General features: G+C 43.2%; 1 protein-coding gene across 1 annotated transcript; it reads left to right on the top strand.

Moving 5' to 3' along the window:
- Nucleotides 1-49,409: 49,409 nt before the first annotated feature.
- KCNQ2 (potassium voltage-gated channel subfamily Q member 2) lies at nt 49,410-185,448 on the top strand. Its single transcript, XM_088442846.1, is given in 18 exon segments — nt 49,410-49,853; nt 86,661-86,751; nt 86,949-87,075; nt 98,959-99,134; nt 106,805-106,933; nt 114,791-114,901; nt 115,006-115,101; nt 131,773-131,867; nt 137,064-137,087; nt 139,904-139,972; nt 144,790-144,819; nt 160,932-161,158; nt 164,904-165,009; nt 166,444-166,575; nt 168,198-168,305; nt 179,393-179,435; nt 179,437-179,517; nt 180,212-185,448. Coding segments are annotated over 18 exon segments (2,670 nt in total). The 5' UTR covers nt 49,410-49,554; the 3' UTR covers nt 180,938-185,448.
- Nucleotides 185,449-250,851: the final 65,403 nt, after the last annotated feature.

The raw sequence follows: 250,851 nt of genomic DNA, 5'->3' as shown, positions 1-250,851 counted from the left end.
TTTACACATAACCACTGGTGGAATTATATGAATTAATATACTTTGCCGTTGATATTATAAAGACAGGGATTGTATGCCAATGCCAGGCAAATAACAGTGAATATCTCTATTTATAACCACCCTGTCTATTGCGGAGTGTCTATGTGTATATTGATAAACATATCAAATCCTACTTGTATCACATAGACCCACTTTATCTAGTTACAGTGCAGTACCAAATATTAAGAGACCGAATGGTGGACCTCACTTTTTAAATATTATCTTTTCACATTTTTCAATCCTAATACACAAACTTTGTATGTATGTCAGTCAGTCTTATGGGCCTGATTCAGAGCCGGACGCTCTGAACGAGCGCCCGCTCTGAATCAGGGCGTTTTTTTTTTTTTTTTTGGAGCGTCCTTCTGGACGCTCACATAGCTGTGGGTTACCACCCACAGCTTATGTGAGCGTCCATGATGATGGTCGCGATGGTCAAGACAAGGTAGGGTCTCGGTGACCGCAAGCCCTGGAGTGATTTTGGCTCTATCAGAGCCAAAATCACTCCCACTGACATCACTAGTGATGTCAGTGGGGCCGGACCCAGACGGTAGGCCGTCGCTATCTGGGTCTCGCGCATGTGCACGACGGAGCTCCCTACGTCGTGCGCATGCGCACTAGGGCACCATCGACCCGCTTGCGAGCGCTCGCGAGCGGGTCTGAATCAGGCCCTATGTTTTAAACTTTTATATTTCACTGTCCCTTTCCCAAAGATTGGGATAATTTTATAACAATAAGAATAAAAGTCGTTTTATAACCTTTTTCCTTGTGTGCGCCCATTAAAAAAAAAAACATCTCTCATTATTAATCAGGATCTCTCCTGGTTCTTTTTGGAATTCAACTGTAGGGTTTTTAGAAAGTTTAGAATATACTCCTGGTTCGGCCAATTGCCGCTGGATTTCCGATCGGTAATCTTCAATGTTCTGGATCACGATGGCCCGCCTTTATCAGTGGGCCTAATGATGATATCTTCGTAAGATCCCAGGTTTTTCAAGACCTTAAACTCAATGTTTGATAAATTGGCCCGTATTTATATGGAACACTAGTGAATCTGGTGACCGAATCATCCAGAAGTCTCCCAAATGTTTTTAATGATGGATTATTAGAGAGCGGATCAAAACGAAATCTAGATGTAGATTTTAAAAACAGGTCAAAGGCTGACTCCGTGGTAATGGTAAGATTATGTTGCAAATCATACTAAGTGTGCACCGGAGCATCGGGGCATACTGCTGCTATTTCTTTGGAGTGGCGGCATAACTTTGGAGATAAATATATATATCTATCTAGCTATCAATGTATGTATGTAACATGGAGTGTAGAAATGAGGACACAAGACGGGCAGGTACTTGGTAAGGCAGTGTCTTCAATCGCATCAGACACTGCACTTCAGCATACATGAGCATAGGCCTGGACACGCACAGGCACTTAACAGAAAATAAGCAACTGAACATAAAAGGTCTTAGCACTCCTTGTGCTTAGCAGTCAGCAGTAGCTTGCAGCCACAATTGGCCATGCTTTCCCAGCATAGCCCTTGGTTGCTGGCACTACAACACTCTGTCCTACTAAATGGCTGCTAATCAGCATCAGTGCAAAGAACAAGAAGCAGATGAGCGTTTTAAACTCTTCCTGTTCTCCAGTGATTATTCCAGCTGGGTTTGTGCAACTGAAAACCTGGAATTCCACTGCTACTGCAGAATGCACAGGCTTCACTCCAGCCTCCCTTGCAGGGAGCTGATCCTACAGGAATGTTGGCAATTCAGGTAAGAGACAACCCCTCTTACCACTATATATATATGGGAAGCGGTCGGGAAGCCGACAGATGATATCCTGACCACCGGCTTCCCGACTGTCTAATCCCGGCAACGTACTAATGACAGGTGTTGAAATCCCGACGCCTATCATTAGACCTACGCCCGACACAGCCCCGGGGGGGAGGGGAGTTAGGTTAGGGGCTCCCGGAGGAGCTTAGGGTTAGGCGCCCCCCCAGTAGGTTAGGGTTGGGCTAGGGGAAGGGGGGTTAAGCACCCCCAGCGGGAGGTTAGGGTTAGGCCCCCCCTCCCCCCCCCCCGGGAGACTTAAGTTTAGGCTGCGGGGAAGGGTGGGTTAGGTTTAGGCACTTAGAGTGGGGTTAGGGTTAGGCACTTGGGGAGGATAGGGTTAGGCACCCCTAAAGGAGGGTTAGGGGGTAGAATAGGGTTAGTTAATACTTTCCTTTTGTAGTTTCAGCATTTTCACCTCTGCCAGGCTTCCGCTGTCGGGATTTAAACAGTCGGCCATGCGGCCGGTGGTAAATCATACTGCTTCTATATGTGTGTGTGTTTGTGTGTAATTTTGGATTACTGCAGGTATGTGCGCTCCCGATACCTGCAGTATCCAATTAAAGAAATAAATTGGTTGCAGGGATTTTTGTTTTAATCAGCCTGCAGCCTGCAGAAGGCTGCTGAGGCTGTGTGCAGGGAGCTGGTGTAGTGTGTGCGGGGAGTGGGTGCAGGGTTAGTGGTGGTAGTGTAGTGTAGCTAGTGTGTGCAGGCATGGTTAGCGGCGGTAGTGTAGATAGTGTGTGCAAAGAGTGGGTGCAGGGTTAGTGGCAGTATTGTAGTGTGCACGGGGAGCTGCTGCAGTGTGTGCAAGGTGCGGGTGCATATGGTTAGGTGTAGTGTGTGCAGGGAGCAAGTGCAAGGTTTATGAGTAATGAGTTGTGGGGTTAAGGATAGTGGGGTGCAGGGTTTGTGGTAGTATCTGTCCTGTCCCACTTCGGTCCATGGAAGATGTCTGCAATGCTGTAGAAGATACAGAGGAGGAGGACATCACTGCAGTAGGTGAGTAATTAAGGACTAATTAAGCTATTTGGAGGGGGGTGACCAAAGGGTTATAGCGCATGTGGCAACAATTTTTCCTTAAAATATGGATTCTAGGAAAAATTAGACAAGCTCTGGAGGCACTGACAAAAAACTTGAGCACTCAAAAAAAAAATAATCAAAACTCTGCATCCAAATTAATGCCCAAAATCTCGCAGCTGCTGGAAAAACCCTGCAGGTGTGAGATTTTTAGTAAACTTGCATCTAATTAGATATGCCCCACAGACTTCAGTGGCCACACTGTAATGGAAACTGGTAGAACACCAGTCACCATCTATCAATGCTGTTTAAAATAACCAACTCCCATGCACAAGGTTATTCTTGTTTTATTCAACATAATGCAAATATTATTTATATTAGACTAGGACATAAATTAAATGTATGTACATGTTTCATTATTGTATCAAAGATAATGAAAAGTAAAGTCTGTCTGTCACCTACACACGGTGCACACTTTGATGGTGCCATTTTGTGGGGTGAACCAATATTCATCCTGTGTCATTGCTGAGGCACGTTATGAACAATATTCATAAGGCACTTGGCTCATTCTCATGAATATTGGTTTGGCACACAAAATAGCTGCCTCCACAGTGGCCATTATGACTTTAACTGGAAAAAAGTACAGGCTTTTCTATTTCTGATTGGTTTCTGCCTCATTAATAACACTGTACTGACTTAATTGAAAGTCTTACCACCTGGAAGGGAAAAACTTTTAACTATTGTTTACACAAGGGAGCTAGTTTTTGTGATGTACAGATGGAAATGTCAATTAAATAATGTGAAAAAATGGCTGTGACTTGATATAATACAGATACAACACTAATGACTTAAGTGCTTTTAGCTGGGGGGGGGTCAATATGGAATCAACCAATCAGAAGCACCTAGATAGTTCTGCCTATAGCCATTATCACTTCACCAGTTCTCCAGTACCTGCAAGAGGTACACCTCCTAAAAAGTGCATCAGGGAATGTGTCCACATATTATTAAATCTCAATTATGTGACTTGTCTGCCTTCATTTCGCCCTTGTCGGGGTAAAGAAACCAAAGTCAACACTACGGAAATTCTATATATACGAGTTGATGCCATACATAGTATGGTAATAAATGACATACATCTAACTTTGAATGAGCCCTAAAATGTGCACTTTATAAATTATTGAGGACTTACAAAACAGTGCCCCTCCCCCACCCAATATAATTGTAACAACCCTGTAACAATTGCTAGGGCTATTGACAGCATTGGGGTGTGATTGAACCCTGTTCCTCACCTTCTGGATCTTCCGAGTGGGCCTCTTCATAAGGTTTATTTATTTCGCCACACAGCAGAGAGGCGGAGTTCCCACCCCATACACAGTAAGTGACACAGGAAGGAAGAGCGTCAACAATATTTTTATTACAGTTATTATGAAATTGGGATGTCACCCTAAATTTGTCACTTTGGCCAAAAGGTCAAAGATAGCAATTAACTCTTCCAATATACACAGTTATAGTACCATATAACAAGATAAAACACATACAACTTAACATCTACCCTGTGACATTTATCAGTGTACATGAATATCAGTTAACCAGTTTACCATATACAGTACTCGCTAATTACTAAACTCTATACTCTATCATTTCAGATAACAAATCTATATGTTATTTAAATCTAGCTCAGGAATTTAAGTATTAACGTTGCAGCTGAGGTTGGTGCGCGTGATGGATTGAAGAATAGGGTATACTCCAAGGGGTACCGATGCCAGTCACATGGAATTGGTATAGCAGTTGGGGTGAGGGGTGAATAAAAGGGAATACTCAATATCCTTGGTGAAGTCTCAATCAAACAGTAAAAGGAATTTTGTATCCTAATGGTTTCATGAAGGGATGATGGTTCTATGCTTGGCTAATTATATACAACTTCAATCGATGAGGCGAAGAATCTGTAACTGTATGATATTTTACTCTCTTTACCCCTCTCACGGATCTTTTGAGTACAGTGTGGTTTTTAGTAACCGCTGGGTATTAATTTATTTAGTATTTGCACTGGCTCAGTGTAATTTCTCATAAATAAATAGGTCTAACACTGCTGCAAGATTTCCCTGTCCTCAAAGAACAGTACAACAATTGCTGATATTGCTGGTGAGGGGATCCTGACTATAGGCCTGATTCTGCAAGGAACGTAATTGCAAAGCTCCACGCAGGCAGCTTTGCAATTGCGACCCTTGCAGATATGGTAATGCAACAGGAGGCTTCACTCTTCCTGTGCATTACTTATCCGAGCTGCATTGTCCAACGCAGCATCAGATAATCTGCATAACATCGGCCGGCTGCGGTGGGGTGCACTACTGAATCAGGCCCTATGTCTGAAGGAATTCCTGTGTAGAAGCTGTGCAGGCGTGAGGTGATTCTAAGTCATGTTAGTGACCTTTTCTCCTACTGTCTGTCCAAGCTGAGCCAATTCAGCACTGGACAGTATTTCAGTGATCTGGGCTGTCCTAACCCAGCACCACCTTGTCTCTTGAATGGGTGTCCCACACTCTACGGTTAGGCAAGAAAAAAGGGATGGTTACTGGCTTCCCCCCTGACAGAGCCAATCTGCCACTTTAGCATGGCGGTGACAGCAGCTCTCACTAGCGCAGGTCAGTCTCTCTCACAGCGTCACTCCAACTGCCCCGACCAACTTCCAAAGGCTCCAACTATCACTGGCCTTACCACCTGACACTGATGATCATGTGACCTGCTTCTGACCTCTTCATGCGCTGCAGGGGCTGCTGGGAATTGTGATCTGCCTGTGTAAGGACATGCCGTGTAGTGCGATACACCGTATCAAATGTAATACCTCGCACAGCAGGGTATTACATAATAATTACAATCTATAAAAATGGATCATGATTACCAAATTCCAGGCAATTACATTTGAATAAAAAAAGACAGACAAGGGTGTACCTGTACCTTGTAAATAAAATATTTTAATAATCAACCAATATATATTAATCAAAGATGTGGGTTTAGTGTCATATAAAATAGAGAGAGAATAAATTATACATAATTCACATGCTGCTTTATACTGTATAGCAAAACTATACCTCAGTCCTTATTCTCTGATGGTACTCAACTTGACGCAGTAATAGCACCTATTTTAGTATCATTTTTAATTCCTATAATTAGTTCTAGAAACAGGAAGTAATCAATTAAATAATATTAGAGATAAATAAAATGAGCGCCTGAAGATGCGCCCAGAGTATAGTAGGTGCTTTAACGTTAGATAAGTCCCGACACCTTTTCCTACAGTGCCGAAATCTTTTTTCCTTGCATTAAAGCAGTGCTTAGCCTACAGAACATAGGTCCTTTTTGTATTAAGTAGCTTTTGGTATAACATTGCTTTGGAGAGTGCACTGGTCATGGAAAGAGCTCATAACCTTTTTAGAAGCAATGACTGAAATGTCAGTTCACCTCCAGGAACTAACAGTATAAAATATCAGAGACAATGTAATAGGAGTTACATCTAATAATATATTAGGTGGCTTAGTTATATTATCCCGGCAGAGCAATGAATCGTTCACCCCTCTCTCCCAGGGGACTCTATACTTGGCAAGTTAGGACTGGCTGAAAAGATGTAGCAAGTTCTTTCTGATTTACAGCCAGGTAAATGTGATTAACAGATCAGAGGCAATATGTCATTGATAATGTTCTCCATGAAATAGCTGGCAGTAGTGATATTCCTGCCCTCGGATCACTAAGCCAGGGTGACAGGATGCCTGTTTTTGAGATGTCAGCCGTTATGTCAAATGTACACTGGATATGCCACACTAGCATGGTCTAACTGGTATCATTGTATCACCTAGGGGAGACTGGCTAGTTCTGCCACACCAATAGAGTATAAGGCATAGGACAGACCATTTATTTCAGGACTGTGATATAAAGGCTGTTAGGAGATTAGAGGGGATAAAAAAGATCAGAATATAAATTAATATATACCAACAATATGTCTTTTCCTGTTGAGAACTGAACCCAGCATACAAAACAAATGGTATTATACCCTTATCCATGCACAATATTACTGCTCTCCCATTCACACAAAATAAGAACACAATGATAATTACGGGTGTGGTATAAGAGATAGACAGTAATTAGATAGACATTGTCTAGGTAGACACCAGGGGGTATATTTATCAAAGTTCGTTTTTACTTTCGATTTGATGTTCGATTTAGCTCGCCTCAAATCGAATGTACAAATCACTCTTCAAAATTACTAAAATTCAATTTTAGAAGCCTTTTCTAAATCAAATTTGATTTGGTTTGATTTGAACAGTGATTTGATCGATTTTGCATGTTCATGTACAAATCGAACACCAAATCCCACTTCAAAACGATCTTCAAAGCCCCAAATGAATAGAACTGCTTCATGCTTTCATTTTCAGCATGAGCAGTTCGTTTTAACACAGATACATGCATACATGTATACATCAATGAGATGCATGCATGTATCATACTGTAAAATGCTTGTTAAGTGTTAATTTTCCTTAAAAAAAAAAAAAAATGACTGGGGTCCCCCCCTAAATACACAACCAGCCCCGGACATTTCATAGCCAGTCCGGGTTGTGTATGTACAGGGAAAAAATTGTGTAGGGTTCCCCTGTACTTAGCACAACTAGCACCAGGCTCATATCCGGTCCTGGTTCTGGAATTACAGGGGAAAAACTGCGTAGGGATCCCCTGTAATTTCCACAACCAGCACCGGACCCTTTCTAGCGGAAGGGGGGGGGAAATGTCAGCCAGGGAAACCCTATCACCAGGTTCCCCAGCCGAAACATTACTCCTGACCACTAGTCAGCCCAGGCCGGCGATCCCTGGGGAGTTGGGGACCCCCCAATAAAGGGGTCCCCCTTTCCAGGGCACCCTATGCCTAGGCTGATAGGTAGGTGGTGGGTTGAGAGTGTAAGTGTAGTGTAAAAAAAAAAACCTCCCCCGCATGCTGGTACTTGTGGAACCACAAGTTCCAGCATGCGGGGCATTAAGGGCCCGCTGGTACCTGTAGTTCACCTGTAAAGAAATGTTTAAATAAACACAATACACACACACCATGACAGTATAGTTTTAATACATACATACACACTCACACATACTCACCTACATTACCTGGACTGGTCCACTTCTCCCTGTAGGCATTCTAGGTCTTTTGTAAAATAAAAAAATGAGAAAACCCGAGCAACGCAACAGGCAACAACCACGATGGTTGTTACCTCTCGAATGAAGAGCTCAAACACGGCTTTTGCCTGTAGGGCCGTGTCTGAGAGTTCATTGTCTGAGAGAGGTCAGCCCCCGCCTCTCTCAGCCAATGAATGACTCCCACCATTGAAGTCAATGGTGAGAGCCGCAGGGTTACTAAAGGTGATTACTAAAAATATTCTTGCACCCATTTTCATGTACCAAAATTTAGATTTTTTTTTAAATGTTGCTAAATGCTATTCTTCACTACTTTGTTAAAGACGCATGAAAGCACCTGTAGAGACCATTTAAAAACCCTATGTCACACTCTGCTCAAATTGTGTGACTTGCCTTGCCATTTGCTGCAGGGCAGGATTTTTGCCTGACCTTATTCGAGAACTATGCACTGACATCCCCATCATGCACTATGTCAGCTGACAGCTTTCGTCCAGTGGGAGTGCTCCTGCCTCAGCTGACCTCAGCAGCCTATTGGGGATTTGAATCAGATTCATATCCCCTGTGAGAACTCCCACTGGTGCCAGAGCAAAGAGTTATTTCCTAAGCTGCATACACACGTAAAGATTTTCTGTCCAACCTTCCAACTAGTTGATTGGTTGGAATGAAAATCTGGTAAGGTATGAAAGCAAATGACAATCAGCAATTTGCTCCTAAACGCCGGAAAATGGACAAAAACTGTTGTTTGAACAAATTGTTTAAATCAAACATTTAACAAACTTGTCGGACGCCATTTTCATCTGTTTTCTGGCATTTAGGAGCAAATTGCTGATCAACAGTTACTCCCATACGTTACCAGATTTCATTCCAACCAATTAACTAGTTGGATGATTGGACAGAAAATCTTTACGTGTGTACTCAGCTCTAGTGTTAAGTTCTATCCTGTGGCTCCTTTGTGCAGAAAACCATCACTGCTACCTGGCTCTGTATCTACAGTTTCTGTGTCCTGATTTGTGTGCTGCTGTATTTCAGTTTAGGAATCACAAGCTGTTCCAGTGAACTTACTCAGCAAACTTCAGTTGCAGTCTGTTATCCAGCTCAGTGAAATCACCAGCCGCACTGATTAGAGGATTCCTGCAATCAGCCTCTGCAAGTCTGTTCATGAGAGAAAGCTGGGGGTGATTCCGCACAGAAAATAAGTGTATTATGCCATATATAATGTACCAACAATTGGATATATCTTTAAAAAAAAATGATGACAGGTTTCTCAGTTGATGGTGCTCCCTAGAGCCAAAGTATGAGTATGAACAAGCAAAAGAGAAAAAGAAGCTCTTTTTTTCTGGGGCACTCTTATATAAATTGTTTGTATTAAAATATAACTTTTAATAATGATATTTAAAATAGTGCATCTCAAATTAATATCAAATAAGATGTCCAGCATTGCCAGGACTATCAAGAAAAAATATATTTTCCACAACAAATTTTTAACAAAACACACACAGAACATACATAAGAAAATTTGGTGAAAATATTATAGGCAATGAATTGAGGCCAATAGTTCTCATACAAGATTTATTTCATATATGATTGGTGTCTGTAACAAAAGTTTATATGTTGACAGACCCCAATTTTCAACAAAGGGGAAGATGTTGGGAGTAACAGTCTGCTAATGGTGTGTTTAAACTCAGAGCATATGTATAGATTGTTGTCATACAATAGAACAATATGTTCAAATCTGCACATAAGAAGTTTGGCCAAGAATCTATTTGGTCGTCCACAACATCATACAAGGATATTAACTCTAATTATCTCTGCAATGCAATGACATAATATATCATCAGCAGGTGTACATGTTGTCTTTGTTGTAGGGACCAGCTCTCAGTGTGATTGCAGTGTTTAGTAATTAGGTTGGGTTACTTGAGCATTGTAATTGAGCCGCACTGGAAACTTGTGATTGTAAACTGAGAAATAATAGGTGAGTGGGAGCATCTAGAAATATCTTCCATAGGTGAGTGGGAGCATCTAGAAATTTCTTCCATAGGTGAGTGGGAGCATCTAGAAATAACTTCCATAGGTGAGTGGAGGCATCTAGAACTTTCTTTCATAGGTAAGTGAGAGTATCTAGACTCTTTCACCAGTTTAAGTCTTTATTGAAAAACTTAGGGTTCTCCCAGGATGGGGGCCAAGCAAACGGTAGAGATGTTAAATGATTTGCTGCTGTTGGAAGCGCCGACATATTATGCATATTAAGTACGGTGCCAATGCAACCAGGTATTGTGATTTATGGTTTAATATAACGAGGAAGAGTGTTAGGCCGTTTCCTAGAATTGGTAGCTTTGATAAGGAGATATTGAACAATGTCCGAGCTCACATGTGTTTTGTGCGTTCTCGAGTGAAAAAGATAAAATATGACGAATGTTTAAAATTATGGCAGCATGAAGGGGATGCGTGGCTTAAAGGTGTGCAAGCGACGCAAACTAGCGTTGCGAACACATTACCAGAAAGTACACCAGCAGCACTAAATTGCAATGCATGCGAGCCGCGAAATAACGCACACATGCAGCAAAGTAGCGTTGCGGATGGTATTGCCAGTGGTTCACGCGCACCACCACCGCCCTATGCGGATGGGGGTGCAGGTACAGTTATTGAAAAAAAACATAAAAAATGTAACAAGTAATTTGTAACCTCTCTTAAGTAACCATAAGGAAAATGTTTATGATGTGAATGATGAGCCTATTGTCATGTCTGCCATTTCAAACCTCCAGCCAGGTAAGAAGGTCAAAAGTAGCAGTGCGGCCGGTCTGCATCCCATCCGGACAATAACTGTTCCGAATGGGAATGCGCATGCGAACGGAGTAGTGCCCACAAGGGAAGTAGTAATGCATTGTCCTTGAACAAGAGCAGAGCTAAATTCCATAATAAATGATTTCCCCGCTCCCAAAAAGGAATTAGCCAAATGTCAAAGATTTTTGAGAAATTTGGGTAGTTCTCACGAACCAACCAACAAAGATTGGCGAGTGGTGTTAAGGGCCTGTCTACCACGCAATATCGACGTGACAAAATTTATCACGGATTGTGTATTGGATGGAGATGTTACCTTAGACGAAATTAATCAAGGTAACATTTCCCGCATTGTAACTAAATTGGGTGTATATTTTCCAGTAGTAGTTAACTGAAACAAAATCTTCACCATAAAACAAAAAGAGAGTGAATCTGCAGAAGATTATTGTGACCAGGCTCTGCAGGTTAGAAGTTATTAAAGATAGCACTCACCACAGGGGAATGATTGTCACTGTACTCATGGATGGTCTTAAAGAGAACCTAAAGACCCGGGTTCAGACCTCACAGCCTGGCTGGAGGGGAGTCACTGTAGACACCCTCATAGAATCCGCAATTGAACATGACAAGAACATCTCTAAAAAGAGAGAAACCCAGAGCGAGAAACTAATGGCTGTCAGTATTCAAGCTCTAGAAGGAATAACGGTAACTTCACAGCCAGCAGACACACCTGTACCCACACCTACACCTGCACCTGAACAGTTACACATCCTCACTAATCCCACACCACCGCAAATGCAGCCCTACCCCACTTATACACACAGCCACAATTCCCATACTATCCACAAACCCCATATCTCCCACAATATCCTCTCCCTCAATAACCTTACCTATACCCTCACCCTTTCCCCCACTGCTCAACCCACACAACAACTTTATCACCCATCCCGCTCACAAAAATGCTTTAACTGCAACCAAGTGGGACACCTAAGTAAGCACTGCAAAGTGAAGAATGTAGGACTCCCAAACCAGACAGTACCTGTATATCCTCATAAGGCATATACACAGAATACAGGGAACCCCCAACAGTCACCAGCTCCAATAGTAGCCTTACATGCTGTATTGGAGAATGAAAGTCAGCGCTAGGGGTCAGGTCATATCTGTAGTCTATAGATAGGTTAACGGGAAGTACTACACATGGATACGAGTGCCCCAAGGTTTCATAGGCAACCCCAGTATCATCTCCCAGGCCTTATATGACTGTTTACAATCTTTTTCAACCTGCCAATGGATCTGTTCTGATACAATATGTGGACGATTTATTGTTGTGCCCTGTTTCATTCATGCCATGTTTAAATTATACTAAACTGTTGTGCTTCATCTCTCACACACAAGACACAAGGTTGCTAAGGACAAATTGCAGCCATGCCAGGCTAAGGTCAAGTACTTGGGAAACTTCCCAGGGGCTAAGACACTACCTAGAGCAGTAGCTATTAATAACAGGGTTTAATTGTACAGAAGGTTGTATGCAGATATAGTATTCCTAGAGTATAGAGTATAGGGATACTCATTTCACAGGTGATGTCTTTTAAAAACAAACATGTGTAAGTTGGTGGGTATTAATAATATCAAGATCACCCCAGACCGTCACTTTTTCTTATCTGTCCCCCTTTGAGACACTGTTTGACAGGCAGCCACATGTGAAAATATGATAATGAGGTTACTGTGCAGTGTCTCACGAAGATGAGTAAGAACAACTGAAATTGAAAATGTTATTTTCAAACATGTTTGATGCAAACTGTCATGATGTCAAACCTGGAGAATTTGTTATGATCCGAATTTTTTATGCTCAGGTTGTTTGATAGATCGTTGGGAGGGTCCGTATCGGGTGTTGCTGACGAGTACCACATCTTTGAAGGTGGCCGAGAGAGATACCTGGGTCCATTCCACTCACTGCAAAAAGGTCAACCAACTGGTAGAGAAACAAGGCGGAGACAAGGCTGATAACATGGACCTGTCGATCGCGAGCTTGTTCCGGGTGGATTAAAAGGTTGTAGTGAGATACCTGAGCTAAAGAAATTTGCAGGTCCTTGCTGCAGTGATGGACTGGTCTGCTGTGTTCATTTTAATATTCTCTTCCAGAGTTTCCATCATCCTGGTTTGTTCGGGGATATCTGGTGTCTGTGACGGGGGACCGATAGAGGAGATGGGAGCTGATGGTAGTGCTGATGGAGTGGAGTCTGGAGGAGGAGTGCTATGCCAATCAGGGGAGTGTCTGACCAATCTTAGTACTGTAATTGTTAAGAGGTTATGACCCTCACACATGTTGAAATGCTTGGTATTCATAAAAGCACACCATCACCATATCTTCACACGCAGTATGAACACAGAGGCAAAAGAAATATGATACCTGGTGATGTGCATAAAGCCACCCAGTTAATTAGTGAGGCAACTGGCTTTCAAGTTATAGTAGCACTGGATCCCACCAGGATCGCTCGGGGTACATTAAATTTTAGATATATCCAAGATCTTGCTAAATTGATAGATAATATCACCGAGATTTATGATGACACCTTCAGGTATACAGGTAGGGAATTGCAAGCGTACAAGAAAGAACTGGTGCAACACAGACTAGTATTAAATTATTTAACAGCTGTCACTGGGGGGTACTGCGTAACTTTGGCCACCCAATTTGGAGTGAAGTGTTGCACTTATGTCACGAATGATACCAGCGACCCCAAGGAGGTGATAGACCGGAAGATGGATGAAATTCTGCAGCTAAAATGGGAATTTCGAAAGAACCATAATGCTTCAGTGGCTGAAGTAGAGGAGAAGGTAGAGGAATGGGTTTCATGGTTGAACCCAGCAAAATGGTTCTCAGGTCTAGGAGAGTGGGTCCAGGAAATGATCGCAAGCATAGGTAAACTCCTGATCCTCATACTGGTTGCCATCATAGTAATTGGCATATGTGTCCGGTGTGTTCCTACTGTGTTGAAGTGTGGAAAATGTAAAGATAAGGTGAACCGGAAATACAAAATTATGATGGTGGTTGGTAATGACAATATGAATACTGAGGTAAATGTAGAACTGCATTACAACCCTGAACTAGGAAATACCATCGTATAATGTATTATATTTAGACATGCATAAAATGTATTATTAAAATGTTATTTTAAAACACCTCAAATAATGTAAGTCCCTAATCCCCCTCAAGACTTCCTTTATAGGATAGGTGCATCTCCACACCTTTCCCATGATCTTCCAAGATCCGCGGTGTGCGTATAATGGTAGTTTTATGTCCCCTCCTAGAGACACATTATTGATGGATTAAGAACCACCATGTGCCATCCCATACTATAACATTAAAATGACATGTCCTTATGTAAGCCTAAATTAAATGTAAGACCAGTGTATGATAGCATGTTGGTTGCTATCAAAGGGTGGACTGTCGAAGCTGGACAATTGGCTGAGACAGAATCAGTTTAAAATTAGATTGGAACAACGCGATCTTGCGAATGGCCACAAGACACCATCTTAGGAAATGAGATCTGCAAGACGCCATTTTGCGAATGGCCGCCCAGCGCCACTTTAGAGAAACTCACACTTAAGTACATACGGCGATGCTATTATTAGCATCGTGCGATCGCATATTTCACCATATCCCATACACACATTAAATACACACGGTTGCGCTGTTAACATGACGCATATTAGCGAATGCATAATATCCTGGCCACCCACTGAGAAAGCTTCCAGGCGAAACACGCATCTGGGTGAGAACCTCAGGGATATCCCTATAACTTACAGGGGGAACCCTTATCGGCAGACTATTATGAGCAGCCACTCTCCTGTAACAGGTATTTCCTTTGGGCACTCAGGGCCTGATTCAGAGCCGGACGCTATTTGCGAACGGTCGTTCAGAAAAAGGGGCCAGCTATTTAAATTGAGCGCTCGCTCTTTGAAGTCTGTTGACGCCTCTATGTTTGAGCGAGCAAACGAAACATGCGCTCGCTATTTTGTAAAGACGCCCCCTGGCCGTTCGCATCATACGTCATCTCCGCTATTTATTAGATTAATCGAGTACATCGAAAGGCGTCTGAACTGCTTGCAGTGCTTGTGGTAGGTTTTACTTCCCGCAATCACTGCGAGCAGTTCAGGCTAAAAGACAACCAAGTGACGTGGTCGATGACACTCCCTTATTATGCACTCCCATTAAACGCCCGTTTTGACAGTTTGGCACGCCTGCGTTCGGATCTCCACTCCCCGTTTTCAAGCACCTTCCCCTGTTACCACCCACAAACGCCTCATTCTGTCATTCAAATTAGCAGGCCCTCGCTGTTTTGCGAGCGCACAATTTCTGACCGCAATGACTGGTTGGCGCATGCGCATTATGACCCATACGCATACGCAGATGTGCGAACATCGCTCGGAGCAAGTGAGCGGCCGCTTACGAGCGGCTCTTAATCAGGCCATCAGTGCATTAGCGCACCCTGTATGTGTCCCTGCACTGTATTTACATCAGGGCACAGAGGGGATAGCCTATTGCACGGCAGTGCCGATCTTCTGCACTCATTCTGGTGATTAGGGAAGCCCCAGGGCCGCTCACCCGTGGTCCAATGTGGTTTATACACAGACCGCAGGAAGCAGCACTCTGAGGCTTCTCTCCTTTATATACTCATCTACTCTCCTTTTGCAATTTATATTTTCCATATCTGTTTCTATTACAGACACTCTCATTACGCAGGGCATAGGAGAGCGATTCTGCACTGATTTACATCACCAGACCCTATATGTCCTGTCTAACAGCAGATGCCTATATCTTACTTCTATCTCCATGCATAGGAAGATCTCCGCTCACACGGTGTTCGATGCAATAGTATAACACCCTGCAGCAGCCATTTCTCCCGAGCACAAGTGGAGAGACTCACATCTTTAATTCAACTATTCAAGTGTCTACTATATTTTGAATTTTGAATTATATTTAGCAGAAAATCAGGAGGGGATGTGTATCCATCAATGAGTATATATGTTTTATATTCAGAAATCTGTTTGTTTCCAATTGGTGCTCATATATTTATGCATGCACTAATTACTCAATTGTTTATCAAACCTTGATTTAGATTTATCAAATAACTGATTACTGGATTACAACTGTTTTCATATGACTTTGCACTTTCACGGGATATTATTTTATATTTTCGGAACAACTGAGAAGGAATTTTTATTAACAACGTATTGTGTCTGCTCAAATAACGAGATTTATGTTATTACACTCCCACGTGATGATGCTACATATACGGATTTGATCTAAGAATTACACAATGGGTATTACCCTGAATCTCAGGGGATGTAGTCAATAGCCGCCTATATTTATACTGAAGGGTACATATTTATGCAATTATCTATCCCTTCATTACATATTTTCGCCACTTAATTCGACCATAGTGTCTTTATTAGTGTGTCTGACCCACAATTCTGGGTATTAGAATATGGACACATAGTTGTCCTTACCTTTTCTTCTTTTTTCAGGCACCCACCTCTGGACCTATTGTGGCCCGGACTTTATGTTACGTATTGTTCGTTCGTTCTGTTGAATGTATTCTGATATCTATTTCCTGGATATCATTATTATTTTATTGACATAAGAATAAAAGTTATATTTTACAGTACTATTGTAGTAGGTTGAGTGAACTACAAAAGAGAGTATCCTTTCTTCCTTTTTGCTTCTGTGTCCATTTGAATCAACCTGTTAAATGTCCTGTAACAGCAGCACCGTGTCTGGGAACCAATGGAATCATGCCAAACTTGCCTATTGTGTTGCTTATCCCTGTAAGGGTATAAATGTGCGTACAGACTCCAATCTGGAGTCTTCTTGCTGATGCTGTTGATGGAGGTTTCTTGTTGATGCTGGTAACTGGTCCGTATGTATAACTGTACCTTGGGTCTGTATGATTTCTTTGCGCTAAATTGTCTTTAGATCACAGCGTGTAACCTACTGTTTTTATGTTGAATAATAACCTTTGTGCGTTGGAAACACATTTCTCAAAGTCTGAAGGCATTTATTTACTGTATGACTGTGTACACAAATAGCGTCAATTCTAGAAGGTATAGGCAGGATTTAGAAGGTATAGGCAGGAGCGTATAGAGGTTTAAATCCAGTATTGTTACTATTCTGAGGGCTGCGACCTGTGTGTCGGACGGAGCCAAGCCCATACCATACTCTTGCGAGGGTCCCTGGTGAACACCGCCGGCACATTAGACTCCGCGCCTCAGAAATAGGTCACGCCAATCCCCAAATACAGGTTGTGTCCATTTGCCATCCCACAGTTGTGACACCCTAAATACCCTTAGCAGGGCTTTTTGGGGGTACTCATAGTGATCCCCTATGTTACTGCATATTTTGAGGGGTGACAGGCTGATTTCCCCAAAAAGTGACAGGACTTTTCACTACTTACCTTTCCGCCGGGTCCTGTTTTCGCCAATTCCAAATTGAATACGGGGTTACGCGGACACGAGCCTGATACTTTATCCCCAACAAAACCTCCGATGACGACGAAAAGTCATGGCCCATTGTCTATCTAATTACTGTCTATCTGCAGTCCCAACCTGTCCTGCTGTTGGGGGATCCTGTACGTCATTGCCTCTGTCACACACAGCCCTGTTCTAAAAAAATTACACAACACAAATGAACAGGTTACTATTTCCCACAAGATCAGCCCATTCATCTACTGATGATCTCATTTGCTCTGTAGTCAGTATTAATATGATGATGTGATAACAGGTTGTTCTGTTCTCACATTCACAGTGTGTTCCTCTTCCAGCCTATCTCACCCACAGGAGCTTAGTAACAGAGCCGTAACTAGACATTTTGTTGCCATAGGCGCCACACATTCATTTTTAAATAGGGACTTAAGATAGTGCACCCGAAAAAGGGCCATGGTCTCATTGGGAAGGGCCAGGGAAGAGATAGGGGAGGCCAGGAGATGCTGGGGATGAAAGAAGAGGAAGCTACAAGTGAGAATGATAATAAACAGGACAATTGACAGGCCCAAACAGCGCCCCCTGCCCTGCGGTGCCCTGTATCACACCACCCTAGTTACGGCCCTACTTAGTAAGATTGTAGGACTGATCATTTAGCTCAGCACTGTGACGTCTCCAGCTATTTTGAGCTACAATAAGATTGTTCTTATTATATTCTATAGCAACTTGTTTGTTTCTGCTGAAAATTACACCCAGTATGCAGGAGAGGTAGAACATGTAATCATATTACATCCACTACAGGACAGAAGTGGTATTATTCCATTGTTCATGCATATAGAATAAGAGAACAAAATATTGTACACTTGTCCCTGCATAATTAATAGGATCAGATATTGAGTATTGTGTCCATTAAATAAGAAAAATTAAAATTAAATAATAGGAAACAGCTATCATAGACTAAAATTAAGCTGTTTTGTGTTTTCCTCATTATTAAAAAAAAGTACCAAACTTAAGTAGCACAATGAAAATGAGTGCCAACCAGCTTAATAAATTGTGTTAAGATGATTTTTGGGCATTTATTATATACATATGTGTGTGGTGCATGCAGTATTAGACATGCCTGTAAGTAAGGTTTGTATTTGCCGCTCTTGCAGAGCAACGTGTTTTTGTTTCTGCTCCAGTATAAAATACAGTAAGTCATCATAGCTTCACCCAACCACCTCCCCAAGAATTATTGTCTACAAATGAAGTATAATATTGTAATTAAACTAATTACTGAAAAATTAGATATTACTGCAAAATATTATTAAACTATTACAAAACATCTGTTGCAGGTGAAGTCATATAGGTTCCTACCTCTACATATTGTGGTCATGTAACAAGAGTGTTAAATACTAAAAACCTAAACTATAGTGTTTTGGACACCTCAATCCACAAAACCCCTGGGACTTTTTCTTGGCGTTATCATGCTTACTCAAACTAACTCCCTACATCCTTAATGCAGCCAGATGTTATGTCATGCAGCAAGGAAGCAGATCTCCTAATCGTCCCGATTTCAGGGGGCACTGTCCTACTGTCCCACCTGGTGTGGAGGCGGGTGGGTGAGGTTGAGGGGCATTCTGTCACCGCTGCTTTGCAGAGCAGCTGTGAATGGATAACGCACGTAGAACATAAATCTCCAATGTTTTTTGATCTGCTCATGCGTAGAAGCCGCATTGCACATGTGCAGATCTGGTCCTGCGAGGTCGGTCGCAGTGCCCCAAAAGCCGCAGCATGATTGAATTGCTGTTGACGTTTGGAGGTGGCGACTGGGAGCATTACAGAAAACGGGTGCATGTCAGGCCCGATTTCTTGTCATACCAAATCTAGTGGTTGTGACCTTGCACACAGCTTTACTGACCCTCACAGTGCGTTCTCCCGGACATACTGTTACTCAGATGTCCGATGTTTATGTATTTGATCCGATGCTGCATCTTTGGACACAGCAGTGGATCAGAGAAGCCGACAGTGGGCGGATTTGTGCTTCTCTGTAAATCTCCAAACCAGGCCCTTTGTTTTTTGAAGTGGAGAAAATGTATTACAGGTAAAAAGTTACAGTAGAAAAATTAGAGCAAACAGGACATAATCCAATAGTATCCAACCTTTTCAATCATAAATTACTCCTCATAAACTCCTCTTATCTTTCATTACAAGAATTAGCAAATCCATATACTGGGCAGTGGGGGCCCGAGAGAGAACCGGGGGCGGAGAGACACCTTGCACAAAAATTTAGATTATCTTTGACAGCCTTATCCTAATTAATGGCAGAGGAGGCCTAAAGGTGCAAACACACGGTAAGATATCTATGAACGATAATAATATTGCTGTAACGCACTGCAGCTGATCTGCAATGCATTAGTGCATGAAGCAGAGTATATTTAATAGGCTATGCATTTACAGGAATATAGTTCAAGTGTATATTATTGTAATTGGGATTGCCCTCCTGACATAGGAAGTGATATGTTAATTATCCTGACCTATGGTAGTGGTCAAACCCTTTGTGTAACAAAGCTTTCTTTGAAGTGCATTCCAGGTGAGACCATGATAGAAGCTTCCTGTGTGAAGGTGAGTAGAGAGTCGAATGGCTAAATCGTCCTTTAATATGTCCCTGAGATTGTCTCTTGTGTGTGTGCACTTCTGGGGAAAAAGTGTTTGTTTTTCATGATTTCCTGAATATTGCAGGAAGACGAAAGCAAATACTATGGCTGGTTATTCTACGTAGATATTTTGACACTGTGCGATAAATGTATCAAAGGATGAAAGTAAATTACCAGTTCCTGTGGAATGTGAGTTGTAATTACATTTGAGATAGATGGCCTGATTGGTTTACAAGACCAACTGTGGCTGGATTTCACCAGGCTGTATTATGTGTTCTGAATATATATACAGGGCCTGTGAGCCTTTGTTTTTGTACATCTTTGAAAATCCTTGGTGGAGAAGAACTGCTGATTGCTAAGATTTCTTGTATGCTGATATTCCCCTTTAATCTGAAGGGAGGGTCTTTTTTAAGACTTTGAGCAATAAACATCTTTTGCTTTTACTTCGACTGCATCTGTACCCTGCGACCAACAGATTTGCGCCAAACGCTATTCCGTTCTCCTACTGTCCTGGGTTGAGTCAGGCATCTCCGAAATTCAAGCCCTCTGCCGCTACCATGCAGAGCCTTGTCCATTGCGAGGGATCAGGAGGAAGCAACCGACACCAAACAGGAGGTGTGTCCGCAGTTAGTCAACGCATATGCAGCAGAGCGGCACAGGCGCCGCGGTAGGAGCCTGACTGTACCTAAGAAGCAGTTCCAAATGCTGATGGTAGAGTTTGGTGGTGGCAGCATCGTTATGCCCACGGCGCAGTGGGCAGAGTTAGTGACAGGTGGTCACTGATGGTAAGGGGGAATCCCTGATACCCCATGGTCAAGTGGGGATCGAAATCCCAACTGACCAGATGGCTTCCAGCCCGGACTCCCGATCACAACCATTAATGTTCAGCTGCTGATACCCCTTTTACACCAGAGCTAAACCCCGGTTTATTGCAGGGTTAACCCGGGTAGCTCCTTGGTGTAAAAGGGGACTGGGTTGGATTTCCGAGTCGAGTGACCCGGCAATCCAACCCAGGGAACTTGCAGAGTTTAACACGTGAATAACCTGTGAATCCCTGCAGTGTAAACGGCACGATCTGGGTCAGGGTGACCTGGATCGTGCCGCTTGCCTGCCGATTGGCTGGCTACAGTGGCACTTGGAGATGACGTCATCTCCAACCATCCACTTCAACGCTGGAAAAGCCGGGTCTGTGCAGACCTGGCTCCGGTGTGAATGGCGCCGGTTAAATTCTGGGTTTGATCCGGATTGGAACGCTGTTCCAACCTCTGGGTCAGATCCGGAATTTAGGTGTTAAAGCTGTATTAGATAAAAAAAGAAGGTAGTCAGGGGGTGTGTTTTTCATCCTGGCTCTGTTATAGAAGAATATGTATTCCTTCTTTCCTAACCTCCATGTTGAAAGCAACATGTTAAAGTTTGCAGAATGTGTTTGATCCTGTTTATACTTAAATAAAGATTTTCTGTTTGAATATACTTTCTGCTGCTCCTATGTAGCGTGTCTGTTAACAATTCTTAGAAATGGGTGCTGGGGGTGAATGTATTGCCTACTTTTGAAAAAGCATTTCAGGGAGATTGTGAAAGCACCACCTATTTGCGTGGCGCTAAAGTTGGCGTGTACTACTACATCTAAGAGGAGTGCCATAAAATTAACTCACATCCAAATGTAAATTAGCCCCAAAGCAGTTAGTAAGATCTATTTGTTGATGAAAACACACTGATACATTTCAGAAAATGCATGTAGCTGGGATCATTGTGCCTTATAACCAATGCAGGGAAATGATACTAATGATCACATTTGAATGTATATATCTCTGTTTTTTATTATATAACAGCGTCATAATGCTAGACTCTACAGGGAGTCAGGGAGATTGCTACTAATTCAGGGAGTCTCCCTGACAATCAGGGAGAGTTGGCAAGTAAAATGAATGAGTGATGCCTATGTGGGGGCGGGGCTATTGGTTCTGACATAATGGGTGTATGAATGTGTTAAAGGAGTGTGAATTGATTACTTACTGAAGATGAATGTAGTGAGGGAATTTAATAAGTGGCAAGTGCTGAGCTGGGTGGGTTTCTGTGGGTGAATGGATTAATCAGTGCTGACAGGGTGGTTGATTGTGTTAACTGGTGCTGGGAGGGTGAATTGATAATGTTTTGGAGAAGAATGGAATGATTATTGGTGGAGATTGATTTATTGGTTCTTGAGAGGAATGGTTTAATGACTGCTGGATGTGATTTTATTAATGGAATTTATTAATGGATTTTGGAGGGGAATTGGTGGTGGGTTGCTAATGTGTGCTGAGTGTGGGCGGTGAATGTTTAATGGATGCTCGGAGGATGTGTGAACGTGTTGTTGCTGGTAAATGGGTTGATGGGGTGGAGGTGAAAGGGCATATTGGGTGCTCTAATTCTCCAACTATGTTTAATCGATTTATAGCCCGGATGTGTCATGTGTATAACCTACTGAAAATGTGACATATGCTAATTTTTCTTTATCAGCAGCATTTCCTTACTTTATCAGTGGTGTACACTCATAGAGCATAATTTAGTGGATCTTACAATCTAATTTCCCTGCTGCAGACATACATGTGCAACTGGCTTTGATTTTTCCTGTCTTTTATTTTTAATACATCTATAAATCTGGAATTGCTCCTAAGTACTCGTACATTACTAAAAAGTGATGTGAAAGAATAAAGATCACATTCTTTATAAATAAATCTACCTTAGGATCTTTGTCTTCCCAATTTACATTCACTACAAAACCCCCACAGCTCTATATTAATGACATCCCTTCAAGGTAACTTCCCCCTCTCTGCTGGGATTGGGTAGGGGATGCCATCACTCATGATCCCGGCAGTCAGAATCCCGACTGTTAGGATACTGACACCTCTCGGTAAGTATCCTAACCCTACTCCACCCCTAAACCTAACCCTACCTTCCTGAGCCTAAACCTAATCTCCCCACTGCAGCGTAACCCTAACCCTCTCTGCCCACAGCTTAACCCTAACCCTCCCCCTAGTGCCTAAACCTAACCCTCCCCCTAGTGCCTAAACCTAATCCTCCCCTAGTGCCTAAACCTAACCCTCCCCCTAGTGCCTAAACCTAAGCCCTAACCCTCCCCCAAACCCCAATACTTACTGTCGGGATGCCAGCAGTCGGTACATCCCGTCTCTCATCGGGTACATACCGTGGTTGATTACCTCGATATGTACCTAGAATGTCACAAAAGACAGCTCTCCCGATAAGAGCTGTCCTTTGCGATGCCCCTAGAGAGAGGGACTTCCGGGTTTAACACCCAGGAGTCTCTCTGGCATCCTCCTGCGCATGCACAGAAGGACGCAGGCCTGTGGGGGTGATTGGAGGGATCCAATTGGATCCCTCTCAGGAGGAGCGCCCCGAAAGGAAGCCCACAGGCTTCTATTGGGTAACGCCACCTGAAGATGGCGTTACCCATCGGGATGAAGCGCATTCTGGTGCTTAGTACATATGGGGTATGCGATAAACCCCCGAAAACAGCATTTTTGGGGGTTTTACTGCATTTACCCCTTTAGTACATCCCGCCCTTTATGCTACACTGCATAGTCTGTTGGCAGTGGTGGGAGGAACTCTTAAACCAATATAGTAAAGGAGTTAGAAAATGTACAGGCTAAATATAAGATCCTTTTCTTAAAAAATAACATACTTTATCATGCACAGCTAAGTTCGACCTATGTATTCTTTTCTATCATGTTTCTACTTAATATTAGATTCCTATCTTGATGACAGCAGAATCCGATACTGGGAAAAGAACGCTCTCTCTGTGGAAGCAATGTGCTGGGTTTGATTACTGCAGTGGCTGAGGAAATCTGATAGGTCTGTGAAAGTAGGACAGCACATTAAGAGCTGGGCTGCAGGGAGCTGGGTCTACACTAAAGTGTACTGTGTGCTTTCTTGCAGGTAACATAAGAGTAGGAAACTCATTACTAATTCACATTAACACATGGGATGAATTCAATGAGATTAGAATAAGGGCTGCTTCCATAGCCTCACACTGGAAGTAGCAGCGAACAATAGTGTAGTCTATAAATATGGATACAACGAGGTCAGGGTTACCGGGAGAATTTGACAGAGAAGAGCCAGTGCTGAGTAACCAGTGCTCTTTTTGTGTTGGTGCTCATACTGTAGGTACACACTGGGGGAGATGTACTATGTCTTGGAGAGTGATAAAATGGAGAGAGATAAAGTACCAACCAATCAGCTCCTAACTGTCACTGTACAGGCTGTGTTTGAAAAATGACAGTTAGGAGCTGGAAGGTTGGTTCGTTATCTTTCTCCACTTTATTTCTCTCCAAGGCTTAGTACATCTCCCCATTATCTTGTTTGTGTCATATTTACTTCTTATCACAAGTTCAAGAAGCAGGAAGAAATCAGTGAAATTGTTTCAGCAATGAATAAAATATGTACAGTATTTGCACACTTATTCAGAGTGTGGAAGCTGCTATAAATCTTGAATCCACTTGTAACTTTAGGTGAGTACCGGACACTTAGGGCCTGATACAGACACAGACGCGATGCTGCTCTCGCTCGCATTGAGCGATTTTTCGCAATCTGTGCATGTGTATGAGTCGCAATGCGCGTGCACGAACCACTCATTGCGATGGGAAAGTGCTCGCCCGTAGCCCGCAGTTGGGCCACTATTTTGAGTGACAGATAGTGCCGTTTGTGGGTGGTAGCAGGGGAAGGTGCTTGAAAACGGGGGTGTGGATGTGCGAACGCAGGCATGCCCGACTGTCAGAACGGCGTTTAATGGGTGTGCATAATTAGCAAAGTAGCGTCATTACACATGTGACTAGGTTGTATTTTAGCCAGAACTGCCTGCAATGTTGTGGTGGGAAAAGGCTACCACAAGCACTACGAGCAGCTCCGATGGCTCTCGATGTTCCCGATTAATCCTACAACTGCCGGAGATGACGTGTGTTGCGAGTGGCAAAGGGGCGTCTTTATACAAGTGCGAGCACATAGTGCGGCCGCTCGGTATTACTTAGTGGGCGGCTTTACGCGATACAGCGCGAGCACATGATTTAAATAGCCGGCCCCTTTTAGCCAGCAAGTGGATGCAAATAGCGTCTGGGTCTGAATCAGGCCCTTTGTTTTCTGAGAACCGGGCCCTTTTTCATAGAAAAAAAAACCTCTGATAAGAACTATAAATCCACTGATAATAATGAAAACTCACATTACTGACCAAAGAATGGTCCTGTAACTACCAGCAACTAATTAAATGTCACTAAAGTTTGATAATGAAAGCAAGCATTTAATTAATATGTTATTTATAAGTGTTTATTTAACTTACAAGTGTACACAGAGCAGGGGCATAGTGAGGATGGAGCCACCGAAGCTCCAGCTCCAGGCGCCAGACACTCTATTGGGCACTCCACAGGCACCTGCTCAGTTGTGAGACTAAATCACAGTTGAGCAGATCTAGCAGTGGCACTCAGTGCTCTCCTTTCTGCACTGAGCACTCCCCCTTCTGCCACGCTGCTTCGTATCTGCATTCTGTGGACATGGGGCCTCGTGTTCAGCTAAGGCACTGCTGAATGCAGATTCAGTGATTGACAGTCTGCTGCCGTTTGGGGGCGGGGAGGGGGCGGCGACGCCCTACGTTTCCCGAAAGGGAAGAGTGTTGCCGCCGTTGCAGGGAAGAAGCCAGGGTCTCCTTCGGCTGACGGAGATTTCCTGGCCTCTTCCTCTAAACTGTGGCGGCCGGCTGCGGGACCCCATGGGTTACCGCAGCTGGCCGATGGTACGCAGATTATCTGATGCTGCGTTGGATAACGCAGCTCAGATAAGTAATGCACAGGAGGTGTGATGCCTCCTGCTGCATTACCATATCTGCAAGGGTCGCAATTGCAAAGCTGCCTGCGTGCAGCTTTGCAATTACGATCCTTGCTGAATCAGGCCCATGCAGCGCACCCTGACAGGCAGAATCTTCAGTAAGCTCCTCCTCTTTGCCTCCTCTGAGCTGGTTCCCACCTCCCACCCTGGCCCTGACGTCAGCCAGCCTGGGTCGCATGGATTTGAGCATCAGTCACACAGAAGGAGAGAACATGGCGGATGTATCACTGCTGCTAAGGGAAGGCCTGAGCTGGGTGCCGCTGCTGCTGAGAGCCTGGGTCACAGCGCCCATGACTGGGAGAAGCCCTAGCAGTGAGATTGGTGAGGTCACTTACTGCTCTGATGCCACATGCCAATATGGGGGGACAACTGTGGTATAATGTATACAAGGTGTACTACTATGTCGTATTGTGTATATGGGGCACTACTGTGTGGCGTAACATGAATTGTGGGAAATACTGTGTGGTGTAACGTGAATAACAGGCACTACTGTGGCATGTGAATAAGGTGCACTACTGTGGCATTGTGACATTACATGAACTATGGGCACTACTGTGTGGTGTAATGTGAATTGTGGGCACTACTGTGTGGTGTTACGTGAATAAGGGGCACTACTGAGAAGAGGAGGGGGCTGCATAGCATACACTTCCTCTGAGCAATGTGACTTCATGCTACTCCTCTGATACAGAGCCTGGGTTACTGTCAGAAATTTGTGGCCGAACACAACTGAAAATAGGAAGGGTCACCACTCTCTTCTTACACTGTTGCCAAGTGACATGTGTGCAATATTAGTGGGATAAATGCCATACTAAGTGACAGTACATAACAGAGATACTTATTCCAAAACAGGGTGCTTGCATGGTTGTACTTCACTATAACTAGTATGGTGCATTGACCAGGGCAGAGATTAAGTACAAGTTGTGAGGAGGAACAACATGCAATGACCATGATAGCCAAGGGAGGAGAACTAGAGGGGGTGGGCTGTAAAGGCATTAGACCAGAGACAGAACTACCAGAGGTGCATTACAGCAGGGCCCGCGGCAATGAAAGGGCCTGCAGCCAGCTACATTGACCGGCCTCCCAGTCACTGCTGAAGGAGGTAGTCCAGCCGGAGGAGCCCTTCCCTCTCCTCTCATTTCACCCCCTATCACCCAGGGCCAGCTTGATGGCTTATCTGAGCTAGGGATGGCCATCATTGGGGTGTCCATCGATAGTTACTAAGGATGGGTCAATGAGTGATTACCATCGATGGCACACAAATCATCTATGGTGAACCATTGATGGTTTCCATCCCTCATTGGCCACCGCTGCTGGGGGAACGGTGGGCTGCAGGCCACTCAAGAACGGGGAGGAGCTTAGTGAGCTCCGAGACGGGGCTCAACTCCATCCAGTCCAGAAAAAACAAATACAACCACAGCTCAGACTCTTCCATCGATGGCTAAGAACCACTGGTTCCCTGCCATAGATGGTAAAAGATGGAAATTGGATGCCTGTTTTAGATGGATCTTTTGCACCCAGCATGGGGTGCAGGTACAGATGCATTAATGATGATTGTTGTGGTGGAAGTAAAAGCAGATGGGCGAGTAGTCTTCCACATGCAAATGGACGGATCTTTGGTAGATACAGGCGGATTCTTGCATTGGCATGAAGAAGTAAGGAGCCTGTCCCAACAGTACAGAGAAAAGGACGCATATCTCCCAGCATTTAATAAACAAAGTTGACACAAAATAAACTCCACACACTGTCCAGCTAAACCATGCCCAATCCACCCCCATAATAACCAATCAACATTCTTATTTTTGTGAAGCCCTACACACTTTAGCCTCCAAAATCATGCAAGACCATTTATTTTGCAATGGAAATACTCCACACATTTCTAGCAATTTTACAACTGAACAAATTGAAGCCCGTGTTTTGTATATTCCTAAAACAATTAATAACTTATTTCTAATGTTATGTAAAATTAAATATAACTGAAGCTCATTCCGAGGTCTTATTGATGTGAGAAAGCGGTAGTGGGCATCTCTATGCTGGCTGAGCAGTTGCAAAAATTAGCATATCTTTGCAGCAGAACCGCGTGCGTAATCGCAGCTGCGATTGCAATAGCGATCCGTAATAAAGCAGGCCCTATGTGCAGCATTTTGCTGCATCTGTGATGCGACTAAGATGGACAATTTAAAGACAAATACGATGCGCTACTGATCTCGGAGTGTCATGTAGGGCGTCTCGCACCGAATGGTATAAATATGCTCAGTGTATGAGGACACCTAACTAGGTAATTAGACCATAAGTCTCACTGGACAAGTATTGATGTGAAAGATAATAATAATAATAATAATAATAATAATAATAATAATAATAATAATAATAATAACTAATGTGAGAGATTTACAACAAAGATGGCTTGAAGGAAGTGTCGGGATAAGAACATAAAAACAGACTCAATATTTTGGTGACAGATGAAAGAATAAAAATCCTTTTATTGTAAAATAAAATGACAATGCTATATGCAATTACTTTCTTATTCAATATAAAACAATGAGTTTCACAATACAATTCTAAATCAATGGTTTGAATGCAGTATTACTTTTTTTATGTAACATAAATAACATAAAAAATCAATTCTGCTTATAACTATGGATTGGTTTCCATTTACAGTATATGAAACATACAAAAATAAGAATAACAGAAAAATGTATAAAATTATAATACTTTGGGGTCTCACAGTCAACCTTGGGCTTCAGAAGCTCTTTTGGCAATTCTGAGATCCTGTACTAAAGTCAGGGCTCTTGATAACTCCAAATACAGATTAAATGAGCATGATATGGCTGTAAATTTTAAAACTGCCCAAAGCGTGTCCTTTCTATTTGTGTTTACATGATAACGCACAACTTATAGCTTCCAGGACAGTGCTCCCTGAAAACGACCTGACAGAGCTATGGAGGATGAGGGATGAATTTTATGAGCACGATACCAGATTATGATATACCATGTCCAGAATGGCGCACATGTAAAACAGCATTATCTGGTGCTGAATGGACAGCAGCTACAAGTCAGCATTTATCAAGTACATAAAATGCTAGCTAGGAGCTGATTGGATGCTATGGGCAATGTTTCCACTTTTCCAATCTTGAGAAGGTTTGATACATTTCCTCCTATATTTTGTGTAGCTAAAATATAATGCAGAAATGTTTTCCTAAGTCTGTTTGCACAAATGCATAAATTCGCCCCTTTGAGGGCAGGAGCAATATGTATGAGATTACTACTGTGTGTTCTGCACAAGATCAGATTCTTCAATAGCTCAAGTAATCCAGCACACTGTCTGTATGTGCAAAACATCCTAACTTGGGATGGTATCCTATACTGGCTGCAACCACAGCTAGCTAACTTAATAGCTGCAGTTGCAGCTCACACAAAGACACACATATTCAACACCCATGAATAGAGGAAGTTGCCGTAACACATCTCTAATGCTGGGCATACACTGCTAGGTAAAATGCCATTCTAGCACCAGGTTGTTATTGCTTGCTTTTTTATATGCTCACTGGGACTGGAATATTTTATGGCTGCAGTTTTATATGTCTTTTGTTGTATGAGATTTTAATTTATTGTTTTTATCGACACCCACTGTTTGGGAATTCTTTCCTTTTATATACATACCCTGGGAGTAACATATTATATAAAAGTGATGGGGAATGATATTCTATAAAGAAACCTTTATGAGACCGTCTACAGCGTATTACTTGTGAGTAAGGGTACGCCCTATAAGTATCCTCTGTGGTGAAAGGGCTGTGGGTCTCTTATACATCGTGACATATGAGAATTGAAATATAAAGATACCATTATACACGGATATCCGATGCTCACATTGTGAGTGGAGTACGATATTTATCCTTGGTGCATGCATATATGTTGGTGATAGAATTTAAAGATACCTTTATGGACACTTTAGAACATATGGCTATGTAAGTGGGGTGCGTTCTCCTGCACGTGGTGCTGGGTGGAGACACTATCAACACTGTTGTATCAAATTAAACACTTAAGGGTGTTATTAGTGTATTGGGGGGCATACTACACCATCAACACTTTTGTTTCTATATGTACGGAGAACAAACAGAAGAAACAGAGAAGGAAAAATATCCATCTACAAGGACACTTGTTTCTGACATTGAGATCATTCGCTACACCAAAATTTAAGTATCTATGTTGAATAAAGCGCCAGGATCCACTTTCCATTTTTGTCAGATCGACAGACTGTATATCTGGCAGCCTAACACCCTGCAGATATCGCGGCATACACTGTAAGATATATCTCAGTGTATTGGCCTGATATCTGCGCTCCTCCCCAGGGGAGCAGACATTTCCCTGTTCCTTCCCAGCTGCAGCTGGGCATACACTGCCCAATGCGGCCGACATTTAATTTACTAAATATTGCATCAGACGGGCATACTGGAAAATACGGCATGCCGGAACGATCAATATTTTAGTAATGGTCAGCCGCAGACATGGTACAATTATCGGGGTGATCTGCTGATATGGGGCTGATCGGCCTGATAATTGTGTAGTGTATGCTGTAGGTTGTTTTCTATGAATAATAATGTAATAATGTGTCCAATGTAGCTTATATATCATTGGACACATTATTACTTGCAATTAGGTAGTACCATTAGCCTGTGGTCTGACAAAATGCTATCCATACCATAGTTAAGTCATTCACAAAAGCTGAACATACAGAAGGTGGCCAATATAATAAATATTCACTGAAAGAAAATATCTTTCATCTGATGATCACTCTTCATGCTACATAATTATTAACTCAGTCCTTATAGTTGTGGGCAAACCTTCGGCCAGTAGTACCCACTGGCATTAAAGAAATGTCTGTGACTTTGCATGTCAAATGTGATCGATATGCAGTGTGTAAAGGAGCCCATACATCTGCGACAGATTGCTGCAATTCCACGTTCTACTGATGGCTGGGGATCAGAGACTTGCTGATGCCGACCAAAAAATGGTTAGGATCAGTGAGTCTGAGAAATTAACGTGCTGTGTTTCCCTGAACCAGCAACGGATCGCTGATCATTAATGACTGCTGATTGTCGTGGAATTGAAGTATGGTCTACATAGCCTGTGCTTAAATCTTCAGTTGGGGGCGTGGTCATTGACTCCCTTGCATTCACTAGCAGCAAATGCATGCCACCAACTCTTCTGGATGCAGGTGAAAGAGGTATTGGGTGAGGGGTCATTAAAACCAATAGGTTCATCTCCATAGCAGTTTGTTTGCTTTTGCTAGCATTACAAAATGATAGTAAAAGCATGCTTTAGTGCCCATGGGTATACAGTTCTAAGTAATAATCAGTTTTGTTACAAAATAGAAAACATAAAACAGAGAATAAAATCACTTACAGACATGGGGTGAGATGTATCAAACCTTCTAGAGAGATGAAGTTGAGAAGTTGCCCATACAATACTTAAAATGGTCCTAGAGACGTGGTGGAACTCACTCCCTCCCATCCTCGGCGCTATCTTAATAAAGGGACAGCCGCAAAAAGGGGCGAGGTTTCAAAAGAAAGGGGCATGGTCACACTAGAATATGCTCAATTCAAATTACACCACACAGTAGCACAATCTTATGCCACTTATGTAATGCCCCCAGTAGTGGTGCCCCTTATGCAGTGCCCCCAGTAGTGGTTCCTTATACAGAGCCCACAGTGGTAGTGCCCCTTATGCAGAGCCCACAGTGGTAGTGGCCCTTATGCAGAGCCCACAGTGGTAGTGGCCCTTATGCAGTGCCCCCAGGAGTAGTACCCCTTATGCAGTACCCCAGAAGTGGTGCCCTTTATGCAGTGCCCCAGACGTGGTGCCCTTTATGCAGCACCTACTATGCAGTGCTCCCAGTGGTAATGCACCCATAAGTAGTGCCCCACAGTGGTCTTGCCCCCAGTAGTAGTGCCCTCTGTAGTAATGCCCCCTGTAGTAGTGCCCCCAGTAGTAATGCCCAATAGTAGTGCCCCCAGTAGTAATGCCCCCAGTAGTAGTGCCCCCAGCAGTAATGCCCCCAGTAGTAATGTAAAACAATAACACACAATACTTACCTTAAGCCCCGCTCCTATGTCCGCTGCCGCCCGACTGACTGCTCTTCGGAACTATGGGAGAGACGTCATGATGCATATAGATCTGGAGGCTAAACTTAAGGAATTGGAGGATCATAATAAGTTGCGCCTCTCTAAAGAGCTTTGTAAAGAGTTGTCTGTCATTAGGAGTCAGCTGCAGAAGCTCCTCATGGCTCACACTCAAGCTGCTCTGAATAGGTTGCGTCAAAAGTTTTATTTAGCAGATAATAGAGCTGGGAGACTTTTGACTTATAAACTTCGGACACAGCAGGCGAAGAATATAATAAAACATATTCTCTCCCATTCAAGTGTTAAGATTGCTAATCCATCTAAGACTGCTAACCAGTTTGGCAATTATTACTCTCAACTCTATAATCTGTCCTCAGACTCTGCTATCTCTCAACCTTCTTCTGCTTCTATTGAATCCTTTCTGTCATATATAGGTTTACCTACATTGACTGCAGATCAACTGACGGAACTGAATGCCCCATGGACCGCATTAGAGGTAGCGGCTGCTAAACGTTCCCTCCCACGCTGCAAAGCACCTGGCCTTGATGGTTTTATTCATGACTTTTATGTGACTTTTCACAAACATTTGGTCCCTACGCCTACATCTGTGTTTAATAAGGTATCCGAAACGGGGTCATTTCCTACAGAGAAACCCAAGTTGTGACCTTACCTAAACCAGGGAAAGATCCTGCCTTTTGTCAAAATTACCGACCTATTTCTCTCTTGAATGGGGATGTTAAACTATACGCAAAGTTTAACATCGCTAAGTTTAAGCTTTGGATAATACTCGCAAAGTGATTAATCTCACTGACTCACTTAATGCCTACAACTCTGGGCTGCTTTTGCTTTCTCTCGATGTTTAAAAAGCATTCAACTGGTTGAATTAGTTGTATATGCATGCGGTTCTTTCCAAATGTAGTTTTAATATTGTCCTCAATTTTGGCTCTATACAGTTCTCCATCTGTGAAGGTGTTTAGTAGTGGTTTTCTGCGGGATGCATTCCCTATAACTAATGGTACACGCTAGGGATGTCCTCTCTCTTAATATTTGTTTTGGCCATTGAACCACTAGCTGCTAAATTACAGGCAGATAATTACTTTCCTGGAGATAAGGTTTGGAACACGACTCAAACTTTGGACCTCATTCAGAGGCGGTCGTTAGTTGCAAGCGGTCGCCCTGAATCAGGGCAGCCGCTTGCATCCTGAACGACCGCCTCCTTATCGATCGCTAAGCTGTCGGTTAACACCCACAGCTCTATCGACTGACATGGGTGATGGTCGCGATGGTCAAGACCATCGCGACCATCTGGGCTTACGACCAGACCCTAAGGTTGGGTCTGGGCACTCGTAAGCCCCAGGGAGCTTCCTGCTCTGATCGAGCAGGAAGCTACCCACTGACATCAGCAATGATGTCAGTGGGGCCGTCCCCAAACGGCAAGCATTCCGGCGGGAATGCCTCCGTTTGGGCAGACACGCCCCCTGCCCACCTCCCAAACGGGGCAAGCTGTCACTCACCATCGGCAGCTCGCCCCGTCTGCTGCGAGACCCCTAGCGACGGAGCATCCATCGCTAGCCGGGTCTCGCGCATGCGCACGACGGAGCCAACTTTACTGGATTTAAGCATGCCTACTGGTGCAACTTCAAAAATGGTTCAGCCATCTGCTCATTAATTGCAGGGTGCCCCTTGAACAAACTTGTCCTAATTTTCCTTTAGCAGATTTATTGTGGATCCCTAGACTTACAGATGTGTCCACATACATCTATCCCCTGTGCGCTACAAGTCGTGTTACACATAACACGTGAGTGCCATGTGACTCTTTTTGGGTGACTTTTTAACCTTCAGATGCATCTTATTCACACAGCAGTGCAAATGGAACACACAAGAAACTTCTGCTGATTGGAATGATATGTGGTATTTGTCACAAACCCTGCTAGAGACCTCCGTCCTAGACCCCTGCATCTTCCCATACGTCTGTGCCATCGCTGCCCGCTGAGCCATCGGCCTCCGGTGGTCTCCGATGCAGGGCCTCTGCTTGTGGATTGTCTGCAGCATCCCCGCTGTTGCCTGTGTTCCTCTGCCGCAGATCCATGCGCGCACGGCGCGCCAGTATACAAGTTTCCCAGAACATGGGCGCAGCCATCTTGGGCCAGGTCAGGTGATACTCATGCATCCAGTCAGCAGCTGTCTCAAGTTGCTTCAGCCTATCCGCTTCAGCCTGATGGTATATGCACATGCTGGTTGCCAGTGCAACAATGTCCAGTGCAATAACGTCCATTGCTGCTGCATGACCTATGCTCCTGAGCTCCCGTTGTGATACCTATGCTTCCTAGCATAGCAAGGCTGATTCTCAGATCTTACCTATGTTCCTGAGTTCCCTGTGTGTTACCAGTGTTACTCCAGCCCGAAGTCATATTCCAGGTTCTTCAAGTTCATTCCTCTTACTCCAGTCAGGAGTCATATTCCAAGTTCTACAAGTTCAATCCTCGTTGCTCCAGTCTGGAGTCAAATTCTAATTCTTCAAGTTCCTTCAATTCCAAGTCTACAGTTTCTTCCTACAGTTCCTTTTCCAAGTCCAGTGAGTATTCAGAGACTTTTGTTCTACAGTTTTAATCAGCATCTTCTAGTTGCGTTATCTCTGCATAGAGGACTAAATTATAACATCTTACATCACAGTCTCCTCTATTACTGTATGAGCAGAAACTGCATTAAACCATACAGTTTCAAACTACCTAATTGGTTCAGGTGTCTCTGTCTTAAAACCCAGTTCGGGTACACAACTCCAAGTCACCCAGTCTGTGACAGCATGCCTATATTCTGTGTGCGACTGCGGGTGTACCTTCAGACGCACCCGCTGTACCTTCAGACGCATCTGAAGGTAAACAAGTTGCACAAAAAGACACTCAGCGCTACCGAGTCACAACACGGCATGGCACTACTAGAAGGGCTGTGTTAACGCACAAGGATGCTAGATGTATGAGGACACATCTGTATGCACCCTTCTGCTTTTTTGTTATTGGCTTCTATGTAAGCTTTGCTGCAGGTTTGGGATAGATTAGTTTCTAGAATGACTAGCTAAATTAATCCCTAATCTTAATATTTCCCTCTGGTATAGTAGAGGCATACACACTTTACGAGATCTATTTATCATGAAGGGTCATATTTTCCTTTAATTTTCACATTTGCAAACACGATATTCTCTTCCTCCTTTGGAAATATTTCATTACCTACAGATACACCCAGTGGCGTCCCTCCCCGATATGAAAAGGGGGCATGACCTTGGGTAGGGGCGTAGTCTTGGGGAAGGGCGTAGCCTCACGGCCCGAACCTCCCCGGCCCATGGTTATCAATGGAGTGGTGAGGGATGCCGGAGGTGGGGGTAGTGCCGGCTCCCTCACTGTAACAGGAGCCGAGTGCTGCACTTAATGCTACAGTGCAGCACCCAGCTCCTGTCACTGAGGGGGAGCCTGCACCTTGGTGTCACCCCTCGGCGGGTGACCCCCAGGTGCGGCCCGCACTCCCTTGTGATTCCACTGGATACACCACAGGTTCCAGAAGGTGACTCGTTCAAGCGGTCTGCAGCAACTCCCTCCCTCTGATCTTCTTTCGCAATTAACAAAAGATGGGTCTGGAGGTAACATTTCTTTTTGGTACAAATTTATTTTAAGTTTGTCTCCATCTGTTAAATCGGCAGCTCAACTGCGATGGGAAGTGCACCTGGGTTACCTCATTTGTGACTCCCAATGGGAGCTGGTCTATACTATGTCTTTTCTTAGTTCCTGCTGTTTGCATCATTCGGAAATGCTGTGTGCGTAATGTTTGCAACCGCTCAGCCAGCATAGAGACGCCCACTACCACTTTCTCACATCTGTAAGACCTCGCAATCCTGCGTATACATCGGTAAAATCGGACCCTCACGTAGAATTACAGCAGGTCTGACCTGTCTCAGAAACTGCAACTGTTGCACGCAGTGAGTACTCAAGCTGCGAATGCCATCGCAGTGTCTAGTTTATGCCCGCCCAGGAAATGGCATTCAAATGGACAGGCACGCCTGAGTTTCTCCGACTACTCCCCCGTCACCACCCCCAAACGCTGACATCTTGTCACTCACTCTACGATGGTTTTTTATCTGAGTACGTGGTCGCAATGCATTCACAATACAGGGCTGCGCAAGCGCACTGTGGTGCATATGCATGCGCGGTATGCACTGTCGGCCGATCTGTGTACGCTGTTGCAATTGCGATCCGTGATGAATCAGGCACTCAGGGCCTGATTCAGAGTCGCTCGCTCTGACATAGCGCTCGTTCTGAATCAGGGCCGTTTTTTTTTTAGAACGGCCTCCTGGCCGCTCACATAGCTGTGGGTGACCACCCACAGCTACAGTGAGCGGCCATGATGATGGTCGCGATGGTCAAGACCATCGCGACCATCGGGCTTGCGACGAGACCCTTGTGGTAGGGTCTCGTGGCCGCAAGCCCCAGAGAGCTTTCGGCTCTAACAGAGCCGGAAGCTCTCCACTGACATCACTTGTGATGTCAGTGGGGCCGCCCCCAAACGACAGGCGTTCTCATTGGAACGCCTCTGTTTGGGCAGCCGGCCCGCCCACCAAAGGTGGCGAGCTGTCACTCAACATCGACAGCTCGCCCCCTTTGTTGCGAGACCTGGAGCGACGGAGTGCCCGTCGCTAGCCGGGTCTCGCGCATGCGCACCACGGAGCTGGCTCCATCGTGCGCATGTACTGTGGGCCACCATCAACCCGGTTGCGAGCGCTCAGCGCTTGCGACCGGGTCTGAATCAGGCCCTCAGTGCATTATTCCACCTCAGCCTCCTAATGAAGTGGATGGCCTGAAGGAGAAGGTGCCACCGTTCCTTATAATCCGTCCATGTCGGATCCTTTACACTTAGTTTAAATGAACCTAACACTTCTAATTGAGAACTCTTTTTGTCCCAACTCATACCTCGTCAGATTGTTTATTTAATAATATAGTAACGTTTATGTTGAGTTATTAAACGATGTATCACATTATGTGCATTGTGGAATTTGATGTTTGTATCCCCTCTATATGTCCCCCCTTCCTTCATTTTTACTTTTCTGTACCCCTACCCTGGAAAAATTTCAATAGATATTAATGATGGAGAAATATCATAATTTTTTATTGCCATGATACGTGGCGATAAAAAATTTCATATTTAACAGATTAAATATTACAATATTGGTAAATCGTACGCTATAAATCCTGCCCCCCACTCCAAACTTACATTATATAATTATTATTCACATTTAATAAATAGCCCTCCACAGTCCCACATTAGTCCTGTAAAAATCTGTCTTGACTGCCTCCGCTCCACGGTCCCCTTCAGTCCTCTACCGGGCTGATGCTCTTTCTGTCTCTGACATGCATCATCACAATGCCATTACATCACGACTGCGACACTGCTGGGAACTTGAGATTTGAGTGCCTCTTAAGGCATATGCCAGCACCACTGGGACCAACAAAGGCACTGATTTTCAGCTGTGGGAGCTACCCCTGCACTCCCCAGCTATGCCACTGAGCCTAGTGCTGGTTATGCAAAAATCAGGGGTATTCCATGACATTTTTTCCAGTGACTTTTGGATAACTGGCACTATTCTGTAAGTGTCCGAGTGCAGCACCCCCTCCTTGCCTCCATGCAGCAGGGCCTTTCGAATGATATTTTTAGAAGAAAGGTGCATGTGCAGAATATAGGAATTCGCAGTGCCAAAGGGCAAATTTACTAAGCGGTGGGTTCTAAACCGCTGGGGTTTAGAACCCGCTGCCCAAAGTCTTTAATATTACCTGCACCAGCGCGATCTTCCTGAATATATCCAAACATATCACAGAGCTGTTAGTATCTGCACTCAGCAGGCCACTGATTGCTGGCCTTCCCAATTAGAATCCTTAACTGAACCCAGCTGGGTTCAGCCTCAGGCTAGAGATGACATAACACCTCTCTTAGGGGGTGATTCCCTGCATGAGTCATCAGTGCTGGAGGTAACACTAACCTCCAGCACTGATGACTCATGCAGGGAATCACCCATCAGCCAGCCACTATTAGAACCTGCTTAGTGCACTCCTCCATGCGTGACTATCAATTGTGTTCTACATAGGTGCTCCAGCTCCAGAACTATAGTCTCCAGTAGTTTTCTTCCAGTGTTGTTTAACATCAGTCCTCACATCAGCTAAGTACTCTGTTACTTTCACGGTGGGAACCAACTACACTGGGCCGTGACGTGGGTTCTCACTGAGTAAAGTCCATATCCTCTTGCAGGGATTCCTGCTGAAGTCCGGCGGGGGTCTTATGCTGGGTACACACTTGGCGATATATAAGCTGGCCAACTGAACGGCCGATACATCATGGGCACGTCGGTGGGTGTGTACCAGCAATATGTCTGTGAAGTACATTGTTTTGGCTCTGCAGAACAGCAGATATCCGATATATCTGCAGATATATCAGCCCATTGTGCTGTGTGTACGGTCAGCCAGCCTGTACACTTACTGCAGATGCTGCCGGTGACTGACATCACTACTGGGCGAACACATGTAAATGGCCGCACAGTTGTGACATCATGGACAACACATAGGGCCTATGATTGGTAAGTGTGTGTGCACTAACCAATCGTCAGATAGATGCGAATTGGCCGGATGGCCGAATCAACGTTCTAGTGTGTACCCAGCTTTAGACTCCACACCAGGGAATTTGATTGCACCAATTCTACCTTTTTGCATTTATTATCTGTGTGTGTGTGTGTGTGTGTGTGTGTGAGTGTGTGTACTCTGATACAATTGCTGTCTTCTTTTGAGCTCCAGGGTTATTGAAATATACTCAGCGTATTTATCCCCACAGTACCAACACATCCGTGCCTCTCTCATTGTACACTGGGCCTGATTCAGAGCCGCTCGCTCTGACAGAGCGCTCGCTCTGAATCAGGGCCGGGCTTTTTTTGGGGGGGGCGACCATTGGGCTTGCGACGAGACCCTTGTGGTAGGGTCTCGCCCATCGCAAGCCCCAGAGAGCTTTCGGCTCTAACAGAGCCGGAAGCTCTCCACTGACATCACTTGTGATGTCAGTGGGGCCGCCCCCAAACGGCAGGCGTTCTCATGGGAACACCTCCGTTTGGGCAGCCACCCCCTGGCCCGCCCACCAAACGGGGCGAGCTGTCACTCAACATCAACAGCTCACCCCCTTTGGTGCGAGACCCGAAGCAACAGAGTGCCCGTCGCTAGCCGGGTCTCGCACATGCGCACGAAGGAGCCGGCTCCGTCGTGCACATGCGCTGTGGGCCACCATCGACCTGGTTGCGAGCGCTCAGCGCTTGCGACCGGGTCTGAATCAGGCCCACTATTCACTGTTCCCACAGTGCCAACACATCTATGCATCTCATTGCACACTACACGCTGTCTACACACTGCAAGCACATGTATGTATCTTGTTGCATGCTGTCCAAGAGCAAACACCTCTGTATACCCTACTGCACGCTACGCACTGTTCAAACAGTGCCAACACTTTAGTCAGGGTCATATCTAAAGTGGGAGCAAGGTGTTCGGTGCCCAAGGGCCACGAGGTCCAGGAGGGCCCACACACCACACACCCTGCATCCATATAAATATACTTAATGCTCTGTCGGTCCGGAGCTTGCTGCAGAGCTGCAGGAATCACAGAGAAAATGGGCACCACGGCCATTTTCCACTGTTTCGCATATACGCTGTAGAGATGTCCCGGTAACGAGGCGTAGGTGTTATGTTCTCAGAGACCTGCACATGAACAGTAGACTCTGGCACAATGCTAGTCTACTGCACCGCCGGAGGGGAGGGGGCCTGATCAGAGCATGCACACTGGCCCCCTCCTCTCTTAAACTGCCTCTGACTTTAGTGTACCTTAGTGCATGCTACCCACTTTACAAACAGTACCAACGCCTCCGTGTACCTTATTGCATTCTACACAGTGTACAAACAATGCCAATGCATCTGTGTACCTTGTGGCATGCTACCAAAATTTCACACTTTGTGTACTCAGCTGTACCTTCGTCATATGTGCCTACTAAGTTAAACACCAAGGAAATTCTGTGGCTACCTCCTCTCAGAGTATTGCCGCTAACCCCTCTCTTAGGCCCCCATTTATTAATGATCGCTATTATAATGCAATCTGGGCATGACATTACCGCCCATGATCGCATTGCAATATACGATCATAGCGACCGGATGTATCATTCGGGACATGCAGGGACAGAGGCTCTGAAAGAAAGGAGCCCGTCCCTGCAATGTGCTTGGAGAGCTGCCGGGCTGCTGCACAGGCAAGTCCGCCATTGCCGGGGAAGGTTCCTGAAGAACCCTTTGCCGGCTAATTATGTGCGGTGTTATCAATAGGCTACAGCGGCTAACACCATCTTCAGATGCCGTTAGCTGCGGGGGCCAATATCTGGAATGCATCGAATTCCGGATGTTGGTAAATTTGGCAGCATCGCATCCCCCATAGAAACCTATGGTGGATGCAGCAGCTTGAGGGAATGGAGGATTCACAGAAGGTGTCAGATATACCTGCTGCGGTCCCTCCTTCATACATCCGGGGGAAACGTAATATTTGAGGTTAACCACTGAAAACGGGTGTTTTCGGTGATTATACCTCAAATATACAATGATAAATGGGCACCACTGTGTGTTCCCCATAGAATCAAAATTCCAAGGCTTCACAGAAGCCCATGTGCACTGCAAACCTTGTACCTATTAGGGATATGCAAGTGGTTCCTACACTTTATGATTGCAGCAGCAGTCCCTAAAACTCTGTGGACTGCAACAATGCCCTATTTACTAAACTTCAAAATGCTAAACTAAGCTTTTCAGAAATTGTCCCCATTAGTAATTATAGTCTATAGGATGCAATAATGCTTTTTTTTCTGTATGGAATCCGAATGATGCCCCTCCAGTAGGCAGTAACTACTGTTTGCACATGTGTAACCCTCATTAAGTCAGCTGGGTCCGAACCTGAATATAGCGCGCTAGTGTACCTGTGTCCCAGTACTTTATAATAAATAGCCCAGACAAAAAACCCATTCCACATTGCTGCAACATGTGGCTATAAGAAATGCTAATTCTAATTTATTCTTCAGGGTCCATAGGCTCCATAGGGAGACCTTGGGGGTGTAGGTGATGGGAACCAATCCGGGCACCACACAGTTAAATCTTTAGCTCCCAGGATGCACTGGGTCCACTCTCCCTATACACCCTCGAGCCAGAGCCACCTCAGTTTCATTGGTGCCTGGCCGGAGTCTGGTCACCATTTTGCAGGAATGCTGTTAGTCAGCCCCTAAAGCTTATTTCTGTATTGTATTTTATTTAGTTACTTTTAGCGACGTCTGTGCTTTTAGCGACATCTGTGCTGCTGCTCCACCACCCCTCCAGTGCCGCGACACCAGTACTGATCTGGGGATCTCGGCGGGTGTCCTGGGGGTCAGCGCTACCCAGGGCCCCTGTAGAGAGCCCAGACTGCACCCGGAATTCAGGGGACATGTAAGAGCGGGTCGCAGTCGATAACTCAGGTCACACGGGACAGACCGGAGGTGTTGGGTGTGGACGTAGACATCGCGATCCAACTTGACCACCAGGGACATTTTGGTGTGGGAACCAGCATCCCAGGGGTTAATAACCGGCCAGGGGCGGCTCCTCCCCTCAGCTCGTGCCTTTCCACTGCGGTCTGGCTTCCCTGAATTGCTCTCCTCCTCCGGACACGCCCCCTCTGAGGTCTCCGGCGGCCATTTTCTAAGTGTGCTGTCGCAGTTCTCCCAGGACAGTGCGTGATCCGGTCACCCTGCATGCCTCTCCCCAGGGTCGTTGTACTCTCCCCAGGGTCAGCGTATGTAGCGCTATTTCCTACCAGACACTGCGTAGGTGTAGTTGAGTATGGTGTCGCTTTGTAGTGTCTTTCTGCATTGTATGTGACTTGTGCTAGCGCTATCTGTGTCTTTTTTCTATCTGTCAACCTATGACTATACCTTTTCTCTCTGTTCTGCCCTAATATAGGTGTTACCGTAGCTCATACCTGACTTCATAAATACAAAATCAATATATCTGAAGTCTGTCACATACTGCACTGTGCCATATATTGGCAAAGGGTTCCTGCAGCTTCCTTAAGCATAAGACATGACCAGTATATTGCTTCCTGTTAGTTTTTATATATAATATAATATACTCGTGGTTGCTTTGTACACAGTGCGCTATTGTGCGTCATTCACCCTGCAGACATGTCTGACAAGGGTAATGAGCACATGCCTGTACTAATGTCGCAATCTTGCAGATTATGTACTGCAGTTTTCAGTGAGGAGGATGTGGTTCCTCAAACCCCTTGACATCAGTACAGGAGCCCCCTTGGGTGGTTTTCTCTCAGATGCTGGCCTCCATTGTAGACCGCCTGGTGGTCCCGGCTGTTGCTCCTCCTATGGGGATACTACAGCAGCCCGTCCCTCGCTCACAGGGACTACCAATGAATATGCAGACCCCTCCTGTACATCAGCAGGCGGTCAAACCCACAGTAGGATTACTACAGGGCCCTCCACCTTGGGTGTATGTTTTCTCTAGCTCAGTACAGAGTCTGGCTGCAACCTCTACTGCGCTTCAGACCATGTTACAGAGTGAGAAACCCGTTAGACCAGCTAAGTGCCCTATATTGTCATCTCAATCCACACAGCTGTCAGAATCTGAGATGTCTTCTGATGACGGAGAGGTGGCTGACACCTCTAACTCTGACTCCCCTCGGCAAGAGGAGAAGCCTAAGTCAAGAATTAATATTCCTGCCTTGGTGCGTGCGGTCAGATCCGCATTGGTTATAGAGGATGACGAGCCAGTTCCTAAATCCAAACACGCACTGTGTAAACATGTAAATGTGACTTTGGCTGTATTCCTTCTGTCAGATCAGCTGGTGGATCACATGGCGGATGCCTGGCAATTGCCTGGTAAGAGGTATCAACCTCAGAAACATTTGGCCTGCAGTTGCCCTTTTCTGGAGGCTCATTGTAAAAAGTGGGAATCCCCCCTGCGGTGGATTCACATGTTACATGGCTAATAAAGAGTGCAACGTTACCTATGCCTTTCCCACTCTTCCTTATATAATCCCACGGATAGGAAGGTGGAAATTTGCCTGAAGTCTATTTATCCTCTTTCAGGAGCTGTTGCCCGCCTATCCATGGCTATCTCCTGGGTAGCTAAGGCTATAGAGAGTTGGGCCGATACACTAGAGGACTTCTTGGAAGTTCCAGAGGATCAGGTGTCACTGATCGGACATATTAGGGATGCGGCTGCATATATTGATATTGGTGAGGCCGCTCTGGATGCTAGCCTACTGATCCAGGGTCTCGGCCGCGGCCGTGTCTGCTCGCCGTTTCCTGTGGTTACGCTATTGGAAGGCAGATGCTGACTCTAAGAAAGGCCTGGTGGCCTTACCCTATAATGGGGAGATTTTGTTTGGTCCAGACCTGGACAAGAATGTTGACACATTAGCCAAATCAAAATCTGCATTTCTGCCTTCAGCATCTGCTCCGGCAGAAGGCTCGTAGCTCCTCCTTTAGATCCTTTCATCCTCAAGGGAAAGCCAAAGGGCAGTCCTTTCCTAGGCAGTCCACTGCCAAGAAGACTGCCAGGCCTAAGAAACAGGCCTGGAGCACAAGGTGGTCGGGTTCCAAGCAGGAGGATAAACCCGCAGCCTGATGGGGCGGGACTCCCTCTGGGGGACCCCAGAGTGGGAGGACGACTTCTTCGGTTCGCCCAGTACTGGTGTCAAACCACCACGGATGCTTGGGTAAGAGAAGTGGTCTCTCAGGGGTACGCCCTCTCATTTCTCCGAAGGCCTTCTCCCACCAGATTTTCTGCACAGGCCCTCTTTTGGAAAAAACCAAGGTCTTGCAGATCCAGAAAGCCATACTGTCCTTACTGCGAGCAGGGGTAATTGTACCAGTTCCTCTATCTCAACGAGGGACTGGTTACTATTCTATTTTCTTTCTGGTTCAGAAACCGAATGGGTCTCATCGGCCTATCCTCAACCTCAAAGCTCTGAACAAGATCCTCAGGGTGCCCAGGTTCAGGATGGAAACTTTATGATCCATCATATTGGCTATGGAACCTGGGGATTACATGGTATCGCTGGACATTCAGGATGCACACCTTCATGTTCCCATAGTGCCTTCTCACCAGCGTTATCTGCGGTTTGCTATACTGCAACAATATTTCCAGTTTCAGGTGCTGCCCTTTGGCCTATCCACGGCTCCAAGGGTATTTACCAAAATTATGGCTGACATGGCAGCCCACCTCTGGAGTCAGGGTATCTGGCTCCTGCCATATCTGGATGACCTCCTCTTATTGGCAAGTTCCCCAGAAGTGCTTCACTACCACCTGCAACTGACAATTGCTTGTCTACAAACACCGGGTGGTTAATCATTTGGATAAAGTACTCCCTAATTCCCTCACAGAGGATGGTTCATTTGGGAGCCCTCCTGGACTCTCACCAGCAGAGAATCTTTCTAACTCCAGAAAAAATCTCCACACTGCAGCTGCGTATATGCAGATGTCTCCACAGTTGCCGGATGACAGTCCACTCGGTGATGCAGGTTCTGGGATCAATAGTGTCCACATTCAACATGGTGGAATATGCTCAGTTCCATTCCAGGCCCCTGCAGGGGCTGATCCTCTCCAGGTGGAACGGATTACCCCACCGGATCAGAGCTCAGACGATGGTACTCTCACCGGAGGTGCGTCTGCCCACCTCTTGGTGGCTACAGACATCTCATCTAACCAAGGGTCGCTCCTTTTGGATCCCGGACTGGATACTCCTAACAACGGACACCAGTCTCCTGGGATGGGACGCACTCCTTTCAAGGCCAATGGACAATGGTGGAGGCATCCCTGCCCATCAAGATATTGGAACTTTGGGCTGTGTACAGGACCCTCATGAGGGCAAAGAACATTCTTCATGGAAAACCCGTGCAAGTTCAGTCCGATAGCACCACCACAGTGGCTTACATCAACCATCAGGGAGGCAATCGAAGTCGGGCAGCAATGACAGAAGAATCACACATTCTGACATGGGCAGAATCTCATCTCCTGGCACCATTTTGGCAGTGTTCATTCTGGGAGCTCTCAATTGGGAAGCGGACTTCCTCAGCCGTCACGACGTGCATCCAGGGGAATGGTCTCTTCACCAAGAGGTGTTTCAACTTCTAGTGGATAAATGGGGTCTCCCATAGGTAGACCTCATGGCCTCCCGACACAATCACATGTTACCAGTGTCTGGGTCCAGCACAAGAAATGCCGAAGCAAGCCTGGTGGAAGCTCTGTCAGTAAAATGGACCTTCCGGTTTGCATACCTATTTCCTCCAGTCTCTCTGCTTCCTCGAGTTCTTCGGAAGTTCAAACAAGACGGAGGCACTGTCCTGCTGGTGGCCCCAGCTTGGCACAGATGTCATTGGTACTCAGATCTTCGGAGTCTCTCCATCAACACTCTGTTTCTGCTGCCTCAACGTCCGGACCTGTTGTCTCAGGGTCCTTACCCTTACCCACACCTGGATCATCTGTCTTTGACGGCGTGGCTCTTGAGACATCCCTCCTAAAATCAAGGGGTTCTCTAGCTCGGTCATCAACACGATACTTAGAACGCATAAGCCTGCCTCCACCAGGATCTACCACAGAGTGTGGCATATTTATTTCCAGTGGTGTCGTACAAGAGATTATGACCCTCAGGTGTTTTAGATTTCCAGAATACTGGCATTCCTTCAAGCTGGATTGGACCTCAGTCTACGTCTGGCCTTGTTAAAGGTGCATGCCTCTGCACTGTCAGTGTGTTTCCAACGTTAAATTGCTCCTCTTCCGGATATCCGCACCTTCATACATGGTGTCCTCCAGATTCAACCTCCCTTTGTCCCACTAGTGGCTCCTTGGGATTTGGCAATAGTTCTTCGAGCCCTCCAGGGTCCTCCATTTAAACCACTGGAGTCAGTGGATCTGAAGTGGTTAACAGCTAAGACTAATTTTCTTCTGGCCATTGCATCTGCCAGAAGAGTGTCAGAATTGGGAGCGCTCTCCTGTCGTCCTCCATTTCTGATATTTCACCAGGACAGGGCGGTGCTTCATACTCGCCCTGAGTTCCTTCCTAAGTTGGTTTTTAGTTTCCATATTAATCAGGAAATTATAGTACCGGCTTTTCTGTCTCCAGACCTCTCGGCAGGAGAAGCCTCATTGGATGTGGTCCATGCCCTCAGGATTTATGTAGACCGTACCAGTTCTCTTCGGAAATCAGACTCCTAGTTTGTGCTCTGTGGATTTCACAAGAAGGGATGGCCAGCCAATAAGCAAAATTTGGCTAAATGGCTTCGTATGACTATCTCAGAAGCTTACACACATGCAGGCCTGCCTGTTCCGTCTTCTGTTAAGGCTCATTCTACTCGGTCTTTGGGTCCCTTGTGGGCTGCTCACCACGGTGCCTCGGCTATTCAGCTTTGTAAGGCGGCCACATGGTCTTCTGTCCAGACCTTTCTAAGGTTCTATGCATTTGATACCTTTGCCTCTCAGGATGCTTCCTTTGGGCGCCGGATTCTCCTCTCAGCACAGGAGCGTCTCCACCCTTAAAAGGACTGCTTTGGGACATCCCCAAGGTCTCCCTGTGGAGCCTATGGACCCTGAAGAAGAAAATGAGAGTTATGGTAAGAACCTACTTTTGTTAACTCTCTTTCTTCGAAGTCCATAGGGTCCACAAGGCACTTACCCATGACGCAACTGGCTTCATATGGGCGATTTGCTGGTCACCGATTTCCCCTCCTTTTCTGTGAGAGTGTTTCTTGAGTGTACCAGTCTTCCTTCTCTCTTATCCTCCTCCGGCCTTTGGCTTATTACAAACTGAGGTGCCTCTGGCTCTGGGGCAGGGTATAGGGAGGGTGGACCGAGTGCATCCTGGGAGCTAAAGCTTTAACTGCGTGGTGCCCGGATTGTTCCCATCACCTACACCCCCAAGGTCTCCCTGTGGACCCTATGGACTTCGAAGAAAGAGAGTTAACAAAGGTAAGTTCTTACCATAACTCTGATTTTTGGAGACTTTAATGCAATTAATAATGAGTAGGCACCTTAGAATTAGAAACAAATCCAACTAATTAGTGTACACCTACACCTTGATAAACATATTCTGTTATTCAAAGGGCACAATTTATTTATTTATTTATTTATTTGCATGCAGGGAAAATACTGGCAACTCTTCAGAACTCACCCTTTTCCCTGAAGCACAACTTGGTCTTCTAGCTGGATTTACTCCTCTCAATGAGGGCCCCAGTGTGTACTAAACAAATTCATTAATTTTTAAGCAAAGTTGAGTTCATAATTTCCTGTACCCATTTCTTGCAATGGTCAAATGTATTAGCAGCAGGGGCAGCAGTATGGGAGACCTAGGGCGCCAGCACTGAAGTGGCACGTCTTCCATCACCCACAATATATTCAACCCACTTAGGGCTGTAAATATGGGGGATAGGGGGGCACTAAATTATAAATTGCCTCCGGGCGTCTGGGATGAACTTACGCCACAGATTAGCAGTAATAAACTTGTTTTAATTCATGGAGAGCAGAAACGTACAGTACCTCGCAAAAGTATTCACCCCCCTTGGCTTTTTACCTTTTTTGTTACATTACAACCTGTAATTTATTTTTTTTATCTGAATTTTATGTGATGGATCTGTACAAAATAGTCTAATTTAGTGAAGTGAAATGAGAAAGATATATATAAAAAAGAATCTTTAGAAATGCTATGAAGCCCCACAAAAGTTCTGGCGCAACCAATTACCTTCAGAAGTCACATAATTAGTGAAATGAAGTCCACCTGTGTGAAATTTAAGTGTCACATGATCTGTCAGTATAAACACACCTTTTCTGAAAGGCCCCAGAGGCTGCAACACCACTAAGCAAGAAGCATCACACCATGAAGACCAAGGAGCTCTCCAAACAAGTCAGGGACAAAGTTGTTGAGAAGTACAATTCTGGGTTGTGTTATAAAAAAATATCCAAATCTTTGATGATCCCCCGAAGCACCATCAAATCCATCATCATCAAATGCAAACATGGTACCACAACAAACCTGCCAAGAGATGGCCGCCCACCAAAACTCACAGACCGGGCAAGGAGGGCATTAATCAGAGAGGCAGCACAGAGACCAAAGATAACCCAGAAGGAGCTGCAGAGTTCCACAGCAGAGACTGGTGTATCTGTGCATGTGACCACAATAAGCCGTACACTCCATAGAGCTGGGCTTTATGGAAGAGTGGCCAGAAAAAAGCCATTACTTAGTAATGAAAATAAGAAGACACAATTTCAGTTTGCCAAAAGGCATGTGGGCGACTCCCCAAATGCGTGCAGGAAGGTGCTCTGGTCAGATAAGACTAAAATGTACCTTTTCGGCCACCAAGGAAAACGCTAAGTCTGGCGCAAACCCAACACATCCCATCACCCCAAGAACACCATCCCCACATTGAAACATGGTGGTGGCAGCATCATGCTGTGGGGATGTTTTTCAGCAGCAGGGACTGGGAAACTGATTTGAGTCTAGAGAAAGATGGATGGTGCTAAATACAGGGGTATTTCTTGAGCAAAACCTATTTCAGTCTGCCTGTGATTTGAGACTGGGACAGAGGTTCACCTTCCAGCAGGAAAATGACCGAAGCATACTGCTAAAGCAACACTCTAGTGGTTTAAGGGGAAACATTTAAATGTGTTGGAATGGCCAAGTCAGAGCCCAGATCTCAATCCAATTGAGAATCTGTGGTCAGACTTGAAGATTGCTGTTCACAAGCGGAAACCATCCAACATGAAGGAGCTGGAGCAGTTTTGCCTTGAGGAATGGGCAAAAATCCCAGGGGTAAGATGTGGCAAGCTCATAGAGACTTATCCAAAGCGACTTGCAGCTGTAATTGCCGCAAAAGGTGGCTCGACAAAATGCTGACTTTAGGGGGGTGAATAGTTATGCACGCTGAAGTTTTCTGTTATGTTGTCCTAAATGTTGTTTGATTCACAATATAAAAAAAAACAACTTCACAGTTGTAGGCATGTTCTGTGAATGAAATGATGCACACCTTCAAACAATCCGTTTTAATTCCAGGTTGTGAGGCAACAAAACATGAAAAATGCAAAGGGGGGTGAATACGTTTGCAAGGCACTGTATTTAAAATGTAACACATTAAAAGTGAAATGCAGAACAATGGGTTAGCTAAAACAAATCATATTATCTTTACTGTATCTTATAGTAAGGCTATCCAGCATCATCATCATTACCTGACTAGTTGTTGCTGTGTGCTTAGTGATCTTCCATTCCTGCATCCCAAACATGACTGACAGGTTGCACCGAACAGCAGTCTCTAGTTTCTGCAGCAGCTATAAGTAGTTGGAGCAAACAGTTAAAAAGGGGGAAAGTGGGTGTGGCCTCCGGGTGTGGGAGGAGCCTGGGCGCCAGGGACCGGATTGCAGACATTCTGCGATCAGCATCAGCAGCTTCCAATACAATTTCCATTGTTGATCCCCCTCTAGCAGCCGCAGCCATGAGCTCCCCTCCCGCAGAGACCCCACCGGCCGCTGCCCGCAGCCATGAGCCCCGGTGAGACCACCACACACCATGGTGCAGAAATCCCGCAATGGAGGGGTCTACCCCGGCCCCGCCGGAGAGAAGAAGCTGAAAGTGGGCTTTGTGGGGCTGGACCCCGGAGCCCCGGAATGCAGCAGGGACGGGGCTCTCCTCATTGACGGCTCGGATCACACCACGAAGAGGAGCAGCATCCTCCACAAGCCCCGCTCTGTGGTAGCCGGTACCGGGAAGCCCCCCAAGCGAAACGCCTTTTACCGCAAGCTGCAAAATTTCCTGTACAATGTGCTGGAGAGACCCCGGGGCTGGACATTCATTTACCATGCATACGTGTAAGTAACCTCCTGGGGGGCACAGAGTCAGCGGGTCACAGCACAGTGATGGCACCTTTTGTTGGGTGCAGACAGGAGTCACTACATAAAGGGGTGCACAGTGGGGACACATCTGGCTGGACTGCCATGTAGTATCTGATGTGTCAGATAAATAGTGGGGTGAACTGAACAATTGGGCTATGCTACAGTATAGGATAGGTCTGTTATATAAAGTGGTGTTGCTTTATTAAGGAAATTCAGATTCCTTAATTGGCCTTCATAATATACCTATTTTATATGTCATACCAATTTCTTTATATGTCATACCTATTTGTGCCTACACTGCCTGAATACTACCATTACCTGGAGGCCCTGAGGCTAGACATGCATATGCTGGGTTCTTATGTTATGACAGTTTTAGAAGGAAAAACTATTTTGTAGCTTAGTCAGTATCTTTTTAATGTGAGTACAATTTGGGGTACACTTCAGAAACCCACACGTGTGCGTTTAATTTAATGTGCATCTTCTTTCCCATTTGTGGATTATATTACCCAAGTGGTGTCCAGTAGTAAAGTATTACTGTACCTATATCAGCAACAAGACAGACAAGATGGAGATCACTATACAATTGGGGAACAGTTCAGAGATACCCAAAGCTGCACCACATTGCCATGCCAAGTGGCGTATTTCCGAGTTGACTGCACTAGTTGGGTACGCTATAAATGACATGAGGCTTATCATTCATAGATTTTGTGCTTACAGTAGGTATGTATAAAGGACAGTACAGTATAGAGGGAGACTTGGATGATTTCAGTGTTATCTGCAAGTGATCTGTAGTCCCACAGACCAGGTGTGTGTGTGTGTATGTATGTATGTATGTATATATATATATATATATATATATATATATATACACATATATACAGAGCCGTAACTAGACTTTTTGGTGCCCTGTGCCAGAAAGAGCATTGGCGCCCCCCTCATTTTTGAAAGGGACATAATGCACCCAAAAAAGGGCCATGGTTTCATGGGGAAGGGCCAGGGAAGAGATAGGAGAGGCCAGGAGATGCTGGGGAGGAAATAATATGAAAATACTAGCCAGAGTGATAATAAACAGAAATTTGACAGGCCCAAACAGCGCCCCCTAACCTGTGGTGCCCTGTGCGATGGCACCGGCCGCACTACCCTAGCTACGGCCCTGTGTGTGTGTGTGTGTGTGTGTGTATATATATATAAAAATCTCTTGTTGTAAGTGGATATGTCTGTCAGTTTGTAAAATGCTTATGTATGAAAATAACACTGTGGAACATTGTGGAGTGTGGACACTAAGGGGTACATTTACTAAAGTGAGTTTTTAGAAGTAAGTTTTAGAAGAGATGTTGCACATAGCAACCAATCAGATTCTAGCTATTATCTTGTAGAAGGTGCTAATTAAATGTTAAGTAGAATCTAATTAGTTGCTATGGGCAACATCTCTTCTAAAACTCACTTGTAAAAACTCTCACTTTAGTAAATTTCCCCCTAACGGTACTACTATTTGTATTTAGATAATAGAAGTGAGGGTACAGTGTAAGTAATCCAAGGGCCTTATTGTTTATATAACACTAATAAGAACATGCCATAGGTGAGTGCTGTGATTATGTTGGTTTGTTTACCGTGTGCAATCCAGGATTTATGAGGCCTGTATGCTCATATATCATTTTAGTGCAGATTTCATGTATGAGTATGAGAGTAGACAATTATAAAGCAGCGTTTTGTTATAGTATACAATTGGGGATGTCTTCAAGATGGTGTCACTCATGGTTCAGAGGCTCTTTGGGGATATGATAATAACTTGTATGAATATTTGAGGACCTTGTTTTAACATGCTGATGTCTTGCGTGACAGCCTTGGCTGAAGTCAATCGTCCACCTACACACAGATGTTCGATGACGGCTCCTTTGTGTATGCCTTCATATTAGAGCTTGAGAGTGGGGTTTTAGTACAGTCCAGTAATATATCAATATTTAATGTATCGCATAACCCTGTCTGTTCTGGTCTGTGAGGATATATCCCTTTTATGATGTCCTGCTCACAAATGTTATTTTCTAATAGGTGTAAAGTGTATGTACCCCAGAGAGTTTCTGCAGCATTGACTGTAAATGCTACATGCCATTCCTGTTAGTGCATAGATCCTTATAGATCTCTTCATAGTGTACTGCAGTATATAGTAAGCCGGTATTATGCAGCACATTTCCTATAATTAATCTATATAATTGACTGTCTCTTGACAACCTCACCACACCCCAGGATGCCGTCCTGGTCTTGTCTATACTGAAGAAATGATTCTCCAGGCAAAACCGCACTCCAATGCCAATACTGGGCAATTTCTATAATATAGCTGTGTTGCGTATCTGAAGATGTCCCATATCATTCTGCATGTGATGCAATTCGTACAATCATGGTCCAGTGCCTGAGCAGAGCTGCTCTGCTGTCACATGTAGTGCCTAATGCCACATCAGTGATCAATCTGACTGTGCCCAGCTGCCAGCTCATGTGTTTAGATTTGTAACCAGTAGAGAGAGGGTGGAATGCATATTGTTTGTGCGTTGGCCACTCCCACCATTTCTAGACACAAAAGCAAAACCTTCCATTGAAAACATCTTGGAATGTCACAGCGTAGTCTCTTGCATGTGGCAAGATGAGCGGAAAGCTGAATGTTTTCATGTACTATAGAAAATGTGTAGAGATCATCTGTGCTAGCGAGAGAAGTGCGTAGACTAAGCCATTTCTCCGTCTATCTGACAGATTGTTGCAGAACATTATTTGCACATTTGACTCATTCATGCTATTGGAATGGCTAAGAAATTGTTCTCCCCTTATCGGTGGTTGTCTGCTTCACATGGTGGGTTTTTGTATAGTCACACATTACATTATTCCATAATCTACACGATGATCAATAGTACTGTTCATTGCAGAACATCGGTGTATGAGATGGCTCAATATACAATATTTGTATTTCCTGTGATGTGCATGGATGTGGCCATTTGTTTGGAAAACATTGTGTAAAGTGAACAATAATTCAGATGTAATGGAAAGGTGTGCTACTCCTCTCCGTACTAGGGAAATAAATGTATTGAGCTTGTCTGGATGAAACAAAGCATTGCAACTAAGGGCAGGCACAGACGTCATGTAGGTAATAATTTTGAAGGGACAGAATCTCCATAGAGACTAAAGATTTCCTGCCACCTGTTCACTGTGCAGGCAAATATTTTGTGGTCTGCACCTATATTGTGCCAACACTAGTAACCAGTGACATGCCTGTGCCTCCAGCCTCTGTGATCCTCCAAATGTTGACAGCTTGCACATCGCAGAGTTGTTGCCCTGTCGGCATTTGGAAGTACAGGCCGGAGATACTTGAATGCAGCTAAGAGCTCCGACATTTCTTATTAAATATGCAGAGGCCCTATAGCTGTATTTATTCATGCCTCAGTATTGTCACTAGTTCCTCATGAATTGATATCCTAAATAAACATTGGTTCAGGTAAAGAAGTGGCTGCTTTCATTGTGTAGGGAACAAGTACACTTAAATATACATTGGTTTTCAATATGTATCTGTAAAAGGGAAGTTGGAAAACTGCATTCCCAACAGACACAGACTGCCTGACATGATCATAATACATGTCTATTATATTCCATAAAGACATAGAACACTAGTCTCTCCAACATAACCTAACCACCTGGCATGATCGTAAAATTTCTGTCATTCCAAAGACTGACCTCTAGTCATGTACATAAGGAAATGACTACCAAAAATATTACTGTGTATCGCAATATATACTAATGTTTTGTAGCCGTTCTGGAAAACTTGCCTGTCCGGCTACATCATCCGATAAACAGCCCCTGTACGATGACGGAAAGCACTGCAAAGATTGACCTATTGAGTCTGGTAAGTCTTCTAACCACTGCGCATGTGCCAGCAGTACCTTGTGATCCAGCATCCACACACGTCACAGGTCAGATGCTGGACTCAAGGGTTGGAGCAATGGGGAAGGAGCAGGAGTATTTAGCTTCACTGCTCCTCCCGTCAGTGAGGCAACCTACAGCTCATTTCACCAACTCCAGATGGAGAAATTAAATTGAGAATCGAAACGGAAACAAGAAGTTTATTTTGTTCTCTGAATCGCTCTCCATATACTAGTGTATGGGGAAGCGATTCTTACACTAATAGGGGGCACTGCTGGAGAAATCTTAAGGTGGCCATACACGGTGAGATTCAAAAGTTGGTCAGATCAGTTGTACGATTTCCCATGAAAATTCTTCCCTTCAGATACAGGACGATTTGTATTTAAAATGCAACTATTTCACATAAGACCATACGATTTGATCAATCACATCACATAATGTGTGTCAATTCCTACACGATCAGTTGAAATCTGTCTGCAAAACCATCTGATCTGCGATCCAACTAGACGACGGCGGGGACGCGCATCGGAGTTGCAGAAGACTCAAAATACAACTATTTTCAAATGATTGGTCTGTCCAACCTGCAGAAACTGCCCAAATCGTGTGATCAATCGTCCCGTGTATGGCCAGCATAAGACTTCTCCACTGAATTCCCCTTCTTGAATACAAAAGCAGTGAAAAGCGCTGTTTTCTGAAGTGCTATGTGAAATAAGACTTTTCACTACTACATGGATGGGGTTGGGTATGATATTCCGGCTGTCAGGATTCTGCTGTTCAGAATGCCAACAGCGGCATCCCTACAGCCAGAATACAGACACCCATAAGAAGTAAAGGTAAGTCTTTTCCCTAACCTAACCCTAAACCTCCCCCCCGGTGCCTAAACCTAACCCCCCCTTCCTAGTGCCTAAATCTAACCTCCCCCTACCCGCACCCTAAACCTAAGACTCCCTACCTGGTACCTAAACCTAACCTTAACACCTAGTGCCTAAACCTAACCACCACCTCCCCGCACCCTAATCCTATCCCTACCTCCCAGTGCCTAACCCTAACTCTCCCCCTAATGCCTAAACCTAACTCCGCTACCCTACGTTACCCTCCCCGTGCACCCCGATACTTACCATTCGGGATGCTGATGGTCGGGATTCTGGTGCCGGGTTCCCGACCTGCCGGCATTTTGGCGCTGGTATTTAGACCGTCGGCATCTCGCTGTCGGGATGCCGACTACATCCCCATGAATAGACCCCTGTGCTAGCTAAATGACAGTTAGAAGTTGATTGGCTGCTTTGGGAAACTTCTCCACTTTACCTCTCTGCAAGGCTTGATGTAATACCCCGCCATGCGAGGTATTCTGTCTGACACTGTACAGCACACTAACCAAATGTGGCTGCCATTACACAGGCAGAGCACAATTTCCAGGAGCCTCTGCAGCTGCTGAAGAGGTCAGGAGCAGGTCACATGGGCAGCGTCAGGTGGTCAGACATGTGACAGTTGGTCAGGGCAGAGCTAGGGATGGCCATGTGTAGTGTTACTAGGGATGTGCAGGCTCGGATAGGTTCGAGTTTGCACGTGGAGTTCGGATTTTTCCCTCCAAAAAAACGGAACTCAGAACGAGGCAAAACGTCATCTTACATGGACGAACATCATCATTCCTGGTCTTTTGTCCAGGAATGATGATGTTCGTCCATGTAAGATGACGTTTTGCCTCGTTCTGAGTTCCGTTTTTTTGGAGGGAAAAATCCGAACTCCACGTGCAAACTCGAACCTATCCGAGCCTGCACATCCCTAAGTGTTACCATCGATGGCTACAAACTATTCAATGGATGACCTTCGATGGTTTCACCAACCGATGGTCATCCCTGTTTTATGACTGACTGGGCCAATCAGAACCTGGGGGCGGGGTTTCGTGGGTGCCGGGAAGGAGCTATGCTCCATGTCCCGGCACCTTGTAAAAAAACCCAAAACATTTGGTTATGCTTAGACATCGATGGAGGGAAACCATTTGATTCTCCCCCATCAATGGCAAAAGTATTTGACATCGGCCATAAATCATCGATATTATGAATCGACGATGGCCATCCCTAGGCAGAGTTGAGGCAACTGACCTGGAGAGCAGAGCGATGCTGTGGGAAGCCACTAAGGATGGCGTTCCTGGTGAGGCGCCTGAAGCACAGGACCGGTGTCTCTCAGTGCCCCTGTCAAAGTGTGGTCGCAGTGTGAATCCAGATGAGAGGAGAAACATTTACCTCAAAATCAGAAGCGAGGTGCTGCTAATTACCTGACAGCTCAGGTGACAGTTTCCCAGCACCCAAGGACAGACTGAGCACTATTCCGGGTTGTGCTGATTCCTATCCCAAAATAGACTGCAGAGAAGGGAAACCTCGTCCTATATGTATATAAGTTATCAGTATTGTCCATTGCAAGGAATACCCTGTACTGCGCAGACTGGTCCCCTCAAGGTGAATTGGTAAAAGAAAGGAGCCCAGGGAAGCAGCTAGTTAAACACTCCTCGTCTCCTGATCTATAGATATATACAGTGTAACAGCATAATCTACAGTGGAGACATCTAGCACTCTATAGTTGCCGAGAACTAAAAGGAAACGGGTTAAATAGAGTAACTGTATGAACACTGTCTATTGTCATCAAGGTGCCCATTTATCATTGAATATTTCAGGTAAAATCCCCGAAAACCCACGTTTTCGGGGGATTACCTCAAATACTAAGTATCCCCCATATGTATTAAGGATGGACCATAGCAGGTATCTCTGATACCTGCTGTGAACCCTCCATTCCCGCAGGCTGCTGCATCCACCATAGGTTTCTATGGGTGATGCGATGCTGCCAGATTTATCAATATCCAGAATGCGATGCATTACCGATATTGGCCCCCTCAGCTAACGTCATCTGAAGATGGTGTTAGCCGCTGTAGGCCTATGGATACACACAGCACAATTTACCTGGCGGAAGGTTCCTCCGGAACCGTCCCCGGGCAATGGTCGCCAGTCAGCAGCACCAGCACTGGCTGGCAGCTTTCCAGAGACATCGCAGGGATGGGCTCCTTTCGGAGCCCGTGTCCCTGCATGTTCCGGGTGATGCATCCGGCCGTGCAATGCGATCATCTGTGGTACTGACCTGCCCTGATCGCATTGCAAAAGCGATCATTAATAAATGGGCCCCCTAGTATCTAGTCACAGCTGCCTTATTGTAGAGATCACAAGCTTTGAATCATATGTGCACCAACGAAAGCATATTGGCCAAGTGTAGACTCTACAAGGTGGATTAATCTAGCCCGGACTAAGGGCCTGATTCAGAGTTGGGAATAGAGAGAGAGATATCACTTAACTGTGTACCTGGGCAAACCATGTTGCAATACAAGGGGTGTAAATACATACATTCTTTTGCATGTAGTGTAAATACTGGCTGCTTTTGCATGTAGCTCACAAATACTGCACAGCTTTATTATTACACTGCACTTTAGATGTCAGTTTGGACACCTCCCTCCCAAATCTAAATCTCTCTGCACATTTTAAATCTGCCCCAACTGCAGTGCAGCATGGTTTCACCAAGATGATCAGTTGAGAGAGATATCTCTCTCTATTCCCAACTCTGAATCAGGCCCTAAGGATCTTAACAATAATAGTAGTGTAGTGGACTGAGTTATGTATATTTACTGTTACGCATAGGAATAGATAGTTGCAAACTGAATTCTTCTGAAAAAGGGCAATGCGAAAGTTAATTGAAATGTTACAATGTGTTTATGTAAAATGTAGCAGAATTGGAAGAGGCATGTTGCTGTGATTGTTGCATAACATTTATGAAGGAGTTATTATGCATCATTTACTAGTGTTTTTTACCTGTGTATAAGTGGTTCCTGGTTTTCAATGAGTTCCCGCTTAATAAAGAGAACATAATTTCATTTATTGTGTCGCTTTACTGTGGTGGAATTGGAGACCACCTGCCTCTCTGCTGTAATGTGGAAAAGGAGAAGGGTATTACATTGATACATCTCTCCCATTACCTGCACAACCAACTGCATGGGTTACCTAATCAGAAGGGTTTGGTTCCCACAATCTCATTTGTAGTGACTTTACTAGTGACTTAGGGGCATATTTATTAATATATGTGATCTGCCCCCAGTAATAAGGAATCCTTATTTGCTTGAATGTATTATTACTGAGTCGCCGGGTGCCAGTCCCTGCAATCAGTAAAAGTAAAGTGACGGAATCCGTGATCACTTTCTGTTTTGGCCAGCTGCAGATGCACCGACATCCGGAGGTGCATGTGTGAGTGGGCAGTAGAGCTGCTGAAAAACTCTGCAGCGTGTAGCCCATAGGCTACAATGGACTAACGCCATCTAATGAAGACATTCCCAAGCATTCCAAGTGTTGGAATACTTGGTAAATCTGACAGCTTCACAGCCCCCATAGAAACCCATGGGGGCTGTGGCTGCTGTTTGAAATGGAGGGTCTGTAGCACATATGGAGATATCTGCTGCGGGATGCAATCGGGAAGCCGGCTGACGTAAGCCCGACAGCCAGCTTCCCGACTGCTTTATCCCGGTGAGGGTTAAATGACAGGCGTCTAAATCTAGACGCCTGTAATTTTTCAGACGATCGAAGGAATGCCGGGCGCCGATAGCGGACAGCTGCGCGGGGGGAGGGTTAGGTTTAGGGCTCCCGGGGGACTTAGGGTCAGGCACCCCCCCGGGAGGGTTAGGGTTAGGCTAGAGGGAGGGTGGGTTATCGTTAGGCACCCCAGGGGGAGGTTAGGGTTAGGTACCACCCCGGGAGACTTAGGGTTAGGCTAGGGGAAGGGGTGGGTTAGGTTTAGGCACTTAGAGGGGGTTTTAGGGTTAGGTACCCCTAAGGAGGGTTAGGGCTAGGGGGGTTAGGTTAGTAAGTACTTACCTAGGGACGATCGGGATTTCCAGCGCTGTCGGGCTGCCGCTGCCGGGATTTCTCCAGCTGTCTGCCTCACGCTGCCGGGATTCGAACTCACGGCCATGCGGCCGGCGGTATTTCATACCGCTTCCATCTGCTGCAGACCTTCTATGGTGCATTGGGGTGATACTTAATAATTGCAAGTACCTCCCAAAAAAAGGTTAGTTTTCAGGGGATAATCCTGCAAATATTATTTGATAAAAAGGCCCCTAAGAATTATTTACTCTCATAAATTTGTTAGTGAACAATTTTGAGCGCAAGTGAGATTGTTACTTTCTTTGCATTTTAGATTTAAAATGCACTCAAAGCAGTCATCTGAATGCACTTATAATGTTGTTTTTAAATAAAGTGAAATAATGTAACTGAACAAAATTTGAACACAAAGATATTACAAGGTATTTGTCTCCAGAAAAGTTCCATTGTGTGTTGTTTCCAAGCACAGCATAGAGCCAATAGGTAATTTACTTAGATCAAATACAATAAATAATAAAAGCAAATGTCTGATTGCACAGTGTGGCTTATTGTACATTCATACTTTGTTATCTAATGTATATTATTTATGTGAATATGATAGACCATCTTGAGGTTCTTTATGGCTTTAGGGGAGCTATACAATATTTAAAACAAACTTTCAAATGTAAACAAAAGTGGAATAAATAGCGCATTTTTCTTGCTAATCATGTTTACATATTTGAACACCGTTGCAATCTACATAATTTTATATTACATAGAAACACAATGCACTAAAATATACAATAATGCTCTACGCTTTGTTGAGTATCATAAGTGTTGAAAGCTTCTCCCATTAACTGAAAGAGATACAGAGGCTCTGCCGAAACGTGGGGAGTTGTTGGACAGCTCATGGTGCTGAATCTGTGCTCAGTATGAAAAATGTATCCTACAAAAAGAGATTTGTGGGTTTCTTCTTCCCTCCATGAGATACATACAAATCAGTTTAAGCAGGATATTACCCACATAGAAGATACATTGTATTCATTGATACATAGCAGTCAGTGACAGAGGAAAAAGGGGTGAACACTCACACTAAACAGAGGGGATCAGCTGAAATTATTTTCAAGATGTTCTAAATTTTGCTGAAGTCCCAATAATGTACACATCACTAAACCACACCAGGTTTCCTTTCTGAACACGTGGCCCTCCATAGCTGCAGCCCTTATGTCCCACTGCCAACTTTCCCAGCTTCCATGCGCTTCCTCATAATTGTTACCCAGCTGTTAGCAGTTCAGATTTGTTATTTTACCATTCTATTAACACAGTGAATCACTGCCAATTTTCAACTACGTATTATAAACTTGCTATGTGATTTATTTATTTTTTTAATACTGACTGCACACATGTAATAAATTTTAATCTACATTTCACAACCATTCGTTTCATCTCTAAATTGCTATTGGGCAGTGATGGGTGTCTTTTGTTGTAGAACAATGGTTTTCAACTCCAGTTCTCAAGAATCCCCAACAGGTCATGATTTGAGGATTTTTGTCTGTGGAAGCAGGTGGTATAATAACTGATCCAGCAAAATAGATTAACTGATCTGTGCATGACTACAGAAATCCACATGACCTGTTGGTGGTTCTTGAGGACTGAAAATGGGAACCACTAGTGTAGCATAGTGGTTCCCATCACATTTTCAGTCCTCAAGAACCACCAACAGGTCATGTGGATTTCTGTAGTCATGCACAGATCAGTTAATCTATTTTGCTGGGACAGTTATTATACCACCTGCTTCCACAGACAAAAATCCTCAAAACATGACCTGTTGGGTCAAAACATAGCTCCCAATGGACCTTGTTTCCTTCATCTCCTGTCAAAAACGTGAGTTGAAGGATCACCCGATGACCAAAATACAGAAATATTGAGCTGAAATATGTGAAATGTTTGCCCTAGTCTATCTTAAACAGATTGCAGTTGTTGCAGAGGGCGTTGTGCAGTGGATATGCTGGGAGTATTAACGGCTGGGTGAGGGTACTAAAATGAGGAAGCAGTAGCTATTGATCAAGCAAATGGATACATGTTAAACATATTGTGTTTTTCACTCTGTATATTATATATCTTAAAATGGATGATGTACTGTATGTCTTTAAAATGCACTCTATTGTGGTGACTGGTAATATCATAGTGACAAAGATTAGGACATCTATTCCCTGTTGTTTTTAAAAGTATTCACCCCACTTATGTCTTTTTAGCATTTATGACCACTTAAGTAGAAAACTGTCAGTTGAAACAAACCTGTTATAGGCAAAAATCATCAGTTAAGGATGTATGAATAGATTGCTTCAAATAACAAAGGCCTCATTGCTTATTAAGTAGATAGCCATAGCAGTGCATGATTTTCTGATTTCTGTATGTGGCAGTGCTAGACATAGCTAAATGATTCAGTAATTATATAGTGAGGAGACTAGGTGGTATATTTACTAAAATGCGGGCTTTTTGAAGTGGAGATGTTGCCCATAGCAACCAGTCAGTTCCTAACTATTATCTTCTATAAGGTGTTAGATAGATAAGTAGAATCTGATTGGTTGCTATGGGCAACATCTCCACTTCTAAAAACCTGCACTTTACTAAATATGCCTCCTACTTGTCTAATGTTCATAAAATAGGAAATGGATAATCAGTTACACCTGCAGCTGGTGCATGACAAATGTATGTTCTTTATCATGAACTTCCTGCGAGACCAGACAAATAAAGCAGATCACTGATAGGTTTGTTAAGTCCTAATAAGTAAATCTCCAAATACTACAATCTTTCACTTTGTACATTAAATCAATTGGAGTTAGAGCTTTAACTATTTTGCTGAAGCTTCCTCAGATCATTTGTTTCTTTATTAGATTTGCAAGTAAATGTGTATATGTTTGCTGTTGTAACTCAGGTTATGTCTAGCGATTTATTACCCTGTTCATTTGTCAAAAAGATCTTTAAGTTAGCAGGTTAAGTACATATGTATGTGTGACAGCCTTTCTGAACCCTAGTAAGGGCCAGACTGGCATATCTGGACACAGAGACCAAAAACCAAAGAATATTTTTTCAGTATATTTCCCAAGTTTTAACGTGACCATAATGGCTTCATATATTATGATATGCTCTTAATCTGAATTCATTTGGGAACACATATGACATTCATTGCCCTACTTGGACTATCTTATATGCATTTTATTATGTGGTAGAAACACCTGTAGCTGGAATTACAGCTCTGTCTTTCCCCATCTGTACAGTGCAATTTTTGTTGTTTTCTTTGACATATTGATCTAACATAGGCCCTGATTCAGAGCCGGACGCTCTGACCAGAGCGCTCGCTCTGAATCAGGGCCCACCTCCATTAAAATGGAGCGTCCTCCTGGACGCTCGTATAGCTGTGGGTCACCACCCACAGCATATACGAGCGTCCAACAAGATGGTCGCGATGGTCTTGACCATTGCGACCATCGGACTTGTGAGTGAAACCCTGTGGTCGGGTTTCACAACCGCAAGCCCTGGAGTGATTTTGGCTCTATCAGAGACAAAATCACTCCCACTGACATCACTAGTGATGTCAGTGGGGCCGGCTTCAGACGGTAGGCGTTCCCATAGGAAAGCCTCCGTCTGGCAGGCACGCCCACCAAAGGGGGCGTGCTGTCAATCAAAATCGACAGCACGCCCCCTTTGGTGCGAGACCCGGAGCGATGGAAAGTCCTTCGCTCGCCAGGCCTCGCGCATGCGCACGACGGAGCTCCCTCCGTCGTGCGCATACGCAGTGGGGAACATCGACCCACTTGCGAGCGTACTGCCGCTCGCGAGTGGGTCTGAATGACCCCCATAGTCAGTTTGAATGCTGGATTGTTAGTGGATAGCAATTTTCAAGTCATTCTCAATGGGATTGGAGTCAAGGCTTTGACCTGCAGTACATCCATTGTTTTCTATTCAAGCCACCTGACTGCAGATTTTTCTTTAGGTCATTGTATTCACACCCCTTTGCATTTTTCATGTTTTGTTGTCTCACAACCTGGAATTAAAATGGATTGTTTGAAGGTGTGCATCATTTCATTCACAGAACATGCCTACAACTGTGAAGTTGTGTTTTTTTTTTTTGCTATATTGTGAATCAAAGAACATTTAGGACAACTTACAGAAAACTTCAGCATGCATAACTATTCACCCCCTAAAGTCAGTACTATGTCGAGCCACCTTTCGCTTTGGGTAAGTCTCTATGAGCTTGCCACATCTTGCCCCTGGGATTTTTGCCCATTCCTCAAGGAAAAACTGCACCAGCTCCTTCATGTTGGATGATTTCCGCTTGTGAACAGCAATCTTCAAGTCTGACCACAGATTCTCAATTGGACTGAGATCTGGGCTTTGACTAGGCCATTCCAACACATTTAAATGTTTCTCCTGAAACCACTCGAGTGTTGCTTTAGCAATATGCTTCGGGTCATTGTCCTGCTGGAAGGTGAACCTCCGTCCCAGTCTCAAATCACAGGCAGACTGAAACAGGTTTTACTCAAGAATATCCCTGTATTTAGCAACATCCAACTTTCCCTTGACTCGAATCAGTTTCCCATTCCCTGCTGCTGAAAAACATCCCCACAGCATGATGCTGCCACCACCATGTTTCACTGTGGGGATGGTGTTCTTGGGGTGATGGGATGTGTTGGGTTAGCGCCAGACATAGGCCCTCATTCAGAGCCGCTCGCTAGCGGCAGTACGCTCGTTCCGAGCGATGTTCGCACATCTGCGCATGCGTACGGTTTTTAGTACGCATACGCGAACCAGTCAGTGCGGCCGAAAATCGTTTGTACGCTATATAGCGAGTGCCTGCTATTTTGAGTGACAGAATGAGGCGTATGTGGGTGGTAACAGGGGAAGGTGCTTGAAAACGGGGGAGTGGAATTCGAACGCAGGCGTGCTTAAAGGTCAAAACGGGCGTTATAAGGGAGTGCATAATTAATACAGCAGCGTCATTGACCACGTCACTTGGTTTTTTTAAACTCAGAACTGCTCGCAAAATAGCGGTTGAAAAAACCAACCACAAGAATAGCGAGCAGTTCATACGCTGTACGATGTACTCGATTAATCTAATAAATAGCGGACATGACGTATGGTGCGAACGGCCAGGGGGCGTTTTTATCAAATAAACGAGCGTATGTTTTGCTCGCTCGTTCAGACTTAGAGGTGTTAACAGACTGCAATTTGCGAACGGATCATTTGAATAGCCACCCCTTGTTTTTGAACGAACGACCGCAAATAGCGAACGGCTCTGAATCGGGCCCATATTTTTTTCCTTGGTGGCTGAAAAGTTACATTTTAGTCACATCTGACCAGAGCACCTTCCTCCATACATTTGGGGAGTCACCCACATGCCTTTTGGCAAACTCAAATCATGTCTTCTTATTTTTATCACTAAGTAATGGCTTTTTTCTGGCCACTCTTCCATAAAGCCCAGCTCTATGGAGTGTACGGCTTATTGTGGTCACATGCACAGATACACCAGTCCCTGTTGTGGAACTCTGAAGCTCCTTCAGGGTTACCTTTGGTCTCTGTGCTGCCTCTCTGATTAATGCCCTCCTTGCCCGGTCTGTGAGTTTTGGTGGGTGGTCCTCTCTTGGCAGGTTTGTTGTGGTATCATGTTCTTTCCATTTGATGATGGATTTGATGGTGCTCCGGGGGATCATCAAATATTTGGATATTTTTATTATAACCCAACCTAGAATTGTTCTTCTCAACAACTTTGTCCATGACTTGTTTGGAGAGCTCCTTGGTCTTCATGTCGTGATGCTTCTTGCTTAGTGGTGTTGCAGCCTCTGGGGCCTTTCAGAAAAGGTGTGTTTATATTTACTGATCATGTGACACTGAGATTTCACACAGGTGGACATCATTTCACTAATTATGTTACTTCTGAAGATAATTGGTTGTACCAGAACTTTTGAGGGGCTTCATAACAAAGGGGGTGATTACATATGCACATGCCAATTTTCAGAATTTAATTTATAAAGATTCTTTTTTATATATATGTTTCTTATTTCACTTCACCAAATTAGACTATTTTGTGCAGATCCATCACATAAAATTCAGATAAAAAAGAAATAAATTACAGGTTCTAATGTAACACACAAGGTAAAAAGCCAAGGGGGGTGAATACTTTAGCAAGGCACTATATAATGTTCTCCTGGATTTCTAGCAGATTGTAGGAATTTTCCACTTCGATTTCTCTACAACTTATGCCATCCATTTTGTCCATTTTGACACATTTTCTAGTCTCTGAAGCACAGAGACTGCCCCATAGCGTTAGGGTTTTGCCACCAAGTTGTGTACCAAACCTGATCTCTAGGGTTTATTCTTGATATTATGAGAGCATAGAATCTTCCTCCACTTGAGTGAGGGTTTCCCACTTGCTTCCTGGTAAACTTTCATGTATGCTCTATTCAATGATGGGTTTCCTTTGCTCACCTCCATAGTGTGCCACATTCTGTTACATTTGGGATAGTAAATCTTTAAGATTTTCTGATATCCATACCCTGATATTAGATATAGGGGTAATAAATATGCAAAAATCATTGTACAGTATATTTTTTATTTACAATTAAGAAAAAGCTTTAGATATTGCAGAGCTTTTTGTGTCCTTTGATTACTGGTAAGAATTGCTGAATTAATCCCTGATAAACTGATTTTTTTTTCTGGTCTCTGTGACATATAATTCTGCCTCTACTAGACCTCCAGAGAGGCTAAACTCTGCTCCCAATAGAAAAACTAGGAACATCAATTTGTCATTGGTTAAAATGCAGACGTTCCCAAATTTTCCTCCATTGATTTTCTCATTTGCTTTATAACTAGATTACAGGAAGTATAACAGGTCTGTCTTACTCAGCCGCAGCAAATTAACTGCATTTCCATGAATAATACAGTGCCAACCACACCGTTTCAGGGCTCTTCTTTTTAATGAGCAAGCTAATTTCTGGGTTTAACTGTGACCTATTGTAATTATTTCCAGTGAAGTATACAGTATGTCACCCACCTCAGAAATTATATAGAGTTAGCTGTATCAGGAAAGGTTGGTAGTAGGAGCTGTATGTAAAAGGCATCTTGTGCCTTTGTAAAAGATTTTCGAATGTATACAAAAAATAGGAAGTCACTAATTCACTGACTAGTTTCAGAAAGTGTCCAGAGGCTACTATATATCATTCTAAATTCCAAGCACTTTAGTACACGTGCTATAGGCCAAGATCTTCCAGGAGAAACACAATTGATTAAAATATGTACTTCTTTATTTTTCGGACTGATCCAGGATCTCTATTAACAATATGAGTCTTATATCACATAAACTTTTGCAGCTAGATCAGTGGGATACAACCAACCGTGATAATAACAATAACAATATTAATGATAACCATTCTATCAATTTATAAGAAAGGTATCTAGACTTAAATCACTTCTCATAGTGTTTTGGGTCTCTTCATCATTGTAATTAGCTATTTATTTTTTCATTCGTACACACATTTAAAAGAGATTACAAATATTATACTAGAAAATAATATTCAATTTACCTCTCTGGCACCCTTGCTCTGAATCTCTAGGTGATATGTTCTGCTGTTGAGAACTACCCAGTACCGTAAAACTGCCTCTATCGTCAGCCAATGGGACAGGACATTTAGATCCGCATTGTACAATCATGATAAACATAAGGTGCTCTTTTTATGGGGCAGGAACCCAGCTAGCACCCTCAGCAGCTGAATTTATTGGGTTCCATAGTTATGCAGCACACTGCTGATGTTTGTTTAGGGTTTATTTTCTGGGAAAGTGCAGTAGATCGGCTTTGCGTACAAATGACCCACAAGACTAATCTGGTGCACTTGCTTGTTAAACATGTGGAAATCTGCATGATTTAGACACCTTTTTAGGAAATGTAGTCAGCATCCCGGCAGACGGGATGTTGACTATCTAAATACCAGCGCTGGGCTCCAGACAGCGTTGGGATGCCGGATCTGGTATCCCGATCACCAGCATCGGGGATTAGAGGAGAGTTAGAGTTAGGGTTAGGGTTAGGCACTAAGGGGGAGGGTTAGGTTTAGGGTGTTGGGAGGTTAGGTTTATGCATTGGGGGGAGGTTAGGTTCAGGCACCGGGGAGGGTAGGGGTAAGGGCTAGGTGTAGGGAACTTACCTCTCAGTGCCGGGATTGTGACTGTCGGGATGCCGCTGTTGGTATTCTGGCAGTTGGCATCCCGACAGCCGGGATCCCATACCCAATCTCTTTTTAGTATTGGGGAAATTTACCAGAGGCTGAAAACAAGATATATCAGAGATACCTCCCGCATTCAGCTAAGTACCGCAGTCCCCATAATTCTTATGGACATATTAATAAATTATCGGTTCCTAGACTGGATAATTATAATTTATTATTGCCACTATTTGCGGCAATAAAATATGAATAATCACCCAAATGTATTAAAACACACCTAAAGGGACGGGGGCTTAGAAATGAGCCCATGTCTGCTAGGTGTAAGAAGTAAAGCGATTTGCATTAACAATTCCTTCTCTTCTTCGGGAGCTGTGCGCACTACTGCACATGTGCTGTCTTCTGAGTAGAGATTGCTGAGAAGGGATCCTAAGTATCTTCACATGGTGTAAGCTACCGGGGGCCAAGCTCCGGAATGCATCGCATTCCAAAGCCTGACATATTCGGCCAGAAAGCAGCCCCCATAGGTTTTTGGGAGGGCTAGAGCTCAGAGTCTACTGCTGCAGTCAGTCCAGAGAGGAGGGGGCCCCAAACAGGGAATGGAACAAATCCCTTTTCTCTCTTAATACGCCCCTGCGGAGAGCTGTTACAATTGACCCGCGCCATACATCCCGCAATGCATCGTTGTGCTTAATCTGGGACAGTGTACTAATTCCTTTGTGACAAAAGTACAGACACTATAGTACAGACACTATAAGGGAATTTGTATGCGGCTATGATGTGAATAAAACGCTAAATTCAGGAGAAAGTTCCTGGAATTGCTACTAGTGGCAGAATAAGCCAGGTGTCTTGTGCCTTGTAGTACAAAAAGGATAGGCATACGAGGACACATCTCTAGTTGGACACTTGCTACATATCATGGCTACTCACTAGTCTACAGCCCTGACATAGAGCAGGGGTAGAAGTATAGAAGCCAGTGCATCCCATATTGCATGCTAGATGATGTACCATGATATTAGATACAGTAGCCTCTCCCTCGGGTATGTATTGTGGTGGAGGGGATTGTATTTTCCTGTTTAATAGTGTGTGTAGTATACAAATGTGTATAGGTGACATGTCTTTTTGTTAATTAAGGTACAGTAGGAAAGGCTTCCTTCAGAGACGAATCAACTGGGGAGCAGGGCCGGTGCAAGGTTTCCCAGCACCCTAGGCAGAACTTCAGCCTATTGTCCCCCCCAAAATGTGTGTTGTGTGTCAGTAAGTGTAATGGCGCTGTAGACAGTATAATATATGAGGTATACAGCGCCATTACAATTAGTGACACATACACACAACATACATTGCTTGTTAATATATATTGTATATAATATTACACACTTATTATATTCCACTGCAGGCTGCTGTTGTTCTTACCCAGGCTTTAAGCCTGGGCTGCATCCATTCCCTTCTCCTTAAGCAAAGGGGAAAGAACTGAGGCAACCTAGGGGGCGGGCGATTATATCAATGATATGTGACATCAGCGCTGTCGGTGACACAGTAGAACCCAGCTGAACACAGGGTGGACACTGTGGCTGCGGGGGCCGGGGAGTGAGGAAACATGCATGCAGCACTGCCACTGCACACTGTCTCAGTTACTGACAGCGCGGTGGCCGCGGCTGGTTCTACAAGTGCCATGGCCGCCACGCAGACTTTACACATGGTCTGCCTGTCATTATGGGCGGCGGGCGGCAGCTGCCTAATGGTGGTGCCTGCCCTACTTGGGAGGGGACATAAAATGTATACTTACCACAGACTTAATTTTGTGTTTTATGCAATGTCGGTGTTTTTGCAAAATTAGCATTTTTTTTTGCTATCGCGCATGCGACTGAGTCACACTGCGTATGCGTCAAGGTACATTACTATAGTTGCATGCAGCAAGTCTTTAAATGTAATGAGATTGACAGGCAGGGAGCGTTAGGGGGTTGCAACGGGGAGTGTCTGCTAAAATGCAGGTGTGTCTCCACCGTTTTGGGGTCTATGTCACATCCTGCATCTGCAATACTGTACGCAGTTAGCATGGCTCCAGGCGTCTCTACGTTATGGCAGCCATTCTGCGTGACTATAGACTCACTCAAGGAGTCGATGTTTGCCTTATTTGTGGCCGATGCTGCGAGTGCACACACAGTTGCGGACAGCTGCGATGGCTCAGGTGGGCGCCTCAATGCAATTCCCACCCACTGTTGCATTAGCATATTTTTGCACATCCTCAGCTGTAAAAAACTAAAACTGAATCAGGGGAAAAAAATATCAATTTTTACCAGCCCAGTCGCAACCATAGTCTATAGCAAAGGGTATGAGTAACACTAGTAAATCTAGAAAGAGTGGTCCCAGTTAAAATCTTGGATGAATGTAACAGTCTACTGTATTCCTTTAGGCTGGGTACACATTAGGCGATATATTGGACGATATGTCATTTTGAGGCAAATTAGAAGGACATATTGTTCACATCGCATTCAATTGCGCATTCACGTGCATCGTTCATCGCATTTACACATCGGATGTGCTGCATATCAGATGGGAAGATGTTGTGAATCATGTGGTGTGCAGTGTGTACGCTCAACCGGAAGACCACATGATATACTGGTCCAATCTTTCCTCTGAAGATGTCACCTGACCTGCCAGTGATCTACACGATGATTGCATAGTGTGTTCAGGAGAAAGTATTAATTGGATACAATGCTCCGAACATGTTATACTGTAACGGCGTTCCGAAGATTGCATAGTGTAATGCTCTATATTGTGTGTTCTGGGATGAAGGGAAATTTGGATGACCATCTCGTCTTTTGCACATTGTTCTGATGTCTACCTGGCTTTAGTAGGGTTGTTCCTCAAACATTTAAATTCATTCTTCAGAGGCACTGAGCAGCTACATTGTACTACCCTGTATCACAACTTACGCCAATTAATACTGCATGTTGTTGGCTCTTGAAAATAAATAAATTGGTGAAGCAATTATTTTGAGATAAGGGCTGTTTTGTTGTGTTTTGTCTTAGCTGAACTGGATATTTTCTAAACATGGCTATAATGCAAAAAATTGTTCTTGACATTTGCATGAAATATATATAAAATGCAATCACACTATTTCTGCTTCCCGGCTAAATTGCATCCTAGCAGGCTTTTAGTATATTTATCTAAAAATTATCTTTAAAATTAGTCCACCGAATGGCATCCTAGCTGCAAAAACAGCACTGATCTATAAAGGTGTGCAGAAATTCAGAATTCAATGTAACTTGTGGACATTGGCCCTCATTCAGAGCCGCACGTTAACAACAGTACGCTCGTTGCGTTCCGATGTTGACTAACCGCGCATGCGTCGGTGTTACACTGCGCATGTGCGTACGGCAGATTGCGAGCTTTTTTTCTCTCGTTCCTAAAATAGCGTACAGGAAGTGACATGTCAAATGTGATTGACAGAACAGGGCGTTTTTGGGTGTTGACGGGGGTGGAGATGAAAAAACGCAGGCGTGGCGAGGCGTTTTTGGGGCGTACATACATTAGCAGATGCGAACGTCAAATGTGTTCGGACCGTCTCATACGTCACTGGAACATCCGCTTTCCCTTCAAAATGCTCGCACAGCTTAGGGTCAGGATTACTCGACCACATTGGCGATGGCCTTCTCCTCCGTCCCGGGACTCAACGATGGTGCTGCGATTAATCGCGGCTGGTCAGTAAAGTAATTAGTGTTGGATTGAAAACCGGCTTGGTATGTGTTTGGAAAGCAGTTTATTGGGATAGCACAAAAGCGTACGCAGGTGGAAATCAGAGCTGCTAATGTCATGATGACACAATCAATTAGCGTACATTTTTGGTGTTTTATTTTGGCCACAATTTGTTGGTTATGGCCTATTGTAACAATAATGTCATCATGTTTTAATTAGCTCCCCTTTTTTTTGGTTTACTGTGGAATTTGCATCGCTATGTGATTTTTTAAACGTTCCTTAAAGAGGCCTTTTTTTTTTTTTAAGAGGGTCAGTTTTTGCCTTTAGGGCCAGGATTAAATGTAACCCATTTGTACAATAATGTCACAATACAATGTCAGTTTTTTGTTTTAAATTTATTGTTTAAACACAAACAAATTGGCCTAATATTTTGTTGCCTTTTTTTTGTGGCAAAGATATTTGTTAAAAAAAAAAAAAAAGCCATAACTGGTAACATAAACGTAAATACCAAAATTAAAAACATTTCACAAGAAAGGAGAGGGAAGTTTTGACCAGAAAGGAATATGAGCCAAGCACAGAAGGAGTGTGGGAAAAGTCGCCATTGCTGTCACCGTTTTCTCGGCCGTTTGGCTGGGTGAGGGTGGGCGCCAGACCGGGTCCGGGATGCCATCGGGCTGGCCTGTCCAGAGGCAGATGTTGTGGCCTCTGGACTAGGCACAGGGCTAGGCACATTTGGAGGATTGGCTGATGTTGTGCCAGAGGTGGAGGATCCGGATGTTCCGGCAGGAAGGGAGGTCGGCTCCACCATGTGCTGGCGAACGAGCTGCTCCAGGGCATCGGCGATGCGGATGTTGGCCCTGGTATTTTCCGCCAGGGCCTGAGCAATGGTCACGTTGGCCGCAGCATTTTGCTCCAGGGCCTCAGCCACCCGTATCAGACTGGCGTCCATCCTCTGCAGAATCTCCGTATGGAAATCCGATTTAAAATTGAGTTCTGTGAGGAGGCCCACTGCCTGCGAGGGGGCACGCCCTGGACTGGCTTCTGCAGGGTCCTCAGCCGGATGTACTGGTTCCTCCCCTGCAGAGCCAGCAGAAATTCTGCGGCCAAGGCTCCCCTCTGGAGCAGACTCATCCGCCTCTGTCTCTGTTAGGAAAAATGCGAAAAGACTCACATTAGAATCTACATATTGGCACAATAGCATTTCAGAGTTGGTGACATCACAAGACTTACCTTGGCCAACATGAGGAGCCGCAAAGTCTGGCATGTCCGTATCCATGTTGGACACGCCAAACACCTCCACAGCCTGCACACACCCCTGTGCCAGCTCTTCTAAGTCTGTCAACTCCAATGACACAGGGGTGGGACCCCCACCTGTCCCCCTTGCATGCCTAGCCCTGTCGGCAAGTTTTTGCTTGAGACGATATTTGAAGTCTGCCCATCTGTGGAATGAAATTGGAACCATTATCCTTTTTTTTACAATGGGGTTTGTTTATAGGATGGGAAAGTGTTTACTTACCGCCGTTTGACATCCCGGGCTAGACGGACATAATCACCCACCCTATTGACAGCAACGGCGACCTCCTCCCACATTCTCCACTTCTGGCTTTGGCTCATATTCCTGGCTGCCTGGGGCAGGATGTCAACGCACTTCTGGATCAAAACCTCCATCTCCTTGCTTGTGAAATGTGGCTGCCTTTTTTTTTTGGCAGCTTTGGCGGGTTGACTGGGGCCAGCAGTCTCTTCCATGTCATCCTCCTCACCTATTTGGGTAAATATGCAGATTTAGCCACTTCACAACTTGCACAATATTATGTTTTAAAAGAATCATTGAGACAAAATGCATGAAGGCCTTACCGCCGGAATTTTGGCCATTGTTTCCCTGGTCTGAAGCCATGTCTCTGCTTCCAGAATGAAATCAACCAGAAATTAAATGTGATTTCGTGACGTATTTATACATGCGTCCTTAGTTTGCGGCCGCATCATTGATTGTGCGTCCCTATGATTCATCCTTAATTTGTGCGGGAAAATAAACACTATTTATGGCTTGGTGTGTGTGGAGTCGAGGTTGCGTTGTTGGATTGTTGGCGGTTAAGTTGGTTGGATTTGGTTGTTTGCGGTTGGAGGATTTGGCGGTGTTTGTATTTTTTTGGGTTTGCTACAGTTGGTTTGGTTTTCCGTTCGCATTTTTTTGGTTTATTTTTTGCCATCGTTTCCTGATTTGGTAAGTTTTGTGCAGTCTAATTTGTGGCCAATTGGTGTCTACTTCTGGTTTTTTGTTTTATATATTTTTTTTAACACTAATTTCATCTATTTTAGTTTGTTTTGGCTTTCGGACCCAAAGACCTTTTTGAGGGAAATCTTATATATTCGATTTTGGTAAGTCCATTATTTTTCTTGCATTTGCGAACTAATTAACGCATTTTTGACTGTTGGTGTAGTGACTTGCATTTGCGAACTAATTAACGCATTTTTGACTGTTGGTGTAGTGACTTGCATTTGCGAACTAATTAACGCATTTTTGACTGTTGGTGTAGTGACTTGCATTTGCGAACTAATTAACGCATTTTTGACTGTTGGTGTAGTGACTTGCATTTGCGAAATAATTAACGCATTTTTCGAGGCTTATTCATCATGTAAACCAGTTTTGCTTTTCCCTTTTCCATTTTTGGGGTCCATTTGACCCCTATTTGACGTACGGTGTGCAATGTCGTTTTCATCGATGGCCAAATGTGTGTTTCGCCTATTTTATGTGTTGGCTTGCACCAATTTGACAAACATAAAATCACCCTCTAAATTTTTGATGTCTCATTTTTGGCTTTTTTACAGTTTATACGTATCATGACAATACCCCGGCATGTAAGCAGCTATGGATGGTATCATAAAGCTAAGTTGTTTTATGTTACTTTTGGGGTGGCTCAAAAGCCTTACATTGTAAACTTTGAATTTCAGGTAGATCTGGGGCGAATTGTTCTGTCCCTGCTCCCGGAAGACGACCAACCTCAAACTCATCCCAGGCGTAGGCATCGTAGGCATGCAAGGCCCCAGATATTTCGAACACGTGTCACCCTTTTTGGAATGCCCGATGATGAGGTTTTAAGACGCTACCGTCTACCTCCCAAAATCATCATAGACACTCTCTCATTAATAGAAAGTGATCTTGAGCGGCAAATTGACAGTCCAACAGCAATACCACCACTGACGCAATTTATGGCGGTGTTACATTTCTGTGCCTCAGGATCGTTTCAAACAACGGTGGGAATAGTGGCGGGCATCTCCCAATCCTCCTTTTCCCGGATCCTGAGGGCAGTGATGGAGGCACTTTTCAAGCACCTCCATCATTTTATTAAAATGCCTTTGGATATGGGTGCCCTTAGTGTGGCCAAGGCCAATTTTTACCAAATAGCTGGCTTCCCACACATCATAGGGGTTGTGGATGGTACTCACATACCACTTCAGCCTCCAGCACGGCTGGAGGCAATATTTAGAAACCGTAAACACTATCACTCCCTGAATGTAATGGTGGTATGTGATGCCTCCCTCCAGATCCTGTCCCTGAATGCTAAATTACCAGGAAGTGCTCATGACTCCTTCGTCATCCGGCAATCAGGGATATGGCAGAAATTAACCAACCTACAAGCTGGTGATGCGTGGCTTCTGGGTAAGTGGAGACCTTTAGTACATAACAATGTTAAGCTTGATACACAGTGTTCCTGATGTTGTCTATTTTTTTTCACAGGAGACAGTGGATACCCTTGCATGTCCTGGCTGCTCACTCCTTATTTGGCTCCCTCACCAGGGCCACAAAGTGCGTATAATTCCGCACTTACAGCCACCAGGCAAGTGGTGGAGCGCTGTATCGGCCTTTTAAAAGGCCGATTCAGATGCCTCCACCGCTCTGGTGGCGAGCTCATGTATGTGCCGGATATGGTGTCAAAAATTGTGGTCCTGTGTGGGATATTTCACAACATTGCCATAAGGAGTGGTGTCCCAATGCAGCCAGAGGATGCCTTACCTGAGGATGGCCCCCCCGAGGTTGGTCGGAGGTCAGTATGTGGGGGGGCCATACGCGATGATGTGGTGGCCAGATTTTTTAGGTAAGTTGTAACAAAACTACAGTGTTTATACCTAATGTGTTTGTGTTTGTTTGCGAACATCTAATTTTGTGTTTTTTTTCTCACCATCTTCTGTTTGTTCACATAATCTTTGGCACTCCAACGCTCACTACTTCCTGCTACCCTTACCAAACCTGGATCTGGTCCTTTTGGGCATATATTCTGGAACCCATATCGCAACGCCATGTTTGTGGAATCATGTTGGCATGGTCCTTCGTCAACCAGTTCTTGATTTTTTGTTTTTATTTAATTATTTCTTGGTATGTGTTGTATTTGAATTTATCACTGTGTTCTTTTTTTGGGAGTGACCACTTTGTTTTCTCTGTTATGTTGTGAATAAATGTTTGGAGAGTGAAATGGTCTTCCTTTTTTGGGACGTTAACAGCAAGTGTAACCAGGTTAACACAAGTTACATTTGACTAAGGGGTAATCCAGTACTGACGCCAGTTGAGCTAAACTGAAATATCTTTTCAGCTTCCCAACCCACACCAAAAGGAAGCCTGGCCCAACCTTGGGATTTGTAAGATTGGCCTAAGCAGCTTGCGCACCAACTAGGAACCTGTAAAATGTAGAAATATGTAATTGACACTACACCCAAAAAGGGAAATGACATTGTTACTGTTATGTGTTTCTTGTGTCTGTTTGACATACAAAGACAAAACACAATCTAACTTTTAAAAAAGGGAAATCCTTGCAGGAACAGTCTACTTATGTCATGCTAAACTATCTTGGTTTTGGATTTAAAAAATGAGCCAGAACGTATATTTGTCTGAATAAATTTATTTTGAAACGTTAACAAAAATAAAAAAACTACTGGCGAAGGAGGCCAGACAGCCGGTCGAGGGCCACCAGAATGCCAATTACATGTTGGCGCATCTGGCCAACACAATCCGCCACCTCTTGCCGACGCCTCTGTTCCTCTGTGGGTGAGAAAAGTGTGTGGGTTAATACAACAATAGGGAATCCACATTAAAAAAACAAAAACACAACGAAATCACTCCTAAACCTAAAAAAAAAAAAAAAAAGGGGGTGCTGCCAAAAATACAAGGCCTATGTACAAATTCCCACAGGTGTGATATGTGTATGTTGAAATCACCAGGAAGAGGTAAAGGCAAACTGCAAAATCACCAAAAGTCAAGCCACAAAAACACGAAGAAAGGCACGACACATGATTACATACAAACAGTTTGTGCTTGAAAAAAAAACAAAATAAAAACATACCGGGAGCCAAAACGGGAGCTCCGGAAATGCCTCCATGATCCTCTTCGGAGGATCCGTCATTCCCCAAAGAATGGGGAGGAGTTATGATGGACTCCGGGGAGGGGGTAATTGGAAGAGGGGTGGGTGGAGGAGAGGGGGAAGTGGGACGGAGGGGAAGGAGGCCCGACATTTCCGGGAGAGGGTCTGGGAAGGATGGGGAGGAGTGGGGAATAGGGGAAAGATTTGGGGTGGAGTGTTGGCTGGGGGTTGGGGATAGTGGCCGGGAACGCCGTCTGGACGGACGGTGACGGCGGAGTCTTGGCTGTCCCCCTAAAATATGTCAAAGAAATTGCGGTTAGTTTATGGACAAATCCGGGGACCAAAACTAAAAAAAAAAACAACCCAAAAAATAAGCCAAATAGGAGTAGAATGAATAAATCAGAAATAGAGGGAAAACATGCACACGCAGATATGAGTACAAATAATAAATAGGACAGACAGGAAAACATGCACACGCAGATATGAGTACAAATAATAAATAGGACAGACAGGAAAACATGCACACGCAGATATGAGTACAAATAATAAATAGGACAGAAAGGAAAACATGCACACGCAGATATGAGTACAAATAATAAATAGGACAGACAGGAAAACATGCACACGCAGATATGAGTACAAATAATAAATAGGACAGACAGGAAAACATGCACACGCAGATATGAGTACAAATAATAAATAGGACAGACAGGAAAACATGCACACGCAGATATGAGTACAAATAATAAATAGGACAGACAGGAAAACATGCACACGCAGTTTGCCCCACAAACACAAACATTAAAACCACAATACATAACACTTACTTTCCAGGATCTGCATGCGAAAGCATGCCAGCAAGCGGGGCGTTCGCCGTTGCAGGTCGGACCACCTGCGCTCCAGCTGCCCGATGTTGCGGCGTGAGCCGAAGGACCGCAGGCGGGACCGTGCCTCCGCATACGCGGAGCGCTTCTGCCGGTTGGTGATGGGTTGAGGTTGGCTGGTGATCCGGCGATCCATGACCTCCGTAAGCACCAGCAGCTCGCGCCTGGTGAATGCGGAGGCTCTCATGATGGCAATGGTGTTTTTCTTAAAAATCATTTTTGATAAAGTGTGTAAAAATTTTCTGATTGGCTAATGTATTTTGGAAATTAACAGGAGCAATTTTATTGGTTAGTGTATGAGTCATGTGTTCGACAGGGCCAGAAATCTCTGGAGAGTTATGATAGGCTTGTTGCAGTGACATGCGTAAGCAAATTTAAATAAAGAAATGAACCCAGGGAAATATGCGGGGATCCACAGCAATAGAACAATTGTTTAATTGTGGTTCACATGTTTTTTGAACAATAAAAGCGAATGTTTCATCCGTACGTATTCTGCGGGTAAACACAAACACGGACAAGAGTAAAGTTTCTTGCATTGTGTTAAAAAAAAAAAAACAATTAAGCTAATTGATACATTGATTGGCATGATACGATTGAGGGAGGTAGGCAGAATAAAGGAGCAGGTAATCGACATCTGACAAGGCCACTTCCTGTTTATACTTGTGCGTGCGTTCCTTTCAAGCCATTTCGGGGATGTACGCTCGCTATTTCATACGCTCGTTAGTTAGAGGAGGGGTCGTCAGAGTTTAGGGAGGAATTTTAGATGCGAACGAAAATACGAGCGAGCCATTGAATTTAAATATTTTTGTACGTACGCCTAACGTACGTGCGCCCGCTTGCGAGTGGGTCTGAATCAGGGCCATTGGTCCTAATTCACTACGGATCGCTATTGGGATCGCAGCTGCGATTACACACGCAGGTATGCTGCGAAAATATGCTAATGTCTGTAATCGCTAAGCTAGTATAGAGACGCCCAAAGCCAGCATAGAGACGCCCACTACAGCTTTCACACATCCGTAATACCTTGCAATCCTGAGTATACATCGGGAACATCGAGTAACATTGGCCCCTCATGCACAATTGCAACAGGTCTGACCTTACTCAGAAATTGCTAACCTCGTTGCACGCAGTGAGTACACTGTGTATGCTGTCGCAGTGGCTAATTTATGCACACCAACGTACCAGCATTCAAACGGACTGGCACGCCTGCGTTTCTCCAACCACTCCCCCGTCACTACCCCCAAGTGCTGCGGTGCAGGCACAGTACGCACCGTTGACCGATCTGCGTACACGGTTGCAATTGCGATCCATGATGAATCAGGCCCATTAAACACTATTGGTGGATCTTAAAGGCATTTCTCTGCTAACTGTAGCTCCGTCCAAGCAGTGAATGTGTTAACACCTAGGGTTGATTATTATGTGCCAGAGAAAGAGGAAAGTCAGCAGAAATAGGACTGGATCCGGCTTCCTCCTGATGCCGGTGGATCCAGTTTCTTTCTTAAAAGCTGTAAGTAAATGAATTGCGGTTTAATTGCAGCTGATTTGGCATTTGTGTTTTGTGTAACACTCTTGTTTCTATTGCACAAATATCTGTAATTTTGCAACATAATCTGGTTTGTGTCTGTTTTTTTTTTCATATTGGCAAGACTTTATTAAGTAAGGTAGTGATCTTACATGTGACTACAGCTTCCTTAGAAAATAATTTATGGCTACTTGACATGCTTAAAGCAGACTCGTGCCTCACATAACACTGAGATGAGCCATTTTCTTGGTTGAACCAATGTGCCAGGGTAATCACATTGCTAGTGAAGTTACTGAGGCATGAACCAGTCTCATCAGCTTCCTACTACTGTATGTAAAAATAAATTCTGTTATAAGTGGTCTTTTCCTTAAACCTTTCAGCAGGAACTATCCTTTTCCCCAATGTTGTCATACTTCCCTAACTCTCCGTCATCGTCGAATTGGTGATATCTTTACAAATGCTAGGAAAATCCCCTGTAACGTGATTTTTGTACATTAAAAACATAACTTGGCAAATAATATAAAATGTTATGGTCTCTAGTCTGTACAGCAAGTGAGGGTAGACTTCCTTTGGAGGATGCACTGTGAATTGGTTGATTTAAGCATAATGGCAAGTATAGTGATGTCACTGTGGTTGGAATGCTTGCTTATCTACTTTTGAATGAGTACAGCTTTTTGATCTGCATCGAATACCATATGGTTTAAAAAAGTGGGAGGTGCTACAGCTGTCATGGCAGGCGCAGAATGTCCCAGGATCCATGGCCACCTGTGGAATTGATACAACACCCCTGCCTGTTAGCCACCCCTCCTTTCCACCCCGTAGTTACCACCCAGAAATGCCCATCGAAATTACATGGATCTCCGGCAACCATCGGGACGCATGCGAAGTGCACCCCCAATGCATGAGCAGAGCAAAAACATAAGACTCTTGCACTCAATAGTTTCCCAGCATCCAACTAAGAATCTCCCCTAACTGAGATACAGAGGGATGTCAGGTTAATACTGAAAAGAGGTGAGCATCATTGCAGGTATTATTTTTTATGATCCCACTTTTTCTTCGCCATTCTATGCAATGCCATTTTGCCATGTAATTGTAAATACATATGTTGTACAATTTATAGTCTATAACTAACTGGGAGGGCAGCGGACAATTGCATTGTATGGTTGGGCCAGATTTTGTTGGTAAAACTTGCATAATATCGCAACCAAATGCAAAATGAGGCAGATATTTTTCAAAAGAGTTTAGAAAATTGTACTTGCCTGTACATGGATTACACATACAGTATAAGGAATATTAAAAAGTTTGATTGTATCCGAATGTATTCGTAACCTCACACCCCTAGTGCCTATACCTAACCTTCCGCTCCCCGCACCCTAAACCTAACCCTCAGTCTAGTGCCTAACCCTATCGCTAACTCTCCCCTAACCCTGCTGCTAACCTTCGGGATCCCGGCGCCGGTATTCTGATAGGTCTCGGGATTCTGAACATATCACATCAGAGAGGCAAGCAGGATAGTGATGTGTTCCCCTATTTATCAGACACAATGACAGACCTGTATAATCAGGTACAATGCTATTATAAAGAAAGAAACAATTGACACGTTACAGGAACACATTATCGCCATTCCACTTTCTGTAACAGGGATTTGATACAATATTTGCAAAACGATAACAAATTCTCACAAAATTTTAGTTCAGGAAGAAGTCAGATGACAGCTAAGAAATATTCATTGTATTCAGTTCTTTGCACTTTTCAGTTTAGAGTAAGCACAGTCCAGCAATGAAGGGGCAAGTAAGCATTGTGCACAGTCCTTTGCAGTTGTAATAAGTACAGTTCTTTGTAGTGTTAATTATAGGCAAGCAGAGTTCAGCACCCCCAGCAGCGGCTCTTCTGCCTCCCACGACTTCTAGCGCTGCCTGCAGGGCCGGATTAAGGGGAGGGCGACAGGGGCGGTCGTCCTGGGGCCCCCACATATAGAGGGGCCCCCACACAGGGTCGATGTGACCCTGCCGAGAACAGGTGTCCAGCGGCACCTGTTCCCGGATGGGGGCCGGGCACAGAAGCCGCGGCTGTTCTAATACATGCAGTGCATCCAACACAGACTCTGAGCGGCTCCCGAGTCTCCTCATCAGCGTCATGTGACACATGTCCGTGACGCTGACGAGGGAACCCAGGAGCCGCTCTGCCGGGATACATCAGGTAAGAGAAGTGTTGGAGGGGTGGAGCGGGACAGGCGCCGTGTGGCTGCGGGGAGTGGGGCAACATTAGTAGGCACAGATGCCGTGTGACTGGGGGGGGGCATTAGTAAGTAGGCACAGGCGCCGTGTGGCTGCTGGGGATGGGGGGGATTAGTATGCACCGTCGCTGGGTGGGTACAGGGGCTGTGGGGTGTAGGAACAGGCCCGGCGCCATGTGGCTTGGAGGGGGCCCCACAACTTAGTTGCCCCGGGGCCCCTACAAGCCTTAATCCGGCCCTGGTTGCCTGGGATGCTTGGCACCACACCGGGCCGCTCTCAGTGTGACCAAGATCCGGGTAGGGGTCCTTTTGCATACAGTGGTGACAGTGGAGTATGTAAATGCAGCAGTACAGCGGTGGGGGTGCAGTGGGACTATCAGGGGTGTGTGGCCTGCGTATTGCCATCTCTACTGTGAGGTATTGTCTGGAGACTCTAAAGGGCACATCCTTCCAGCATGGAGGACAGAGCTGAAGACGCGTGGACAGTCCACACATGCGTAGTAGCACAAAGGTGTGGAAGTTGCGCTTTCGGCAATCTGGGGGTCCTAGTGCCTGGATAGAGACAGTGCAGGGCATTCTTTCCTAACACTCCCCTCGCTCTAGGTTACACTTACAACACAAGGCATACCACATTTTTACATAAGAGGTTTATGAATAAACATAATACATCAACATTTCAAATACATTTCATACCAACTCACATTTCCGTAGAAAGGTATTCAGTACATGTGATTTCAAATTTTGATGAATACATCAGCAAGGTTCTCCTCACTAACTACATATCTCACAGTGATCAAAGGGCCTAATTCAAAGGGCCCCATTTATTAACAAACGTAAATACCAGCGGCATTTTTCATTTAGTATCACTGTGATACAAACGAAAATGCCACTGGTATTTCTCAATACTTACCCCTCTGGTGAGGTCCAGCGAAATCCTCTTTGTCTGCGAGGTCCTTCCGCTCGGCTGCTGGCAACCTCACGCTGCCAGCAACGAGCCCCTGTGTAATGCGCATGCGCGACAGTCCGTCTGCGAATGTGCATGACATGGGGACCCGGCTGTGCCTGGAAGGCTTCACTCGAGCCGGAAGGGCACTGCCGGATCCCCATAGCCATCAATGGTTACTGAGAACGATGCTGTGAAAAACAACGGTAATCTTAGATACTGAACGCGAGATGGTGCTGGACAAAATAAAATATATGAACAACTATAAATAATGGTCTAATAATTCCACCACAATACATCAAGTTCCTTAAGGTAGGATCATAGTATACCCACTCCTTTTAGGATCCCAACAGAATTAATCCTCCTTTTGGTCCCAGTGGGCAAAGACGGCCCCTTTCCTTTGATTGACCTCTTTAAGTAACGTCGCTCCACGGACATAGAATATAGGAAAAATCAAAAGAACATTTATGGTGTAGTATGTTTCAGGACCATGTTATGTTCGTATCATATAAGATGCACATAATTCATGTGATATCCCACAGACTAGCAGCGTACCCCAACTCACAGGAGGTAGAATTGTGCTGTGCCCATAAAGGTTTATTTTCTCAAATCCTCACTTCCACCACATGTGTACACTAGAAAGGGGATGATATGGTACACATACCTCACTCACAATAATCAGTATCTGTGTAAACATATAACAGTTTCTTTAAAGACATCTATTGGATCACATCAGACTTTAATTTTCCCTCCAAGGTCGCTCGAGGTGTGTGGACCATATGGAAAATAAAGAGGCGAACTCTTCTAACTTCCAAAATGTATTCACATCCTCAAGTAGTACAGAATATAAAATCAAAATAGTATGAGCTCCAATGGCATAGATGAAAATCATTGTAACCTGACCTATGATTAGATTGAAGGATCAACCAGAAGTTGCAATCACAGATATATAGGGGGGTATCCAATTAGTTCTAAAGTAGCGCTGCTAATTGATCACGGCTGGGCTATCCTATTAGCCGAAAAGTGCCGACCGATGCCGGCACTATCGTGAATATGTCCCGAAAAGTAATCCACAAAAAGGGCTGTTTTTTCACCACCTAAATGGCGAAAACTCATAGGTCCGCGAGCTTAACGCGGGTCCTATGTGTTTTCGGGAGAATTATCCTATTATTCCCCCTTTTTCGTCTATCGCGGCTATCCATTAGCGCCCGAACTATGTTCGGGGCTAATTGGATACCACCCTAAGGCTACTGATTGTTTTTCCAACTCGCACCCAAAGTCCAAAGTCTGTTTAAAAATGTCCAACTGAAAAGTTATGCCACATATTTAAGGTTTCCCAGATAATTCGTATTCTGTAATGTGATGCTATATACCTTAAATAAATTAAATTATGGAAGTGGTACAAAATGTTGACAGTCAGAATGTAGACATGGGGAGATGTACTAAGCTGTAGAGAGTGATAAAGTACCAACCAATGAGCTGTCATTTTTCAAACACAGCCTGTAAACTGACAGGAGCTAATTGGTTGGTACTTTATCACTCTCCAAGGCCCCCTGTGATCACGCTACTTTAGTACTGCTGTACCTCCTGAAGGCAGCCCTGATTTCATCAAGGTAGGTGGATGGGTTAGTTCTGGGCTCTATACAGTCTGGACCCTGCATCATAATCAAATCATTTTCTGTCATAATCATTAAAAGTATATCTGTACCGTTCAAAGCAGACTCTGCTTCTTGTGGCTAAAACTGCTTGTTCACAGAAAACAGATTTACAAATTGTGTTTTCTAAAACCGCAGATTAATTTCCTTTTTCATTATCCAATTATCTGAGCTCTGGATAACGAGATGTGATTATTTTTTTTCTCTTTGAAATTCCCAGGAAATTTGTAATGAGTTATAAATATGCTTTGCCCTTTCCTTTCCTCTGGATCATGAAAACAGGGTAAAGGCTTATAAAGGGTACGCATCACTCAGGGGACCAATACTGATGTACTAAGCTGAGGTATGTAGAAAGACCACAGGAAATTGCTGAACTCAAGGTATTGACTGAATATAGCACTCCTCACTAAATTTGAGATCCCCCTGGGAACAGAGGTAATTAACCCCCCCCCCCCCCCCCCCCCCCCACACACACACACACATTTGTGCATTTTCTGAACACTCTGCACTTGGGAATGTCCATTAAACTTTCATTCTCTTCTTGAGTTAAGTTAAAAATAATACATTCTCTGTACAGATGTGTCCATATACACTGTTGCTGCAATCGCACCAAACTGCCCTTTTCGGCGCGTCAAGTTCTGCCTGACTCGCAGCGGCTCACTCACGCCACATGGCGTATTGAGGCTAGGTGTATGAGAACATATCTGTAGGTGTTATATCGGTGTATGTCATTAAGTATAAGGTACAAGTAGTTTTAGATTGTAATCTTGCAATTAAGGCTTTTTAGCCTCTTGGGTGTATATTTACTAAAGTGAGAGTTTTAGAGGTGGAGATATTGCCCATAGCAACCAATCAGATTCTACTTAACATTTAACTAGCACCTTCTAGAAGATAATAGCTATTATCTGATTGGTTGCTATGGGTAACATCTTCACTTCTAAAAACTCTCACTTTGCTAATTTACGTCTTGGTTTGTTTGTTAATGCCCAATCTTGATTTACTACCGTGTTTTTTTCACAGCTGCGTAGCTACTGTGGGTGCAAGGTGATGCGGCTGCTATGTGGCCCTGGCTGCCTAGTCACGCATCCAGTCACACACAGATTGGGCCGCTGGGAATCAGCTGGAGTCACCTGCCATCCTGAGCCCGAGGCAGCCAGCCAGCCAGAGAAAGAAGAAGAATGGCATATAGGGTTTGTAGTTTATCTTTTACTGCTCAGACTCTGAGCAGTTAAAGATAAACTACAAATCCCATGAGGCCATTGAACTCTTTACAAAGATTGCAGCCGCTGGAGCTAGCCAGCAGATGGGCTGTCCATGTCCACACTGTTTCTGCTGTGTGTGCTTGGGTGCAGGAGCATGGGCTGTGCAATTATGCAGTCTACCACCAAGTGACAGCTAGAGAAAATATACAATGGACCACTTCTGGTGCACCTAGTGTGTAGGCAGCCTGAAAAACCCCAGGGTCCTATTACTCTAAATGGACCTGAAATCACGATACAGTCTACAAGGGTAGGGGTATTTCAAAATGGCGTACACACTCCACCGAATGATAGCAGTAGTAGTGGTATTTCAAAATGGCGCACACACTCCACTATATGATAGCAGTACCTAGATAATTAACTGAACAACACATGTCTTTAAATGGTGTGTATTTTATAAATGACCACCAGCTAAAATGATGCATTTAGCGCTTGGTTTCAGGACTGATGTTATATTTTTCATTGTGTATAGAATGATGAGTAATATAATAATAACCAAGAGTTGATGCAATTAGTTTCTTCCTAAGACACAAAGGAGTCCTACTGTAGGCTGCTCTACTTAAATAATGCTGGGTATACACTATACAATTAATTGTCAGATATCTGGCCAATCTGGCTGGTTGGAATAAAAACCTGGTAATGTATGGGAGTAAATGACATTCAACCATTTGGTTCAAACACTGGAAAACGGACAGAAATGATTGTTCAAATTGGTTATATTCGTTTGATTTAACCAGTTAGATTGAACAATCATATTTGTCTTTTATTCCAGTGTTTGTGAGCAAGTGGTCAATTGTCATTTGTTCCCATACATTGCAAGGTTTTCATTCCAACCAGCCAGATATCTGACAGATAATTGTATAGTGTATGCCCAGCATAAGTGTGTCACTGCGACACGCTAATTTTGGATCACACAATAGCAGAGTAATGATTCAGAGGCAACTATGACAGAATCCAATTATAATAGGAAGTCATAATATTGACTGGCATGAATTGAGCTCTGGACAGGTTTTACTTATGTAAACCAAAACCCTATACCCTAGGAAAGCGGAGGTTTAGTTTATTATTCTTCTCTCAGTATTGACAATCAGTTTCTTCCATTATGGCAGGAGATCCAGTATTCTCCTTCCTTAGGACCTGGTTCAGGCTGTCTCGAAAGAGATGAGGTGGAAAGTTGAAGAGCACCACTGGGGATATGCTGTATCCTGTGATGGAAGCTATGTACAACTTCAGTAAATGTTGGGAAGCAGCAGTACATGTGTGATAAGTGACAGAGCTCGGGCATAACAATGATTAGTAAGAAAGATTGGCATTATTCAGTGTTCTCATCAGTGCCTAGCAAACTGGTTGGCTGCATTATCATAAATTGTTTTAGTTCAGTGTATGTAAGCTGTGGTTGTGCTTTTTAGGCATTCTTTTCTATTTTTTGTAAAATAAATTCCTGATTTTATACTTCCAAAAGTGCGGTCATATCACAGAATTGTTGATTTTCCAATTGGAAATGGTGGCAAACATGTAATAGGAATATAATGCTACAGCAATTTTACTGCACTGAACACGCTGGTAATATTTTATTTATAGAAGGGTCATAACACAGATGTTGGGATGTAGTTATGAGAGCGCCGGTCTCTATCCCCATATAGCGGAATCCCAGCAAGAGATTTAACATAGGCGTCTAAATACCGACACCTATGTTAATCCCAACGCCGAGGACGCCAGCCTGAACAAAGGTAAATCCAGGGTGCCCTTAGCGTTAGCCTTGGGTGGAGGGGTTAAGATTAGGGAGTCTAGCGGGGTTAGAGTTAGGTTTTGGGGGGGAGGTTAGGTCTAGGCACCCCCAGGGAGAGATTAGGGTGAGGCACCCCCCGGGAGGGTTAGGTTTAGGGAGCGGTAAGAGGGGGTTAGGGTTAGGCACCCCCGGGGGGAGGTTAGGGTTAGGCACTAGGGGGGGGGGGGGGTTAGGGTTAGGCACCACTAAGGAAGGGGTAGGGGGGAACAGGGGAGGGTTAGGGTACATACCTGCCCCAGTTGGGATCTTCATGTGTCAGGCATCCGCTGTTGGGATTTGAACCGGCAGCTAAACAGCCTCCGGTATTTCAATCCCTTTCCCCATCGTTGTGTTCAATAACTGTGAGAGACATACAGTACAGCTCCTCATGCACTGTGCTGACACTTTTCCATTCTCACTGCAATGAACCCAAATACAAACATATTAATCTAATTGTTCCATAGGTTCCTGCTGGTCTTCTCCTGCCTTGTTCTTTCTGTCTTCTCTACTATCAGAGAGTATGAGGAAAAGTCAGAGGGGGCGCTGTACATACTGGTATGTGTGAACTGTTGTTATCGTTGTCTCTTTAGTACACAACACATAATACCATCTACTGTACTTGTATGAATCTTAGCTGATATATTGTTACATTGTCTATTACACTGTAAAGCGAACATATGTTCCCATTAGCATTTGTGGCTGGAGCTTGATGTCTTACACTTGCCATAATCTGTTTCTCTTTCATCCTACAGGAAATCGTCACCATCGTGGTCTTTGGAGTGGAATACTTTGTGCGGATCTGGGCCGCTGGCTGCTGCTGCCGTTATAGAGGGTGGAGGGGGCGGCTGAAGTTTGCTCGTAAGCCATTCTGTGTCATTGGTGAGAAATTTAAAGATCAATTAAACCCACTAATGGACATATGTGCTGTATATATAGCAACGTCTGTAACTAAGCTAAATTATTTAAACTCCTTGAAATAAATTATGCATTTATATGTAATAGCATTGCTCTGGAATAGGAGTAGACATAAGACAGTGCACCAAATCTAAGAACCTGAAGGTTTGAATAAATGACCAGCAGCCTCTTCGGTAACTGAACCTACCACTCTAATAATAACACTTCTAACACACAAGGAATGTCAAAAGCAGTGTGAGCAAATCTAAATCTGACTAATTGATCACAAATACCTGCAAATGTTTCTACTTGCTGATTAAAGGTAGTCAACCACCTAATAAATGGTCATAGTGCAGGGACTCCCTCCGCCTTCCAGCCACAAGCCTAGATGGTACATGCAGCCATTTTTTCCAGGGATTCTGCTTGTTCTGCAATACAGATTTGGCAAATTAGGTTAGCATTAACAATCTTCAAATGATGGTGACGGAGTATGTGAGTGGTGGACCAACTGCAAGCTGTGATTGTGACTTGTGACTGGTCCTCCTATTCATGCACGTACCCCTTTCCTCATTTTGTCGCTATGGCTGCAAGAGGACCACAGTAGGTCTGGAAAAAATAGTTGCATCAGCCTGTGGCTCCAGCTTATGGGGTACACTACCCTGTTTTAATACAGATGTGTCCTCCCTCGTCTTTGCTGCTGCAGTCGTGTCAAACCGCCCATCTCTGCGCACCTGGTCCCATAAGTTTTTGCTAGTGTTGGGCATCTTTTTTGCAGCTTTTTTGACGAAAGTGCAACTTAGTTGCAATGTGATGGGACTAGGATGCACCAGGAGACTGTGTTGACTGATTTGATATGTGACACTTGTATATCTGTGTGCGACTGAGTCTCTGAATCTGTATATGAAGTGCTATGATGCAACGGCCAAGATTTTCCCACACCAAGTTCCGTTTATAGACTCAGTTGCACAAAGATATACAAGGGTCACATATCTAATTAATAAGCACAGTCTCCTGGTGCGTCCTAGTTGCATAACTTTGTGATTTAGGGGAATATTCAATTAGGTGCGAAAAGTCAGTTTCTGCGGAAAAGTTTCGACGGTGACGTAAGTAAAAAAGTAAAAAAAAATACTTAACACCCCAAAAAATTACTTTGAAAAAGGGAGCAAAATAGTACAAAGCTGGGGGACAGACTTAAAAACTAGCGAAATAGACTCCAGGGGGGTCCACAAGTATGCCCCAGGTGTTTTTAAAATTGCTGCAGGTGCTTGCGGCAGGTCGATTTTTTTCTTTTTTTACGGTTTTTAAAACTTCACTTTAGCAACTTTAAAATATGCTTGCACCCATTTTCTTGTACCCCAAATTTGCTGGGACTACTTATTTTCTGCAAAAAAACCTGCTAAATGCTATTCTTCACCACTGCTGCATTGATGCTAATTAGCAGCTATTGAGAGCATTTAAGTACCCCAAATACCTATTTGGGGTATCTATAGTGATCCCCAATGTCAGTGCATCTTTTGGGGGGTATCAGGCTGATTTCCCAAAATCTGACAGGACTTTTTCGCCAAGTCCGAATTCGCTGGGTCCCAGTTTTGCTGATTTCTAATTGACTACGGGAATAAGCGGGGACGAGTGCAATACTTTTTCGCATTGGACAAACCAGCGATGTCAGCGAAAAGTCCGGGATGCAAAAATAAGGGACTTTTCGTACCTAATTGAATATGCCCCTTAGATGCATTTTCGGCAAAAAAAGATGCCCAACGTTAGCAGAGTTACAGGGGGCCGGGCGGCTCACTCATGCCAGGCATATCGCGCTGCATATCGTATTGAGGCTAGATGAGCAAGGACACAATTGTATGTGGAAGTATAACTTCAATTTTGCATAGAAAAAAAAAAAGCCACACCTATTTTCAGAAACAGAAACAGGTCCATCATAAAAGGGACAGAAACAGACAAATCTCAGGTGCACAGCTCCAAATTATTAATAATATATATAAATGCAATAACATTTTGCAATCAATAGAGGTTTTTAGCATAATCATGGCCAAGCTTATGGGCCTACCCACCATATCCAGGTAACCTCTTTCGGGTAGGTCCCTAACATACCAAGGTTCAAATCCAGAGCGCAGGACCCCCCAAAAAACTGCCCCAGCCAAGCCGCCCCAGGGCACCAGCATAGTAAGAATAGTGCAGTGTAAAGAGATAGTTAGGAGCAGCCGCAGCTGCATATAAAGAATGAAAATAAAAAAGTGAAGTACATATATATTAGACACACAGTGATGGGTTAAAATGTGTTATAATGCAGTGCCCTGAGACAAATCAGCCAATGCAATCCAGGGGGACCCACGCCCCAAAAATGAACCAAAGTTGCACTACAGTATATAACTTTTAGGACTTACCTAGAATTGTGCCTAATACAGTGTGCATATACATTACCATACTACATGCTTTTAAACCAATAAGGTAGGGTGCTAGTCTAGAATGAGGGCGTCTCATTTCCCTCAGAAGTGCAGTAAAGCACATTAAATGGAACATATGGGAAAGATTTCTGGACTGCACAACCTGACTATATATATATGATGGGAGGTGCTACCTGATGAGACTAATTGCAGGCACAGAAACAGACAAATCTCAGGTGCACAACTCCAAATTATTAATAATATATATAAATGCAATAAAATTTTGCAATCAATAGAGGTTTTTAGCATAATCATGGCCAAGCTTATGGGCCTACCCACCATATCCAGGTAACCTCTTTCGGGTAGGTCCCTAACATACCAAGGTTCAAATCCAGAGCGCAGGACCCCCCAAAAAACTGCCCCAGCCAAGCCGCCCCAGGGCACCAGCATAGTAAGAAAAGTGCCAGAGCATATTTTGTCCAAGAGGGGGATGAAACTAGCCTCAAATAAATGGGATAGGTCTCTAGTAAGGAAGACATGCTCTGACTTACAGTCCTGGAAGTCCAGACCTTCTCTTGGTTTGGGAGGATAGGTATTCTCAAAATGAATGCTCTTCCTACGATTCTATATCTACTGCAGATCCTGCCTATTAAGTTGCCTTCTAGATGGTTTTTGGACGTTCTGGCTTTAATTTAGTTGAGAGCGATGCCAGGTAAAAGGGAATGCAGTTTTGAGGCCCAGCATCATTTAGGGGGAAGGAGTGATGTTCAAGGCAACTGACTTAGAGTAGTTGACTTTGAAATTAGAGAGGTCACCAAAGGCCTTAAATTCATCTAGAGGGTTTGGAAGAAAATAATAGGATTAGTGATAGTGGCTAATAAATCATCAGCAAGAGAGCCAATTTATACTCACTGCCTTGCAACACAAATCCCAATATATATTCGGGTTCATCCTTATTGACCTTGCCAGAGCCTCCATACAAATGATAAAATCAGGGGGGACAAAAGACATCCCTGCCTTGTTCCATTGTTAATGCCAAAGGAGTTAGAGAGGGAGCCATTGATTCTAATTCTAGCAGAGGGGGAATGGTAAAGGGCTAGAATATGCAGGAAGCAAACAGGACCCAGGGCCTGATTCAGTTTGGATCGCAGAGGCTAATACGCATGCAGTCGGCCAATTGTTATGTTCTGCGCATACATCTGCATCGCAGTGCGTGGGCGTGAGCCGGCCACTGTTATTGGGACTGTAATCACAGAGGGTACTCAGACATATCTCAGAGTGATTGACAGGAAGTGCCGTTTGTGGGTGGTGACGGGGGGGTGGTCGGGCGAACGCAGGTGTGCCAGTGCGTTTCAACACAGTTGCAGGGGCGTGCATAAATTATCCACTGAGATTTCATAGCATGCGTGGCTGTTAGCAATTTCTGAGTAAGGTCAGGGCTTGTGCAAGTGTGCGTATGCGTCCGATGGTACTCGATAGTACCGATGGTTTCACTGCTTTGCTAAGTATTATGGATGTGCATATGGTAGAGTGGGCGTCCTTATGTAGTGTTGAGTTTGCATTGCTATCGCAGTGGTCTGGCTTGCTATCACAGTTGAACTGCGTGGATATGCAGTATTGCGATCTGTAGTGAATCAGGCCCCAGTCCCAAGTGTCCCAGCACCCCAGACATACAACTCCAATCTATCCTATTGAACTCCTTCTCGGCGTCTGTAAACAGTAAAATTGCTGAGGCGTCTGTAGATGAGATATATGGTGGATGAGAGCTATAATTGTGGAAGTATTATCCCTAGCTTCATGACCCGGAACAAACCCCACCTGATCACAATATGAGTAGGAAGGAAATGTTTCAATCTATTTGCAAGAAGTTTGACGTCAACATTGAGAAGGGAGATTGGACGATAGCTGGGACAAATGGAGGGATCCTTGCCTTCTTTGGGAATGACTGTAATATGGGCCTCGAGGGATTGGCGAGAGAAGGGGGTTTGGTAGAAAACATTATAGAAGGCCTTCAAGAGTAAAGGAGTTAATTTGTCTCTTAAAGCCTTATAGTAGTTGATGGTAAAACCATCTGGGCCAGGACTTCCCGGAGGTGGTAGATTTAATAGCCTCCTCAAGTTCAGGCAAAGTGAAAGGCTTCTCTGAGTCTTCACTGGCAAGGTCAGCAAGCCTAGGGAATCCAATTCTAGTAAGATAGGTCTTTATGGCTTGTTGCTTCTCAGTAATGTCAGGGTAGGCCAAAGGAGTAAATTATACAGTGAGGAGTAATAGATACAAAAAGTTTAAGCGATCTTACGGGTGTCATGGAAGACCCGACCCTTCTCGTCCTTAATAGAGGGGATGAAGGAGAGAGCTCTGAGCTCGTAGAGCCCTGCCCACTACGGCATTTCCTGAAAAGATTGTTTAACTTTGTCTAGTAGAAGTTTGTTCAATAACGTTCTCGCCTTAACTGGTTCTCCATAAACATCAGAGGAAAGGGAAGCTTTGTGGGTAGTCTGTAGGACCTGTATTTTCTGCAGTAGTCAGTCTATCTGTCCTACCAGTTGCTTCTTTAGGTAGGAGCCCAATTGAATGCATTTCCCCTTAATGACACATTTATGAGCTTCCCTGGTAGTAAGGCTTGAAACATCTGGAGTTATATTACAATCTAAATAGGCATCGATAGCCTCCTCCATTTGGTATCTGCAATAAGGTCCCTCTAATAAGGATTCATTAAAACATCAAGAGCTACAATGAGGGTCAGTAAATCCAAGGAACAAGTCGAGACTCACTGGGGCGTGATTGGACCAGGCCGCCTGAGCCAAGTGGAGATGTCTTTGACCAAGTAATATGTAATCTATTCTGGAATATGACTGATGGGGGTTACAATAGTGTGTAATGTCCCATTCTGAGGGGTGGAGTTTTCGCCAGACATCGGACAGCTGATGAGTCTGGAGCTTACTCTTCTTGACGTACGGCAGGGAACATTTGAGGAACCCAACAAGGTATCTTAATAGTAATCTAGGGCCCAATTGATATCGCTACCAACTATCAAGATCCCCTGCTGAAGTAAATCAAATTTATCCAAAACCATCTTGAGAAAGGCCAGTTGACCTTGGTTTTGGGCACAAACATTCACAATTGTAAAAGTTGATTGAAATTAGAGCTTTTAACCAGCAAACACCTCCCCTCCTCCAAGCTATGTACTTCAGTATTCAAGACAGGCAGGTGTTTAGCAAATAAAATAAAGAATTGCTATGATACAACAATACAATATGAATAGTGGAAAACCACAACTGAACATTAGGGGAACCACTGGTGTCCCCATATCACGGGAAAAATACAGCAGTGGGGGGCACACAGGGGGGCAAGGACTCTGCCATCTTAAAAAAGAAAATAATTATGGGAAAAAAAGAAAAAGGAAAAAACACAAAACAACCATGATATCAACAGTTAAACAGTGCTTTGCTGGAAAATGTCTAAAGCGGTGTATGACTCCTAAGTGAAGCTTAAAATAATAGAAAAAGCAAACATCTACAATGGGCAAATAACAACAATTGCTGCTAGAAATAGCCCTGTAAAAGGGTATAGTGATGCTCAACAATAATAACAATAAATGCAGAGGAATGGAAAAGCATCAGGGTCCTAGCAACAGGAAAAGTTACAAACCAGTCGTGGTTTATGTAGGGTCAGACTCCTGTAAACAATCCTCTCCTCTGGAATTCTTTTTGGGATGTTGAAATTGTTGGAAGTACAACTTTAAATGAGATATTGATTACCTCATTCCTTATAGCAGTACTGCTTCAGGGTGGGTTTTCCCTAAATTGGTGCAAAGGTTTCCCAGAATTACACTACCGTTCAAAAGTTTGGGCCACCCAGACAATTTTGTGTTTTACATGAAAACTGACTTATTTATCAAATAATCTGCAAAATGAATAGAACATATAGTCAAGACATTGGCAAGGTTGGAAATAATGATTTTTATTTGAAATAATACTTTTGTCTTTCAAACTTTGCTTTCGTCAAAGAATGCTCCTTTTGCAGCAATTACAGCATTGCAAATCTTTGGCATTCTAGCTGTTAATTTGTTGAGGTAATCTGAAGAAATTTCACCCCACGCTTCCTGAAGCACCTCCCACAAGTTGGATTGGCTTGATGGGCATACCATACGGTCAAGTTGCTCCCACAACAGTTCAATGGGGTTGAAATCTTGTGACTGCGCTGGCCACTCCATTAAAGACAGAAGACCAGCTTCCTGCTTCTTCCCTAAATAGTTCTTGCATAATTTGGAGGTGTGCTTTGGGTCATTGTCTTATTGGAGGTGGAAATTGGCTCCAATCAAGCTCTGTCCACAGGGTATGGCATGGCGTTGCAAAATGGAGTGATAGCCTTCCTTATTCAAAATCCCTTTTACCTTGTACAAATCTCCCTCTTTACCAGCACCAAAGCAGCCCCAGACCATCACATTACCTCCACCATGCTTGACAGATGGCGTCAGGCACTCTTCCAGCATCTTTTCACTTCTTCTGCGTCTCACAAATGTTCTTCTGTGTGATCCAAACACCTCAAACTTCGATTCGTCTGCCCATAACACTTTTTTCCATTCTTCCTCTGTCCAATGTCTGTGTTCTTTTGCCCATACTAATCTTTTCCTTTTATTGGCCAGTCTCAGATATGGCTTTTTCTTTGCCACTCTGCCTAGAAGGCCAGCATCCCAGAGTCGCCTCTTCACTGTAGACGTTGACACTGGCGTTTTATGGGTACCATTTAATTTGAGGACTTGTGAGGCATCTTATTTCTCAAACTAGAGACTGTAATGTATTTGTCTTCTTGCACAGTTGTGCACCGGGGCCTCCCACTTCTCTTTCTACTCTGGTTAGAGCTTGTTTGTGCTGTTCTCTGAAGGGAGTAGTAGTAGTAGTATTATTATTATTATCATTTATATGGCACCACAAGTGTTCCGCAGCGCCTTACAAAGTACGTAAACAAATTGTTGACAAGCGACTTACAGTACACACCGTTGTAGGAAATGTTCAGTTTCTTGGCAATTTCTCGCATGGAATAGCCTTCATTTCTAAGAACAAGAATAGACTGTTGAGTTTCACATGAAAGTTCTCTTTTTCTGGCCATTTGGAGGGTATAATCGAACCCACAAATGTGATGATCCAGATACTCAACCAGCTCAAAGGAAGGCCAGTTTTATAGCTTCTCTAACGAGCAAACCTGTTCTGTGCTAACATAATTGCACAAGAGTTTTCAAGGGTTTTCTAATCATCCATTAGTCTTCTAACGCATAACAAACACAATGTACCATTAGAACACTGGAGTGATGGTTGCCGGAAATGGGCCTCTATACACCTATCTAGATATTCCTTTAAAAACCAGACGTTTGCAGCTAGTATAGTTATTTACCACATTAACAATATATAGAGTTTATTTCTGAGTAAAGTTTTCTTCATTGAAAAAAAACTGTGCTTTTTTTTTCAAAAACAAGTAAATTTCTAAGTGACCCCAAACTTTTGAACGGTAGTGTATATACGTTAATGATTAATAACATATTATTGACATTCAGAATGTAGACACAGTCTGAATCTTAACATTCAATATGTTCACAATGATAGAATGTTGACATGACATAATGTCTACAGTAGAATGTCCACAGACTATTTTCTGACAATTTTAGGGTTAGGGGTAGGTATCTCATCTGCACTATGGAAATCTGCATTGTTGACTTGCCGACTTGACATTCACAGTTTTGACAATGTCAACATTTTAACATGTCGACATCACATTCCTAATGTCGACATTCAGATAATATATATAACTGTTGCTTTATTGTCATTGATAAATGGAGCCTGGATTTGGTAAACCCTTATTTTTAAGTTTGGAGACCCTTTTAAGATGTTTGAGGCTCCTCATTACTCATTTCAATAGGGGCAGGAAATGTACAGAAAGGCCCATACACGAGCTGACTTATATGTGCGCAGTAGAACTGAAAGCCTAGTTTAGAAAGTCAAATTTAAAAAGTCAAATTGAAGTAACCAGGAATATGACTCCTTAATACTGTACTGTGCAGGTTTTCCAGGCAGGGACACAATGTTTGTATTTTGCTCACATCCCATAGGAATGACTCGAAATGTGCACATCACCAGTTGGAGCCTTGAATCTGCCCCAAAATTGTATTAATCGCATTCTCATGAAATGTACAGTGTCAGGACCAGAGTCCAGTGGCAAACGCAGGATTTCTAGAGGGGGGGTTCCAAATTAATGATTTTAGAGTGAGTGTGGCCATCCATGAAGAGGGCACAATTACCACTTATCCAGCTTTTATATGCGTCGTACAAAGTGTATCGTGTGTCATAATTCCAGCATATACAGGACAACCGATCACAGTAAGCCATCAGATGCGGCAGTAGGGCCATCCTGCCAGAGCTGAATGTTTTTATATTAGATATGGACACCATTCCAGAGCATGGGAGCAAGTCCAGGAGTCTGGGGGAGAAGCAGTGTAACCTAACACTGCCCTGGACATATATGTACATATTGGGCTCTATAGCAGCACATCCCTAACAGTGCATGTTTTCCGATCTCCTAGTTAGTAAAAGGTGTATTTATTACTGACTGACACATGTGAAAGGATTCCCAGGTGATGCTAATTATTTCATTTGTGATACTGTGAAGAACATGCAGCACTAGTAAAATTCTATTACATTAATATTTCTATTGTGGTCATGGTGTAGGCTGGGGAGGGGGGTTTCCAGGCAGACGGAAACCCCCCTGCGTTTGCCTATGAGAGTCTCATGTGAGTGTCTGTTAGGCCAATACTGCCAGGGTCTCATAGACAAGCTGTAAGAGCCTGTAAGCTACTTCTCATCTCTGTTGAATAGAGTTCATCACATTCCTTGACAAAACAATACCCAACATGCACAGATTATCGATGTGATACAGCATTCTGAGCTACATGTACATTCTTTCCTTTTCTTTTTTTATTCAGTAGCTGATGAATCTGATTACAAATGAAATAAATCAGTAGGCAACCAGACTATGTGATTCCAGATAGCTGCTTTTACTTTTGTCTCTAGGCTTCCTATACTGCTGGCATCATACAGTACCACTCACATTGGTTGTAATGAATCTCCCTGTACATAAATTTGATATCTCAGAGAGGTTTATCTGCCTGCATGTCACTTAGAAATGACCAGTTTGATTGAGCATTCAATACTGGCTATATTTAGAAGTTTATTCCTTACAGTCAGTAAAAGTGCAACTCTAACAGTGAATAGTCGATGGACCAGTGATTTAACATCCCGCCTGGGCTGTGATTACAGCTTTGATAGCAAGTGAATGGTACTATACTTCCTTAACAGGATCCCTAAACACAGTAGGCCTGATCAGAGACTGGCGCGATGTACAGTAGATGTTTACGTAGTTAAGCAATTTTTTAACGAATGTGCAGGCACGAAAAGTCTAGGAAACCCTCACTTCACACGCGCTATCGGAGGAGTACGATGGCCTATGTACAGCATCGCTATGATTAAAGATGGCGCCTGTGATCCATGGGGGTGTTATGAGAGTTTCAAGGGTGTGTCTTGAATGCGGCTGTGTTTCCAATTGCACATACGCAGCATCAGAGGCCATGTTTGGAAGTACTTGTGACGAATAGCCTGAGTAACCACTAGGCTACCACAAGTGCCATGGTGCATCCGATGATAATTCACTGTCGCAGCCTAGAAGTGGGCGTCTCAGAGCTTGTACTCCTCATCGCACACTGCGCGAATGGAGAAGGCTGGGATTTAATTTGCAAATTTCCACAACCACTGCTGAGACAGTGGTTGTACTAGCGAATGCATTAGCGTCTGTGTCTGAATCAGGCTGAGTGTTCTGTTTTTCCATAATTGAATCTCCAGAGCCTTAATGCAGGAATACAGATGAGAGCTTTCTCTGGGCTTCAGTTTTTAAGATGCAACTTTCAACTTCATGAGGCTTATGCAGGGTAACGTCAGTTTATGGAGAGTAACATATGCAAAATGTCTCTGTGCATGCCCAGGAACAGGCAGCAGAAACCTGCACATTTGCAAATTTGCGTCCACCTGACACACCCACTTAGGAGTGGATGGCAGGATGGCGGAGGAATGGGGCATTGTAGTGTAGATTATAGCAAAGACGTACTAGTGTGATTCCAAACAGATGCAGAAACGCGTACAGACACTTTTATGCCTGCCTTAAATGTATCACTTGTTGGTGCATGTGGTCTGGCGCAATCACACACTGTTGCCAGCAATAGCTATTTGCCTTCATATGGTGACTGCTTTAATATTGGTAGCTAATAATGCTTCTACATTATAGTAGCCACATACACATTCCTCGCCAATAGCTAGGACTACCTTATGTATCGGTTGTTTCCCATACCTCCGTCTACTGTATGTTTCTGCGCAACAACCAGCAATTACAGTATATTTTGCTTCCCCCCTGTAAAGAGCAAGCAAAAATGAGTGAAGGGTATCGCCTAAATGTTATGCGGAAATATGACATGTTATGTTGCTACTAGGATTTAACATGTAAAACAAACCTGATTTTGCCTTTTACATTTTTGCTGCTTTAAAACATTGAACAGATGCGCCAGAATCTCAGACGCCTGCATCTTGCAGGTTATTACATTTGCCCCAATATCCATGACCAAGCAGCCTATTTGTTCAGCAGGAACCAGGTCCTAATGATTATTGGTGATGAACTGACTCCATGATGTCACTGGTTTCCAGTGAATGCAAAGGCAGCATGCTCATGAATATAATTTGTCTGCCTCCATTGCAGGTAATTGACAGGAGCTAATTACACAAACCTATGCAGTAATTTCATGAAATGGTCACTTAGGACCTGATCCAGAGATGTACGCAATGCCGATGTTTGCGCTGATCGAGTGATTGTTTGCCATTGCGCTGCGTATAAACCACAATGTGCATGCGCTGCGATCGCACTACGATTACAGACGCACATCGGAATACATCTCACAGTGATTGCCAGTCAGCTTTTGGGGTGGTGATGGGGGGGAGGTGGTCAGAAAAAAGCAGGCGTGCCTGTCCGTTTGAACGCTGTTGCATAAATAAGTCATTGCCAGTGCATATGCAGCATGAGAGTCCTCTGCTTGAGAGGAGAGCTCCCGAATCTGCGTCTGGTCAGGCCTGCCGCAAAGGCAAGATGGCCATCGATGTGCGTCGATGTTACTAATATTTACGCAGGTATGTGTCGTCGCACGCAGGTAAGAAGGCAGCAGTGGGCATCTTTATGCTCGGGTGATCTCTGCTAACATTGGCACATTTTCGCATCTGCGTTGTGTACGAAATCGCAGCTGCGATCGCATTAGTGTCCATCTTTAAAAAAGGCCCAATGTAGAATGCTTTCAGACCGGGTGAAGCCATGCTGCGAATGAGTGCAGTTTGCTTTTTTGTACATTAAAAATAAATAGATCTCATTAATTGTCTTCTTCTATTTTTAGACATCTTGGTGTTGATAGCATCCATAGCGGTCCTGTCTGCAGGCTCACAGGGGAATGTCTTTGCCACCTCAGCCCTCAGGAGTCTAAGGTTCCTGCAGATACTGCGGATGATTCGTATGGACCGGAGAGGGGGAACATGGAAACTACTGGGCTCTGTGGTGTATGCACATAGCAAGGTATCACTTAATGTAAAGAACGTGCCACATTCTATATCCTTTTAAACAGTTACTTTGAAATTGTCTTTTTTTTTTTTTCCCAGTACCTCACACTCGCTTACCTGAATGGCACTTACCTGCCATTCATGCCACGGAACTACCTTGACTATAAGGAAAAAAAGTTTAAAATGTGATGCATATATCCAGGTTAAAATATTTATAGTAGTAGTAAGTAATGAAAATAGATACATTTTAATGTAGCAAAGTCATCATAAATTAGGCAACAAACCATAACATAGGACAGGTGTTCTCAAGGGTGTAGTAGGTATTACCTCATGGCCGGCAGTTCAAATCCTGACAGCTAATTGGGGTAAGTATCGCTAACCTAATTCCCTACCCTAACCTCCCCACCAAGTGCTTAACCTAACCCCCCCTTCCCTGCAGTCTAAACCTAAGTCTCCCGGGGGGGACCTAACCATAACCTCCTCCCCCCTTCCCCTAGCCTACACCCAATCCTCCCGGGGGGGGGGGGGGGGGGGGGGGTGCCTAACCATAAGTCCCCCCGGGAGCCCTAAAACCTACCCCCCCCCACGGCTGTCCGCGCCTGGCGCCCGGCTTACCTTCGTTCGGTATGCCGGGTGTCGGGCTCCCGGCATAGGTCTAATGACAGGCGTCGGGTTTTCGATGCCTGTCATTAGTACCTTGCCGGGATTGGACAGTCAGCAAGCCGGCAGTCGGCATTTAGACCGTCTGCTTCCTGACTCCATCCCGTTATCAATACATGTGCTAATGGTAATGACGCTATGTACAGACTGCCAAATCCAGGGAGCAGATATAAAGAAAATATAACTGTAAAATAAGTCTGAGGATTGTTTCTGTAGATACTATTCCTCTTGATGTTGAGATAGTATATGCATAATATGACTTGATCGCAGTATACAAGTGTAAAGATACCTATAAAGAAAAATGTAACGGGAGCACAGCCTGGTGCAATTTAGTTTTGTGTCAGTAAAACAGCCTATATAACAAGTGAAGGCTTATGTTGTGTGAGGATAATACCAGCAATACCAGCCTCAAAGCAGACTCTGACAGCAATATCATGAAGAAGCAATGCACCAGGGAGCATTGCACAGATGTGATGACCATCAGGAGAAAATCTACATCCCAGTGGAGTCATTCCAAAATAAATGAAAATGTGTACATATATTAATGTAAAAACAATCACACATCTTTATCAGTATAAAACAGTAGATAAAATATGATAACAATACTCAAAAGAACAGATATAGGGCTTGATTATGAGATGTACACTAATGCAATCGCAACTGCATTCTCTCACTGATCGCAGTTGCTAAAATATGCTAATGCCTTCCAAAGCACAGCCGAGCATAGCGACGCCCACTGCTGCCTTCTCGTAACCGTCCAACGATGTACAACAGTGTAAACATTGGTAACATCGATGCAGATCGGGCAGACATGCCGCATATCTGGCAAGTCTGAAGAGCCGCAAATACTGCAGCTCAAATGACACGCAGTGAGCTCTAGATTGCAGTGGCTAATTTATGCACGCCCATGAAACTGTTTAAACGGTCACACACACCTGCGTTTGCCCAACCACCCCCTGTTACCTTCCCCAAATGCTGACTGCCTGTCACTCACTTTGCAAGTGAATCCTCTGTGCAAGCGTGATCCCAAAATAATTGCTGCTCTTGTGCAATGCGGCTTACACACATGCGCAATTGCAAACAATTACTTTCTCTGTGTAAAAAAAAATCGGCATTGCGTACATTTCTGAATCTGGCCCATAGTGCATACAATGATTATCCTGTACCAGCACATGAACAGAGGCCCTGATTCAGAGCCGGACGCTCTGACAGAGCGCTCGCTCTGAATCAGGGCCGTCCCTCCTCCTTTTTGGAGCGGCCTCCTGGCCGCTCGCATAGCTGTGGGTAACCACCCACAGCTATAGCGAGTGGCCAAAATGATGGTCGCAATGGTCAAGACCATCGTGACTATCGGGCTTGCGACAAGACCCTTGCGGTAGGGTCTCGCTGCCGCAAACCCTGGTGTGCTTTTGGCTCTGTCAGAGCCAAAAGCACTCCCACTGACATCACTAGCGATGTTAGTGGGGCCAGCCCCAGACGGTAGGCGTTCCCATTGGAACGCCTCCGTCTGGGCAGCCACGCCCCCCGGCGCGCCCACCAAAGGGGGCGTGCTGTCAATCACCATTGACAGCACGCCCCCTTTGGTGCGAGACCCATAACGACGGCTTGGCCGTCGTTATTCGGGTCTCGCGTATGCGCATGACGGAGCCGCTTCCGTCGTGCGCACGCGCACTTGGGCAACATCGACCCGCTTGCGAGCGCTCAGCGCTCGCGAGCGGGTCTCAATTAGGCCCACAGTCCTTTTTAAAAAAAAATAAATATATGATCAAAATAGAAGAGTCAATGAAATTGCATAATTTAAACACTGACAGGTCCATGATTTAATTCAAATCCTAAATTTACGTTGTATGCAATTTAAAAATATATGGACAATGAAATGTATTTGAATTTTGATATTGGAGCTAAATGTTGTAAGCTTGTTATTTATACACTATGAGCCCGATACAGAATTGTACACTATGCCGATATTTGCGCAGTTGGACAGAGCATGAGTCTGAGTCTCATGGCTCATGCGTCCCAATGCCTCTGATGTCTGTTACAGAGAGGATTGAGACGCAGAGTGATTGACAGTTCTGGTCTGCTTGTGGCTGGTAACAGGAGGTGGTTAGAAAAACGTGAGCATTTTGCTACTGTTTTATAGGCGTATCAGAGCCAGCGACTGCTTCTTTGTACGCAGTATAAATTGTGCCTGCTTCTTAGATTCCTTGGCCATGCTGAGTAGCCATAGAGTTACGAAGAAGACCGATAATCGAATGATCTCAGACCAATGCTGAGTCTTTGTACGCAGATGCTTGGATTTGCAAAACTGCAGGTGGGCATTTCAGTACATTCCTTGGCAGCTACGACATTTACTGTACATATTTTCACCCAGCATATGCGTATAAAGGCGCAGCACCAGAGTCATTAGCATTCAACTCTGAATCAGGCCCTATATGGTATGTGGACGCCTGAATATCACACCCATATGTGCTTATAGAATATCTCATTCCAAAACCATGGGCATTAGTATGAAGTTATTCCCATTTTTGTTGCTATAACAGCCTCTAAGCTTCTGGGAAGGCTTTTCAGTAGATATTGGAACATGGCTGAATTGATTACCATTCATTTAGCTACAAGATATTATCTTGAAAAAGTTCCCAGTCCGGGAACGAAATGCATTGATGCTGGTGGCTGTCTCCAGGGCCGGATTAAGGTCTGTGGGGGCCCCTGTGCAACAAACTTGTGGGGGCCCCTATATACCACCGTTTCTCGTCACCCTAGGATTTTTTATTCTTTCTATTCACGTTAATGCCCCTCTTGCAATGCCCACTGTAGAAGTGCCCCTTGTGCAATGTCCCCAGTAATGGTCCCCCCTATGCAGTGCTCCTTATGTAGTGCCCCTTATGCAGTGCCCCCTGTATTGGTCTTCCCTATGCAGTCCCCCTTATACAGTGCCCCCAGTAGTTGTCCCCCCTATGCATTGCCCTCAGTAGTAGTTCCCCCTATGAATTGCCCTCAGTAGTAGTTCCCCCCCTATGCATTGCCCCCAGTAGTACCCCCAGTAGTAATCTTCCCTATGCAGTGTCCTTTATATAGTGCCCCCAGATGTATTCCCCCGAAAGCATTGCCCCCAGTAGTAGTCCCCCTCTATACAATGCCCCCAGTAGTAGTCCCCCCATGATTTGCCCCAGTAGTAGTGCCCCCATGCTCTGCCCCCAGTAGTAGTCCCCCCTATACAATGCCCCCAGTAGTAGTCCCCCCAGTAGTAGTCCCCCCATGCTCTGCCCCCAGTAGTAGTCCCCCCATATACAGTGCCCTCACTAGTATTCTCCTTTGCTCTGCCCCCAGTAGTAGTCCCCCGGTATACAGTGCCCTCAGTAGTAGCCCCCCCTATGCATTGCCCCTAGCAGTACACCCCCCCTATACAGTGCCCTCATGAAGTGGCCTCCCTATACAGGGACGCCTGTAGCGCTCCCTCCTATGCAGTGACAGTGCTGCCGCACACGCACACAAAAATAAAAAAAAAACTTACCTGAATCCCCGCTCCTGACGTGAGTCCCGGCTCTTCTGTTGCACAGATGGGAGAGACGTCAGCGTCATGACGTCTCTCCCATTATCACCAGCTGCGGAGGGGAGCCGGAAAGCGGAGCTCATGAGTGAGCTCAAGCCGACTCCCTCAGCTGACGAAGCAGCCAATGAGAGTCTGTCTGACGCTCATTGGCTGCTATAACATACACACAGCTGCTGCCGGTGGCTGTGTGTATGTCACTGTGTAGTGTGGCCACGCTCACTGCGCGGTCTACACTACACTAGCGGAGGGGACACTAGCGGCGGGCGCAGACAGAGCACCGTTGCTAGCGGGGGCCCCTCCGTGTGTGGGGGCCCAGGGACGACCGCCCCTGTTGCCCCCCCCTTAATCCAGCCCTGGCTGTCTCAATCACCCTAGACTCTACTTGGTCCATCACACACCGCTCCCTAGTGCATGCAAGCCCGTTTGACTGATCGGGGTCAGGGCCCCGGATTCACAGTGCTCCCACGCTGTTGCCATCAGAAGCAGCTGCACTTTACAAAGACGTTTCCCTTTGGTCACAGGACCATACAAGCTTCAATTACATTTGGTCTATCTTCCATCAGTAGGATGCTTTACACCCAAGCTACACTTTGTGGCGGAGAACAATTGTCTATTTATCCAGCCAAGAGGAGCAGTGATATTATTTGCCACCGTATTGTTGTACAGGCTTCATCTGTGCTTTGAACATTTATGCACTGATTAAAGATATTTTAATATAGATTTAAAAAAAAATATTTTTATGATATTACAGTTAAAAATATGCAGATATATATTTAAAATTAAATACATTTATTGTTATTGTATGATGGCCCATCTCCTATCTTTTCTGGTCACTAATCAGTCCTTATAATAGTGTGTACAACTAGCACAGTTTTACAAGGTTTCTATTTAGCTACTAGAGCTCACAGTCTGCATTACAATTCTCAGTGGGGTTGAGGACAATGCTCTGTGCCGATCAGTAAAGTTCTTCCACACTGAATTCCGCAAACCATATTTTGATGGACCTCACTTTGCTCATGCTGAAACAGGAAAGGGTCTTCCCCCAAACTGTTGCCAAAGAGCACACAAATATTTTTGTTTTGGTACTTTGGTACAAAATGTTCCATTTAATATGGGTGACTATGCCTTTTTCACACTTTACAGGGTTTTTGTTGTTTATGGTTGTATTGTTATGTGCAAGCCTGGCTGCTTGATATTTTGGCCCCTGCTGCACGGGGTCGTCAGGGCATCATCAGGTTGGGCTGCATGTAGGGTCGACCTGACGAGTTAGCTGACGACCCCATGGGAGCACGCACTGCCTGATACACACTAGACTAGTTTGAGGATTTATCGTTCCGATCTGTCGGAATCTGGCAAATTGCTCAAAAAATCGTCTAGTGTGTACCCAGCTTTACTTCTGTTGCCAAAAAGGGAATGGTTCATTCCATCACGAAATAGAAGAGCCCCTTCTGCTTCGTGAACAAAATTTAGAAAGGCACGAACAGCCTCAGGGGTCTATTTACTAAGCTGTGTTAGGAGATAAAGTGAATGGTGATGAGGTACTAGCCAATCAACTCCTAACTGTCATTTTTCAAACACCGCCTGTGACATGGCAGTTGGGAGCTGATTGGCTGGTACCTTATCAATGTTCACTTTATCTCCTAACATAGCTTAGTAAATAGACCCCTAGGTATCTGACTGTCGTAATGGACCCATACCCATTGAACAATAAAGCTGGCCATATACAACTAGCTGGTTGGTTGGAATGAAAATCTGGAAAACAGACAATATATGTCATTTAAACAAGTTGGTTAAATCTGTTTTATTTAAACAACTTGTCTGAACAATAGTTTTTGTCAGTTTTCCGGAGTTTAGGAGCAAATTGCTGATTGGCATTTGCTGCCATACATTACAAGATTTTCATTCTTTTATGTTGAATGGCCAGCTTATTCCTTTCTACAAATAATGTTTTCCTTATGTTACTTTTCAGTTCAGGCTATGCGCGTTTGCATTCTGTGTGCCGTGTATTGGTTTGATAGTAGAGGTTTTTGTTATCCAACTTTGCTCCAGGCAGAGCTGGCAACAGAAATCATGGGGCCCGATACACACATTTAGGGGCCCCCATTCCAGGGTCCCTGGCAGGTACAGGCTAGCCGCTTGGGAGTCTGCCTTACCTAAATGTGGATTCTCTGGGGAACCTCTGAGCTAAACTGTCCCTCCATGCCCTCACAGTGTCCCTCCATGCCCTCAGTGTCCCTCCATGCCCTCACAGTGTCCCTTCATGCCCCACACTTACCTTATTATATGTCTGCTGCCACGGTGTCTCTGCTTGGGTGTCTTTTTCTGTGGGTCAATGCCACTCCTCAGCTCGCCATGTGTCGGATCCTCTCTTGCCTCTCGGTGCTGACTTGATTCTCGACAGACTTAACCTAAGCAGCATGGGGACTGGGGACTCCTTTGCATAAGTATTTATATAACACATAAGCTCCCCATCCCACACTGTGCTTCCATGTCCCACTGTGCTCACCCATCTAAAGGTAGGTACACACTATACTGATATATCTGCAGATCGAGTGCTCTGCAGATATATCTGTAGATGATGGTCGTTCATATATACTGAACGACCATCATCTTCCAGGCAGCTGCGAGTCCCGCTGGCCGGGTATGTCTACGAGAGATCGGCTGATTTCCCGCACACACTTGCTAATGGACAGATATGTCTGCAGATATATCTGTCCATCGGCGGTGCAGCACAGCCAATGCGATATGTCCCTGTACATGCCTGCACCCTGCTGATTACTGCAGCAGCACAGGCAGCGGTACACTCCGGGCCCCCTAGGACCTTGATGCCCGGTACAGTTGTACCCCTGGGCCCCTCCCTGTCGCCGGACCTGGCTCCAGATGGATGGTTGTTCCAAGCCCCGCTGGTTCTTACTAACTAGTGTTATCTCGTAGTAAGGATCCTGCATAAGCTGAGTTTCAGGGGAGGCATTCTGCTCTATAACCGTGTCAGTTTGTTATCATTTGCCCTAACATGACCGTTCTGCCTAATATATAATCATTAGGCAGAATTAATGTTTAAGTACCCCACTGACATGATGTCTATTTATTACAGTAATGGCTATAGTAATGGCACAACTTAAGGTTAATTTAACACATTATAATGCAATTTATTTTATTACAAATAAATGCAAATAGCTATTTTTTTTTTTTGCATATTAAAGGTTTCTTTTGAAAATAAATGAGTTGTCTCTAATGAGGCCTCCACTCAAACCAAATGTCTGCCACCTGCAATTTGAGCAATCTTCTGGTATATTTATATATTTTGCAATTCCCATTTAACCTCTTTTACAATGATTAGTCAAAACTGTTATTAATGGTAGTCTGTGTCTTTACCTCCTTTGAACTACAACTTCTAACATGTACTTCTACTCCGCACCACATGCTGACTCCCAATGTTCCACCATATGACTGTCTAATGGTGTTTCCCTCTGTAGGAGCTGATAACTGCCTGGTACATCGGCTTCCTGTGCCTGATCCTGGCTTCTTTCCTGGTGTATCTAGCAGAGAAGGAGGAGAACAGCGACATGTTTGATACATATGCAGATGCCTTATGGTGGGGCCTGGTAAGTCTCTTCGAGCTTGTCAATCACAGACTAGCACAGAGCACACAAAATAGCAATACCTTATTATAACTGTTTTTATGAGAGAATGCAAGCAAGTACATATGAAAGCCAATACAAGAGTACGGCCAGACCCCTATGACCTTTCATCTGCCCAACCTCAGTAGGTTTCAAATTACTAGGGAGAGAAGCCATATATAGTTTCTGTCTAACCTATAAAACATGAAAAATATGAAATGTTAATAGAATTCTTTAAGAACAGACGATTGTGACGTTCATCTGATGTCATGGTGGCAAAGGTCATGTTTACCAGTGTCGTAATATGGGTGTCCACATTTAAAGTGATTATCCACCTTTTGTTTAAGAACCTCCTTTATGTGTAGTGTTATTTAAACATAGACAAAATAATATTAAGCCAATGAAACAAAACAATAACACATTAAGCATGTTGAATGGCGATACGTACAATATCCCTACAGCGTGGATTCCGGCTGTCAGAATGCAGATGCCGGCATCCCGACCGCTCGATTCCCGAAGGTAAGTAGCGGGATTGGGGGAGGGTTAGGGGTAGGCACTAGGCGGAGGGTTAGGATTAGGCACTAAGGGGGGAGGGTATGGTTTAGGCGGCACTAGGGGGGGGTGGGTGGAGTTAGGTCTAGGCACCGGGGAGGGAGTGTTAGGGTTAGGGGTTAGGTTAGGTATGCCTACCTTGAGCCGTCGGGATGGTAACTTAGTTGGGATGCCGGCGTTGGGATTCTGACAGCCGGGATCTTGAACGCCGGCATCCCATACCCAACCCGTGGAATGCAGGCAATCACTTTTGGTATTCAATGACAGTGTTTCTGGATATATAAGATTGTAGTAGGTTGGTGGGGATGTATATGAGGAATTCATTACAAAAGAAATATTGGGTAGGTAGGAATGGATTAGTGTAGTTGCCTTGAACTATATTCACAGGACCTTGCTATGTTCAGATAAACGGCTTTTTTTTAGCCTACATACAGAAGGTGCAGCTAAACCAGTATGTATTAAAAATAAGATTAGTAGCCAGTGCCTTGTAATTATATAAAACATTTTGATCTCACTGGTTCCTAGTGAATAGATACACTACCTTCTGATATACTGTATATACTACTTAAGTTGAGAAAATTAAGCCTTTACTGTATGTGGTGATAGCTGTACTTTAATGGCTAGGAGTATGTCCTGCATTTTAAGCAATGGTGTTGTTTTCTTAAATGACCACTACTTTCCTAACCTGAAATGTGAAGGTATAAGCTAAGAAGATAAAATACATTGTTTATAATTAACTTGACATTCTAAAAAGTATTAACTCTTCAATTCATTACTAAACTAAAGCTTCTCCCAAAGTATTTGGCATAGCTCTTTCTAAACTGCTCTTATGGTGCCCATACACGGTGCAATGCACCGTGTAGGACAACTGCCAATCGGTCGGCAGACAGATCGTGCTGTCCCCGCTGACCGCACAATATGCCGGCTCCCCCCTCCTCCATCTGAATGGGATCGTACATCGCATCCCAGGTCAGATGAACCTGCGGGAAGATCTGGGGATGCGATTTCCGATCCCGTGGGAGAGCACAGCTCGATATCTGGTACGATATCATGCCCATACACTGCGCGATATAGCACCTATATCGTGCCGTCTATGGCCAGCATAACAGTGGTCAAAAGTTGTCTCTTTTGGCTTTCTAGTTACTTTGTCCTTAGTTGTTCAGCACCAGTTAGTTAGAAAAGCACCTCAGTACTAGCTAGTATTGTCAATAGAGGAAACCATTGATGGTTCAAGATCCATAGATGTCATGCCATCACTAGTAAATCCATCATCAGCCAACTATCAATTCCTGATTACCTACTGTAGTCCTAACGCCTGCTGCAAAGGGATGAAATAGAGTGATGGACTTACTTAGATAAGTTAAACATATTTCATACATGTTATTCAGCTCACTAATACACAGTGTTTGATATTTATGAACCCTTTGAGTGCCATCAACATATGATCTACTGCATTACCTGTCCCACACTTAGGAGGCCTTTGTGTGCTTAGAACTTTAATCACTAGAATCTGGAGGTACCTGGATAATATGTAATAAGTAATCGGATGTCCTCGATCATATGTAAATATTATTCTGGTGTCCAAATGGTTGTTTAAATTTGTAACTAAAAATGTAACAAGCTATAATAAAAAAAAGTAGATTACAAATATCCAAGGGGCAATTTGAAATATTGATACATTTATTTGCAAAAGTTCTAGGACTATACATTCCTCTGGCATACATTAAATCACTCGCATCATAATTGATATTTTAACATATAGGCTCCCTCTACAGCTAGCAATACATAATTGATCAATTATTAGTGTTCATTCTAGGCCAAGCGCAGGACACAGCCCCGGACCATAAAAAGGGCACACGTGTGCGTGCCAAAGGTGTGCCCGGAAAAAAGTGTGTGGTCACGAGAAAATGGGGCGTATCCTTTTCATCACTCTTGGGGCATGCCCAGCACTTACGGAAATATGCTGGGCTTCCATCAAGCTCTCACCTCACTGTGAATAGATTCCGTGCATGCGCACAGAATCTATTCACTGGCGATGAGCGCTGCACCGCAACTTTCCTCCCCAAGGTACACTGTGGCACATGGGTAGGGAAGGCACCTGGCATACCCGGCAGGCTGTTTCAGCAGGGCGCCACCATAAAGGCAGGATACATTATGCCGTTTTGAAATCGGGCAGGGCACAGCGCCCTGATAAAACAGCCTAGCGGGAACACTAATTATTATGAATCTTTATAAAACTTTTATGTTTATATTTTAGAATTTTATTATGAGTCACAGTATGTACGAGGTGTGGCTAATAAGTAACAAAACTGTGCTTGTAAAAAATAAACCTTACTGCATGAGTTAAAAGGGAGTGGGGGAACATTGACCTTGGACTATCCCAAAAATTTAGCAAGTTTCACCCCTCTCGCACAGATAGTTTGCTGTCACACAGCATTCGAAGAAGTTGTTATTTTTCCAGAGCGTCGTAAAAATTCTGAGTTTAAATGTATAGCAATGTGTTAACTTAAAATTTTTAGTTAAATTGAAAAAAACGCCCATCAATTCTTTCTGTATGCTAACCGAGGTTTACAGGCTAGATTCATGGAAAAGGATTACACAGCACTCTATTATGGTAATAGACAATAAATATACAGTAGTTGTAGCAAATATCACTTGTTTTTTCAATAAAACCCTATGTGAATCAACATATCAATAAAATATTACAATATACTGTTGTAGCTACAAACGGATACTAATCAAATATTTACACGATAAAAAATAATTAATGTCCACAATTCAGAATAAAGTTGATATACACCCAAAAAGTATCAATATATGGATAATCTTAATGTACCCGGGCACAGCTGCAAGTTTCTATATATCATAAACGCAATGTTGTTAGATTAGATCTGGAATAAAGGTTTTTAGTTTTTGTTGTATTGAATAAACAAGTGACAGTTATTACAACTACTGTATATTTATTGTCTATTACCATACTAGAGCACTGTGTAATCCTTTCCCATTGTTACTTGGCAGCTGGGTTCGGTAGCCAGCCAAAATAACAAGTATTGGTAACTGAACAGACCTCTTTTTCAGCGTCTGGGAACTTGCTTTATTACGTAGCAGATTGTATGTCACATGCACGTGTGTTTGAGTGGCACAAAAGATTTAGTGATGGTCATGAGGATATTGAAGATGATTACTGTCCCGTGAAGGCCTTAGACATCAAAAACAAATGAAAATGTGGAAAAAATTGAGAAAATTGTTCGAATTGACCATTGACTCAGTATCCGCATGATAGCAGAAATGATAAACATCGACAAAGAATCTGTTAGGCAAATTTTGCATCGAGATCTTCACGTGACAAACGTTTGTGCTAAGATGGTTCCAAGGCTTCTCACTGCCAAGCAGAATTTTTTTTAAAAGAATATTTGTACAGACATTTTGAAACAAATTCAAGTGGATTCACATTTTTTTAGATAATACTATTACCTGTGATGAAACACGGATCTTCCAGTACAATGCTGAGACAAAACGCCAGTCCATGCTCTGGAAAACACAATCATCACCACAAATGAAGAAAGCACGTCAAAGCAAATCCAAATTCGAAACCATGTTAATTGCTTTCTTTGATATAAAGGATGTTATTTTGGAAGACTGGGTACCAGAAGGTGCAACAGTGAATCAACATTACTACAAACCTGTTCTAGAAACTTTCCTGGAAATAATTAGAAGAAAGAGGCCAGAGCTGTGGAAAAATGGTTTCATGCTCCATCAGGACAACACACCAGCCCACACAGCTCTCTATGTGAAGCAGTGTTTAACTGAGAAGCAGATTGCAGTGCTAGAACACCCTCCATTCTCGCCAGACCTAGCACCATGTGACTTCTTTCTTTTCCATAAAGTCAAATCTGTACTCAAAGGAACCCATTTTGTATCAGTTACTGAGGTAAAGAAGAAACAAAGGAGCTGTTGCACGGTTTTGACCAATGGAAAATAAGAATGCAGCGGTGTATGGATGCAGAAGGGGAATACACAGAAGGGGAAGGGTTTAAAATGTACTTAATATATTTAGACATAAATAGCATCAATCTCATTATTTAATAGCCACAACTCGTATTGTATCTAACTGTACATGCTTATAAATAATATTGGTACATTTTTGGAGTTTGTTAAATATCCCCTTAATGCTGTCCCAAGAGTAAACTATAGGGAAGGCTCCTGTGAGTGCTGTTGCTTGCAAAGCAGGAGATGTCTACTATATCCTCTGCTTCCTTGCTTTGTTGGATTGGGGAGAATCTTAATTCTGTCTTTATACATGCAGAACCAGCCATTTCCGCATGCTTTGAGGACAGGATTAGTTAGATAAATAGGCCCCATAATGTTATTTATGAATAAAGATAAAAATTCTAGTTTGTTGAAGAAAATAATACACTTTGCACCATAACTAGCAATATGTTATATTGATGCTGCTACTCCGAAGCACACAAGAAAGCCACATAAATGGCTTTCTCACATTAGTCTCTGTGCATTAATATATATTAAACATGATTGTATGTCAACAAAAAGGATCACATTGGGATGAAATCCTTAAACATTATTGTGATTTTCTGTTAAATCATTTAGACCAAAAAAAACCAAACATTTAAAGTAACTTTTAAGTCATATGCAATAAAAATGTCATTGTATACTATAAAATACTGTATAATAGGGATGTAGTTTGTACATCGGTGCTCAAAATGCCAGCGCCGGAATCCCGACATCAGTCAGATTCCCGGCGCCGGCATTCCGATGGCAAGTGGTTAGGGAGGGTTAGGCTGCGGGGAGGGCTTAGGTTTAGGCTACAGGGAGGGAGGGTTAGGTTTAAGGATAGTGGTAGGGTTAGTATACTTACTGGCCGGTGTCTGTATTTTAACAAAGTCGGGATGCCGGCATCGGGATTCTTAGCGCCGGGTTCCTGAGCGCCAACATCCTGTGCCCAACTCGTATAATAGTCCTGATTTATATTAACACAAACCCAATATCTTATTTATATTGTTGACATGCAGTTTAAATAGCGTGAAAAAGCAAAAATAATACTTCATAGTGAAAGTGATATTCGCAATTTGAAAGTAATGTTTTTTTTTCCCTGTGTGAAATCAATAAATGTTTTAATTTTAGACCTTTGTCTGATCCTGCCAAAACACTAAACTTAACACTTTTGAACTGACTTACAAGCTATTTCTTTAATATGCAATCCACTTTAATGTTATAGTAGTTTCATTTACTATTTATGAAATGTTATCTATATACTTTAAGATAAAAAAAATGTCTGTCTTGACCAATTTATATTTTGAGATGAGCTCTGGTCGTCTGTTTAATTTTGCAGAGAGACAAAATCCTGTGTTTCAAAAATGTTATCCAATTAAACAAAATGTCTAAATAATGTTTTCAGTCTCGTACTTTGTGTGATATATTTCATGCTTTTATTGTATGAGGAAAAACCACTTGTTTATACAAGGCAGTACTGAAGATGTCCAGTGTCTGAGGATAATTGGTTTAGTGGCGTTCAGGAAATGAGGAGAACTATTTCTTATATCTTAAAATAAGGGCTTTTAGTGAGATATAATACCAAACATCCTGTCTTTGCAAGATTGTCAGTCCCTTCTATAAAATGGAAGTCACCTTAGTCCAAAAGCATTTTTAGGGTTGAGTTGGACCAAAGATGTCTATAGATGTCCAGGTGGATCCACATCTCAGCAGTCACTACTAATTATTGGCAAAACATCTTGAGTTCTATAGTACCTAGTCATGATTTTGTAGCCTGTCTCCTGTGCTTTCCAGTTTATTCAAGAGGATGGAGTCCTTTAGATAATTTTGTCCCATTGTGGGTTGACTAGTTCTTCCTAGGTCACGTTTAATGAATATTGGGGAGCAGTCAGGGTGACAGTAGGGTAATGGTCAATAGATGTACAGGATTACATGAGGTTTGGAGTTTTCTCTTACATAGTGATTGAAAAAGGTTGGTTTTCTGGTATCTCTGGGTTTTTCAATTAAATATTTGGGTATAGGCTAATTTGTCTAGTGATGCTTCATTAGAACACCATAATGTGTTTGCTGGATGAATATGATTGTAGCTTTAGACATTGGTAATATTAAAATGAAGCCTGTACCATACCCTTTGCAAGGTACATGGACTGAGGAAGGGATATAGGTTATAGACCGGTGGACTAAATGCCGCCGGTCTATATCCTGACAGCAGAAGCCTGACAAGGGACTTAAGATAGGCATTGAAATACCGACGCCGGAATGCCGAAGGACGCCGGACTGATCAAGGTAAGTCCAGCCCTCTTTAGGGGGTAGGGTTAGGCACCCCCCTGAGAAGGGATAGGTTTAGGCTAGGGGAAGGAGGGGTTAGGGTTAGGCACTCCTGGGATGAGGTTATGGTTAGGCACCCCCCTGGGAGGGTTAGCTTCAGGGTGTGGGGGGGGGGTTGGGTTTAGGCAGCCCTGGGGGGTGACTTAGGGTTAGGCACCACCCCTGGAGTATTAGGGTTATGCTCCCCTAAGGGAGGGTTAGGGAAGGGGAGAAGGTAGGGTTAGGGTACTTACATGCTCCGTCGGGATTCTCCTCTGTCGGGCTTCCGGCGTCGGCATTTCATCCCGCCGGGATTTCATACCCAACCCCTGAGGAGTGAACAAATTGTGTGTTGTCTCTAGCTAAAGTACAAGGGTCCTGATACAAGAGTCTGAGAAGTGTTTAATTTGCCCATTTCAAATTGTTAATGTATATGCCGTGATTTTAGAGCTCAAAGGAAGGGCAAGTCTATCTTGTTCCCAGATAAAGGAATAGCTGATGCATTCTGACCCATTATTTAAGTTTACTGGTGGTAGCCCAGTCCATTATTTTGGCTAAAATTATTCCGTAGTAATTTGTAGTTCTGTGTGTTCCTTCATATCTGCCTCAGCCTAGGTTGCTAATTAACCCAGAAATATTTAATTTAATATCCTGCAAACAAACAATAATTGTATATGTATGTGTGTGGGTATACAATATATACGTGTGTGTGTGTGTGTGTGTGTGTGTGTATATATATATATATATATATATATATATATATATGTGTATATATATATATGTGTATATATATATATATATATATATATATATATATATATATAAATAAAAAACCTAATATTTATATATAACACCTAATATTTATACATATTCACTGATAGATTGGATGGAATCCATATTTTTTTCTTTTCATTTTTTATATTTGTGTTACCTTTTGTAAGGATGTTATTAATTCTCAATTATTAATTTTAGATCACTCTGACCACCATTGGTTATGGCGATAAGTATCCACAAACTTGGAATGGCCGCCTGCTTGCTGCTACTTTTACACTCATAGGAGTCTCCTTCTTTGCTCTTCCAGCTGTAAGTGTACTGTCCCTAAACAGAGAGTTCCAAGTAATGACTGCACCTGTGCACAGGTATGTGAGGCATCTCTCCATGTAATAAGAGCTGTCTGCTTTTTGCAGGGGATTCTTGGATCTGGGTTTGCCCTTAAAGTCCAAGAGCAACATAGGCAGAAACACTTTGAGAAGAGACGTAATCCTGCTGCTGGATTGATACAGGTGATATTCCAGTACCACATTTCCATTGCTGGGACCGGTTATAGAAAGTGTGGGAGGTGTAATCTCTGGAAGTAAATTTGTCCATATCTGTCAAACTCCAGATGTCATTCGGTTCTACACTCAGCATCAACACTTGGAACAGATGGCATCTAGGGAATTTTGGGGAAAGGTGAAAGTATGAATAATACATCCTCCTGTAAGTCAGCCAATGCCTCTGTGAAGAATAAACCCTGTTTAGTCCATACTACAGAGCAGCATAAGGCAAACTGTGTTTTCCAAGCTGTTGTGGAACTATAACTCCTATAATGCCTAGTTCTGTAGTAGAGATATGTCACATTTTAACTGTAACATCTATTTTTACAGTCGTGGGTTTTGTTCCTTTTATCTAAATCTGCCGCTTTATCGTGAATCTGGTGCTCATGTACAGTTGGATGCATTTTAAATGAAAAGGGCAGGCATATAGTGCACTTGAAAAACTGTATACTGAGTCAGACACATCTCAAAATTCATTGAGCCCTGAAAGGGCAGCAGGAGAAAACCGTACAGTATGTGCTAGGCTTACACCAAAAGATGTGGCTCCATAGTGGTAATACTGTAGTCACATTACCCAATTAGTACACAGTACACAAATACTGTACAGTACAAAAACAGTGCAATGATTTGTCATACACAGATAATATATAAATTTGTGGGTATCCGGGTGTTTTGAGATATAAGTCGTAAATAATTAATGATAAATGGGCCCCAAAGTAACAGAATCTTCCTCCTTTAATGCTTATTGTAATTTTTGCTGACTGAAATCATTAAATGTTAGTCTGTCTTCCAATAGTAATCAGGAGCCATATGTCACAACAGATTCCCCTTAGTTAACTCCCAACAACAACCAAGGTTTATCAAGGACAGGCACTCATTTTTTTTGTAGTGAAATGCACATCCTTGTAATTTGCTGAGGAGGGTAAGAAGTGAGGATAACAGCATTCAGGGCTGGTGCATGCACCTAGGACCAGGGCCCTCTGGAACTATAGGTGTGATTGCAGTTTGGCCGCTGCAACCCCCTATTCCTGTGCCTGTTCTTCTAAGAAGATGTATCTGTTGGAGCTCAAGTCCATTAAAATTAACAAATAAAAATACAAAGCTTCCTTTTAAAGAACAATACAAATCCCAGTGACCTACAGTCAGGTCCATAAATATTGGGACATTGACAGAATTTTCATATTTTGGCCTCTATTCACCACCACAATGGCTTTGAAATTAAACAAACAAGATGTGCTTTAAATCCATACTTTCAGATTTAATTTGAGGGTAATTACATCCAAATCAGGTGAACGGTGTAGGAATTACAACGGTTTCTATATGTGCCTCCCACTTTTTAAGGGGCCAAAAGTAATGGGACAAACTAAACAATCCTAAATCTAACTTTCACTTTTTAATACTTTGTTGCAAAACCTTTGCAGGCAATTACAGCCTGAAGTCTGGAATGCATAGACATCACCAGGTGCTGGGTTTCATCTCTGGTGATGCTCTGCCAGGCCTCTACTGCAAATGTCTTCAGTTCCTGTTTGTTCTTGGGGCATTTTCCCTTCAGTTTTGTCTTCATCAAGTGAAATGCATGCTCAATCGGATTCAGGTCAGGGGATTGACTTGGCCATTGCATAACATTCCATTTTTTAGCCTTAAAAAACTCTTTGGTTGCTTTTGCAGTATGCTTCGGGTCATTGTCCATCTGCACTGTGAAGCACTGTCCAATGCGTTCTGAAGCATTTGACTGAATATGAGCATATAATATTGCCTGAAACACTTCAGAATTCATTCTGCTGCTTTTGTCAGTAGTCACATCATCAATAAATACAAGGGAACCAGTTCCATTGGCAGCCATACATGCCCACGCCATGACACTACCACCACCATGCTTCACTGATGAGGTGGTATGTTTTGGATCATGAGCAGTTCCGTTCCTTTCCTTCTCCATACTCTTCTCTTCCCATCACTCTGGTACAAGTTGATCTTTGTCTCATCTGTCCATAGGATGTTGTTCCAGAACTGTAATGGCTTCTTTAGATGTTGTTTGGCAAACTCTAATCTGGTCTTCCTGTTTTTGTGGCTCACCAATGGTTTACATCTTGTGGTGAACCCTCTATATTCACTCTTGTGAAGTCTTCTCTTGATTGTTGACTTTAACACATATACACCTACCTCCTGGAGAGTGTTCTTGATTTGGCCAACTGTTGTGAAGGGGTTTCTCTTCACCAGGGAAATAATTCTTCTGTCATCCACCACAGTTGTTTTCCGTGGTCTTCCGGGTCTTTTGGTGTTGCTGAGCTCTCCGGTGCGTTCTTTCTTTTAAAGAATGTTCCAAACAGTTGATTTGGCCACACCTAATGCTTTTGCTATCTCTCTGATGGGTTTGTTTTGATTTTTCAGCCTAATGATGGCTTGCTTCACTGATAGTGACAGCTCTTTGGATCTCATATTGAGAGTCGACAGCAACTGATTCCAAATGCAAATGTCACACCTAGAATCAACTCCAGATCTTTTACCTGAGTAATTGATAATGAAATAACGAGGGAATAGCTCACACCTGTCCATGAAATAGCTTTTGAGTTGATAGTCCCATTACTTTTGGCCCCTTAAAAAGTGGGAGGCACATATTGAAACTGTTGTAATTCCTACACCGTTCACCCGATTTGGATATAATTACCCTCAAATTAAATCTGAAAGTCTGCAGTTAAAGCACATCTTGTTTGTTTCTTTGCAAAGCCATTGTGGTGGTGAATAGAGGCCAAAATATGAAAATTCTGTCAATGTCCCAATATTTATGGACCTGACTGTACATTCTAGTATATGTATGACACACTACATCAAAGGTGAGCCTCCCCTATGGGAGGCATTACAGGCAGATGGTCTATATGGATGGCAGATGATTAACAGTCACAGGATTTCTCCTATATATTACTGAAACTTGAATAAAATATCCATAAACTTGCATGAACTCTCCAAAAAAAAAGTGGGTTAAGAAATGCACAGAGAACATTTCGTTTTTTATTTTTATAGAATTTTTCATATATAAAGGAACAATGCATAGCAAAAGGTTATTGGTTCTAATATATGAAAGTCTTAAAAATATATTTTCCTGTCCTTGTCCTATGGGCAGATTCCTTTAATACTTTATAATTATGTCACAGTTGCTAGAGGAGTCCAAAAAGTGGTTTACACTATTAGGGGAATTCAGTATGGAGCGAAAACTCAGTTTTTGCGTTAATATCGCACCTATGACGTCATTATCGCAGGTTTTAGTTTTACACCGTATTCAATTTGAAAGACTTTTCGCAGGTTCGAAAAGTCTTTGAAAAAAAACAGGGATAACTTTTCACCACTGAATAGGTGGCGAAAAAAAGTGCAGAATTGGGGTTTAGGGGTGCAGGCTTAAAACAAATAGCCTGCACCCCTGGGAATGAGATTTTAAAAAGAACTGTGTCAAAAAAAATGTAAAAAAAAAATAGGGACACCCCAAAAAATGTATTTAAAAATTGGGGTAAAAAAAAAATGGGAAAAAAGTGTTTAAAAATAGGGAAATAGGTTCAGGGCTATTCTGCAAGTATGCGGCAGGTGTAATCTAGAATAGGCTATTAGTGGCAGGTGCATAGTTGCAGAATTTTTAAAAACTTACTTTAGGGACATAAAAATATGCTAGTACCCATTTTCATGTACCCCAAATTTGATGGGACCACTTAAAATAACGAAAAAAATAACCTAAGTGCTCTTCTGCAACACTTCTTCTGTCAGAAAAATACACCTGCTGCGGCTATTTAAATCACTGACTTTCATTTGCAGGCTAAAACGGGGGTGATCCCCCATGTTTTTACAACTTTAGGGGGGTCCTACAATTTTTTTCCTGGAAAATTTAGGTTTTTTACGCAAATCCAACTTCGCACCTTCCCGTTTTCGTAGATTTAATATTGAATACGGGGATAAAGCAGGCGCGCGCCCGATACTTTATCCCAGAAAAATCTCCGATATGAAACGTAAACTTCGACAGCGAAGTTTACGTTTCATATTGAATACCCCTCTATGACTTATAATTGGCAGACATAGCAGCATAATAATGTGGAAATAAATGATAATAAACACTAAAAAAGTGTCAGCAAAACAGTATTTTTGTTGAAGTTAAGTAACCAAGACACCAATTCTGTTACAACAATTACAAAAATACTATAAATAATACTAATATAAATAATGAAGTTATATTAAAAAGAAGTAAAACAATTTTGTTGATGATGGCTGCTTTTAAGAAGGATATTTGCAATGGTTTTCCAACTTTTAAAAGTGCTCCTTGAACCAGGATTTGACTACTGCGATAATAAATATCACATTGTCATAAAATATGTTAATCTTAGAAATAAGTCCCAGTTACTAACAATAATATAATTATTGTTTTATTTTGCAAGGGCAAAGAAGAAAAATTCCTTTTGGGGGCACTCTTAAATTGTACAAGTGTAATTATTGTGATAATTAAAGCTTAACTTTTATTACCTACTTATATAAAATAGATGATTATATATCTTAGGCGAATATAATTTTCTATATATCCTAGATAGTATTGATTCTATATCTAGGAATTCCCCTCCGAATGTTCAATTAGTATGCTGTGATACAAAAAATGCAACATGTACTGTTCAGCTAAAATAAAACTGCAACATTGTTACCAAATCATGGCTATAAAAAGCAAGCACCTGTAAATTGAAGGATGTATCCTATTATATAGCAGCTTCAGAAAGTAAATGATTAATGCACATAAATATATATAACTTGTGAAGATCTAATCAAGTGATTGATATCACACATCTGATTAGGAACAAGTATTCAATGGCTATTGAATCTTATCATACATATACCATATAATCATGGGATTCTAAGGTTAATACCCACAGGTGTAGCCAACCATATCAATCAAGGCAATTAGTGGCTTTTAGTCATATATCCGCATCAAGATGAATATTATATTCATACAGTCATACTTATAGAATCTTAATTTAGCCGACATAGTATCAATATTTTCAATTTAAACATTATACAGTTATCAGCAATGAACACACATGATGTAAAATTAATTCGAAAGAATATCGGTATATCAAATGGGTTAATACCCTCATTTGAGTGCCAGCTAATTAATTAGAATAAGTGTTTAAGCAACAGTTATTTAGATCAAAATAAAATAAAATTGATAAGAGACAAGATGATGTGTATATGACTTCTATATCTTGTAATTGATAACATCAACACATACAGGGGTATTCAATATGGGAGCGATAAGTCAGTTTTTGCATTAATATCGCACCTATGACGTCATTATCGCAGGTTTTAGTTTTACACCGTATTCAATTTCAAAGACTTTTCGCAGGTTCGAAAAGTCTTTGGCAAAAAACGGGGATAACTTTTCACCACTGAATAGGTGGCGAAAAAAAGTGCAGAATTGGAGTTTAGGGGTGCAGGCTTAAAAAAAAAAGCCTGCACCCTTCAGAATGACCCCATGAAACGATCTGAATTTGAATTTGGTGGCCAAAAAAAAAAATGTTGGGGAACAAAGTTAAAAAATAGCGAACTTGACTCTGGGTGGTCCCCAAGTATGCCTCAGGTGTTTTTTCCATTGCATCTCCTTGCGCAAGTGGGTTTTTCACGATTTTTTCAAGTCTCTTTAGCAACTTTAAAATATGCTGACCCCCATTTTCAAGTACCCCAAATTTGCTGGGCATAGTTATTTTTCCCAAAAAAAAATCTAAATGCTCTTCTGCACCACTTTCTTCAAAGTCGCATTTATGCACTTGCCACGGCTATTAGAAACCCCGACTTCCTTCAGGAGTTAAAAATGGGGGTACCCATAGTGATCCCCCATTTCTATACATCATGAGGGGGGTCCCTAGAATATTTCCTGAAAATTCCCGTTTTTGTTAACCTGTAAAAAAAATTTGTAAAAATTTAGAAAAAAAATTACATAAGGTCCCCCCCCTAATAGCAAAAACGGGGGTACCCATAGTGATCCCCGAGGTCTGAACATCTTTAGGGGGCTCCTACAATTAATTCCTGAAAGTTCAAGTTTTTTTTCGCCGATCCAAGTATCGCCGGTTCCTGTTTTCGACGATTTCAAATTGAATACGGGGATACGCGGGAGCGCGCGTGATACTTTTTCGCTGGCAAAACCTCCGATGTGCGGCGAAAACCTCGCTGGCGAGGTTAACGTTTCATATTGAATACCCCTAATAGTCTCCAAAATTGAAAACGGGTCACCTATATTACTGTATATATTGGTTAGGGGTGTGCACCGGCCACTTTTCGTGTTTTGGATCTGGATCTTTCTTCGTGTTTTGGATCTGGATTGGTTTTGCCAAAACCACCCTTCCGTGTTTTGGGTTCTGGGTTTTGTGTTTTGGATCTGTATTTTTTTTTTTTTTTAAAAAGCATAAAAACAGCTAAAATCACAGAATTTGTGGGTTTTTCTGCTCCTATACTATTATTAACATCAATAACATTAATTTCCACTAATTGCCAGGCTATTCTGAACACCTCACACTTCACAATATTGTTTGTAGTCCAAAAGGTTGCACCGAGGTTGCTGGATGACTATGCTAAGCGACACGAGTGGGCGGCACAAACACGTGGCCCATCTAGGAGTGACACTGCAGTGGCAGACAGGATGGCAGTTTGAAAAACTAGGCCCCAAACAGTACATAATGCAAAGAAAAAAAAGAGGTGCAAGATGGAATTGTCCTTGGGCCCTCCCACCCACCCTTATGTTGTACAAACAGAACATGCATAAACCAATCATTTCAGCGCCAGGGTCTGCCACACGACTGTGGCTGAAATGATTGGTTCATTTGGGCCCCCACCTAAACAAGCTGGCAATTAATCTGTCCCTGCACAAACTGGCTCTACGGAGGCAAGATGTCGTCCTCATCCTCCTCATCCACCGATTCCTCACCCTCTTCAGTGTTGTGTACATCCTCATCCTCACAGAGTATAAATTTGTCCCCGCTGGAATCCACCACCACAGGTCCCTCTGTATGTTCTGGAGGCTGGTCTCCCTGGAAGAGTTGATAATTAATTTTTATGAACATCATCTTCTCCACATTTTGTGGAAGCACCTCTTACGCCTTTCGCTGACAAGGTTCCCGGCTGCACAAACACTCTTTGGGAGTACACACTGGAGGCGGGGCAACTCAGGTAAAATAGAGCCAGTTTGTACAGGGTCCTCCAAATTGCCTCTTTTTCCTGCCAGTACAGGTACGGACTGTCTGACATGTCTACTTGGGTGCTGCCACCGATGTAATCCTCCACCATTCTGTCAATGGTGACAGTATCATATGCAGTGACAGTAGACATGTCAGAAATTGTTCCCAGGTCCTTCAGTCCAGAACAGATGTCCAAACTTGGTCCTGCCTGCCCTGCATCACCGCCAGCGGGTTGCTTAGGATACCTAAGTTGTTTCCTGGCAGCCCCATTTGCGGGAGAAAAAGAAGAAGGAGCTGTTGACGTGTCACGTTCCGCTTCAGCTGACAGTGTTTTCACCAGCAGGTCTTTGCACCTCTGCAGGCTTGTGTTGGCCGCAAAGAGAGACACCACATAGGCTTTAAACCTAGGTTCGAGCACGGTGCCAAAATGTAGTGGTCTGATTTCAACAGATTGACCACCCTGGAATCCTGGCAAAGCGAATGAAGGGCTTCATCCACAAGTCCCACATGCCGAGCGGAATCGCTCCGTCTTAGCTCCACCTTCACTTTCTCCAGCTGCTTCTGCAAAAGCCTGATGAGGGGAATAACCTGACTCAAGCTGGCAGTGCCTGAACTGATTTCACATGTGGCAAGTTCGACGGGCTGGAGAACCTTGCACAACACGGAAATCATTCTCCACTTGAGTCAGGTGCATACCCCTTCCTTTGCCTATGTCATAGGTGGATGTATAGGCTTGAATGGCCTTTTGCTGCTCCTCCATCCTCTGAAGCATATAGAGGGTTGAGTTCCACCGCGTCACAACCTCTTGCTTCAGGTGATGGCGGGGCAGGTTCAAGAGTGTTTGCTGGCGCTCCAGTCTTCGGCACGCAGTCGCTGAATGGCGAAAGTGGCCAGAAATTTTTCGGGCCACCCAAAGCGTCTCCTGCACGCCCCTGTCGTTTTTCAGAAAATTCTGCACCACCAAATTTATTGTGTGAGCAAGACATGGGACGTGCTGGAATTTTCCCAGATGTAATACCCGCACAATATTGGTGGCGTTGTCAGATATCACAAATCCCCAGGAGAGTCTAAGTGGGGTAAGCCACTGGGCGATGATTTCCCTCAGTTTCTCTAAGAGGTTGTCGGCGGTGTGCCTCTTACTGAAACCGGTGATACACAGCGTACCCTGCCTTGGAAGGAGCTGGCGTTTCTGAGATGCTGCTACTGGTGACGCTGTCACAGTCATATAGTCCTTAGTCTGTCCTCTTCCACTTGTCCACATGTCCGTGGTTAAGTGGACATTGGGTACATCCGCATTTTTCAGGACACTGAGGACACTTTTTCTGAAGTTTCTGTACAGTCTCGGTATTGCCTGCCTAGCACTACCTCCATCAATTGTCTAAATCCTACTGCACTAATGGCGGATACCGGACGCACTTCTAACACCAACATAGCAGTCAAGGCCTCAGTTATACGTTTTGCTTCAGGATGACTGCTGTCGTACTTCATCCTCCTCGCTAAGGACTATTGGAGGGTCAATTGTTTAGTAAAAGTAGTGGTGTTCCTACTTCCTCTCTGGGATGATGAACGACTCCCAGCAGCAGCGGCAGCAGTAGCCGGAGCAATGCAGGATCCTCCGGATGAATCTTGGATAGGAGAGTCAGTCATGCCAGTGACATGGCCTGCAGGACTACATCCGATCCTGACTAAGGAGGAAATTAACGAGGAGGGAGTTGACGGTGTGGTTTGCAGGTGCTTGGATACAACAGGACAAAGGGATTTAGGTGTCCCTGGACTGCTTACAGTCTTAGCCAATGTTTCTGAACAGGACAATAACTTTTTATGAACGCGCTGCAGGTGACGTATTAGGGAGGATGTTCCTAGGTGGTTAACGTCCCTACCGCTACTTATTTCACCTTTTACATATGGCAAGACAGTTGTTGTCCGGATTTGGATAGAAATAATGCCAGACCAAAGAGGTGGAATGTTTGGTTTTCTGCCCAGGCATCACCGTGATGGGCTTTTTTCATCCCACGGACAACTGTCTCCCCCGGAGCCTGATTTAAACAAACCACATCACCATAAGAATTCTCCTCGCCAACTTCCTCCTCAGCGCCAGCTACACCAGTATCCTCATCCTGTTGTACTTCAACAGTGACATCTTCAATTTGCATATCTGCAAGTGGACTGTGGGTGCTCCTTTCAGCACTTGCAGAGGGCGTGCAAATGGTGGAAGGAGCCACCTCTTCCCGTCCAGTGCTGGGAAGGTCAGACATCGCAACCGCCACCACACTAGGACTCTCCTTGGGGATTTGTGATATCTTCTTAGAATGCACAGTTCTTGGCTGTGCTTTTGCCAGCTTAACTTGTTTGATTTTTGTAGCGGGAGGAGGGCTTCCATCGTCATGTGAAGCTGAACCACTAGTCTTGAACATAGGGAAAGACCTTAGCCGTTCCTTGCTACTCCGTGTTGTAAATGGCATATTGGCAAGTTTACGTTTCTCCTCAGATGATTTAAATGTTTTTTTTAAGGTCATTTTCCTGAACTTTGTCATTTGGGATTTTACATGCCCTCTACTATGACATTGGGCATCGACCTTGGCAGACGACGTCATTTTATCGTCTGTCATGACTAGTGGCAGCAGCTTCAGCACTAGGAGGAAGTGGTTCTTGATCTTTCCCTATTTTATTTTTAGGGGACAAACTTTGGTCCTCCATTTATGTTATATTGATATATATGTGCGGCTAAGCACGCACACAAACACAGAAAAGAAGAATTATTTTTTTTTGGAGTGCAATTTGTGGGTTACACCACCCTTTAAGAGATGAGCCAGCTGGCCCTTTACTTATGGGACACAGGCGCACGCTTGGCGCTGCTCCTTTGTTGATGCACATGCAACCACAGTGCACACAATTCACAACACAGAAAAGAAGAATTTTTTATTTTTGTTGGAGTGCACTTTGGGGGTTACACCACCCTTTAAGAGATGAGCCAGCCGGCCCTTTACTTATTGGACACAGGCGCACGCTTGGCGCTGCTCCTTTGTTGATGCATGTGCAACCACAGTGCACACAATTCACAACACAGAAAAGAAGAATTTTTTATTTTTGTTGGAGTGCACTTTGGGGGTTACACCACCCTTTAAGAGACGAGCCAGCTGGCCCTTTAGTTATGACACAGGCACACGCTTGGCGCTACAGTACTTTGTTGATGCACGTGTGGCTACTGTGCACACAATTCACAAACACAGAAAAAAAAAATATTATTTTTTGGAGTGTACTTTGGGGGTTGCAGCACTCTTTAACGGACAAGCCAGCCGGCCCTTGATTTATGACACAGGCGCACGCTTGGCAGTACTTTGTTGATGCACGTGCGGCTACAGCGCATACAATTCACAAACACATAAAAAAATATTATTTTATTTGTTTGGAGTGCAGTTTGGGGCTTACAGCACCCTTTAACGGACAACCCAGCCGGCCCTTGATTTATGACACAGGCGCACCCTTGGCGCTACTTTGTTGATGCACGTGCGGCTATTGCGCACACAATTCACAAACACTGAAAAAAAAAATATTTGTTTTGGAGTGCACTTTGGGGGAGCACCCCTGATGGACAGATCACCCCCTGGACAACACCCCTTTAGGACTACAGCCTTTATGGGACACTGCACAACACAGTCCAGCCAGCCCCTATAGACTTTGGAGTCCACAGCCCCTATGGACAACTCACTGCACAACACAGCCAGCCCCTATGACAGCAGCACAACACAGCCCAGCCAGCCCCTATGGACAACAGCAGCACAACACATCCCAGTCAGCCCCTATGGACTGAGTGGACACAGCCCCTATGGACAACAGCAGCACAACACAACCCAGCCAGCCCTAGCTCCCACCCTCCCTTTTCACAGACCACAGCCGGAGTGAAAAATGGCGCCGACGCGGGGACCTTTTATAGGATCCAAAACCTGCGAGATCCGGAAGATCGAGATGACGTTTTGCCTCGATTTCAGTTCCGAGTCAGGTGGGAAAACCCGAGCCGGACTCTGTTCACGACTCGGATCGGGGGGGTTCGGATTTCAGAAATCCGAACCCGCTCATCCCTAAATATTGGTTACAAAAAGTAAAGAATTAGTAAGACATTTTAAGTGCTCCTCACTTCTGCTTTTGCCCGTTGTTCTATTCCTACGTAGTGAACAGGTAATGAGAGAGTGAGAAAACTAATGTCTATAGAAAAAGAGATGTAGTGGTATTATGTTAAAGGTCTTAGTAGTGGGAGTTAGATAATCCCTGGTGCCTGCAGGTATTGCAGGTGTTAAATTCACCCAGACCAGTAAAAAAAAAAAACACTTGAAAGAAGCTTAGAAAATAACAGTGTAACCTGTAACAGGTATTTGACCTTATTGTGAGTGTAATTGAATCTCACATACAGTATACTGTGCTTAAACAAACCCGACAGAACAGACAGTACCCCCGTATGCCGTGTGATATCGGAGCATTGCTCTTGATTACCAGGTCCGTGTAATGCTGATTGACCGCTTGTAGCTGGAAGTCAGCGTGGTGATAGAAATCAGCATGCCCGTGGGACTCGTCAGCCTGTCTGCCAGTCAGCTGATCAGGCCGGCAGGTCCGTGTAGTGCTGGATAGCCGCGTGCGGTTGAACAGCAGGGACTGGAGTCAGTGTACCGGGGGAAGCTTGTCAGCCTGTCTGCCGATCAGCTGATCGGAACAAACACCAGGAGGGGAATAATGGGATGGAATTGACGCGCATTTCGCCGTTCAGGCTTGTTCACAACTGTGATTGCCCCGTTATGGAAATACTTTTTCTCTCTTTTTTCTTTAACTGTAATCAATTTATTCCCGGGTGCACCTCCCCACAGTGAGACATTAATTTGTCCTGATCTGATAATATAGGGGATTATACGTTCTTCATTGAGAATAGTCTGTGCGGATTTTCTGGTTCTTTATTTAATTCTGGGCAATTTCATCATTTTTGTTACTTGTGAAGCAGTAAGCTTTCTATGTATTTATTTTGTTTGGGAGTTACAACACCAGGATATATTTTACTAGACAGTCTACAAAGGAAAAGTGGCATTGCCTATAGCAACCAATTAGGGGCATAGCCAAAACTTTGTGGGCACCATAGCAACATTTTGAAAAAGCCACCATCACGATGCTTCTAAAGCAGTGGTCAGGGAACGGGTAAAATACCCCACATGGGGTAAAAATTAAAATCCTGGGGTTGATGGATGGATAGCCGTTCATGCATATGAATCATTCTATAATTCATATGCATGCCCGGCTGTGCCGCAGGGAGGCTCTAAGCCAGACGCCCGCTTAGATGTTATTACCAGCGGGCGCCCGGCTCCTTCCCTGCAGCGCCGCGTTATTATGGTAAGTGGGGTTTTTTTTTGTACAAGCGGCACTACAGGGGCATTATATGGGGGCACTTCTACAGGGGCATTATATGGGGGCACTACTACAGGAGCATTATATGGGGACACAGCTACAGGGGCATTATATGGGGGCACTACTACAGGGGCATAACTATTGGGACACTACTACAGGGGCATTATATGGGGGCTCTACTACAGGGGCATAACTATGGGGGCACTACTATATGATTTCGTTTCTTTCAAATCAAGGAGGTAACGTCGGCATATCTAAATATTTTTGGGGGTAAAAGGTAAAAAAGTTCCCTAACCCCTGTTCTAAAGAGTCCCCTCTCTCCACAGTGCCCTCAGTTCATATTATGCCACATTACAGTGCCCCAGTCCATATTGTGTGTCATTACAGTGACCGCCAGTTCATATCTTGCCACATTACAGTACCCTCAGAATATTATAATATCTCATACACACAACCCTTACTAGTATAACATCTACTACATACACCACTCATTGAAAAAGGAACAAAACTCTATCAGGCAGCCTCATGCTACATAGAGGTCTGGTAAGAGATTAATATATCCCCTTGATCTCTTGTCTCACCAGGGGTGGGATGCATCAAGCATCACATCCTGACAATGATCGCATGCATACCTGTGTTTAGTAACGCCATATGCATGTACATTTAAGCAAAGGACAGCTCTTCCGATCAGAGCTGTCCTTTGCGGTGTGGGAACTTCCGGGTTTATGACCCAAGAGTCCCTCTGCACATGTGCTGCGTCAGCCAGTGCATGTGCGAACCGTGGAGGACCCTGGGAGGGATCCTGCTGGATTTCTCTCGGGGAAAGCTCCAAAAAGAAGCCCATAGTCTTCTGTTAGGCAATGCCATCTATACATGGCGTTGTGTATTGGGTACAGTTTTCCCGACCTTGGTGCAGAAGAAAAATGCGGTCAAATATCTAAAAACTGTATTTTTTGAGGTTTGATTTAATTTTAAAGCTGATGCATCCCACCCCAGATTTGCTGATGGCAATGCTTCAAATGCTCCATCCCTATTGGCATCTTTTGAATCTTATAGAGTAGCCTCCACATCTGCAGGGCCTTCAGGGCTGAGAAGATTGCTGTTGACAGTGAGAGAGAGGACAGGGAAGGAGGTGGCAGGGACCAGGCAGGTACTATTTGAGGGGGATACTACTTAATTCAGGAAATTCCACCTTCGGCATGCTGCAGCTTTCTGGGACGGTCCTAAACTCTGAGCTCAATCCTTGCCTTCAGGTCACTTCACAAAGTCTCTAATCTGGAAGCCCACTCCCCCCACAGTGCCATGATCATACAGATTTGTCCTCATACATTCATATACTTAATTTCATTTGTGTATGGAAATTTCAACTTTCACATTTGTTAATAAAAATTCAAGACAAGTGGTCCAGATGTACTAAGCTCTGAAAAGTGATAAACTGGAGAGTGATAAACCACCAGCCAATCAGATCCCAACTGTCATTTTTCAAATACAGCCTGTAGCATGACAGTTGGAAGCTGAGTGGCTGGTCGTTTATCACTTTTCAGAGCTTAGTACATCTCCCCCAATGTTCGCTCTTGTGTATAGATGTAAAGAGGGACACTTTGGGCACTATTTATTAACATTATTTTTTCTAAAATAAAGTGAAAAAGGGTGTTTTCACACCCTTTTCACATTATTTTAGTATCACCTAAAGTTACTACAGGGCAATTGGAGTAGAATTCGTAAAATTATACTCCAAGCCATAATTATCCCTTATTTTTAGTAATCAGATCGCATTTCCCATCATTATAATGGGAAATGCGATCTGCCTGGTAGTTACTAAAAATAAATAGTGAAAAAAATACCTGGGGAAGCCCTGTGATAATAACGCCACCTGGAGGTGGCGTTATCCAGGGTCTTCCCCCGGTTACCGGACTCCTGCTCCACTCTAACATGCAGAGCAGAGCCCAGAGCCAGCCCCAATGATCAGCTTTGTGGTCTAAACAGACCACACGTCGCTGAAAAAAAAAATAGTAAAAAAAAAAACTTACCTGAGTCCAGGGACCGGAGATCGGGGCTCCCGTGATGTCTTCCCTCCGATCAGCCTGCACTGGTGCCCGGTCGTCACCTGACCGAGTCCCAGTGCAGTATGGGATGTCAGCTGACCGGAGCCACGGAGGACATCACCGGAGCACCGATGACTGCAGGTAAGTGTAATTAAGGGAGGGGGGGACTGTGATCGCAGGGGCGGGGCTTAGCACCTGGGGGTGGGGCTTGGTGACGGTCGGTCGGCACTTGTCACGGTATTTTTTTTTAAAATAACGTGATAAGTGTGTGGAGAGGATTCGCAGGGTCAGAGCTTTATCGCAAGCTCTGTTCCTGCAAAGGATTTGTAGTAAATCCCTGTGATATTGCCTGAATTCGCTGCGAATTCAGTCGGTAGTAGCACACTACAATTTGCATTACAATTGCGGATTGAAGTAAATAGAGCCCTTTAAGAGTTAAAGAGTGACCATAATGTGAAACTGTAAATACATACTAAATGTTTAAATAAAAACTAAAAGGACTATGGGGAAATGTTATAGCCTGCAAGTTGCTGGCTAACCGCTAGATTTAATGTGGCAACTCGCAGGCAATTACATTTACCCCTACATGTTTATTATAATATATAATATTCCACAACATAAATAATACAAAGATTCAGATTCTAATCATTTGTTCTAAACATGATTACTATACTCTCAGCCAGTACCAATCTCACATATACAATTTACTATCGAGAAGCTTAAGTTAAAATCCTAGGTGATGAAGCATTATATAGGACAAATATGGGGCTGTAAGCTCAAAGACGAAACCACTCATGGTGCTTCCATGATTTGAGTTGCGTGGTCTGTTCTCCCAGATAAAATGTCTTGATTTATTCAATTACAGACCTCGTTCCACTCGTGGTAGCAATTAACTCTTATATCTGCTCGCACCACTGAAGGTACTTCTGGTGCAAATGCAACTGTTTTTGTGCTTGTTACATACTATGTCCAACTCGACAAACTCACAAGTAATGTGACTTTTGCATTTACTAATACTGTAACACTGTCGAGCCTTCTCTCTATCGAGGAGCATACACTGTCGTGAAACTTAAATATATGCATTTGTATGGCAGAAGCAGAAACAAGTGCTGTGTTTTAATTTTTCGTATCTTAAGATACATGAGACTCAATATATACATGTACTATAAGTATGTAATCTCTAAAACTGAAAGTTTGCTAAATTTTTGGAGTACAGAATGTATAAAAATTTTAATCGGGCCTTGTGTGCACTGCACAACTCCTGGGTTTTGTACTAGTGTGTCTTGATGGACCAGACAACATACATCTAGGTGTCTACCTTCAATCTTGGGGGGGGGCGCCATTGCAGAAGAGGTGGAAAAGTTTCAAGGGGTACACTTGAAAAAACGTAAGGGTCACAGCAAAGTCCAACCTTCTACGAGTTTAGTACAAGCCTCTTTCTAAAACCTTTCACTTTTTCTCTTATGTTCATTTAAGCCTAATTTATGGAGACTGATATGGTGTCGATTATGTTATTATTGTAGGTGTCAGTTAGTGTATATGAAGCTTCTTATTACATTGACTGTGTCTTGAAATGATCTTGTTCAAAGATGTGCAAAATGAAAATGAAATGCACTCGGTGGAGCCCCTTATGTGTTTGAAATAATACTGCTCTGCTAAAGCAAATGTTGTGTGTGTACTGCTTTGCAAAACAAAGTGAATTGCTGAGATTACATCATACTGTGCCAGCCTTGCCCTTATTCTGCCCAACTCATCTCCTCAAACTGTGCAAATGTCTGTTCCTTTGTAAACGCTACCAGTTTCCTTTGCAAATCTATGGGCTTTGGGAGTCAGCTCACTTACAAAAATAATGTCCAAATCTGGTTTGACATTGTACTTCAGACATTTTATATTTGGAAAAATAACTTAGAGTGAAGGCAGCCATTTCATGAGAATACAGCCTATGAGTTCACTAGGTGCCAGTAGTTTGTACTTAGAGATGTCTTGGCCAAGCTTCTGATTATTATCTGTCTTTACAGGCATCATGGAGATTTTATGCCACCAACTTGTCCCGCATGGATCTGCACTCTACGTGGCACTATTATGAACGCACCGTCACTGTGCCAATGTACAGGTAGCTGCTTGGATGACGTGTATGAAATCACATCTCTGACATAATTTCCCAATGATTCATTCTCCTCCCCACATTTTTGCAGTGCTTGTCATAAATCCCATTATCTAATTTCTTAAGAATTTTAAGTTTGTTTTTATTTGAATTCCATGTTTATACATCCTTATGAATTCCTTGTTATTATTGCATTAATTTTATTCTTTTTTTTATTTTTGTTTTCATTTGCCCTTTTTCTCTTCATTTGATCTCCTCACCCTTCCCATTGTTTGTAGCATTTTGTTGTGTCATATCAACATACGAAGACGGCTCAGGCACCAATGGATTCTAGGTAACTTTTCAACAAGTTATGGGTTATGTGTGTGCTCATGGGCAGTGATACAAATACAATATTTAAGATTTAAGTGGCAACCAGTCTAGTCTGTATTCCTACTAAGAATTCCAACATTTTCAAAAAAGACTTAGGTATCACGTGGAGTTCGAAATGATGTAGAAGTGCATGTTCCAACATGAACTATTAGCCTCTGCAATCTGGAATTTGTAGGTCCAGATCTACTGGAGATAAACAGTTTCCCTAAACTGAATTCTACACTACATGTGATTTCCCACCCCCCCCATCCTCTTTGTAAGTTTGAGAACAGCTATCTAGTACTCCTTTTCCACCAAAATCCCGGGTCTGACCACCGACCAGGGGAGGAGGTCCTTTTCTGGGGAGGGTTTCATTCTGAAGGCGTCACAGCTGTCATCAGAGAGATGGGCGGGGAGAGATTACAGCCTCCCATATGAAGCGGGGATGGGGTAAAAACTGGAACGGTCCGGACCATACGGGGAGTCTGTAATCTCTCCCTCCCCGGTGACAGCTTCCGAATGCCACCCAATCACCATGCTGAAAATTGGTCCTTGGACGGAAGACCCGGGTTACCTGTTTCCACTGAGCAGGACCAGGGTTTTACCCGCGTAAAACCCTGTTCGAGACCCGGGAAGAAGTGCTGGGTCAATCGACCTTTTCCACTGAGCCGCTAACCTGGTTGACACTGCAGTAACCCCGGTATTTTGGCCAGTGGAAAAGGGGTATAGGTTGTTCGGTAAGCTTTGTTTCATTGACAGTGCCCTTCGAGCATGGGTTGGGTGTGAGAGCATTAGATAGATTTGGAGATTGCTACTGTGGCGTGGCTAAAAATGAATGTCCCTATTTAGAGATAGACGCAAATGTAATCACAAAATGTGAATGCAAATAAGTCACATTTCGCAACCTATTGGCCGCGGACTTGGAATGCCACCAACTTTGCATAGGTAGTGAATGTGGCTCCCTCCCAATGCAAGTGACAGGAGCAAAAAATGCGTCAGTAATAAGACAGGAGGTGTTGCATCGCTGTGCGTACAAGATATGCTAAAAATCACAGTACACAATTAATATTACAGTAAATTGCCATAGAGTGCAAAAAATAAGTACCCAAGTACCAAGTGAAATGATAAAACAAGATGTAAATGTAATTTTTCTTTAGCAATGAAGCGGTGGTGTGCATGTGTCTATATGTAATATTATGTATATGTAATCTTTCTTTTAAATCAGTCACAGACTTTAACTAGATTTGTATTAATGGTGTAACTTAGACATAGGCCCGTATTCAATTTGAGGAGAAAAGTCCGTTTCCGCGATACTTTTTCGCCGATGACGTCATTTTCGCCTGTTTTGAGTTTCCTCCGTGTTCAATTTGGAAGACTTTTCACCTAGGCGGAAAGTCAATGCAATGTAATAGGCAAAAAAGTTTTGCCTATGAATAGCAGGCGGAAAAAAGTGCAGAATTGCGGTTTTGGGGTACAACATTGCGGGAACCCTCGTGCAACTTTAAGACAGTCCCCTAAAAGTAAACTGCGTCAAAAAAAGTTTACAAATATTCGGGACACCCCCAAAAAATTGTTTAATTTTGGGGGTAAAAAAAATAAAATAGGGGAACAAAGTGCCAAACTATCTAAATTAATTCAGGTTGGGTCCCCCCCCATGGGTGTTTTCTGCATTGCGGGGACAAGCGGCAGGTGCAATTTTGCAGATTTTTAATAATAACTTTAGGAACTTAAAAAAATGCTTACCCCAAATTTGATAGGAATAGTTATTTCCCCCCCCCAAAAAAAAAATCTAAGTGCTATTCTTTACCACTTCTTCATAGCCGCAAAATTGCACCTTGCGCGGCTATTACAAACCCCGACTTCCTTCATCAGGCAAAAATGGGGGTACCCATAGTGATCCCCCATGTCTGGACATCTTTAGGGGGGTCCCAGGCATATTTCCCGAAAATTCCCGATTTTTTTCGTAAATGGGGTGAAGGGTCATTTTAAAAAATCAGGGATAATTTTTAAATTACCTATAGCAGGTGAAAAAGAGTGCAGATTTGGGGTTTAGGGGTGCAGGCTTAAAAAAATAGCCTGCACCCTTGGGAATGCCCCCTTAAAATATGTGCAAAAAACAAAATAATAGGGAAACAAAATGCCAAACTAACTAAATTAATTCTGGTGGGGTCCCCAAGTATGTGGCAGGTGTTTTTTTTTCATTGCACAGAGTAGCGGCAGCTGTATATTTTGAAGAATTGAAATTATCTTTAGGGACTTAAAAATATGCTTACCCCCATTTTCATGTACCCCAAATTTGATGGGACCACTTTTAAAAACGAAAAAAAAAATCTTAAGTGCTCTTCTGCATCACTTCTTCAATGTCGGGAAAAATAACCACCTGCCACATCTATTTAAAGAGCCGACTTTCTTCTGCAGGCAAAAACGGGGGTACCCATAGTGATCCCCAAGGTTTGGACATCTTTACCGGGGTCCTACAATTATTTCCCCAAAATTCACGTATTTTTTCGCCAATCCAAGTTTCGCCTGTTCCCGATTTCGCCTACTTTGAAATTGAATACGGGGAATAGCGGGCACGCACGATACTTTTCCACCTAAAAAACAGGCAAAGGAGGTGAAAAGTCCAGCAGGCGAAAAGTCTGGACTTTTCGCCTCAAATTGAATACAGGCCATAGTTGACAAATCCGATGTGACCTGCAGCTGCCATCATCCTCAGCACGCAACTTGCATCAGGGCTTTAGTGCCAGCAAGTCCAGTCCCTCCAAACAGGCGAATATGCGATTTTTCGTAGGCACCTTGGCTGCAGTTCACATAAACATGGCCAAAACATGCTCTTAATGTAAAAAAAAAAGAAGCGCATGTGCACTAAAGAATAGAGCAAGTTGTGGTTAAAAAAGCGACATCTGGCGTTTACAGCTATCTCTGAATGAGGTCCTAATAAGTAGTTAGCAATGAAGTAGGAAGGCGATTTTCTGAGGAACAGTTTGAAATACCACCAGACGCATGTCAAATCCCGACATTGGAAAACCGGCAGTGAAGATCCCGACAGGTAAGTATTTTAAGTATTTACTAACCTAACACCCCCCCGCTAACCCTAACCCTCCCTTAGGGGTGCCTAACCTCCCCCCCAAATGCCTAACCGTAACCCCCCCTTCCCAGCAGCCTAAACCTAAGTCTCCCTGGGGGGTGCCTAACCCTAACCTTTCCCCGGGGGTGCCTAACCCAAACCCCCCCTTCCCCTAGCCTAACCGTAAGCCTCCCAGGGGGGTGCCTGACCCTAAGTCCCCCCGGGAGCCCCTAACCTAACCCCCCCCCACGTGGCTGTCCGCACCCGCCGTCCAGCTTACCTTTGATCGGTATGTCGGGCTCCCGGCATAGGTAAAATGACAGGCGGCGGAATTCCAACGCCTGTCATTAGACCCCTGCCGGGATTGGACAGTCGGGAAGACGGCAGTCGGCATTTCGACCGTCGGCTTCCTGACTGCATCCCATTTGCTGACAAACATCTGAGGTTATATGGGTTATTACCGAGTTCTGTTTCCTTCCTCTAGTGGGGCTGATTCTAAGTTTTTTTTATACACATCTTTGCAAATGTCCGTCCTATTCTGAATTGGATGGAACATGATTGGATTTGTCTTTCTGTGAAATTGGGAGTTTCGGGGCGGGAACTGGGTGGCAACAATGTAATCATATTGAACCACCCTGTCTTGTGGGTGAGTATCTAAAGCTCTGTGGGATTCTGAGACGTGCGTACTGGGTAGGGAAGCCTGTTCTGACGGATCTCTTGCACAGTCGCTGCGTTTAACGTAAAATCAATGGACGTCACAGCTTACCACTTGCACATGTACGGACCTCCGCATTAGCCCTAAGGAATCTGGCATTAGCCAGGTAGTAAATCTGGCTAATGTGGCTGCCTGCAACTACAGCCACTATGCAAACGACTCAGAATCGGCCCCTTTGTGGGTTTTTCTCCCTCCCTAAGATGTTTACCAAATATCCTGTTTAATATTAAAACACACTACCCCCAAGTATCAGAATGACAGTGATCTCTTTTCTTTGTGGCAGGGCTGCCATGTATTACCTGCACCCATTAATGCCTCTCTACGGGGGAGATGTAACAAACCATAAAGAGGAAAAGTGGAGAAGTTGCCCATAACAACCAATCAGTTGTTATATAATACATTCTATAATATGATATATAACCTGAATGGTTGCTATGACAACCATCTCCAGTTGTCCTATTTAGAAGGTTTCGTACATCTCCCCCTTACTGTCCATAAAAGCAGCAGAGTGCTAAAATTGTTTGCTGGAATAGGTCACATAATGTAGTTATCCAGGTGTTAAGAACATTGATTGATCAGTGGTCTTGACATATTGCAAGCCTATTACTAACAGGGATAGGTCAATTGGCTATTAGAGAGGTGCTTGGGTGGATGGCATCTATCACCCGACAGGACAAATATGCAAAGTAGTGTTCACTGTAATCTGTATAATGTTTGCTTTATTGATCATTAATGCAAGCGCTTGATAGTGTGCAGTACATTCTCACATCTTGTAGATGGACCATAATAATAATTCTATGTGAGAACAGACTCCTGCTAAATGTAGTTACATATACTATAAGTACAGCGCCACCTTCATGTTGGATACTGAAATACTGACATTTGTTGCAGTAGCTTCTGTTTGAGATTGATTAAGCGGTGTCGCTTATCACAGTTATTAGACTGTCAACATCATAAATGTGTCTGACATGTCTAATTCCCGCAGATTTAGTGTACCCTCAAAATTCCTGATGATCTCTTGTTTTTGTTTTCTCCCCTTCTTCCCTCCCCTGTTTTGCTATTGGGCGAGCAGCTCTCAAACGTACGGTGCATCCAGGTATGGCACAAATATATGTGGAACATTCTGTCTTCCACCCCCCACCTGGCATGGTGCTGTTGTTATGCCATCGCAGCTGTGGTTTGTGTACACACAGAGACACTGAGATCACTGTGAATATTTTGTGGTGACGCTGTTTTCCATATGAATGTTATATGTTAGTGGGGATTCACACACCACAGTCTCGCGCACATTCACACTGACAATAAGGGACTGTGGGCCTGATTCAGAGCCGCTCGTAAGCAGCCGCTCCGAGCGATGTTCACACATCTGTGCATGCGTATGGGTCGTAATGCGCATGCGCCAACCAGTCATTGCGGTCGGAAATCAAGCGCTCGCAAAATAGCGAGTGCCTGCTAATTTGAGTGACAGGATGAGGCGTTTGTGGGTGGTAAAAGGGGAAGGTGCTTGAAAACTGGGAGTGGAGATCTGAACGCAGGCGTGCCAAACGGTCAAAACGGGCGTTTTAAGGGTGTGCATAATTAACAAAGCAGTGTCATCGACCACGTCACTTGGTTGTTTCTTAGCCTGAACTGTTCGCATGATTGCGGTAGGAAAATCCTACCACAAGCACTGCGAGCAGTTCAGACGCCTTTCGATGTACTCGATTAATCAAATAAATAGCGGAGATGACGTAGGATGCGAGCGGCCAGGGGGCGTCTTTACAAAATAGCGAGCGCATGTTTCGTTCGCTCGCTCAGACATAGAGACGTCAACAGACCGCAAAGAGCGAGCGCTCAATTTAAATAGCCGACCCCTTTTTCTGAACGAGCGAGCGCAAATAGTGTGTGGCTCTGAATCAGGCCCTGTGTCTAAATATAAGAAAATGGCTGACCTATTAAAGTGAAATTGTCTCATATTCACAATGGGTGCATGCTGTTTTGGTTTCTGAAATAAAATGTATGAGAATGCAGCATATCAATTTACTAGAAACTAGAGACCTCTATGATGCAGGGGGAGATGTATCCAGCCCTGGAGATAGAGACAGTGGAGAGAGCTAAAACACCAACAAATCAGCTACTACTGTAACTCAAGTTAGGAGCTGATTGGTTGCTACTTTATCTCTCTATAAGGCTAGATACATCTCCCCCAAAGTCCTAGTCAACTGATAGGCTGCATACTTATGCATACCTCCCAACATGACCCTCTCCAGGAGGGACACAATGCTCTGGTCCTGGACTTCCCTGGTAATTTATGATTGGTGGCGGCTCCAAGGGTGGGGCTTCAGTACAGTCCAAAATTCAAATAGGGGAGTCACACCAACTGCCAGTGATTCCCAGCCAGTGATGTTTGGCAGCGTTTGAAATGACAGTTGGTGTGACTCCCCTATTTGAATTTAGAACTGCGCTGCAGCCCCACCTCTTACCAGGGAAGTCCAGGACCAGAGCATTGTGTCCCTCCTGGAGAGGGTCATGTTGGGAGGTATGCTTATGAATATTGGTTTGGTCCACAAATTGGCTGCTTCAGTGATGTCACTATGGGCCTCATTTATCAACAAGTTTTATCATTCACAACAAGTGATTAAGGGGTCTATTACTAAGCAGTGTTAGGAGACAGAGTGAAAAGTGATAAGATGCCAGCCAATCAGCTCCCAACTGTAATTTTTCAAACACAACCTGTGAGATGACAGTTGGGAGCTGATTAGCTGGCACCTTATCACTTTTCACTCTGTCTCCTAACACTGCTTTATAATAGACCCCTAAAACTTTTTGCATATGATAAATGGTGCTCCAGCCAATCAGCTCCCAACTGTCATTTTCTTGACAGTTGGGAGCTGATTGGCTGGAGCACCATTATTGCTACACAAGTTTTATCACTTGTTGATAAATGAGGCCCTAAGATAGTCAGTTTGTACATTGAACTAATAAGTCAATCAGTTATCTAGGAAGTAACTAGTCACAACACATACACAGAAACACTGTATCACACTGTTGAGGGGACGGATAATTCAGTACTGCTTGGACTTGGTGTTTCTCCCATTTCCTATGTTTTGCTTATTGTATTGTACTGTGTATACTTTGGTCATGAAATATTTTGTGGTTGTACAGTACTTTACCTCATTTGTGTTTGTGGCCTGCTGTTTCTGGTTTATTCTTTTGTGAAAGATGTGTTTTTAGGATTAAAAGAACACAATTGTGCCATGTTCTGTATATGGTGCTGAAAGTGTTCCTGTTTACTTCTCTCTTCTCTCTTGGAAACAAGGTGGGGCTGCAGCACAGTCCAAAATTCAAATAGGGGAGCCACACCAACTGGCATTTCAAATGCTGCCAAACCTAGATGATTGGGACTTACTGGCAGTTGGCGTGGCTCCCCTATTTGAATTTTGGACTGCGCTGCAGCCCCACCCCTGGAGCCGCCACTGGTCTCTGGTGTTCAATTCACTTCATTTTTTCCCAAAACCAAATAAGAAAAAATTGCCTTTATGCTCTTTATTATATAAAAAAATGCATTGACTAGTTTTATCCATAAATTGTAGTCCTAGAAAAATACACATTACATACACAATTGGAAAATGCTTAATTGAAGCCATTATAGATCGCAATATCAAATGTAATAAATTTCCTTGTATTTACTCTTATTCGTTACAATTAATTTAAAAGGGGTCATCTTTCCTTTCAGTCTGCCCCTCAGTTAGTTCCCAGCGCAATGGCTAGTGAATTCTGGAGTATGATGCAATTGTAAGACTGACATTGGGCACTCCAGAATGAAAATAGCATACATACATACCAGGATTTAATTAGTGACTGTAAGAAATTCATGTACAAATTTGTAAGCAGTAAAAGTCTGATATGGTTTTCTGTGTATCCTTTTCACAGACTAATCCCACCGCTCAACCAGCTGGACCTTCTGCGGAACCTGAAAAGCAAATCAGGACTAACATTCAGGTCAGATGTGCCAGGGTGGGAGTTTGGGAGTATCTGTGGTAGTCGTCATGCATGTATAGTGCTGAATCATTGTGCGTGTGATAAGTAGTAGTTGTCCTTACATTGGTAGATTATGTTTATTACTTTGCAAATAGAAACCCCACAGAATAAAATATGGCATTGAATAACATTAATTTCAACAACTATGTAATGCTACTAAACTATGTGTACATAACATGCGCCCCCATTGAGGGAATATGGCTTTGCTATTGAGTGCGGGAACGAACGGACCCAGCAGCCAGGTCACTGAGGAAAGGTCTGGGCACCTTCTTTTACCTTTCCTGCAATAAGAGAAGAGCGTGCTCAGGCATAAACTGGGGGCCGTGCAGGCATGGTCAGTTGGCGTTGAAGGGCTAATTACTGCGAATAGGAATAGACTAAACGGTGGCCCAGTCTTAGGATAGAAACATTCAGCTATCCCAAACAAGAAAAACCCAGGGATTGGAAGTCTACAGGTGAGATTTGGAGGTAGCTGGGTGTCTAGACAGGATATCCTGAGAACCTAGTCTGCGGTAGCATGCACATACACGCTTACGTGCTGCTATTGTTACATACTTTCAGTATGTTGGACAGCTGAATAGAAGAAAGATTCTAAAGGAAAATCAGGAAAAATTTTGCATGCTCATAACCCGGCAGATGACAGGTCCAAAATATTAGTGTCTTTTATGATTCTGATGTAGAACATTAAATAAATGTAATCTTTTACTTTATTTTTCTTATACAACGCTTGTGTAGTTTCTTGTCTGGAACCCCCATAGTTTCTCTTATAATTACCATACCAGTCCCTCCCACTGTTAATTCTCCTGTTGGAGGAAGTACAACACACAAGGTTTTCAGGTAGGGTAGCCGCAACGGTCTTATCCATGCTCTGGGCACAACAGGTGGCAAAGCGCTGGAATTCAAAACATTTTTTTTTTCTACTCCAGCAAGAGAATTAAATAATTAATTCTCCATGACATTTTCTTTGTCTGCTTATTTAATGTACTGCCAGCAAAGAACAAAAATAATGGTGCAGGGTTCTGTGCCAATTCCGGACCTCCGCATCTCACTGGTGTAAGGGATCAGATCGGATCCCTCCCAGCATACCCCCTGGCCGCCGCGTCACTGCGCATGCGCAGATGAACTCCTGGGTCATAACCTGGAAGTCCAGGGTGCAGCACTGATCGTAAAGGACAGCTCTTATCGGAAGAGCTGTCCTTTGCGGTACTGATCGCATATGTTAGTACATATGTGACTAGTAAGGATGCGGTGACTGGCGGGATGTACTCCGCACGGTTAGTACATCTCGCTCCAAATGAATGTACAACAAGGAGATGGGGAAGGGGGGACTGAAACCTTTTACCATGCAATTTTCTTTAAATAATTTAGATTACTATGTGTTAAAGTTGTGATGTAAAAAAATAGAAAGAATTCTTAATGTACAGTAAGGGCTTCCAAATACTAAATATTTATATGAGCTGATTCTCCAGCTTCACCTGTTGATGATGTCCTTTGTTTTAGTCAGCCATATAAGATGCCGGTTCTGTATTCTTTTTTATTATCAGCCAAGGTCTTGCACTTTACGGACTCTGTTTTCTGTAAATTATTCTGTAAATTATTTAATTCATGTGACCTTTCTGTGAGAAAGGGCAGAATAAGCTTTTGCAGTGCAAATTCACATTTTTGTTCAGCTTCTTGAGCTGATCAGTATGCAGTTTCCATGGGTACGGGCGAGTGTGGTTACCATACCGACGCCTCCCTCTCTTTCTGTGACTCATGTCTTCCTCGCATCCGATTTATGTGAGGTGAACGCTGAGGAGTGAGAATAGATGCTCTCTAACTCCCCAATTTGCGAACAGAGCACGGAAATATCCCTTCCCCCTTCTGTTAATTACATGTATATAAAAGTAAATCAGTGGTCATATAGGCAATGTACTGCATGTCTGAATGTTGTGGGCAAGGAATTCAGATGTTCAGAGCGGACAATTTGTCTGGTTTTGAGATCCCACTACAGGTTGAGTCTCCCATATCCAAAATGCTTGGGACCAGGGGTATTTTGGATATCTGAATATTCCGTAGTTTGGAATACTTGCATACTATAATGAGATATCTTGGGAATGGGACCCAAATCTAAACACAGAATGCATTTATGTTTAATATACACCTTATACACACACAGCCTGCAGTAATTTTATATAATATTTTCAATAATTTCGTGCCTTACATACATGAAATTTATTTGTTTCATATACATCTTATAAACACTGCCTGAAGGTAAGTTTTTACAATAATTTTAATAATTTTGTGCCTTAAACAAAGTTTGTGTACACTGAACCATCAAAATGCAAATGTATCACTATCTCAGTCATGCTAAAAAAATTCTGTATTTCGGAATATTTGGATATGGGAGACTCAACATGTATTATATTAGAGCATTCTTTGTATGATTAAAAATAAGATATTGAAGATTTGAAGTGGTTTTCTTATTTCCTGAATCATTATTTATTTAAGTTATTTATATAGCGTACACATTATGCAGTGCATTACAGAGAATATTTAATTTATTCACATCCATCCCTGTCCCAATAGAGTTTACCATCTATAGTCCCTACCACATTTGCCCGGATGAAACTGTTGTATAGGGAGAACATACAAATTCCATACAGTTATGGCCTTAGTGGGAATCAAACCCAAAACTGCACCTCATGGCCAGTGGTCAGTGACGTGAATAATCCATAGTGAATTGATCATCTAAATATGGGATCAACTGACGATACCACCACTCTTTAAGCTGGCAAAAGAGAAATAAGAGAATTGTATTTTGATTACAATGAAGATACCTCTCCTTTGTCATGAGTCACTTTATTTAATATTGGATTTAGTTTTTTTTTATTTTTGTTTTATTGATTAATGCTTCAGTCTGTGGCTTTGTATGCTCTTATCTATGAGCTAGATAAGACAAGTCTTTGTATGCTCGCATCTGTTAAGTAGGGTACACACTGAAAGATATATCGCTCGCTCCATTGAACGGGCGATATATCTATAGTGCATTTGCTGGTGTGTACAGCGAATATGCTTTGCAAACAATGGTGCCGGGTTCTGTTTCATCTGCTGGTGAGTACAGGCGACCTGCCGATCACCCATGCACATGCTGCAGGGACCCGGCGGTGAGTGACAGCGCTGTAAAAAAACACCTGTAAAATGGTCACCGTTGCCATTTTCCCAGTATTTTGCGCATACGCAGTATGGAAAACACTGGGAAAATGGCGTGGCAGCCGTGACCTGCGCATGCGCTGTAGACTCTGGGCACAAACAAGTGCCCAGAGTCTACCACTGTGGCGCTGCGGTGAGTGCACTGAGAGAGAGAGAGGAGGGGGCCCGTGTGCAGTCTCCATCCGGGGCCCCTCCTCTCTCACTGAGCGCAGCGCCGCAGTGGTAGACTATCTTGAAACGCCCCTGGATTGCCTTCATACCGTTATTGGTTCAGTCTCCGTTATGTGTGGACAGTAGGTATGTTGCTGGCTATGGGCGGAATTCAATTCTCTCCAGCCCCTATCGCGCCCGACGGAGCTATTCTATTCTTGCTCCTGTCGGGCGCGATCACCTGCCAAGCGCTACACTTCAGCTCGCCGCCCCTGGGGGATGAGAGCTGAAATGTGCGAAAAGTGACATGTTTGGGCGCCCAAACATCACTTTTCGCTTTACGCGGCTAAACCTGACCTCTATGGGCGCGATCAGCGTGAAATTCTGGCACAATTGAATAGCGGCCCACGATCTCCTGTCACTTTAGACGGGAGATGCGGGCCGCGAAATCAATTGAATTCCGCCCTATGTGTTCAAGATAAAGAGTTTTTACAGGCAAAAACTTAGTTTTTCACCCTTTCTGAGGAATTGTTTCAGTAAAGCTGCTACTTCTAATAAAATTAATGAAAAGTCCAGTATATTTAGTTGTTCTATCTATGCCAGTTAAAAACAACTGGCAACATACTTTGGGAGTATAACGCGTGTGACTAGTATTGCATTGATATTTCAATATCAGAAGACATTTGAGGTTAGTGATATCAAGGTTTGTATGACAAGACATGAAAGAGAAAATAATTGTCAGTTTGCAGCCTGTGCAGCTTTTCATACTCTAAACCACCATCTCACTTTATGAAATAGATGTCTGTTTTCAAATGTGTTCTGCTTAGCTAATAGAAGTAGCAATATCATCTTAAATGATGGCCGTCCTGTAAGAAGCAGAGACAGAAAGAGGGCTTCGTGTCCTGAGATCTTAGAAATTTGTTTTTCTGTGTTTTTCTGTTTGATCACACCTCACTTTTATATAAGTTTGATGTTTTTACCACACAACTATATAGACTACCTCATATTATAATGGTTACAATCATTGATATAGCTTTCTATACAGAGCAGGAAGGTAGGCTCTATACTGTTCTGGAAGAGATTCATTTAATGCTGCATCCCTAAACATATTTATATGATAACATTATATATGACATTGCTTTTCCCCAAAACTCATGATAAATGTTATATTACATCGTTTTGATAGTATTTATTTAATATGATTTTTTTTCGTTCTAGAAAGTTAGTTGTAATATTTTAGTGTTATTAGCTGACAGAAAAGTGCATTGTGGGTGGGAGTTTTTTGATCATTGCCACATCATTCTCCCTCTCTGTCACTTGCCTGGCTTGCTTATATTCCTGCCTGTAGCCCAGGGACAAGATAGCTGTCAATTAACAGAGAATGCACCATTTCTTCATTGCATTACGACTAACATGATATTGCTTCTTGTTTTAAGGAAAGAGCAGCAGGCTGAGCCTCCACCCAGGTTGGTATCCTGAAGTATCATATAACCGTACATGTGTATGTCCCATTCATAGTAACCTACACTGAAACCTACCGCAGAGCATCTATAGCTATATAGATGCCATATAATTTCCTTTACAGCTTTTCTAATGTCTGATTCATTCCACAATCTATGTACTCCACCTAATTTCACTAACTACAAAGTACGTCTGTCACTTACATGGGATAGAGGCAGCCATTTTGTAGGTCACCCCATTAGAATGCGTTTTATCATATTACTAGAAATTTGTGACATCACAAAATGGCTGCTTCACTGAGTTTACTAGTGAATAGATAAGTTGCATTATTATCAGTTGTTTCACTCCACAAAATGGCTGTCAGCACTGTGTGTATGAGACAGCTGCAACTTTTTAAAACCCGTCTACAAAGCTGCAACCATATAGCACAACTGTCTTTGCTGGTATCTGCAAACTCATGTAATCCATGCATGACCACCTTTTTCTTACATATAACTGGCTGACAACCCCTTCCCTTGTACAGTTTAATCCACTTAGTCCATTTATTACATGTTCTTAGTCAGTTTGGTAAGAAAACAAGGATTGTCAAATCTGTCTTGATGTAAATGGGAAGGATTAGCAGACATTTAAATGATGAGATGCCTCTTGGTTGTTCTGTGTTTCAAAAGATAAGTTTAGTCATTGACTAAATTCCATTCATACTTGTTTAGAATGGATCCATGACGTAGTAGAATAAGTCTGCCATTCATGGTCTGCCTATTCCAGTCACATATCACAGCCAACATTTTTGCTCCCAATGTATCATGGAAATAATTGTATTGGTTTTTCTAAACTTTTTTCATTTTAACCTTTAATACATATATATTAACCAGTTACACATATTCTGGTGGGGAGATAGCTACCTTCTTTCAACCTTTTTGTAGGTTCAAAGTGAACAAATGGTATGCACTATTTACGTGGTAAATAGTAGAAGTATCTTGTAAATAACCATTTTATATTTCTGAGCTGAAATGTATAGATGTTATATTTCTGTTTGGAGGGATGTACATCTCTACCTAAACACGCAGACAGTGACTGACCACTTGCGGACGTACTTTGCAGAAATGCAAGGTCTGGATTGGTTGGTTTGTTCATGCGCTGGGAATAAGGCCAGTGATGTCACAACAGTCTCCATTTTTTGACCTGTGTCAAGTCCAATCAGGACACCGTTCTAAAGATGCGGGAGGACTTCAGTTGTCTGTAGTGTAGTGGGGAGTAGGGAGTAATGAATTGCAGTGGAATTTTTGGGTAACAATAAAAAAAAATCATCATGGTTCATATCTGAGAATTTACATTTTTGGAGTTTGGTGGTGCTTTAACATGACTTGCAACACACTGTTATTCATGGTTCTTTTATGTTTAAATACCTGCCTTGCAGCTCTTAAGAGCACGTAAAGTAATTATTGGACATTATTATATTTTATGTAGTGCTAACATATACAGCACTTTACAGGTATTGTTAGTTATTCACATCGTTCCCCTGTCCCAATTGTGCTTACACTCAATTCACCACTTAAATATATCAGTGTGTTTTTGAACGTTATGGGTTCTATTTATTATTCACATATCTCTGCTATACAGAAGTAAGCACCGCAACAATTTATTAATGTTAAACCGCTGGAAGGATGATTCGATAAACTTCTAACTCTACTATTTCCTCTTTGCCAATGCCCTAGAATGCTCATGCGCAGTAAAAATTACAGAATCACGGAGGAAAAATAATTTTGGATCACTGCATAGTGTTAATTGGTTTGAAACTAACAGCATGAAAATGTAATTAAGTAAATTGTAATATGGTTGTCTTAGTATGCAGAGGGCAAGTTATTTGTTGTCTTCTCCATTTTTACTCCTAAAGTGAATAAATCAGTCGTTTGCAGTGTAGATAATCATTTTGGTTGCTAGACCCATACTCAACAAATATAGTTTATTAATTCACAACGTCTCATTGATGTTCCTAGTGAAACGATAACATTGTGGGTTCTATTTACTAAGCAGTGTTAGGAGACAGAGTGAAAAGTGATAAGGTGCCAGCCAATCAGCTCCCAACTGCCATCTCACAGGCTGTGTTTGAAAAATTACAGTTGGGAGGTGATTGGCTGGCACCTTATCACTTTTCACTCTGTCTCCTAACACTGCTTAGTAAATAGACCCCTGTAAGTTGGTGCAGCCCCCACAAATAGCTAACTCCACTTTATGTAGTATCCAATAGGTTTACTGGTAGGAGTTGGAAAAACATCTCAGAATAATTTTGAATTGTAGAACCATCCTGAGTATTTTTCTCTCTCTCTAGGCATGTTAATAGTGAAAAGGTCAAATTAAAAAAGAAAAAAAAAAAAACTTCACTCAATTATAGATCTCATGCACAGTTATACGCAATTGCATCTATATGCCTTTGACATGACTCAGGGCCTGATTCCGAGATGGACACTAATGCGATCGCAGCTGCATTTTCATATGCAACACAGCTGCGAAAATATGCTAATGTTTGCAAAGATCACCTGAGCATAAAGACGCCCACTGCTGCCTTCTTACCTGCGTGTGACGACTCATACCTGCGTAAATATTGGTACCATCGACTCACATCGGCAGCCATGTTGCCTTTGCGGCAGGTCTGACCAGCTGCAGACTCTGGAGTTCTCCTCTCATGCAGAGGGCTCTCATGCTGCATATGCACTCGAAGTGGCTTATTTATGCGTTTAATCGGACAGGCACGCCTGTGTTTTTCTGACCGCTACCCATCACCACCCTCAAATGCTGACAAACTGTCAATCACTGTGCAATGTATTCCGAAGTGTGTCCATAATCTTAGTGCGATCACTGCGCAATGCGGCTGTTATGCATGCACGCTGGCAAACAATTGCTCGATGTGTAATCGCCCTCAGTACACTTACATGTGAACACCTTGTTGCTAACCACTTTCACACATACAGCGGTAAGTGTAGATACAGCTGAGAGAAGTAAGTCTCAAAAACTCCCCAGGGGGGTGCGAGAAGAAATCCTTTAGCCCGACCAAACATTGCAAACTGAATTTCTCCTATAGATGGCTACAAGAAATGTTTGGAGATAGTCATTGGGCATAATTCTGAGTTTCACGCTGCTGTGGCCACTGTAGCGTCTTTTCTCCTAGCCGCATCTGTGACTTTATGCTAATGCTAGTATCAGCCCTCCCCTGGTGTACAAACATGCCTCTGACTGGGCAAGTACTGAGACGCCCACTTTTAGCATCAATAGACGCTGTAATACCACTTGATGGATTTTTTGACACCACCATCTGTCATCGCACCATCAAAACTTGCACCAGCCCTATGGTAGGTGCAGATTTTCCAATGGAGTATGGTCTCCTATGTGAGCGGTTAAGAGTAGGTGTACGCAGCCATTTAGGGACACGCCAGCAAACACGTCCATAAGACTTGCCATTTTCGCACCTGAATAGTACCTGTCCAGTAACGCCCAGCACGCTACCATTGCATTTCTGATACTGTGCTTCTCAATCACAACTGCACGTATGTACACACAGTGTAACTCATGCATCATAGGAGCTAATAGGGATTTTTGTGCACACGCAGTAGCAAACAATCACTCAACTCTGTGAACATCAGCCTTGCGTGCGAGTGAATATCAGGCCCATTGTTTCCAAAATGTGTAAAAACCAATTATTAATGTAGGGTGCCTTTAATTTTGTCCATGTCATATTTTTTTATTTCGCCTTTGACATTGCTACACTACGTACAGATGTGTCCTTATACATTCTTACAGCAGTTGCGCCAAACAGCCCCTCTTGGCGCAGCAGGTCCCGTGGCACTTTGCTATTGCAGGATGTCTTTTTTGCGTGAAAATGTGTCATAGTCACAATGTGATGATACTAGGAGGCTCCAGCAGGCTGTGCTGATTTGATATGCAATGCTTGTATATCTGTGTGCGACTGAGTCTCTCAATCTGTATATGAAGTGCTACGATGCAGCAGCCACGGCTTTTTTCCACGCCAAGTTTTTTTGTGCTTCATTTACAGCCTCAGTTGCACACAGATATACAAGTGTCACACATCAAATTAATCAGCACAGTCTCCTGGTGCGTCCTATTACTTCACATTGTGACTAAGAAGCATTTTCGGGTGAAAAAGACACAAAAAAAGTGCCTGGCGCTAGCACAGTCTCACCTGACCTGGCGGCTCACAGTTGCACTGGACCAGGCCTTTTCAGGCTAGATGCATGAGGACACATCTGTAAGTCGAAAAGGATATTTTTTCTTTGTTCAGAACTTTGGACATCCTATAAAACATTCTGATGATATTGGTACATTTCCATTTAGTTCTGCAGATATTGTAGCCAATAATGACCAGAACCGTGTAACCTCAAGGCAAAGTGCTGCAAGTTTACTAGCAACCTTAAGCACCCCATGTTGAACGAGAGCCCCAATCATGTTCTAACCAGTTTTACTGGTTGGTGGCACCAGACCTAATATGGTCTAAATGTTGATTTACTCAACACATCATCTGTGCTTTATTATATAAACCATCATGCAGTTTGCAAAAAAAAGTCATATGACACATGCGGGTCTATTTACTAACAGACGTTAAGGGGGAAAAGCGCTATTTCTGAGGGTTCTTATCACACTGCAATAGGCTCCTATGGCAACAGTAAGTGCCTCAGATGTTATAAAAATATTTTTTACACTTACCGTGTCCTGCATCTCCAGCGCCGCATCGCGTCCCCCGGCTGCCGGTAACTCATTTCTTCTGTCTTCACTGGTGCACTGCCTACAGGAAGTCCCTGCTGTCTGTTATTACCTACTGTCAATAAAGTTTGGTTTGAATTTTTTAGAAAAAATAGTGCTGCTTTTTTTTGTGCTTACCCCTCAGACGCCGGAGGTCATGCATGCGTATAACTATGCAGCCGAGGTACGGAGGGGGCCAGAAACCGCTGAAGGGTGAATAACGTTCACCCTTACTGTCAGCAGGTTTCTTAGTAAGCATTGCGGTAGCTGGCTTCGCAGTGCTAGCAGGCAAAGCAGGAGCGGCATTAACTCCACGGTATGTGGAGTTTTAGTAAATAGACCCCATACAGTTTATTGGATAATTTGGAATTTAAACATTTCATTATGGCAGAGTCTTACTCAGAGGCATAACTAGGTATTTGAAAGCCCCATAGCAAAAGTTTGTATGGGTCTCTATGTACCACCCATTGGTGAAAAATGTATATAACACATGTAACTTTGACAAGGAAGATGGGCCCCCTCAGCTCTGGGCACCATAGCAGCTGCACCTCTTGCATAAAATATACAACCTGATTCTGAGTCCAACACAAAGTGCCTGCATAATCGGACATCTGCAGCTGCTAGATTTACTACCGTATGCTGATGCGAGTGTCTGTCAGTCTATGCGAATATCCATCTGTCTTCATGCATGTGCATCGTTCCAACCACTGTCTTCCCGGGTACAGCCATAAACTCAATCTATTTTGTATTTTAACACCTGAGGTGGATATCAGTGTTCAACTGATTCCGGCAGGCTCTTCCGTGACCGTGGCACTGCTCTGCTTGCCCAAGCTCAATCACACTGGCAGTATGTAATTAACTCAGCTCCTTGGGAGAGGGAAGTATCATGTGAAGTCTGCAACAGTGCTCTTGTTTCTACCAACCAGTTTTTTTTTTTATTTCGGCAGTGAGAAGGCCACTGTTCACAATCTACAACAAATTTCTGAGCAGTAGCATAATCCAGGTTCTATGGGGGAGTGAGATAAAGTACCAACCAATCCGCTCCTAATTGCCATTTTTCAAACACAGGGGTAGATGTACTAAGCTCTGAAAAGTGATAAACTGGAGAGTGATAAACCACCAGCCAATCAGCTCCCAACTGTCATGTTACAGGCTGTGTTTGAAAATGACAGTTGGTAGCTGATTGGCTGGTGGTTTATCACTCCAGTTTATCACCATAGCCTGTAAATGACAGGAGCTGATTGGTTGGTACTTTATCTCACTCCAAGGCTTGATACATCTAGCCCTGAGTGACTTCACTCATTCTCTATCTGGGAGTCAACAAATGTTTTTCCACTCTCTTCTGGATGGCTGTTTCACTAATTCTGCAACCACTCCAGGACAAAGGCTTTATTATTTTCCTGTGCCTATTTAACAAAAAATTTAAAGCTTGAGAGTGACCTTTTCATGTTCACTAGGTAGATTGAAAATTACCCATTCTCTCAGCTCTTTACTCAATATAAGCCTTTCTATTCACTTGGAACCAGTGACATTAGTTTAGCACTGCTTATGGAGACTGTGGGCCTGATTCAGTATAGATCATAATTGCGATCACAGCTGCGTAATCGCACGCAATGAAGCTGCGAAAATATGCTAATCCTGCCACTGCTCAGCTAGCATAGTGACGCCCACTGCTGCTTTCTCACATCCATATTACCTCGCAGTCCTGTGTGTATATCGGTACCATCGAAGCACATCGGCCCATCACGTACAATTACAGCAGGTCTGACCAGTCACAGAAATTGTAAGTCTTGTCGCATGCAGTGAGTATTCAAGCAGTGGCTAATTTATGCACGCCCATGCAACATTATTCAAACGGACAGACACATCTGCGTTTGCGTTTCTCCAACAACTCCCCCATCCCCACCCCCAAACGCTCACGGCCTGTCACTCACTCTGCAGTTAATTCCTATATGTGTGCGTAATTGCAGTGCGATTGCCGCGCATTTGCGGTGCATACGCATGCACAGTACTGAACAATCGGCCAATCTGCGTACATAGTTGCAATTGTGTACGCTGCTGAATCAGGCCCTGTATTGTTTGTCGTTTCAGTCAGACTCATTTTCTGCTTAAGACATGTCACTAACTTCTTGAGAATTGATGGGCTGTATTTAAACATTGATTCAGCACATAAAATGGCTTCCTTCAATGTGTGCAGGCAGTCTGTGAACTTTAACCTTTTAGGGGCTGAAATCAGCATAGTCATACTGTAACAAGTGACAATATTTGTGCCTAATGCACTTTGGGCCTGATTCAGAGATGTACGCTAATGCGATCGCAGCTGCAAATTTGCACGGACCGCATCTGCGAAAATATGCTAATAGTTCTAATGCATACTCGTTCACTGCTGCCTTCTATTTTGCGAACGATGACGGTTACCTGCGTAAATATTGGTAACATCGATGCACATCGAGCGGCCATCTAGCCCTTGAGGCAGGTCTGACCAGCCGCAGACTTGGCAGCTCTCCTGACAAGCAGAGGGCTTTCATGCTGCATAGGAGTTTGCAAGGGCTAATTTATGCACGCCCATTTAATGGCGTTTAAATGGTCAGACAGGCCTGCATTTTTCTGACCACCCCCCCGTTACCACCCCCAAATGCTAACAACCTGTCAGTCACTTTGCAGTGGGATCCTCTGTGTGTCGTAAACGCTCGATCTGCGTGAAAATCACATTCGCATCCATTTCTGAATCAGGCCTTTTGTTCTTCTGAGTTCAGAGCTGGTGGCAGCTTTTGGGTAGACTTGGAGTGTGGGATTTTTTTTCTCTTGTACCATTCCAGTTCATGTCCTTAAGACTAACTTTTCCCTCTCCCCTGATTTCCAGTAAAGGGAAAAATATCTGCAGCTGCTGCACAGGGGAAAATAGGTACAGTGAGAAACTGTCACAAGGACCTACTCCCAGCTGCATGTCTTTCCCCATTTAACACTTTCTAATCCTCTAAAACCTTTCAGTAGAGTTTCCAGAAATCATGGGACTGTTGTTATGTCTCATGAAATAGTTTGCTACTATATTTCTGCACAAATAGTAACTAAGTTATCTGCCTTCATGATCTGTGTATTTTATTTAAGGACGAATTCAATTAGTTTTTAAAGGGCTAAATACCCACTATGCAGTGCCCAGGCCTACTCACTTACAGGCTGCGGCAGCCACTTAACGTGGATTTCTCTTTACCTCCACCTGAGGCTCGACCAGAAATCTCTGTTAAATAGGGCTGTCTGCACTTATCGCGGCAGCCGTGAATGAACTAACCTATAGCTCCAGGTACTTATCCCAGAATCTACGGGTTAACATGTGTTAACTTCAGATTTACCGCACAAGGAAAAGGGCTTTTAATTGAATAGCCTCGGACATCACCCTCTTGCCCCTCACTGTAAATTAAGGAGGCTAAATGAATCCTGCCTATATGCTTCATACTCCAGAGACTAGCAATGTCCCTATGTGGCTTTTGGCAACTCTGCTTGGCTTGAAAATCCTATGAAACTAACATGGCCACCTAACCTTGAAATGTAACTCCTCTTCTGCAAACGCAAGCCCTGCTCTAGGCTTTTATTATTTGTGTTAATAATGGCATAATTAGTATTCATACTTTATCTAGTTAGTAGTACATCAGTTCTCAGACTTATTTAAAAGCGTAGCCGTATGTTTCTCTGCACATTTATTGACCCATAATTATGTTTTTGACTATTTTACAGTACCCACCTAAAATAGTAGGATTTATTTTTTACGTTCTGTTTTACTTTCTTTTTTCATTTTTCTTTTCAGGATAAAAATAGTCCATACAAATATGTGAAGCCTTAATTTCCCCAAAAATTAATTATAAATGACTCCTCTTTACAATTCCTTTTAATGGTATTCTTACCACTGTATTTTTCACTAGACTTCACTTCCCCTGAAGAACCTTTCATTGTCTTTAACTATAAAGCATCAATGATTAGGAGCTTTATAAATATGGAATATATAATATTAAACTATACACTTGCATTACCCCAGATCTGAATCTCTCTGATGTACAAATAATTCTCTACAAGATAAAGGAGGTGACTTTCATGTACTGTATCTAGTGCAGCACTGGCCAACTGGAGGCCTGCGGGCCGGTGCGGGCCCCAAGGCATTTTGGTGGCCCAAACCTTGCCTGACAACTTCAATAGACTCTCAATTTACATTATTTTTTTGTAGCAGAATTTTGCCCATGAGTGCAGTTATGACATCAATGTGCCCCTCTTCATTTACATACTTGGAGAGCACCGATTTAGGGTGGTTTTCTCACTGTTCTACAACATATTTCACTGCGAAACCTTTTCCAAATCTGTCATATGGGGGAGATAGCCTATACAGTGGAAGAATGGATATTTTGCCTTACCCTTATGATTGTCCATGTTTCTACTTAAATATTCCAAAATGTTGTGATTCTGATGTATTTGACACCACTCCTGTCTCTCTTATGCTAATGCGTAAAAAGTGTGTTTCAGCTTTTTTTTTTTAATCTAATTGAGTTCTGTAAAACCAGAATATTACATCTGTACTGATCCTTTAATAGCTACATTCAGGGCTGGCAACAGAAATCTTGGGGTCCGGTACACTCATGTTTTTGGGGCCCCCTATCCCCTCTTCTAGCCCTTATTTTAGACCGTCAAACACCACCTCTTTCCCGGCCCCTGCGTATGTCACACACACACCCTCTTTCCCGGCCCCTGCGTATGTCACACACACACCCTCTTTCCCGGCCCCTGCGTATGTCACACACACCCTCTTTCCTAGCCCCTGTGTCTGTCACACACACACCCTCTTTCCCAGCCCCTGCGTATGTCACACACACCCTCTTTCCCGGCCCCTGCGTATGTCACACACACCCTCTTTCCCGGCCCCTGCGTATGTCACACACACACCCTCTTTCCCGGCCCCTGCGTATGTCACACACACACCCTCTTTCCCGGCCCCTGCGTATGTCACACACACACCCTCTTTCCCGGCCCCTGCGTATGTCACACACACACCCTCTTTCCCGGCCCCTGCTTATGTCACACACACCCTCTTTACCGGCCCCTGCGTATGTCACACACACCCTCTTTCCCAGCCCCTGTGTATGTCACTCCTCCCCCTCTTCCCTAGCCCCTGTGTCTACCATCCCCTTCATCTGTAACTCCACACCACTCACCCCGTGACTCTCTAGCCCAGTCCGGCCCCGGCCAACACTTACCTGTGCGTTTCTCAGTCTTCCCTGTTGGGCAGCTCTGACCCGGTGGCTGCTCTCTGATTCAGTGGTGCGAATTCATGGCGTCACGCATGCTGCGCCAGCCTGGCCTCCCCTGTCGGTTATTCCCTGTCACTGCCAGGACTCGGCAGGATCTAACCGCAATAGTCGTGCAGGGTGCCATTACACAGCAGGTGGCAGGGGGGACACGTGAACTGGGCTCCTGAAATTCCTGTGGGTTCGGGGTTCCTTGGATTCTCGGAGCCCAATACAAGTGTTCCCTTTGCACCCCCCTGTCGTGGGGCCTGGCTACTCTTGCTCTATTTTTTTTGTTATCAGACATTAAAACAAAAAAAAATATTTTATCATTAGTTGCCTTTTGTGATATATTTATTGAAGTACAGTTTTTAGGTTTGGGTAATCTGCATTTGTTTACCTTTTTGGTGTAAAAATGTTTTTACATGCAATCTCTTACAAGTTTAATAAAATTAAATGAATCCAACATTATTACTTCAAATTTTAGTTAAAAACAAGTATTTTATTTTTATTAAGAGGTATGTGATATACAACAAGGGTGGAATTGGTTGACCCTATTAGGCACTTACCTACTTCAGTCAATCTCCCTAGCATTTAGAAAAACTTGATCTCCTTGCTCCCTGCAGTTCCATTTTTATTTTTCCCATTGTTATGTTTGCAGACTAAGGATTTTGACTTAAATGCCTATTTTGTTTCCTTCATTTTTTCAAAAATGTATGACATATGGAAGGAAAATATAACTTCTAATATATAGACACTATCCATATGTCCTAAATTCTGGAGAAAATAAGAAAACAAAATAGGCATTTATAGCAAAATCCTAAGTCTGGTTATTTGTTATGCCTGCCTGCCTGCCTGCCTGCCTTCCATGTAAGTTTTTGATTGCATGAAAATGTCCATTCTTTCCTCACTTACAGAGCGATCTAATCCACATCAAAGCCATTCACTGGCAGTGATCATCTCTGCTTATTCCTATTGAACTTAGATTGCTGTGACAAACTCCTTGAATCTGAGGCTCTTCAGCTTCAAAGAGCTGTTTAAGTTCATGGGTCCCTAGATATTGCATCACAACTGCTATGTAGATCTAATTATTTTATTGCACAGATCTAACTTATTGCTTTATAAGAAAAGGGTCAAAAATAGGAAATTTATTTCTCCCTCTAAAACTGGTGTTCCTACTTAAGGCTGCACTACAAACTACTAAGGGGTCTATTTACTAAGCAGTGTTAGGAGACAGAGTGAAAAGTGATAAGAAAGTGATAAGGTGCCAGCCAATCAGCTCCCAAATGTCATTTTTCAAGCACAGCCTGTGAGATGAAAGCTGGGAGCTGATTGGCTGGCACCTTATCACTTTTCACTCTGTCTCCTAACACTGCTTAGTAAATAGACCCCCTATGTCTCCTAATGGTGGGTACACACTATACAGATATATCTGCAGATCAAGTGATCTGCAGGTATATCTGCAGATGATGGTTGTTCGTACACACTGAACAACCATCATCTGTGTCTGCCCGCAGGTCCTGGCGACCAGAGGCCGTGTTGGGGGTGTGTCACGGCGCTGCCGCTGCCGACCGCCCCTACACCTGCCGATGGACAGACATGTCTGCAGACATATCTGTCCATCGGCTGTGCAGCACAGCCAATGCGATATGTCGGTGAACGCCGGTGTTCACCGACATATCGTGGCGTTCACCGACATATCGTGGGTACACATTGCCTGACGGGCAGCAGATACATTTGCCGATCAATTGATCGGCCAATGTATCTGTCAGTGTGCACCCTGCTTAACACTGCTTAGTAACTAATAGACCCCTGAATTTTTTGTTACCATTGTGCTCCTTCTCTTGCGCAGCCCTGGTGGCTGTGCTGTGCAGTGCAGCCTTCTCCCCTGTGGCTTCAATGGTCTTTTCACAGCCCTGGATGAAACTTGGAGGACCAGTCACAATTGCACTTGCTCCCTCCACTACTACTTCAAAGTGATGAAAGAAACTGGTGTACTAGTTCTGTATTGCAGGGCCTTGGGAAAAATGGCTTCATTGAGAAATCCCCAGGCTATGGGAAGGAGCATGGTCGTAAAACCTTACAGATGATAGTGCAGCGTTAACATTCTTTCATTAATAAAATGTGTGCTCATTACCCAGCATGCTTATTACACTGTAACAATAGTGTATTTCCAAACAAATACTGTATATTTCCAGTGCTATTTTTCAGCAGGAACTTATTCCTGAACCTCTCATTAACTATGTCATAATGCCCTGGGCCAGAATGTATTTTCCATGAGATAAGTTTAATTTTAAAGTCCCTTTTGAGTGCCTTCTTTTCTAAATAATATATACATAATATAAAATTGTTTTTCTATTGCTCCACCCACCGTTCCTGAACCTATTTAAGACAAATAGCCCTGTATATTTCTATACATTAAAATTTCATGATGAAGCATGTGAATATAGCATAATAATCTATATAAAATTGGAACCTAATAAAAATTGTCATCAGGCCAGTGTGAGTGTCAACATATAGGGGCCTATTCATCATCACTTAAGTTTTACAAAAGTAGGTGAAAATGAAAATTTTCACCTGCAATTGTAAAAATGAAGTGTTCTGGCCATTCATCAAGAAGGTAAAGCAGGAGATATCACGGATATCTCCTGCTTACCTTCCTCTGGCGGAATAGCCCGCTGTCCCCATACATTAGTATTTTCAATACATGAATATCCAGCACTCCATTATAGCATTCAAGTCCTTTGAGAGGTGCCGCAATTTGTTTGTTCTGAATTGTCATACTGAGGTAATGTACTTTCTCTTTTGCACCTGGCTAATTGTTCCTGCAGAAGTACACCATGATGTAATAAAGGGTTGGGTACGGGATCCTGGTGGTCGAGATGCTGGCGGTCAGAATACAGATAGCGGCATCCCGACAGACATAATCCCGACCCAATTAGGTAAGTGTCCTAACTCTAACCCACCTTTCCCGCAGCCTAACCCTCCCCCTATGTCTAACCCTCCCCCTAATACTTACCGTCTGGATGCCGGCAGTCAGGATTCTAATGCCGGTATTCTGAGCACTGGCGTCCCGACTGCTGGGATGGTAACTACATCCGGTTATAAACACTGGCCTTGGTTGTCCTATTTTCTGAGCTAAATGTACAGCTGGAAGGAGCATAGTATAAGGCAGTGGTTCTCAAACTCTGTCCTCAGGACCTCACGCAGGTCACGTTTTCCAGGTCACCCAGCAGGTGCACAGGTGTGCTCACTACTCACTGACACATTTAAAAATATCCAGAGGTGGAGATTATTATTTCATTTGTAATTCTGTGAGGAGACCTGGAAAACATGCACTGTTTGGGCTCCTGAGGACCGAGTTTGAGAACCTGCGGTATAAGGGATTGAGGGGCCTATTCATCGATAAATGGCCCAGTAACCATGCGGAGACACTAGTTTCCGCACATTTTAGTTACTGGGCCATTCATCATCAGAGATCCGATAGGACCCCCTGATATTCAGCAAACTTTTGCTCACGAGAACAAGCGCCATCTGCAGACAGCGCTGGCTATCGTAGCTCTGCTCCTTCCTATGGGAAGGAGTTCCGGGGATGCGAAAACTGATTCGAGCGAATCCCTCCGCCACCTTCTCACGCACTCCCCGGCGGCTGTGCGCATGCGTGACCTCGAATCACGCATGCGTAGCTGAGCCGACAGGGAGGAGGTAAGTAACGCAGCTACATCTGTAGCTGCGTTACTAACCGAGGGGATAGCTCTGTCCCCGCACCGGAGCAATGATGAATTGCTGCGGTGTAAACTATCTCTGCTGCCAGATGGATACTTAAATATCCCTCGCAGTGGGATGATGATGAATAGGTCCCAGAGTGCTATAATGAACTGCTGGATATACATGTATTAAAAATAAAATCTGCTAAACTCCCTTTTTCTTGTTACGAATAACTGCAACTAACCTACACACTATCTCTGCAAGTAACAACTACAAAGGAAACTCGTGCTGTTTATATAACAACAAACTTACTAACAAACACAATATTAATTGCAGCAAGCATGTGAACATTTGCATGCTCCCAATTACAATCTCTGGATATCTGTTAGCATGCTAAATAACTTGGTATATATTCCAGACAAAGGTGGTAATAACAACTATTTGTTACAGGATCCTAAATAACTTAGAGTTGTTATTCAATGTCTGGACTATATATAGAAAAGCACTCAGGTTTTTTTTTTTCACTCTGAACAAACTGCCATATGTCCTAAGAGCTGCTGAATATGGCAGTGCTCTATCATAAGCAGTTATTGTATTCTAGCATGTTTTGGCGTGATTTCCGAAGTGATGTAATTTTTTTGTACATGTACTGTTTTTATGATCTATACCCAATTGGTTTTACTGTAATAAATATTACTAAAAGACTAGTGCCTCTAATTGGATTTGTTCCAGTTTAGGTGAGGGGATAATCCAGTTTCCCCCAGTCTCAATAGAGGCAGCTGCCAGTTAGTATTACTGTCTGTAAACTATTTAAAGTATAAATAAATATTAATCTATCCAGATGGCTAGCGCCTGTATTTATTTTTCTTTTTGTGGTGTATAAAAGATGTAATTATAAACTTGTTATATCTTCATAGATTATCTCCTTGTTTAATCACAATCTTTCCCTTAGACTATTTAGCCCACCCACCTTCAGTTATAACTGTTATAACCTTCTCTTAATAACCAAAGGTCACTGTATCAGGACAGTATACACAGTCAAATATAATCACAATACAGATATGTATAAAGCAAAATATTTTTAAATACACAATGATGTTACAATATATATAGTTAATAACCTAATTGTACACACAGTACACTAAGGGCTGTATTCAATTAGCTGCGCTGGAGCTATTCAATTAGTGGGGATTACCCGCAGTCGGACTGAACCTCACAGCTCATGGAGGTGCAAAGTAAAGTCCGCAGAAAAAACACCAAATCAGGCTCGCACATGGGGAAAAAAAAAACATTGATCCGCAGTTTACGCAGAATTAGTGTGTTTCCACATTTAATTGAATAGCCTTTCTCCGCACCACAGGGATTTTGGCCAGAAATTAGTTGCGGGGTAAACCCGGCGGCTAATTGAATACTCCCCATAATATTAAACTTGCAGATGCTAGTTTCCAGGTCAACCATTGCCTGACTTCAGCATGCTTCAAATTTGTATGCTGTACTGATCACCTTTTCTCCCATCTTCGTGTGTGTGTGTCTCCTATGTAACATTAATCCTCTCCATACTCCGCATTCCTTGCAGTATGTGGCATTCTCATATCAACATCCTTGCTCCCTACTTCCCTGTGTGACTTTTCTATTGTGTCCTGTTATAGACTATATGTTTACCAAATGTTTGCGTATATGAAAATGCCACCATTCTCTTGTGTGAGTGCTTTCCTCTGGAGTGCACATTGGCAATTTTGATGTGAGGCAGGGGCAGAACTATGGGAGACAATGGAGGCGCCTGCCGCCGGGCTCCAGGTCTGAAGGGGCACCTCCTGCATTTTCCACAACATATTCACCCCACTTAGAGCTGTAACTATGTACCAAGAGTGTACCGTGACGGCCACCCGTACATGGCACCTGAGTAGCCACCATACACTAGTGGAGAGCTCCATGTCAGACCATCAGCTGCTGCCTTCATCTATCTATGACCTGTCTGCATGAAAATTGCTACATCACGGCTGTGACGGAGTGGGGGGGGGGACCAAATTATAACTTGCCTCCGGGCGTCTGGGATGAACTTACGCCACTGATGTGAGGAGTGTATGTGTGTACAGTATGTGTGTGTGTGTGAACAGTATGTGCATATTTAAGTGTAGATATGATGCTTTTAAGCCAGTAATGTTATTAAACCAAATCCACTGGGGTTTTGCTTTTAATAACATTAGCAATTGTCTCATTGTCATTGATGTTGGCAGCAAAAGGATTACTGTTGACTAATTAAATGTATATGACATCTATTTTAGGGTCAGTGCATAACCTTTTGTTGCAACATGATGATTTTTTTTCTGTGCTACAAAGATGGTACATGGGTGCTTTTTGGTTAGTGCCTCTGTTTTCCTGTTTGTCAGCAGCCAGAAAGTAAGCCTGAAGGAAAGGGTATTCTCCAGCCCCAGAGCTGTTGCCACAAAAGGCAAAGGTTCTCCCCAAGCCCAAGGCATGCGACGTTCCCCAAGTGCTGATCAAAGCATGGAAGACAGTCCTAACAAAGTGCCCAAGAGTTGGAGCTTTGGAGATCGGGGACGAACCAGACAAGCTTTTCGCATCAAGGGATCAGCATCGCGGCAAAACTCTGAAGGTGAGAGGGCTATGGTGGTTGATCCTGATATGGGGTGGAAAGCTGTATTGAGACAACACTGTAACCCAGTGATTCCCAACCTCGGTCCTCAAGGCACACTAACAGTCCTGGTTTTAGAGATATCCATGCTTGAGCAAAGATGGTTAAATCAAAATATCCAAGGTACTAATTAAGTCACCTTTGCTCAAGTATGGCTATCCATAAAACCTGGACTGTTAGTGTGCTTTGCGGACCATGGTTGGGAACCCCTGCTGTAACCTCAGTCCAGGTACCAGACATATTACATTTGCATATTACTTACAAGTTCACAGGAGAGGTCTGATCCCATTAGTAAAAAGTTTTAAAGTTTATCTAATGAGGAGGCAGGAATTGCTGTTTCATATATAATTCCTGCCTCCTCTTCAGTTAACAGTCAATGGCTGTGAAGTGACTGTGGACACATGGCCCTGCAATGTTGAATTAGAGAAGGGTAATTAATAGAACTTCTTTAAATGTATTTACAGATGTGTCCTTATACACTATTGCTGCAGTCATGCCAAACAGCCCTTCTCGGTGTGCCAGGTCCCCATAGACTCTGTTTGCCCAGAGAGTCTGATTCGTGTCTTATTTCACCCAAAAATGCGTCTTAGTCGCAGTGCAATAAAACCACTTCACGAGACTGAACTGATTAATATGATATGCGATACTTGTATATCTGTGTGCGACAGAGCCTGAATTTATATATGACGTGCAATGATGCATTTACCGTGACTTTTTTCCACACATAGGGGCCTATTTAACAACGAGTTTTCTCATATGCACCAAGTTATTAAACTCGCTGTGTATGCTAAATGGTGCTCCAGCCAATCAGCTCCAACTGTCATTTTTCAAACAGAAGACAGGAACGAATTGGCTGGAGCAAAATTATCTTTCGCAATAAGTTTTATCACTCGTTGCCGGTGGTGTAACTAAGGTTTTTGTAGCCCAGGGCAAATAAAAAAACTGAGCCCCCCCCCCACCCCAAGTATGTGCGCGCGCAGGACAAGTAAGTGTGGTCACATGCCACAAGGGGCGTGGTCACTGGAAACTGGGGGCGTGGCAATATGACACACCACCATTTCTCGTCACTCTGGAAACATTCCTTTCCATTCCATATGCACCTTAATGCCCCAAGTAGTAGTGCCCCTCTTGCAATGCCCACTGTAGTAGTGCACCCTTATACAGTGACCCCAGTAGTACCACTTATACAGTGCCCCCAATAGTGGTCCCCCCTATGCATTGCCCCTTATAAAGTGTCCCAGTAGTGGTACCCCTATGCAGTGCCCCTTATACAGTGCTCTCAGTAGTGCCCCTTATACAGTGCCCCAGTAGTGCCCCTTATACAATGCCCCAGTAGTGGTCCCCCTTATGCAGTGCTCCCAGTAGTGTCCCTTTTACAGTTCTCCCAGTAGTACACCCTTATACAGTGCCCCCAGTAATTCACCCTTATACAGTGCCCCTTGTGCAGTGCCCACAGTTGTCCCACTTATACAGTTCCCCTTATGCAGTTACCCCAGTAGTGCCCCCTATACAGTGCCCCCAGTAGTACCACTTATACAGTGCCCCAGTAGTGGTCCCCCTATGCAGTGCTCCCAGTAGTGCTCCTTATACAGTGCCCCCAGTAGTGGTCCCCACCATGCAGTGCCCCTTATACAGTGCCCCAGTAGTGGGGCCCCTACGCAGTGCTCCCGGTAGTGCCCCTTATACAGTTCGCCCAGCAGTGGTCCCCCTTATGCAGTGCTCCCAGTAGTGCCCCTTTATACAGTGCCCCCAGTATTGGTCCAGTCTATGCAGTGCCCCTTATACAGTTCCCCAGTAGTAGTCCCCCCTATGCAATGCCCCCCGTTAATAGTCCTCCCTGTGCAGTTCCCCAAGTAGTGGTGCCCCTTATATTGTGCCCCAGTAGTAGTCCCCCTATGCAGTGCCCCAGTAGTAGTCCCCCCTATGCAATGCCCCCAGTAGTGGTCCCCCCTATGCATGCAGTTCCCCTTATATAGTGCCCCCATGAGTATTTGCCCTATGTAGTGGTCCCCTCTATGCAGTGCTCCCAGTAGTGCTCCTTATACAGTGCCCCCAGTAGTGGTCCCCTCATGCAGTGCTCCTTATACAGTGCCCCAGTAGTGGGGCCCCTACGCAGTGCTCCTGGTAGTGCCCCTTATACAGTTCGCCCAGTAGTGGTCCCCCTTATGCAGTGCTCCCAGTAGTGCCCCTTTTTACAGTGCCCCCAGTATTGGTCCCCTCTATGCAGTGCCCCTTATACAGTTCCCCAGTAGTAGTCTTCCCTATGCAGTGCCCACAGTAGTGCCCCTTATATTGTGCCCCCAGTAGTAGTCCCCCCTATGCATGCAGTTCCCCTTATATAGTGCCCCCATTAGTATTTGCCCTATGTAGTGCCCCTTATATAGTGCCCCATTAGTGGCCCCTTCTATGCAGTGCCCCAGTAATCCCCCCCTTTGCAGTGCCCCTTATATAGTGCCCCATTAGTAGTCCCCATATATATATATATATATATATATATATATATATATATATGAACAAAGACACACAAAAAAAAAAAAACTTACCTGAACCGCCGCTCCTGCGGCCGCCGCCATCCACTCCTCTGTCCTCCCGGGCCAGCCCGCTCTGCACTATGGGAGAAACATTGTGATGTCATGACGTCTCTCCCATCACCCACTACGGAAGCCGGAAGATGGAGCTCGTAAGTGAGCTCCAGCAGTCGGCACAGCAGTCAATGAGAGACCGTCTGACTCTTATTGGCTGCCAACACAAACACACTGCTGCCGGGTAGTACTAGTGTACTAGCCAGTGGCGGTGTTTGTTACTCTGTAGTGCGAACCGCACTACACTGACAAGTGTCCTGGACCTTCGGTCCAATTGTGCCCAGAAATGCGCCCTGCTCTACACCCCCCGCCTAGATACGCCACTACACGTTGTGTGTGATAAAACTCATTGATAAATAGGCCGCAAGTTTTGTTGTGCTTCGTATACATTTATACTCGGATGCCCACAGATACACAAGTGTCGCATTTCTAATTAAGCAAAGATGCTTCACCACTTGGCTCACTCGCGCCAGACGCCTCATGCCTCATGGCATATTGAGACTAGGTGTATAATGACTCATTTGTACTACTACTCACCCTGCTACATTTTATAATTGTGGAATTTATAATTTATTAATTTTTTGTTTATTTAAATTTGATTCATAGATCACAAATGGGATGTGGACAACAGTGTTAAAGATAATAACTGCCAGGGAATAGGGCAGTGTTTTGTTTGTTAGAAGTACTGCAATTTGCAGGATTTTTAATTTTAATAATGATACTCCCATTGCTATAGTAAGACCATTTTTTTTCACAAATCAATGAAAATGATCTAATTCACTGTGCATGTAGTGCATTATTCCTATAGGTGGTGCTGTGTTCATTGGTAACTAAACCAAAGGTTTGCTGATACATTTCCATAAACAACATAACAGTATGGCACCATCTATAGGCTCCACATTTCCCCTGTTTTAGCAACAGTATTACAAATTAAAAGTGGAATCCATACATACTTTAAACAAGACATGCTGCTTGGCAAGTGCATTCATTATTGAAATAATGTCCACTAGATAGAACTTTTATATTAGTGATGTTGCCCTCTCCCCTCTTTCTGCAATAAAGTGTAGCTCATACAACTTGTTCTAATCTGAAACTAATAGATGGGGGGTGTTTCCCTCTTGCAGCCAGTCTCCCAGGGGAGGAACTTCCCGAGGATAACAGGAGTTGCAATTGTGAGTTTCTGGCTGATGATCTGACCCCTGGCCTCAAGGCTTCTATTCGAGCTGTGTGGTAAGTAATGCTTCTAAAATATTTCTGAAAAGATATAGCGCTGTGGAAAATATGTTGGATATTAACATAAACTGGGATTTACTTAAAAGCAGTACCCTTGAAACATGAGGTTGCAGTAGCTTTATTAACAACTGGGTGACCAGGAGAGTCACCCAGGGGCCCCCACAGATAGCTACATCAACAGTGTGTGTGTGTGGGGGGGGCACTGTGGCATAATGTGAACTGGGGTTTCTGTGTGGCATAATGTGAACTGAGGGCGTCACAGTGTAATTAACACATTTGTGGTGCTGGGAATGTACACATTATACTTGGTAATCATATCATATTGACCATTTTATTGGCAGTGGCCCTCAAAAGTTAGTTGCCCTGGGCCCCCCACAAACCTTAAATCTGGCCCTGAATAGCGCTAATCATACTACTCGTGCTGAGGGAAAGTGATCCCACCCACCAATGGTCCCACTGTACAGGTGCCATGACCAGTTCAGTCAGTTGCAGCATAATAAATGTCTTAAGATAGCTAAACACTATGCAATTTGCTAATAATCGGTCATCGACCTGATTTATTGTATAACGTGTATAAACTTTTGATTATCTGATAGATCGGCCAAGAACGAAAATCTCTTCATCAATTTCCTGATATCGAGCAGTGTGTGTGCATTTTCGATAATCTGCTGATATTTCCTATGTTTTCCTGTCACTATGTCATCCTCCTTGTGAGCGTACATATGCAAAATGAGGGTGGTGTGGTGGAAAATCGGTAGCTTCTTATAAAAAAATAGCATAGTGTGTAACACAGGGGCCTGTTTGTCACAATCAAAAAATTTTTACAGTGTGTAGCTAGCTTTAGTTGTTTGATTTGAACATATTTTCTTCATATTCATTTATTTAATGAAGCATCATTAAAGAGTTATTAAGCTGCATACATACGGGACGATTTTCCTGAACGATATGAACGATAACAATCTCGTTCAATAATAAATTGTTCATATCGATTATTTTTATGCAGTGAACGATCGACCAACAACCAACGATGTGCGTTCCCGCATGAACGCACAACGATATCTATGGTCGACCGTACATGTAGGCCAACTTGGACGATTTTGTCAAGATTTACCTGTAAAGACATGACTTCACTGAAATACTATCATAGATATCTATCAGTGTGTACACCCAAAATCATTTGCCCTGCACTACAGAAAGTTGGAGGGAAATCTATCAATGATAACTTTGGTTGTACCGTGTGTATGCAGCATTAGAGACAAATGTTGTTCTGTAGTATCATTGGCTGCAGTTTTTTTACCCTCCTGTAGGTGGTGATGTTGCATGCAATAGTAGCCATAAGATGTATTTTGCCAAGCCAGTTATCCAGCTTAGTTATAGGCAGAAGCCAATGAATAGCAATAGGCTGATGTTATTGTTGCCTTGTTTTCTAAGCATAATGCGCTTTCTGGTGTCCAAACGGAAATTCAAGGAGAGCCTCCGACCATACGATGTCATGGATGTGATAGAGCAGTACTCGGCTGGACATCTTGACATGCTCGCCCGGATCAAAAATCTGCAGTCCAGGCAAGGAATCCTCACAGCTTCTCATTCTGCTGTGCACACTTTTAAATATACACATTTGCTGTGCAGTTACATGAAATGTCACTTAGTATCTGACGGTATTATTTGCCGTCTCTGTCCAAGATCTTCTGACATCTACCTAAAGGGAGAAGTTTCCAGCAAAAATTTTTTTGCATTATTTATATTTAATGATACTCATAGGATGAGCGCATACATAACAAGTCTCAACTAAGATATCAAGAGATAAGTTACTAAATGCTTTCATTGTCCCAAGTTAAAGCATATAGATTATTCAGTGACACAAAAGGATAGAGGAAGTTTATGTACAATTGTCCACATCATTGTCAGATTGAGTTTCTCACAATGTTTGACCTGTGTGTGCGTAAACCAGAGTGTACTGGTATGTAGAAACTGGCCATTCACACTGCTGCCCAATGTTATAATAAGGGAGCAAATGCACTTAGTTGTTGGATTTGATGATGCCAGCTTCCAGCACTGTAAAAGAAAGTGTGGCACTACCTCAGAAAAGGTTAGTGTGATGCTAGACTGCAATGGAGTAAGGGTGATACTTATTTTCAACTTGGGAAAAGGAGGTCAGGCGATATTAACTCTCAAGTGGGGAAAATTGGGAGGGCTATGCTAGCCACCATGGTTCTGAACAGAATGCCCAAGTTCCACATATGTCATGTCAAAGATGATGTTTAATTCCAGGTCAAGAATAATGTTACTTCCTGCCAAGTTGGTTTAAGGTTGGTAAAGTCCACAGTTAAGTTGTACTATGGATAGCATAGGCGCCTAATAAATGATTAAGGCACTACTTGTCATTACGGTACATGACGGACTTCCATTCAGCCAACACAATTGCAGGTTGGATGACAGTGAGATGTTACTATTGAACTCTGTCCTGGCAATTTTCCCTTCACAAATATCCAGGGTCTGTATCACCCATGATTAATATGTTGGACTGTGATTCGGTTTTAGCTTTATGGCTTGATAATATTCATCTTTATAAAGATATATATATCGCAATAAGGGTATAAGCAATTTATGGCCATATGTAATCAACACAATATGTATTTTGATCTGTAGCTATTTTTTATTTCTTTTCAATTTCTGTTATTAAAATTTATTATTATTTTTTTTTCTGGGCATTTGTGTGCAAGAAGTACATCATTTCTATATAGTCTCTTGATTGGAACTCAGCGCTTCTAATAAATGCCTATTTCAGCAGCCAGTACACTCTGACATGCATATGTGTGATGAATACTCTTGTGACTAATTGTCTCGTGTCATATTCTGTATTTCTTCACTCCTTCATCATGATACACAATCCCTCTCTATAATCTCACACTGTGTCTTTCATCATGAACCATAGGAATATATGTTGATCTATATCCAGTATTCCAACCAGGATATTGCCACATATACATGCAAATATATTCCAGCATTCCCAGCCATCCAGGTTGTGCCTGGAGGCTTCTGCAGCAACCTACACACTGACGCAGCTGTATTCATCCAAATGGAATATATTTCCAAACTCTTTCAATTTTTCCTTCCTAACTTTTCCCCACGTTGCTTCATTATGCATTTTTGCTGGTGTATTGTTTTTCTATTTACTTTGCCAGGATAGATATGATTGTGGGTCCCCCACCCCCTTCAACACCCCGGCATAAGAAGTACCCAACCAAAGGATCAGTGCATTCTACCAAAGAATCTCCCCAGTACTCTCCTAGGTTAGGATTCACCAAAACGCCTCTTTTGTCTGGACTGCTTTTTTTTTCTTTCTTTCCTGAAGGTGAACCCCTTCCAGCCCATGGTTTGTGATGGCATATAGATGCTGGGGAACCTTGGGCAACGCTAAGAAAACCCCCATGGAAAGGTTTCGGATTCCATCTGATTAGAATAGTTCCCGATAGACTGGTGGCCATGATAAACAAACATATATAAGGACAAGTATAGAAAAGTCCAAGAATTAGACAATATTTTCAGAGTATGGTTTGCAGAAGAGATTGGTTCACTAAAGCTTGATAAAAAAAATAAATGAAATTAATTTTAAATGGATCATTTTTTTTTTTTTTTTACACATATTAGTCACCAAAAAGTTTTACATATATAGTCACCAAAAAATGAAACATAAATAAATAGATGCTGTGATATCTTTTAAAAATGCTGTTTTTAATTATTCAAATCAACTTATATATACTGTATATGTCAAGTTTAATAGAAGCACTAGCACATGAAACATGAATATATTGTACTTTGGCTGTGTTGGCTCCACTCTAAAACATATGGTATGTACGTGAGTGCAGAATGCTTGTCACGTGAGTTTTGTTGCATTGTTTATTTGGTGCAAACTTACTCCATCTATATGACTCTTAAAAAAAAACCAAAAAAAAAAAAACCAAACTTCACTTTAAAATATCTACTATGACAAACAAAATACATGTAAATATTAGATGGGATTTAATATTTTGGAAACTCATTATGCAGAAAGTGAAATAAAGGGAAAAAAAATTATTGCTGCTGCCGATTGATTTTGGCATATAACATACTGTATTCAATGTTTTTTTTTTATGAAATAGTGATTTATCAAATTTGCAATTTTCTTCTTCATGGTCCATAGGATCCACAGAATCTACCTTGGGCTATGTAGTTGGAGAGATCCATTGCAACAAACAGATACAGCTTTAAAGCTCGCAGCATGCACTAGTCCTCCTCCCTATATACCCCACCTCCAGCCACAGGCTTTCATTTTTTTTGTTTGGTGCGCGGCAAGTATCCAGACGCATCTGTTTAACAGCGAGACTGCTTAGGCAGTCCCAGGCTTTTTTCTTTTATGATTTACTTTAGTTTTTTAACTTCTGAGTTTAGCGGTACTAGTCGCCGAATAGGACGCAGGTACCGCGACTCAATCTACCTCCGCCGATGCCGAAACGCCTTTACCGCTATATGCCTGGGGATTTCGGCAGGCCTCAGCGATGCTTAGCTAGCGGCGATGCTGGGGTCCGGACTGCGATCGGATTCACGGAGATGGCAGGTAAGCGATTCTTCATGAGGAGAATTGTGCGCGAGGCAGTCCAGGCCTCTGGTGTAGGAAACGCACCAGAGGCGGCTGCGGTTGAAGGCCTCGTGTAAAGTGTACTCACTAAGGCAGCCGGGTTCATATCGTCTGTTGTCGGGGATGGGTAGTAGACGCACTAGAGTGCACTAGTTAGCGTCTACTACTGTAAGGCCAGCGTATCCGTGCCGTCAAAATCGCAGCTTAGGGGAGAGAGGCGCTCCCCCGGCAGCTCCTCCCCCGACCCAGACGCAACTTCTGGTTGCGGATTCCCTGGAATCCTTGCCTTTTGTGGGGAAGGTACTGTTTGGACCAGAGCTGGATGACATAGTGTCTTCTCTGGCGACATCTAAATCTGTGGGGTTGCCATCTACGACTACCCCTAAGTATAGGCAGTCGTCAGCTTGGTCCTTTCGCCCACAGAGTAGGGCAAAGGGACAGTCCTCATTTACACAGGATAATTCCCACAGGAGACGGCAGACCAAGAAATCCTGGTCAACCAAGCGTCCTGCTTCCAAGCCGGATGGTAAGCCCACTGCCTGATGGGGCAGGCCTCCCCCTGGGGGGTCTCAAGGTTGGAGGCCGACTCCTACAGTTTTCTCAGGCCTGGCATCAGACCACAACAGATGCCTGGGTCCGAGAGGTGATCTCTCAAGGTTACGCTATCATGTTCCTGAGGCATCCCCCTCAAAGGTTTGTTGGTACAACCCTACCTTTAGACCCGGTCAGGTCCTCGGCCTTCCAGGAGCCTGAGGTCAGGAGTCATAATCCCCATTCTTGTGACGCAACAGGGAAGGGGTTATTCAAATTTATTTTTGTTTCAGAAACCAAATGGGTCACATCGCCCTATTCTGAATCTGAAGTCTCTCAACAGATTCATCCATGTACCCAAATTCCGTATGGAAACCCTGAGGTCAATTATGCTGGCAATGGAGCGTGAAGATTTTATGGTCTCCCTGAACATATAGGATGCATATCATCATGTTCCGATTGCATGAACCCACCAAAAATTTCTGAGATTGGCAGTAGATCAGCAACATTACCAATTTCAGGCTCTACCCTTCGGGGTGGCCACAGGCCCTCAGGTATTTACCAAAATAATGGCAGTGATGACGGCTCATCTCAGACGACAAGGAGTCAGGATACTGCCATATTTGGACTTCCTGATATTAGCACAATTGCAGGAGTTGTTACAATGTCATCTTCAGATGACCATTGTCTGCTTACAAGAGCACGGCTGTATAATAAATTGGAAAAAGTACTCTCTTTCTCCAACTCAGCAGATGGTGCACTTGGGGGCGCTGCTAGACTATCTGGGCCAGAGGATTCTCCTACCAGAGGACAAGATTGCGGCACTACAGTCTCGTGTGTGCAGTCTACACTGCAAACAAAGTGTGTCAGTTCACCTGGCAATACAGGTGCTGGGCTCCATGGTATCCACATTCGATATGGTGGCGTATGCCTCAGTGGGATGGTCAGTATCATTGGATAAAGTCTCAGATGATCCGCATCTAGCCAGAGATTCGGCTCTCCCTCACTTGGTGGCTGGAAATGACTCATTTAGACAAGGGTCATCCGTTATGGGTCCCAGAGTGGGTATTTCTCACCATGTTTGCAAGTCTGCTAGGATGGGGAGTGGTGACAGGGCATCACACCTTTTAGGGAACGTAGACGACTGAGGAATGTCGCCTACCGATAAATATCTTGGCGCTTTGTGCAGTGCAACCAGTCTGATAACGCAAGCACAGTGGCCTACATCAACCATCAGGGCAGCCATGAGGGAAGTGGCAAACATTCTGCAGTGGGCAGAATGCCATCTTCCAGCAATCTCTGCAATATTCATCCCAGGAGTCCTCAACTGAGAAGCTGAGTTCCTAAGTCATCAGGACATACATGCCGGAGAATGGGCTCTTCATCCGAACGTCTTCAACTACTGGTGGACAGGTGGGAACTACCAGATGTAGACCTCATGGCCTCACGCCATAACCTTAAGGTCCCCAGGTACGTCTCCAGAACGGTATACAATCGGCTTCCCAACTGCTTTATCCCGGCGTGGGATAAATGGCCGGCGTCTATATCTAGACGCCTGTCATTTCCCCGACGCCGACACAGCCACGGGGGGGAGGGTTAGGTTTAGGGCTCCCGGGGGGGAATTAGGGTTAGGCAAGCCCCCCGGGAGGGTTAGGCTAGGGCGAGGGAGGGTTAGAGTTAGGCACCCCCGGGGGGGGACTTAGGTTTAGGCAGCAGGGAAGGGGGGGGTTAGGCACTTAGAGGGGGGATTAGGGTTAGGCACATGGGGGGGAGTTTAGGGTTAGGCACCCCTAAGGAGGTTTAGGGGGGTTAGGTTAGATTAGTAGATACTTACCTTACCACAATCAGGATTTCCAGCGCTGTCGGGCTTCCGCTGCCGGGCTCTGCGGTTTTGTCAGGCTGCCGCTGCCGGAATTCGAACTCCCGGCCATGCGGCAGCCGGGATATCATACCGATTCCCTGCAGGATGCTGCATCTCCCAATCTATGAGGTTGTTTGAGAATCTATGGAGCCAGAATGCTGCCTGAGTTTTAAACTATTATTTTTATTACACAGTGCAGCATCTGTGGTCTGAGCGGAAATCAATCATTTATTTGATTTTAATGATTTCATACCGATTCCTCCAGAACGAGGGATCCCTCAGTCATCTTCGTGGATGCTCTGGCAGTGAGGTGGAACTTCAAGTTGGCATACCTGTTTCCTCTGATATCCCTCATCCCAAGAGTCGGCAGAAAGTTCAAGCACGAAGGTGGCAGGTTAATACTAATAGTTCCTGCCTGGCCCAGGAGACATTGGTTCATCGATTTGACATGTCTATCCATAGACAGGCCACTTCCACTGCCTCTACGACCGGATTTGCTAGTGCAGGGTCCCTGCCTATATCCGGATTTACTTCGGCTGGCTTTGACAGCAGGGTTATTGAGGCTTCCGTCTTAAAGGCCAAAGGTTTCTCTGTTTCTATGATCCAGACGATGATGGGGGTAAGGAAACCTGCTTCAGCCCGTATCTATCACAGGATTTGGCATACATATTCTCGTTGGTGTTCTCAAACAAAATATGATCCTAATGTTTTTTCAAGGTTTCAAGAGTACTTGCTTTTCTGCAGGCTGGGTTAGACTTAGGTCTGCGCCTGGCTACCTTGAGGGTTCAGGTTTCTGCTTTGTCAGTTTGGTTCCAGTGCAGAATTGCACCCCTGGCAGATGTATGAACATTTATGCAGGGGGTTCTACGATTGCAACCTCTGGGTTTCCCTCGGGTAGCACCGTGGGATTTATCCTTGGTTCTGAGGACACTGCAAGCTCCCCCCTTTGAACCCTTGGATAAGGCAGACTTAAGATGGTTAACAGCGAAGAAACTTTTCTCCTTGCTATCTCCTCAGCTCGTAGAGTTTAAGACTTGGCAGCACTGTCATGTCGCTCTCCATATTTGATTTTTTTTCATCAAAATAGAGCTGTCCTTCGTACTAAGGCGGGTTACCTTCCAAAGGTAGTATCCCGTTTACATATGAATGAGGAAACTGTAGTCCTGACTTTTCAGTCTCCAAACCTGCCTACAGGTGAAGCTATCCTGGATGTGGTTCGAGCCCTTCGTATCTACGTAGATCCTTCAGGAAATCCGATTTGCTCTTTGTGTTATATGGGTTACACAAACGAGGCTGGCCAGCAAACAAACAGACTTTGGCTCGCTGGCTGCGTATGACTATTACTCAAGTCTATACACAGGCTGATCTCCCTGTTCCCAACAAGGTGACAGCACATTCTACTCGGTCTCTCGTGCCGTCGTGGGCAGTTAGACATGGCGCCTCGGCTGAACAGCTGTGCAAGGCAGCCACTTGGTTTTCCGTCCATACTTCTATCAAATTCTATGCATTTGATACTTTTGCCTCCCCGAATGCTTCCTTTGGGCGGCGGATTCTCCTCTCTGCTCAGGAGTGTCCCCACCCTTAAGGGAACTGCTTTAGGACGTCCCCAAAGTAGATCCTGTGGACCCTATGGACCCTGAAGAAGGTCGATTGGGTCCTCAGAGCACCTTGCCTCAGTTGGGATCTGTTCTTTGCTTTTTTGTATCACAGATTCCCTCTTCGTATTTTGAGAGTGTTTCTTGGGTACATTGAACTTACTTCTCGACTTTCTGTCTCTTGCCATTAGGCTTGTTTACAAACTGAATGCCTATGGCTAGAGGCGGGGTATATAGGGAGGAGGACTAGTGCATGCTGGGAGCTTTAAAGCTGTAGCTGTTTGGTGCAATGGATCTCTCCAACTACATACCCCAAGGTAGAATCTGTGGACCCTATGGACCTCGAAGAAAAAGAGTTAACCAAGGTATGTTATACCATAACTCTTATTTTGTGGTCGTTGCGCCTTTTACTAAAATTACTGTTTTTAGAACTGACAAAAATATACAATTTTGATAAAACGCTATTTCATAAATACATTTCAAACAGTCTTTATTCCTACAGGCACCATGATTAGCTCTGTTAAACTATTTAATGAGAAGGGGAAGACAGGCACAGTATGGGGATATACACAAATATATCCTCATACACTATTGTTGCAGTCATGCAAAACAGCCCTTCTTGGCGTGCCATGTCCCATGCAACTAGGCTTGCGCCAAGTGTCTGCTTCATGTCTTTTTCACCCAAAAATGCATCTTCATCATAATTGGATGCGACAAACTGCTTCACGAGACTGCACTGATTAATATGCAACACTTCTATATCTGTGTGCGACTGAGTTTGAATCTGTATATGGAGTTCTACGATGCAGCCAAGTTCTGTTGTGCTTCGTGTACAGAATCACACAGATATACTGTACAAGTGTTGCATATTAAATTACAGTTACGAAAGCGGTTTGTCGCATTTTATTGTGACTAAGGCACATTTTCGGCTGAAAAAAAAAACGCTTGGCGCAAACCAAGTCGCACGGGACTTGGAAGCTATGAGGACATATCTGTAGGAAAATAAGATGGAAACACCTGATCCAGAAAACTTTTAACTACAAAATATTACAGATATTAAAGCTCATCCCTATATATTATAACATCAAAAAAATTGATTAGCAAATGATAAAATGTTAAATTATTTGCGTTAACACATTTCTGCTTATAAGTACTGTAATATTGATTAAGTAAATGTAATAAAAGTAAAGAGAACTCCAAAAATTGTAATGTTCTGCCATGTTATGTTTAGGTTCATAATAGTATTTTTGGTGCATTCAAATACATTTTATTGTCATAAGGATTTTTTTTACATGTATTTTTTGAATTTTTAAAATAAGTAGACAAGATAAAAAATCGTGAGTTTAAAAATATTATATGAAATAGGCAGGCACCTCTCTGTGAAGCAATCCTAAGAGAAAACATACATTTTTCATGCAGTAGGAACTGTCATTGTTGTATTGATTTTGTTTTTTTGGTTTGTTTTTTTTCAGTTTTGTCAGTTCTTTTTAATACTTTATTAAAAAGTTATAGCTTTGCAGTACAAGCAGAAGAGCACTCATCGGAGAGGAATAGCTATCCGTTCCAGATGGGGGAGGGTTACATTTGATTAAGAATCCTCTTTGAACATGCATATAAATTATACCCAAATTTTTATGATAATGGCTTATTTAAGTAGAATTTCATCTACATTAGATGGTGAGTGAAGACATTAAAATAAATCAAATTTCAAATGAAAAAATGAAGAATATTTTATCGACCTTTAGTGAACTTAGAGCTCAAACAGTTATTCATATAAAGCAATTAATTCTCAAATGCTTGCATCATCACAAGCAATACCGATCCAATTAACTTCAGCAGAAAATATATTATGTTATATTAAAAAAAACATTAACATTGAAACTTGTAGTGTATAATAAGAATGAGAGGACACTGGATTATATTGTAGAATTTTTTTTATAGTCTGGCCAATATTCACCCCCTCCCCAACCCCCGATCAGGAAGCATGTGTTAACCTCAGTGCCAGATGATACCAGTAAGGGTAACACCAACTGGTCAGGGAGAAACTGCCTTGCCAAGGTGACCTATGCTGAAGGTAAGTGCCCATCACACAAACGGGTGAAAGGGGTTTGCTGAAGTGTTTTCTTCTTGAGCTGCAATGAGGTTGAGGAGACGAGCATCCTTTCGTTTCATTTGTTGCTAGTCTTTTTTTTTTCTGCTCTAGACCTACCTTGTTTTTGCATGCACGCATGTGATGAAATGGAGCATGACAAAGATGGCATCGTGGCTGAGAAAAAGCAGCAGTGTTATGTTTCTTCTGAATTTAGTTCTTCTAAAAAGATGAGGTCTTGAGCTTGTGCCAAGAAGTATCTGTTATAGAGCATAGTAAGGTCTGTATAATTAAGTAGAGCAGTGGCTCTCAACCTCAACCCTCAGGTTTTCCCAACAGGTCATGTTAGTGGAAGCAGGTGAAATAATTACTGACCCAGCAAAATAGATTGACTCACATGTGCATGATTAAAGAAATACACAAAACATGACCTGTTGATGGTTCTTGAGGACTGGAGTTGAGAACCCCTGAAATAGGGCCTTTCAAAGGGAATTATTTTGCAACTTAATTTTATGTATGCTGCATGCATTGAAATTTGAATTTTATTACTTAATTCTATTGTTCAGGATACATACTAAAGGACAGTTTATCACTGCCTGGAATGTGAGCACAGTACATTCAGGTCTCAGAATGGAGATCAGAAGGCTACATTGACATTTGCATTGTGAGAACTTGGACTACTTTATTTGAGTTCTGATCAAACTGAAAGTGCAACAAACTGCATCCATGGTCTGTTTGGCCTCTGATCTTCATTGAAGCTGCGCTCGTTTTTGTGCAAACTGACCCACCACTTTTATTTGTTAAACTGCCCATAAGTATGTACCCATGAATAATCCCAAAACTCCAATTTTTGCCATATGAACTAAGAATGTTAAATGAAAATTGTGTAGTTTTAAACTGACATTATTATTCAGATCTAATGAAAAGGAAATTTTTAGCTCCCCACTACATTTTAGATAAATTTAGGAGAATGTCACACCAGGGTCTAATAAAAGTTAAAAAAAAAAAAAATTAGATTGCAGTCTGCTGAGCTGCTGTGACATATCTCGCCCTGCCCTTATGTACAAATCTAGCATTCTGCACAGTACGTTTGTGTGCATCTGCCTGTATTGAGAAGCACTAACCCAATTTGGCATTTTTCACATGACCAGCGGAGCAAAGAAATATATTCTAGACTGACATCTTTTAGGACTTGTATACATAGGAGCTTTTGTGTTTTTAGATGTGTTGTAAAAATCTGGATTTATTATTCTCTTTGTTGAATGTACTCATATTGAGCATGGGCACTTGCTGTTTATATTATGCAGTCTCTGGATACATAACATTGTTTGTGGAATTGCCTTGAGGGCAAATGACGACCATTGTGCCTGTGTATTCAGAAAGCATTCACCAAAGGGATTAATTAACCCTATTGTTCTGTGTTAATGTGTTTTGAAACCACCTCACCATGATAAACTGCATCCAAAGCGCCTATGTGTACAAGACCTTAATGTCCTCTACTCTTCATTTCTCGAGAATGACAAATGTCTGTAAAATGAGCAGGGGGTCTTAAGATGTGTTAAAGCATCTCAGCTCGTCCATACACATAGTGATTCAGCCACTGGGAATGACCACATCTGGAAGATCCAGCCATTGTGCACAGGCAGAATGGTCAAATGATAAAAGGAACAGTTTACCTTACATCCCGATTGATCAGCCATGCTGGCAGACATCGTTAGTTGGGTTCAGTAATGTTTTCAAGAGTCATACAGTTGCAATTTGTGGCAAATTAGGTGTAAAACAAACCTAATTGCACAGTTATGGACACTTATAGACTTTTTAAATAAATGTAAAATAAAACAGTAGCTAAAATAACAAAACATACATGTTGAGGTTAAAAAATGCTATATAGATGTGGATTAACCATATGCTTGCTTGATGACAATTGTGCTCTTTCACTGACCAATTCCATGGTTAGGTAAAAGAAGATAGAGAAGGTGGAGCTGTGAATTATAAACACCAGCAGGGGTACAAGTGGTATCCTTGTCCTTCACAATTTACTGACACCAGACAGCTTTCATATATATAATATTCAGATTATCTATTTAGTTGGCCAATTTCTAAGATTACAAGGTATTTGAAATGAGTGAGGGATGTAATGTTATTGTTTATATCACTGCACAAATTTGTGGCACCTTATAAAGTGGGACATAAAATTGCTGTATGGGTCCAGCAAGTGAAATGGTGAACATTCAAGGAGCATACATGCAATAATACCAAAATATTAATCATAAAGTGTAGTACAGAATGTGCCAGAGGCATAATACATAGATGCACAGAGCAGACAAGAAGGCAGGAGGAGAGGGCACTGCTTGTGAACGCTCACATTATAATGGGTGGGTATACCAATGCTCCTACAGGGTGTAACTAAAGCAACCTCCCAACCCTATAAACTGTAACTTTCTCGTGCTACTCAGCCTCAATGCTGTGATGCCAAAAACATAGGATTACTAAAAAACCTCTAATGTTTGGGTTTTCCATTTTACATATGAAATTTTGCAGGGTCCTAGCACTGATACGTATGATGGACCTCTGCCGATCATCATTGGTGCTGCTTGGCTTTCAGAACTGGACATTTCTAACATAGCATCTCTAATTTAAAAGCCTTGTAGCTACTGAATCCAGCTGAGCAGCTCTGAAGGTTATCAGCAGAGGTCCCTGCTATGTATATGGGGTCGGAGGAACCCTAATAACAGAGTGAATGGTGGAGAGTCACAGGGGAGACACCAGTACTAGTACTGGAAGTATACACAATTTAGTAAAATTCATATTTAAAGTAAAAAAACCTTGTTAATGCTCTTTAGAACAGTAAAACACACCTAGTACCCATCTGTAGTTCAGGGAAGCCCTGTAGTAATTAATAATTTAACTGGATTTTATTCGAACTCCACAGATTATTTGACTTGCACTAAATGTGAAATAAGTGAATCAGGCAGTTGTTGTAGGCTGTTGCTTTCTGCCTTGCAGTATCCTGGCTCCTCATCCTCTCTGCTGTCACTGTGTCTGTCTGTGTCCTCTCCATCCTTGGACCCTCACCCCATTTAAGTGCACGTGTCCCCATTACATATCATGCCGGCTGGTGGGAGCCGCTCTGCATTCAAGTGTGACACAGATGTAATGAACAGTACAAAGAACGGGGGAAAGGTTTCTGTACATTGCAGCCCAGGGCAGCTATTAGAAGAGTTGCACGAGAGCAGCAATGCACCAATACACCATACTGATAAGTCAGTCTGGCTGTATGAACCCTTTTGCCAGCTGTTCTTCATACGAGCAATGCTGCCATTTAACATTTTGGTGAAACCAAGGTTGACTTCAAACAATTATGTCTGTTATGTGGACACAATATGTTATTAATAGCGTATTAATTAAAAGTCTTAATTTGTTTAATTCATGGATTACTGTGCTCTTGTAGGACTCTTCACAGCTGCCAGTGCAATATTCTTGAATGTCATTGTTTAATGGGCTTCAGGTACTTGAATCATTTTGAGGTTCTCATAGACGCGGTAGCAGCTTAAGCTTCATTTTAATATGGGACATAGCTGATTGAGAGAAGTTTATTTTCACTTATTGGAGCAGTAGCACATAAAATCTGCACTGATGTATGGCTAATCTTTGGGCATTCTGGGGTATGTTTGTGTTCCTGGTAGAGTGGACCAAATTGTTGGGAGAGGAGGTTCCATCAATGAGAAGGGACAGAACTAAGGGATCAACTGAATCAGAGATGCCCGAGGATCCAAGCATGATGGGCCGTTTAGGCAAAGTGGAGAAACAGGTGAGGCACATAAACCACTTCTATTTAAGATATTACATTTATGAGTTAATTTATAGGAATGCACGGATGTGTCCCTTGTACATCTTTGTTGCAGTCACGCCAAACAGCCCTTTTCAGCACGCCAGGTCTCATGAGAATCTGATAGCACCAGGCATCTTTTTCACAATGCAATGTACTAGGATGCACCAGGAGACTGTGTGACCAATTTGATATGCAACACTTGTATATCTGTGTGCGACGGAGTCTCAGAATCAGCATATGAATTTCTGTGATGCAGCCAAGTTCTATCAAGTCCACGCCAACTTCCGTTTACATACTCAGATGTACACAGATATAGTGTCGCATGTCAAATTGATCAACACAGTCTCCTGGTGCATCCTAGTACATCTCAATGTGACGTAGATGCATTTTCGACATAAAAGATGCCCAACGTTAGCGGAGTTGCACGGGACCTGGCGGCTCACTCATGCCAGGCATATCGTGCCACGTGGCATATTGAGAATAGATGTAGGAGAACACATCTGTACCTTATCAATTCACCAGGAACAAAATTATATCACCAGTCCCATTAGGTTGTGATGTGCCATTCTAATTTTATTGGCTCTTAGAGAAGATTGACTTGATTCTCTTTGAAGTTCATGTCTGCCGGTACTGTGTGATGTATACTTTAAATTAACCACTATGATTTTTGCAGGTGCTTTCAATGGAGAAGAAGCTTGACTTTCTGGTAAATATCTATATGCAGAGGATGGGTATTCCACCCTCTGAAACAGAGGCCTACTTTGGGGCCAAGGACCGTGAGCCAGCACCTCCATATCACAGCCCCGAGGACAGTCGGGATCCTGTAGAAAAGAACAGCTGCATTACAAAGATTATTCGCTCTACAAGCTCAGTGGGACAAAAAAACTTTAGTGCTCCACCTGCACAGGGGACAGCCACTACTTATTGCACTCCATCCACATCATGGCAGCAACAACAGCCCTATCACAGACACAGTCATGGCTCTTCACCAGTGGCTGACTCTAATTCCATGGTGAGAATTCCTCCTCCACCATCACATGAGCGCTCACTTTCTGCATATGGAGGAAGCAGGATGGGGGCAGGTGAAGAAGGGTCTGCCAAACAGCGCGACACTGCAGCCCTTAGAGATAGTGACACCTCCATATCTATTCCTTCTGTGGATCATGAAGAGTTAGAACGCTCTTTCAGTGGCTTCAGCATCTCTCAGTCCAAAGAGAACATGGATGTTTTGAACAATGGGGCAGTGGTGGGTTCTGGCCCTAGTAACAAAGTCCGTCCTTACATTGCAGAGGGAGAGTCAGACACAGACTCTGACCTGTGCACCCCCTGTGGGCCACCTCCAAGGTCAGCCACCGGGGAGGGACCTTATGATGAGATGGGATGGCCAACTGGCAAGTAATCTGTTTCCTGGCATTCTTCATTCTTTTGGACTTGTGTAGATATTGGCATCTAGCCATTAGTGTAAGACACCCAAAATAAGGTTCTCCTTGTCTACACACTCTTCCAAAGGTGCAACCACATCCAACAGTTTAATAGAAAATGTGGCAATTTCTGTTGCCAACTCATTGTTGTTCAATGCAAATTTGCTTGATGAGCCCAATATGCTGGGGCAGGTACCCTGTTATATAAGTATTTTTCCATAGGATTATTGGGTTATATAGGTAATTTAGTCTGTTTATCTGATTTGTGGATAAGCAGCCATGGATTTTCTATTACAAGTGCTTATTTGCGGAAAGTTGGGACATCTCTTAGATTTTTATTTTAAGTTCTGTCAGTGTATACAGAGACCCTGCCACAATTCCTTGTCCTTGGTTATGGGTAGAGCTCTGTAAACCTCAAACTATTCCTCTACCTGTTTACATACAGTGGCTGTGCAGAATAGTGGACACCTCCAAGACTTCCTTCTAAGCACACACATTGTCTGTTCATCAGGTATACTGGCATTTAACAGTTGTCTTTTTTTTTCTTGTTTAAAGAGCTCTCTGAAATGCACAGGTCCTTGTTTCCTGTTTTACACATTGGTTATCAAGAGCTCTACAAACACACCTTCTCCATGTGTACAGAGCTATGCAAACCTTCATATGAACAGAAGGATACAAAGCTCACAAATCTCTTCTATATCTGGCCAGAGATATATAAAATTCAAAGTTTCATTTTGTATTTTTTCGCATACATTTCCATCATCAGACGGGTTGTTTCTTTAGGAGCATCTTCTGAAGATGGCCGGGACATCTACATGTAGCAAGGAGACCTATGCTTTATGTATATTTCACTCCCTTATCAAACACTTTACTAGTAAAGTAGCCAAACCGTTTTATACCAGAAAGATCCAAGGGCTGACCTGAGTTCCATCTAGTTTACAAATACCAAGATCTCATCAGGTGCTGTTGAAAGTTTTTGTTAAGGGTCATTTTTAAGTTACTGTGTCCTAACTCCATATTACATAAAAAGTGATTGCTTTAATCATAACTCCCTAATAACTCAAGATATAATTTAAATATTGAAAAATTTATATAGACAGTTTAAACGCCTTACTCAGTTTTTGCAAGATGTCTATGGGGCAGATTTACTAAAGATCTAAAAAGGAAATCTGCATATGTTGCTCATAGAAACAATCAGATTGTAGATATAAATTATCTAGTACAGTCTAGAAAACGACAGCTAGATTCTGATTGGTTACTATGAGCTTCTCAGAACATTTTCTGTTAGCCATACTGTAGTGTAACCTATGTAAGGTACTGAACACAGTTGTACACAAGTCATTTTATTCTGACAGTTGCATCCCCATAGTCAGGCATCGACACCACTGCAGATAAGGGCTGATTTTCTAAACATCATCAGAAAGAAAATAATCTGGTGTTTGTGTTTTACAACAACTTTTTCTCTAGCCCAAACTTTTATAAACGTACCCAAATGTATTCTAAATATACTGTGCATGCTGCTAACTCTGTAATTGAGATGCAGTTAATTTTACAATATTCAGTGTTGACAATTGGTTTGTCGGCAGCGTAATGTAAACCATCGAAATGTATCGCCAGTATACGATTAAACATGATGGTAGTATAAGTTTAAACATGATGCCACCATGCTTAACTCATTACACTGACATGGTAAAAAATTTTTAACATTAGTACCATGTCGGCAGCATGTGCTTGACATCACACTGTCGACAAACGGATTGTTGAGATTGTGTCTATCGGCAAATATCAAAACAATCCCCTTGTAATCTATCTCCTAGTAAGAAAAGTACCAGTTGCTAGCGATACTGATTATTAATAAGGATGGATACATTTTTACTAAAAATGCTGTTCACCTTCAGCTGTATACATGTTGATGGCCTGTACATACCCTCCTTCAACTTTTACTAAATACTTGCTCAATCTTCTTAGTTTGTTTCTGAGGTTTTACATTATCAGGCAGAGTTTAGTTTTGTTTCCCAGGCATACAATAGTCTGCTGTGCTCTCTGTACTGTGTACAATGGTAGCAAGAGAGTAGAGCAGTGGTTCCCAAACTGTGTGCTGCGGCTCCCTGGGGTGCCTCGGGACACTTGCAGGGGTGCCTCAGGTTGGTGGTCCAGCACCAAAGCAAATACTTTATGGTCAATGTAATGTAAATATGTGAACAAACCTGTCCATCACCACATAACTAAGCCTAAGGATGACAGGTAAACACAATTTACTTCACTACATTTTTTTCTAAATAAACTTTTGGCTTAGGGGTGCCGTGAAAACAATGCTGCTGCACTAGGGCGCCGTGATTCAAAAAAGTTTGGGAACCACTGGAGTAGAGAATGAAATCTCTACACCTAAACATGACAAAATTAAGCTAGAAAGATCAAGGAATTTATTTAATAAAAGTTGCAGAAGAAATCATTAGGAGGTATGTAAAATTGGCAGAAGGAGAAAAAAAAAACCTTTACAGACAATTTTATAAATGGTGCCTGCAGGGAACAGATTCAAAGCCTCATTAGACACATGGTAGACTTTTTGTACAAAAGTGTGTCAGAGATACACACATACTGTAGGCTACTGAAAAGATCTCCCTGATAAGTGCCCATTCCCTCTTTTTCTGGTATGTAATGAGAGGCAAGGGTGGAACAGTCTGATGCTGGGTCCCATATCAAAATGGGGGTAGAAGTACCAGTGATGCCACTCTAGCTTCTCGGGACCCACTTTGCTCCCCAAGAGCAGAGCAGGGGCCTCTTCTGAGCATACTCAGGAAGGAGTGGGGTCTTCAGATGGGAAGATGGGTGGTTGGATCCCCCCTCTCCTCCATTCTCTATTGCTGCATGACTTCTTGTTACGCCACTATTTTCTCTTCATAAGATTCATTGAAGAGCTATGGTTTAGTAAATTGTTCTATCTATATTTTAGATATATTAATTGTATTTATTTCTACACTATTGCTGTCATTGTGATCACTATAAGGATCACTGTAGAAATACATGATGTGGTTGCATCTTTAGACTCTTGAGGAATGCTCTGTTTGTGAGGAAGGCACGTTCTAAGCTCAGGAAAGGTTACAATAGGCATGAGTATGCTTTCAATTTAGTCATTTCTAGCATTTGGATTAAAGGGGCGAATGGGAGGAGAAAATTTACTTTTATAAATGGACTCCCAGGCTCCTCTCACCAGCTACGTCTGCTCCGGCTCCATATGCCGACCCATTGGCTTTTGCTTGGATTTATTTGCATTATAGCCTTGGGTTTTAGTTGCACTTATTCTCTCCAAAGAAACGTTTTACACATTTGCCTTTTTTTCCATTCCAGTTCTGCAGTGGGTCAGATACAAAACTCCTGTATATGGCCCACTGGGTTGGGGGGGGGGGGCCATGCCAGCTTCACCACACTGCCTGCATCTTGGGTTTTCTGCACCTTGTGCATGGCTGTCTTGTTGCAATGTTCTGCAGCCTGCAAGAGAAGGCTCAATGTTACGCTCCGCTTCCCTTTCTGTTACGCATTTTGAATTATCAGCCTTATCTGACTGCCAGAAACGCATGCAACATGTACACAGATCCTTGCAAGCTTTGATGGTGGGGAAGTGGTTGAAGGCAGCAAAAATAAAGTCCATGAGCCATTTCTGTCTCAGAGACTGTAGCAGTATATTGCTGTGCAATTTGCTGCAAGTTCCCCCATGTCTGCAAAAAGGTTATATCTGAGTAGCTCAAAGTAAATGCAGTACTTCCCAAACTGGATTGTGATGGAATTTTATTGGCAATGCAGTGGTCAGTAACCTTCAAAGAATTCTGTTAGCTTGTTTACCAATCTGTTTTTCAAAACTATTTGTTTTTATTGCTGTCCTGACTTGATACAGTCCCGGGCAGGGGTGGTGGGGACAAATGTTATGGATATAAAACAATGGCTAAAATGCTAAGAAAAAATCCCAACAGTTAGCTAAAGCACTGTGTTTAGCAGGAGTTGCAGGAAGGCATGTATAAATCAAATAGATAGCTGAATATGGAAAATCCCCCTCATCCCATTCCCTTACAGCACAGCTGTACAATGCTAGGTATTTAGATAACAATGACATCACTCACCTCAGGATCCCTTAATCCTAGTCTGTGGACTGCTGCAACATTTGACAACATTGTATAAGGTCCTAAATTCAATATATAAAGAGGACTCAACATTTTAACTTGATAAATACTGATGAGTATATATGTCTGGTACAGGCCTTCAGGATGGAATGTTAGCACCTTACCTGCCGTAGACCAGGCTGCTCTCTTACTCTTGATGGTGGCACAACACACCATGTTGCCTCCCATCAGTGCCAGCAGGACCTTGAGTAGGGTTTATCTGCTCACCCATAACTTGTGCGAAAGGTTTCCAGCCTCGCTGAGTGCCTTTTCATGCAGAGAGAGGCTGATATGGATACATTGATAGGAAGTCATTAAATTGTATTTGTATAATTGATTGTGTGTCATGACTTTTTATTATCCTCCACTAGGAGTGCTGTAGCACAACTGTTTTTAACGTGCCCTCATTACCTAAACATTGAGGACAACACCATTTTTGTGGTTGCAGCAATATTCTCTAGAATACAGCCTATCCGTTCACCAGAGGCTATTGCCGTGACTGAAGGATGAGGTAGAAAGTATAGGTAACAGGTATACTTTAATACTAAACTACAATATGAACATGTCAGAACAGTGACATATACAATACCTCACAAAGTGTTGTAATGTCAGCTGTGAGTTAGACAAGGGGGAGTGATGAATAAGGTAAGATAATGAGTTACTTGTCCATGTGGAACTTTAGGTAGCATTTGGATACCCAGGTAGAGATGAAAAAAAAAAACAGAGGATAACAGAGGTGGAGAGAGGTAAGGGGAGGAGCATGTCATCTGCAAAAAAGGGGTAGTGGAGGCTAAAAGAGCATATACACCAAGAAATTAGATTTAAAGAGAAAAACAGAAAACCAAGAACAGAGAATTGAGGAACCTCAACAGATATGGGGAATGAAAGGAGAATATTTCAGTCATACTATTCTCAAATGTAGGAGTTGAACCAGGAGAGTTGCAAATAATAAGATTTCAATGAAAAGCCGTAGGTAACTAAGAATACAATATTAAAATTAACGCTTTTCTTAATATACTGACATATTAATCACTGATCATTAGCCATCACTATTTGCCATGTATATAATATAACAAAGGTTGAGGAGCCACAGAAAGAAGCACAACTCTCACCCTGGGGTCCTTTTCTAAATGTTTTATTTAAGGCTTAGAGATCTCATTGATGCACTCATTCTACTTAATAAGCAACATCGTCATTACTATCCACAGCCTTCATTCAGGTAAAAAGACAGATTAGTGTATTGAAATATAAGGTAACTTAAATTCAAGTGACATAATGCATTAATGAGCATAATACAGACCACCAGCAGAAATACTGGACATGGGGCCTGATCCAGAGTATCACGATGTTGGCATCGCTGCAGCATCATTGGACGCAGCAGCAATGCGAAGATATGCTAATGCAGTAGGTGGCATCTGAGGACAAAGATGCCTCCTATCGGCATTGCAGTCTTGAGTGCTGCATCAGATCGCCATTGGGCAAGATGGCCACAGTCATCGTCCATCTGTAAAAGCCTAAGCTTGGAACTCCCCTGCCAGGGTCTCTGCATTCCCACAAAAAAAGGGTGGTGACAAGCTACTGTTTTGTGAAACGGAGCCCCTCACCGCCCCCCAAACAGCTGCAGACTATCACTCACCTGACTGCAGCTGCACTGCGTGCGAGGATGCAGGAACCGGTCTGCGCACGCGCAGTTTTCTGAACACCGGAAAACTGCTTGAAAACTACAACTGCGTACAACTATTGAACGCCCCCATAGCTCATACTCAATATTAATGGGAAGAGCAATGAGATGGCCATAATTGTCCCTGTACCTCTATCCTGCCTGCAAGATGTAATAACTGGGAACAGAAGTTGCCCTGCAGTTGCAGAGGAGCCAAATAACAATGATGAAACAGAAGCTGGCATCATAAGTGCTTTGTCTGGCTGTTCTCATTATAGTGTGGGGGTGTAGTTCGGTGATTAGTTACTGAACTATGGGCCTGATTCAGACCCACTCGCGAGCGGCTGTCCGCTCGCAAGTGGGTCGATGTTCTGGACTGAGCATGCGCACGACGGAGGGAGCTCCGTCGTGCGCATGCGCCAGACGCGACGAGCGAAGGAAAGTCCTTCGCTCGTTGTGTCTGATCAAAGGGGGCGTGCTGTCGATGTTGATTGACAGCACGCCCCCTTTGGTGGGCGTGCCGGGGGCGTGCCTCCCTGACGGGGGCGTTCCCACGGGAACGCCTCCCGTCAGAAGCCGGCCCACTGACATCACTAGTGATGTCAGTGGGAGGGATTTTGGCTCTGATAGAGCCAAAATCACTCCGGAGCTTGCGGTTGAAAACCTCAACCGCAGGCTCCGGCTCGCAATTTCGATGGTCGCGATGGTCTCGACCATCGCGGCCATCAAAAAGCACGCTCGTATAGCCTGTGGGTGGTGACCCACAGCTATACGAGCGTCCAGGAGGACGCTCCATGAAAATGGAGCCCGGCCCTCATTCAGAGCGTGCGCTCTGCTCAGAGCGTACGGCTCTGAATGAGGGCCTATATTTTCATTTACTTGGAAATCCATGTGATAAGCCTTCAAGGTGCTGTACGGCATGCCTCTGAATTCTGGGTGAATCTGCTGCCATTGCTTAGCCCATATTATATTATTTCTCCATGCATTTTCAGAAACTTCAACCCATTGATAAGTTTTATTTGCAATGTTATGGATAACTGCTTTGATTGCTGTAACACTGACAATTCTGCCTATAAGAAATAAAAAAAATAATATTTATTGAATCAGCAGCATATGTTCCTTGAACGGAAATAATGATCAGGTGCTTGCTGAAAAGAAATAAACACATAAATTATTGATTTCCGCTAAGACCACAGATGCTGCACTGTGTAATAAAAATAATAGTTTAAAACTCAGGCAGCATTCTGGCTCCATAGATTCTCAAACAACCTCATAGATTGGGAGATGCAGCATCCTGCAGATTGTGTATGCAGCCATTCAGGGTAAAGTCTGTCCTAGCTTGACCATTTTCTGGATCACTAGGACACAAATGGATAGTTATAAACGGGATGTAGTTATTGCGGCCGCCGGTCACAATCCCGACGCCAGAATGCCTGCAAGGGATTTATGACAGGTGTCAAGATACCAACGCCTGTCATAATCCCGCCGCTGGAATGCAGAACGACGCGGTCTCGAACGAGGTAAGTACGGGCGCCTGTCCTCTTAGCCGCGGGAGGGTGGGGGTAGGTTTAGGGCACCCCGGGGGGACTTAGGGTTATGCACCCCCCTGGGAGAGTTAGGTTTAAGGTGCGGGAAGGGGGGGTTAGGCTTAGGCACCCCTACAGGAGGGTTAGGGTGGGAGAGAGAGGGGAGGGCTAGCTGTATTTACCTCTGCTGTCTGGATTTCCTCCCTTCGGCCATCAGTTGTCGGGATTTGAACTGCCGGCTATACAGCCGCCGGCAGTATGATCCCATTCCATTATAAACAGTGGCGGCTCCAGAGGTGAGGCTGCAGCGCAGTCCAAAATTCAAATAGGGGAGCCACACCAACTGCCAGTGAGTCCCGGCCGGCGCTGTTTAGAAGGGCAGTTGGTGTGGCTCCCCTATTTGAATTTTGGACTGCGCTGCAGCCCCACCTCTGGAGCCACCACTGGTTATAAATTAAAATAGTTGCTGATAGTGGTGAATGGAAGAAGAAGTGTTCTTGTGGCTACTCAGTGGAATGACATTACTAGTGAGAATTGGGTTCACCCTTTAGAAGAATATTTTTCCTTTGTACTCATATAATAGGACCATAAGGAATGCACTTCCTATCTCAAGAACCTCTTTGAACTGAGCAGAGTATTTTGTAGATGTACAAAGCATCGCCAAGGTGTGATCACAAGGACATACTTGGTATAGTCTCAAGGACAAAAGACAGATCTGGCGCAAATCAGACATTTTTGAGGTCGTCTGGTTTTTTTCTTATTTGTCTATTATGGTAAAGCATATTAATGGCATTGTGGATTTATCCTTTCTGTTCCTTAATAATTGCAGAATTGTTTGACCTTAGTGCAGTGGTTCCCAAACTCAGGGCCTGATTCAGCAAGGATCGCTGATGCCATCGCGGAAGCATGTGTGTACCCAGTTCTGCTGCAAAATTATGCAAATGACTGCGATCACAATGCTTCCGCAGCACAACATAAAGACGCCCACTCCCCTTTACTCACATCCGTAATACTTTGCAAGTCTGTGAAAACATCGGTGCCATCGAGTACCATCGGAGCCTCACACATAATTAAGGCAGGTCAGACCTTACCCAGAAATTGCTAAACTTCCTGTATGCAGCTAGAGCTTATGCCGACGCTGTGGCTAATTTATGCACGCCCCTGTAACGGTATTGAAATTCACTAGAACGCCTGCGTTCCCCCGACCACCCCCCGTCACCACCCCCAAACGATACTTCCTGTCAATCACTCTGCAATGGGTCTACGTAGTCACTGCAATTGCAGTCACGATCGCAGTGGCTGGTTCACACGCGCACTGTGATGCATACGCAGAGGGATACAATAGACGGCATTGCAATCTTTGCTGAATCAGGCCCTCAGTCCTCAAGGCACACTAACACTCCAGGTTCTAAGGATATCCATGCTTAAGCACAGGTGATTATTAGTACCTCAGTCAGTTTGATTTAACCATCTGTGGTCAACCGTGGATATCCTTAAAACCTGGACCATTAGGGTGCCTTAAGGACCGAGTTTGGGAACCTCTGCCTTAGGGGCACATCCAATTACCCATGGGACCTCTCCAGCGAGTAATTGGGGCTTGAAAGCCCCGCGATGCGGGGTTAAGCTATTCAATAAAATAGCTTTCTCCCCGCACCGTTACCTCTGTTGTCGCGCGCGGGAACACTGTTTCCGCGTGCAACGCGGAAACAGTGTGTAATACCCTCTCGCGTGAGGCCGAACAGGGCGGCCTCACGCTGATTTTACTTCACACCTACAAGAGGTGCGAGGTAAAATCAAACAGCGGGGACTCGCGCGCAGGGTCTCAGGGACACCCGTGCGTGGAATCCCCGCTAAATGAATCCCGCCAAGCGCGCCAATTAGCCGCGGGGTAAACCCCGCGGCTAATTGGATATGCCCCTTAGTGTGATTTAAAGGTATGAGTGGAGATGTTATATAATGGGGACAAGTATTAGTAAATGTCCACCGCGCCCATACAACATCACACATATGTACACTGTATGGCTCAGAGCTCAAAAATTATTGAATACAAAATCTAACATAATGGGAATCATCTTTGAAAATAACATTTGGGAAAATGAAAAACCCTCCACAAAGTGCATGAAGAAGGGTTCAGACCTCTATTTCTCAATGCAACACTTATATTGATTGACAACAAAGTTACCAAGATATATGTTGCCAAAAGAAACAAGTTTAGAGCAATCTCACAGGGGAGAGAGAAAACTAAAAGAATCAGTAGCTGGCAAAGAGTCTGATTCAGAGGTGGACACAGAAGTACTTGCAGCTGCTTCTATCGTCAACCACTTATGTACATCTATGCGTCCGGATGTGCAAGAACAGAGATGCCCACTTTCAGCAACCGTACACAGTAATAGCTTAGACGCACCATCAATTGCACCATTAAAACTTGCACTAGCCCTCCGCCTGAGGATGGCCTCCTGTGTGAGTGGTTGACCATCAGCATGCATTTGGTGAAGTATGTGATTATGGGAAACTATGGTAACAACAGTAGTTGCTCAGTTCAGCTGGGCTACAAATCAGAAATGGTCCAATTACATTAATGGTTTCAGTCAGTAAATGCACTGTACATCTCAACACACGCAATGAAGATTTGCAAATGCCTTGGCTGATGCGAACATCATAACTACCCTCTCACATCACACCAGTTAACCCACAGCTGGTTTTACCTGCATAGCAAATCTCTCCTCTTGAAGAAATCTAGTTACATCCAATAACTTACAACTCAAGGAAAAGCCGTAGGTAACTAAGAATACAATATTAAAGTGAACACTTTTCTTAATATACTGACATATTAATCACTGATCATTAGCCATCACTATTTGCCATGTATATAATATAACAAAGGTTGAGGAGCCACAGAAAGAAGCACAACTCTCAGCCTGGGGTCCTTTTCTAAATGTTTTATGTAAGGCTTAGAGATCTCATTGATGCACTCATTCTACTTAATAAGCAACATCGTCATTACTATCCACAGCCTCAATTCAGGTAAAAAGACAGAATAGTGTATTAAAATATAAGGTAACTTAAATTCAAGTGACCTAATGCACTCATGAGCATAATATAGGTCACCAGCAGAAATACTGGACATGGGGCCTGATCCACAGTATCACGATGTTAGCATCGCTGCAGCGTCATTGGACACAGCAGCAATGCTAAGATATGCTAATACTAATGCAGTAGGAGGCATCTGAGGACAAAAATGCCTCCTGTCGGCATTGCAGTCTCGAGTGCTGCATCGGATCACCATTGTGTCCATTGGGCACGATGGCCACAGTCATCGTCCATCTGTAAAAGCCTAAGCTTGGAACTACCCTGCCAGGTCCTCGGCATTGCCACAAAATGGAGGTGACAAGCCTCTGTTTTATGAAACTGAGCCCCTCACCACCCCCCAAACAGCTGCAGACTATCACTCACCTGACTGCAGCTGCACTGCGTGCGAGGATGCAGGAACCAATCTGCGCATGTGCAGTTTTCTGAACATCAGAAAACTGCTTGAAAACTACAACTGTGTACAACTATTGATCGCCCCCATAGCTCATACAACATATTAATGGGAAAAGCAATGAGATGGCTGTAATATGTCCCTGTACCTCTATCCTGCCTTGATCGTACGTTGACTGATGAACTGATTCTTAACTTTTGCAATACCATAATGAATTCTATTAATGCTTTTATTCACAGGTACAAGCTGCACTGCCAAAAGATACAGATGAACATGGTCATTTGATCCAAACAGGTGACTGGGTATACATGATGGTGCATCAGAAGAAGGCCTCCCTGTGACTCATAAAAAGCCCATATAAGGGCGTGTGGGGAACTCATACAGCTGTTTAGTGCCAATAGTTGATTACCTGGATCGACCCATCACAGCTCAAATAAATAACTACCCTTTGCTTAGGCAAGAATCCTGTGCTTTGGCATGGCTGATACCACCAAGAAGAGTTTAGTTCTATGCACTAGAAGGGAAAATGACTATTGGTATAAATATGTAATTAGCCACATAGTTAATGAATCAGCTCTTAGATAAACAATTCCCCAAAGTCTTTGAAGTGTACAGTGGATAGCAGGGGTGTAACTAGAACTTTGTGGGCACCATAGCAAAATTTTTAAGGGCCCTCCCAACTCAGGTCTCAACCAGAGTGTATACTGTACATATATATATGCAATAACCAGAAAAGGTTAGTGCGCTAGGTAAAATCCACATCACGAATGTCTCTCTGTGGAACAACAAGTCCCAGACTTGACTGTCGTTTCTCTATTGCTGACAGGTATGGCTGTACATACTCAGCCCCCACAGTAGTCACACATGCACTTTGATTTCTATAAACCGGCGGCTAACCCTATATTTCCCGTGTTCACATGACAGGTATAATGTTTTTACTTTAGAGCAGTGGTTTCCAAACTGTGTGCCATGGCATCCTGGGGTGCCTCAGGGCACTTGCAGGGGTGCCTCGGGTTGGTGGTCCAGTACCAAATAAAAATTTTAGTCAGTGTGATAGGCAAAACTAGTACTAATGGCTGTCAAAGAATGTGGAAAAAAGAAGCGCAGCCCTGTAAACCACCTCATAACTGAAAAGGGTGACATTGAAGAACAATTTACTTCAATTTATTTTTTTTCTGAATTTATCAATAACAAACCTTTGGCTTATGGGTGACATGGAAAAAATGCTGATACTCTAGGGTACCGTGATTCAAAAAACTTTGGGAACCTTTGCTCTGGAGGATGAAATTAAATATAAGAGGTGCCAGTGCATTAAACAATTACATTTTAATAGTTTAAAAGTACTTAAAAATATGTGTACCAACGGTGGCGGTCACAACCACCGCAAGTCAGAAGAGCCAAACATAGCAATCCTTCATGATTAGTTGGACTCGACCACAGTCAGTCAATTGCACTGCAGGCCTCGCCCCTACACATTTCGTCACATGGACTTTGTCAGTACAAAAAAACATTTGCCAAGTATGTAAATAATTCATAGTACCTTGACATCAAGGGGGGGTATTCAATTTGCAGCAGGGTTTACCCCGCGACTAATTGCCAAAATCCCTGCGGCACGGGAAAAAGGCTATTCAATTAAATAGCCTTTTTCACGCAGCGTAAAATCAGGACTCACGTAAACTGCGGAATCAATGGGTTTTATCCCTGCGAGCGAGCCTGATTTTGGTGTTTTTTTACCTACGGACTTTACATCGCACCTCCATGAGCTTCCAGGTTCAGTCCGACTGCGGGGATCCTGCTAATTGAATATGTCCGGCACAGCATTGCATACGCCCCTTATTGTTTTGTATTTTCAGTTATTTGGTTAACAAATGTCTACTTATGTTTCGTAAAATTACTTAAGATTCTGCTCATCGTAATTTCATGCAAATAAACTAAATTACATAGTTTAAACATGCTTTAAGGACTATAGCAGGGATGGGGAACCTCAGGCCCGGGGACCATATAAGGCCCAATGAATCATTTGGTCTGGCCCTTAGAGCTTTTTTCTGCTAGCCTCATCTGGCTAGCAGTGTGCCTAGAATAGCATCCTGCAGCCAGAATCTATGCAGCAGTGCCACACAGCTGCCCTTACAGCTCCCCGAAGTATCCTCAGAATGCTCCGGGCATTGCTGTAATCACGGGCAATTGTGGTCCCGCTCATGTGTGATGTCACATGGAGGGGGTGTGGCCTGCACCAGGCCCTCAAATAATGTTATATATATCAGAATGGCCTTTGGCAGAAAAAAGGTTCCCCACCCCTGAACTATAGGGAAAACACATACATTTATGGATATCAATATGTACTTTAGCTGGAAACGTCCAAAAAATGGGAATGTGGAAGCAGGCCTTAATTGCCAGACCTTCATGACTCAAAGGGATTCCCGGGAAAATAAAACTGGGAAGAAAAGGTGTTCTTTACGGATAAAAACTGTTTTATGGGCAGATACTATTACGTAATTTGCATGAACAATATGTAATAAAAAATATATATATAATTTTGTCATGCTATAAATCCAACTGTATTTATTATCTGAGAGAAGGCTCTCTGTAACTTGCATGGTGAATCTATGCTGAGGAATATGCTCTCCAGGAATGCAGCCAATTACTAAATAAAAGTATCTGGTCATTACAACTTCTTAAAGCATTGATTTATTTTACATACTGTATGCATTAATAATCAAGGCTCGCAAAATACAGGTCCTGAGTAACTGCTTGATGACCTCTATACACTACCCCATGGTACCACAGTCCATTACTAATATTCCCAGCAAGATGTAATATGTGCATAATATTACATGCCAGAAATGTAACACACAAAGCAATATATGTGTCACAATCTGCATATAACTTAGATTCTAATACTACAATATCAGCTGGGATTTACACTAGCAGAAACAAGGACAAGGAGTATAACATACCAATGGCTAGGGTCAGAGCCATAACTAGACTTTTTGGTGCCCTGTGCCAGAGAGAGCATTGGCGCCCCCCGATTTTTTAAATTGCACCTGACAAAGGGCCATATCCTCATAGGGAAGGGCCAGGGAAGATATAGGGGAGGCCAGGAGATGCTGGGGATATAAGAAGAGGAATTTACAAGTGAGAATGATAATAACCAAGAAAATTTACAGGCCCAAACAGCACCCACTGTCCTGCAGTACCCTGTGCCATGGCACTGGTCGCACTACCCTAGTTACGGCCCTCGCTACGGTTACTGACCCTAGCAAGGACGTCGCAGGTTGCAGCACCCTGTCTTGGTTCCTACATGATAGCTCTACAGCAATATACAAAAGGATAGTCTGCTATTTGAAGACTGATACACAGAAAGATCATGAAAGTGCAGCAGACATAGCCTGGAGAGAGGTAAAAAGACCAGCCAAATACTGGTACAGAGAGATCACAGAAGTGCCACAGGTATAAAACAAGTCAAAAGACAAGGCGGGTCATACACTGAAACATTGAAAAGTACTAAGGTGCTGGAGCTAGGTAGTGGGTCTAATACTCAGGCTGTTGAGCACCATTAAATAGGATTCCACAAATTGAAACTGCCACCTTCCTGACATCAGCGGTAACATGAATGCCTATCCCTGTAGGAGAATGTGGCAGTACCAGCAGCATGTAAGTCATAGTAGGAGGATACCTGGAGACCACTAACACCAGACCAGGCAAGTGTGCACAATCTTTTGTGACAACATGAACTTTATGCAATGCCAAATTAAATGAATGTAGCTGGCTCACAGAGATGGCAGATTTTACTGGGGGAGTCTGCAGCCCCTAGGTAAAATCCACCACTGATTCTAGTGGTATACAATACAAAGAGCATCATAGTGACTGCCACTCAATACAGAAAGCATCCTAGAGTATGCCACATAATACAGAGAATCTTAGTGACCACCATACAATACAGAGAGCATCTTAATGAATGCCATACAATAGAGAGCACATTCCAGTGATGATCAAACAACACAGTATTAGAGGTAAATAACTGGCTGTCTGATCAGGTTGAACTGGTTCCAAAGTACAATAGATTTATTTGCAACAAAACAAATTTAAAAGTAACACCAATAAAATTAACATGCACGGCTAGTACAAGCATATGGCTTCTAATAAGAACACCCTATTTTCCAAAGCAGTGCAGGTCAGTTTATACACCGCAAACAATTGAGAAGTGGCATCACAGACACAGTACAGATAAATACATTGTTCACAACACAATAGGTCACAAATAAAGGCATCATAATACAACATTGTTTTGTTCAAACTTTCATCTCCCTTGTTGATATATCCATAAGTGCTTATGTCCTCTGATAACCACCACTCAAAATGTACAAACAGTTACAGTACAAGCATGTTCTTATTGGAAGTGTATACATTTAATAAACAATAACTATAAGCGTCACTGAACAAAACAAATGTTCACAAATATGAGATTGCTTATAAATAAATACAATTTCACAGATTCTAAATACTTTTTCAATTTCTATTTTGACTTTAAACACCATTTGAAAGTACACATAATGATCATATTTGTCTTTAAATTTTTGGATTGCAATGTAGATTATTCTGTTCTGTATTGGATATATTTATTGGAGCCATTACAATCATTTCCAAATTATGTTCTGTTTTTTCCTTAGTTTTGCCTGTTCTATTAAAACAAAGCCGTTATTGAAACATATGGTAGGAATATGATTTCTACAGTAATATCAAATATTTTTTCCCAATGCTGACATTAGTTCCTTCTAACTCTCACTAAGCCCTAATAACCAAGTGGTTGGATCTAATCACAGAAACCATCTTGCTATGTGTCTTCTCCTATGTTATACAATTATGCATTATGTGTGTTTCTAAAATATCGTTTCATTTTAATAATATCATCCACTTTCACAATCCAAAGGAGGCAATTAATTACAGCTTTATTAGTGATTAAGGAGCAACATTTAACCCCAATGTTAATGTGATACAGTAGCTACCAGACACTGAAGTTACATCCAGTATTGTACCACTTCTCTTAAAGACTAGAATTTCCTCAATGATGTGCCTAAAAGTTCATCATACATCTCTATTATATTATCAATACATGTATCCAAAACTTAGGATCATGAGAAACGGATAAGCTTCAGGGGACTGTTTACTAAGCAATGTTAGGAGACAGAGCGAAAAGTGATAAGAAAGTGATAAGGTGCCAGCCAATCAGCTCCCAACAGTCATTTTTCAACACAGCCTGTGAGATGACAGGTGGGAGCGATTGGCTGGCACCTTATCACTTTTCACTCTGTCTCCTAACACTGCTTAGTAAATAGACCCCTTTGACTCTTTATTTAGACTTGTAGCAGAATCCTTGCCTTCAATTCTTCTCATGTGTTTTGATTCATGTGTGGAGATTTATTGTTTGAGTGATATGGAGTTTATTTTTAACATTTGTTCATGTGAGATAGTCATTGCAGCAAATATTACTTTTCTCAGAAAACATGCTCCCTCAAAGTTGGGTGGTAGCCAATTTTAAGCCATTCCACATATGTAATAAATGTCATAAGGAAAAATGTATGGAATATAACTATGGTTCTCAAACTCAACCCTCAAGTTTTCCCAACAGGTCATGTTTTGTGGGTTTATGTCTGTGGAAGTAGGTGGGATAATTACTGACCCAGCAAAATAGATGAACTTACCTTTGCATGATTAAATACATCCCCACAGATATGTGTCTGCCAATACTTTCATACCCCATGCTCCCAAAATCTGATCTATTTCCCATTTTATTACCCCATCTTTTCTTACTGAGTAAACTACTGTCCATTTGAGACAGGACAACTCCTGATACCCTATTACCTGTGTATCTGTAAAATTAATACAAACTGTGTTATGAAATCAATATTGGAGAAGTTCAAGATGAGGAGGCCTAGTTGTATTATGCTCCCCATTGGCATATGACAGCATACCCAGCAATTACTTTGAGTGCTCTACCCACTAAATAATGGTACATTTCCATCAAATATAAGTCTAGAAAATGTTCATGGTCTTCTTGACACCACAGTATGCATAATATACCAGGATGGCTACCACGGCACTTACAAACACTATAGTCAATGGACAATAAACTCTCACATCAATCATCAACACTGTTCTGGTTTATGGACCTTTTCCTAACCTCTATGTTGAGCAAAGCCATGTGTTGATCTGAGGGTGGTACCTGATTAAAATCCATAACAGCTCCTTCAGAACCACTTGGTTATTGGATTCATGCTAAAAATAGGTAATGCTGAAAAATATAAAAGAGAAAACAAAGAAAAATGCACACATGATGACCATTTTGTACGGTTCATCCTTCTTTCTTGATCTGGTTTCTCTGCCTAAAAGCATGTTATGTTTCTAGGAATAATTTCTCAAGCTGTGGAAGCACTGTTTCCTTTTCTTCTTGCATTTGAGCCCCTTCTGGTACAGTTATCTTCATGCAATAGGTTGAATGGATCCAAGTATCTCTTTTGGCATCTTTCACAGATGTGGTGGTGGTCATTAACACTTGTACCATGAATCGGTGTAAATGTTAATAGATTTTCCTTTTGCCAACTAACATGCCCTGTTTAGTGCTATTAGTTATGCTACTTGCACTGAATGGGGAGGGCCAAGGGGGTTCAGCTTCGACTGTGCTTATGTCATCTACCATAGCATACCCAGTACATAGGGGCTAATTCAGCAGAGGACGAAATTGTAAAGCTGCACGCAAGCAGCTTTGCAATTCCATCCTTGCAAATATGTGAATGCAGCAGGAGGCGTATGACACACCCTACTGCATTTGCGATCCCAGCACTGTGACCAACGTTGGTCGCGATGGTTGACAGCGCCACCCAGCTGTGTAAGCTTCAGCTTACGCAGGCTGGCCGGCTTGTGAGGCCAGGAAATTGCAGCCCCTGTGGATGCAGCCCATGGCCTTGCCACTCCCGAAAAATGGGGCTGTCCTCGTCCCCGCACCACCCCTTAAATGCCTCTGTCTGTCAAGCAGGTAGAGGTATGGCAGGGGCTGCGTGCAAAACAAGTCCTGCACACGCGCAGATTCCCAATAATCATGGATCTGCGTTCAGCATTGCACTTTCGTGCCGTAGTTCACCTGTGTTGGTCTGTGACAACTCCCATCTGTATAAAAAGTAAAATATACAATTTCCAAAAGGTTGTCACATATGTCAGGTCTTGCTGTAAAGGTCTGATTCATATGCTCTAAGCAATTATCCTTCTACTGTATTTTCTCATTCTTCATCCTTTGTGCCTTATCAAGCACATATGGCAGAGTATTACATCTCTTGATGGTTATGTTTATAGGTACCTTAAGAACACATTCCCATTTAGTGAATCTCGCTGATGAGATGTCTTGTCTGAGCTGAATTCAATAGCGTAGACTCTGCCTCTGTGGTGTATAAAGCTTTAAATCATGACCCAATACTACATCCTCACTTTTGTTGACAAGCAGAGCAGCTGCTTTTACAGTATCTAATTGGGAACTGTACTATGGTACTGGGTCTGCTAGCTTCTCCGTGAATCTGTGTAAAGACACCTGCTGCACAACCAATAGCTTCAATACAATACAAGTCAAATGGTTTCTCATAATCTTGGATGCCTAACGCAGGAGCTTTTGTCAGATTTTGAGATCAAGGAAAACCTGTTCTGTATACTCTATGTGCTCTATTTATTAACATTATTTTACTAAAATAAAGTAAAAAAGGTTTTTTTCACACCCATTTCACATTATTTTAGCATCATCTATAGTTATTACAGGGCAATTGGAGTAGAATTCGTAAAATTCTACTCCAACCCCTAAGTATCACTTATTTTTAGTAAGCAGATCGCATTTCCCATAATTGTAATGGGAAATGTGATCTGACCAAAGTTACTAAAAATAAATTGTAAAAAAATACCGGGGAAAGCCCTGTGATAATAACGCCTCCTGGAGGTGGCGTTATCCAGGGTCTCCCCCGGTTACCGGACTCCTGCCCTGCCCGGGGACAGCAGAGCCTGGAGCCGGTCCCAGTGATCAGCTGTGTGGTATAAAAAGACTGCAAGCTGATCTCTGCTAAAAAAAAAGTATAAAAAAAAAAATTTACTTACCAGACTCCAGGGACCGGTGGTCGGGGCTCCGGTGATGTTCTCCCTCCGGTCAGCTGGTCTCCCATGGTGCACTGCGGCCCGGTCATCAGGTGATTGGGTCCCGGTGCAGTATGGGATATCAGCTGACCGGAGGCATGGAAGACATCGCCGGAGCACCGATAACTGCAGTTAAGTGCTATTAAGGGAGGGGGATCGCGGGGGGGTCCGCGATTGAGGGGACGGGGCCTAACAATGGGGGCGGGGCTTAGCACCTGGGGGGTAGCAGATCATGCTCGGGCACTTTGTCACGGTATTTTTTGCGAAAATACCTTGACTAGTGTGCAGAGGGGATTCCCGGGAGCTCTATACCTAACCCGCCCCCCCCCCCGCGGCTGTCCGCGTGCTGTTGGTCTCCCGGCATCGGGCAAATGAGCGGTGTCTACATCTAGACGCCGGGCATTTCACCCTCACCGGGATATGACAGTTGGGAAGCCGGCTGTCGGTAAAATGTCAGCCGGCTTCCCGATTGCATCCCGATTCAGGCCATCAAGAGCCGCACCGGGCCATGGTAAAAAAGGGGGCGTGGCCTAATCGCCCACGTAGGTAAAAAAAAGAGTTTTGCTGCACGCTGGTGAGGGGGGGCACAGTGAGCCCCCTCAGCCCAGTGCTAAATCAGTGGGGGCGCGATCAGCTTGATCACTCTCCCCACAGGCATACTGTAGGAGACTGCTGTGGCTGCTTCTTAGCAGCCGCGAGCAGTCTCCAGGGCAGCCCAGCATACAGCAGCATGTGCTGGGCTGCTGTGTGATGTAAGGGGGGTGGGGAGCGAGCCCGGGCCCGGGTAATTTGTACCCGCTCCCCCCCTTCTCAGCGCCCCTGACTAGATTACACCAATCTAGTTTATGTGCAACACTTGTATATCTGTGTACGACTGAGTCTAAAACTGTGTAAGAAGTGTTCTGATGCAGAGGCCGCAACTTTATCTCACGCCAAGTTCCAATGTGCTTCATCTGTAACTTTGTATGTATTTAGAGCTAATTCCTGGGTGGTTAAAGCCGAAGCATAGCATCTCTGGTACACTGCAAGTGGTGTTTTGCTGCGTCTGCAATGTGAATAAGTTGCAAAATGTAAAGACAAATTTGGTACGCTACACCTTTTGGAGCATCTCAGACTTGCGCCGTATGGTGCACAGATGCTAAATGTGGCATATGAAACAAGCACTGAAAAGAGTGGAGAGAAGTTCCCCTTAGCAACCAATTAGCTTTTATCTATCCGTTTATAGAATGTACTTGATAAATGCTACCATAAAGCTAATTAGTTGCCATGGGCAACTTCTCACTTGTTAACTTCTCTACTCTTTTCACTGCTTGATAGAAGCACCCTCCGATTCCTGTAATGGTAATTCCATAATAGTGAAGCCCGCATATTCCAAGAAAAGTATGTATCTGCGGTTGGTTCTGAGACAGTGACATGTCATGTATAGCATGTATCCTGTCCGATGTCTTAGGCAGAGCCGTAACTTGACTTTTTGGTGCCCTGTGCCAGAGAGCATTGGTGCCCCCCTCCCCCATTTTTTAAATAGGTACATGAGATGGCCTGAAAAAGGGCCATGGCCTCATGGGGAAGGACCAGTGAAGAGATAGGGGAGGCCAGGTGATGCTGGGGATAAAAGAAGAGGAAGCTACAAGTGAGAATGATAATAGGAACAGGAAAATTGACAGGCCCAAACAGTGCACCCTGCCCTGCAGTGCCCTGGGCCATGGCACAGGTCGCACCACCCTAGTTACGGCCCTGGTCTTAGGGGCCATTTATCATTAATCACATTAAATGGCTGGGGAAGCACTGGTTAGTATCAGAGCCAGATTTACAGATACATACAGTCAGGTCCATAAATATTGGGACATTGACAGAAATTTCATATTTTGGCCTCTATTCACCACCACAATGGCTTTGAAATGAAACAAACAAGATGTGATTTAACTGCAGACTTTCAGATTTAATTTGAGGGTAATTACATCCAAATCAGGTGAATAGTTTAGGAATTACAACAGTTTCTATATGTGCCTCCCACTTTTTAAGGGGCCAAAAGTAATGGGACAAACTAAACAATCCTAAATCTAACTTTCACTTTTTAATACTTTGTTGCAAATCCTTTGCAGGCAATTACAGCCTGAAGTCTGGAACACATAGACATCACCAGACGCTGGGTTTCATCCCTGGTGATGCTCTGCCAGGCCTCTACTGCAAATGTCTTCAGTTCCTTCTTGTTCTTGGGGCATTTTCCCTTCAGTTTTGTCTTCATCAAGTGAAATGCATGCTCAATCGGATTCAGATCAGGGGATTGACTTGGCCATTGCATAACATTCCACTTTTTAGCCTTAAAAAACTCTTTGGTTGCTTTTGCAGTATGCTTCGGGTCATTGTCCATCTGCACTGTGAAGCGCCGTCCAATGAGTTCTGAAGCATTTGACTGAATATGAGCATATAATATTGCCCGAAACACTTCAGAATTCATTCTGCTGCTTTTGTCAGCAGTCACATCATCAATAAATACAAGGGAACCAGTTCCATTGGCAGCCATACATGCCCATGCCATGACACTACCACCACCATGCTTCACTGATGAGGTGGTATGTTTTGGATCAAGAGCAGTTCCTTTCCTTCTCTTCCCATCACTCTGGTTCAAGTTGATCTTTGTCTCATCTGTCCATAGGATGTTGTTCCAGAACTGTAATGGCTTTTTTAGATGTTGTTTGGCAAACTTTAATCTGATCTTCCTGTTTTTGTGGCTCACCAATGGTTTGCATCTTGTGGTGAACCCTCTATATTCACTCTTGTGAAGTCTTCTCTTGATTGTTGACTTTGACACATATACATCAACCTCCTGGAGAGTGTTCTTGATTTGGCCAACTGTTGTGAAAGGGTTTTTCTTCACCAGGGAAATAATTCTTTTGTCATCCACCACAGTTGTATTCCGTGGTCTTCCGGGTCTTTTGGTGTTGCTGAGCTCTCTGGTGTGTTCTTTCTTTTTAAGAATGTTCCAAACAGTTGATTTGGCCACACCTAATGTTTTTGCTATCTCTCTGATGGGTTTGTTTTGATTTTTCAGCCTAATGATGGCTTGCTTCACTGATAGTGACAGCTCTTTGGATCTCATATTGAGAGTTGACAGCAAATGATTCCAAATGCAAATGTCACACCTAGAATCAACTCCAGACCTTTTACCTGCTTAATTGATAATGAAATAACGAGGGAATAGCCCACACCTGTCCATGAAATAGCTTTTGAGTTGATAGTCCCATTACTTTTGGCCCCTTAAAAAGTGGGAGGCACATATTGAAACTGTTGTAATTCCTACACCGTTCACCCGATTTGGATGTAATTACCCTCAAATTAAATCTGAAAGTCTGCAGGTAAAGCACATCTTGTTTGTTTAATTTTAAAACCATTGTGGTTGTGAATAGAGGCCAAAATCTTAAAATTCTGTCAATGTCCCAATATTTATGGACCTGACTGTATATGAACCCGAGGGTTCATGTGGGCATTATACAAAGGTGCAGCAGTATATAGTGTTGGAAATTTGGTGTGTTTTGATCAGCAATGTGCAAAAAAGGTAGACAGGGGAGGCAGTGCCTCACCTGCCATACACTTTTTACGCCTGAGTTTTGACTATAAAAATTATTAAAATGGTACAAAAAAGATATTTATCCAGTGTTGGACTGGGGCATAAAGGGCCCACAGGGGAATGCAATGGCAGGGGCCCGCTGAAGGGGCGTAATCAGCCTTTTGTAGGTGTGGCCATCAATTGAAGGGGTGTGGTCATTCCCATTAAATATCAATAATCTGACACTTTTAATGTAATACCAATAATCTGTGCCCCCTTTTTTTATAGTATCAATAATCTGTGCTCTGTTTTATTAGGTAAATAATCCCTGCCCCCTTTATAAAAATATCAATAATTGGTGACCCTTTTATTATATTAGCTGGGGTCGGATTGGGAGAGAAAACAAGCAGCCCTAGAGTGGGCAGGGTTCCTCCTGAAAGGGCCTAATTCTGTGATTTTGAGTCAGATGCAGTTGCACTTTCCTTGTGTCTTTTAAGCAGTTGCATCTGCCACTTAATACTAATGCTGCTACAATGCCCTTCTCTGGGGTACATCCATGCATCCAAATATGCAAGGACTGAGACGCCCACTGACAGTGTTTACAGACGCTGCAGTCATGCTTTGTGCATGTTTAGATGCCACCATCGGTCGCACCATTGAAACTTTTACCAGCCCTATGCAGATCATCCATCTTTCATTAACATGCCTGTGTTGCTACTATAACGCCCATACTTTGTTACATCTGCGTCTGATTAGCCAACTACCTAGGAACACCCAACACATTACTAATACACTTCTTGGTGCATCTGTCTGAATTTGTACTGCAACTCTGTATGAACACCCCCGGGACAGTACAACTCAGACGCATGCGCAGACTAATAACATCACATTAGAAAATAAAACACTTTGGTCTCCACAGAAAAAAAACAAAAACACATTTACAGCAATAAGAAGACAATAAAACACAATGGCCCTGAAGAGGAAAAAAATAAAATACATTGTCGCACAAAAGAAAAAAAAAACACATTGGCTCGCAACAGAAAAAAAAAAACAAGCAAGCACATTAGCCCACGACAGGAAAAAAAACAAACACATTAGCCCCTGACAGGAAAAAAATAAAACATACATAATTGCCCTAGTTCCCCACAGGAGACTGATCTGTCTGCAGTACTTGCTGTCATGCTTAGCTGCGGGACATCTGGACTGCACCGCACATCTTGAAGCAGATCAGGGGGTCCTCAGTTACAGGGCAGGGCTGACAGAAATTGTGGGGCTTGGGACTGACAAAATAGACAGAGTCCCCCCTATCTCCAGGGCTGGGACTCAAGTCCCAGCAGTCTTCCCCACCAGCTGGCAGCCCTGACTGAGGCCATAACTAGACTTTTTTGGTGCCCTGTGCCTGAGAGAGCATTGACACCCCCCCACACATTTTTTAAATAGAGACATAAGATAGTTCACCTGACCTCATGGGGAAGGGCCAGGGAAGAGATAAGGGAGGCCAGGAGATGCTGGGGATAAAAGAAGAGGAAGCTACAAGTGAGAATGATAATATACAGGAAAATTGACAGGCCCAAACAGCACCCCCTGCCCTGTGCCATGGCACTGGTCGCACCACCCTAGTTACAGCCCTGACTGAGGCATAATATTTTATACTGGAGTGGGCACTGTGGGTCAGGTCATAATATTTAATACTTGAACAGCCGCAGTGTGCAAGGGAGACAGACCAGCCAGGCAGAGTTGGAGAGAGAGTGAAGGGATGGGGACTCGGGAAGGGGGACGGGGAATGGAGACTTAGGCTCATATAATGAACTCACCCTTATTGGCTATCCTGCTTCTGGGTGCTGTTCTGTACTATCTCAGGGGGTAGGCTATCACCCCCAGTTGGAGCCATGTTACGCAGCTGCTGCTCCCGGCTAGAGTCAACCGGAAGTGCCCGCTATCCGTAGCATAGGACAGCTTCCAGTTTATGTTCCACAGTGGAACGGAAGTACTGGAAGCACAGCTTCGGCCAACAGTATGAGCCGAGCAGGCTGAGGGGACTATGGGATCAGCCCAGTAGGAACTTACCCGGTGGCCCAATCCGCCCCTGATAATAGCAATAATTGGTGCCCCTTTTAAATTAGACTAACAATACTATAAATAGTTGACATACACACACACATATATAATTAATATGAGATATGGTAAGAATTTACTCTTGTTATCTCTATTTCTATGAAGTCCATAGGGTTCCACAGGATACCTTGGGGGTATAGGCAATGACGTCAGACATCGGGCACCACAGAGTTAAATTTTCAGCCTCCCAGATTGCACTGGGGTCCCTCTCCTATACCCCGCCCCCGAGCCAAAGGCAAATCAATTACGTAGCAAGCCATAGGCCAGAGGAGGAGAACAAAGAGAGAGAAGAAAGTCTGGAACACACAAGAAATCACATTCTCACAAGAAGGAGACGGAAAAACCGGTGACCAGAGCAAAGCCCATCTGCAGTATAGGTGCGACAGGGCAGGAGTTCTGTGGAACCCTATGGACTTCGTAGAAATAGAGATAACAAGGGTAAGTTCTTACCATATCTCATATTTTCTACTTCAGGGTCCATAGGGTATCCACAGGATACCTTGGGGATGTCCCAAGCAGTATCCTTTAAGGGTGGGGACGCTCCTGTGCTGAAAGGAGAATCCGCCGCCCGAAGGAAGCATCCTGAGAGGCGAAGATATCAAATGCATAATACCTCACAAAGGTATGGACAGAAGACCACGTGGCTGCCTTGCAGAGCTGAACAGCAGAGGCACCATGACGAGTTGCCCACGAAGGACCCACAAACTAAGTAGAATGAGCTTTAACAGAGGATGGTACAGGAAGGCCCTCATGAATGTAAGTCTCAGAAATCGCCATGCAAATCCACCCTGCCAAAGTCTGCTTAGTGGCAGGCCAACCCTTCTTACGGAAACCATAGGAGGTCAAACAAAGAGTCCAACTTCCGAAATGAATTGGTACAGTCAACATAAATCCTTAGAGCACGTACAACATCCAAGGAGGCCTCACCAGCTGAGAGGTCTGGGGAATTAAAGGCCGGCACTATAATTTCCTCATTAATGTGGAAACTAGATACTACCTTAGGTAGGACACCAGGGTGAGTGCGAAGCACCGCCCTGTCCCTAAGAAAAATCAGAAAGGGAGGGCGACATGAGAGAGCCCCCAAATCTGACACCCTTCTGGCCGAAGCAATGGCCAGAAGAAACACAGTCTTAGCTGAAATCCACTGAGCCAAGTGGTTCAAATGGCGGTCCTGGGAGAGCCCTCAGGACCACAGCCAAATCCCAAGGAGCCACTGGTGGAACAAAGGGAGGCTGAATACGAAGGACACCTTGCAGAAAGGTGCGGACATCAGGAAGAGTAGCAATCCTACGCTAAAACCACACTGACAGGGCAGAAACTTGCACCTTCAGGGAAGCAAGACAAAGACCATGATCTAAACCCACCTGTAGGAAAGCCAAAACCCTGGATATCCCCAACACCTGAGGATCATCGCCTCTAGGGTGACACCATTCAAAGAAAGTATACAACACACGGTGGTAAATTTTGGCTGAAGCAGGCTTCCGAGCTCTGAGCATGGTGTTAACTACAGAGCTAGAAAAACCCCTGGACCTTAAAAGGGCTGTCTCAACAGCCACGCCGTCAAAGACAGATGACCCAGGTCCGGGTAATGGCAAGGACCTTGAGACAATAGGTCCGGATGTTGAGGCAACAGTATCGGAGTGTCTATGGAGAGACTCTGAAGATCTGAGTACCAGTGCCATCTGGGCCACGCTGGAGCTATCAACAGGAGCATGCCTCCTTCTTGCTTGAACTTCCGAAGTACTGGAGGAAGAAAGGAGAAAGGAGGGAAGAGGTACTCAAACTGGAAGGTCCACCGGACTGACAGAGCGTCTACCAGAAGAGCCTCCTTATCTCTTGTTGTTGACCCGTACACAGTCAGGAGACCATGAGGTTTATCTCTGGAAGACCCCACTTGTTCACTAGGAATTAAAATACTTCCTGGTGAAGAGACCATTCCCCTGGATGCACGTCTTGATGGCAGAGGAAGTCAGCTTCCCGGTTGAGGACTCCTGGTATGAACACTGCCGAGACGGCTGGGAGATTGCCTTCCGCCCAAGCCAGAATGCGGGACACCTGTGTCAGGACCGCCTGACTTCTGGTTCCTCCTTGGCGGTTCATGTAAGCCACTGTGATGGCGTAGACTGACTGGACTTGCACGGGATTTCTGTGAAAAACTAGTCTAGCTTGCTGAAGAGCTCTGAATACCGCTCAAAGTACCAATATGTTGATTGGAAGAGCAGATTCTGCTGTCGGCCACCTTTCCTAAAGAAGTGTTACAGCCCCCCAACCTTGGAGACTGGCGTCCATCATCAGGAGGACCCAGTCCGAGATCCAAAAGGGGCGTCCCTTGTTGAGGTGGGACATCTGTAGCCACCAGGCCAGAGACAGCCGTACCTCTGGAGAAAGCACCATTGTCAGTGTCTTTATCCGATGGGGCAACCCATTCCATCTGGAGAAGATCAACTTCTGCAGAGGTCTTGAGTGAAAACTGGGCATATTCTACCATGGTGAACTTCGACACCATGGACCCCAGTAACCTCATTGCCGAGTGAAAGGACACTCGGCGACTCTGAAGATAAATATGAATCTTTGCCTGTAATGCAGAGATCTTTTCCTCTGTCACAAAGATCCTGTGTTGTCTGTGAGGAACCACTTCCAGTTTATCAGCCAGCCGTGATTCTGCAACACAGATATTGTCTGTTGCAGATGAAGTACCCCCATAGACCCTGCTAATAACAGAAGGTCGTCCAGATAGGGTAACAGGCGGACTCCCTGCATCCGCAGGTGGGCTGCCATAACCTTAGTAAACACCCGAGGTTCTGTGGAAAGGCCATAGGGCAGTACCTGAAACTGGAAATGTTGATTGACCACTGTGAACCTGAGGAACCGCTGGTGAGCTAAAGCAACTGGAACATGCCAGTAGGCATTCTGAATGTCCAAGAACACCATAAAATCCCCAGGCTCCATAGCCAATATGATGGAATGCAGGGTCTATATCCTGAACCAAGAGACCCTCAAAGACTTGTTGAGGGACTTGAGGTTGAGAATAGGCCGTTAGGACCTTTTGGGGGTCCGAACCAGAAAGGGGTTGGATGTAAAACCCTGTTCCTCTCAGAGGCAACAAAACAGGCACTATAACCCCCACTTGGAGCATAGAGTGCCCTACTCCCTGGAATTCCAGGGCCTTGTCTTGAACTGACTGAAGGCCTGTGGTGAAAAACCATCTGGGAAACCTTCTGCGTAAGGAGATGGTGTACCCGTGAGAGACCACTTCTCTTACCCAAGTGTCTGTAGTAGACCGATACCAGCACTGGGCAAACTGAAGAAGTCGGCCTCCCAGATCAGGCCAAAGAGGACCTCACCATTAAAGGGTAAGCATTCCAACCCTTTCTTGGAGTCTGCATCAGCTCTCCATGAGCGCCACCACAGGGAAATTCTAGAAGTGAGGAGACCTATAACCAAGGCTGCCTCATTAACATATATGGATCCAAGGCATCTGCTCCCTGTTCCATTCTCTGGCTATCCAGCTTAGTCATAGCTGGTCTGGAATACCCCCCTAGAGAGAGAACATAGGCAAGGTTGTAGTACTCACTAGGCACGTAATGAACTACAGGAAATGGATAACTTGCAGCTAACATTCCTGTGATATCACTGACGAAGGGAATTCCGCAGAATACCCTTTACACATAAAAGTTTTGCGCCTGCGAAACTTCGCATTTGCTAAAAGGTCTCGCTTTGACAAAAAAGTATTGCGCAGACCAATCCCAGACCGCCAACCTAGCATGGAATATACACGTGAAACTTCAGCGCCAAAGCGAAGAGTAGGCGAAAGGCCTCAATATGCGGATTCCGCCTAAAGCGTGCTCCATGTTGGCTTAAGGGAAATCCCTGCAACATGGACTGGAGGTAGTAGTCAGTCTCTGTACAAAGGTAGAGAGAGACACTACTGTGAACACTGCGTGAACTGCCAGGGAGGGAGAATTAGCTGCTTCTCCTCACGTACCTGCCTTGTAACAGGTAGAGTGGAGTAGTAGGGTGTACGTCATACCTGCAGGCACAACCGCATGGTAATAGCACACAGCATGCACTGGGTATAATGCGACCACATAGCATATACATACATATATACACATTATAGTAGTAAAGCAAAATACTAATCCTGTGTGATGCTTGTCAAGCCGCAGGAACTTACTGCATAAATATGGCAGAGTGCAATACCAATTCTCACAAATACATATACTATATAAATATGAGAAACCCTTAGTGTTCACATCACCCTCCGCTAACAGTACTGAGCATGTGGTACGTGTTAGCTGAGGAGAATAGTCACGTTCACTCTCAGACATGATGAGTGTAAATGATGTGTATGTGACGCACCAAACAGAAAAACACTTTTCATTTTAACTGTGAGGCAATAAGCACCCTGCAGCATCGCACCGCAAGGGAGAGAAAGACAGGGATAGTAAAATGGCTGACAGTCAGAAGTGAAGTACAGTCAGACAGCGCTAGCATATAGTCACATACAATGCAGAAATAAATCACCTACACTACAAGCCCTATGATCAACTACGCAGACACAGAGCCTGGTAGGAAACAGTGCTGCATACACTGACCTCAGCGGAGGAGAGGTATGCGGGGGACCCGGACTGCGTTGCCCCCTGTATCAGAATCCAGCAGCGTTCGCCACTTTTATTAAATGGCTGCCGAGGAGCTGATAGGAGACAGGCCCAGGGAGGAACGCTGCCACAGCCCGCCAGACCACTGTGGAAAGGCACTGTGCAGCGGGGGAAGCACCGCCTGTGAGACAGGGAAAGCACACGCTCTTGGCATGCTATTAACCCCTGGGGCGCTAGAGCATTTTCCATACTGCTGCAGCCCGCTGTCCCTGGTGGTCTAGTGGAAGATCAGTACCTTACTCCACGCACAGCCTGTCCCCAGGGAGCCCCCTGCCTAGGGACAAATAAGACTGTGAATCGACAGTAACCCACCGCTTACCTGAATCTCCGTGAATCTGGCCACAGTCCGTAATACCAGGGTCCCCGCTAGCTGAGACCCTGGTACCCGCCAGCATCCCCGGATCAGTACCGGCACTCTGGCCCGGCGGGGTGAAGGAGCGGCAGCATGGACCTCTAATTAGCTTGTCCATGCTGCCCGCTCATAGCAAAAGCTGCTGGAAGAAACTTCAGGGGCTGTTCAACAGCCCCCCTCTGAAGAGGTGATCCGACTCCGAGCCAGGCATCTACGAAACTGATTTGCCTTGGCTCAAGGAGGAGAGGGACCCCAGTGCATCCTGGGAGGCTGGAAAATGAACTCCGAGGTGCCTGATGTCTGCCGCCATCGCCTATACCCCAAAGTGTACTGTGAATACCCTATGGACCCTGAAGTAGAAATGGCTAATTTCACTGCAATTATTTCTGGGTGCAATCTGCATCAATACACGGCTGATTTTACCCTACCGGGGTCAGCTGCACTGGCTTACTGGCCGGGCATTTTTATGAGTGTATTGATGCCAGATTTCGAGACCCTACAGGTTACTTGCTTAAAGGGCAATTGGGCCTGCAAGTATGGTGGAGAATAGTTGCTTGAAGTGAATTTTGGCCATTGGTCTTATAATGCTTTCTTTCCGTCACCAGTATTTTTTATTGTATTTAAAATAAAGGCTGATCTAAGTTTTATATAGCAATAAAATGGTCTGTGGACCTCATTCAGAGTCTCTCGCTAGGGCATGCTCACACATAATCGCACATCTGCACATGCATATAATTCGCAGTGCACGTGTGCAAGTCATTCGTTGCGATCTGATTTTGCTAGCTCGCAAGCCACTTTCAGGTCATTGCTTTGAGTGGCAGATAGTGCCGTTTGTGGGTGGTAACCGGGGAAGGTGCTTGTAAACGGGGGAGTGGTTGTGTGAACGCAGGCGTGTCTGGCCGCTAAAACGGCGTTTAAAGGGCGTGCATAATTGTAAAAGTAGCGTCATTGCACACGTGACTTGGTTGTTTTTTAGCCTGAACTGCTCGCAGTGCTTGGGGTAGGTTAGGTCAACCCCAAGCGCTGCGAGCAACTCCGATGGCCCTCGATGTTCACGATTAATCAGACTCTTCCCGGAGATGACGTGTGCTGCGAGTGACAGGTGGGAGGTTTTATAGTCCAGCGTATGCTAACTGCCGTCGCTCACTAAGACATAGAGGGCGTCCTTAGCGCAAAGAGCGATCGCTTGATTTTCATACCCGGCCCCTTTTTGCAAGCGAGCGATCACATCTTGAGAGAAACTCTGAATAAGGTCCTGTGTCTTTATTTTTAGATAAGTTATATAAGAGGTTATGTTAAACTGTGCTGTGTTATATTTGTACTCACATATGCAGATAGGGCGTTTATTTCTCCCTCACACGTCAGATCAGTGTGTGCAGTGCCCCAACTGGAGTTTAGCACAAGTAGTTATTAAGTGCCAGGGCAATACAGTGCATGTGTAATATCCCACTGGTAAGGATACATATGGTGTGGTACAGGTGTAAGCTGGTGACAATTTCTAACTTAGTCCATGCCCAGCAGAGAAGCAAGGGTTCCCCAACCAGACACAAACAATGCGAGATAGAAAAACTGATTCAAAAGCAAGTTAGATTTATTTCTAGTAACCCAAAATTACTGTTATTGGTCACTGTTCTAGAACAATAGGTTGTTTGGTTCAATAAACACACAAATCACATAAATTACAATAACAAAAGCTATTAACATTTTTCTAATGGACTATTCCCTATACTAAATTAACAATGTCCTTTAACACATTAGTAGAGTGTCCCAATTATCTAATAGAGATGACAAATCATTGATAACCCGGGTTATGGTTAACTCTTTGTGCACACATTAGGGCCTTTGTATATGTATTTATAACTAAAGGTCAAATAGCAATGTTGTAGCGTTGACATATAAAGTAGGAGCAGTGGGATAGATGTATCAAGCAGTGAAAAGAGTGAAGAATTGTGCCAGTGGAGAAGTTACCCATGGTAACCAAACAGCTTCTATCTATCATTTTATAGAAAGCACTTGATAAATGCAACCTCAAAGCTGATTTGTTGCCATGGGCAACTTTTCCCACTGACACACTTCTTCAATCTTTTCACTGTTTCATACATCTACAATGTCTCTATATCACACATAGAAGGTATGCGTGTAATAATGGGTTCCTCGCACCAAACCTACGGACTTAAATCAGGATGCGACTTCTAGTGGCATCCCTCCCCGTGGTGTCACCCGGTGCGGGGAAGGACGTTTTGAGCGTGACATGGCCGGGGGCTCCTCAAAAAGGGGGCGTGGCCTCGCAGGTTGGGGGCGTGACCTCACTGCCCGATCCCCCGTCATGGTCCTGCTCTTAATATTACTGGGGGGGGGGTGCAGGGGGTGGTGACTGCTTGTGTTGCAGTGGCGGCTCCCTCACAGTGTTAGGGGCCGGGTGCTGCACTTAATACAACACTGCAGCACCTGGCTCCTCTCACTGTGGGGGAGTGTCAGTTTGCCCCAGTCAGCCCGCACCCCCCTTGTGGACACCACTGGTGATTTCCCCTCCTAAAAATAGCCACAGCAAACAACTGTACAGGACTATCAGTTTGGCTTTATATGCAGCACTACTAGACCTAGGCACTCTTTTTTTTTTCTTTGCCTCTATCGCAGCTGCTTATCACTGACGAATGACATCCCCTCACCTCTCCTCTCCCCACAGCTCCAACTCATCTTTTTTTAAATCAACTTAATTTTAAAATGACACTGGCTTCAACCCCTTTCCTAAATGGTGACTGAATGGTGTGCATTGCAGTGCACGTACTGCCCTAGCAACACTATGGAGGTACTGGACTTGACGTAGAATAGCACCTCCCTGACCATGAGATGTATGTATACACCGCTGATGGCAGGGAGCAGGAAGAGTGGGACGCTAAAAGGAGGGAGGGGTGGTGGAAAATGTGGCTGGTCCTAGTCGCCTGCAGGTGGCCCTAATAAGCCAGCAGATCACCTGAAAAAATCCTAGTAGGATATATAACCAATCCGCCCCTGATCTCACTTCTGAGTCTGAACCAACCTAGGCAATGCCCCTGATGAAGTGGTCTGGTACAGGGAAAGACATTAGACTTGAGTCCCCTGAGCTTGGCTGTACATTTCCACGTGGTTATGGCTTTTTTATTGCTGGAATATTGAAATAGTGCTTTCACCCTAAAGAACTACTCTGGCTCCACAAAGGTCCTAAAAGCAGGAGCTTGATCATCTGCTGGAGATTTTCTAACACCTGCAAAGGACTGCACATAGCTATAAATGTGGAACTGGTCTCAATTCTTTATTTTATTTCCAGAGACATTTCTATATTTCTATACTGTGATTACACAGCTCTTCTGGATTTCATTAGAGTTTGTGTTTTTTTTATATACCCCTTCTACACCATTATTATGGAGTCATGTACATATTTTTAACAATGTGTATAGTTAGATATTTATGGTAATAAATATACTTTAATGAGTGTAACTTCTCACAAAGGAAGTTTTTCCTTGTTAATAGAGTTTTCTTGTTTGCACAGTAAGCGTGCTATTATATTATTGTTGCTTTTATCTTTATAACGTGTATGGAAGCGAATATAGATATTGGATCAACTTTTGATTTTAGGTGAATACCGGTACCTTTATTCATAGAAAAAAAAGCACAGACTATAATAATTGTTATTTTGGCAACACCCATATGTACATAGCCTTACAAATTTTGTTAGAGTAACCCAGTGGTACAGTGGTTAGCAGTGCAGCTTCACAGCACTGGATTCATGAGTTCAATTCTCAACCAGGGTCAAATCTGTATGGAGTTTATATATTCTCTTCATCTTAGCATGGATTGCTGCTGGGTCCATTTTCCTCCCACAATCCAGAGATAAACTGGTTAAATTTAGCCTAGTGTGTGCATGCATGCTTGTGTTTGGCAATTTAGACTGATGTGACTGAAACATAGAGCTTGATTCAGACCCGTTCGCGAGTGCACAGCGCTCGCAAGCGGGTCGATGGCCGGGCAGTGCACACGCGGGGCATGTGCGAGCCCCGTAGTGAGTAAATTTTCACTCGCTGTGGGACTCACTACAAGACGGGGCGGCTGTCAAATGTGATTGACAGCTCGCCCCGTTTTGTAGGCGTGCAGGGGGGGTGGCTGAACAAATGGAGGCGTTCCTGAAAGAACGCCTGCCATTTGTGGGCGGCCCTACTGACATCACCAGTGATGTCAGTAGTGAACTTCCTGCTCTATTAGAACAGGAAGTTCACTGGGGTTTGCGGTGGATGAGATCCTACCACAAGGGTCTCATCGCAAGCCCGATGGTTGCGATAATCGCGACCATCGCCAGGCCGCCCGCTAAAGCTCTGGGTGGTCACCCACAGCTTAGCGAGCGGCCTGGGGGCCGGTGAAAAAAAATACCGGCCCGCCCTGATTCAGAGCGAGCGCTTGCAAATAGCGAGTGCCTCTGAATCAGGGCCTTATTCTCTCTATATCACTGCATAAATAGTGATGCCATATAAAATGATAATACATTTCAACTATTTACAAAACAATTACATCACATGCAGTTTGCATCAATGTCCACTTGGAGGCAAAAACATTTTTTGTTTTTATTACTGCCCTATATGGTTTTCGGAAAAACAAAAAAGTAGTGATAAACATGACATATTATTTGCTCATAGAAACACCACGTACAGTATGATAATGCGAATCATCTGCTTTGGTGGCAGCAAGGTGTAATGCATCATATAATCATACTATGCTCTGCCCACCGACTCTCACTCTGGGAGGCGGGAGATCACCTACTATTTTGACAAGTCTCCTGGACATTCTAGAAGAGTCGACGAGTATGGCTACATCATTGAGGGAAAACATTCAGGTCAGACCCAGGGAATGCCCTGCCTAAACAACGGCATAATCGGTCATAGTCTTACCCATAGATATGTAAGTTTAATCAATCTTGTACCCCAAAAGTTGTTACTGTCCTGCAAAATTTGGGTCTGTTGCTAGGTTAAGCAGTCAGAAAGTCGCTGATCATAATGTCGACAGCAAAAGCTCAACATTGATAATATCAACATGTACCACTCTCTTTGGCAGGCATGCCTGGTCCTCTAAATTCTTTGGTAACCATTTGGCTGGTTAAACCAAAGTAATGAGGGTGATGCAGAATGAGTACTATGCCAGTTTGCATGGCTTCCCTTGCTCAGAGAATGCCCGCATATGCAATTATGCACACTTGCGCAATTCTGCCACTTATGCTCAGTTGCACATGTTGTGGCACGAAGGGGGTTACAAGTTTGGCGTATCTATAATGGGTCCAGGGGGCCCACACGGCTTCCATATAATTATACTTACCGCTAAGGAGTCCCGCATGGGCTGTCGCAAAAATCAGTGGTGAAATGGCACAGCTGTCATATTACTAAAGATTTGCTTATGTGCAGTGGAGAAGTCACCGGGAACATGGTGCTGGTGCCATATTCCCGGAGACCTGTGCATGCGCAGTAGACTCTAGTGTGAGGCCAGAGTCTACCTCGCTGCCAGAGAGGTGGGGTCATCACAGAGCCTACACTCCTCTCTTAAACTGGCCTTGCTGAGTTCAGTACGGATGCTTTTACACAACTGCGACTTATGGAGAACTTCAGAAACACATACACGGTATCAGGCATAGCTGTTGCACATAGTATTGGACAGGTATAATTAAATACACACAGACATTGATTACATATGCTGACAACATGGAAGCGTATGGCTCTGCATGTCGGCAAAACTATGCCACTTTTTCTTTCTTATTTGTAACTAATTTGCAGCATTTTTGCTACCAGCTCTTTGTCAAACCCGAAAGTGTCAGGGGCATGATTACACAATTCATATCACTGCTCACATTGTGGCAGGTCAGCGCTCTCTGGGAAAATTGTCTGCTCTCTTAGGATTCCAAGTTCTTTCCCCCTAATTTAGGAGTCTCCCGGACATTCCAGGATAATAGGCATCCATTGGCAATGCTGGTAAGAATGTAGCCTATCAAATCATGGTGAAAATGTGCCTCGGTGATGTCATTAGTTCCTAGAGAATTAATGACTGAGAAGGTTTCTCATGATTATAGGTTTAGATCACAAAAGGCTGCCTTCATTTCTCTCAGGTGATCGGTCCACATCCATTGCTGCATGCTTGCATACTTTCCCGAAACACCTAGGAGACTCCAGAATTTTTGGACTGTGCAATGGGATCCTGGAAGAGTGGGTGTCCCACCTACATCACCCCAACTTCTTAGTGGAGTATGACCACTAGGATATGAATCTATGATTTGAGGGGAGGGGCACCCAGTCTCGTCCCATCAATGATCAGCTGCATCTCCTCTATGGGAGAAAAAAAAAACCAAAACTACTCATTGCTGTATTAACCAGATAAATGGCTATTAACAAGGAACTACTTATATTACTTGTAGGGGTGTGCATCGGCCACTTTTCGTGTGTTGTGTTTTGATTTTGGATCTGGATCTTTCTTCGTGTTTTGGATCTGGATTGGTTTTGCCAAAACCACCCTTCGGTGTTTTGGATTCTGGGTTTTGTGTTTTGGATCTGGATTTTTTTTTTTAAAAAGCATAAAAACAGCTAAAATCACAGAATGTGTTGATTTTTCTGCTCCTATGCTATTATTAACCTCAAAAACCTTAATTTCCATTAATTTCCAGTGTATTCTGAACACCTCACACCTCACAATAGTGTTTTTATGTCCAAAAGGTTGCACCGAGGTAGATGGATGACTATGCTAAGTGACACGAGTGGGCGGCACAAACACGTGGCCCATCTAGGAGTGACACTGTAGTGGCAGACAGGATGGCAGTTTGAAAAACTAGGCCCCAAACAGTACATAATGCAAAGAAAAAAAAGAGGTGCAAGATGGAATTGTCCTTGGGCCCTCCCACCCTCCCTTATGTTGTATAAACAGGACATGCACACTTTAACAAACCGATCATTTCAGCGCCAGAGTCTGCCACGCGACTGTGGCTGAAATGATTGGTTCGTTTGGACCCTCACAAAACAAGCTGGCAATTAATCTGGCCCTGCACAAACTGGCTCTACGGAGGCAAGATGTCGTCCTCATCCTCCTCATTCACCGATTCCTCACCCTCTTCAGTGTTGTGTACATCCTCATCCTGACAGAGTATTACTTCGTCCCCACTGGAATCCACCACCACAGGTCCCTCTGTACGTTCTGGAGGCTGGTCTCCCTGGAAGAGTTGATAATTCATTTTTATGAACATCATCTTCTCCACATTTTGTGGAAGCAACCTCCTACGCCTTTTGCTGACAAGGTTCCTGGCTGCACTAAACACTCTTTCGGAGTGCACACTGGAGGGGGGGCAACTCAGGTAAAATAGAGCCAGTTTGTACAGGGGCCTCCAAATTGCCTCTTTTTCCTGCCAGTACATGTACGGACTGTCTGACATGCCTACTTGGATGCTGTCACCGATGTAATTCTTTAACAGACAGACGCTCACTTGTCGCTGCTGCTTTGAGGATGCAGGTGTGGCTACAGCCCACACAATTCACAAAGACAGGAAAAAAAAGATTATTTTATTTTGGTTGGAGCGCACTTTGAGGGTAACACCACCCTTTAACAGACAGACGCACGCTTGTCGCTGCTGCTTTAAGGATGCAGGTGTGGCTGCAGCCCACACATTTCACAAAGACAGAAAAAAAAAGAAGAATTTTTTTATTGTTTGTGGAGCGCACTTTGAGGGTAACACCACCCTTTAACAGACAGACGCACGCTTGTCGCTGCTGCTTTGAGGATGCAGGTGGAATCCAGACGGGATTTGGAACCGGGGACACACTACCTCCATCAATTGTCTAAATCCCACTTCACTAATGGCGGATAGCGGACGCACGTCTAACACCAACATAGCAGTCAAGGCCTCAGTTATACATTTTGCTTCAGGATGACTGCTGTCGTACTTCATCCTCCTCGCTAGGGACTGTTGGAGGGTCAATTGTTTAGTAAAAGTAATGGTGTTCCTACTTCCTCTCTGGGATGATGAACAACTCCCAGCAGCAGCAACAGCACTAGGAGGAAGTGGTTCTTGATCTTTCCCCTATTTTATTTTTATCGGAGAAAGTTTGGTCCTCCATTTATGTTATATTGATATATACGTGTGGCTAAGGCGCACACAAACACAGAAAATATTTTTTTATTTTTGCTGGAGAGTAGTGCACTTTGTGGGTTACACCACCCTTTAAGAAATGAGCCAGCCGGCCCTTTACTTATGGGAACACAGGCGTACGCTTGGCGCTGCTCCTTTGTTGATGCACGTGCGGCCACAGTGCACACAATTCACAAACACAGAAAAGTTTTTTTTATTTTGTTTGGAGTGCCCTTTGGGGGTTACAGCACCCTTTAGCGGTCAATACAGCCGGCCCTTTATTTATGGGACACAGGCGCACGCTTGGCACTACTTTGTTGATGCACGTGCGGCTACTGCGCACACAATTCACAAACACAAAAAAATATAATTTTTTTATTTTGTTTGGAGTGCCCTTTGGGGGTTACAGCACCCTTTAACGGACAAGCCAGCCGGCCTTTTACTTATGGGACACAGGCGCATGCCTGGCGCTGCTCCTTTGTTGATGCACGTGCAGCCACAGTGCACACAATTCACAAACACAGAAATTATTTTTTTTTTTTTTTAGCATTTGGGGGGAGCACCCCTGACGGACAGAGCACCCCCTGGACAACACTAGAGCACCCCTTTAGGACTGGGACACTGCACAGGACTTTGGAGTGGACACAGCCCCTATGGACAACTGACTGCACAACACAGTCCAGCCAGCCCCTATGGACTTTGAAGTAGTGGACACAGCCCCTATGGACAACAGCAGCACAGCACAACACAACACTACACTGCACTACACTACACAGCCCAGCCAGCCCCAACTCCCACCCTCCCTCTTCACTGTCCACAGCCGAGTGAGAAAATGGCGCTGATGCGGGTACCTTATATAGGATCCAAAACCCGCGAGACCCGGAAGGCGGGATGATGACATTTTGCCTCGATTTCAGATCAGAGTCAGGCGGGAAAAGTCGAGCCTGACTCGGATCGGCCTCGGATCGGGGGAGCTCGGGGGGGATTCGGATTTCAGAAATCCGAACCCGCTCACCCCTAATTACTTGGAATAATTAGCTATTTCTTCATTCATAATATAGCAGTAAAACAAAGAATTGTTCAATTTCTAAAAAGCTGATTCAGGTAAATAATCGGGCAAATCTTTAGGTGGAAGACCTATTAAGCAGTATATTCCCCAAAGACAGTAGATTATGGGGGATACCCACAAATACTAAGTGTCCCTCAAATGTACCATGGAAGGACTACAGCAGATATATCCGATGCTGTGGTCCCTCCATTCCTGACAGCAGTCGCAGGCTGCAGCCCCCATAGTTTTCTAGGCCGTCAGATTTTCCAAGCTCCGGAATGCTCTAGATGGCGTTATCCTATAGTAGCCTATGGGCTACTGTGACCGGATGATCTCAGCTCACCACCTGATCGCAGATTAGTTTATATACCTACTGGATCTTGGGGTATTAGGAATTCCCTCTTACCCCTTCACCCATTTCACCATGTACTGCCTCAGCTGGGTGGCAAACTGCTCGTGGGTGCTGGTAGGGTTCTTGGCCAAGTCCCGGAACTTTTTTCTGTAGGACTCAGGAGTGATGAAATATCGCTGTAGGAGGGCCCTTATGACTTTGTCATAGTCACCGCAGTCCTTGGTGGCCACTCCTCGATAGGCTTCCAGTGCCTCTCCATGCAGAGTGGGTACTAGGTGTCTGGCCCACTCCCTTTTAGGCAAATCATGGAGTTTGCAAGTCCTTTCGAATACTTGTAACTGTCCGTCAATGTCTCCATCACTGTCCGCAAATCTGGCAAACTTTATGGGTCTAGCAGCTGGCGACGGTTCCCTGGGTACCACGGCTGGTGGTGCCCGCTCTTCATGCCACCTCTGGATTATGAGCATTCGCTCACTCTCGGTTGCTTGGTCTCCCAATTCTGCCAGTCGTTCAGCTAGGAACATTTCACTATACTATCCTACGCATTCTCCTGAACAGCAGTTACTTCTCTCCTGAGTAACTCGGATTGTCCAATCTGGTGACCAAAAAGCCACCTGGGATTATCCCACCGCTATGCCACCAATATCTGTAACCGGATGATCTCAGCTCGCCACCTGATCACAGATTACTTTTTATCCCCAATGGAGCTTGGGGTATTAGGGATTTGCCTCTTACCGTCAGTAACCGCCTGTCACAGACTCTACCCACTGCGCAGTTGGCGGGTATGTTGCCACCACCAAACTTCTAACATCCGCATTTGAAACCGCTTCTTACGTACACCTAGGCTCCTACCGCCAGCACCTGGAACCGCTTCTTACGTACATCCAGGCTCCTACCACCAGCACCTGGAACTGCTTCTGCTGTGTATGCTTGCACAAGTTACGGCCACACCTCCTGATTGGTGTAGGCTGATACTCACTGATCCCTTACAATGGACCAGGCTCTGCATGGTACCTGGCAGAGGGCTTGAGCTTGGAGACACTGGGCTCAATCCAGAACAGCCGTAGAACGGAATAGCGTTTGGCTCAATTCTGTTGTCACAGGATTAAGATGTAGTCATTTGTAAAGGCAAGATGTTTATTGCTCAAATAGGGGTCCATTTACTTACATTATACTTTTTGCAGAGAAAAAGCCCCTCCTGCTTCGCCTGTTACCTCTGCGGAGCAGGAGGCAGCTACCGTGATAGTTACTATTGCTGCTCCTGCAATAGAGGGTGATCGGTAAATCATCCCTTCTGCGGTGAGTGCTCAGCACACAGTGCATCCCACATTGTTTACTGCGCATGTGTGATGAATGGTATCCAATCAGATGCTGCCTGACAGCATGGAAAGATTGCTTTCAAGACAGCAGCTGTTATGTTTTCTTTTTTATATATATATATATATATATATATATATATATATTTATTTATTAGGGATGTGCAGGCTCGGATAGGTTCGAGTTTGCACGTGGAGTTCGGATTTTTCCCTCCAAAAAAACGGAACTCAGAAAGAGGCAAAACGTCATCTTACATGGACTAACATCATCATTCCTGGACTTTTGTCCAGGAATGATGATGTTCGTCCATGTAAGATGACGTTTTGCCTCTTTCTGAGTTCCGTTTTTTTGGAGGGAAAAATCCGAACTCCACGTGCAAACTCGAACCTATCCGAGCCTGCACATCCCTAATAAATATTATATTATATTATATATATATATATTATATATATATATATATATATATATACACATATACATATATATATACACATATACACACACACACACACACACACACACACACACCAGCTTTATTGACTTCCTTGATGCTTTTTTTCAGTCAGAAGATGAGTTACCAGCAGCCTGGGGACGCATTGTGCCAGGGGAGCAGACTGGACGCGGTACGTATTTATAAATGCTTGATAACTACTGAAGTACTTAGTGCTGCCATAGGAGCCTATGGTAGCGCAATAGCACACCACAGATTTAACGCTGGAGGCAGCTTAGACCAGTACATTCATTAATACATATCGAGAAGTGGTACGTACTTGGATTTTCTGTGCTTCTGAGCTATTTAACTACAGTTTGTAAATAGACCCCATAGTCTTCAAAAAGACTCTTCCCCTTGGGGGTATCACAGCATACAGATGTTATAGCAGTTTATTCCTTCTTGATGTACAAAAAGATACACACAAACCAAGCTCGCAGGCCTTGTATTTATAGTCAGAACACATAATACAGCATGGTGAAATCCGCCCACAGTTGGTCTTGTGTATCAATCAGACCATCTATCCTAAATGTAATTACAACGCAATCCCACAGGAACTGGTAATTACTTACATTCTTTGATACATTTATCACACAGAGTCAAAATATCTACTTATGTTAACCAGCAATAGTATTAGCATTCGTCTTCCTCCAATGTGCAGGAAATCATGGAAGACAACAGTTTTTTCCCCAAAAGCACAGACACACCTCAGGGCAATTTCAAAGGAAGTGCTATAAACAGTTTTGGCCATTTGACACTCCACACCTTCCAACAGAAAACTTCAAAAATCCAGGCCTGCCTCACCTGGAGTGCACTGACCACAAAAGATCTTTCCATTCATCAGACCTCCTGCTATGAAATGACAATTAGCATCTAATTTCATGCAGTCACAAAAAAATGGTCATTCCTTATACATAAAGTGCATTAAACTCTCTAATGGTTGATATGCGCATTATACCTTAAAGACTTATCACTAATAAAACTTATCTAAAATTAACAGGAGTTCGAATCAAAGGCCAATAGAATTTATCGTTTATGATCAAGTAATTATTGAATTAAGTATTGAACTAACTTAAAGTTAGTATGGTGGTGGACAACAAAGAACGGACAACTCCAACAAACACATGCAGACCAAACACATCACTCGTTGCTGTTCAACTCTCCAGAAAAAGCACGCTGTGTCATTTCCCTGTAGGGACGATTTGGCCTCTATTTGATCAAGGAGAGCGCATCCATCTAAATTATATAAACGAATAAAAAACACACTACCGTTCTTTCTGCCACAACATGCTTAACACAAATAAAAAAGAAAAAAGGGAGGGAGAGATTTCCAGAATCAAAGAGACTGTTTCCTAGTGACCAGCCCTATATTTGCACATGACATGCCCCCCAAGAACCCTATAGGGTAATTCTAAGTGCCTGTTACTAACTACAACAATACTTGTTAAAAGGTACCCTGCTAGTACAACCACAGGGTTTAACCAGGCTCAGGCAGATCATAACTGCCTTATGCTGCTCTTAAACGCATCTTAAAAATGAATACATTTAAACATGTCAAACTATTAAATACAGGGCCGAAACTAGGGTAGTGCAACCTGTGCCATGACATAGGGCAAAGCAGGCTGGAGGTGCTGTTTGGGTCTGTCAATTTTCTGTTTATTATCATTCTCACTTATAGCTTCCTCTTATTTTATCACCAGAATCTCCTGGCCTCCCCTATCTCTTCCCTGGCCTTTCCCCATGAGGCCATTAGGGTGTTCTCTCCCTATTTAAAAAAGAGTGGGGTGGCGCCAATGCTCTTTCTGGCACAGGGCACCAAAAAGTCTAGTTGCAGCTCTGATTGAATATACTCTACATTATACACAAATGTATTGCAGATCAGCTGCAGTGCTTTACAGCAATATATATATTTTAATAAAGTAGCAAGTAGCCAATATCCTTGTAAGAGGCTGGTGCAATGGATCCAATGCGTTTTGTCCTGTGGGACTTCTTCAGGGGTGAAGAAGTCCAACAGGACGAATCGAGTAGGAGATTTACAAACTTTAATTCAAGTGTTACATCACACTATTAGTGCAGAAACACTCTCTCTCTCTCTCTATATATATATATATATATATACACACACATACATACACATACATATACATACACACACACACATATATACACACACACAGATACAGTCAGGTGCATAAATATTGGGACATTGACAGAATTTACATATTTTGGCCTCTATTCACCACCACAATGGCTTTGAGATGAAACAAACAAAATGTGCTTTAACGGCAGACTTCAGATTTAATTTGAGGGGAAACATCCAAATCAGGTGAACGGTGTAGGAATTACAACGGTTTCTATATGTGCCTCCCACTTTTTAAGGGGCCAAAAGTAATGGGACTATCAACTCAAAAGCTATTTCATGGACAGGTGTGGGCTATTCCCTCGTTATTTCATTATCAATTAAGCAGGTAAAAGGTCGAGTTGATTCTAGGTGTGACATTTGCATTTGGAATCAGTTGCTGTCGACTCTCAATATGAGATCCAAAGAGCTGTCACTATCAGTGAAGCAAGGCATCATTAGGCTGAAAAATCAAAACAAACCCATCAGAGAGATAGCAAAAACATTAGGTGTGGCCAAATCAACTATTTGGAACATTCTTAAAAAGAAAGAACGCACCGGAGAGCTCAGCAACACCAAAAGACCTGGAAGACCACGGAAAACAACTGTGGTGGATGACAGAAGAATTATTTTCCTGGTGAAGAAAAACCCCTTCACAACAGTTGGCCAAATCAAGAACACTCTCCAGTAGGTAGGTGTATATTTGTCAAAGTCAATAATCAAGAGAAGACTTTACAAGAATGAATATAGAGGGTTCACCACAAGATGTAAACCATTGGTGAGCCTCAAAAACAGGAAGACCACATTAGAGTTTGCCAAACAACATCTAAAAAAGCCATTACAGTTCTGGAACAACATCCTATGGACAGATGAGACAAAGATCAACTTGTACAAGAGTGATGGGAAGAGAAGAGTATGGAAAAGGAAAGGAACTGCTCATGATCCAAAACATACCACCTCATCAGTGAGGCATGGTGGTGGTAGTGTCATGGCGTGAGCATGTATGGCTGCCAATGGAACTGGTTCCCTTGTATTTATTGATGATGTGACTGCTGACAAAAGCAGCAGAATGAATTCTGAAGTGTTTCGGGCAATATATGCTTATATTCAGTCAAATGCTTCAGAACTCATTGGACAGCGCTTCACAGTGCAGATGGACAATGACCCGAAGCATACTGCAAAAGCAACCAAAGAGTTTTTTAAGGCGAAAAAGTGGAATGTTATGCAATGGCCAAGTCAATCCCCTGACCTGAATCCGATTGAGCATGCATTTCACTTGATGAAGACTAAACTGAAGGGAAAATGCCCCAAGAACAAGAAGGAACTGAAGACATTTGCAGTAGAGGCCTGGCAGAGCATCACCAGGGATGAAACCCAGCTTCTAGTGATGTCTATGCGTTACAGACTTCAGGCTGTAATTGCCTGCAAAGGATTTGCAACAAAGTATTAAAAAGTGAAAGTTAGATTTAGGATTGTTTAGTTTGTCCCATTACTTTTGGCCCCTTAAAAAGTGGGAGGCACATATAGAAACCGTTGTAATTCTTACACCGTTCACCTGATTTGGATGTAATTACCCTCAAATTAAATCTAAAAGTCTGCCATTAAAGCACATTTTGTTTGTTTCATTTCAAAGTCATTGCGGTGGTGAATAGAGGCCAAAATATGAAAATTCTGTCAATGTCGCAATATTTATGCACCTGACTGTGTGTGTGTGTGTGTGTGTGTATATTATATATATATATATATATATATATATATATATATATATATATATACACATACACACACACACACACACACACACACACACACAGCGTGGATGGCACTCCCACTTACTGCCCGAAATCAGGGTGCCGTCTGGGGATAGCCGAAAATCAGCAACCAAACATACACACGTAGCCAGCGGCACTCCAAGAAATCAATACACAGGCAGGCAGTTTACATCAACGTTTCGTTGCTTTAATGCATCGTTTTCAAGATACAGAAACTGGTTTAACAAGGTACTTACATACCCTCCACCACACCACGTGCAGACGTCGCGGCATCCGGGTCCGGCAAGAAGACGCCCACTGATGACATCACCGACGCGACCCGTTGCCGTGGCAACATGTGAACTAAAAACATAAACACAATGCCGGTAAGGGAGGCCAGTTACTAGTAGTACAGATATGTTACTGATCTAAAAAATGATCGCACTATTTAAAGAAAATATGTTAGAGAGACATAACATATTGCTGAGTACAAACTGCTTCTACAAATCGCAGACATATGGCGATCAATTGACCCTAAGTCAGAACATTCAAAGAGATAACATATTCAAAACATCTATACAAATGGACCACTATGAGCCCAAATACCATGCTTCAACAGCTGAGAGATACATCTCTACCAGAACAGCAATCTGGACAGGCATCCTTAATTGCTGTAACATAGAAGCGATGTACAAAACCCTGCCGAATCTACTAGAAGTAGCTCTAAGGACTCACTATACAGTAAAACAAAAAAATATACGTAAGTAGAAATTAGTAGATAGCTATATAAAGAAAACCCTACCCTACAGAAAACAATGGAGGCCCAAGTTCTCGTTCAGCCCTTTCGGTTGTAATGTTCCCAATCTGTGAATCCAACGAGATTCACATTGTAATAATTTTTGTGAACTATTACCACCCCGTGACCAAATAGGTACATGGTCAATGATAATATAACGGAGTGTAGCTAAATTGTGTTGTGCTTCCACGAAATGTCTTGCTACCGGTTGTTCACTGACACCTGTCTTACTGGCTGACCTAATAGCAGACGGATGTAAGGCCATCCTCTCACGTAATGTGCGGTCTGTTTTCCCGATATAACTCAGACCACAGGGACAGATAATCATGTATACAATAAATTTAGTTGTACAGGTCACTCTGTGTCTGATACTGTATTTCTTCCCGCTGTGAGGGTGGTAAAATGAATCACCAGATGTCATATATCTACAGGTGAGACAGTTGAGACATTTAAAACATCCCAATTTAGACTTAAGGAAGCTCTCACCTTCCCTATTATCAATGTCACTGATGTCAGTTCTAACCACCCAGTTACGGATATTCTTACCACGTGTATAAAACGACATCAAGTTGGTATCACTCAAATTAAGATCCATATCATTTTGTACAATCGGCCAATATTGTTTGGACACACTGTTGATCTTGTCACTAATTATATTAAAGTGTTGTACCCATGGAAAACGTTTCCTAACATGTTTCTGTGTCTGCATGCATAATAAGTCATCACGAGATTTTAAAAAAGTGCGGTCCTTCGCTTTAAGTAACATTTGTTTATCATATCCCCTAGTTACAAAGTCATGTATCATCTCATCAATCTTGTGGGATGCAACCTCCCTCTCACTGCAAATCCTCAATACACATAAAAATTGGGAATAAGGTAGCCCAAATTTAGATGATTTGGGGTGAAAACTCGTAGCATGTAGTAGCGAATTACGGTCTGTGGGCTTCTTATACAGGGTGGTAATAATTTTACCATTTTGATTACAGACCTCCACATCAAGAAAGGTAACAGAAGACTCATCAATCATATATGTGAATTTAATTGGACTGGCAGTAGAATTGTATTCCTCAATCAATTCAATAAATTTATTAAGAAATGATGTTGTATCCAACAAATAATCAGGATGCCCCATTACACAGGGTTGTAGAAGTGAATCCAAGTAGACAGACAGGGGCTGAAACAATGACCCACGCGCCAAAATAATCGGAAGTCCTGGGGGATTGCTCAGTCCCTTGGGTATATTTGCAAGCGTATATAGGACTGGAGTAATTGGATATAGAGGTAACAATGCATCCCGCAAATTATCAGAGATTAGCCCCTCCATAACAGCCCCATCCAAACATTCCTGTAACTCAGCTCTAAAACGTGTTGTAGGGTCACGCTGAAGTGGAGTGTAAACATTGGAGTCACCAAGTTGTCTCATAATCTCTGCTTTATAGCAATCCAGATCTTGAATAACAATCGACCCGCGCTTATCGGCGGGTCGTATAACTACATCGGTATAAGATGCTAGTGACTTCAATGCTTTAAACTCATCAGGAGACAGATTATTCCTAGTCACATCATTAGATTTTAATACATCAACAACATTCCTAACAAGCATATTCATAAATGTTCCCTCTGTGGTAGCTAAATTAACATCTAAATCTATTTATGATCCAGTATCCAATAATCATTCCTTTAAAACATTCATGTTTAACATTGTTTCAGCCCCTGTCTGTCTACTTGGATTCACTTCTACAACCCTGTGTAATGGGGCATCCTGATTATTTGTTGGATACAACATCATTTCTTAACAAACTGTTACAGTTAGGTGATGTACCGGTGGATTGCCTACTATGTAGTGTTGATGTTTCAAATCTTTATACCATGAAACCTAATCCTGCTGGGTTAGAGGCTGTGAGGCATCTTATTAATGAGAATCCCTTATATACAGGTCCTGAGTGTGGGTTTGTGATCAAATTGCTTGAAATGATCTTGACTCACAATTTTTTTCTATTTGATGGCAAAATATACCTCCAGTGCAGCGGGTGTGCGATGGGGTCGAATGTGGCCCCATCGTACGCCAACGCTTTTATGTTTTCTGTGGAAAAATATATATTTTTTTCTAGACCAGATATATCGGAGTGTATCCAGCTTTACACACGATATATCGACGATATCTTTATTATTTGGTCTGGTTCACGTGATAAATTTATTGAATTGATTGAGGAACACAATACTACTGCCAGTCCAATTAAATTCACATATATGATTGATGAGTCTTCTGTTACCTTTCTTGATGTGGAGGTCTGTAATCAAAATGGTAAAATTATTACCACCCTGTATAAGAAGCCCACAGACCGTAATTCGCTACTACATGCTACGAGTTTTCACCCCAAATCATCTAAATTTGGGCTACCTTATTCCCAATTTTTATGTGTATTGAGGATTTGCAGTGAGAGGGAGGTTGCATCCCACAAGATTGATGAGATGATACATGACTTTGTAACTAGGGGATATGATAAACAAATGTTACTTAAAGCGAAGGACCGCACTTTTTTAAAATCTCGTGATGACTTATTATGCATGCAGACACAGAAACATGTTAGGAAACGTTTTCCATGGGTACAACACTTTAATATAATTAGTGACAAGATCAACAGTGTGTCCAAACAATATTGGCCGATTGTACAAAATGATGTGGATCTTAATTTGAGTGATACCAACTTGATGTCGTGTTATACACGTGGTAAGAATATCCGTAACTGGGTGGTTAGAACTGATATCAGTGACATTGATAATAGGGAAGGTGAGGGCTTCCTTAAGTGTAAATTGGGATGTTTTAAATGTCTCAACTGTCTCACCTGTAGATATATGACATCTGGTGATTCATTTTACCACCCTCACAGCGGGAAGAAATACAGTATCAGACACAGAGTGACCTGTACAACTAAATTTATTGTATACATGATTACCTGTCCCTGTGGTCTGAGTTATATCAGGAAAACAGACCGCACATTACGTGAGAGGATGGCCTTACATCCGTCTGCTGTTAGGTCAGCCATTAAGACAGGTGTCAGTGAACAACCGGTAGCAAGACATTTCGTGGAAGCACAACACAATTTAGCTACACTCCGTTATATTATCATTGACCATGTACCTATTTGGTCACGGGGTGGTAATAGATCACAAAAATTATTACAATGTGAATCTCGTTGGATTCACAGATTGGGAACATTACAACCGAAAGGGCTGAACGAGAACTTGGGCCTCCATTGTTTTCTGTAGGGTAGGGTTTTCTTTATATATCTATCTACTTACGTATATTTTTTGGTTTTACTGTATAGTGAGTCCTTAGAGCTACTTCTAGTAGATTCGGCAGGGTTTTGTACATCGCTTCTATGTTACAGCAATTACGGATGTCTGTCCGGGTTGCTGTTCTGGTAGAGATGTATCTCTCAGCTGTTGAAGCATGGTATTTGGGCTCATAGTGGTCCATTTGTATAGATGTTTTGAATATGTTATCTATTTGAATGTTCTGACTTAGGGTCAATTGATCGTCATATGTCTGCGATTTGTAGAAGCAGTTTGTACTCAGCAATATGTTATGTCTCTCTAACATATTTTCTTTAAATAGTGCGATCATTTTTTAGATCAGTAACATATCTGTATTACTAGTAACTGGCCTCCCTTACCGGCATTGTGTTTATGTTTTTAGTTCACATGTTGCCACGGCAACGGGTCGTGTCGGTGATGTCATCAGTGGGCGTCTTCTTGCCGGACCCGGATGCCGCGGCGTCTGCACGTGGTGTGGTGGAGGGTATGTAGGTACCTTGTTAAACCAGTTTCTGAATCTTGAAAATGATGCATTAAAGCATCGAAACGTTATGTAAACTGCCTGCCTGTGTATTGATTTATTGGAGTGCCGCTGGCTATGCGTATTTATATATATATATATATATATATATATATATATATGATAAAATTATACTAATCTCAGCGCTCAACCAATAAGACGCTTCTGTTAAGCTAAAGATAGTTCAGAAAATAGTTCTGCTATGATTCTGGTGTCCCAGTGGCAGCTTTAGTCTTCCCAAATGGATCCTCGTTGTATGGGTCCCAATGATTTATGAAAAACAAAAGGTGAAAGACAAGCGCCTCATAGCGTATTATATTAACCACAAAGTGCACACACCATACGTATTTAGTATGCGTACCACAAAATTGCTAATCCAATGGCTCATACAAGAAGATCTTTGTTTCTTGAGTCTTTAGAATAGTTCTCTTACTCCCCAAGTATGGATATGTACCAGGTGAAAAAATATATTCACATAGTGTATTACCATAGATAGTTTATTCACAAACAATAACACATACTAAAAAATGCACAATTACATCAAAGGAGAACAAAAAAGGCTTATCTGAGAAAGTCACTATGTCAAGCAACAGAGGTCCCCACTTCAACGCGTTTCATCACTTATACCAATAAGGTTGGACTTCGTCAGGAGGATAGCATTATCAGAGGGATACCATACCACCTTATAAACCCATACTAATTATCCCATGTGCCCATAAAGGTCTGTAACCGGATTTCCGATTTCGGGCGCCATTTTAGATATTATTGCGCATGCGCGGGATTCACCGCAAAATGTCTGGGGACACTGTGATTATCCACACCATGTTTGACCTATATTATAAATTGTTTGACCACTTATGTTATATATTTATTGGTTTGTGGCTGCAGTAAAATGTATGTAGGAAAAACAAAAAGGGTGCTGAAAATCAGAATTTTAGAACACCTGCGGAATATAAAAAATGGTGTGGATAATCATAGTGTCCCCAGACATTTTAAAAAGTGTCATGGTAGTAACCCCACTACTTTGAGATTTATGGGTTTAGAACATGTGTTGATTGATATAAAAGGAGGCAATAGAGATAATTTATTGGCAAAGAGAGAATCCTTTTGGATTATAACTTTGAATACTTTGCAACCTAATGGGTTAAATGAGGGATATGATATCACACCTTTTTTAAGAGACTAATTGGTCTGCTGTTGTAGATCTATTGCTTATCTTTTGCTGTTTATCTCTTGTTTTTTTATTCCATATTCCTTTATATCCCAGTATTTCTTATTTTAATTTTAACTCATGAATTTTATCTCATGCATTTTGCACATATTTATTGTACTATTATGTTTGTATTTTTAAGGAAAAGCATTTCATTATGTTTACAATTTATTTTTTGTATTTTTTGCATTTATTTAAATGCTGACTTTTTAATTTATTATGTTTAATTATAAATGTTAAGCAATATGCAATGTATGCATTAGGATTTAAAGTACCCACATTGTAACATCTGCTACTATTTCCCTATAGTGTTTCCAATACTGATTAGTTTAAGTATCTAATTATAAAACACTTGTGGAAGTAGATGGGATGACTAGTATAAGAGCATGCCTGTTATTCACGCCAAACCAGCCTCCTGACGAAGTCGATGACAAAACGCGTGGTTTGGCGTTGCTTTCCATTAGTGGTCGAATAGCCGACGGAGTCCCCGGAGACGTTCGGGTGATATTCAGGCTTCTTCATTTTTATTACTTGCGATGGTATCTGACCGCTGATTGTGGTACGCATATTCATTGAACGAGTTTTATGTCCGCTGTCTGCAATAAAATCTGTTTTAAAGTTTCATGCACTATGTGGCGCCCCTTCTTTCTTGCTCTCAATTCCAGATAAACCAATACCTGCTTGGATCCGGGTTTTAACGTGGGGAAGACGCCGGCCTGTGTGGTACCTGTGGCCTGTGCTATATCTGGCGTCTGTGACACAGATTTACTTCGTTCCAAAAATCCATTTATTTATTGGATTCTAAAAAACTTTTCACAGTATTATATGTGTTTATGCATTGATTGATTGATTTGCGCACTGAATTTACTGTATTTATATATATATATATATATATATATATATATATATATATATTATATATATCAGTGTATCCCAATTAGGACAACCAGCACACCTTAATAAGAAATTTTTTTTTTGTATTTGTGCATGAAAATAACGGCTTCCACAGTTTCAATACCTTCAGTCACATATAAACAATTGTAAGTGCATAAGAGCAATACATTACAGACTGTATAGAGACACACTGAGCCATGATGTGAATAAAGCCCAAGCCCGATGGGCGTTTCAGTGCTCGAAGGCACCTTCGTCACAGGGCACAAGACCAACTGAGGATATCAACCCAAATATCACCGGAATATAAAGAGCAAAAAAAGCCCGCTTCATGTGTAGGCCTAATTGGAATACAACACTTACCTGTTACTGCACTTCATGTTGTCTCGTGTCCGCGGCATCTCTCAAACCGGAACCAGGAAGTGACGCATGCGTATCACGGACAACACTAATGAAGAATATGCATTCCAGCAGCCGGAAATCAATTAGCGGCTGTTATATGGTAGGAGAATTGGTCTGCTGGATTAAAATTTACTTAATAAAAACAGGCTAGTGCACCACTTCAATGAGGCCACACATAGAGTGGAAACATGTATATAAAAACAAATACCTCATAAAGAAAATAATAAAGTGAAAAAAATCTAATGAAAAACAGAAACAAAATGTGATAGATTACAAAAAGCACGTCAAATTGAGTTCTTCATGTAACCCTGCTGGTGCCAGACAGTTAAGATCATAAATCCAGCGTGCTTCTTTTTGAAATAATAATTTTTCACGATTACCTCCACGTTTCAACGGGGCAATATGATCAATAGGGATAACTTTAAAATCCAATAGGTTATGTCCTTTTGCTACAAAGTGTCTTGCTACTGGAGGGGTATTAACATCACAGGTTGTAAAGGCCTTTTTGATTGATGATCTATGGAGCGCAATTCGCTCTTTTAACATTCTTATGGTCTTGCCAATATACACTTGTTTACAAGGACAAATAATAGCATAGACCACATATTTACTTTCACAAGTCAGATGATGTCTGATGTTGAAGAGGCGTCCAGACAAAGGGTCCTGAAATGTATCACCTATTAACATGAAGCGGCAGTTCACACATCCACCACAACGGAACGAGACAGTTTTTAAGGATAACCAATTTTGTTGAGTTTTTGTCCCAATATTGGAAGATGTAACTTCATCTTTAAGATTATTGCTGCATTTGTAGCAAAATAATGGTGGTTCATGGCTCAAACCTCCCAAAATTGGGTCCGTTTGGATAATGTGCCAATGCTCTTTAAATGCACGTTTGGTAATATGTGATCCGATGGAATAGGTACTTGAAAAAATAAATCTCTCTGATTTCTGATTAGTCGATGTTTTAGTTAACAACTCTTGTCTGTCAAGATCCAAACATTTCCTGATCGCCTTCTCAATATCGGTTTTATCATAACCACGTGAAAGAAATTTATTGCCCATATCGTTTAAAGCTTCAGGTAAGTTTGATCGATCCGAGATGATTCTTGTGACACGTATCATCTGGGGATATGGTAATCCTCGTTTTAAAGGTGCTGGGTGAAAACTGTCGGCTGCCAGCAGGGTATTTTTATCAGTGGATTTAGAATAGACAGTTGTAACAAACTGTCCAAGTAAAATTTTAACAGTAACATCTAAATAATTAACTTGTTACTAAAATTTAACGTGAATTTAATGTCGTCACTGATGCTGTTAATTTCATCAAAAAATTGTAGTAGCTGCTCTTGACCCCCGGTCCAAACCAGGAAAACATCATCGATATATCTCACAAAAAATAAGATAAATCGAGCTAACGGGTGGGACATGATAAACTGTGATATTTGGGTTGATATCCTCAGTTGGTCTTGTGCCCTGTGACGAAGGTGCCGTCGAGCACCGAAACGGCCGTCGGGCTTGGGCTTTATCCACATCATGGCTCCGTGTGTCTCTATACAGTCTAATGTATTGCTCTTATGCACTTACAATTGTTTATATGTGACTGAAGGTATTGAAACTTTGGAAGCCGTTATTTTCATGCACAAATACACATTTTTTTTTCTTATTAAGGTGTGCTGGTTGTCCTAATTGGGATACACTGCTATACAATATTTATAACATAGCACCCTTGTTGTATCAGTATCTATGAGTGTGCAATCCTTGCATTTTTTACCATATCAATTCTTTAAGAAGTATTTTGCACCTCAATTTTTATACAGTGGTCTCTGATCCAGTGATTGGACCACTGTTCGAACTGACATTGACTGTTGATCGTTTATTTCATATTGAAAATGGATACAGTGTCACAAGATTCCTGCGATCTGACTGGAACCAAGCGTTTCTGTGAAAAGGATATTTCTGACATTTTATTCAGTAATACTGAACAATTGGAGTTTGATATTGATTCTCCTAAGGAGATATATAATGATCTAATTAAATTGAAAAAACGCCATGTTGAATTATCTCTCCATGGATTAACCCTTTCACAGTATCACAAAGAGAACCTTATCCCTCGTGGTTTCAGGATCAGAAACCAACCTACTATTGGACGTAGTAATAAGGACTTTTGTCTAGATTGGTGTATGATTCTCAATCAATGTTCCTTTGATCTAATGATTTTGGTGATTAAGCAGGTTAATTCTGACATTGTATTGTTAGAGAGTGAAATTAAATCATGTGAGAGCACAGGCTTACAGGTGTTAGAGGCAGACACTGACGCTGATTGGGTTAATAAGATTGAAAGTAATATATCTTCTTTTAGAGCTGATCTCTTGACTTTTAAAAAGAACAAATATAAATGTGTTTGAGATGATTATAAAGATCATCGAGTGTATCAATGGGTTTTAGGGAATGATACTAGATGTCCTTGGCGAATCCCACAGGGACCTAAGAAAAATAGAGTCAATAGGTCTTATACAGACATTGACTCACAAACGTCACAAAGTGATTCTGATAGTTCATACAACAGACGTCCTTTTTTAAAGGAACCTGTGGCAACCCGCAGCAAAATCAAAAATTTAGGAGAAAACCGTGTAGAAGGGGAGGTAACAAAAATAAATCAAAAAGAAAATCAAAACAAAAGGAAGGAGGACAAAAAGAAATGATCATATTTAATTTGTCCACTTATGAACCTACTCCTGTTGAATTGTCTGTATTATCTAAAGGTTTGTCTTTTGTTAAAACATTCAAACAGAAGACGTTTGATTTGGAGGTGGATCTCTTTAAATTTGAAAGACAATTAAAACTCAAATGCTATTTTGGTTCTAGAACAACGGCCAATATAAATACCATCACTTTTAGATCGAAAATAACTTTTGTTCCAAACATAAATAATCATTTTATTGATACTTTTATGAAATTGGTTAGAAGAGATTGTTTGACCAAAGTTAAGCGACAAAAAATTTATTTTAATAATCTTTCTGAAGAACAGAATGAGGCCATCATCAACTTAAGAAAGAACAATGACATTGTCAACCGCCCTGCCGATAAGGGCGGAGGCATTGTCATTTTAGATAAATCTTCTTATCTTAAGGAAATTTATAGACAGTTATCTGACAGTCATTGTTATCAAAAACTAATGTATGACCCCACCACTGGTTATAAGAATGAAATTGACAATACCATTCAAATGGGTTTAAATAATTCCTGGATAGATGAAAATACAGCAGATTTTTTGATTCAACAACATCCTATAGTTCCACAGATGTATATATTGCCTAAGGTACATAAAAACCTTACACAATCCTCTAGGAAGACCCATCATTTCAGCTAGAGGGTCGTTATGTCAAACATTATCATAATATGTCGATTTCCTTCTTCAACCAGTGGTACAAAATACAGATTTTTCTCTTAAAGACACCACCAATTTTTTGAATAAACTTAATGGATTACCTCCTCCATCCCCGGGCTATTTATTGGTTACACTCGATATAGTGAACTTATATACGAGTAAACCCCATAATCTTGGATTGGAGGCTATTAGACAAACTGTTATATCTAGTGTCCATTATACAGGTCCACCTGTCGATTATTTACTTTTATTAAATCGACATAATCCTACATAAAAATTATTGTTTTCGACAATACTTTTTTCTTACAACGCCACGGTATGGCGATGGGGTCCAATATGGCCCCTGCATATGCCAATATCTTCATGCACGTGTTTGAAAAACAATTTATCATGTCCCACCCGTTAGCTCGATTTATCTCATTTCTTGTGAGATATATTTCGATGATGTTTTCCTGGTTTGGACCGGGGGTCAAGAGCAGCTACTACAATTTTTTGATTAAATTAACAGCATCAGTGATGACATTAAATTCACGTTAAATTTTAGTAACAAGTTAATTAATTATTTAGATGTTACTGTTTAAATTTTACTTGGACAGTTTGTTACGACTGTCTATTCTAAATCCACTGATAAAAATACCCTGCTGGCAGCCGACAGTTTTCACCCAGCACCTTTAAAACGAGGATTACCATATCCCCAGATGATACGTGTCACAAGAATCATCTCGGATCGATCAAACTTACCTGAAGCTTTAAACGATATGGGCAATAAATTTCTTTCACGTGGTTATGATAAAACCGATATTGAGAAGGCGATCAGGAAATGTTTGGATCTTGACAGACAAGAGTTGTTAACTAAAACATCGACTAATCAGAAATCAGAGAGATTTATTTTTTCAAGTACCTTTTCCATCGGGTCACATATTACCAAACGTGCATTTAAAGAGCATTGGCACATTATCCAAATGGACCCAATTTTGGGAGGTTTGAGCCATGAACCACCATTATTTTGCTTCAAACGCAGCAATAATCTTAAAGATGAAGTTACATCTTCCAATATTGGGACAAAAACTTAACAAAATTGGTTATCCTTAAAAACTGTCTCGTTCCGTTGTGGTGGATGTGTGAACTGCCGCTTCATGTTAATAGGTGATACATTTCAGGACCCTTTGTCTGGACGCCTCTTCAACATCAGACATCATTTGACTTGTGAAAGTAAATATGTGGTCTATGCTATTATTTGTCCTTGTAAACAAGTGTATATTGGCAAGACCATAAGAATGTTAAAAGAGCGAATTGCGCTCCATAGATCATCAATCAAAAAGGCCTTTACAACCTGTGATGTTAATACCCCTCCAGTAGCAAGACACTTTGTAGCAAAAGGACATAACCTATTGGATTTTAAAGTTATCCCTATTGATCATATTGCCCTGTTGAAACGTGGAGGTAATCGTGAAAAATTATTACTTCAAAAAGAAGCACGCTGGATTTATGATCTTAACTGTCTGGCACCAGCAGGGTTACATGAAGAACTCAATTAGACGTGTTTTTTGTAATCTATTACATGTTGTTTCTGTTTTTTATTAGATTTTTTTCACTTCTTTATTATTTTCTTTATGAGGTATTTGTTTTTATATACATGTTTCTGCTCTATGTGTGGCCTCATTGAAGTGGTGCACTAGCCTGTTTTTATTAAGTAAATTTTAATCCAGCAGACCAATTCTTCTACCATATAACAGCCGCTAATTGATTTACGGCTGCTGGAATGCATATTCTTCATTAGTGTTGTCCGTGATACGCATGCGTCACTTCCTGGTTCCGGTTTGAGAGACGCCGCGGACACGAGACAACATGAAGTGCAGTAACAGGTGAGTGTTGTATTCCAATTAGGCCTACACATGAAGCGGGCTTTTTTTGCGCTTTATATTCCGGATATATTAGGGTTGATATCCTCAGTTGGTCTTGTGCCCTGTGACGAAGGTGCCTTCGAGCACCGAAACGGCCGTCGGGCTTGGGCTTTATCCACATCATGGCTCCGTGTGTCTCTATACAGTCTGTAATGTATTGCTCTTATGCACTTACAATTGTTTATATGTGACTGAAGGTATTGAAACTTTGGAAGCCGTTATTTTCATGCACAAATACAAAAAAAAATTTCTTATTAAGGTGTGCTGGTTGTCCTAATTGGGATACATATACATATATATATATATATATATATATATATATATATGCAGCGGGGTCCGGCACTCCTATACTTTAAGTACTTGGCTGCATGCCCTCACGAATATGTAGGATAGACAAGCAGAGGTGCGGCACTGCAGACATAAACCAGCTGGAATCGCGTAAGTACGGTCAACGTTTCAATGTTTTATTTCACATTTTCCTCAGAACTTAAACACAGATACAATACAACATACCTTTATTTCCAGTGAAGGCGCGAACGCAAACGGGGTGGGACTGCTTACCCGGCCGTCGGCACGGACCACTGACGTCACACCTACGCCCTCAAAGTCAGACAGGCTCAACGTCAGTCCCATCACCATAGCGGCAATACACTAATAAACACCAGTGTGAACACCTCAGAGTAAATATATACAAAATAGGTATAAAAAAAACTTGGCATAATAAATACTCATCTACGAACAATAAGCATGCACATGTAGGACTCATAACTAAGAAAACTGCCACGATTAAAACGATCCACAGAATTATTGCACATTACGGTCTAACAAACTTTTTAAAGTGTTACTATAGCCACAAATACATGATAACATTTAAATCATATAAACATATATATTATAAGAGACATTGCAGGCCATGGTGTTCATTAAGCCCCTTGGGAACAAGGGTTGTTAATCGGTGTATCCACCTGGCCTCACTTTGAATAAGTCTAAGTGTACGATTACCCCCCTCAAGGATACTGGGACATGATCGATCATACAGTAACGTAGCGATGCTAAAGGAGCGATTTTTATTTTGTTACCTTGTTTCTTCAATTTTTTGATGTGTGGGCATTGACCCACACCTTGCAAATTGCATTATATATGGTGACACGATGTTGACATTTCATCATGTTTAGCACTGCATGTCAGTGCCTCACTATCTATTCACACATATCCTCGATGTACAGTGGTCATTTTTCCTCCTAGCCACCGGGGAAGTCAGACTGCTTTATCCTGTGTGATGCTTGAGTGTCTGACGCACAGTGATGATGTCAGACTCTGGCCCCCGGCAGCATGGAGCTTTACACTGCACCAATCACCTTGGACATTCCACTATAAAGGTATGTGTATTTGTTTTTTTCATTGTGTTCTTGATAAAAGTCATGTGAGACTGAAACGTTGAACAAGGCAGACACAGTTGTCAAGTTTGATTCTTTCATTTCATCAGACCTGTGAGTGCCGCCTTTCCCTTTCTACATACATATACACACACACACACACACACACACACACTCAATTGGCGGCACTCCAAGGATTTAAATTGGACAGAATCACTCCAACAACAACGTTGCTTATCAACATTACAGATGGTTTTACTTCATCTTTCATCAGGATCCTGACGAAAGATGAAGTAAAATCATCTGAAACGTTGATAAGCAACAGTTGTTGGAGTGATTCTGTCCATTTTAAATACTTGGAGTGCCGCCAATTGAGCCTCTATCATATGGAATTTGGCACCCAGGTTAATATCAACATATACACAGAGTGCCGGTCATAAGGAGTGTTTATATATATATATATATATATATATATATATATATATATATATATATTGTCGAAGCTGAATAATTGGCTGAGACAAGTTCAGTTTAAAATGTAATCGCGACGACGCCATCTTGCGACTGGCCGCAAGACGCCATCTTGTAAATGAGATCGCAAGATGCCATTTTGCGAATGGCCGCCTAAGCGCCATTTTAGATAAACTCACATTTTAGTACATGTGGCGATGATACTATTAGCACCATGCGATTGAATTTTTCACCATTTCTCATACACACATTAATACGCACAATTGCACTGTTAACTAGTCGCATATTAGCGAATGCATAGGACTTTGTATGAAACCGCTGTTTTATTCGTTTTATGCGCACGCATCTGCCCCAAGTTAACTAGCGTCCTTATATGAAACCCTGAATACCCACACATTACGTATTCACACATAAGGTTCAATAAGCTTTAAAGTGTATGATTTAAGCTGGTTCAGTTAGTTTAAATGCTGAGAAATAAAGGTATTTGATAACTAAGGTACTATACATGCTAAACAAGTCGTGTTTGGTCTTGTACTGATGCGTACTCTTTTTACAGTATTCTGGTGTTATCGGTGGGGAGGTCGCATCATGCAAACTCAAGTTATGGAACGCAGAGCCTACAAGCAACAAAATGTATATTTCATGAACAATTGTTAGAATGTTGCAGGGGGAGTGAAGAGGAAGATCCCCAGCTGTTAGAGGCAGGGAGAGTCTATTTGAACCAGCCTGTTAAATGTGCTGTAACAGATGCTTCTCCCCTGGGAACCAATGACATCAGCAACAAACTTCCCTATTGTCCTGTTTATTCGGGGGGGTATAAATATGTGTGCACGAACACTGGTTCTCAGTCTTCGTGCTGAATGCTGTATGACTAGGGGTCTCTTGCTGATGCCTATCTCCGGGTACGGAAGTGCTGCGTATGTATACTGTACTTGGGTCTGTATAATTTCCTTTTGCGCCTAAATTGTGTCTAGATCAATTGCATGTAACTGTCTGAACTTTACCTGAATAACACTTGTGCTTTGCAACCACAGATTCCACGTCTAAGTCCTTATTTATGGTATGACTGCGTACGCAAATTAGCATCATCCTTAGAAGGTATAGGCAGGATACTAGAAGGTATAGGAAGGTGTGTATAGAGGTTCTGATCCAGTATCGTTATATATATATATATATATATATATATATATATATATATATATAGATTCCAAGGACTTGCATTCACACCTCACTTAGCAAGCCAACATAGGGGTGCCACAAGGATTTTTTAGGATCCAAAAATAGAAAACAGTTGTCATAGACAAGGGCACTCTCCGTATAAAAAACACATTTTATTAAGGCTAAATATAGCCGTCCTTAATGCAAAGAATATCAATCTTCCAGATATAAATCCAGATAAAATTCGTCAACGTTTCGGTCCCTGACACCCACCAGTTTAATTCAAGTAATAATTTTTTTGGCGGAAATCAGAACATTTACAGGATTCACTGTCTGGTCATTTCCAAATATTCGATTTTTCACTAGCACGATGGCCTCAGGTGGTACGGGCCTCATGAATGAAGGACTGTTGTCTCAAGCAGAGCAAGGTATTGTCTCTTTCACTGATGACGAAGCAGAGCGGCTACTATTCGATAGATTGGATTTTGAGACACTGCCAGCTGAAACCTCTGCAGATGTTTTTTATAAAGTCCTTAAGTTGCGGAGACGCGAGATTGACCTATCACTTCACGGACAGTTTCTCTCAGAATATCACCGTCGAAAGCATATACCTAGAGGATTCCGTATTTCCAACATTCCCACACTGGGACGTAACAATCCAGTGTTTTGTAGCCGCTGGTGCGGTATTCTTAATGAATGTTCATTACATCTAATAGTTTTGGTGATTGAGGAAGCAAGCAATGAACTAGCTAAAGTAAAAGTTGAAATAGAACAGATTAATCTAACTGCAGTGCCTATACTTAAATCTGACAAAAGTGCTGACTGGATGGATAGATTGCAAAATCAGATCAATGAATATACTAAGGATTTAACATCCTTTAAAAGAAAAAAGTTATCTACCGTTACAACTGATTACCAAGCCCATACAGTATACCGCTGGCTCCTGGGAGACAGTAACTCTGGGAGAGGCAACAGTCAGATGCGGAATTTCACGAGAAGACGACAACCCTATTTTCCCACCAAGTCTGGATCATCCTTTTCAGCCTCTGACCAAGAGTCATCTGACCCCAGGGGTTTTAAGAGCCGAGGAGGTTTTTTAGAACTTGGCCCCAGCAGGAACAACACATCTATAGAAACCAGAGAAATTGGAGAAAGCGATATCGGAGGCCACATCCGAGGAGGGGCAGATACAAAAAGGAGGGCACGACAAAGGAGAATGTAGACAATGTCATCAATTTGTCCAGTTATATCCTAAGTGATCCTGAGACCAGGTTACTGGCCAAAGGCCCTTCATTTGTGCCCACATTCAAACATCGTGAATTTGATAGTACCATCGATTTATAGAAATTTGGGAGGAATTTAAGATTAAAATAAATTTTTTTCAGACAAATCCAATGTTCAGAGTATTAAACCATTTAAAGGTAAATCAAACTTCGACCCCCAATCGAGTAATGCCAGTCTGAAGACATATTTGAGATTGGTCGAACAAGACTTGGCCATGGTCCAACCCACTAAGCTTTATGACAATTTGTCTGTCCCAGAGAGGCAAGCATTAACGGCATTACGAGATAACTCCAAGTTGGTCATCCGTACAGCAGACAAAGGGAGCGCCACTGTGGTACAAGATTGGGATAAATATGACACTGAAGTTATGAGGCAACTATCCGATCATTCGGTCTATCGGTGACTTGAATCTAATCCAATAATCCAGATTAAAACTAAAGTGGACCATGTGCTTGCACAAGGACTACAGCAGGGCTGGCTGGACAGGGATGAATTAAATTTTTTAACCGTGGATAAACCCAAGTGTCCAATTTTATACACATTACCTAAGATCCACAAGTCCCTCGTTAACCCCCCGGGCAGGCCGATCATTGCGGCTCAGGGTTCTATATTACAGCCTTTAGCGATTTTCCTTGATTTTGCTTTACAACTGTTTGTACACACTTGCCCCAGTTATATACGTGATACTGGAGATTTTCTCAAACAATTGGGGGACATTGGACCGATAAGTGATAATATACTTTTGGGTACCATGGATGTAAATTCTCTTTACACCGTAATTCCTCACATAGGCGGCCTTGAGACTATTAAGCTTCAATTGCAAAACCGTAAGGGAGCACATATACCAACTGAATTTCTAGTGGAGCTTGCCAGTCTAGTATTGTATCACAACCACTTTCTATACAAAGATTCATATTATTTGCAGCTGTCGGGGACTGCAATGGGGTCTAATTTGGCCCTGGCTTATGCCAACCTCTACATGGCTAGATATAAGTCAGAGCACATCTATACCCAGTATAGTGCACATATTTTTTATCGCAGGTTCATTGATGATATTTTTATACTCTGGAGTGGCACCAAAGCAGCATTCATTGACATGGTCGACTCGTTAAACTTATTGTCTAGTCCCATCAGATTTACTTCCCAGGTTGACGATACCACCATAAAATTTTTGGATGTTGTAATCACCAAAGAAAATGGACGTTTGGGTACGTCATTGTACCACAAACCAACTGATAGGAATCTAGCATTGTGGCTAACTAGTTTTCATCCTCCAGCATTGAAAAATAATTTGCCTATTTCGCAGTACTTGAGAGTGATGAGGATTAACAGTGATCCCTTAAATAGGGACAGACAGCTCCATGAAATGACTAATAAATTCAAGGAGAGGGGATATAAATCTGACACTTTACAACGATGTTTGAGACAAGCACAAAAGATTTTTACAACACCATGCATTGAGGCAACCTCTAGTGCCTCTAGAGAACACAGACAGATTTTCATCACTAAGTTTGACAATCAGGCATTTGCCACCCAGAAGGCATTAAGAAGACACTGGCCAATTATATCGAGTGATAGACAATTACCATTTAAAAATATGGGACCTCCTATGATGGTCTACAGGAGGGGACCGAGTCTCAAGCAGATGCTGTTGCTTCCCACAACCTATCCTAATGAGAGCACCTCAATTCAGAATATTATAACTGCTAGACCTGGAAGTTTTTCCTGTTTTTCTTGTATCACATGTACTTCAATGCTGACCGGTCCTTCGTTCCCACACCCACATTCAGGCAAAAAAATCAATATCAAGTACCATCTACATTGCACATTGGATCATCTGATCTATATTTTAATCTGTCCATGTGGACTCTACTACGTGGGTCTCACGTCTCGTAAATTTCGGGACCGTATGACGAACCATCGGGCCACCATCCGGGCAGCATTGAACTCTGGGTCTTCGGATAAGCCTGTAGCCAGACATTTCTTGGATCGACAACACCAAGTGGCAAGCCTGAAATGTAAACTGATTGATTGGATTCCTACTCCAAGATTTGGCGGTGATAGACTTCAGTTATTGAAACAACTAGAAAGCTATTGGATACATCGATTGGACACTGTGGCCCCAAAGGGACTTAATGAATATAATTCATTCAGAATGTTTCTTTAGTATTCTCCTTCGGTGGGGGTTTGTTTCTCTTGGTGTGGTTGGCTTAGACGTTCATTTTTCTTTATTAGGATTTGCACTTAGGTGGTGTATTTCTGATTCTCTACCTTCTTTGTTTAAAGATTATTTATTTTATTTTTGAATTTTAATCACATGGGGGTACTTTCTAGGTGGTATTGTTTCGTTATATTTTCTTCAATGTTTCTCACACTTTTTGATTTAATATTATTTATGTTATGTCTTTTTGACATTTTAGTTTGTTTGTCCGTGCATTTTTTGCATGTTCCTAGGTAATATTCATATTTAGATTACACATATTCTTCTTTTTCTTGGTGGGACATTTTCTGTAATAGGTTTGTGTTAATTAGTAATAGGCATATGTCTGATAGATCCTGCTAGTATTGATACGAGTATTTGATCTCTGGCTTCAACGCATGGCGCAGTTATCATTCATTGCACAGTTTGTTTCTTTGGCTTGATTGCTTTTGCACATTTAGGCATTTACCTGTATAGGCGGGCAGTGATGGTGTATATTGGGTTTCTGCACATTGCAGCCCACATGAGCCTAATATGTTCGGGGGTTTATTTATTTATTTATTTTCTGCTGGCGGGCTAGCATAGCAATTAAGCCTGCTAGAGAGAACGTACACCATGTCCCAGGATGAAAATTTATATATACGTATGGCAGGTATTGTCATCGGGTTGTGCACCTGTGATAGAGGTGAGGCAGACCCGATGTTTATAGCCAGTGGTGACAGAGTTGTTATGGAACGCAAGCTTGAACATTACCCTGACTAAGCAGGAAACCAGCATTATGATTCATCAGCATGCGTGTCACGTGACGCACTTCTGGATTTGCCGGTTTAAAACAGCGGCGAGGTTTGTTTAGCGGCTCACACACTGGCGTCGCATGGAAGCTGGCGTCTTGATTGTACGAGTGAGAGTCCGCTGGTTGTATATTTGACTTGTGTAGGTAAGTGACTGGTTACATTTTTTTTACACGAATGTAGCGGGCATGCGGGCTGCCTAAAGACTTATTAATATTCGTCTTGTTGCTCTGTTTGTTATCTCAGCCGCACTTGACTATCCTGTTTTTTCTGTGTACACGCGCTGGTCCCTGTGAGCTGCAAATTGTGACAGCATTTACTAGTTACCAGTATTTGGTTCAGGTACATTTTGTGATTTGTTACACTTGCAATTAGTGTTATGGTATTTAGAGACTATTTGCCCACCATATATACCTTTCTTTGAGTCACCAGCAATTTGTAGACGTGACTTAGGTTACTAGCTCACATTATGTATGTATATGACATGTGTGTGTAATGAAATAGTGTATTGTGTGGCCCATTTATTTTGGGTCCACACGTTTTGTATATATTGAAGGCATGTGCATATTGATTACACCAGTGTGCCTTGTGGCACGATTTATCTATTGAGATCACGACTCAATATAGTTAATATTTTATTGATACATCCTATAACAGTAGGATAATTTTGTTTGTCTCTTCTTATATATTTATTTTTTGGCCACGCAGTTTTGAAGCCAGAGAGACTTAGCCTGTGTTTTTCTGTGTTTGTTTTTTCCGCAGATATTATTGTGATGGATGACCAAATAATTTTTCTATTCATATATGATGTAATGTCCTGAGGAAGGTCCGTCAGGGACCGAAACGTTGACAAATTTTATCTGGATTTATATCTGGAAGATTGATATTCTTTGCATTAAGGACGGCTATATTTAGCCTTAATAAAATGTGTTTTTTATACGGAGAGTGCCCCTGTCTATGACAACTGTTATATATATATATATATATATATATATATAGTGCATTATTTTTTATTTCAAATGCCATATAATTATATTATGCCTAGATACACACACATCATTTGTCATCCTTGACACATTATAAATACTTTCATTTTAAAATAAGTGTATAACATTTTTGCTTTAGTTCCCCTTGAAAGCAGCCAGATTGTGGAATGTGTCAATATCAGCCTCGGTATCCGTCTATGGGGGAGATGTAAACAGCTCTGGAATGTGATAAACTACCAGCCACTCAGCTCCTAACTGTCATGTTACAGGCTGTGTTTGAAAAATGACAGTTAGGAGCTGATTGGTTGGTAGTTTATCTCTCTCCAATTTATAATTTTTTCAGAGCTTAGTACATCTGCCCCATAGTAAGTAATCACTAATACTTCCAATCATGTGGTAATACTCTAGGTCAGCAGATCCAAAGATCTTATCACAAAATGGCAGCCAAGAGGAAAGTGAAATTGTATTTGCCTCATTCGAAGTACAGTATATTAAAATATAATTGATTTAATGGTTAAGAGCTCGATGTAGAAAAATGATGCTGCATTCATATTTATTTTAAAAGCAAATATGGAAATTGCTTTTCCAAATGTAGGATATTAAAAAATAAACATAAAGAGGATCTGAAGCCAGCTTCCCATTCATCACTGTCACTAAAATGCATTTACTGAAGATTTGCAACAGTGCCGGTTTCATGCATGTTTATGCAGTTTAACCCCTGAGTGGCAGAGCAGTCAGTGATTACAGATGGATTAAACCGCCTGGAGAGCTGAAAGCAGCCCCAGACATACAACCCAGCTCCTGCATATTTAAAGATCTCTTCAGTCCAGAACATCTACATTAAGAACCCAAAGCTCGTGTGTATGCCGAGTGCTGAGTACTTAATGAGCTCAAAGCTGTTCTACCAGCACAAACAGAAGTCACTCCTTCCCCAGACAAAGCAGAGGCAAGGCACAGGGCCAAAATTTTTCCCCTTCAAGGGTAATGAGGGACTGGGAGGAATATGGACTATAGCCTCATTCATTAAATTGACTCTTGCGTCAGGTTGAAATGAAATTAGCAGCGATTCTGCCCAGAGTCAAGAATTGGTAGATTAGGCCACATAGGGCCTCATTTGGAGAGGAGAGGAGAGAGACTGAAAAATATACCATAGCAAAACAAGCACTGCAAATTTTTAATGTGCACATTCAGAGTTGGGAGGGACATGTCCTTACACTACAATTTAGAGTTGAGTTAATATAAAGCTGCACAGTATTTGTGTGTGACGTGGAAAAACAACTAGTATTAACCCTGCATAAATAAATTGGAGCACAATTGGTCCAAAGGTTTGTTAGGGCATGTTCAAACAATAGCTTCATCAGGAAGATCAAAGAACATTCAAAGCAAATCAGCCAAAAAGGGTAATCCAATCTCAGGCGGTGGTATAACAAGGGTGGGGCATATACCTAAAATCCTGGGGAAGGGGAATAGTGTCACTAGTATCTCTCATCTCCGTTCGGCCATACTGGAATATAGTTGGAAGCTGTAGTAGAACAGAAAGGGACAGTGGTGGAACTAGCGGTGGTGCAGCCGGTGGCTTGCACTGGGGCCCGCTGTGGTGCAGGGGCCCAGAGCCACTGCACCCGCCACCAGTGTCCCCCGGGCCCCACAGTATTTAAGTGTAGTGCAGACCGCAGTGAGAACGATCCGCACTACACAGTAATAAACACACCACCACCATCAGCGCCGGTGTGTTTGTTATAGCAGCCAATGAGAGTCAGACAGACTCTCATTGGCTGCTGAGTCCACGGCGGGAGCCTGCTGGAGCTCACTCATGAGCTCCGCCTTCCGGTCGACAGCAGGTGATGGGAGAGACGTCATGACGTCTCTCCCATAGTGCAGAACGGGCCGGGAGGAGTGGACAGCGGCATCGCGGCAGAAGCGGGGATTCAGGTAAGTTGTGTTTTTTTTTGTGTGTGTGTGTGTGTGTAAGGGGCATGGGCACTGACACTGGCACTGCATGGGGGGTGCTACTGGGGGCTTTGTATAAGGGGGGTGGCAGCTATTAGGAGCACTGTATGGGGGGGCTGCTACTGGGGCCACGGTATAGAGGTGGTGGCTGCTACTGGGGTACTGTTTAGGGGGGACTACTATTGGGGGCAATGCATAGGGGAAATACTACTGGAGGCAATGCATAGGGAGACTACTGGGGGCACTGCATAGGGGGGACTACTACTGAGGGCAATGCATAGGGGGACTACTACTGGGGGCACGGTGTAGGGGTGGACAACTTCTGGGGGCACTGTATAAGGGGCACTGCATAGGGGGACCACTACTGGGGGCACTGTATATGGGGCACTGCATGGGGGGCCCAAAGCATATTCACTAAGCTCCTGTCATTTTACAGGCTGTGTTTGAAAAATGACAGGAGCTGATTGGTTGGTAGTTTATTTCTCCCCAATTTATAATTTTTTCAGAGCTTAGTACATCTGCCCCATAGTATATAATCACTAATAATTCCAATCATGTGGTACTACTCTAGGTCAGCAGATCCAAATATCTTATCACAAAATGGCAGCCAAGAGGAATGTAAAATTTTATTTGCCTCAGTCGAAGTACAGTATATTAAAATATAATTAATTTAATGGTTAAGAGCTTGATGTAGAAATATGATGCACCTGGGTCCATCACTCTCTAGTTCCACCACTGTAAAAGGAGATTATAAATGGCTGATGTTTTGATGAACTGGGACATACTGGTGAGATTGGTATTATTGTCTCAATGTTTACTCTGTTCACAACATGAGGGAAGGTACTTGGGAGAGCACAGGGATAGGATTTTTTTGTCTTCACCAATTGTCTAATTTTCATGCTACTGGATGCCGATAATATAAATTAGATAAATTGTAGCCTATTTATCAGGAGCCAGAAAACACAGACCCCAGAAAAAGCAGAATCCCCTTCCACACTTATAGTACAACAACACAGTGACAAGCTTGACCCACAGGAAAGCAGCCCGAACACCTTTAGATCTCAATTCGTCCAGGTGAGGTTGGAGCACAGTAAAAGCTGGAGCAAGTTCCTGGGCTGGATGAGGGGCTGTGGCTGATCTGTCACAGAACTTTGGACCTCATTCAGAGCCGGACGCTATTTGCGGTCGTTCGTTCAGAAAAAAGGGGTGGCTATTCAAATGAACCGTTCGCTCTTTGCGGTCTGTTCACGCCTCTATGTCTGAACGAGCGAACAAAACTTGCAGTCGTTTTTTGGATAACTACGCCCCCTGGCTGCTTGCATCCTACTTCATGTCCGCTATTTATTAGATTAATCGAGTACATCGACCAGCGTATGAACTGCTCGCTATTCTTGTGGTTGGTTTTTCCTACCGCAATCTTGCGAGCAGTTCTGACTATAAAATAACCCAGTGACATGGTAAATGACGCTGCTGTATTAATTATGCACACCCATAAAACGCCCGTTTTGACCTTTAAGCACGCCTGCATTCGGATCTCCACTCCCCGTTTTCAAGCACCTTCCCCTGTTACCACCCACGTACGCCTCCTCCTGTCACTCAAAATAGCAGGCATTCGCTATTTAGCGAACAAACGATTTTCGGCCGCACTGACTGGTTCGCGCATGCGTATTACGATCCGTACGCATGCGCAGTTGGGCAAACATCACTCGGAACGAACGAGCGGCCGCTTACGAGCGGCTCTGAATCAGGCCCTTTGACCGTTGTGGACATGTTGGACGGCGACAGGTAGTCCCCGAGCATGGTTGTGCAAATAATTTATTCGGGGTAAGACAGGGATGGTTCTCACATATAGGAATGGGATGCAGTCAGGAAGCCGACGGTCGAAATGCTGACCGCCGGCTTCCCAACTGTCAAATCCCGGCAGGGTACTAATGACAGGCGTCGAAATCCTGACGCCTATTATTAGACCTACACCGGGAGACTGGCATACCGAACGAAGGTAAGCCGGGTGCCGGGCGCAGACAGCCTCTTAGGTTTCAGGGCTCCCGGGGGGGGGACTTATGGTTAGGCACCCCCTAGGAGGGTTAGGCTAGGGAAAGGGGGGGTTAGGGTTAGGCACCCCCGGGGGGGAGGATAGGGTTAGGCAACCACCAGGAAACTTAGGTTTAGTCTGCGGGGATGGGAGGGTTAGGTTCCCCTAAGGGAGGGTTAGTGTGGGGGGGTAGGGTTAGTATTACTAACCAAAATTTGCTGTTGGGCTCTTCGCCTCTGCCGGCCTTCCAGCGTCGGGATTTGAACCGCCGGCCATAATGCCGGCGGCAATACATACCAATTCCATAGGAATATGTGGGAGAATTAATAAGACCAATCTATGTCAGAGGAACAT

The sequence above is a fragment of the Taudactylus pleione genome, unplaced genomic scaffold (genome assembly GCF_031769625.1).
Source record: "Taudactylus pleione unplaced genomic scaffold, aTauple2 ptg000018l, whole genome shotgun sequence".
Taxonomy (NCBI): domain Eukaryota; kingdom Metazoa; phylum Chordata; class Amphibia; order Anura; family Myobatrachidae; genus Taudactylus; species Taudactylus pleione.
This window is presented reverse-complemented; position numbering and strand designations above follow the sequence as displayed.